The sequence below is a fragment of the Choloepus didactylus genome, chromosome 16, assembly GCF_015220235.1.
Source record: "Choloepus didactylus isolate mChoDid1 chromosome 16, mChoDid1.pri, whole genome shotgun sequence".
In the NCBI taxonomy this organism is placed as follows: Eukaryota; Metazoa; Chordata; class Mammalia; order Pilosa; family Megalonychidae; genus Choloepus; species Choloepus didactylus.
The window spans coordinates 38,486,933-38,775,290 of NC_051322.1; the positions used below are offsets into that span (position 1 = coordinate 38,486,933).

At 37.4% G+C, this 288,358-nt stretch overlaps 2 protein-coding genes and 1 non-coding gene across 5 annotated transcripts; 2 read left to right on the forward strand and 1 right to left on the reverse strand.

Annotated features, from left to right (window-relative positions):
* Nucleotides 1–33,728: 33,728 nt before the first annotated feature.
* PIK3C3 (phosphatidylinositol 3-kinase catalytic subunit type 3) lies at nucleotides 33,729–234,156 on the reverse strand. 3 transcript variants are annotated; one of them, XM_037805813.1, is made up of 25 exons: nucleotides 234,001–234,156; nucleotides 229,477–229,665; nucleotides 217,611–217,754; nucleotides 199,118–199,247; nucleotides 157,820–157,906; nucleotides 155,753–155,848; nucleotides 153,136–153,207; nucleotides 150,773–150,877; nucleotides 150,108–150,200; nucleotides 140,025–140,210; nucleotides 131,589–131,743; nucleotides 129,867–129,957; nucleotides 123,443–123,510; nucleotides 112,675–112,780; nucleotides 111,126–111,242; nucleotides 106,908–107,039; nucleotides 98,297–98,425; nucleotides 97,542–97,611; nucleotides 96,657–96,721; nucleotides 94,363–94,447; nucleotides 83,907–83,981; nucleotides 58,439–58,589; nucleotides 52,988–53,078; nucleotides 42,043–42,168; nucleotides 33,729–34,573 (listed from the first exon to the last, which is right to left on the reverse strand). In XM_037805813.1, exons 1-25 carry the CDS (start codon nucleotides 234,066–234,068, stop codon nucleotides 34,559–34,561), a joined length of 2,646 nt encoding a protein of 881 aa, XP_037661741.1. In that variant the 5' UTR covers nucleotides 234,069–234,156; the 3' UTR covers nucleotides 33,729–34,558. The 3 variants fall into 3 exon arrangements, with proteins under 3 accessions (XP_037661741.1, XP_037661740.1, XP_037661742.1); XM_037805812.1 differs by having other exon boundaries at nucleotides 58,439–58,607; XM_037805814.1 differs by lacking the exons at nucleotides 33,729–34,573; nucleotides 42,043–42,168; nucleotides 52,988–53,078; nucleotides 58,439–58,589 and adding an exon at nucleotides 81,439–82,622.
* Nucleotides 40,839–40,925, forward strand: LOC119511954. Its single transcript, XR_005212294.1, has one exon. It is a non-coding gene; the product is annotated as a small nucleolar RNA U13 (small nucleolar RNA).
* Nucleotides 176,739–177,125, forward strand: LOC119511847 (histone H3-like centromeric protein A). Its single transcript, XM_037806359.1, has 2 exons — nucleotides 176,739–176,912; nucleotides 176,991–177,125. The coding sequence occupies exons 1-2, from the start codon at nucleotides 176,739–176,741 to the stop codon at nucleotides 177,123–177,125; spliced, it is 309 nt and encodes a 102-aa protein (XP_037662287.1).
* Nucleotides 234,157–288,358: the final 54,202 nt, after the last annotated feature.

Here is a 288,358-nt window from a genome sequence, read left to right on the forward strand (position 1 = left end):
TTCTTAGCTTCCTGTGGAACCACCACACTGCCCTCCAGATTGGCTGCACCATTCTCCTTCCTCACCAACAGTGATTAGGTATATCCTTTTATCTGCATTTTCTCTAGCAATTATATCCCTGTTTGTTTTTTTTATCATTTTTTTATTGTAGAATATAGCATATATACATAAAAGTGATAACTTTCTTTTTTTTAATCTTCATTTTATTGAGATATATTCACATACCACGCAGTCATACAAAACAAATCGTACATTCGATTGTTTACAGTACTATTACACAGTTGTACATTCACCACCTAAATCAATCCCTGACACCTTCATTAGCACACACACAAAAATAACAAGAATAATAATTAAAGTGAAAAAGAGCAATTGAAGTAAAAAAGAACACTGGGTACCTTTGTCTATTTGTTTGTTTGTTTCCTTCCCCTATTTTTCTACTCATCCATCCATAAACTAGACAAAGTGGAGTGTGGTCCTTATGGCTTTCCCAATCCCATTGTCAACCCACATAAGCTACATTTTTATACAATTGTCCTCGAGATTCATGGGTTCTGGGTTGTAGTTTGATAGTTTCAGGTATCTACCACCAGCTACCCCAATTCTTTAGAACCTAAAAAGGGTTGTCTAAAAGTGTGCATAAGAGTGTCCACCAGAGTGAACTCTCGGCTCCTTTTGGAATCTCTCTGCCACTAAAGCTTATTTCATTTCCTTTCACATCCCCCTTTTGGTCAAGAAGATGTTCTCCGTCCCACGATGCCAGGTCTATATTCCTCCCCGGGAGTCATATTCCACGTTGCCAGGGAGATTCACTCCCCTGGGTGTCTGATCCCACGTAGGGGGGAGGGCAGTGATTTCACCTTTCAAGTTGGCTTAGCTAGAGAGAGAGGGCCACATCTGAGCAACAAAGAGGCATTCGGGAGGAGGCTCTTAGGCACAATTATAGGGAGGTCTAGCCTCTCCTTTGCAGCAACAGTCTTCCCAAGGGTAAAACCTATGGTAGAGGGCTCAACCCATCAAACCACCAGTCCCCTATGTCTGTGGTCATGTTAGCAACCATCGAGGTGGGGTAGGCCAATACCCCTGCATTCTCCATAGGCTCCTCAAGGGGGCACTACATATTTTTTTCCTTGTTTTTCTTTTTTTTTTTTAACTTTCCTTTCTTTTTTAAATCAACTGTATGAAAAAAAAATTAAAAAAAAACAAAAAACAAAAAACACATACAATAAAAGAACATTTCAAAGTGACCATAACAAGGGAATAAGAAAAAGACAACTAACCTAAGATAACTTCTTTACTTCCAACCTGTTCCTACTTTACCCCAAGAAAGTTACATAATATAGCAACATTTCTGTGAACTTGTTCCTACTATATCCATCAGAAATTAACAGACCATAGTCATTCCTGGGCATCCCCAGAACGTTAAATAGCTTATCTGTTCTTCTTGGATTATTGTTCCCCCTTCCTTAATTGCTCTCTATTGCTAGTTCCCCTACATTCTACATTATAAACCATTTGTTTTACATTTTTCAAAGTTCACATTAGTGGTAGCATATAATATTTCTCTTTTTGTGCCTGGCTTATTTCCCTCAGCATTATGTCTTCAAGGTTCATCCATGTTGTCATATGTTTCATGAGATCGTTCCTTCTTACTGCCATGTAGTATTCCATCGTGTGTATATACCACATTTTATTTATCCACTCATCTGTTGAAGGACATTTGGGTTGTTTCCATCTCTCGGCAATTGTGAATAATGCTGCTATGAACATTGGCGTGCAGATATCTGTTCGTGTCACTGCTTTCCGACCTTCTGGGTATATACCGAGAAGTGCAATCGCTGGATCGAATGGTAACTCTATATCTAGTTTTCTAAGGAACTGCCAGACTGACTTCCAGAGTGGCTGAACCATTATACAGTCCCACCAACAATGAATAAGAGTTCCAGTTTCTCCACATCCCCTCCAGCATTTGTAGTTTCCTGTTTGTTTAATGGCAGCCATTCTAATCGGTGTGAGATGGTATCTCATTGTAGTCTTAATTTGCATCTCTCTAATAGCTAGTGAAGCTGAACGTTTTTTCATGTGTTTCTTGGCCATTTGTATTACCTCTTCAGAGAACTGTCTTTTCATATCTTTTGCCGATTTTATAATTGGGCTGTCTGTACTATTGTCATTGAGTTGTAGGATTTCTTTATATATGCAAGATATCAGTCTTTTGTCAGATACATGGTTTCCAAAAATCTTTTCCCATTGAGTTGGCTGCCTCTTTACCTTTTTGAGAAATTCCTTTGAGGTGCAGAAACTTCTAAGCTTGAGGAGTTCCCATTTATCTATTTTTTCTTTTGTTGCTTGTGCTTTGGGTGTAAAGTCTAGGAAGTGGCCGCCTAACACAAGGTCTTGAAGATGTTTTCCTACATTATCTTCTAGGAGTTTTATGGTACTTTCTTTTATATTGAGATCTTTCGTCCATTTTGAGTTAATTTTTGTGTAGGGGGTGAGGTAGGGGTCCTCTTTCATTCTTTTGGATATGGATATCCAACTCTCCCAGCCCCATTTGTTGAAAAGACCATTATGACTCAGTTCAGTGACTTTGGGGGCCTTATCAAAGATAAGTTGGCCATAGATCTGAGGGTCTATCTCTGAATTCTCAATTCGATTCCATTGATCTATATGTCTATCTTTGTGCCAGTACCATGCTGTTTTGACAACTGTGGCTTTATAATAAGCTTCAAAGTCAGGGAGTGTAAGTCCTCCCACTGTGTTTTTCTTTTTTAGAGTGTCTTTAGCAATTCGAGGCATCTTCCCTTTCCAAATAAATTTGATAACTAGCTTTTCCAAGTCTGCAAAGTAGGTTGTTGGAATTTTGATTGGGATTGCATTGAATCTGTAGATGAGTTTGGGTAGAATTGACATCTTAATGACATTTAGCCTTCCTATCCATGAACATGGAATATTTTTCCATCTTTTAAGGTCCCCTTCTATTTCTTTTAGTAGAGTTATGTAGTTTTCTTTGTATAGGTCTTTTACATCTTTGGTTAAGTTGATTCCTAGGTACTTGATTTTTTTAGTTGCTATTGAAAATGGTATCTTTTTCTTGAGTGTCTCTTCAGTTTGTTCATTTCTAGCATATAGAAACATTACTGACTTATGTGCATTAACCTTGTATCCCGCTACTTTGCTAAATTTGTTTATTAGCTCTAGTAGCTGTATCGTCGATTTCTCAGGGTTTTCTAGATATAAGATCATATCATCTGCAAACAATGACAGTTTTACTTCTTCTTTTCCAATTTGGATGCCTTTTATTTCTTTGTCTTGCCGGATTGCCCTGGCTAACACTTCCAGCACAATGTTGAATAACAGTGGTGACAGCAGGCATCCTTGTCTTGTTCCTGATCTTAGAGGGAAGGCTTTCAGTCTCTCACCATTGAGTACTATGCTGGCTGTGGGTTTTTCATATATGCTCTTTATCATATTGAGGAAGTTTCCTTCAATTCCTACCTTTTGAAGTGTTTTTATCAAAAACGGATGTTGGATTTTGTCAGATGCTTTTTCAGCATCTATTGAGATGATCAATTGATTTTTCCCTTTTGACTTGTTAATGTGTTGTAATACATTGATTGATTTTCTTATGTTGAACCATCCTTGCATGCCTGGAATGCACCCCACTTGGTCATGGTGTATGATTTTTTTAATGTGTCTTTGGATTCGATTTGCAAGTATTTTGTTGAGGATTTTTGTATCTATATTCATTAGGGAGATTGGCTGGTAGTTTTCCTTTTTTGTAGCATCTTTGCCTGGTTTTGGTATTAGATTGATGTTAGCTTCATAAAATGAGTTAGGTAGTGTTCCATTTTCTTCAATGTTTTGAAAGAGTTTGAGTAAGATTGGTGTCAGTTCTTTCTGGAAAGTTTGGTAGAATTCCCCTGTGAAGCCATCTGGCCCTTGGCATTTATTTGTGGGAAGATTTTTGATGACTGATTGGATCTCTTTGCTTGTGATGGGTTGGTTGAGGTCTTCTATTTCTTCTCTGGTCAGTCTGGGTTGTTCATATGTTTCCAGGAAATTGTCGGACGTTTTATATTATCTATCATATCCCTGAGGTCCGTTTCGATTTTTTCAATTTTTTTCCCCATTCTTTCTTTTATGCTTTCATTTTCCATTCTGTCATCTTCCAGGCCACTGATTCGTTGTTCAACTTCCTCTAGTCTTATACTATGAGTGTCCAGAATCTTTTTAATTTAGTCAACAGTTTCTTTCATTTCCATAAGATCATCTATTTTTTTATTTAGTCTTGCAATGTCTTCTTTATGCTCTTCTAGGGTCTTCTTGATATCCTTTATATCCCGTACTATGGTCTCATTGTTCATCTTTAGTTCTTTGAGTAGCTACTCTAGGTGCTGTGTCTCTTCTGATCTTTTGATTTGGGTGCTTGGGCTTGGGTTAACCATATCATCTGGTTTTTTCATATGCTTTATAATTTTCTGTTGTTTTTGGCCTCGTGGCATTTGCTGAACTTGATAGGGTTCTTTTAGGATTTGTGGACCAATTGAAGTCCTTATCTCTAATTTATCAGACCTACAGCTTCATGGAGTACACCTTCTCTAACTAACCAGCAGGTGGTGTCCACGAGCCACCTGTTCTCCCCTGCTTAGCCTTTGTGGTGAGTGGGGGAGTGAGTCTTCTGGGGTCCAATTGGTGTACCAAGCTTGCGTGTGTAGTTGGTGTTGCCCGCCCTGTATATGGGGCGTGTTTCTGGGCAGTCAGGGAGGGGGGGTGGCTCTAACAATCAAATGTCCCTGGTGATCCTGGAGTTTTAAAGGTGCTGCAATAGTCTAATCCTTCAGTTCAGTTCTGCCAGTTTGTCTCTGCCACTGACCCACAAGTCCTTGGTATTGGTGTTTGGCTCCTGAGACTTGCAAGTGGGCCCCTCTTCCAGGCTGTGCACCCCCTGGTCCTCTGTTGAGGGATGACTATGCTATGTCACAGGTGAGTGCCGTCCCCCCAGGGCAGTTCTGGGCTGCTGGGCTGTGTAGGGAGGCTCCCAGTCTGCTGAAATGATGGCTGAATGGGGCTTTGTTAATTCCCACTGCTCCACCTTCCCAACTCTGGGATAATCAGCTGAGGTTGCAGGGAAGGCTAATGTCCATGCCCACTTTTGTGGTGTGTGCCTGTTATTTGAAGCCCTTCCGTCACACTGGGTTGTCTGGGGCAGCTCTGGGCTATGGGGCTGGTGATGGGCAGGAGTGTTTCCTGTCCACCAGGATGATGGCTGTAAGCAGACACCCCCCTTTTCTTGGGAAGTTGTGGTGTTTAGTGAATTTTCTCAGCCACTGGATTATTGCCTTTTGTCTCAGAGCTCTCTTAGTTCTGCTCTTGTCTTGACCTGCCCAAATTGCAAGTCTTTGAAGCTTTCTGTATTGGGCTTCTTAGAGTAATTGTTTTAGAAAAAGAAAAAAGGATTAAAAAAAAAGGGGGGGCCCTCCTCGGAGATCTAATGGGTTATTGAAATGCTAAGAGACAAAGCAATTAGGGCCATTAAGGAAAGGTCCACAGGGCAGAGAGATCAGCTTTTCTTAGGGATTTGCATATGAGCCTCAGGGCCTGAGCTCTGCCCCTCCCCTTTCTACGTTCACCAGAACTCCAAAAATCCTCCGCTTTTATTTTCGAGTTTATCGTGTTGTTTTTTTTCTATGCCTGTCTCCTCTCTGCTGGGCTGGCTGCTGTCAGATTCTCTGGTGTCTGGTCTCAGTCTATCTATGGTTGGAGTTTGGATCAGTAGAATGAGTTTCTGATAAGGGCTGCCACTGCAGTTCTCCCTTCTCCTTCCCGAAGCTGACAGCTCCTCCTCCCACGGGACTGAGCCTGGCAGGGAGGGGTGTGGGTCCTCTGGCAACAAAAACTTACAGATTTTGCTGATCTCACAGTTCCACGTTTTCATGAGTGTTGTATGAAGTATGCCCAAAGTCACATTGCTCTGTGGTGTCCCGTCCACGCAGTTCCTGGCTTTCTACCTACTTTCCTGGAGGAGTAACTAAAACATACAGCTCACAAGTCTGCCATCTTGCCCTGCCCCATGAAAAGTGATAACTTTCTAAGGGCAATTTAACAAGTAGCAAATTTCAAAGAATAAGTTACAATTCCAACTTTCAGTTATTTCCTTATTATGAGATATAACATTTATACAAAAAAAGTAATATCTTTCAAAGTATGCTTTAACAAGTAGTTATATAGGAAATTTCCAAAGTTATTATGAGTTATAGTACCATAGTTTCAGTTATTTCCTTATTTTGAAATATAACCTACATGCAAAAAACGTATAGCTTTCAAATTACAATTTAACAAGTAGCTATAGAACAAATTTCAAAGGATGTTATGGGTTACAGTTTCATTTCAATTCTTTCCTTCTAACTATTCTAATACCCCAGCAACTAAGAAAAATAAAATTATATAAAGATTCAGTTATTATAGAAAGATTCAGTACTCATAATCCTTTGTTAAAGTCCATCTTCTCTGTTGCTACCCCTTCCTCTAGTTACCTGATCTTCAGGGATGTCTATGCAGTGACCATCCTAACTTGTTCATGTTAAAGAGGGGTATAAGTTTATAAGCAAAGGGTCACATCTACTTGATGTTCTTGAAGAGGCTATTGCTTCTGGGTTTTGGGTCTTAGCTGGCATAGGAGTTCACTGACGAATTTAAGTTTCTGAAGTATAAACTTAATGAGTAAAACTTTTATAGAGTTTCAGATAGGGATCCAGATATTCTTTAAGGCTTTTGGGACTATTGTTGACTTGGGCTTATCATATTGTGCTTATCTGACAAGGTGAAGCTTGCACAGGAGTAACCTCCAGGACAGCCTCTTGACTCTATTTGAATTCTCTTAGTCACTGAAACCTTATTTTGTTGCCTTTCTTTTCCTCCTTTTAGTCAAAAAGGCATTCTCAATCCCTCAATTCCAGGGTCAGGCTCATATGCGGAATCTGTGTCCCACGTTGCCAGGAAGACTCATTCAACTGGGGGGTCCTGTCCCACGCTGGAGGGAGGGTAGAAAATTTATTTGCAGAGTTAGGCTTAGAGAGAAAAAGTCCATATTTGAACAACAAAAGAGGCTCTCTAGAGGTGACTCCTAGGCATAATTACAGGTGGGCTTATCCTCTTCTTTACAGCCATAAATTTCACCCGAGAAAACCTCAATATTAAGGGCTTGACTTACAAAGCAAGGGGTTCCTAAATTCACATAGCATATGTTATATCCATGATAATCCATCCATATCTTACGTTATCATCATTTAGTTGTACAATCCTCATCACTCCCCATTTTAAACAGTTCTCATGACCCCAAACATCTTGTAGCTCTTTCAGCCCTTAATTATTTGTCCCTAGTATTTGTGTAATACCAGTATGGTATTCCTATTAATTATAGTCCCTAGTATGCACTGTGTAGATTTTTCCCATGTACCCTTCTGTTGCCAACTTTCTGTGCTTGGGTCATACTTAGAAGTATATCATGCAAGCACGTATCTATATTTGTGGTGCTTATCTGTGGGAAGCATGCTTTTAAACAACCTCTTTCTTCCTATTCACCTTCAGTACAGCTCTGATACTTATAATCCCATTAACAAGCAATCGTCACCTCTATCCATTATTATACTTTTGAATTTACCATCATTAACATTTCTGAATACATTAGATTATCATTTCCCCTCACTAGCTGCTGTCTATCACTAGGTTCCCAATATTCTTATAAGACATTGATTTTACATTGGTTCAGGTAGTTCATAGAAGTGGTAACACACAATATCTCTCCTTTTGTGTGTGTGTTATTTCACTCAGAATTATATCTTCAAGGTTCAACCATGTTGCTATATGTTTCAATGTTGCTTATTACTGCTGCATAGTATTCCATTGTATGTATATACAACATTTTGTTTATCCACTCATCTGTTGAAGACACTTGGATTGTTTCCATCTCTTGGTAATTGTTATAGATGCTGCTAGGAACATCGGTGTACAAATGTCTGTTGGTGTCACTGCTTTCACATCTTCTGGGTTTATACCAAGGAGTGAAATTGTTGGATCATAGGGTAATTCTGTATCTAGATTTCTGAGAAACTGCCAAACTGTCTTCCCAAGTGGCTGAACCATTATACAGTCCCACCAGCAATGAATAAGAGTTCCAATTTCTCTACATCCTCTCCAGCATTTGTAGTTTCCTGTTTGTTTAATGGCAGCCATGCTAATCGGTGTTAGAGGATATCTCATTGTGGTCTTGATTTGCATTTCCCTAATAGCTAGCGAAGATGTACATTTTTTTATATGTTTTTTAGCCATTTGTATTTCCTCTTCAGAGAAATGTCTTTTCATATCTTTTGCCCATTTTATAATTGGGCTGTTTGTACTATTGTTATTGCGTTGTAGGATTTCTGTGTATATGCTAGATATTAGTCTCTTATCAGATACATGGTTTCCAAATATTTTCTCCCATTGAGTTGGCTGCCTCTTCACCTTTTTGACAAATTCCTTTGAGGTACAGAAGCTTTTGATTTTGAGGAGTTCCTGTTAGGTTTTTTGACCTGGAAGAGAAGAGATCAAAGCTCAATTTGAGAAAGTTTTATTGTAGCCATGTGCAGGCAGGTTGAAGCCTTAAGAGTGGCAACAGTCCTGAACAAAGGTGGGCATACAGTTTTATAGCTTTTTGGGAGGGGGTTGGGGGAATAATTGTTGGTGGGTAAGATAGAGAAGTAAGGAGTTGAGTCAGGGGATTGGTTTGCTCAGGGTAGGATAAGGAGTTGCCGTCAGGTGTGTTCAGGGTAAGATAAGGAGTTGATGTCGGCAGGTTATTATGTTCTGGAAATTTTTTTTTGTCCTTGCTCAGACTGTTACATTAGCTAAGAGTGGGCTTTATGTTAACAGGCATGTCTGTTGTGGGAGAGCTTCTAAGGGTGTGTCATGTATGTGTTGGGTGTGGGGAGTTTTGCCTAACATTACAGGCTTTTTCTTTTATTTTCTAGGGGTGCTGAGGGGTGCAGATCTGTAAACAGTGGGAGACAGTAATGTGAGGAACCTGCAGTAGGGTGAGGAATGCTTACATTTTGTGAATTATTAAGCACATACTTACAACATTGAATATTAGAGCACAAATACTGCTTTGGGTGGCAGTTAGAATATTTAATGCTATTCTGTTTTAAAACCACTTTTTTAAGTTGTTAGGTTCCATTGTTAAGCAGTGGTATCACTAGTTTTTACCATTTTCTAACTTTGACCACAGAAACAAAATTTTTTTTTTTGCAGACTTTTGCAACTCTCTGTATCTATTTCTCAACTTTGTCTACAGAAATAACCTTCCCCCTTCATAAACCTTCTGTAACTTGTTGTATCCATTCAGGCTCCATCTCACATTTTTAAACAACCAATTATTTAGGACAAAGCCTTTTCCTTTTTAATTAGAAAAGCATTCTTTATACCTTTTGTACAACATATTATTACCATTAAAATTAAACTTGTTAGAATAATGCTAAATATTTAAAACACTTTAGTTAATACATTGAGGGAGTAATACACAACTTTTAACAAGAATTAACAGCACTTGTAGGTATTAAACTGGATGGCTGAGTGGTTTAACAGTACATAAGCTGAGTTTTTATTAGTAGATAGAAGAGTTTTAGGTGAGGGGTTTTTAATGTATATATAATTTTTTTTTTCAATTGGCTTACCTGCTACTGAGAGAGTTACCCAGGGCTCTATGTGGGTGATTGTTGTGGGGCCTTTTGCAGTTCCAAGGCATCTTCAGTTCTCTGCTGCTAGTTTTTGGAGTCCTGGGAGGTTAAAGCTGGGGGTCTTAGTTGGGTGGGACTTCCAATGACCCTCCTGCTTGCAGAGCTGGCACAGCTCTGGGGGGTTGGGGATTTGGGCATTGTCTAGCCCAGTGTTCGAGCTGTCTGCATTTAAAGCAGGCTCTTGGCAATGTTTTCCCTATTTTTTAGGGGGGCCTGGGGTCTCTTTCAGTGCTGAGGCAAGAAACTGGTAAGCTTGGATATGGGGTTTGGCTTTGGCTTCCTCCTTAAAGTTGTCTTACTGGGCCTGCTCTATATCCCTATTGTTAAAAACTTTAAAGGCTAAATAAATTAGCTCACTTTGGTTAGTTTGGGGCCCTGCTACTTTCTTTTTGGAGCTTTTGGCGGATGTCGGGGGGCTGATTGAGACATAAAATGCATATGTAGGAGTAAATTCTTTGAGAAATTGGGCAGGGTCAGTAGAGTAAGAGCCTAGGCACTTTTCAATTTGGAAAAGGTCAGAAAGAGAGAAGGGAACTTGGACACGGATGGGACCCTCCGGTCCAGACACTTCTCACAAGGGGAGGATAGGCTGAGTTTAGGAAGGGCGGGTTTTTTGTGGGGAAGGAAAGGAGGGTTGAGACTTTGAAGTGGTCTGGAGATGGGGGAGGGTTGTTTCCTGGCTGTGCTTTAATAGCAGCTTCAACTTGGTCAGGAGAGGTTGCATGAGGAGGAGGAGGAGAACTGAGGAGAAAGTTTTTGGCAGGATCGAACAAAGAGTTAGGATGAGGGGGAGGAGAAGAAGAGCTGGGCTCTGAGATAACCAGTTTTGTGAGAGGCGAATGGAGAAGGAGAGAGAGAGGCACCTGCACAGGTTGAAGAAGGCCTGGACATATGGAACTTTACTCCACTTGCCGAGACACTGACAGTAATTATCAAGGTTAAAAAGAATTTGGGGATTAAGGGTTCTGCTTCCTGGCCAGGTTGATTGTAGCCTTGCAGAATTACAATAGAAAATAAGCCTCTTAGGTTTTAGATCTACCCTAAGGCTGAGTTCTTTGAGGTTTCGAAATAAGCACCCTAGAGGGGTGTTACTGGGAGGTCGGTATTGTTTGTTGCCCATGATTAGATAGGGTAAGGAGAAATCCCATCTCTCAAGCTTAGGAACAATCAAGAGGGCACCCCCCCCCCCCCGCCCCCAGAGTTCCCAAGCTCCAGTGTAGTGATAGAGTAGTGGATGGTTGCGTCCACCATCCTATGCACCACTATGGTCCCAGACCCAACAGAAGCAGCGCTCACCTAGTGCTAGGATTCCCGTGAATTGTTATCCCAGACAACACAGAAAGAGAGTGCCAGAGGAGATGAGGGGGTGGGGATTTTTCTCCTTACGCAGAGGTGACCCTCTGGTGTTGGGTGTTGAAGCCAGGCAAGTGGGTTCTGACCCTTCTGATGGAGATTTTGTCTCCTCTCCTGGTCCTGGGTTTCAGCACCAATATGTTAGTTTTTTGACCAGGAAGAGAAGAGATCAAAGTTCACTTGGAGAAAGTTTTATTGTAGCCATGCACAGGCAAGCTGAAACCTAAGAGTGGCAACAGTCCCAAACAAAGGTGGGAGTACAGTTTTATAGCTTTTTGGGAGGGGGGGTTGGGGAATAATTGCTGATGGGTAAGATAAAGAAGGAAGGATTTGAGTGAGGATTGGTTTGCTCAGGGTAGGATAAGGAGTTGATATAAGGGTAAAATAAGGAGTTGACATCAGGGGTATTCAGGGTAAGATAAGGAGTTGACATCAGGGAGGTTATTATGTTATGGAATTTTTTTTTTTTGTCCTTGCTCAGACTGTTATGTTAGCTAAGAGTGGGTTTTATGTCAACATTCATGTCCATTGTGGGAGAGCTTCTAAGGGTGTGTTGTATATGTGTTGGGGTTGGGAGTTTTGCCTAACAGTTCCCATTTATCTATTTTTTCTTTTGTTGCTTGTGCTTTGGGTACAAGGTCTAAGAAGCAACCTCCTAATACAAGGTCTTAAAGATGTTTCCTGACATTATCTTCTAGGGGTTTAATGGTATTGAATCTTATATTGAGGTCTTTGATCCATTTTGAGTTAATTTTTGTATAGGTTGTGAGGTAGGGGGTCCTCTTTCTTTTTATTATGGCTATCCAGTTCTCCTAGCCCCATTTGTTGAAGAGACTGTTCTGTCCAAGTTCACTGGATTTCAGGGCCTTATCAAAAAATCAATTGACCATGTATTTGGGGGCCTAGCTCTGAACTCTTAATTCGGTTCCATTGATCAATATGTCTATCTTTATGCCAATACCATGCTGTTTTTGACACTGTTGCTTTATAGTAAGCGTCAAAGTCTGGAAGTGTAAGTTCTCTTACTTCATTCTTCTTTTTTAGGATGTTTTTGGCAATTTGAGGCCCTTTCCCTTCCAAATAAATTTGATAAATAACTTTTCCAAGTTTGCAAAGTAGGTTGTTGGAATTTGGATTGGGATTTTATTGAGTCTGTAGATCACTTTGGGGAGAATTGACATCATAACAATATTAGTCTTTCTATCCATGAGCATGGAATATTTTTTCCACCTATATGGGTCCTTTTTAATTTATTTTAGTAAAGTTTTGTAATTTTTGTGGTAGAGGTCTTTTATGTCCCTGGTTAAGTTTATTCCTAGGTACTTGATTTTTTTAGTTGCTGTTGTGAATGGAAATTTTTTTTGATTGCCTCTTCAGTTAGGTCATTATTTGTGTATAGGAACATTACCGATTTATGTGCAATATTGTATCCCACTACTCTGCTGAATTTTTTTTATTAGCTCAAGTAGCTTTGTGGTCAAATTCTCAGAATTTTTCAAATATAAGATCATATCAGCTGCAAATAATGACAGTTTTACATCTTCCTTTCCAGTTTGAATAACTTTTGTATCTTTATCTTGGTGAATTGCTCTGGCTAGCACTTCTAGCACAGAGCTGAATAAAAGAGGTGACAGTGGGCATCCTTGTCTCATTCACAATCTTAGGGGGAGAGCTTTCAGCCTGTCACTGTTGAGTACTGTGCTGGTTGTGGGTTTTTCATATATGCCCTTTATCATATTGAGGAAGTTTCCTTCAATTCCTACCTTTTGAAGTGTTTTTATCAAAAAGGGATGTTGAATTTTGTTGAATGCTTTTTCAGCATCTATTGAGATGATTATTTGATTTTCCCTTTGATTTGTTAATGTGTTGAATTACATTAAATGATTTTCTTATGTTGAACCACCCCTTGCATGCCAGGAATTGAACCCCATTTGGTCATGGTGTATAATTCTTATAATGTGCCTTTGGATTCAAATTGCAAGTATTTTGTTTAGGGTTTTTTTTTCATCTGTATTCATTAGGGAAATTGGCCTATAGTTTTCCTTTTTTTCTAGTGTCTTTATCTGGTTTTGGTATCAGAGTGATATTTGCTTTATAAAATGAGTTAGGTAATGTTTCTTTTTCTTCAATTTTTTTGAAAGCATTTGAGCAGGATGGTGTCAATTCTTTTTGATAAGTTTGGTAAAATTCCCTGTGAAGCCATCTGGCCCTGGGCTTTTATTTGTAGGTAGATTTTTGTTGACTGGATCTCTTTGCTTGTGATTGGTTTGTTGAGGTCTTCTATTTCTTCTTGGGTCAGTCTAGGTTGCTCATGTGTTTCCAGGAAATTGTCCATTTCCTCTTATTGTCTAACTGATGGTATACTGTTGTTCATAGTATCCTCTTATGATTTTTTAAAAAATTTCTTTGGGTCTTCTCTTTTTTTGACTTTGTCAGTTTATCTGAGGGTCTGTCAATCTTGTTGATCTCAAAGAATCAACTTTTTTTTTTTAAATTCAGTTTTATTGAGATATATTCACATACCATACAGTCATCCACAGTATACAGTCACCTGTTCAGAGTACCATCATATAGTTGTGTATTCATCACCACAATCTATTTTTGAACATTTTCCTTACACCAGAAAGAATCAGTGTAGCTGAGGGTCTGTCAGTCTTGTTGATCTCAAAGAATCAACTTTTTTTTATTAAATTCAGTTTCTTTTTAATAAATTTTATTTTGAAATAAATTCAATCTTACAGGAAGAGTTGCAAAAACAGTACAAGCCCCATACATAGAATTCCATCATACCCTGACCCCCCTCCCCCGATACCCCAATCCACCACCTTTAACATCCTGTCACACCACCATTTCTTTCTTTCCCTCCCTCTCTCCCTCCCACCCTCCCTCCCTATCTATCATCCACCATCTATTGCTCTGTCCTCTGAACATATGAGAGCAAGCTGCACATATCTTTGAACAAACAATATAATTCATACATACCTTTCCCATGGACAAGAACATTCTTTTATGCAATCTTATTAAGCGCAGCTAAGAAGTTCAGGAAATTCAACATTGATACATAGCTTACATTCTGTATTTCCTTTTTGGTGTGTGTGTGTCCCATCTGTGTCCCTTTGAGCCTCCTCTTCTCCATCCTCAGATCCCATCCAGGATCATCCTTGGCATTGAATTGTCATCTATTTAGACTGTTTTTTTTTCAATCGTGGAAACATATATATGGCCTAAATCTTCCCATTCCAACCCCTCCCTAGCATTCCATTACTGGGATTAATCACATTTAGAATGTTGCAATGCTATCACCTTCCCACCATCCATTTCTAGAAGTTTCCCTTCACCTCAAACAGAAACCCTACACTCATTTCTTAACTCCCCATTGCCCCTTCCCCCACTTCTTGGAACCCCTACTCTACTTTTCATCTCTATGGTCACATTCTCTGATACTTTCTTTGTGTTTACCGTGGGGCTTAAATTTAACACCTTAAATCTATAACAATCTTGTTTTTCTTTGATACCAAATAAATTTCAATATGACACATAAACTATGTTCCTATACTCCATCATTTCCCCACCTTTCTGTAGTACTTGTCAAAAATTACATATTTTACATTGAGTCCAAAACCACTGATTTATTATTACAGTTTATGTATTTTAGATCCTGTAGGAAGTAAATAGTGGAGTTATAAATAAAAAATACGGTAGTATTGATATTTATATTTACCATGTGATCTTTACTGGCAATCTTTATTTCTTCATGTAGTTTCAGTCAATTGTTTAGTGTCCCTTCCTTTCAGCCTGCTCAGTTCCCTTTAGCATTTCTTATAGGACTGATTACTGGTGATGAAGTCCCTCAGCTTTTGATTATCTGGGAATGTTTTTGTCTCCCCCTCATTTTTATCCTCCAGGTGTTTGTGAATTCTCCAAGTCTCTGATGGTTATTGACTTCTATTTGTATTCCATTGTGGTCAGAGAATGTGCTTTGAACGAATTCCTTTTTTTTTTTTTTTTAATTTATTGAGGTTTGTTTTTATGTCCCAGCATATGGTCCATTCTGGAGAAAGATCCGTGATCACTAGAGACGAATGTGTGTCCCAGTGACCTGGGATGTAATATTCTATATATGTCTGTTAAAATTTTCTCTCTCTCTCTCTCCTTTCTTTGTTTCTCTGTCGGTAGGGCTCCCTTTAGTATCTGAAGTAGGGCAGGTCTTTTATTAGCAAAATCTCTCAGCATTTGTTTGTCTGTGAAAAATTTAAGCTCTCCCTCAAATTTGAAGGAGAGTTTTGCTGGATGAAGTATTCTTGGTTGGAAATTTTTCTCTCTCAGAATTTTAAATATGTCATGCCACTGCCTTCTCGCCTCCATGGTGGCCAATGAGTAGTCACTACTTAGTCTTATGTTGTTTCCTTTGTATGTGGTGAATTGCTTTTCTCTTGCTGCTTTCAGAACTTGCTCCTTCTCTTCAGTATTTGACAGTCTGATCAGAATATGTCTTGGAGTGGGTTTATTTGGATATATTCTACTTGGAGTTCGCAGGCCATTTATGCTTTGTGTATTTATATTGTGTAGAAGGGTTGGGAAGTTTTCCCCCAACAATTTCTTTGGATACTCTTTCTAGACCTTTACCCTTCTCTTCCCCTTCTGGGACACCAATGAGTCTTAAGTTTGGATGTTTTATTTTATCTGGCATATCCCTGAGATTCATTTTGATTTTTTCAATTTTTTCCCACATTCTTTTGTTCTTTCGTTTTCTGTTCTATGGTCCTCTAGGACACTGAGTCATTGTTCAACTTCCTCTAATCTTGTATTATGAGTATCCAGAGTCTTTTCAATTTGATCAACAGTTTCTTTTATTTCCATAAGATCTTCTATTTTTTTATTTACTCTTGCAATTTCTTCTTTATGCTCTTCTAGGGTCTTCTTTATGTCCTTTATATCCTGTGCCATGTTACTCTTCATGTCCTTTTTATATCCTGTGCCATACTGTCATTCTTTTTGATTGTAGTCCTTTGATTAATTGCGCCAAGTACTGTGTCTCTTCTGATATTTTGATTTGGGTGCTTGGGTTTGGGTTCTCCATATCGTCTGGTTTTATCATCTGCTTTAAGATTTTCTGTTGTTTTTGGCCTCTTGGCATTTGCATTACTTGATCTTTAATTTGTCAGAATTGCAGCTTGGTGGTGTACACTTTCTCTAACTAACCAGCAGATGGCATCCATGAGTCACCTATTCCCCTCAAGTCAGTTCTCCCCAACTTTGTCTTTGTGGTGTGTGGGGATCTGACTCTTGTGGGGTCCAATTGGTGCACTTAATTTGGGTGTGTTGTGGGTGCTGTCTGCCCTGAATGAGGGGCGTGTGTCTGAATAGTTAGGAAGGGCAGCTTTAATAATCAAACCTCCCAGGTGTTCCTGGAGATTTAAGGCTGTTCTCTGCCACTGACCCACAAGTCCTTGGTTTTGGTGTAGGTTCCCTGGGATTTCTGAGTGGTTCCCCCTTTCCTGCTGTGCTCTTCCAGGACCACTGCTGAGGGAAGGCTGTGCCAAGTCACAAGTGTGCGCCAGCCTCCAGGGAAGCCCTGGGACTCCAGGCCATGCAGTGGTGTTCCCAGCCCACTTCAAAGATGGTTGAATGGGATGCATTAACTTCCCCCTTTCCTCACAGCACCGCCCTCCCAGCTCTGAGACAGTCAGCCATGGGTGTATTAAAGGCCGCTGTCAATGGCTGACACTGTGGCGTGTGTGTGGTGCTATGGGAAAGACTCCCCGTCACACTCGCCTGCCGGGGAGATGGCTGCAAATAATGCGGTCCTTTCTCCCTTTGGCTCCCCTTTGCTCCCCTGGGCCTGAGACAGTCATCAGTGGGTGTGGGAAGGGGTATCCTCCATGCCAGACACCAAAGCGTTAGCCCAGCCCACTCCTGCTGTGCTTCACTGTGCAGCTCTCCCTATCATATCTGCAGCTGCTCCCGGGCTTTTTTTTTTTTTACTAGTCCGTCTCCAAACGCCAACCCACCATTTTCCCACACTGCAGCGTGGCTGAGGGACTTTCTGCTGACTCACTCACTCGTTTCAGAATGCAGACTCTTGGTTTCACCAAATGCATGGTCCCTGTAGATTTAGCAGACCTTGTCTGGCTGGTGCTACTCTGGAACTCCAAATTCAGTTTTACTGAGACATAGTCACATGCCATACAGTCATCCATGGTGTACAATCAACTGTTCACAGTACCATCTTATAGTTGTACATTCATCACCCCAATCTATTTTTGAACATTTTCCTTACACCAGAATCACAATAAGAATAAAAAATAAAAGTTAAAAAAGAACACCCAAATAATTCCCCCATCGCACCCTATTTTTCATTTAGTTTTTGTCCCCATTTTTTTTACTCATCCATCCATGCACTGGATAAAGTGTGTGATCCACAAGGTTTTCACAATCACACTGTCACCCATTGTAAGCTGCATTTTTATACAGTAATCTTCAAGAGTCGAGACTACTGGGTTGGAGTTTGGTAGTTTCAGGTATTTACTTCTAGCTATTCCAATACATTAAAACCTAAGGAGGGTTACCTGTACAGTGCATAAGAATGTCCACCAGAGTGACCTCTAGACTGCGTTTGAAATCTCTCAGTCAGTGAAACTTTATTTTGTTTCATTTCACATCCCACTTTTGGTCAAGAAGATGTTCTTAATCCCACGATGCCAGGTCCAGATTCATCCCCAGGAGTCATGTCCTGCATTGCCAGGGAGATTTACATCCCTGGGAGTCAGGTCCCATGTAGTGGGGAGGGTAATGAGTTAATCTGCCTAGTTGGCTTAGCTAGAGAGAGAGGGCCACATCTGAGCAACAAGCAGGTACTGAGGGGGAAACTCTTAGGCACAATTATAAGCATGTTTTGCCTCTCTCAAAGAACCAACTTTTGATTTTATTTATTCTATTTTTTTTGTTTGTTTTCTAGCTCATTTATTTCTGCTTTAATATTTGTTATTTCTTTTTGCTTACTTGCTTTAGGGTTAGTTTGCTGATAATTCTCTAGCCTCTTCACTTTTTCAGTTAGGTCTTTAGTTTTAGCTTTTTCTTGCTTTTCGATATATGCATTTAGAGCTATAAACTTCCCTCTCAGCACTGCCTTTGTTGCATCCCACAGGTTTTCATATGTTGTGTTTTCATTTTCATTTGTCTCTTGAAATTCTTCTTTGACCCTCTGGTTCTTTAGGAGTGTGTGGTTTAACTCCACATATTTGTGAAAGATCTGGTTCTTTGGTGGTTGTTTATTCCTAGTTGCATTCCATTGCGGTTACAGAATGTGCTGTGAATAATTTCAATCTTTTTAAATTTATTAAGACTTGTTTTGTGCCCCAGCATATGATCTATATCCTGGAAAATGTTCTGTGGGCACTAGAGAAGAACGTGTACCCTGGTACTTTGGGATACTATGATCTATGTGTGTCTATTAAGTCTAATTCATTTATCATTGTTTATGTTCTCAATTTCCTTATTGGTCCTCTGCCTAGTTGTTCTATCTATGGAAGAGAGTGGTGTGTTGAAGTTTCTCGCTATTATTGTAGACATGTCTATAGCTCCCTTCAGTTTAACCAATGTTTGTCTCATGTATTTTAGAGCTCCTTGATTGGGTGCATAAACATTTGTAATTGTTATTTCTTCTTAGTGAATTATCTCTTTAATTAATATATAGTGTCCTTCTTTATCTCTTATGACATCTTTGCATTTAAAGCCTATTTTGTCTGATATTTGTACAGCTACCCCTGCTTTCTTTTGATTGTGGTTTGTGTGGAATATTTTTTCCATCTTTACACTTTCAGTCTCTTTGTGTCACATGGTCTAAGATTAGTCTCTTGTAAATAGCATATCGCTGGGTCATATTTTTTAATCCATTCTACAACTCTATATCTTTTAATTGGAGAGATTAATCCATTCACATTCAAAGTTATTACTGTGAAGGGAGTTCTTGAACCAGCCATCATATCTTTTGGTTTTTAGTTATTAGATCTGTTTTTTTTCCCCTGTCTCTTTTTTTCCTTTAAGTTACCCTTACTAATAACTACAGTTCTGTGCTCTTTTCCAGACCTCTCTCTCCAGACCTCTCACTGTTCTTTTTTCCCACGTGGTAGAGCTCCCCTTAGTATTTCTTACAGGGCAGGTGTTCTGGTTTGCTAATGCTGCCATTATGCAAAACACCAGAAATTGATTGGCTTTTATAAAGGGTGTTTATTTGGTTACAAAGTTACATTCTTAAGGCCATAAAGTGTCCAAGGTAAAACATCAACAATGGGGCACCTTCACTGTAGGATGGCCATTGGTGTCCAGAAAACCTCCGTTAGCTTGGAAGGCAAATGGCTGGCATCCACTTGCTCCTGGGTTGCGTTTCAAAATGTCATTCTCCAAAATGTTGCTCTTGGGGTGTTTTGTCCTCTCTTAGCTAGAGCTCCTCTTCAAAATGTCATTCTCAGTTGCTCTGAGATCCTTCTGTTTGTCAGCTCATTTATATGGCTCCAGTGATTTAATTCAGACCCACCCTAAATGGGTGGGGTAACACCTCCATGGAAATTATCCAATCAAAGGTCTTGTTCATGGTTGATTGAATCACATCTCCATGGAAACACTCCAAGGATTCCAATCTAATCAACACCAATAAGTCTGCCCCCCCCCCACAAGATTGCACCAAAGAGTATGGCTTTTTCTGGGGGACATAATACATTCAAACTGGCACAGCAGGTCTCTTGTTAACAAATTCTCTCAACATTTTTTTGTGAAAATTTTAAACTCTCCTTCAATTATTTTTAAAACTTTATCAAAAAATTAAAAGACAACAGAAAAACACAACATTTCAAACAAAACAAATAAAGGATTAAGAAAAACAAATAACCTAAAATCACTACTTTGTTTCCAAAATGTTCCTACTATGCCCCAAGAAAATTAACAAAACATAATCAAACAAAAGCATAAGAAAAACCAAAAAACCTAAAATAACTACAGTGAAGCTAATTTTTAATGCATTTTTTTACTTTATAAAAAATTAAAAAAAATTCAAACAAAACAAACCAAAGGATTAAGAAAAGCAAATAACCTGAAATAACTATATTGCTCCAACATGTCCCTACCGTACCTCAAGAAAATTAACAAACAACAAAACAAAGGAATAAGAAAAACAAATAACCTAAAATAACTACATTGCTTCCATCATGATCCTACTATATCAAAGAAAGTTTGCAAACCATAATTGTTCCTGAGCATTCCCATAACATTGAGATTACCCTGAATAGCTTATCTGTTCTTATTGGTTTATCATTCCCCCTTGACTAGTTGCTGTCTATCTCTATGTCCCCTACATTTTACAATATAAAATATTTATTTTACATTTTTCACAGAGTTCACATTAGTGGGAACATACAATATCTCTTTTTTTTTTTTTTTTTGTCTGGCTTATTTCACTCAGCATTATGTCTTCAAGGTTCATCCATGTTGTCATATGTTTCATGACCTGATTCTTTCTTAATGCCTTGTATATTCCATCATGTGTTTATACCACATTTTGTTTATCCACTCATCTGTTGAAGGGCATTTGGATTGTTTCCATGTCTTGGCAATTGTGAATAATGTCTCTGTGAACATCAGTGTGCAAATACTCATTCACATCACTGCTTTCAGATCTTCTGGATATATAACGAGAAGTGAAATTGCTGGATCGAAGGGTAACTTGATATATAGTTTTCTAAGGAACCACCAGATTGTCTTTCAGAGTGACTGTACCGTTATATAGTCCCACCAGCAAAGAATAAGAGTTCCAATTTCTCCATATCTTCTCCAGCATTTGTAGTTTCCTGTTTGTTTAATGGCAGCCATTTTAATTGTTGTGAGAGGATATCTCATTGTGGTCTTAATTTTCATCTCCCTAATAGCTAGTGAGATGAACATTTTTTCATGTGTTTTTTAGCCATTTCTAATTTCCTCTTCAGAGAAATGTCTTTTCATATCTTTTGCCCATTTTATCATTGGGCCATATTTACTACTGTCATTGAGTTGTAGGATTTCTTTATATATGTAAGATATTAGTCTTTTGTCAGATACATGGTTTCCACGTATTTTTTTCACATTGAGTTGGCTGCATCTTCACTTTTTCATTTGACAAATTCCTTTGAGGTACAGAAACTTTTAAGTTTGAGGAGTTCATATTTATCTATTTTTTCTTTCATTGCTTGTGCTTTGGGTGTAAGGTCTAATAGAAGGTCCATTGCTTGTGCTTTAGTTGTAAGGTCTAATACAAGGTCTTGAATATGACTCCTTACATTATCTTCTAGGAGTTTTATGGTGCTGTCTCTTATATTGAGGTCTTTAATCGACTTTGAATTAGTTTTTGTATAGGCTGTGAGGTAGGGGTCCTCTTTCTTTCTTTTGGATATGGATATCCAGTTCTCCCAGCCCCATTTGTTGAAGGGACTGTTATGTCCCAGTTCAGTGGATTTTGGAGCCTTATAAAAAATCAGTTGACTGTAAATCTGGGAGTCTGTCTCTGAATTCTCAGTTTGATTCCATTGATCACTATTGCTATCTTTGTGCCAGTGCCATGCTCTTTTGACTACTGTGGCTTTATAGTAAGCTTCAAAGTCAGGAAGTGTAAGTCCTCCAGCTTCGTTTTTTTTTTTTTTTTTTTTTAGTATGTTTTTAGCAATTCGAGGCATCTTTCCGTTCCAAATAAATTTCATAACTAGATTTCCAAGTCCATAAAGTAGGCTGTTGGAATAATGATTGGACTTACACTGAATCTGTACATGAGTTTGGGTAGAGTTGACATCTTAATGGTATTTAGCCTTTCTATCCATGAACACGGAATATTTTTCCATCTTTTTAGGTCCGCTTCTATTTCTTTTAATGAAGTTACGTAATTTTCTATGTATCGGTCTTTTACATCTTTGGTTAAGTTTATTCCTTGGTACTTTATTTTCTTAGTTGCTATTGAGAATGGAATCTTTTTCTTGAGTGTCTCTTCAGTTAGGTCATTTATAGTGTATGGGAACATTACTGATTTATGTGCATTTTGTATACTGCTACTTTGCTAAGTTTGTTTTTTAGCTTCAGTAGCTGTGTCATTGATTTCTCAGGGTTTTCCAAATATAAGATCAAATCATCTGCAAATATTGACAGGTTTACTTCTTCCTTTCCAATTTGGATGTGTTTCATTTCTTTGTTTTGTCTGCTTGCTCTGGCTAGCACTTCTCACACAATGTTGAATAACAGTGGTGACAGCAGACATCTTTGTCTCATTCCTGATCTTAAAGAGAAGGCTTTCAGTCTCTCACCATTGAGTACTGTGCTGGCTGTGGGTTTTTCACATATGCCTTTTATCATATTGAGGAAGTTTCCTTCAATTCCTCCTACCTTTTGAAGTGTTTCTATCAAAAAAGGGATGGTGGATTTTGTGAAATACCTTTGCAGCATCGAGTAAGATGATCATTTGATTTTTCACTTTTTATTTGTTAATGTGCTATATTACATTGATTGGTTTTCTTATGTTGAACTATCCTTGCATGCCTGAAATGAATCCCACTTGGTCATGGTGTATGATTTTTATAACATGTCTTTGGATTTGATTTGCAAGTATTATGTTGAGAATTTCTGTGTCTTTATTCATGAGGGATATTGGCCTGTAGTTTTCCTTTCTTGAAGCATCTTTACCTGGTTTTGGTTTTAGAGTGATGTTAGATTCATAAAATGAGTTACGTAGTGTTCCATTTTCTTCGATTTTTTTGAAAGTTTAAGTAAGAGTGGTATCAGTTCTCTTTGGAAAGTTTGGTAGAATTCCCCTGTGAAGCCATCTGGCCCTGGGCATTTATTTGTGGGAAGCTTTTTGATGACTGATTGGACCTCTTTGCTTCGATTGTTTTGTTGAGGTCTTCTGTATCTTCTCTGGACAGTCTAGGTTGATCATGTGTTTCCAATAAATTGTCCATTTCCTCTACATTATCTTGTTTGTTGGCATACAATTGTTTATAGTATCCTCTTATGATTTTTTAAAAATTTCTTTGGGATCCACAGTAATGTCCCCTGTCTTGTTGGTTATTTTGTCTTCTTGGGTCTTCCCTCTTTTGGCTGTAGCTTGCATGGAATATTTTTTTCCATGCTTTAACTTTCAAATTCTTTGTGTCCCTGTGTCTAAGATGAGTCTCTTGTAAGCAACATATTGACGGTTCATATTTTTTAGTCCATTCTGCCAATCTATATTTTTTAATTGGGGAGTTTACTCCCTTCACATTCAATGTTATTACTGTGAAGGCAGTTCTTGAATCAGTCATCATATCCTTTTGCTTTTATTTGTCAGATATATTTTTCCCCTCTATTTCCTTTCATATATCCTTGCTAAAACTCTTTAGTTCTGTGCCCTTCTCCATACCTCTCCTTTCTTTTTTTCTCAGGTGGCAGGGCTCCCTTTAAGGCAGGTCTCTTGTTTACATATTTTCTCAGCATTTGTTTGTCTGTGAAGGTTTTATACTCTCTCTCAAATTTGAAGAAGAGCTTTGCTGGATAAAGAATTCTTGGTGGCAATTTTTCTCTTTCAGAATTTTAAATATGTCATACCACTGCTTTCTCAACTCCATGGTGGCCACTGAGTAGTCACTACTTACTCTTATTTTGTTTCCCTTGTATGTGGAGAATTGCTTCTCTCTTACTGCTTTCAGAACTAGCTCCTTCTCTTCAGCATTTGAAAATCTGATCAGAATATGTCTTGGAGTGGGTTTATTTGGATTTATTCTGTTTAGAGTTTGTTGGGTATCTATGATTTGCATATTTATGTCTTTTAGAAGGGTTAAGAAGTTCTTCCCAACAATGTCTTTGAATAGTCTTCCTAGTCCTTTACTCTTCTCTTCCCCTTCTGGAACACAAATGATTCTTATATTTGTGCACTTCATGTTGTCCATCATATCTGTGAGATCCATTTCAAACTTTATTTTTTTCACCATTCATTATTTTACGCTTTCACTTTCCAACCTACTTTCTTCAAGTTCACTTATTCATTCCTCATCTTCCTCTAATCTGGTATGTGTATCAAGAATCTTTTTAATTTGATCGACAGTATCTTTTATTTCCATAAGATCATTTTTTTTTTAATTTACTCTTGCAAATTCTTCTTTATGCTCTCTAGGGTCTTCTTGATGTCCTTTATATCCTGAGCCATAGTATTTGTGTTCATGATTAATTCTTTGATTAATTTCCCTAAGTTCTGTATCTCCTCTTTTTAATTTGGGTGCTTGGGTTATCCATATCTTCTGGTTTCTTCATATGATTTATACTTTTCTGAGTTTTTTGTGTTTGTTTGTTTTAGGTCTTTTGGCATTTGCTTATCTTGATAGGGTTTTCCTAGGCTATGCAGGCTTATGTAAGCAATTATCTATAATTTGACAGAGCTACAGCTTGGTGCAGTGCACTTTCCCTGATCTACAAGCAGATGGTGCTCCTGAGCCACCTCCCATCCTCAATCTAGTTCTCCCCAACTTTGTTTATGCAGTGAGTGAGGGTCCAAACCATGTGGATGTCCAATTGGTGCACCAATTTTCCATTTGCAGTGGGAGCCACTAGCCTTGTATGTGGGGGGGGGGGGTGCCCTGTACAACTTGGCATGGAAGACGGCTTTAAGACCCAGTACTCCCAGCCATTCCTGGGGCTGTGGCTGGAATACCCTGGGGCTGAAGCAGGCATTCAGCCCTTTAGCTCAGACTCCCCTCAGTCCCTCCTGCCATAGGCATACATGTCCCTGTGCTTGGTATAGGGCTCCTGGCATTTCCATGTGGCACCCCTGCCTCTAGGCTGTGCACTGTGGGCTTCTGCAGAGAAGAAGTTGCACCATCACAAGCCAGCCAAATACTGAGTTCACTTGAGGAAGCTCTTTGCCGCAGTGCTGTGAAGGGGTGTCTCCTAGCCCACTGCAAAGATGGTTGTATGGGGCGTGGAAACTACCCACTTCTGCAATCGTCCACCTGCTGCAGTGGCATGTCCCTGGCTTGGGGGCTTTCAGCTGTGGGTGTGCAAAGGCTGTCACCCACACTAGATACCTAGGTGAGTACCCAGGGTGTGGAAGTGCCTACCTGCTGTGATTGACAGTGGTTCCCTCTGCCAGCTACCTGGCCTCTCCCTGGGTCCCATACCAACCCGCCTCCAAACACAGACACTTGGTTTCTCTCCACTGCAGCATGAGTCTGGCTGCTGTTTTCCCAGCAGCCCTCTGGATCACTTATATGACTTGAAACACAGTCTCTTGGTTTCTCCAAGTGCTCAATCATTATGGATATATAAGTCGCTGCCCAGTCCGTGGAACCCTGGAAGCTATTCTGGAGCAGTTTCTGTCTTTTATCTAGTGTTTTTCTCTGAGGAGAATTTTGCTCTGTCTATCCTACTGCCATCTTGGATCTTCTCTCCTTCAATTTTGAAGGAGAGCTTTGCTGGGTAAAGAATTCATGTCTGGCAGTTTTTTTTTTTTTTTTTAGGAATCTGAAATATGTCACACTACTGCCTTCTTGCCTCCATGGTGCCTGCTGACTAGTCACTAGTTAGTCTTATGTTTTTGCCTTGTATGTGGTGAATTGCTTCTCTGTTGCTGCTTTCAGGAGTCTCTCCTCTTCACCATTTGACAATCTAAACAGTATATATGTCTCAGTGTAGGTTTATTTGGATTCATTCTACTTGGAGTTTGTTGGGCATCTTTAATTTATTTATGTCATTTAAAAGGGTTGGGAAGTTTTCCCCAGTTTTTTCGAATACTCTTCGTAGCCCTTCCCTCTTTTCTACCCCTTCTGGAACACCAATGATTCTTACATTTGTGCACTTCATATTGTCTATTATTTTCCTGATATCCATTTCAAATTTTTCAATTTTTTTCATCATTCATTCTTTTGTGCTTTCACTTTCCATCACCCTGTCTTTCAGGTCACAAATGCATTCCTCTGCCTCTTCAAGTCTGGTGTTGTGTGTCTCAATACCATTTTAAATTTGATCAACAGTATCTTTTATTTTCATAAGATCTGCTATTTTTTCCCTTTATCTTGCAAATTCTTCTATATGCTCTTCTAGGTTCTTCATGTCCTTTATATCCTGAACCATAATACTGGTGTTTGTGAGTACTTCTTTGATTAATTGCTCCAAATTTTGTGTCTCTTCTGCCTTTTTCATTTTTCTTTTGGCTTGTCCATATCTTCTATATCCTTCAAGTGCTTTTAATTTACTGCTGGCTTCAGTGCATTTGCTTAACTTGATAGCGTTATTTTGGGAAGTGCAGAATCAATTGAGAATTTAGATATAATTTGGTTTGCTGTAGTGCAGTTTCTCAATTCTACCAGCAGGTGGTGCTCTTGAGGTACAGCTTGCTGTGATGTAATTTCCCTAACCTACAAGCAGGTGGCGCTCTGAAGTAGGTCTTTCCTGAACTTCTCCTTTGCAGTGGGTGGAGGCCAAACTGGGTGGGGAACTATTCAATGTACCAGATCTCTGTGTGCTCTGGTGAATCCTGGTCCTGGGGCTGCAAAGTGGGCCCCAAGCAGCTGGGCAGGGAGCCTGATCAAGGACATCCTGCAGGTGGCACATGGGCCCTGCTTGCTAGTTCTATGCCTGCCTTGGGTCTGTGAGTCTCGGGTGCAGGCAGGGCGCCGATAGCTGGTTTGGTGGCTCTCCCTTCCCAGCTTCTCACTGTTGGACCCCCCCTCCACCTGACTTTGACAGGGGAAGAGCAATTACCACTCGCCCCACTGTCTGGCTGTGAAGGATCACTCCCAGAAAACTGTGAAGGTAGGTGCACAGGAGTGGAGAGCCTTTGCCCACTTCCTTTCCCAGCAGTGGTTTTGCTGTTGCTGGCCTGACGGGGGGTGGGTCTTGACAGGGAACACACTCACTGCATCCCTCAAGCCACCATCTCTCCTGCATTTTTGTTGGGTGTCCCCTCCACGTGCTGTGGGGGACCTTCTATGGGCAGTCACACCTGGAACCACAGTCCCTCATATCCTATGGCCCCTTTTAGTTACTCTGATAGAGGAGAAGCCTATTCTGCTTCACCTACTCCACCATCTTCCCGGAAGTCCCCCTCTGTTTATTTTTAAACAATTTTATTCACATACCATATATACCCTCCTAAGTGAACTATCAAAGGTTTCCAGTCTAATCACATGGTTATGCATTCACCACCACAATCTATATGAGAGCATTTCCATTTCTTTCAAAAAGGAAGAGGCAAACAAGAAAAAAGAAAAAAAAATGACAACTAAAAAGCAACAGAAGAAAAAATAAAATTAAAACAAAATACAATAAAAAGGTCAAACAACAAACCCAATGCCAAGAATCTCATACCTTTCCCTTATATCCCCTTAGCGTTGGTATATTGCCTTTGTTACATTTAATGGAAGCATATTACAATGTTACTCTTAAATATAAGCTCCAGTTTGCACTGATTGTATTTTTTCCCCTAATATCATCCCATTTTCAACACCTCACAAAGCTGACTCATGTAAAAACATTCTTGTATTTGTACATTTAATCACAATCATTGACCACTCTGGGTTTCAAGAAGTTACACTGTCCCAGTATTTATCTTCTACCTTTCCTCATGGTGTCCTACATGCCCCTAACCTTCCTCTTGCCACTGTACTCATAGTCATCTTTGTTCATTGTACTTACAGTATTGTGCTACCATCAGCCACTATTGTGCCATCTATTTCTGGATCTATGCAATCAATCCTGTTGAACATTATGTACTCCTTCAGCATCAAATGCCTGATCTTTACCCTCTTTCTTTCTCCTGGTGTCTTCATTCCTACTCTCTTCTCGAATCTCTCTCTTCTGTCTTTTCCTATCTGTCTGCAGCACTCCCTTTAGTATTTCTTGTATAGGAGGTCTCTGTCCACAAACTCTCTGTGACTGTTTCTTTGTAAATATTTTAAACTCTCAGTTTTTGAAGGATATAGGATTCTTGGTTGGCAGTTTTTCTGTTTTGGTATCTTGAATATATCATTCCACTGACTTCTCTCCTCCATGGTTTCTACTGAGAAATCCACACTTAGTCTAATTGAGCTTCCGTTGTATGTGATGGATTGCTTTTCTCTTGCTGCTTTCAGCATTCTCTGTCTTTGACATCTGAAAATTTGATTAGTAAGTCTCTTGGAGTAGGTCTATTTGTTTCAATTCTGTTTGGGGTATGCTGTACTTCTTGGACCTGTAATTTTCTTAAGAGTTGGGAAATTTTCATTGATTATCTCTTCTATTATTCTTTCTGCCTCTTTTCCCTTTTCTCCTTCTGGGACACCTATAACATAACATTTGTGTGCTTCATGTTGTCTTTCATTTCCTTGAACCCCTGCTCATGTTTTCCATTGCTTTCCCTATCTGTTCATGTGTAGGGTTTCAGGTATCCTGTCCTGTAGTTCGGAAATCCTTTCTTCTGCCTCTCCAGTGCATTGTTGTATGTCTCCTTTGTGTTTTTCATCTCTTCTATTGTGCCTTTCATTCCCATAAGTTCTGCCGTTTGTTTTTTCAAGCTTACAAATTCTTATGAACACCCAGTTTCTTCTTTATATCCTTCATCTCTTGTCACATTTTCTTTCAACTTGTTGATTTGAATTAGAAAATTTGCTTGAACATCTTTAGTTAGTTGATTTACCTTCTGAATCTCAGCTGAGGTGTTAGTTTGTTCCTATGACTGTACAATACTTTCATGTTTCCTGATTTGGCTCATTTTTGGCTGTCTAGGTATCTGATTTTCTTGATTAAGTTATTCTGGAGGTGGTTTTCTCTCTTTTGCCTTGGGTTTTCTTTGATCTCTTTATTTGTTTCTCTCACTGGCAAGTTGTTAGACTGGCTCTGCTCCTCAGTCTTCCCCCCAAATCAGGAACCCACCATGGCCTGCCACAGGGATGAGAGGTAGGCATTGGGCACCCCAGCAGATTCATTTTGTGTGGTAATATACATCTGTTGGCTTCCAGTGGTGCTCCATTTCCCTTTCAGTTTCTGGACTGTCCAGCAGATAGCGCTGTTTTATAGCTTAATAGCACTGTTTGATAGCTTAATTGTTCTCAGAGGCTGCTTTACCTCCAAGCACAGGGTGCATATAAGTGAACTGAAACTGCAGGATTTCTGTGCCCTCACTTTGCTGACCACAGTGTGGCTTGAGATGAGGCTACACTTGTGGCTAAGTACTCCCTCAGTTGACTCAGTACACCAGCCATCCTGAGTGCAAGGAAATGGCTGCCTGCTGTTGCTTCCCTCAAGGGTGGGGTTTTCAGACACAGGGCTGGAAATGCAGTTTCTGTTCACATTTCTTAGTGTCTCTCCCTTACTGACCTGGGCTTTGAAATGTCCTCGTCTGTCCCCTAGGTCTTCAAACATTGGGGGTCTCACTGCTGTGAGACATTTTAACATCTGTGTCCCTGGTGGGAGGGTTCCTGTCTGCTGATTCTGTGCCGTTCCCACACAGAGACTGAGTGAGGGGAGAAAGGAGAGGACCAGCTATTCTGGGATGGAAGATTGCTACCTGATACTTTTCTTTCTTCAATTTGCTTCTGCAGGGCCCTGTTACAGTCTATATCCTCCTCCAGTTTCAAACAATTCAGAATTGTCCTATTTTTTTTTCTGTTGAATCTCTGTAGAGTTTTCAGTAGCTGTTTATGTCACCGTGTTGATTACATCACTTCCTAATCTAGTGGTTCTTAAGCCTAGACATGCATTAGAATCCCCTGGGAAGACTTGCAGGACCCAACTGCAAAACTTGATTTAACTGGTTGGGTGGAGATTAGGTAAGTTAATGTTTAACAAGCACTCCAGGTGCTTGGTTCCCTGGTCCTTGGAGTGCAATCCAGTCCCTGTGAACTAGTGCAGCCATCTCCTCTTACCACATGCAGGACTGTGAGTTCTATCTTCTCCAAATGGGTAGGATGCTCCTCACTGACTCCTGAGGTATCTCATTTCATTTTTTTTTAACTTGTCCATACTTTGTTCAGATTTCCTTAGTTTTTATTTAATGTCCTTTTCCTGTTCCAGGATCTATCCAAGTGCTATGCATTCTTTATAGTGTGGTATTTATGCATCAAATCATTCATTTTTGCAAACCAGAATATTTTCTGTGTTTGATTATAGAAAGTTCACATTATTTTTGTAATTTATCTGCAAAAATCCATGTTTTTTCATGTGGCACTAAGGTTTATTCTCAAGGCATTCACTCTGTAGGAACTTGGAGTATTTGGAGTATGTGATCTACCTAAAAACATTACTAAAAACAGTAATTACTTATAAAATGCTCCTAATTCTTAATCTTGTTTTTTTTAAAAATTCAACATTAGATATATGTGCAAGGATATAAGTAACTACATCCTTATTGTAGGTTAACAGTTGTACGTGGTTAAGGCTTATTTTACCAGTATGTTTCTACTGAATCATCTATTCCCCATCCCAAAGCAAGTGTGAGTATGTGGCATAACACAACTCAGTCTCTTAGAAATTTGTTTAATTTACTTTATTGACTACTGCTTGTGTCTTTGGTAATCCTGTTAAAGGAAATGGAGAAACAAAACATGACAAAAAATAAGAAAAGGAATAAGCCCTGCCTTTTTTTTTTTAATTATTGAGATTGTTCACATACAATTATCCAAAGTGTACAATCAACTGCCCATGGTACCATCATACAGCTGTGCATCTATCACCACAACTAATGTTTTTTTTAGTTTTTAGAACATTTTTATTGTTCCAGAAAAGAAATAAAGACCAAAAAAAAAAAAAAAAAAGGCAACTCAAATCATCCCATACCCCTAACCACCCACCTCCATTACTGACTCATAGTATTGGTATAGTACATTTGTTATTGTTGATGAAAGAACATTAAAATACTACTGACTGTAGTATATAGTTTCCAATAAGTATATATTTTTCCTGTATGCTCCTCTATTATTAACTTCTAGTTATAGTGTCATAAATTTGCTCTAGTTCATGAAAGAGATTTCTAATACTTGTACAGTTAATCACAGACATTGTCCACCACAAGATTCACTGTTTTATACATTCCCATCTTTTAACCTCCAGCTTTCCTCTGGTGACATGCATGACTCTGAGCTTCCCCTTTCCACCACCTTCACACACCATTCAGCACTGTTAGTTATTCTCACAATGTGCTACCATTATCTCTGTCCATTATCAAAAGTTCACCCTAGTTGAACATTCTCCTCATAATAAGCAACCACTTCTCATTCTATATCCTGGTAACTTATATTTCAGTCTATGAGTTTACATATTATAATTAGTTCATATCAGTGAGACCCTGCATTATTTGTCCTTATGTGTCTGTCTTTCTTCATTCAATGTACTGCCTTCAAGATTTCTTCATCAACCCATTTTTTTAAGATGGTTTTGTTCACACACCATACTTTCCATCCGAAGTAAACAATCAATGTTCCCTGTATAATCATGTATTTACATATTCAACATCATCATCACTATCTATATAAGGACATCTCCATTTCTTCCACAAAGGAGAAGGAAGAGTCAAAGGTAGAGACAAAATAAAAATAAAAATGTAACAGCTAGGAAGCAACAAAAGGAAAGGTAGCATTAAACTAAAGTAGAATGAAGAGTCAGACAACACAACCAATGCCAAGGAGTCCCATACCCCTCCCTTATGTCTCCCTCTTATATGGATTTACCTTTGGTATATTGCCTTTGTTACATTAAAGAAGCATAATACAATGTTTCTGTTAATTATAATCTCTAGTTTTCATTTATTGTATTCCTCTTTCAACCATACTCACAGTCATCTTTCTTCAGTGTACTTACATTGCTGTGCTATCACCCAAATTGTGTTCCAAACCTCTCACTCCTATCTTTCCCAATCTGTCTGCAGTGCTTCCTTTAGTATTTCCTGTAGAGCAGGTATCCTGTTCACAAACTCTGTCATTGTCTGTTTGTCAGAGAATATTTTAAGCTCTCCCTCATATCTGAAGGACAATCTTGCCAGATATAGGAATCTTGGTTGGAAGTTTTTCTCTTTCAGTATCTTAAATATATCACCCCACTTCCTTCTTGCCTCCATGGTTTCTACTGAGAAATCTGAACATGGTCTTATCAAGCTTCCTTTGTATGTGATGGATTGCTTTTCTCTTGCTGCTTTCAGGATTCTCTATGTTTAACATTTGATAATTTGATTAGTAAGTGTCTTGGTGTATGCCTATTCAGATCTATTCTGTTTGGGGTATGCTGCGCTTCTTAGATCTGTAATTTTATGTCTTTCATAAGAGATGGGAAATTCTCATTGATTATTTCCTCTATTATTGCTTCTGACCCTTTTCCCTTCTTTTCTCCTGGGACACCCATGACATACACATTCATGCACTTCATGTTGTCATTCAATTCCCTGAGACATTGCTCATATTTTTCTTCTTTTCCCTATCTGTTCTTTTCTGTGTAGGCTTTCAGGGATCTTGTTCTTCAGTTCCTGAGTGTTTCCTTCTGCCTCTTGAGATCTGCTGTTATGTCTCCATTGTGTCTTTCATCTCTTGTGTTGTGCCTTTCATTTCCATAGATTTTGCCAGTTTTTTTTTTGAACTTTCGATTTCTACCTTCTGTATGCCCAGTGTTTTCATTATACACTTCATCTCTTTTGCCATATCTTCCCTAAGTTTTTCTGGATTGATTTAAGCATTAGTTGTTTCAATTCCTGTATCTCAGTTTAAGTTTGTTCCTTTCACTGGGCCATAACTTTGTTTTTCTTAGTGTAGGTTGTAGTTTTCTGTTGTCTAGGCATCTGGTTTCCTTGGTTACCCAAATCAGGTTTTCCCAGACCAGAACGGGCTCAGGTCTCAGCAGGAAGCTTTAGTCTCCTGTTTTCCTGAGGGTGTGTCTTAGAGGTTTGGCACACCCTGTGAGGCCTCAAGCCATTGTGCTTTTCTGCCCAGCAGGTGGCACCTGTCAGCCTGTCACTCCAGACTCGTGTAAGGAGGTGTGGCCCATCGCTGCTTTCCCCCAGGCTCTGGGTTCTGGTTCTGAATGGAAGGTGGGTGGTAGAGCTTGGCACCACCTTCTTCCTCTTACAGAAGGTACACCCCCTAGGGAGAGGTTATTTGCATTTGAATAGTCTGCCTGACTCTGCTATCTCCACCCTTGTCTGGGTCAGAGCGATGGGAACTGAAAATGGCTGAGGCTTTCTCCATTGAGCTGAAAAAAAGGTAGAAAGACCCCCTTCAGAGCCAGTCTGCGGCCACCCTCAGTTTCACCAATTGGCTAGAGACAGCACCTGGTCCTCTGGACTCCCCCTCCCTCCCAGAGAGGTCCTCTGGCTTTCTAAGATCAGTTGTCACCAAAACCCTCTGTCTGCTTGTTGGGAATTTGTAGCTTGTATTGAGCAGCCTTCATTTGTTAATTAAAACCAGAGTTGGAGCTGGGCTGAGGTATACTCTCTTGTTCAGAGAGTGCTGCTCTCTATCACTGTGAGGCTTTGCAGTTCGGGCTGTGGGGGGAGGGGCTCTCGGCTCAGATCCGTAGTTTTCACTTACAGATTTTATGCTGTGATCTTGGACACTTCTCCCAATCCAGGCTGGTGTATGATTTAAGCTGCTGAAAACTAAGTTTGCATCAAAAAAGAATTTATTGCAGAAAAAAATTTATACTTACATGAATACATAAAAATATCTTAGGCTTAATACTTAAAAAGCTACTGTCATGGTATTTTTTTTGGCCAGTTATCCAGATAATTACATTTTTATATACTACTGAACATAATTAAAACCTTGGATATATGTAAATGGTAGTTTTCAAGATACATTTTTGTATTTTGTCTTCTATTTACATATACTTACAACCAATAACTGTACTTTTCAAAAAAACAAGATTTACAAGTAAGAGGAAATGACTGTCTTTTCTGAAATAAAAGCAGTCCTTGAACTGTAAAAGAATGAGCCATAACATGTAAACCTTTAAATTTAAAACAATGTAAATTAGGAAAGAAGGAAAACAAAGGGAGAATCAAACAAAAAACCTTTTAAACTGAGACAGTAATTCCAAATCATACCAATGCTGTACTGATTTGAAGGGATGGGGGAAAAAATGACATTTTAAAGTTAAATAATTTACTATTTAAACATAGTATTCCTGTATATTTTTTCACAATATGAATATGATCCTAGAACAAGCATGACACTTCTTGGCTTATTAACAATGTGTACATTTGAAAATAAATATATACAATATTTCAAAACAAATCCCTCAAGACCATATTTAAGAAATTATATCCAAAGAAACTGAACTCAGGCACCATGTAGCATTTAGGGAAAATGGTATTTTGAAGATTAAGTTTTCCCTTCATCGCTTATTACTCTGAAGTCTTCCTTAATCACACAGGTTGCTTCTTAAAGTAGTTTTCTTAGTGAGCCAAGCATCTTGATGGGCCAAGCCCAATTTCATTTTCTCCAGTACTTAAAACAAAACCAAACAAAAACAAAAACACAATGCAAATGGAAAATATTAACTTCATTGTTAAAAAATCATACACGAGTCTATAAAGTTTAAAAAATGCTTTGAAAGAGATGAACACACAATTCTTGAATAGAAAAATAAAATCATCACTTGTCTAATTTGAGACCTTTTAACAAAGACTTCTATTTTTAAAAAATGACTGAATTACTTTGCTAAATACCATCAAGTTGACAGCAGTTAACCACATGTAAAGGATTCCTGGGGTTTGACTTAAAAATCAGTTTATATGTGAAAATATTGGGGGAAGGAGGTTGTTTGCTGACTTAAATTGAATATGACCTAATTATTGCATATTAAATAAATATGACAGGTAAAAACATCTAATACTAGGAAAGCAAAAAATGCCCAAAAGTTGGGCAAATGGGTGGGGAACCCATTTCCCAAGCAAAGACAAAAGGTGTATAGCATGGGGTTGGGAGGGTGTTGGGGTGTGAGGAATTGTCATCTGTGGGTAGATATCAGAGCTACAAAGAAGGCTCTTTCTGAGGGCTGGTGGGAGAGGAGGAAGGTTGGAAATACAGGTTAAAGTCAAATTGTGAAGGGTCCTTACTGAGACAATAAGCAATCTAAATATTATCCTGGAAGCAATTAAAAAATGAACGTGTGAGGATATATGTGTATATGTGCAAGATAAAAGCTGATACTAAATTGACCTCTAAAATATTTCCTAAATATACTTCGTTGTGTCTATGTATATGGGGGGGGGGGGGGGAGTAGTAATTCTATGTAGTGAAGCCAGTCCCAAAATACTCAGCTCCCTGTACATCTGAAGAATTCTTATAAAAGAGGTTATTATGAAATGGAGTGGCGGGAAAACACTCTGTATAACAACTAACCTTATTAAAAGCAGTTAAGGAAGCAAGCATGGCAAATCTTATCAAGGATTATATGCAAAAGTTTGCAAACCTTCCTTAGAGAAGATATTAATTTTGCATGAATAAAAAATAAACTGCAGGGTATTTTAGCTGAAAATTGTGGGGCATTCTGCTGACTGCTGCTATCACAATAATTAACTAATCATAAGGCCTCAAAACATTTATCATGAAACCAGTACCTGTATTATTTGTTTTCTTAAACACCATGGGTTTTAATGGGCATGACTGCACTGTACCATGAGAGCACACGTGGGTCAAATGCAATTCAAGACTGGCTTTGGCCAATGTACCAAAGGAATGTTATCTCATATTCATCATATATATCTGAGACTAATTATTCCCAGTGACTCCTTTTTACATCAAACTCTCTTGGCTGTTGGCATGGCGGATTCCCCCCCCCCCCACATCTATGGTTAGATGAAAGATCAGAGAGAGAAAAGGTAAAAGATATTTTTTAAAGTTAAACACGTAAATTAAACTCGATACACAAAAATCTATCCAAATATAATAAATTAAAGCTTAGATGTAAAGTAAGAAAAACATTATTTATTAACTAATATCTGTTTCTACAATCCTGAGTTTGGGTTCATATTTGGGCTCTGTTACCTATTAGACTTGAGTTATTCAACCTATCTAAGCCTCAGTCCTAACCTATAAAACAGGCCTAGTTATATACTTTCCTTACAGGTGTGAGGATTAAATGAGATGATGCCAAGAAAGCACTTTACATAATACCTGGCACATTTATATATTCAATAAGCTGCTGTTATTGCTATTATTGTTTCTGCTAACAATATTATTTCTCCCAGGCTAATTTAATCTGGGACACAAAATGGTACAAATTGGTTTTGTATGATACAGTAGTGTTGTTATTTTAGCTTCTGGTGGGGGAATCATCTGGCTCTTTAGAAAATGATTTAATAAATTAAAAACCAACTTTAGAGCAGAAGAATTTCTATTTGGCCACAGAACTCTATACCTTCTTTGGTTTAGTGAAATAGTTTACACTTGTTATTCTTCATTCCTAAAATGGGATCAAACTAAGGCCTGTATAATGTAAATTCAGAAAGCAGGCCCTATTCTCTTCTTTTAGGGCATCACGTTGTATCTATGAAGGAGGATGGAAACTGATGTCCCAATGCAGTCTTTAGTTATTATACAAAGAGCCTTGTGTGTTTAAAGTGGTACCAAAAAAAAAAAAAGGTACTGAATATAAAGGTAGACTATGTATTAACTAAATTGACTGAAAGACAATCATTACTTTGGCTTTGTACCTGGCTTATAGAGGTATTAAGTTTTCAACCCTATGAGAAAAATGAGTAAAGTACTTACGTAAACCAACATTAAAACTAGTGAGCATTCCATGTTACTCTAGTTCGACTTGGAAGAGGGAACATAAGAGGGGAAAGAGTTCAATATGCAAAGAGGAACCAGTTTCCTGGTCAATTTATACAAATATGAAAGTTTTAAGAAGTACAAACAGTAAGAGGCAAGAATGTGTTACCAAAAGGAAAAAAAAATTGTAAAGTTGGTATGAATAAAGTAATGTTAAACACACTCAAACAGATAGAAGGATCTGTAATTACACTTAAAGATCCTGAGTGCTAGGAATGCTTTAAACCTGCAAAACTTTGTTAGTTTTAATTTGCACCTACATGCTCATGTTTCTGTCACAGCTGAAGACTAAATGCCACTGAACTGTGGAGCAGGAAATAATATTGAAAAATTCATGAACTGGGGGTTTAAAATATGGACATTTCCATATTAAGGCCAATTGTGTGTTTGCTAGAAAAGGGTCTGTTGTGATGAGAAAATTAAGGTGTATTTTATCTTCTACTGATCTGTTCATTTATAATTAGGACCCAGAATACTTCTACACATCTAGGAATGAGGACCTCAGACAAAAATTATTAAAGGGAAAAAGTACATAAAATTCTTGTGCACATTAATTTTCCTTTTCCACAATGGGTATTAGCCACTGAATGCCCCTTTAAACAGAGCTGGCTTCCTTAGTGTATTAAATAAGATCAAATGTCAAAGTTCACAAATAAAACTACAATTCAGTATATTTAAGACAGAGTAGGGTCTATAATTTACTATTATTACATTTACTAATATTACAAAGGCTTAAAAGGCAAATCAAAATTACTTTGACCCTTTGAAATAGTGACTTTCAAATAATGGAAACAAAATGGAAAAGTTAACACCAGCACAACTACTGACTTCCAGATTGCCTAAAGGCATTTAGTATGCACACAGGCACACTACAAATATGTTTATACATACACTGAACACAGGCAATGTTTACAGTTTACTTAGGGTAATAAATGGAGAAATGGGCTTGAATAGTCTTAGTTCCCCAATTCTGGAGTGACTCACTGACTTAGAGGTGGCTTTCTATAAAGTACATGAGAGTATGGCAGTTACAGTGGAAAAATCCTACACAGGGATTAGGTGTTAAAGTCACCAAATAAAGGCAAAACAGGAATATAAACAGACAATTACACATGAAAAGTTTTCCCCACAACACAGATGTAAATTCAAAATAAGCTGTTTCTTTGAAGAGTAGATGGCTTGCACTTAAGGGCCATGTTGTATAAAAAAACCAAGACTCTTCAATACTGGAATCACATTCAGCATGGTAAGATGTCATAGTATGGGAGGCAATAGCCTCTTGAAGAACATCAACTAGATATATACCCTTTTCTCACAAAGATGACATACCTTTTTAACATGAGCAGGTTAGGGTGGTCACTGCCTAGACATCCCTAAAGATAGGGATAGTGATTAAACTAGAGGAAGGGGCAGCAACAGACAAGATGGAATTTAACAAAGGATTATGAATACTGAATCATTATATAATTTTCTTTTTCTTAGTTGCTGGGGTATTAGAATAGCTAGAAGCAAAGAATTGAAATGGTGGAATTGTAACCCATAGCATCCTTTGAAATTTGTTCTATAGCTACTTGTTAAATTGTAATTTGAAAGCTATCACTTTTTTGTATATATGTTGTATTTCACAATAAGGAAATAATTGAAACTATGGTACTGTAACTCATAACAACTCTTGAAATTTCCTATGTAACTACTTATTAAAGCATACTTTGAAAGATATTACTTTTGTATATATATTATATTTCACAATAAGGAAATAACTGAAACGGTGGAACTGTAAACTACAATATTCTTGAAATTTGTTCTGTAACTACTTCTTAAATTTAACTTGGAAAGTTATCATGTTTATGTATATGTATTATATTCTACAATAAAAAATATGATTAAAAAATGCAAAAAATGCAAAAAAAAATGAAAAAAAAAAAAAAAAAAAAAAAAACAGCCCCAAAAGATCTTATTTAGTGGTACTGTGCCCTTCAGTGCCTAAGCAAGTTCCAATGAAATTTAATATCCTTAAGTTACTCAATTACTCTTATTTTCATACTGTTTCAGGTGTATATTGGTACTGACACCAGAAACCTAAACAATAGCATTAGCATTTTCAAATTCACCTCTTAGGATAAAGAATATGGGATTCTGGTAAAGATGACTTGCGTGTGATAAGGTAAGAATTTATGTAGCTCAGACTATTTATCTATTAATTGGTGATAATGGTAAAACTAAAAAGGGTTATAGTAAAAATTACAGGATATTAAAAAATGGGAAAGCCCTATTTGAAGTACAAATCTTGAGTAAACATAAAGTTAATCTCTTGTCCCCAGAGTCTGTTTATAATTAGAAAATGGAGAGCTGAGAAATCTAAAAATGTTCATCTACATGGATAGTCATGCTGCATTTTAAACCTCCACTTTTACTAATCTAGAATGATGATGAGAGGAGGATTCTTAAGATGCTGGCTTCATCCAGATATCTATGCTCTCAACTATTAATTTCATGATGCCATTTCCTTGGTTTTCTATACTATTTTTTTTTTGTTAAGAATCTATGCTAGCCCCAAACACTTTGTAACAACCAAGCTCAAAGTAATTTTAAACAACTTTTTAACCAGATTAGGATTTCTATAGTTTATCTACTCTTTTACTGAGGAACTGAAGAATAGGAACCTAAGAAATAGACTTAATGTTTCTTTTCAAGAAATTAATAATTATGCATTTTAGATAATTATAAAATGATCTTTCCTCTTATGTCTGTTATTACATTATGTCTGTCCCTATTACCAATTTCTTCATCATTCATATTCATATTTTCTCTATGATTAGAAGAAAAGGTACATGCCATTTGGTTCAATAGTTACACAGTAACTAAATTTAACCATCCTGAGGGGAGAGATTTCATTTACTTAGCTTTTGTGGTAGACAATATTAGCTTGATATATTGAAAGCAGTTAACCATTGTGCATCTCTGACATTAAATATATTTGTCAAAAATTGGATTTTTAACATTAGTTTTTAACGCAATACCAATCACTTTATAGATGAGTAAACTGAGGCCCACAGTCTTTGGTAAACCAAAAGCCCTTTATTACTATCTCCCCCAAATAATAGTATGGCTTTTTTTTTTTTAATCAGACTCTTTCTCTCCTCCATCTTTAATATGCAGAATTTAGAAAAATAAGTCTCCCTATTCTCTGTGAATCTGAACTGGCCTCATCACTTGTTTTAATGAGGTAGAACTGACCATGTGCCAGTTCTAGACTTAGCCTTTAAAAGGACAGTTTTAGCTTCTGTGTTCTCTTGGAGAAGCCAGTAGCCATGATGTAGAACAGCAGCTCAGGCCAGAGTACTGAATGATGAGACAGACTGGACACAGAGGTCATACGGAAGAGCTAGGCATGTGAGTAAAACCTTTTTGAACCTTACAGATGAGCCAACCTCCAGCTGAATACAGCTGAACGGGTGATCCCAGCTGGTATCACAGAAAACAAAGGAACTATATGCTTGGGCTCTGGCTAAATTCCTGACCAATGAATTATAATAAGTCATTATTGTTTTTCAAGCTAGTAAGTTTGGGGTTTGTTACGTAGCTATGGATAACTGAAATGAGGGGTTAGGCAGCAACACTAATTTCAAGTGTGGAATTTTAGCTCCATTATATATTGTAATTGGAAAATTGAGGAGGAAAACTGGAAACTGCAAATATGGAATAGGGAAAACCAATGAAGGAGAGAAATTTGTATGGTTGCAGATAGCGATGGAACAAGATGACATATAAATGAGTAACTGTGAAGGGTAAATCAAATCCCTTGCTATGGAAATACAAAGACACAAAAGTTGTAAGTTTCTGCCCTCAAACATGTTATAACTGGTTGAGATTTTTTTTTTCTTTTTGGTTGTTTTTTGTTTTTTTTTTTTTTTTAAACACAAAAGGTGTACAGATCCTTTTGTGGTTCATGAGCTCATGTTTGTGTGAAATGTTCCTCCCTCAGACTTTGTTACCACGTCAATACATTGCCCGTCTGATGTGAAGGGGGTAAAAGATGATTAAACAGAAAGAAAGACAGAAGGAGGAGAAAAGAATACTGAGGTGGAGGAGAAAGATAGAGGAGAACAGAATATTCAGAGGAAAGACAGTATCAGGGAAACATCTTGGAAAGAAGCTTAGAACGTGATATTCTGGAAGGCCTTGAATTGTGAGAGATTGGGCTTCATTTGTTACACAGTGGGGAAACACAATGTACAGTTACATTAAAAAAAAAAAAGGAAAAGTAAGACATTTTGTGAAAATATGTCTGATAGGAATATTTAGAAGAAAAAGGAATGCTCAGAGAAGAAAAAGCCTAGGAACAGAACAGTTACAAGGAATTTTAGTTATCTGAGGTATCATAAAGTGAAGAAAAAATGGATTAAAATATAAGAACCAGAAAATGATAGAGATAATTAAAAAAACAGAAACCTACAAGGCTTGGTGACTTACTGGATAGTGGGTGAAGGAGATGTCACAGCAAGACAAGCTTTGAGCTCACAGAATGGAAAAGTTATCATTATTAACTGAATGTGTCAAGTCAGAAAGAAGTTACAAGGAAAATGAGTGTGCTGGTGTGGGAGAGAAAAGTGACCTAATTTTTCTGTTTCCTAACCATTTTCATGATCAACCTCATTATAAAATTCATCATTAAAACAGGTCTTAAATCTGAGGTTTATCTTCCTCAAACATTTGTATTTTTTTTTTTTTAAGACACCAGTAACAGTGAGTCTTCTAATAGATCTTTTAGTGCAGAGTATGGGTACATCTCCTGCCTTAGCACTTCACTATTTACCAAACCACAGCAAACAGCCAAGTCTCACTCCCAAGGCTTCTGCTAAACCCAAGATCACTTAATAAGGATTTATAATCATCACTATAAAGGTTAAATACATATGGTGATGTTCTACAATTTAGTCATTCCTGAGAAAGTGTAAGTGGAATGTTTGGAGTTAAAACATGGAACGTGTTCACTTAAGCTGGCTAGTGAAATGTCAGAAGGCCTTGATGAAAAATAGTAAAGATACCTGTTGGCTGGAGAAAAGTGTGGCTCTATGAGGGCTCTGTGGTAGTATATGGAGAAGCTCTGATAAACGCATTGCCCTCAGAGAACTTACCTGAGCAAACTTGTGAATCTGTTCTACCACTGCGGCAAACAGAGCGTGGACACTTTCATCAATCAGACTCTGCATGTAATGCACTGCCTCTTCATCAGACAGGTCTAGGCGGAATTTATCTTGAACCTGCAAGATAACAGTCTGTTAATTTAATGAAGAAAAACAGGTACATATTTCAAGGAGACAGAATCAAACTGATGTAGATATCATTACAATAAATCATGAGCTATTTCTATGCCAAAGAAATGATCCATAACTTACAAGATGAGTTCTGAAGGCTATTATTCTTTTCAGTGTGAATGTTTACTGTTTTTGTGATATGCTCCTAGTAACACTCCATGCTTATTGGTTGTGAACATGTTTTAAGGGGAAAAAAAACCTAAACAAAGTACGTAAATAGAAAATTTGATTGTTAGGCCCATCAAATTTAAAAATAGACAAAAACTCTTATCTCAAAGCTGTGTTTTGCTTTCTTGCATTTCCAGAACAAAAATTACTATACAAGATTTCAATTATGACATTTATTAACAATCTCCTTCACCTTATCCCTGTTATTCATTGTGAAGTGGGTGTGACAAGGTGAGATTATGTTAATATTCTCCCCCATCTTCACTTCCCACATAAGAATAGTAATGAAGTCAATCACTAGCAAAATAAACTATGAACTAAATCTTCTAAAATGTCTTCTTTTTCTATAGCAGTTCTCTGTATCGTTGAAAAGGACTACTTTACCAGTTCTATAATTTATAAAGTCAAGGGCATTTTTCTTTTCATATTTAAAATTAGTTGATTTCTGACAGTATTAACTCCTAGGAAAATTAGTTGTTACACATATATATTTGAGAATGGTCAAAATATAAAAACCAGTATTTACTGAATGAGTACTTTGTATAAAACACTGTGCAAGCCTCTATGCATGCACTATTTCACTTGATTCCCAGATGGCCCTGTATGGTAATAATATCTCATTTATAAGATGCAGAAACACAGGCACAGAGGAGTTATGAAGCCAACCCAGGAACCCTCAACTGATGATAACTGGCACATGCTTCCAAGACTGTTCTCATTAACTATTTAACAATTATACTCTACTTTCTCCTTTTATAAATGACCTACATATACTTCTGACAGGCAGGCTAGAAGAAAATGGGATTTTCAAGTGATAAAAATGATCATATTTAGTACTTCCTTTTAATTAAAGGGTTTAACTAATAAAAAGCTAGGAAAAAGAAAGCAGACAGTCAGGGCAGCCTGTAGCCCAGCTCAGTGGGGATCTCAGGTGACTGGCAGCTATTCAATGAACTAGCTCTCTCATTTCTGGACCCTAGATACTGACAAACAAGTTCCTTGAGTTTTAAGCCTTTGTTTTCCTTGACTTTTACTTAAAAAAGATCATGTCTGACAATTTTGGAATTATTTTTAAGTACATCAAAAAACTACATAGCAGAAGAATCAAAGTAATACATTAGCCCAGTTTATCAAAATGTATGTCCTTATATAATGCCCAAATTACAAACAGAATATATGTATTTGGCATGTAAAGAAAAAAATTTTTTTTTACTAAAACTTAAACATTCTCTTATTAATAAAGGCAATTTAATTGCATATAAGTAGTTGATTTGGTATTATATAAACTGTATTATGTTAGACTGCTATTTACTATCAAGTTATATTCATTTTTTTCAACCTATATTCTCTGTTCTTCAGATTTACCTTTAAACTCACTGCCTCCTAATGCCATATCAATCTCCTGTTAACAACTTCTTCAATTAATGTTTCATTTTAGCTATGGTACTTTTAGCTCTAGAATTTATTTTGTTTTTTAATTGTTTTTTTTTTTTTTTCATCTTTTTATTTTTGTTGAGATCCTCATCTATTTAATCATTAAGCATTTATTTTTCCTTACGCCCTGGAATAGTTTTGTAATAGCTGCACTTCTGTCTTTTTCTGGTAGTTGAGACCTCTGGGTCATTTCAGTGTTATGTTGTTTAAATTCAGTTTTATTGAGACATGTTCATATACCATACAGTCATCCAAAGTGTACAATTGTTCACAGTACCATCAAATAGTTGTGCATTCATCACGATTTTTGAATATTTCATTGCCACACAAAAAAACCAAGAATAAGAACAAAAAGTAAAAAAGAATACTCAAAACATCCCACCATCCCCATCACTCCCTATTATTCATTTACTTTTTGTCCCTATTTTTCTACTCATCTGTCCATACACTGGATAAAGTGAGTGTGAGCCACAAGGTTTTCACAATCACATGGTCATCAGCGTATGTTTTATTTAATCATTTTTTATTGTAGTATATAACATATATATGTATTGTGTGTGTATATATATGTGATAACTTTTCAAGTACAATTTAACAGGTAGTTAGAAAGCAAATTTCAAAGAATGCTATGGGTTACAGTTCCATAGTTTCAGTTATTTCCTTACTGTGAAATATAACATACATGCAAGAAGTTACTCTTTCAAAGTATGATTTAACAAATAGTTATATAGGAAATTTCCAAAGTTGTTATGAGTTACAGTATCATAGTTTCAATTATTTCCTTATTGTGAAATATAACATATAAAAAAAGGTGATAACTTTCAAATTACAATTTAATGAGTAGCTACAGAATAAATTTCATAGGATGCTATGGGTTACAGTTCCAACATTTCAATTCTTTCTAACTATTCTAATACCCTAGCAACTAAGGAAAAGAAAATTATATATTCAGTATTCATACTCTTTGTTAAATTCCATCTTGTCGGCTGCTACCCCTTCCTCTAGTTTAATCACTTTCCCGATCTTCAGGGATGTCTACATATACCTCTGACAGGCAGGCTAGAAAACTATGGGATTTTCAAGTGATAAAAATGATCACACTTAAGTACTTCCTTTTAATTAAATGGTTTAATTAAACCACCCTAACTTGTTCATGTTAAAACGGGGTGTCAATTTTGTGGGAAAAGGAGGCACATCTGGTTGATGTTTTCCAAGAGGCTACTGCCTCTGGGTTTTGGTACTTAGCTGGCATAGGAGTTCTCTGGAGGATTTAAGTTTCTGAAGAATAAACTTAGTGAGTGAACCTTTCAGAGAGTCTCAAATAGGGGATCTGGGTATTCTTTAGGGTTTTCAGAACTACTGTTGACTTGGGCTTATCATATCTAGGTAAAGCTTATATAGGAGTAACCTCCAGGACAACCTGTTGACTCCATTTCAATTCTCTTAGCCACTGAAACCTTATTTTGTTGTCTTTCTTTTCCCCCTTTTGGTCAAAAAAGCATTCTCAACCCCCTGATGCCAGGGTCAGGCTCATACCTGGAATCTGTGTCCCATGTTTCCAGGGAAACTCTTTCATCTGGGTGGTCCTGTCCCATGTTGGGGGAAGGGTGATGATTTATTTGCAGAGTTAGGCTTAGAGAGAGAAAGTGCACAACTGAGCAACAAAAGAGGTTCTCTGGAGGTGATTCCTACATAAATATAGGTAGGCTTAGCCTCTGGCTTACAACCATAAGTTTCACCCAAGCAAGCCTCAAGATGAAGGGCTTGGCTTATAAAGTAGGAAGTTTCTAAATTCACGATAATCCATCCAAATCTCACATTATCATCACTTAGTTGTACAGTGCTCATCACTCTCCATTATAAACAATTCCCATGACCCAAAATGCCTGTAGCCCTCTTCAGCCCTTAATTATTTGCCCCTAGTATTTATGTGGTGCTAGTATGGTATTCCTATTAGTCATTACTATGCAATAGGTGGATTTTTCCCATGTACTGTTGTGTTGTTAACTGTATGTACTAGTATCATACCTTAGAAGTATACCATGCAAACACCTATCTGTATTTGTGGTGCTGATCTGTGAGAGACCTGCCTTTAAATAACCCCTTTCAATCCTATTTGTCTTCAATACAGCTCTGATACTTATAATCCCATTAACAATCAATCATCACCCCCATCTATTCCCGTATCTTTGAATTCACCATCATTAACATATCTGAACATCTTAGATTATCTTCCCCCCTCACTAGCTTCTATCATTTGGTCCCCAATATTCTACATTATAAGACATTGATTTTACATTGTTCAGGGAGTTCATAGATATGGTAACATACAATATCTCTCCTTTTGTGTCAGACTTATTTGAGTCAGCATTATATCTTTAAGGTTTATCCATGTTGCAATGTTTTAGGACATCATTCCTTCTTACTGCTGCAAGTTTTCCATAGTATGTATTGTGGGAATTCTGTAGATAAAATATTGTAAACTAAAATGTCTTGCTTTGCTATGCTATGTTCTTGCATGTAGTCCATTCCACTCCCAAGTCCAGGCTTGTTTGTTGTCTACTTGCCTGTTGATCTTTGTGTTAAGGTCAAAACATCCTGCCTCCCCTCCTGCCTCTCTAAACAGCCTTGAGTGCCAGCACGTCTCCCTACCCCGAAAATCTCAATAAAAACTGAAATGAGAACTGCTTGGGAGGACACTCTCCCTTGAGTTGTTCTCACTCTTGCCTCTCTTGACTTTTCTCTCGAGTAATACATTGCATCACCGTGGTTACTGCTGGACAGAAACCACAACTGGTGCCCCATGTAAGGAATGGCATCAGAAACCACAATGTTTATACTGCATTTTGTTTATCTACTCGTCTGTTGTAGGACACTTGGACTGTTTCCATCTCTTTGCAATTGTGAACAATGCTGCTATGAACATCTGTGTACAAATGTCCGTTCATGTCACTGCTTTCAAATCTCCTGGGCATATACCAAGAAGTGGAATTGCCGGATCACAGGATAATTTGGTATCTAGTTTTCTGAGAAACCACCAAACTGTCTTCCACAGCGGCTGTGCCACCATACATTCTCACCAGCAATGAGTAAGAGTTCCAATTCCACCACATCTTCTCCAGCACTTGTTTCCTGTTTGTTTAATGGAAGCCATTCTTATTGGTGTCAGATGGTATCTCGTGATTTTGATTTGCATTTCCCTAACAGTTAGTGAAGATGAACATTTTTTCATGTGTCTGTTAGCCATTTCTATTTCCCCTTCAGAAAAATACCTTTTCATATCTTTTGCCCATTTTATAACTGGGCTGTTTGTACAATTGTTGTTGAGTTGTAGGATTTCTTTATATATGCAGGATATTAGTCTCTTATCAGATATGGTTTCCAAATATTTTCTCCCATTGAGTTGGCTTTCTCTTCACCTGTTTGACAAAGTTTTTTGAGGCACAGAATCTTTTGATCTTGAGGCATTTCCATTTATCTATTTTTTCTTTCATTGCTTGGGCTTTGGGTGTAAGGTCTAAGAAGTTATCTCGTATTATGAGGTCCTGAAAATGTTTCCATATATTATCTTCTAAGAGTTTTATTGTGCTGTCTCTTACATGGAGGTCTTCGATACACATTGAGTTAATTTTTGTACAGGCTGTGAGGAAGGGGTCCTCTTTCATTCTTTTGGATATGGATATCCAGCTCTCCCACTCCATTTGTTGAAGCGACTGTTCTGTCCCAGTTCTGTGGCTTTGGGGGCCTTATCAAAAATCAGTTGACCATATATCTGGGGTCTATTTCTAAGCTCTCAGTTTGATTTCATTGATCAATATGTCTATCTTGGTGCCAATAACATGCTGGTTCGACCACTCTAGCTTCTTGGTAGGCTTCAAAGACTGGATTGAAAGTCCTACTTCATTCTTCTTTTTAAGGATGTTCTTGGCAATTTGAGGCTCCTTTCCTGTCCAAATAAATTTGGTAACTTTTCCAAGTATGCAAAGTAGGTTGTTGGAATTTGGATTGGGATTGCATTGAATCTGTAGATCAGTTTTGGTAAAACTGACATCTTAACAATATTTAGTCTTGCTGTCCATGAGCACGGAATATTTTTCCAGCTATTTAGGTCCTTTTTTATTACTTTTAGTAAAATTTTGTAATTTTCTTTAAAGAAGTCTTTTATGTCCTTAAATTTATTCCTAGGTACTTAATTTTTTTAGTTGCTATTACGAATTTAATCTTTTCAGTTAGGTCATTACTAATGTATAGGAACATTACTGACTTATGTGTGTTAATCTTACATCCTGCCACTCTGCTGAATTTATTAAATCAAGTAGCTCTGTCATCAAATTCTCAGGATTTTCCAAATATAAGATCATATCATCCGCAAATAATGCCAGTTTTACTTTTTCCTTTCCGATTTGAATACCTTTTATTTCTTCGTCTTGGCTAACTTCTCTGGCTAGAAATTGTAGCACAATGTTGAATAACAGAAGTGATAGTGGGCATCCTTGTCTTGTTCCCAATCTAATGGGAAAGGCTTTTAGCCTCTCATCATTGAGTACTATGCTGGCTGTGGGTTTTTCATTTATGCCCTTTATCAGATTGAGAGATTCCTGCAATTCCTACTTTTTGAAGTGTTTTTATCAAAAAGGGATGTTGAATTTTGCCAAAAGCTTTTTCACTATCAAGATGATCACTTGATTTTTCCCTTTTTTTAATGTGTTGTATTACATTATTTTTTTCTTATACTGAACCAGCCTGTGTACCATGAATGAACTCCACTTGGTCATGGTGTATAATTCTTTTAATGTGCTTTTGGATTTCATCTGCAAGTATTTTTTTTAGGATTTTTTCATCTATATTCATTAGGGAGATTGGCCTATAGTTTTCATTTTTTGTAGTATCTTGATCTGATTTTGGTATCAGAGTGATACTGGCTTCATAAAATGAGTTAGGTAGTGTTCCTTAAATTTTTTGAAAGAGTTTGAGCAGAACAGTGTCAATTCTTTTCGGAAAGTTTGGTAAAATTCTCCTGTGAAGCCATCTGTCCCTGGGCTTTTATTTGTACTTATATTTCTTGATGACTGATTGGATCTCCTTGCTTGTGATTGGTTTGTTGAGATCTTCTATTTCTTCCTGGGTTAGTCCAGGTTGTTCAAGTGTTTCCAGGAAATAGTCCAATTCCTCTAAATTGTCTAGCTTATTGGCATACAGTTTTTCATAGCATCCTCTTTTTTTTTTTTTTCCAATTTCTTTGGAATCTGTCATAATTATCCCCTTCACATCTCTGATTATGTTTATCTGGGTCTTCTCTTATTTTTATTTTGTAAGTCTAGCTAAGGGTCTGTCAATCTTGTTCATCTTCTCAAAGAACCAGTTTTTGGTTTTATTTATTCTATTGCTTTTTCTGTTCTCCAGCTCATTTATTTCTGCTTTAATCTTGTTATTTCTTTTGCTTTAGGATTAGTTTGCTGGTCACTCTCTAGTCTCTTTTCAGTTGTTCACTTAGGCCTTTGGTTTTAGCACTGTCTTGCTTTTTGATATATGCACTTAGAGCTATATATTTCCCACTCAGCATTGCCTTTGCTGCATCCCACAGTTGTTGTTGTTGTTGTTGTTTTTTAATCTCTCAACCACTGATACTTTATTTTGTTTCATTTCTCTTCCCCCTTTTGGTCCAGAAGGCTGTCTCAATCCTATGATGCCCTATCAAGGCTCATTGTGATGATATTTTTTAATGCATTTTTTATTGTGAACTTTAACATATATAAATAACAGTGATAACTTCCAAGGTATTATTTAACAAGTAGAGAGCAAATTTCAAAGAATGTCATAGATCACAGCTCCACAACTTCAGCAATTTCCATTATTGTAAAACATAACATACATACAGAAAGGTGAAATTGTAAATTTCCTATATAATAAATTTACCTATATAAATGCTCAACAAGCAGTTATATAGGTAATTTCAAAAACTGGTATGGGTTACAGCTCTACAGTTTCAGTTCGTTCCTTACTGTGAATATGGGGTATACACAGAAAGGTGAAGACTTTCAAATCACAACTGAATGAGTAGCTACAGAGCAAATTTCAAAGAATGTTATGTTACAGTTCCACCATGTCATTTACTTCCTTCCAGCTAATCCAACACCCCAGCATATAATTGTATAGTTTCAGTGTTCATAGACCTTTGTCAAATTTTTTCCTGTTTGTTGCTACCCCTTCCTCTCATTTAATCTCTTTTTACATCTTCAGCAGTGTCTAGGTAGTGACCACTCTAACTTTTTCCTATTGAATGGGGGTGTCAACAGTATGGAAAAGTGGGCTGATTCTGAATGATTTTCTTTAAGAGGCTGTTGCCTCTGGGTTTTAAGACTTGTCTGGCCTAGGAGCACTCTGGTGGATTTAAGTTTCTGAGACATAAAACTTAGTGACTGAATCTTTTATAGAATCTCAGGTGGGGACCTAGGTATTTGGGGATTACTTTTGGTAAGGGCATGGCATAGTGTGGCCATTCATGCATCCCACAGGTTTTGATATTTTGTGTTCTCGTTTTCATTCATCTCTAGATATTTACCTGTTTCTCTTGCAATTTCTTCTTTGACCCACTGGTTGTTTAGGTGTTTGTTCTTTTGTTATTAGTATAAGCCAGACACTAGGACAGTGCTTAACACATAGTAAACATTTCAGTAAATATGTAGAGTAAAGTGAATGATGTAAAGAAATATGCATGAGAAGGATATATGCAAACTTCAAGGAAATGATTACCATTAGGACAGAGGTGTGCATGGCAGTAATTCAACATTAATCAGCATTTAATTCACTAATAAAAGAGGACTGAAAGCAAATAGGGCAAAATGTTAACATTTCTAAATATGTGTGGTGGTTATATGAGTGTGTGTTGTTATATATGAGCCTCAGTATTTTATATGATTTAAATATTTCATGTAAAAATTAAGGAAAAAAATATGTTTGCATATTGTTGGAAATTAGCCTATCCACTATGTTTTAATTATACTAGCACAATAATACTTGGCTTTTTTTGCCAATATGTATTATTTCTATTAGACTATATAACCTTGCTTTAAATGATTAGCTTTAAAGGATTAAAACTAATTTTGAGCAAGTTTCTTTTAGCACTAGACAGTGGCACACTAATCTACCAGGCACTCAATTAACATTTGCAATTGATGATTATATGCTTAAAATTTCAACCCCATCTCAAATTTGTGGACAACGGTGTTTTCTAAGACACCAGTAGGGTTAACAAAAATGTCAGGTGTTACATACGTTAAGTAACCAGTTTCCCAAAAAATAAAACAAAATTAATATATAAAAGATATGGTAAACAGGAAATATTGTTGTACTTTATGACCACTCAAATAATTTGAATAACCTGTATTTCTTTGAAGACTTTTACTCAAGTACATTGCTCTGTTTCTCTGCTGGCAACCATTTATAAAGCAAAAACAAAAATAGCCAAAGTAGTAAGACTCTGAAGTAATATTAACAATGTTTATTTCACCACAGTTTTAGCCTATTCCACAATAACATTCCAATATTATTAGGATTTTAATTTTGTTGTACTTGTTTACTTTGCATTTTTGAACAAAAAAAGACAGCACAGAAACCTTAAAAGTAGAACAAATAGCTACAGAGAATTAGCCTAAAAGGGACGTGACTAATAAACACATTTTTGTTTTTCACAAAATGAATTTTCATGTTTATAAAAGACAGTGCTTTTCTACAATAGAAACAGATCGAATGAATAAAAACAACATAGTTTAACTGGCAGAAGAAATTGACTACGAGTTTGAAAAATAAAGTTAGAACTTTCATAAATGACTTTGGAACATGAGTGAAGACAAGGAAGACTGAACTTGTCACAGAGATAAATAGGTTTAAAATGAGCAGCAAAACTGACCTGAATATAGCAGATGCAAAAATAAACAAAACAAAACAAAAAAACTTTTCAAATCTGGTACAGACAATTGGTTATAGCTAAGGAAATTTTTATCAACCAATTATATTTCTAGATGTATGAGCTTCAGTGAATGAAAAAAATAGTAAAATGACAAAAATAGTAAAATGACAAAAAATAAGACACTATAAGCTAGTGTGATAAACAGTGCTGGCTGGATAACAGAATAAATGAAATGCTAAAAAGAATATAATTTTCTTAAATGCTTAAGCAGTATAAATATTTAAAGTCCCTTACACCGTTTTTTCAAAATGTATAAAATAAGGAAAAAGATATCTACAAATGTTTAAGAGTTGGTCATGTCAGAACTTGGGGCTTTTTGGTGCTTATTATAATTTTCAACCACCAGAGCAACTTCACTTGAGACTGCTAATGTCCTTTAATTAATTTTATCCTTCTATGAAGTTAACAAGCTGAACTATCTTTTACTGAACTACAATACTGATCGTCACACTGATACTTAAGATCAAATTGTTATCTTTGGGTGAATAAAGTACTTTACATACAATCTCCACCAAATGAATAAGAGAAACAGGTATTAATTCAGACAGAAACTTTCAAAATCTGCTGCCCTTCCTCAAATCTCTACAAGAAATCAAGGGTAAAATAGCTCTGAATAACTATTCATCTACATGGCTTTCCTTCGTTCTTATGACACAGTAAGAAACCTCTGTAACTGAGGGTGTGTGTGTGAAAGACAAGAATGTGGAGGATATGCATGGTGTATAAAATCTACAGTCTGTTGTTTTTTTTGAGGCTTAGCATGCTTAGCTTGGAAATGCCAGGAGTCAGGTATCCCACATGTAATATTAAAGGATGAGATCAACTTTTCAGGAAAAAAATTAAGGGTTGTAAGCTATCTTTCCAGAAGTATCATATGCTTCTGGATATCAACAAGGGAGACAGAACTAACAGCAGAGGACTTGGGAAGTGGTTGTATTTTAGAAAATGAAAAAAAAAATTATAAAAGCTCTCAGTCAAGTTTGGTTATGAATAGTATCTTTGAGTTCTATGATGTGACCTATTGCCATATATGTAAATAACATCTAAAATTCTGCCCAAGAAAAGGTCTCTTTCTTAATTTATGTTACTTAGGAGTCTAGCAACTTGACTACAAGGGGAAATGAGTTACTGAAAACTGAACCTCATTTAGATATGAAATGTGAATTGTACTATTTGAGAATATATAAAAATTACCTTTTTCACGGTTTTATCTGGTTCAAGAGCAATATCTGGAATGTTTGCATCTACCATCAAGGAAAACAAGTTCAAAATCAGATTAGAATACCTACAGTAAAGAAGGAAAGAAAAAAAAATAATAACACTGAGTTAGAATTTTGCATTTCTTTCTCACATCAAGAACACTCCTTGGGTCTTTATGAATATTATTACTCCGATGGAAAATAGAATGTGAGACTATTAATCAGCTATCTCAATAAAAAGCAAGGCTTAAAAAAAAGTCTATGGAAGAAACCTTTGGAGCAACTACAGAATGACATTCTTTAGTAAAAGTATTTCTTCTAGAAGAGGTGTAAGAAGAATCAACTTTATAGCTAATTAGCACTTTAGTAAACAATGAAGATCAGTCTTTGTTAGATGATTACAAGAATCTGTTACTTAAGACTACCTAGTGTGACATGGATAAATAAATAAATAAAAAGGAAATAATGCTAAACTACTAATCACTTCTTATGACTGTTCCAGATTTTTGTTTCCAGAGATAGAGCCTTGTGGGGAAAGATTACTGGGCACCCTCCACCTCCTGCTCCAGAATACTCTCCCTCTTGGGCAGTTACACTCTGGGTGGCCCAAGTAGTGGTAAAAGTAGATCAGGTTTGATTTGGGGGATAGATGTGAATAAAGGAAGCCTTGATTTTAGGCTATGAAGGTGGTTTTTAGGTGTTCTTGGTAAAAAGGGCAACCTAAGTACTTTACATTTTATTTTCCGTGGAACGAAGGTCAGGATTTAGGTGATGAAGAATCTTTATCCCAGCCATCTATCTATACTATAAAAAAGCAAAACCTGGTAACTTAAAAACTATTTAAAAACTTTAAAACTTACTTAAAAAGCATAGGAAAAAAGGCCCCTGTTCCTCTTTTTGCTCCCCTCAAAAGGAGGGGTTAGAATGATATGGTCAAATTCCAGGACTGTATTTGGACCCAGTCTTGGGCGTAAAATTTTAACAGAGTTCACATGACTGGTGTACTTTTCTTTTCTTTCACCTATGATATGAGGGACAATGCTGTTTCCTATCAGGAGAAAGTAAGGTCTTTCCCTCTCTCTCTTAGACTTCCCTGCCTCCAAAACATTTGAACTAAGAGGGCTTCTGATCGAAAGGATTGCACATAGTGGATAGTGTAAGCAGCTATGTTGTGTCTTGGGGAGAAACACATTTCTGCCTAGGTTGTCTTCTTCCCTCTAGCTTACAAATTAAGAGATCTCTAGTTTTGCCTAGCTCAGTGGAGTTTTAATTGTGGTATGAAACAATGGAAAGCCTCAGAATGATAGAGAATGTTGGGTCTCTATTCTAGGAATAATTTTCTTGAGGACATGTTGTGGGGAGGATGATAGTTGTTAAGAACAGGATCCTCTATCATTGTAATAGCACCTACATATATCTGTATGTTGTAATTGCACATTGTAATTGTAATCGTACAATTGTACATTGTAATAGCACCTACATATATCTGTCAACTATACTCTTAACTTTTTTCATACATGGTACAAACTACTCATATATGTAGAGATTAAATCCACACCTGGAAAAAAAGAGGTGGTGTAAAAGATAGTAGTTTGAATTTTAGACATAGATTTGATTTAAACTTTATTTCTTGGGCATAGAGGGGAATACATACATAGAACAATGCCTGCATGCTGGAAATTCTCTACACTGGATTAGCAGTGACTTTTAAGAATCAACTTACATAGTCAAGGCATTCAGAAGGAAACTCATGCAACACAAATAAATTATTTGGATGAAAACTGCTAAAGTGAAATCATAATAATATTTAAACTGTAATGATAATGGATCTTGTGGCTAAAAATGACTATCCATATGAGCTTCCAATTACCCATTTTATCACCATTTTCAAAGTTTATATTGCCCATGGAAATCAGGAGGGACCATAATAAAAACTTCTACCTTGATGTAGCCATTTACAAGCCATTTATAATCATAAATAAAGTATGATAATAGCTAAACAGCTTTAAATAAGTTACTGACTTCCTTCTGGAAACTGATAAAACTGTATCACAGATATCATTCCATTTCTACTCATATAAGAATTTTACTTTTCCAATCAACAAATACTTATTGAGTACCACTATATATACTGTTCTAGGCACTAGAGATACAGTGGTGAATTTGACAAATAAGGTCCCTACATTCATGAAGCATACTTCCTTAGGAGTGGAAACTCAGGTAATAAACTGATAAACAAGGTAATTTCATGCCTGGTTGACTGACAAGGAGATTAAAAAGGAATGAAAAAAAAAGAGGGAAATGTACGAGTGATTTTGGGTAGGATGAGAGGGAGCCATCTTGACGTAGGATTTTATTTAAATGCACTGGGAAGCAACTGAATTTAAAGAGAGGAGTGACACTCTCTAATATGTAGTTTTAAAAGTACACACTTGTCATCTTGTGGCGGAAAGAATGGAGGCAGGGAAACCATTTCAAAAATCCAGGTAGAGAAGAAACAAACCAATCGGTGTTTTTAGGAGGTGGAATAGGCAATACTTGCTGATGGTTTCAATGGGGGTGGGGGGTGGGGACAGGAAGGGTAGAGGAATTGTCACCAAGGATTTAGTCTAAGTAATAGGGTACTAGTGCTATTCGCAAAATAGGAAACAGTAAAGGAAGGAGGAGCAGGGTATCTGTTTTGGATAAAGAGTTTTAAAATAATTCTGTTTTGGACATAGTGAGTTTTAGATTCCTATTAGACTCTTAGTACAGATGTCAAGTAAGTTAGATGTATCTCAGGAGAGATCAGGGCTGGTGTTATTAGTTTGAAAGCCTTCAGCATATGTGGATCCTATTTAAAGTCATAGGACTGGGTGAAAACACTTAAGAACAGAGCTTAGAAAAAATAAAGATCCAGAACTAAACCCTTTGTAATGACAATGGAATTTCTAGACAATTCAATATTTACAAGTTAGGAGAGGGGAGGAATCATCAAAGGAGACACAAGTAATCAGTAAGGCAAAAGGAAACAGGGAAGTCAGCTACACCAAATCTAAGAAAGATTTTCAGATGGTCAGATGCTGTTCAGATGCTGCTATGAAGCAAAAGAGGTCATTGGATTTGGCATAGGTAACTTTATTTTGATAAAATTAGTTACAATAGTATAGTAGGAATGCAAATATTACTGGAGAATATGAAGGGAGAAAAGGAGGCAAGTATGTGGATCAGTAAAAGGAGAACTTTTTAAAGTTGTTTAGCTGTGACAGAATAGAGAAACAGGGCAACAATACAATGTTTTGGAGAATCCCCAACCTCTACCCACTAGATGCCAGTAGCACTCATTCAGTTCTGTCAACCAAAAAAAATCTCCAACATTGCCAAGTGTGCCCTGGGGGGAGGTGAGAGTGCTAAATTGCTTCTGGTCAAGAGCCACTGATTTAAAGGGAGACATCACCACATTTTAGAGATTTTCTTCAATAATATACAACTGTTGCATTGTAGGCACGACAGAGTTCTGACCAAGTTTGGACAAATGATATTATAGGACTCGAAAATGCTTAGGAAAAGTTTTGTGTTAGGGGACAAAAAAGAGTGATGGTAGTTTTTCTCCTGTGGAAAAGGAGAAAAATGAGGTAGATTATATATGGTGGTAGGGTGACAGGGTTTAAAGTATCAATAAGGGTGTTATTCATGGGTTTCTTGTTGAAGACATCGATTAGTAATCGACAAAAACCATGAAAAGAAGTTATTTGGTCAAACCACAATAATAAAAAAGGAAAAAAAAAAACAAAAAAACAAACAAAAAAAACCTTTGTTCCAAACAAGTTTTTCATTACTTCTTACATCCTACAGGCAATTTTTTACTAACCATAATTTAATACACACTATTAAAAAACAAATTTTGATCAAACTATTAGGGTCCAGCTAAAATATTTAAAAATTTAAACAGAATTTCCATAAAGACTTAGCATAAATTTTTTTTTCTCTGTAGTAAAGAAAGCTAACTTTGCCTCTCCATTAATAACCTATTTTCTCAGTCTACTGAATTGCAACTAATCCATTATCAATGACAGTTTATAAAGCATATTGTTTTCCTTCTGTTTTCATTAAGACAGAACACCTTGAACATTTCTCTAGCTATCTTTTCATATTATCTTTTCTGCCTCCTCATTTGAGAGCTCCACTGTTCTATCTCATTTTCTATAGGCTTTGAGTATTTTAAATTTAAAACCCCAGAAATTAAAGTAGAATTCTCATTTCTCTGAAAGTGCTTCTGCATCACCAGGCAAATAAAACACTGTTCTTTTCATTATTCTTTTAGCATTTCTAGAAAGTAAAACTGAGCTATTCTGCTACCCAAAGAATAAATAATGTGGCCCTCTATAAAATGCATGTTTTAGACTTTGTGAAACATGGTAGAAATTGAGTTATTAATGGAAGTCTATTCAGTCATTGCAAAGATGAAACCTGGCAAATATAGGACAATGGTTTCCTTGGAACCAGCAGCATCACTGTCACTTGAGAACTTAGCCTTACCCCAGACCTACTGAGTCAGGAACTCGGGGAGTTTTCATATAAATATTGAGAGTTCTCATTCAGTGTCTAAGTTCCAAACACTACAGGAGGTATTGAGGTTACAAAGACAAATGAAACAAAGCCCATGTACACAAGCAACTCCCTGTCCACTAGCTATATTTTACCTGGAATAACATGCACATGTCACCTGGGCTGGAATTTTCAACCAGATTAACAACATTCATTTTGTATAGTTAGGTTGAAAATAGTCAAATGATCCTGTCATTTTTGAGTATTCATCAGAATTGTGTCATGAAATTTAACCAACACAACTTTCAATTTTTTTTTCCTGATGATATACTGCTGTTCAGTCCTATACAAAATTTCTGAATGCTCCCACTTCTTCCTCCTGAAGTGCAACCAAAATTGAGGCTGACGAAGTGCTAAAAAATAAAAACAATTAAGTCAATACCACTTCAAGTTAAAGGGCTCATTCTCTGAGGAAGAAGAGGGATATCAACCAGGGAGAAGGAAAAGAACTTAGTGTACTGAATATAATACCCCAAAACTGGTTTTAGGGAGACTGGGATAGCATGAAGTTTCTTAATCTTTGCTCTACGCCAGTACTGTCCAAATACACACAGCCCACTTTACTAAATGTTGTCAACACACTGAATTTGAAGCCTCTGTCTTTGCCCAATGTTGTGTAATGCCTCCTTCCCTTTGGGTGGTATTTAGCAATCAGAGAATTATTGGGAAAGCAAAGAGTTCTGTCTCTTTCCTTTGAAATCAGACTCTTTATCAAAACAATTTTAAAATGTATGTAAAGAAATATTGCTGCCTATGTCATTGAAAAGAGTGATGCCAAAGAATGCACATATTTGAACAATTCCTCTTTCTCTATGAACCAAATTTACCAAAACTCTCTATATCAAACAAATCAACTTACCTTCGAAGGTGGAGAAAAGCTGTGTAACACTGTTTACGGAATTCTTGGTACTGCTCGCTCTGTGTGCCCCCCATGCCTTCTACCATTTCTTTATTCAGCTTCATTGGAGGAGGAAGAGGCTTCGGATCCCGACCCAAAATATATCCAAAATCTATGTGGAAGAGTTTGCCTAGATGTTGACAAGAAACTCATTTGTTTCCAAATTATCTTAGAAAAAGAACTGGTGGTGGGAGTGGAGTGGAGCGGGTATGTCATACAATTGGTTTATAAGCAGTGACTCTTCATAAAGAATATTATTTCATGAAGAAACCTATTAAAAGGTTTGATCCTCTAACCTCAGATTTAGGAGTGGCCCTCAGAGAACATTTTAGTTCATTTTAACTCTCATTTAGATGAAGCTATGCTTAAAATCATCCCATACTACTATTAATTTAAAAATTTAAATCCTATCTTCAGACCTGCATGGAGCTAGTACAATCCCTAGTACAATCTTCCCACTCTGGTTTGTCATGTAATACATTATGATCTGTTTTATGTGGAAACCCATCCTCCATCTTATATTTGGGAAGCTTAGTCTTTCCCTCAAGGTCACCAGCCAAAACCTTTCCTTCCTGAGAAGTGCATTTATTCTACCATGTTGCAAAGTATTTTTATGCATTGATTCTGTCCACTAAGATGTTGGCCATACTGTCTTTCTACCTCTCTCTGAGCAGTAAGATCATTATCTATAAGCTGTTATATATACTCCATCAGGTCACTGTTGGAAATATAAAACAATGTTGGACACAGAACTGACTCTGGTTGTAAAGCAGTGAAGTCCCAGATTAACAGTGATGCACTGGCAAGCACTATGAAGCAGAAGTATGCCCTACAGTACAGTTGACACCTTCATGTCTCCCTTCACCAGGTATTTGACCATGACAAAGATGCTCAGCCTCGCTAAACCTCATTTTCTAAACAGAAAAATATGGTTAATATTGATAACCTCATAAGATGGAATTATAAGAGATAATATATCAAATACTTAACACAGTACCTGATAATCTTCTAGTAGTAGTAGAAGTAGTAGTAGTTAGTAGTAGAGTAGCAGTGGTATTCAAACTAATTTATAGATGGGTGTGTCAAGCAAGATAACCAAAACAGCTTACTTAAGTCAGGTGATTACATCTATAGCTTTGCATCATTCTAGAAGTATGTCACTAAAGTCATAGGAGAAAAATCACTTTAGTCTTACAGGGCTTATACAAAACTAAATCGAACCACTTATATAATGGCCAGGTCTCTTAGAACTGTTTGCAAATGTTTATCTTAAGTACCTCAAATACCAGCTTAAAAAAAAAAATTCTGAGCTTTGTTCAAAAATAATTAAATACCATTTTAAGGATTTTTTATGCATTAAATTGATATTTACATGAACATATCTGAGATGACAACTGCTGGAAATTAATAAAGTAAATACTACAAGGATAAGCAACATTACTTTGAACAACTCTTTCTGGCATCTTTTTCCAAGGAAAACTATACAACACATTAAGTTGTAAAGTTATATTCAAAATTATGTATATGAGGAGAAACTTCAAATACGCAAAGGCCAAGCAATAAAACAAGTCTGAATTTTAGGCAATAACAATATTAAATTCAAGTATTTTCACACAACTGTAAAGAAAACTAAACTCCAACTTATTTGCAATTGACAGCATTTGTACCAAATTTGGGACATGGGCTTCATATGTAGACAGCTTACATATGAATACTCATTATAATGATGATCTAAAGGTTTAAAATCTATTATCATCTAGCTGTAGAATAAGTAACTGTTCTACAAAAAAACAATTTTACATTTATCTAAATCATTTCCTTGTCTTTTTCTTTATTTCTTTTTAACTTGCATCAGGTTAAAAATGCTCCTTTTCAAATTGGACAACTGATAAAAATTTCATAAGAACTGACTTTAAAAAAAATTGGATGTAGCTAGTATAGTAAATGACAAATGGGGGTAGCTGAGATGAGAAAGAATTTTACTTAAATATAGATAGGAACCTACAGAGAAGTGAAAAAGTCTTTATTCCAAAAAATATAACAAGGGCAATCAAAGCTTAGCTGAATGGTTCTTCTAGCCCACACTTGTACTACCTAAATCAGTAAAAACTTACTAATGAGGCTCTGACCTCACCCATACCTATCAAAACTCCTTAGCAAACCATATATTGAATTTGTTTACTTTTCTCCCCCACCCAAGCTTTTTGTGTGGGGGTAGGGTGAGTGATATTTACAAATTATTTTTAATTAGAGAAGTTGTAGGTATACAGAAGAATAATGCAGAAAACAGAGCTCCCATAGACTTCCCACCCCCACAGTTTCTCCTATTATTACCACTTTGCACTGGTGTGGCACATTTGTTAAAACAGTACAACTGTACTATTAACTATGTCCATAGTTCACCTTAGGGTTCATTGTTAGTGTTATAAAGTTTGTGGATTTTTAAAAAAATTATTTAACATATTTACAACCTAAAATTTCCCCTTTTAACCTCTTTCAAATATACAATTCAGTAGTGTTATTTCCATTCACAATGTTGTGCTACCATCAACATCATCCATTACAAGAACTTTTCTATCACCCCAAACAGAACATCTGTACCACCAAGTTAGCATTAACTCTCTATTCCCTATGCCCACCCAGGGCCTTGGTAACCTGTATTCTAGGTTCTAATTCTATGAATTTGCTTATTCTAATCATTTTTATCAGTGAGCTCATACAATTATTTGTACTTTTTGTGTCTGGCTTATTTCACTCAATAAGATTCTTCAAGGTTCATCCACATTGCAACATGTATCAGAACTTTATTCCCTTTTATGGCTGAATAATATTATATTGTATGAATATACCACATTTAGCTTATCCATGCACTCACTGAAGGACACTTGGGTTGCTTATCTTTGGAGAACTGTAAATACCGGTGTACAAATACCTGTTCAAGTCCCAGCTTTCAATTCTTTTGAGAATACACCTAGAAGTGAGATTGTCAGGTCATATGGTAATTGTGTAATTCTCTCTCTGAGGAACATCGAAACTGTATTCCACAACACAACACAGTACCATTTTACATTCCTACCAACAAAGAACAAGTATTTCTATTTCTCTTCATCCTCTCCAACACTTACTTTGTTTTTTAATAGTAGCAGATCTAGTGGGTATGAACTGATATCTCAATGTGGTTTTGATTAGCACTTCCCTAATGGCTAATAACAGTGAGCATTTTTTTTTTAACATTTTTTCATTAGAGAAGTTGTAGGTTTACATACCACTTATGTAAAAAATACAGGATTCCCATATACCACCCCACCACAACCACCTTGCACTGGTGTGGAACATCTGTTACAATTGATGAAAAATTATTAAACTACTACTATTAACTATCCATAGCTTACATTAGGTGTAATTTTTCCATATAGTACCCTATTATTAATACTTTGTGTTAGAGTCGCACGTTATAATCCGTGAAAAAAACATTCTTATACCTGTACTATATAAACTATAATCAATTTTCTACAATAGGGTTCACTGTGTTATACAAGTCTATGCTTTATCTTTTAATTTTTATTCTAGTAATATATGCAACCTAAAATTTCCCCTTTTAACCACATTCACCTATATAATTCAGCATGGTTAATTATACTCACAATAATGTGCTACCACCACCACCATCCATTTCCAAACCTTTACAATCAACCTAAATAAAAATCCTGTGCAAATTAAGCATCAACTCCCCATTCTCTAACCCCAATCTATCCCCTGGTAACCTATATTCTAGATTCTAACTCTATGAGTTGGCTTATAATTAGTATGTATCAGTAAGATTATAAAATATTTGTCATTTTGTGTCTGGCTTATTTCACCCAGCAGAATGCCCGCAAGGTTTATCCATGTTGTGGCATGTATCAGTACTTCATTTCTTTTTACAACTAAATAATATTCCATTGTATGTATATATCACATTTCATTTATCTATTCATTGATTGATGGACACTCAGGTTGCTTCTGTCTTTTAGCAGTTCCCATCAGCAATGAGTAAGTGTTCCTATTTCTTGACATCCTCTCCAACACTTGTAATTTTCTGTTTAACAGTAGTCATTCTAAATAGGTGTAAAATGATATCAAATTGTGGTTCTGATTTGCATTTCCTAAAGTGCTAGTCATGTTCATCTTTTCATGTGCTTTTTAGACATTTGTATTTCCTTTTTGGAAAAATGTCTATTCAAGTCTTTTGCCCATTTTTAAATTGGGTTATCTGTCTTTTAATTGTTGTGGATTCCTTTATATATACTGTATATTAAAACCTTATTGGGGATGAGAAACTAAGATGGCGGCTAGGTGAGAAGGCAAAAAAAAAACACCTCCGTGAAAAACAGTAGATAAAAACCAGAAAGTGACCCAGAATACCAGTTACTGCAATGCGCCAGCTGGACGCCGTCTCCTAGTACCACAGGGGCCATATACTTGGTGAAACCGGGAGTCTGCATTCTGAAACGAGCGAGTAAGCTGGTTGGAAGACCCGCAGCCGCGCGGTGGTGAGGGAAAGCCACGGCTTGGCATTTGGAGACCGACTGGCTCTTTTAAAAAAAAAAAAAAGGAAAAACCCAGGAGTGGCTGCAGTTGCAGGAGTGGGAACCATGCAGTAAAACACAGCAAGAGGGGGCTGAAACGGTCTTATATCCCAACAATTTGTTGAACTTGTTTATTAGCTCTAGCAGACTTGCTATAGATTTTTTAGGACTTTCTATAAATAGGATCATGTCATCTGCAAATAGTGAAACTTGTTTTTCTTCTTTTCCAATTTGGATGCCTTTTATATCTTTTGCTTTGCCTAACTTCTCTGGCTAGTACTTCCAGTACAATGTTGAATAATAATAATAATAAATAGTGGTAACAGTAGGCACCCTGGTTTTGTTCCTGATCTCAAAGATGGAAAATTTTCAGTCTTTCACCACTGAGTACATTGTTAACTGTGGGTTTTTCATATACGCTTTTCATCATGTTGAGGATGTTTCCATCTATTCCTATTTTTCTAAGTGTTTTTTAATAAAGAGAGAATGATGCATTTGTCAAATGCTTTTGCTGTGTCATTGGAGATGATCATGGGTAACTTTTCCCCCTTCATTTTGTTAATGTAGTGTATTACATTAATTAATTTTCTTATGTTGAACCACCTTGCACACCTGGGATAAAATCCACTTGCTCATAATGTATAATTCTTTAAATACACTGTTGGATTCAATTTGCAAGCATTCTGTTGAGGATTTTTCTTGAGAGTTAAATTCATAGGAGAAATTAGTCTGTAATTTTCTTTTCTTGTAGTATCTTCATCTGGCGTTGGTATTAGCGTGACGTTGGCCTCAAAGAATGAGTTAGGTAGTGTTCCCTAATCTTCAATTTTTTGGAAATGTTTGAGCAGGATTGGTATTAATTCTTCTTGGAATGACTCGTAGAATTCACCTTTGAAGCCATACAATCCTAGGTTTTTCTTTGTTGGGAGGTTTTTGATGATTGACTCTCTACTTGTGATAGATTGATGAGGTTTTCTATTTGTTCTCAAGTCAGTGTAGGTTGTTCGTGTGTTTCTAGAATTTGTCCATTTCAACTCAGTTGTCTAATTAGTTGGCATATAGTGTTCGTAGTATCCTTTTACTATCCTTTTTAATTCTGTGGGTCAGTAGTAATGTTCTCCCCCTCCCATTTCTGATATTTATTTGCATGTTTTCATTTTTTTCTGTCAGTCTAGCTAAGGGTTTGTCAATTCTCATTGTTTTTTTGTGTGAATTAAAAAAAATTTTTCATTTATTTCTGTTCCAATCTTTCATTCTGTTTGCTCTGAGACTGGTTTGCTGCTCTTTTTCTAGTTCCTGTGGGTGTGCAGTTAAGTCTTTGATTTTAGCTCTTCCTTCCTTTTTAAAAATTTACGTTTAGGGCTATACATTTCCCTGTCAGCACTGCCTTTGCTGCATCACAAAAGTTTTGATAAGCATCATCTAAAGATTTTTACTGATTTCCCTTGAAATTTCTTCTTTGACCCATGGATTAAGAGTATGTTATTTAACGTCCATAGATTTGTGGATTTTCCAGTTCTCCATCAATTATTGATTTCTAGCTTCATTTCACTATGGTCAGAGATGATGCTTGCATTATTTAATTTCAACCTGTTTATATTGGTGGTGTTATTTGCTGTCCTTACTAGTATATTGTATTGTATGCCATGTTATTTTTCTTTTTATCATTTTTTTCTTATTGCTAAAAAAAAAACAATTTTTCTTGTAGTAATCAATATGTTCAAGTGCTGACTGTGGTGATAAATGTACAACTTTATGATGATACCATAAACAACTGATTGTACACTGTGGATAAATGTACGGTATGTGAATATAACTCTATAAAATTGTAGGAAAATGTATATATAGGAGTAAAAGTGTTGGAGAAAACATGGTGAGAGGGATGATGCCTCACCAATATGGACTAACTACAATGTGTAAACTCAGAACTGAATCTTAGAACATAGCCTAACATGGACATAATAATTGTAATAGTCCCTAGATTGTAAGCTCTTACAGCAGTTAACTCTATCCCTGAATTGTAATGCCTATCTCTAAACTTTGAGATGCGGATCCCCTAGCGTATAACCTGATTGGTCTCTGGAACAATGCATATCTCCAAGACACCTGAAACTCAGAGCTAGAGCTCGGCAGATATGAATGTCAGTATTATTGCATACAGCCACTGTCAAAAAAAAAAAAAAAAAAAAAAAAAAGCTGAAGCCTAGACTTCAATTAGTGATATGAATGAAGCAGGTCTGGTTAAGACCAGGGCAAGCCAAGCCAAAGGGTAAAGGTTGAAACTGATTGTGTTTTAAAACTTCAACTTCTGTGTGAGACCAAGGGAAGAGATACCTATTTGGTACAGGATCTAAATTTTCTAAACGGTACAACTCTACAGTTGATTTGTTCAAACACCACAATTGCATGGAACTTTGAATAGGAAGTGAGATACGGTAGGTTAGTATAGGCTGGAGTGAAATAGTGACACATCCTAGAGTAATTTGGGCAGATAATAAAAAATATATTTACAGCCTCCCCCTCCCCAGCCCCGAGGATCTGGGGAAAGGTGTGGATGTGTTGGACATCCTCACCTGGACTGGTGTTGATGTTGTCACAAACATTGGGACTGGCAGTTTGATGTGCTGAGCCCTCAATCATGGGACTTGCCCTGATGAAGCTCATTACCGCAAAGGAGAGTCTAAACTTGCATGTAGTTGTGCCTAAGAGTCTCCCCCTGTGTACCTCTTTGTTGCTCAGATGTGGCCCTCTCTCTCTCTAACTGAGCCACCTCAACAGGTGAACTCGCTGCCCTCCCCCCTACATGGGACCCGACTCCCAGGGTTGTAAATCTCCCTGGCAATGCAGAATATGACTCCCGGGGATGAATGTGGACCCGGCATTGTGGGACTGAGAGTATCTTCTTGACCAAAAGGGGGATGCAAAATGAGACGAAATAGTTTCAGTGGCTGAGAGATTTCAAATGGAGTCGAGAGGTCACTCTGGTGGACATTCTTATGCACTATATAGATAACACCTCTTAGGTTTTAATGTACTGGAATAGCTAGAAGTAAATACCTGAAACTACCAAACTCCAACCCAGCAGTCTGGACTCCTGAAGATAATTATATAATAATGTAGATTACAAGGGGTGACAGTGATATTGTGAAGACCTTGTGGATCACACCCCCTTTATGTAGTGTATGGATGAGTAGAAAAATGGCGATAAAAACTAAAGGACAAATGGGATGGCACAGGGGGATGATTTGGGTGTTCTTTTTTCACTTTTATTTTTTATTCTTGTTCTGGGTCTTTCTGATGTAAGGAAAATGTTCAGAGATAGATTGTGGTGATGAATGCATAACTATGTTATCATACTGTGGACAGTGGATTGTATACCATGGATGATGGATGATTGTATGGTGTGCGAATGTATTTCAATAAAACTGAATTTAACTAAAAAAAAAAAACAAAAACAAAAACCAGTGGAGAATTGTACACTTAAAAAAAAAAGTATGTTTAGGGCTATACATTTCCCTGTCAGCACTGCCTTTGCTGCATCACAAAAGTTTTGATAAGCTGTGTTTTGTTTTCAATCATCTAAAGATTTTTACTGATTTCCCTTGAAATTTCTTCTTTGATCCATGGATTAAGAGTATGTTATTTAGAGGAGGCGGGGCAAGATGGCAGACTGGTGAGCTGTATGTTTTAGTTACTCCTCCAGGAAAGTAGGTAAAAAGCCAGGAACTGCGTGGACTGGACACCACAGAGCAATCTGTCTTTGGGCATACTTCATACAACACTCATGAAAACGTGGAACTGCTGAGATCAGCGAAATCTGTAAGTTTTTGCGGCCAGGGGACCCGCGCCCCTCCCTGCCAGGCTCAGTCCCGGGGGAGGAGGGGCTGTCAGCTCCAGGAAGGAGAAGGGAGAATTGCAGTGGCTGCTCTTACTGGAAACTCATTCTACTGATTCAAACTCCAACCATAGATAGACTGAGGCCAGACACCAGAGACTCTGAGAGCAGCCAGCCCAGCAGAGAGGAGACAGGCATAGAAAAAAAACAACACGAAAAACTCCAAAATAAAAGCAGAGGATTTTTGGAGTTCTGGTGAACACAGAAAGGGGAAGGGCGGAGATCAGGCCTTGAGGCGCATATGCAAATCCCGAAGCAAGGCTGATCTCTCTGCCCTGAGCACTTTTCCTTAATGGCCCTGGTTGCTTTGTCTATTAGCATTTCAATAACCCATTAGATCTCTGAGGAGGGCCATTTTTTTTTTTTTTTTTTTTTAAATCCTTTTTGCTTTTTCTAAAACAATTACTCTAAGAAGCTCAATACAGAAAGCTTCAAAGAATTGAAATTTGGGCATGTCATGTCAAGAGCAGAACTAAGAGAGCTCTGAGACAAAAGGCAATAATCCAGTGGCTGAGAAAATTCACTAAACAACACAACTTCCCAAGAAAAGGGGGGTGTCCGCTCACAGCCACCATCCTGGTGGACAGGAAACACTCCTGCCCATCGCCAGCCCCATAGCCCAGAGCTGCCCCAGACAACCCAGTGTGACGGAAGTGCTTCAAATAACAGGCACACACCACAAAACTGGGCGTGGACATTAGCCTTCCCTGCAACCTCAGCTGAATGTCCCAGAGCTGGGAAGGGGGAGCAGTGTGAATTAACAGAGCCCCATTCAGCCATCATTTGAGCAGACTGGGAGCCTCCCAACACAGCCCAGCAGCCCAGAACTGCCCTGGGGGGACGGCACTCACCTGCGACATAGCACAGTCATCCCTCAACAGAGGACCCGGGGTGCACAGCCTGGAAGAGGGGCCCACTTGCAAGTCTCAGGAGCCATACGCCAATACCAAAGACTTGTGGGTCAGTGGCAGAGACAAACTGTGGCAGGACTGAACTGAAGGATTAGACTATTGCAGTAGCTTTAAAACTCTAGGATCATCAGGGAGATTTGATTGTTAGGGCCACCCCCCCTCCCCAACTGCCCAGAAACACGCCCCACATACAGGGCAGGCAACACCAACTACACACGCAAGCTTGGGACACCAATTGGGCCCCACAAGACTCACTCCCCCACTCACCAAAAAGGCTAAGCAGGGGAGATCTGGCTTGTGGAGAACAGGTGGCTCGTGGACGCCACCTGCTGGTTAGTTAGAGAAAGTGTACTCCACGAAGCTGTAGATCTGATAAATTAGAGATAAGGACTTCAACTGGTCTACAAACCCTAAAAGAACCCTATCAAGGTCAGCAAATGCCACGAGGCCAAAAACAACAGAAAATTATAAAGCATATGAAAAAACCAGACGATATGGATAACCCAAGCCCAAGCACCCAAATCAAAAGACCAGAAGAGACACACCTAGAGCAGCTACTCAAAGAACTAAAGATGAACAATGAGACCCTAGTACGGGATATGAAGGAAATCAAGAAGACCCTAGAAGAGCATAAAGAAGACATTGCAAGACTAAATAAAAAAATGGATGATCTTATGGAAATTAAAGAAACTGTTGACCAAATTAAAAAGATTCTGGACACTCATAGTACAAGACTAGAGGAAGTTGAACAACGAATCAGTGACCTGGAAGATGACAGAATGGAAAATGAAAACATAAAAGAAAGAATGGGGAAAAAAATTGAAAAACTCGAAATGGACCTCAGGGATATGATAGATAATATGAAACGTCCGAATATAAGACTCATTGGTGTCCCAGAAGGGGAAGAAAAGGGTAAAGGTCTAGGAAGAGTATTCAAAGAAATTGTTGGGGAAAACTTCCCAAATCTTCTAAACAACATAAATACACAAATCATAAATGCTCAGCGAACTCCAAATAGAATAAATCCAAAAAAACCCACTCCGAGACATATACTGATCACACTGTCAAACATAGAAGAGAAGGAGCAAGTTCTGAAAGCAGCAAGAGAAAAGCAATTCACCACATACAAAGGAAACAGCATAAGACTAAGTAGTGACTACTCAGCAGCCACCATGGAGGCGAGAAGGCAGTGGCACGATATATTTAAAATTCTGAGTGAGAGGAATTTCCAGCCAAGAATACTTTATCCAGCAAAGCTCTCCTTCAAATTTGAGGGAGAGCTTAAATTTTTCACAGACAAAGAAATGCTGAGAGAATTTGCTAACAAGAGACCTGCCCTACTGGAGATACTAAAGGGAGCCCTACAGACAGAGAAACAAAGACAGGACAGAGAGACTTGGAGAAAGGTTCAGTACTAAAGAGATTCGGTATGGGTACAATAAAGGATATTAATAGAGAGAGGGAAAAATATGGCAAACATAATCCAAAGGATAAGATGGCCGATTCAAGAAATGCCTTCACGGTTTTAACGTTGAATGTAAATGGATTAAACTCCCCAATTAAAAGATATAGATTCGCAGAATGGATCAAAAAAAATGAACCATCAATATGTTGCATACAAGAGACTCATCTTAGACACAGGGACACAAAGAAACTGAAAGTGAAAGGATGGAAAAAAATATTTCATGCAAGCTACAGCCAAAAGAAAGCAGGTGTAGCAATATTAATCTCAGATAAAATAGACTTCAAATGCAGGGATGTTTTGAGAGACAAAGAAGGCCACTACATACTAATAAAAGGGGCAATTCAGCAAGAAGAAATAACAATCGTAAATGTCTATGCACCCAATCAAGGTGCCACAAAATACATGAGAGAAACATTGGCAAAACTAAAGGAAGCAATTGATGTTTCCACAATAATTGTGGGAGACTTCAACACATCACTCTCTCCTATAGATAGATCAACCAGACAGAAGACCAATAAGGAAATTGAAAACCTAAACAATCTGATAAATGAATTAGATTTAACAGACATCTACAGGACATTACATCCCAAATCAACAGGATACACATACTTTTCTAGTGCTCACGGAACTTTCTCCAGAATAGATCATATGCTGGGACATAAAACAAGCCTCAATAAATTTAAAAAGATTGAAATTATTCAAAGCACATTCTCTGACCACAATGGAATACAATTAGAAGTCAATAACCATCAGAGACTTAGAAAATTCACAAATACCTGGAGGTTAAACAACACACTCCTAAACAATCAGTGGGTTAAAGAAGAAATAGCAAGAGAAATTGCTAAATATATAGAGACGAATGAAAATGAGAACACAACATACCAAAACCTATGGGATGCAGCAAAAGCAGTGCTAAGGGGAAAATTTATAGCACTAAACGCATATATTAAAAAGGAAGAAAGAGCCAAAATCAAAGAACTAATGGATCAACTGAAGAAGCTAGAAAATGAACAGCAAACCAATCCTAAACCAAGTACAAGAAAAGAAATAACAAGGATTAAAGCAGAAATAAATGACATAGAGAACAAAAAAACAATAGAAAGGATAAATATCACCAAAAGTTGGTTCTTTGAGAAGATCAACAAGATTGACAAGCCCCTAGCTAGACTGACAAAATCAAAAAGAGAGAAGACCCATATAAACAAAATAATGAATGAAAAAGGTGACATAACTGCAGATCCTGAAGAAATTAAAAAAATTATAAGAGGATATTATGAACAACTGTATGGCAACAAACTGGATAATGTAGAAGAAATGGACAATTTCCTGGAAACATATGAACAACCTAGACTGACCAGAGAAGAAATAGAAGACCTCAACCAACCCATCACAAGCAAAGAGATCCAATCAGTCATCAAAAATCTTCCCACAAATAAATGCCCAGGGCCAGATGGCTTCACAGGGGAATTCTACCAAACTTTCCAGAAAGAACTGACACCAATCTTACTCAAACTCTTTCAAAACATTGAAAAAAATGGAACACTACCTAATTCATTTTATGAAGCTAACATCAATCTAATACCAAAACCAGGCAAAGATGCTACAAAAAAGGAAAACTACCGGCCAATCTCCCTAATGAATATAGATGCAAAAATCCTCAACAAAATACTTGCAAATCGAATCCAAAGACACATTAAAAAAATCATACACCATGACCAAGTGGGGTTCATTCCAGGCATGCAAGGATGGTTCAACATAAGAAAAACAATCAATGTATTACAACACATTAAAAACTCGAAAGGGAAAAATCAATTGATCATCTCAATAGATGCTGAAAAAGCATTTGACAAAATCCAACATCCGTTTTTGATAAAAACACTTCAAAAGGTAGGAATTGAAGGAAACTTCCTCAACATGATAAAGAGCATATATGAAAAACCCACAGCCAGCATAGTACTCAATGGTGAGAGACTGAAAGCCTTCCCTCTAAGATCAGGAACAAGACAAGGATGCCCGCTGTCACCACTGTTATTCAACATTGTGCTGGAAGTGCTAGCCAGGGCAATCCGGCAAGACAAAGAAATAAAAGGCATCCAAATTGGAAAAGAAGAAGTAAAACTGTCATTGTTTGCAGATGATATGATCTTATATCTAGAAAACCCTGAGAAATCAACGATACACCTACTAGAGCTAATAAACAAATTTAGCAAAGTAGCGGGATACAAGATTAATGCACATAAGTCAGTAATGTTTCTATATGCTAGAAATGAACAAACTGAAGAGACACTCAAGAAAAAGATACCATTTTCAATAGCAACTAAAAAAATCAAGTACCTAGGAATAAACTTAACCAAAGATGTAAAAGACCTATACAAAGAAAACTACATAACTCTACTAAAAGAAATAGAAGGGGACCTTAAAAGATGGAAAAATATTCCATGTTCATGGATAGGAAGGCTAAATGTCATTAAGATGTCAATTCTACCCAAACTCATCTACAGATTCAATGCAATCCCAATCAAAATTCCAACAACCTACTTTGCAGACTTGGAAAAGCTAGTTATCAAATTTATTTGGAAAGGGAAGATGCCTCGAATTGCTAAAGACACTTTAAAAAAGAAAAACGAAGTGGGAGGACTTACACTCCCTGACTTTGAAGCTTATTATAAAGCCACAGTTGCCAAAACAGCATGGTACTGGCACAAAGATAGACATATAGATCAATGGAATCGAATTGAGAATTCAGAGATAGACCCTCAGATCTATGGCCGACTGATCTTTGATAAGGCCCCCAAAGTCACCGAACTGAGCCATAATGGTCTTTTCAACAAATGGGGCTGGGAGAGTTGGATATCCATATCCAAAAGAATGAAAGAGGACCCCTACCTCACCCCCTACACAAAATTAACTCAAAATGGACCAAAGATCTCAATATAAAAGAAAGTACCATTAAACTCCTAGAAGATAATGTAGGAAAACATCTTCAAGACCTTGTATTAGGAGGCCACTTCCTAGACTTTACACCCAAAGCACAAGCAACAAAAGAGAAAATAGATAAATGGGAACTCCTCAAGCTTAGAAGTTTCTGCACCTCAAAGGAATTTCTCAAAAAGGTAAAGAGGCAGCCAACTCAATGGGAAAAAATTTTTGGAAACCATGTATCTGACAAAAGACTGATATCTTGCATATATAAAGAAATCCTACAACTCAATGACAATAGTACAGACAGCCCAATTATAAAATGGGCAAAAGATCTGAAAAGACAGTTCTCTGAAGAGGAAATACAAATGGCCAAGAAACACATGAAAAAATGTTCAGCTTCACTAGCTATTAGAGAGATGCAAATTAAGACCACAATGAGATACCATCTAACACCGGTTAGAATGGCTGCCATTAAACAAACAGGAAACTACAAATGCTGGAGGGGATGTGGAGAAATTGGAACTCTTATTCATTGTTGGTGGGACTGTATAATGGTTCAGCCACTCTGGAAGTCAGTCTGGCAGTTCCTTAGAAAACTAGAGATAGAGCTACCATTCGATCCAGCGATTGCACTTCTCGGTATATACCCGGAAGATCGGAAAGCAGTGACACGAACAGATATCTGCACGCCAATGTTCATAGCAGCATTATTCACAATTGCCAAGAGATGGAAACAACCCAAATGTCCATCAACAGATGAGTGGATAAATAAAATGTGGTATATACACACGATGGAATACTACGCGGCAGTAAGAAGTAACGATCTGGTGAAACATATGACAACATGGATGAACCTTGAAGACATAATGCTGAGCGAAATAAGCCAGGCACAAAAAGACAAATATTATATGCTACCACTAATGTGAACTTTGAAAAATGTAAAACAAATGGTTTATAATGTAGAATGTAGGGGAACTAGCAGTAGAGAGCAATTAAGGAAGGGGGAACAATAATCCAAGAAGAACAGATAAGCTATTTAACGTTCTGGGGATGCCCAGAAATGACTATGGTCTGTTAATTTCTGATGGATGTAGTAGGAACAAGTTCACTGAAATGTTGCTATAGTATGTAACTTTCTTGGGGTAAAGTAGGAACATATTGGAAGTTAAGCAGTTATCTTAGGTTAGTTGTCTTTTTCTTACTCCCTTGCTATGGTCTCTTTGAAATGTTCTTTTATTGTATGTTTGTTTTCTTTTTAACTTTTTTTTTCATACAGTTGATTTGAAAAAAGAAGGGAAAGTTAAAAAAAAAAAAAAAAAATAAAAAAGACAAGGAAAAAAAAAAAAAAAAAAACAAAAAACGATGTAGTGCCCCCTTGAGGAGCCTGTGGAGAATGCAGGGGTATTCGCCTACCCCACCTCCATGGTTGCTAACATGACCACAGACATAGGGGACTGGTGATTTGATGGGTTGAGCCCTCTACCATAAGTTTTACCCTTGGGAAGACGGTTGCGGCAAAGGAGATGCTAGGCCTCCCTGTATTTGTGCCTAAGAGTCTCCTCCTGAATGCCTCTTTGTTGCTCAGATGTGGCCCTCTCTCTCTGGCTAAGCCAACTTGAAAGGTGAAATCACTGCCCTCCCCCCTACGTGGGATCAGACACCCAGGGAAGTGAATCTCCCTGGCAACGTGGAATATGACTCCCGGGGAGGAATGTAGACCCGGCATCGTGGGATGGAGAACATCTTCTTGACCAAAAGGGGGATGTGAAAGGAAATGAAATAAGCTTCAGTGGCAGAGAGATTCCAAAACGAGCCGAGAGATCACTCTGGTGGGCACTCTTACGCACACTTTAGACAACCTTTTTTAGGTTCTAAAGAATTGGGGTAGCTGGTGGTGGATACCTGAAACTATTAAACTACAACCCAGAACCCATGAATCTCGAAGACAGTTGTATAAAAATGTAGCTTATGAGGGGTGACAGTGGGATTGGGAATGCCATAAGGACCAAACTCCACTTTGTCTAGTTTATGGATCGATGTGTAGAAAAGTAGGGGAAGCAAACAAACAGACAAAGGTACCTAGTGTTCTTTTTTACTTCAATTGCTCTTTTTCACTCTAATTATTATTCTTGTTATTTTTGTGTGTGTGCTAATGAAGGTGTCAGGGATTGATTTAGGTGATGAATGTACAACTATGTAATGGTACTGTAAACAATCGAAAGTACAATTTGTTTTGTATGACTGCGTGGTATGTGAATATATCTCAATAAAATGATGATTAAAAAAAAAAAAAAAAAAAAGAGTATGTTATTTAACGTCCATAGATTTGTGGATTTTCCAGTTCTCCATCAATTATTGATTTCTAGCTTCATTTCACTATGGTTAGAGATGATGCTTGCATTATTTAATTTCAACCTGTTTATATTTATTGAGGCATGTTTTGTGACTCAGTATGTGGTCTATCCTGAAGAATGATCCATGTGTACTTGAGAATAATATATATTCTTCTGTTTGGAGTACAATGTTATGTATGCCTATTAGGTCTAGTTCATTTATCATATTATTCAAGTTCTCTGTTTCCTTATTCATTTTTTGTCCAGATGTTCTAGCTATTGATGACAGTGATATATTGAAGATTCCAACTATTATTGTGAAAGTGTCTATTTCTCCCTTCAGTTTTGTGAGTGTTTGCCTCATGTATTTTGGGACCCCATGGTTAACTGCAAAAATATTTATGATTATTATTTCTTCTTGGTGGACTGTCCCTTTTATTTATATATAGTGTCCTTCTTTGTCTATTATAACAGCTTTTGACTTAAAAGTCTATTTTGTCCAATATTAGTAGAGCTACTGCAGCTTTTCTAATCACTATTTTTTTGCATGGAATATTTTTTTCCCAATATTTTTGTCTTCATAGGTGAGTCTCTTTTAAACAATACATAGTTGAGTCATTCATTCTGCCACTCTGGGTCTTTTGATTGGGGGATTTAATTCATTTTGTTACTATAAAGGCAGTACTTACTTCGTCCTTTGGTTTTTATGTGTCATATCTTTTTTTTCGTCTCTTTTCTTGCAAACTTCCTTTTGTGTATAGTTGATATTCTGTGATATATCTGACTGATCTCTTCATCATTTGTTTTTGTATATATTCTAAATACTTTCATTGTGGTCACCCTGGGATTTATATTATACAACCTACATCTACCGCCTACTAATTTGAAGATATCAACCTACCTTCAATAGTATATACATTCTCTGCTCTCATATCCCTCTTTTTCCTCTCTTCACATTGTTTTTGTCCCACTTTATATTTTGCATGTCCATTATCAGGAAATACGTCTTTTTCTTGTTCAACTTATTCTGACTTACAGGAATTAAAAAGTAGAGTTGTGTATTAAAGGTAACCGTAGTACTGGGTTTTGCATTTACCCTTTTAGTTACTCTTACTGATAATCTTAATTTCCTCATACCTCCAAGCCATTCTCTTGTCTTTTCCTTTCCAACTGCAGAACTCCCTCAGTTTCAGTTTATCTATCAAAATTTTAAACTCTCCCTCATTTTTGAAGGACAGTTTTGCCAGATAGAGAATTTTGGGTTGACATTTTTTTTTCTTTCTACACCTTCAAAATATACCACTGCCTTCTCATCCCTATGAGAAATCAGCACTTAGTCTTATCAAGGATTCCTTGTATATGACAAATCGCTTTTCTCTTCCTGCTTTCAGAATTCTCCATATGTGTGGCATTGACGTTCTGATTGGTATGTGTCTTGGAGTAGGTCTGTTAGTATTTATTCTGTCTGGAGTGTGTTGCGTTTCATGGACATGTACATTTATGCCTTTCATAAGAGTTGTGAAATTTTCAGCCATTACTTCCTCAGACATTCTTTCTGCCCCCCTTTCCCTTTTCCTTCTGGGACACCCATAATGCATACATTTGCATGCTTTGTGTGGTCACTCAAATCCCTGAGATACTGCTCCATTTTTTCCTTTTCTTTTCTCTATTTGTTCTTCTACTGTATGATTTCAATTGTCCTATCTTCTAGTTTGCTGATTCCTTCTTCTGCCTGTTCAGAGCTGCTCTTGTACAGCATTACTGTACGTTTCATCCCCATAATTTGTTACTTCTTACACTTTCAAATTCTACTTTATGCTCACATGTTTTCTTAATATCCTTCTCTTTATGCATATTTTCCTTCATCTCCTTGAATGGATTTAGGAGATTTGTTTGATTAGTTGTTCAAATTCTGTTACTTTCTCTGAAGTTTTAATTTCCTTGACTGAGCCATAAAGCTTGTAATTTTTTGCTCATGTCTAACTCTGATTATCTTGTTGAATTAATGCTGAAGATTAGTTTCTCCCTTTTTTCCAGGGTTTTATTGTTGATTGCTTTGTGTTAAGACTCATCTTTGATGCTTGGTCCAATTTATTGTAAACCACTACAATATCCTGTGTTTTAACTGTTCAGGTTTTCTCAAATCTTCATCTTATTCTTGCCCTGGATATGCAGTGCAATTTTAAGACTGCACTTTTTGTGCAATTGTTTCACCTCGAGGAGAAAGCTTCCTTTCCTCTTTTCCTTCCTGGGGAATCTTGATCTGTTCTGTTGTTCTTTTGCTGACTTTTCTCCCCAGCTCCTATGATTTGTTGAATTCTCTCCCTCATTCAGTGCCCTGTTTTCCATACTCTTTTCAGTTCTGGAACCCTCCTGTCTTACAGCACTTCAGTTTAACCACCACCCCTCCTTTATATCTCCCACAGTTTCTCTTTTTCTTTCTCCTGGGGCCCTTTTGTATGTTGCACTCCTCAGTGGCTTTGTGGACTTTCATCCCTGTGCCTGGATATTTACTGGATTCTATCACTGCTTTCCCCAGTGCAAGGTGAGAACGATCTGGTCTACCGCCTTAACAGCTTCCCAAGCTGTGTGGGACTGAGTGATGGAGAGAGAGTGGACTGGTGGGTCCAGGACAGAAATTTCCAGGACAGAAATTTCCTACCTGATATTTTCCTTTTTCTTTGATTTAGCATTTGTGGAGTTCTTCTCCAGTCTCTACAGTCCTACAGAATTCTAAACAAGTGGGATTTGTTAATATCAGGTTTTATATTGTCCATAGATCAATCATGATTGAAAAACAACTTTTAAATCAAGAATTCTTAATCTAGAAATCATAAAAAGAATTCCAAAGTGTCTATATATGAGATTGATTTTTGGGAGATCTATAGACTTCACCAGATTCCCAAGGAAGTCTGTCATTTGAAATAAATGAGGGACCATTTTTAAAGTAAGGAATTTAATAACTGGAAGATGAGAAGCATCATCTTCTAATCTCTTAAGGTTCAAGTTGATATACACTGGTCTTAGCAATTTATTCTCATTGTAGAGTTTCCATTTGTTTTCTACTTTGTAAAAACCTTCAAGAGGAATAAAGATAAGAGAGGCTCACAAAATTACGATTACGGATATAACTTTCATGGTTTTATTTAAATGTTTTGTTACCAATATAATTTATAATGATATTCTGCTCTTTAGCAGATAACCAATCTGAATCTTTGACAAAACTACCAGCATTAACAAAGCATGTTATCCTAGTATCAAATGGAATCGGCCATCATACATGGTTTATGTAATGGGCTCCATGTTTTTAATAGGAAACCCAGTCTTCTTCATTTCATTACTGGAATTCCAATGTCAGCCATACCTCATTGTTTGCAAACAAAAAGTATATTTCTATCTTTTCTCAAGAGGAATTTCAAAGGATACGGTTAAAGCTTAATTATAAGGCATACAAAAATTTGGTATCTAAGAATGAATTCATTATTATGCTTTGGAAGTTCAAAGAGCCATGTACTTTGCAAAGATATTCATGTTTTAAGAAACTTTATCCTCATACATATCAAAGAGAATGGTTTTTTAAAGTTAATTTCTGCAAATGAAGCTAACAAGGGTTTAAAATATGCAATTCATGAAATTAAAAAAATGTTTAATTAAAATCTATCACCTTAAACAGTCCAGAGTGAAAATGTACATAAAACAAGCTGACATTAATTACCTCCTCTTGTCCTAGACTTGGAATACACAGGGAATAAGAAGTGCTAATTAAATGTTTCTATTATTTGCGTAAGTGGCATGAAGTTTAAAGTCATAAATTCAAGACAATTGTAGTTCTTGGATTACTGAAATTAATATTTAACAGTAGAGCTTTTAAAATTTCCACCAATTTCAAAATTACACTCATTCCCTTTTTCATACCTCTCCATACCTCCCTTCTATTTGACTCTTCTGCTGTTTGTTACAACCCATATTCTACTTTTCTGAAGATCCCACTCAATTCCTAACTCCAAAAAGTCTTCCCTACCACTCTACTCCAAAGTGAATTCCCCTCTTTTCAATTTTTTCTCTACACATAACATTTTTTCATTTTTCCACAAATGCCTTTATTTTTTTTCCTTACGTGTATTATCTCTCTCCTACTACCTTACCACAAGGCCTAGAAACAAAGAAGGTAGTAAACATCTTCACTAATGTAATGGAGCCTATATTTTTGGAGTTAAAAAAACAAACACACACCTCCCTATACATCTACTGCCAATGCTCTCTATACTTATTAAACCCTTAAAATATACTTGGGTTAGAGGTATTTTCACTGACAGCTAAAAGCACAGTGATAATGCACTATTTTTTTGAGTCACAGAGAACAATCAGGCATTCATAACTACAATTATCTGAACGTTTCATAAGTTACTATTACCATTTCAAATTCAGCTGCTAACATGAGCTTCTTACGAATAGGAACAAAATTAAGCTAATTAATAAAAAGGGGGCAAACAATATCTAATTAAGACAGTATATCCAATTATAGTCTAGGTTCCATGCAAGAAAACCAAATTTTAAAATATTATTTATTTTCAGTTTTCCCAATAGTCGTTAAGTCATTTAGGTTTTATTCCCTGCAATATTCTATTAATGCATAAAGCAGAACACCCTGTGCAGATTAAAAACAATGGCCATCAATGAGAAAGTCTAAAACATTATTTATCATCACTTTATGCCCTTAAAAATTTTTGAGGCTCCCAAGGACGCTTTGTTTATGCGGGCTATATCCATCAGTATTTACTTTATTTGGAATTAAAACGGAGATCCTTTATCAGTATTAATTCATTTAAAAATAATAAATCAACTATATTTTCTGAAACAAAATAATTTAGTGAGAAGAGTGGCATTGTTTTACATTTTTCAAATATCTTTAATGTCTGGCTTAATAGAGACAGCTGGGTTCTCATTTGTTTCTTCTTTCTATCTATTACAGTATATTGTTTTGACTGAAATATAAGAAGAGAATCCAGCCTTAAATTGATAGTTTTAAAAAGGAGAATTTTAAAAATCTTTTAAAATAATTATGGAGAGTCATCTTTAGTACAAAAGCAAATTCTCAGTCCCTACCGTATGTAAGGATTCAAATTCAGAAGCTGAGTTTCAGCAATGTGTTTTATCAAGCACTCCAGGTCAATCGATCAAATCGACAGATTCTCTTCTATAAACCCCCTATACTATTAAAATGAAGAGTCACTCAAAGGAGAATTTAGGGAAGGTGGTAACAAAGGAGTCCAGATTTGAGGGTTGGGAAAAGGAATTTTTGAAATTGTCTTATCTTGAAAATTATGATTCCAAATAACAGCTATGTAAAGCATTCTCACCTCATGGTGGCAAACAAACAAAAACACAAAGCTGACCCTTAAGAAATGTTTATGTGCTTAGTACTGTGAGAAACTCCACCACTGTAACTTCATTCAACCTTCACGCCACCACCAAGAAAGAGGTTCTATTATTCTTCACACATTCAGAAGCCAGAAGAAGAGACTGAGTCACAGACATATCAGGTAATTTGCCCAAGGTCACCCAATGGTGGAGGAGCAATTTTTAAGCCAAATAGCTCAACTTCAGAGCCTGATGTATTGACTGCTATGTGAGAAAGTTCCGAACTCAGAAATAAAACAAGGATGTGAATAAATTTCACAAAAAATTGAGGAATGATAAAGATTGGGATAGGAGAATTGTTGGCAAAAAGGTCCACTTAGGATAACAGTAAGAATGATTATTTTTCTTTACTAAGAGCTTTCTGACAAAAGGCTCAGAGGGTATTACTATGAAGTGCCAAGAAAAAGAGAAAAGCTTTCTTCTCACTATACAAATGGATAACTCAAAATTAGAAGGGCCACACTTAGGACCTACAACTAACCTTCCTTTTGGTACAGACACCCAGATTCTTGTTTTCATTGTGAATGCTTTAAGTATTTTGGTTATTTATATATTCTGTTATAAAGTCTGTATACCATAAGCAATAAACATACTTTTCAGTTTAATACTTTTCTCTCAAGTTTTTAAGAATAAAAATGAAAAACATACCTTTTTCCAAAGAGTAGGATAAACCCAAACCATGTTTCTTGTGAGTCCTACCACAATTGATTATCCTGAATAAACTTCTGAAAGGCTGCTCTAAGGACACCAACTCTGAAAGTAAAATCTACATTTTCCCCAACCCAGAACCACAGCTTAAATTTTGTAACTTCTTGCTTAAAGGATTCTATTTTAACACATTAACAAAGGAAACATCATTTGCCCCAGATTTGCTTCAACAACGCTACAACTGATCACATGATAATAGGCCAACAAAAGAATATAGTGGATACGCAGAGCCCTCTGCTGCACAGCTGAAGAAACCTAACTGTATCCAAAACCAAATAAAGCATGGGCAAAAAAATTCTGAGTAATCAGTAATTGAGACTAATATTTTGTGTTTTCCACATTACAAGAAGCATTTTCCTTCATATCTTCTCAGTTTGATCCTTTGCTTCTGCCTTGTCTAAATTTACAGCAGTTTCTTGGGGACAAATCTACAAAAGACCCCAGTGGAATGAAATCTAAGTGTCTCCTTCCTCTCCCCCCCATCTCTCAATCATGGAACTGGACACAGAGGACACCAGACATATAGACTCTAAACCTGCCCAAGGTGGGAAATGAGAAGAACAGAAGAAAAAAGGTACTTTATTTAGAAGAATGGGAAAAATGTTTCTTAACATATGGAAAATGCTTTATGATATTTGAGGCATCTTTACTCAAAAGTACTGAAACACATTTTCTGCAATGACTGCATTCAAAATTCAGTTTAAATATATATCTAAACTATGCAAAGTCTATTTAAAGCATATATGTAATTAATAAAACTTGAAACTGCTTTGAAATAGGGACTGCCAGTGAAAGATAACTAAAGAGACATTTTAAAATTAATCATCATTTTTTACAGTTGAGGAATACATTAAACATCTTGACATAACCAGTCTTTCTTTATATAAATCTTATTTCATTCTAACTAAACCTGAAAAGGTATATCCTACTGACGAAAACTTAAAATGCTAACAGGATGAAATGATTACAGAGCAGTTTAGGAAAAAAAATAACAAAAAAATTCTATTTTAAAAGAAAAAGAATGTGACTCTTTTCTAACCTGCAATACATTTTAGTTAAGTTTTTGGTTTTTAAAGGGAAAGCTGGAGCACCCTCTAGTGGAAAACTGGTAACAAGAAGCTTAAAATTTGTTTCTGAAATTTTGATTCCAATTTTCATAAAACAAGTAATTGAGACTTCAGCCAAAAAAAGTACATTAAGTAGACTACTCTTCCCAAATCTTACTCTTAAAATACATCAATACACCTAGACATGCACGTAAGAGAAAGCTATTCTTCAGCTTCAAGAGAAAAAAGTCTATTATTTATCAATTTCTAAAAGAGGAGACAAATAGGATTTGTGAGTATTCCTAACACTGATCAACAAATACATCAGAATATTCTACTAGTAGATATAAAATGATCACAATATAGAATAAATGGAATCACTTTGGTAACCTGATTCCTATAGTTAAAAGATTCAACCAAAAAGAAAGCTAATATTAGAAAACAGGAAAATGTCTTCCAAATTACAGTTCTCTCCAAACACAGTGCCATGTTTTATAAACATCCTTTGTTACATTAGTAAATTAGTCAACAACCTCCATGAAAATCTGGTTACATTCTTTGGGTCTTGGTTATTAAAGGGATTGCCTGGCCTTGACAGAGAAGTGGTTCACACACGCAAATTCTACTACAGATTTTTTCCACATATATAATTTAAATCTGGCTATTTGAAATTGCAGATTATGTGAATTAATAGGGATATTACATTAACAGTTAGACTATATTTAATGTATTATGTTAAATTCTGGGTATCACAGTTTGGAAGAAAACTAACAGAAAGTGTTCTTACTTGAGAAGCCAGTTTAAAGAGTCATTTTTAAATCTCTTTTCTGTGGAAGCTTGAAAAACCTTGGATTATTTAGTCCAGAGAAGAAAAGGCTACATGAAAGAGCAGAAATATTTATTCACTCATTCATTAATTTAAACTGATATGCCAAACACTTTAGCTAGGCACTGTTCAAGGCTCTGGGGCATGGTGGTAAACTGGATGGACAAGGTCTCTGCTCTAAGGGAACTTGCATTGTAAGAGCAAGGACTTCTGTCGGTTCCGTTCACTTTCGTATCCCCAGCACAGAGAAGGTACCCAATAAATAACTGTTGGATTACATTAAAAAAAGATAATGAGTAATTGCAGGACCGGCGGGGGGGGAGGAGTGGGATATATGCTATTTCAGACTGAATAACCCAAGTCAGCCCTGCAAAAATGTGAGGGAAAAACTTCCCAGGAAGAGGAAACAAGAGCACTTTCCTGAAGCAGGGGTGCTTTGGCTTTTTCAGGGAACAGAAAGAAGACCAAAGCAGGTAGCTGCAACAGCCACAGTAAGGAGTTTGGATTATATTCAAATTGTTTTGGCCAGAGATGTCGGTGTCTTCAATGGGGGTGACAGCAGTGGAGACGAAGGCAGTTAAATGACTTCATGATCTATTTTGGAGGTGAGTCTATTTTGGAGGTGAGGAGTAGACAAGACATGCTAACTAACATACCATATGTGAGTTGAGGGCAAGAAAGGTATTAAGAATGACTCAGGTTTGGGACTTGAACTGAGTGGATTATGTGGCTATTTACTGAGCTGGGGAAACGAGGTAAGGAACAGGTTTTAGGCAGGAGTGGTAATCAGGAGACAACTTGTACAACTGACCATATAATTAGGATTTCAAGTAAGCAGTTGAATATATGAGCATTAAGCTAATGAAATGAATTGAGGTAAGGAATTAGAAATTTGGAAATTGGTTGCATAGATGATGCTTAAAGCCATGGGAGCAAAGAGTTATCAAAAAGAAGTGGTATGAGAATGCTTTATCCCTTAGAGTTACATGGAATAATCAAAGAATAAAAGAAGTTAAAGTGAGTTAAGTATGGTTCAGTAAGAAAAAGAACATTCTAACTAGAGCTGTACAATAAGAGACAGAACTGCAAACCAAAGGAGGCATTTCAAATACAGAAGCAAAGGCAAGATGATCATCTGCAGGATTACCACTAACACGCTTCTTACAAGGGATGGGAGTTCACCCTAGATGATGGTTAAAGTTATCAGTTTAAAGTATCTTTAGGACTCTATGATTTATCTTCATGTATGCAACTTATTTTGTTAATAAGAAAATTCAAGGGTAAAAATCACTGGCATCTCAAATGTACATCTGCTAGTAGCCATTATTTGTTACCTGTTTTTGTCAGCAAAAGGTTATCCAGGTGCCTGTCTCCAACACCAAGTATATATGTAATCACGCAATAGCCAGCTGCAAAAACAGTTTAAAAAAGGAAAAAAGAAAAAAATTTATGAAGCATACATGCAGACCAGGCTATACATTCCACTGAATATTAAAGCTACTTTAATTTCAATTTGCTTTCTCAGTTAGGTTCTCAAATTAACTGTGTAACCTTCCTGAAAGCAGAAAATTTCCTTGATCAGAAACTGAAAAGAAACTGTATTTGCAACAGAAAAAATACCTTGTAGAATTCTGTCAAATTATAAAAATCACATGGATCAAAAGCTAAAATAGGTTTAAAGAATCTGAATCATAGAATATAGAAAGAGGTGTCTACAGAAATAAACATAATAAAGAGAACCATGTTATTTAGGAAAATGTAAGGTTTTGCTTTTTGAAAAATATTCTTGAAAGAAAATCTTAAAGTGACAGCAGATAGAAAACAAATACACTTAAGTAGTAAAGGCATTTTATGCATTTCATACTATAATTTAAAGTATTAATAAAGTTACATTATCAGGGCTGGGGGCAGAGTTATTTGCTCCAGCTTTATTCTTTTTCCGTCTCTTTTTGAGTCTGGAAAGCTGGCGTTTGTTGAAAACCCTAGTACAGAATTAAGTAAATAACATCATTTTGTAGCACTTTTTTATCCTGTGATGCTTGTTTTTCCCATTAGTAACATGACAACATTCACAAATACAACTTGAAACATACAGGTGACTATACCCATATTTACAGAAATATATACAAGTAACGAGATTGGACCCACTGTTTATTGAATTTAGACAGGGTCAAATTGGTCATTAACAGAAAAAGTCTCATTTGACTCAGGTTCTGAAGGCCAATCCAAAAATGACTTAAGCAATGACATCACTGGATTTATGATTAATAATAATCAGTTAAAATTTATTGAATGCTAGGATTTTACCTAAGCATATTACACTTATCATCTCTAACTCTCTTAATTATGCCAGTTAAGTATTATAAGCCAAGCTTTAAATGAAAAATCTCAGGTTCCAGCAGATTGTCCAAGGTCACTGGTCTAGGATTTAAACTTAGGTTTCTCTGATTCTGAAGTCCTTGCTCATGCCGTTTTTGCATTACACAACTCTTTTGATAGGGGCAACACTCAACATGATATTTGAGTTTAAGTATATTTGTTTAGAATAACTAATCATATTCTTTTATTATAGATAATATACACAACCTCAAAATATATCAGTATTTAGACAGTGAATGAAAGACTACATACTAATATTCCAAAGAACACTTTTAATCAATATTACCAGCCTACTTTCACTTGACTGTGAAGTGACCTGTGGGCATCCTCTTATGGATAATACCCAGTACAATATCTGGTTCAAAACTGGTTATCAAGAAATCACTGACTTAGTATGTGATTTCTTGATAATCTGTGTGACAGACTGCTAGTTGCATAAGCAGTATCCAATCTATGCTTCTTCCTTACTTAAAAACAAACAAACAAACAGATTTGTAGAGCAAGACTGTGCCTAATTAAAAGACATTTCTCTGCCTCATTTGCAGCTAGGGGAGTCCAATCAATGAAATTTGAACAAATTAGTTGTAGGGAGATCATTTTTAAAGAGGTGACCCTTTTAGCCTTTTCTTCTTTCTGGCCAAAATGCCAGATACCCACAGTTGTGGCAGGCATTTGGGACCAAGAGAAAAAGGCAATAGAATCAAAAAGACCCTGGCTAGTCCCAATATCCATTAAGGAGCTAAAACAACAACAGCAATCCCTTACTTCTGGTCTTTAAAGAAAATAAAAAGGAAGAAAGAAAAAAAATTCTTACATGTGTCTATGCCACTATAATATGATTACATTACTTGAAGCTGAATGTAATTCTTAACATATCCAGTGGTCTACTGAGGGGACATGAGGTTCATCTAGATCAACAGAGGGCAAACTACAAACTGAGGGCCAGATCTGGTCTGCCACTGTTTGTAAATAAAGCTTTACTGTAATACTATCATGCCAATTCAGTTAATATTCTCTAGGGTTGTTTAGCACTATAATGACAGAACTGAATAGTTCTAACAGAGACCATCTGGCCTAAAAGATGTTAGGGAAAAAGTTTGCTAACACCTGATCTACTACAGCAGTGCTACACAAAATGTGACCCACAGACTGCCAGTATCACCAGCACCTGGAAGCTGGATAAAATGTAAATTCTCATACCCTACATCAGTCCTACTGAATCAGAATCTCTAGGGGCAGTGGTCAGAAATCCATTTCTCTCCAAGTGGTGGCTATGCATACCAGAGATTGAGAAGCCCTGATCTAGTATTTTAATCTAATAAGTAGCACAATCGGATGACGGAGGCGGGGCAAGATGGCAGACTGGTGAGCTGTATGTTTTAGTTACTCCTCCAGGAAAGTAGGTAGAAAGCCAGGAACTGCGTGGACTGTACACCACAGAGCAATCTGACTTTGGGCATACTTCATACAACACTCATGAAAACGTGGAACTGCTGAGATCAGCGAAATCTGTAAGTTTTTGCGGCCAGGGGACCCGCGCCCCTCCCTGCCAGGCTCAGTCCCGGGGGAGGAGGGGCTGTCAGCTCCGGGAAGGAGAAGGGAGAACTGCAGTGGCTGCCCTTATCGGAATCTCATTCTACTGATTCAAACTCCAACCATAGATAGACTGAGACCAGACACCAGAGAATCTAAGAGCAGCCAGCCCAGCAGAGAGGAGACAGGCATAGAAAAAAAACAACACGAAAAACTCCAAAATAAAAGCGGAGGATTTTTGGAGTTCTGGTGAACACAGAAAGGGGAAGGGCCCTGAGGCGCATATGCAAATCCCGAAGAAAAGCTGATCTCTCTGCCCTGTGGACCTTTCCTTAATGGCCCTGGTTGCTTTGTCTCTTAGCATTTCAATAACCCATTACATCTCTGAGGAGGGCCCGTTTTTTTTTTTTTTTTTTTTTTTTAATCCTTTTTTCTTTTTCTAAAACAATTACTCTAAGAAGCCCAATACAGAAAGCTTCAAAGACTTGCTATTTGGGCAGGTCAAGTCAAGAGCAGAACTAGGAGAGCTCTGAGACAAAACGCAATTATCCAGTGGCTGAGAAAATTCACTAAACACCACAACTTCCCAAGAAAACGGGGGTGTCCGCTCACAGCCATCATCCTGGTGGACAGGAAACACTCCTGCCCATCGCCAGCCCCATAGCCCAGAACTGCCCCAGACAACCCAGTGTGACGGAAGTGCTTCAAATAACAGGCACACACCACAAAACTGGGCGTGGACATTAGCCTTCCCTGCAACCTCAGCTGATTGTCCCAGAGTTGGGAAGGTAGAGCAGTGTGAATTAACAAAGCCCCATTCAGCCATCATTTCAGCAGACTGGGAGACTCCCTACACAGCCCAGCAGCCCAGAACTGCCCTGGGGGGGACGGCACTCACCTGTGACATAGCACAGTCATCCCTCAACAGAGGACCCGGGGTGCACGGCCTGGAAGAGGGGCCCACTTGCAAGTCTCAGGAGCCATACGCCAATACCAAGGACTTGTGGGTCAGTGGCAGAGACAAACTGTGGCAGGACTGAACTGAAGGATTAGACTATTGCAGCAGCTTTAAAACTCTAGGATCACCAGGGAGATTTGATTGTTAGAGCCACCCCCCCCTCCCTGACTGCCCAGAAACACGCCCCATATACAGGGCAGGCAACACCAACTACACACGCAAGCTTGGTACACCAATTGGACCCCACAAGACTCACTCCCCCACTCACCAAAAAGGCTAAGCAGGGGAGAACTGGCTTGTGGAGAACAGGTGGCTCGTGGACGCCACCTGCTGGTTAGTTAGAGAAAGTGTACTCCACGAAGCTGTAGATCTGATAAATTAGAGATAAGGACTTCAATTGGTCTACAAATCCTAAAAGAACCCTATCAAGTTCAGCAAATGCCAAGAGGCCAAAAACAACAGAAAATTATAAAGCATATGAAAAAACCAGACGATATGGATAACCCAAGCCCAAGCACCCAAATCAAAATACCAGAAGAGACACAGCACCTAGAGAAGCTACTCAAAGAACTAAAGATGAACAATGAGACCATAGTACAGGAGAGAAAGGAAATCAAGAAGACCCTAGAAGAGCATAAAGAAGACATTGCAAGGCTAAATAAAAAAATGGATGATCTTATGGAAATTAAAGAAACTGTTGACCAAATTAAAAAGATTCTGGATACTCATAGTACAAGACTAGAGGAAGCTGAACAACGAATCAGTGACCTCGAAGATGACAGAATGAAAAATGAAAGCATAAAAGAAAGAATGGGGAAAAAAATTGAAAAAATCGAAATGGACTTCAGGGATATGATAGATAATATGAAACGTCCAAATATAAGACTCATTGGTGTCCCAGAAGGGGAAGAAAAGGGTAAAGGTCTAGGAAGAGTATTCAAAGAAATTGTTGGGGAAAACTTCCCAAATCTTCTAAACAACATAAATACACAAATCATAAATGCTCAGCGAACTCCAAATAGAATAAATCCAAATAAACCCACACCGAGACATATACTGATCACACTATCAAACACAGAAGAGAAGAAGCAAGTTCTGAAAGCAGCAAGAGAAAAGCAATTCACCACATACAAAGGAAACAGCATAAGACTAAGTAGTGACTACTCAGCAGCCACCATGGAGGCGAGAAGGCAGTGGCACGATATATTTAAAATTCTGAGTGAGAAAAATTTCCAGCCAAGAATACTTTATCCAGCAAAGCTCTCCTTCAAATTCGAGGGAGAGCTTAAATTTTTCACAGACAAACAAATGCTGAGAGAATTTGCTAACAAGAGACCTGCCCTACTGGAGATACTCAAGGGAGCCCTACAGACAGAGAAACAAAGACAGGACAGAGAGACTTGGAGAAAGGTTCAGTACTAAAGAGATTCGGTATGGGTACAATAAAGGATATTAATAGACAGAGGGGAAAAATATATATGACAAAAAAAAAAACCAAAGGATAAGATGGCTGATTCAAGAAATGCCTTCACGGTTATAACGTTGAATGTAAATGGATTAAACTCCCCAATTAAAAGATACAGATTCGCAGAATGGATCAAAAAAAATGAACCATCAATATGTTGCATACAAGAAACTCATCTTAGACACAGGGACACAAAGAAACTGAAAGTGAAAGGATGGAAAAAAATATTTCATGCAAGCTACAGCCAAAAGAAAGCAGGTGTAGCAATATTAATCTCAGATAAAATAGACTTTAAATGCAGGGATGTTTTGAGAGACAAAGAAGGCCACTACGTACTAATAAAAGGGGCAATTCAGCAAGAAGAAATAACAATCGTAAATGTCTATGCACTCAACCAAGGTGCCACAAAATACATGAGAGAAACACTGGAAAAACTAAAGGAAGCAATCGATGTTTCCACAATAATTGTGGGAGACTTCAACACATCACTCTCTCCTATAGATAGATCAACCAGACAGAAGACCAATAAGGAAATTGAAAACCTAAACAATCTGATAAATGAATTAGATTTAACAGACATATACAGGACATTACATCCCAAATCACCAGGATACACATACTTTTCTAGTGCTCACGGAACTTTCTCCAGAATAGATCATATGCTGGGACATAAAACAAGCCTCAATAAATTTAAAAAGATTGAAATTATTCAAAGCACATTCTCTGACCACAATGGAATACAATTAGAAGTCAATAACCATCAGAGACTTAGAAAATTCACAAATACCTGGAGGTTAAACAACACACTCCTAAACAATCAGTGGGTTAACGAAGAAATAGCAAGAGAAATTGCTAAATATATAGAGACGAATGAAAATGAGAACACAACATACCAAAACCTATGGGATGCAGCAAAAGCAGTGCTAAGGGGGAAATTTATAGCACTAAACGCATATATTGAAAAGGAAGAAAGAGCCAAAATCAAAGAACTAATGGATCAACTGAAGAAGCTAGAAAATGAACAGCAAACCAATCCTAAACCAAGTACAAGAAAAGAAATAACAAGGATTAAAGCAGAAATAAATGACATAGAGAACAAAAAAACAACAGAGAGGATAAATATCACCAAAAGTTGGTTCTTTGAGAAGATCAACAAGATTGATAAGCCCCTAGCTAGACTGACAAAATCAAAAAGAGAGAAGACCAAAATAAACAAAATAATGAATGAAAAAGGTGACATAACTGCAGATCCTGAAGAAATTAAAAAAATTATAAGAGGATACTATGAACAACTGTATGGCAACAAACTGGATAATGTAGAGGAAATGGACAATTTTCTGGAAACATATGAACAAGCTAGACTGACCAGAGAAGAAATAGAAGACCTCAACCAACCCATCACAAGCAAAGAGATCCAATCAGTCATCAAAAATCTTCCCACAAATAAATGCCCAGGGCCAGATGGCTTCACAGGGGAATTCTACCAAACTTTCCAGAAAGAACTGACACCAATCTTACTCAAACTCTTTCAAAACATTGAAGAAAATGGAACACTACCTAACTCATTTTATGAAGCTAACATCAATCTAATACCAAAACCAGGCAAAGATGCTACAAAAAAGGAAAACTACCGGCCAATCTCCCTAATGAATATAGATGCAAAAATCCTCAACAAAATACTTGCAAATCGAATCCAAAGACACATTAAAAAAATCATACACCATGACCAAGTGGGGTTTATTCCAGGCATGCAAGGATGGTTCAACATAAGAAAATCAATCAATGTATTACAACACATTAACAAGTCAAAAGGGAAAAATCAATTGATCATCTCAATAGATGCTGAAAAAGCATTTGACAAAATCCAACATCCCTTTTTGATAAAAACACTTCAAAAGGTAGGAATTGAAGGAAACTTCCTCAACATGATAAAGAGCATATATGAAAAACCCACAGCCAGCATAGTACTCAATGGTGAGAGACTGAAAGCCTTCCCTCTAAGATCAGGAACAAGACAAGGATGCCCGCTATCACCACTGTTATTCAACATTGTGCTGGAAGTGCTAGCCAGGGCAATCCGGCAAGACAAAGAAATAAAAGGCATCCAAATTGGAAAAGAAGAAGTAAAACTGTCATTGTTTGCAGATGATATGATCTGATATCTAGAAAACCCTGAGAAATCGACGATACAGCTACTAGAGCTAATAAACAAATTTAGCAAAGTAGCGGGATACAAGGTTAATGCACATAAGTCAGTAATGTTTCTATATGCTAGAAATGAACAAACTGAAGAGACACTCAAGAAAAAGATACCATTTTCAATAGCAACTAAAAAAATCAAGTACCTAGGAATAAACTTAACCAAAGATGTAAAAGACCTATACAAAGAAAACTACATAACTCTACTAAAAGAAATAGAAGGGGACCTTAAAAGATGGAAAAATATTCCATGTTCATGGATAGGAAGACTAAATGTCATTAAGATGTCAAATCTACCCAAACTCATCTACAGATTCAATGCAATCCCAATCAAAATTCCAACAACCTACTTTGCAGGCTTGGAAAAGCTAGTTATCAAATTTATTTGGAAAGGGAAGATGCCTCGAATTGCTAAAGACACTCTAAAAAAGAAAAACGAAGTGGGAGGACTTACACTCCCTGACTTTGAAGCTTATTATAAAGCCACAGTTGCCAAAACAGCATGGTACTGGCACAAAGATAGACATATAGATCAATGGAATCGAATTGAGAATTCGGAGATAGACCCTCAGATCTATGGCCGACTGATCTTTGATAAGGCCCCCAAAGTCACTGAACTGAGTCATAATGGTCTTTTCAACAAATGGGGCTGGGAGAGTTGGATATCCATATCCAAAAGAATGAAAGAGGACCCCTACCTCACCCCCTACACAAAAATTAACTCAAAATGGACCAAAGATCTCAATATAAAAGAAAGTACCATAAAACTCCTAGAAGATAATGTAGGAAAACATCTTCAAGACCTTGTATTAGGCGGCCACTTCCTAGACTTTACACCCAAAGCACAAGCAACAAAAGAAAAAATAGATAAATGGGAACTCCTCAAGCTTAGAAGTTTCTGCACCTCAAAGGAATTTCTCAAAAAGGTAAAGAGGCAGCCAACTCAATGGGAAAAGATTTTTGGAAACCATGTATCTGACAAAAGACTGATATCTTGCATATATAAAGAAATCCTACAACTAAATGACAATAGTACAGTCGGCCCAATTATAAAATGGGCAAAAGATATGAAAAGACAGTTCTCTGAAGAGGAAATACAAATGGCCAAGAAACACATGAAAAAATGGTCAGCTTCACTAGTTATTAGAGAGATGCAAATTAAGACCACAATGAGATACCATCTAACACCGGTTAGAATGGCTGCCATTAAACAAACAGAAAAGTACAAATGCTGGAGGGGATGTGGAGAAATTGGAACTCTTATTCACTGTTGGTGGGACTGTATAATGGTTCAGCCACTCTGGAAGTCAGTCTGGCAGTTCCTTAGAAAACTAGATATAGAGTTACCATTCGACCCAGCGATTGCACTTCTCGGTATATACCCGGAAGATCGGAAAGCAGTGACACGAACAGATATCTGCACGCCAATGTTCATAGCAGCATTATTCACAATTGCCAAAAGATGGAAACAACCCAAATGTCCTTCAACAGATGAGTGGATAAATAAAATGTGGTATATACAGACGATGGAATACTACGCGGCAGTAAGAAGGAACGATCTCGTGAAACATATGACAACATGGATGAACCTTGAAGACATAATGCTAAGCGAAATAAGCCAGGCACAAAAAGAGAAATATTATATGCTACCACTAATGTGAACTTTGAAAAATATAAAACAAATGGCTTATAATGTAGAATGTAGGAGAACTAGCAATAGAGAGCAATTAAGGAAGGGGGAACAATAATCCAAGAAGAACAGATAAGCTATTTAACATTCTGGGGATGCCCAGGAATGACTATGGTCTGTTAATTTCTGATGGATATAGTAGGAGCAAGTTCACAGAAATGTTGCTATATTAGGTAACTTTCTTGGGGTAAAGTAGGAACATGTTGGAAGTTAAGCAGTTATCTTAGGTTAGTTGTCTTTTTCTTACTCCCTTGTTATGGTCTCTTTGAAATGTTCTTTTATTGTATGTTCGTTTTCTTTTTAACTTTTTTTTCATACAGTTGATTTAAAAAAGAAGGGAAAGTTGGAAAAAAAAAAGATGCAGTGCCCCCTTGAGGAGCCTGTGGAGAATGCAGGGGTATTCGCCTACCCCACCTCCATGGTTGCTAACATGACCACAGACATAGGGGACTGGTGGTTTGATGGGTTGAGCCCTCTACCACAGGTTTTACCCTTGGGAAGACGGTTGCTGCAAAGGAGAGGCTAGGCCTCCCTATGGTTGTGCCTAAGAGCCTCCTCCCGAATGCCTCTTTGTTGCTCAGATGTGGCCTTGTCTCTCTAGCTAAGCCAACTTGAAAGGTGAAATCACTGCCCTCCCCACTACATGGGATCAGACACCCAGGGGAGTGAATCTCCCTGGCAACGTGGAATATGACTCCCAGGGAGGAATGTAGACCTGGCATCGTGGGACGGAGAACATCTTCTTGACCAAAAGGGGGATGTGAAAGGAAAGGAAATAAGCTTCAGTGGCAGAGAGAATCCAAAAGCAGCCGAGAGGTCACTCTGGTGGGCACTCTTACGCACACTTTAGACAACCCTTTTTAGGTTCTAAAGAATTGGGGTAGCTGGTGGTGGATACCTGAAACTATCAAACTACAACCCAGAACCCATGAATCTCGAAGACAGTTGTATAAAAATGTAGCTTATGAGGGGTGACAAGGGGATTGGGAAAGTCATAAGAACCACACTCCACTTTGTCTAGTTTATGGATGGATGAGTAGAAAAATAGGGGAAGGAAACAAACAGACAAAGGTACCCAGTGTTCTTTTTTACTTCAATTGCTCTTTTTCACTCTAATTATTATTCTTGTTATTCTTGTGTGTGTGCTAATGAAGGTGTCAGGGATTGATTTGGGTGATGAATGTACAACTATGTAATGGTACTGTGAACAATCGAAAGTACGATTTGTTTTGTATGACTGCGTGGTATATGAATATATCTCAATAAAATGAAGATAAAAAAAAAAAAAAGTAGCACAATCAACATAACTGAAGTTACTCAAAGACAGGGAAAATACAGTAGAAAATTAACAGCTCCCAGGAAGAGGGACACTGGAATTATAAAATATTTAAGTGATGTTAAAAGTGTTAATGACTTTTTTTTTTAAATCAACATCTTTTTTACTCTTCTTCTATAGAGCATTTAAATATTAACATTTTCTAAATGTATATGAATAGGCAACACCAAGACAGCCTGCTTTCCTTTATTCAAAAATAGCAATGGAAAGTAAGAGCTTGAAAAACTTACCACAGCTTTTAACATAAGTGTCCATAACTTCAGCACTTATTCCGTTAGGTCCATTCTCACTTGGTGCATATTTTCTAAAAAAGTTCTGAAAGGACATGATTTACATGTTTACTAAATCAACATAATGCTTAAACAAACTAGACATTTTGAAATGATAAATAATAACCAAATGTCTGCTTTAAAACTTAGTCAATAAATGATAAAATTGGACCTTAGCAATCAGTCTTTTTGGTAACAGCTTTGTTGTGATCTAATTCACTTATCATACATTCCCCTAAAAGTGAACCTAAGTTTTTAAACACAGCTACTGAAAATTTCCATTAACAAATTCAGTAAGTCCAAAGTTTTGAAATAATTTGAAAGTAAATGTTAAGAATTTTAAGAATTCAGGAGACATAAAAAACATAGTAAGAGATGTTGATTGAACAAAAGAATTACAGAGACACATAAATGCACTACAGGTATTCAAAGAGTCTGGAAACACTGGAGATTTAATGTATATCCCCCCCCCCCCCCCATCTGGACCCATTCCTTTACATTCAGATGTTGAAGAAAAACACACTGAGCATATAATTTGAAATGCAACTAACATACTGTTTAAAAATAAGTTTAATCCTTTGTTTTCAGCTTTTTCTATACCTGGTAAAGGAAACATATCTAGAATATACAAGGAATTCCCTATAAGTCAATAGAAAAACACAACCCAACAGAAAAATTGGCAAAAGATGTGAATAAGCACTTCACAGAAGAAATAAATGGCCAATAAATATATTTTTAAATTTTCAACCCTTATAGGGAAATCCAAAATAAAACCACAATAATACCAAATGTTATTAGTTTGACAACACCAAGATATGGCAAAGATATGTGCCAAGGTGAAACACATGAGGTATAACTCTTCTGGAAAACAATTTATAATTATCAAATAAAGTTGAAGATAATACTTTACACCTCAACTGAACTATTTACACAGGTTGTACGTGGAGCCAAGAAACTATCATTTTCTTCTTTTCACAAAATCTTAATTACACCGAGCAACATACTTAATAACTCTATTCAACAATTAGTTCAATTAAAACCTACATTAAGAGCTCAACATATAGAACTAGGTGCTATTATTTCCCTGATTTTACCAATGAAAAAACTGAAGTTTGAAGAGTGCTGGGAAGTCCCCAAGATTACCCAGAGGGATTCATGGGTCTGAACATAACATTATGCTAACAACTAAGGTTTATTATAACAAAAAGATATATACAATAGGGTCAGCAAGGGAAAAAAAAGACATTAAGTCTGCAGAAATCCACGTACAGGCCACCTTGTTCATTCCCTCGAGGGGACACACTGACTATATACTACTTTCTCCAACATCGAAAAAAGCAGTGACATGAGAGCAATGCTTCTGCCTAGGAAGATGATTAGCAACTTGGCACCCAAGGTTTTTATTAGGGACTGGTAGCACAGGCACCTTCTGTCTAGCAACTAAACAAAATTCCAGAGCCTAGAAGGAAAGTAGAGGTCTGCTATAAATCACATTGTTTGTACAAACAGTCTAGGACAACAATCCACACTTATCAGTTAGTGCACAGAAAGAACACTCTAAAAACCAAGTTCCCAGATACCATCCAAAGGCCATCTTGGCCAGCAGGCCTTTCATCAGATATCAATCTTGGGCCTGCAATATTCACTCTTCTCTGAAAAAATGGGTTAAGAGTTAACTCAAGGTTACACAGCTGGAAAGTTTCATAGCTAGAATACAGCCCCAGGCAGTCTAATGTCCTTAGCCTAAAGTTTTAACCATTATACATAACTGCACCCCAAACTAAATAAGAGAATAACCACCTGCCTTCCTAAGGAATCAGAGTAATGGTTTTCTGAAAATCTAAATCCCATACTGAATTACTGGGATATTCTAAGCTGGGAAAAATGAGAATATACTATAACAAATACCTTCTCTGTAAAGCCTTTCTCTGCATTATCTTTTAACCCAGGCCTATTGTTTTCCTGTGTGATTTACATACATATTTCTTACATGTGGAAAAAGAAAAATTGTATTTAAAAATAAACTTTTAAAGACGCGACCAAAACTAATCCATGTATTTACAGAATAAAAAAATTTCAAAAGCCACACATTGCTTAGTACCAGGACATACTGGCCTTTTCTTATTTTAAAAGGGATGAACATGATTGGAGGAGAGGATGGGGCAATAACAGGAGACTTTCATCTTTAACTCAACTTTTATAATTTTTCAACAGGAATACATTCATGAATTGGATAAATCTTTAAAATACTGTACCTGAATGCTTCCTTCTGTATCAAGAACTTCAGCAACAGGAACTGACTGGATAAACTGCATGAAGCCTACACAGAAGTATATGCACTGCATTAGCTACAGCTATCGGTTAAGCAAAAAATAATAAAGGTTCTACTAAGATTAAACTTCGTCTATAAATGTATATAAGATACAAATCCAAACAATCTAAAAAGGTCTGTAAACTATAAACCTAAGTTTATACTGCCATTTATTCCATAGTAACTACAATGAAACTTTTTTTTTTTTTAAGTGAAGTCAATCTCTATGTTTCTCTAGGCCAATTTTTGTTATTGTTTGTGAGGAACACAAAGTAATAGGCCTAAAACAGAAACTTATGTTTCTTCAAGGTATCCAAGGGTAGGAAGATGTAAGAGTAAGAAGCTCTAAGAGTTAACAGGCTATGGACTTTACAGTAAACAGTAGACAAGCAATTCCAGGAAATCTGCCCAATTTCCAGAGGTTATTCAATTTCAAAAACACTTTCAGGGTATAGATAGACAGACAGATCAATCAGTAAAGGCAACATTTTCTGAATAACTTCTAAAGAACGGAACACCCCAAATACTCTCTGAGTCATAGTAACTCTCAAATGATTATTCAGTACACAGACTACCAAGTAAGAAACTACTGAGTTGCAACCAATGTGAATGCAAAGTAATATGTCTTAAAGATGTTAAGTTTTCTTCCAAATATTCTGTTTAATGATTTCAAGACACACAAATATGAAAGACAAATGCTCAATTTATCTTCAGTGCTACAAATGAAGTTTAAGCTCTCACATCCTTAGTGTTTAATTTTCAATTAAGAGATTAAAAAGTACACTCATTGGGCATTTAAATAAACAATCATGATGTAAAATAAACTTACCATGTTTTGTACTAGTAGCTAATACCTTATAGGGTGTCAACTTCAAATCCAGGTTTTCTTTCCGTAACAGCTTCCAACCAAAAGACAAAATAAACCAAACATAGAGACTATTAAGAAACAGTTTTGTGCACAAGTATGATAGCATTTTAATATAATGGAGATTTAGAAGGTAAACCTAAATTAAGGCTTATCTAAATTTAAAGTTATGTTAACTTTGACATCACAATCACCAAAGTAAATTCTTTAAGCGTTTACATAATGATATGCCAAATTTTTCATCTTACTCTAAATCACTGTCAGAAGATTTCAGAACAGGGTTCCTCCAAAATTTATGCAGTCTGTTCCAGAAACAAAGTTGTTCAGAAATCAGGAAAAAAAAAAAAAAAAAAAAAAAAAGGAAAAGAGGAAAAGAGGAAAAACACATCCCTTTAAAAGCCAGGGACAGGAATGGGATTTTAACAAAAGAAAGATCAAGTTGACTAAAGGGAGGAAATTACTAAATCCGACATTGAAGAAACTTAATTGGGAAAAAAGTTTTAACAGAACACAAGCAGTTTCATTTTCTATTCATCACAAGAGCCATTCTGCAGTGTACAAAAACAACTAACTTTGTTCAAGGTCAAGTAGATATTGTTGACCCTTCTATCACTGTATTTGAATGTTTCAAATACTTCTATCTTCATACATAGCATGTGCACAAAACCATAATTTTTTAAAATGAAAAAATATTCCCAACATTATAAGGTTATGTTCACCTTGTCCATAAGTGAAATGATTTGAAGAATAAGTTGATCCTGGCGTAAATCATCTCCATGTTTAAAGATAACTGGATATTTGCCTCCATCTTCTGTTTTAAAGAACAACTGTGCAGGCATAAGGGCACTCTGGGGGAAAAAAGATTTTTAAAAAATTTAGATATAATCTATTGAATTGAGATTTAGGAAATGCAGATGTTTAAGGACAACAAACAGAAAAACATTATCTAAAGAAACAAGATGAGTTGGCAGGAAGATGCATTAAGGTATACAGGAGAGAAAGATGGGTTAGCTAATACTCAAAAGGCAACACGATGAAAAGTGCACAAGCTTTTAAAGTAAAACGGTCATGGATATGAATCCAGGCTTTGCCAGGAACTAGCTGGGTGATCTTGTGCATATTCTTTAATCTTTTCCTGACCTGTAAAATAAAGATAACACCTCTTCTGCAGAGTTGCTGAGTCAATCAGAAAACATAAAGTTCAAGACTGGCACCATGCCTGTTACACAAGACATTCTATATATGCTCACCATCATTATTTTTATTATTAAAGACACTACAGCATAAAAGTGCATCAGATAAATTAGGAGCCCTGTTTCTAATGACAGGTATACAACTACCTTTATAACCTGGATACTCAAATTCCTCAATTATAAAATGAAGAAGTTTTCAAACATAGGTATCTTTTCTTCTGTATTAATTATATGATGTTCTCCTGAGAACAGCCCCCTTGTTTAGATAAAACCTCTGATTTAGTTTAAGCATATATTTAAATCAATCAAAAAATAAAGAAATTAAAGAAAAGAGAGAATCATATGAAAGCAGTACCCTGAGGCCACTACTTTGCAGGTGAAAGGTCATAAAACTGTTCTGGGTGGGATACCCTACTGGTTTTGATCACTGAGAAGAAATTAAGGGAATTCGGAGAAATTTGTAATAATCCAAAGAAAAAAATGAGGAAGAAAAATACAGAAAACAAACGATAAAACTGATCAAGGCTAAGAAACACCATAAAAAGCAATACAACAAACTATTAATGATAAAACTGAAGTGGTTGTTTACTGTAAAATTCTTTCAAATTTGCTGTATGTTTGAAAATTTTCCTATAAATTATTAGGTATAAAGGCATCACAAATGATTCAAAGAATATTTACAAGCTCTAGTAGAATGAAACTCTGAACTTTTAGAATGCAAGCAGATGACAGCTTTAATACAACCAGCACGAATCCCAGTGCCTTAAGGGGTCAACTCCCCATGAAAATCTAGCTTTGGCTCTTAAGGTGAGGTCTATAAAATACTCTTTTAAAATACTGAGAAAAAAAGTGGGGTGGGCCTCCTTAATCTTTTCAGCTCTAAGCGGTTCATTAAAGGCAATGGGGATGCCCCTGCAATTGTACATGCAATCGTATGTGCAATTTTTCTACACTCCATCACTTTCACCGGATTCTTAAAGTGATCCATGACCCAAAATTGATTAAGAACTACTATGCTAGAGTTATGCAGTAGCTGCCCCAGAGCAATTATTCCCAAACTACTCAGAATTTTAAAGGATGCCCACCTAAAGACTGTGAGAAAAAATTCAGGAATGGTTATTATGATCAAAATGATGTCTCATAACATCAACAATAACCAATCTGAAAAGGAAATCAAGAAAACAATTCCATTTACAATAGCATATAAATGTAAAATATCTATGAATAAATTTCACCAAGAATTTAAAAGACTTGTATACTGAAAACAAAATATTACTGAAAGAAATCAAAGAAAATCTAAATAAATGGAAAGACATCCTGTGTTCATGGATTAGAAGAGGTAATATTATTAGGATGTCAAGACCATCTAAAGCTATTTACAGATTCAGCACAATCACCATCAAAATTCCAGAAAACTTTTTTGCAGAAATGGAAGTGTCAATCACAAAATTTATACAGAGGGACAGATACTTCCAGTCAGCCCAGATGGTGGCATAAGATGCACCAGTATTCCATTCCCCCTAGCAAAAATAGGCAGAGACATCTTCCTCAAAACTCTGGAAAACTGTTAAAGTGATACAGTAACTAGGTTAAGTACCAAATAATTAAAAAAAAAAAAAAACCACAACTTTGAAAGCAGCAGGAGAAGCTCATGCTGCCGTTGCTGGCCCCTATCCCATCCCCTCCCCAGCAAGGTGTGGATCCTGCCTGCACTCCCACTGTGAGTCTCTGGCCCCATTTCAGGGGGAACAGAGTAAATTATATACACATACTGGGGTGCCAATCTATGGGGTAGCAGTCTGAAAGAATGAACCAAGGACTCATTTCTGACTTGCCCTCCCAGAACTTACCCTGCAGACAGAGCAGCTTGAAGACAATTATATTATTATAAGAAAGAATTAAGTCAAAGTGGCCTGGGGCAAAGGAGTAATGGTTTAAGACATACAACAGAGCACCCAAGAGCAGTGGGAATGCATTTCATAAGGAATAGAGAAGACATTAAGATTCCAATAAACAAGGGAATCCATAAGACCACAAGCTAGTAAACGCAAGCCCAGGACAAGACTCGGGGCCAGAAAAGACAGAGAGGACCCCATACTTCACTAATTTGGAAAGACTGTGAAAGGTGTGAAAGATGTTTTTTTTTGTTTTTGTTTTTGTTTTTTTTTTGCACGGACTTATTTATTTTGTTATTTCTTGGCACTCAACAAAATTTCTGTTTCTGATGTTTCATATCACTAGTTGGATACAAACCTAAGGAACAGACAGCTCAAGGACTAAATCCCAGAGTAAACCCATTAAAATTCTAAAATGTACAATGTGCAAGAAAAGAGTACAAGACAAGGAAAGAAACAGGAAATGATGGCTCATCCAAAGGAATATAAAAATCCAGAAAACAACAAACAAAACAAACAAGACCAGTTTTGGACATACCAGAGAAAGATGGAGGGGGAAAAAAAAAGATCTTCAGTATGCTCAAAAAAGATAAAAGACAACACAGAGAAAGAACTAAATGATATCAGGAAAAATGAACAATATGAGAATCTCAATCAAGACACAAAAATTAAAAAAATTAAACAGAAATACTAGAGTTGAAGACATAAATAACTAAAATAAAACATTCCCTAGAAGGTTTCAACAGCAGATTAGAGTTGGAAGAAGAAAGAATAACTGAACTCGAAGACAATATAATTAAAATGATTCAGGCTGAGGAGAAGAAAGAAAAAATAATGAAAAAAGCAAACAGAGCCTGAGACCTGTGGGATACCATCAAATGTACCAACATACACATTATGGGAATCCCAGAAGGAATATTCAAAGAAAGAATAGAAAAAACTTTCCAAATTTAACAAAAGACATGAATATACAAATTCAAGAAGCCAAATGAACTCCAAACAACATAAACTCAAAGAGAACCACACCCAGAAACCTAGTAGTCAAGTGGCTGATTCTGAACACTACAAGAGAAAAATGTGTTATGTACAAGGGAGCCCCCAATAAGGTTATCTGCAGATTTCTTATGAGAAACCATGGTGTCAAGAAAGCAGTGGAATGAAATATTTAAAAGGCTGAAAGAAAACAATTGTCAACTAAGAATTTTATATCTAGTGAGACTGTCTTTCAAAAATGAGGGTGAGATTAAAATATTCCCAGAAAAACAGAAGTTGAGAGAGTTTGTCACCCTTAGACCTGCCCTACAAAACAATGTTAAAGGGAGTTCTTCAGACAGAAAGGAAAGGGCAAAAGAGAGTGGAATTAAGTGGCAAAAAGAAATATAGATATCCAGTAAAGTAACCACCTGGGTAATTAAAAATGCTACTATGACTGTACTGCATCTTTTGGTATGTAACTCCATTTTTTACTTCTTAAGCAGGTTCTAAGATAAATAAAAAGTAATAAATTATGGTTTTTGGACATATAATGTGCAAACATATTTCACAACAAGTACAACAAAAAGGTGGGAGGACAGAGAGGTATAGGAACAGTGTATGAATATGTTATTGAAGTTAAATTTAAAATCAAATCAAACGTGATGGAAGTACATTTAGGATGTTAAATTTAAGCCCATGGTAACCACAAAGAAAGTATCTGAAAAATATATACAGTAAGAAATAAGAAGGGATGCAAAATGGTACACCACAATCAAACAAATAAATATGAAAGTAGTCATTAACAGAAGAATTGAGTGACAATAAAGGTCAGACAGCAAAATGGCAGAAGAAAGCCCTGCATTATCAGTAGCTACATTCAGTGTAAATGGATTAAATGCTCCAATCAAAAGACAGAGATTGGGAAAATGGATAAAAAAGCACATGCTATTTACAAGAGACTCACCTTAAATTCCAAGACACAAGGAGGTTGAAAGTGAAAGGACAGACAAGAATATAACAAGCAAATAGTAATAAAAAAAGGGCTAGGGTAGCTAAACTAATATCAGATGAAACAGACTTTAAGACAAAAACTGTTACGAGGGAGAAAGAAGGTCTCTATATACTGATAAAGAGGTCAATTCATGGAGACATAGCCATTATAAATATATATGTACTTAACTGCAAAGCTCCAAAATAAAAGAAGCAAATAGTGAGAGATTTGAAGGGAGAAATAGACAGTTCTACCTTAATAGTAGGAGGCTTCAATTTGGATAGTCTTTCAATAATGGATAGAACATCTATACAGAAGATCAACAAGGAAATAGAAGACTTGAATGATACTATAAACCAACTAAACCTTTCAGATACAAAACACTTCACCCAACAGAAGCAGAATACAAATTCTATTCCAGTGCACATGGATCCAGCATGTTTCTTTGCTAGCCAAGAAGTAAAGCATTTTGTGCACCACAATGAAGGAAATCCTGTCAGCTAACTGTAGAGTTCAGACTTCACTAAAGGCTTGTTTTTCTTCAGTTTTTACTTGAAAATTCATATAGGATGGATCCTACTGCAGGAAACACCATATTTTAGGTCATAAAACAAGTGTCAATCAATTAAAAAAAATTAAATCATACATTTCCTCTGACCACAATGAAGCTAGAAATCAAGGCTTTCTCAAGGGAATTCTACCAAACATCCAAGACATCGTAACACCAGTTTTTGGAAGAGAACTGATTCTTCCAAAAAAGAACAAATTCTTGCAAAAAAGGGAAGAGGAAGGAACACTCTCTAACTCATTTTATGAGACTAACACCACCCTCATACTAAAGTCAGATAAAGATACCACAAGAAAACTAGAGACTCATATCTTTTATGAGTACAGATGGACTCCTGAAGACAATTATATAATAATGTAGATTACAATGGGTGACAGTGTGATTGTGAAGACCTTGCGGATCACACCCCCTTTATCTAGTGTATGGATGAGTGGAGGAATGGGGATAAAAACTAAAGGACCAATGGGGTGGGATGGGGGGATGATTTGGGTGTTCTTTTTTCACTTTTATTTTTGATTCTTGTTCTGGTTCTTTCTGATGTAAGGAAAATGTTCAGAGATAGATTGTGGTGATGAACACATAACTGTTATCATACTGTGGACAGCGGATTGTATATCATGGATGATTGTATGGTGTGTGAATGTATTTCAATAAAACTGAATTTAATAAAAAAAAAAAAAAAGAAAAAAAAGAAAAAGAAAAACCCTCAACAAAATATTACCAAACTGAATCCAATAGCACATTGAAAAAATTATACACCATGATCAACTGGGAGTTATTCCAGTATGATAGCATGGTTCAACAAAAAAAAAAATCAATTAATGTACTACACCACATTAATAGAACAAAGGGAAATATCACATGATCATCTCAATTGATGCAGAAAAGGCATGTAAGAAAAATCCAGAACACTTCTTGATAAGAACACTGAGAAAACTAGGAATAGAAGGCAACTTTCTCAATCTTATAAATGCCTTCTTTGCAGAAATGAAGCATTCATAGGGAGGGCAAAGGGCCCCGAGTAGCCATAACCACCCTGAAAAAGAGGAACAAAGTTAGAGCACTCACACTTCCCAATTTTAAAACTTAACTACAAAGCTATAATATTCAAAACAGTGTAGTACTGATGTTTCAGATAGACATAGAGATCACTGGAATAGAGAGGAGAGTTTAGAAATGATACTACACTTCTATGACCAGTTGATTTTTAACATGGGTACCCAAGACTATTCAGTGGGGGGGGGGGAATCTCTTCAAAAAGTGGTGCTGATAAAACTGGGTATCCACATGCAAAAGAATAAAAAAAGTGAAAACACAACCTACAGAGTGGGAGAAGATATTTGAAAATCATGTATCTGATAAGGGTTTAATATCCAGAATATATAAAGAACTCCTACAGCTCGACAGCAAAACAAACAAGTAATTTAAAAAATGAGCAAAGGACTTGAAAAGATATTCCACCAAAGAAGATATACAAATGGCCAATGAGCACATGAAGAGATGCTCAACATCTTTCCATTAGGGAAATGTAACTCAAATCCACAATGAGATACTATTCCACAACCACTAGACTGACTACTGTTGAAAAACCAAAACCAAACAAACAAAAAAAAAAACATGCATTGGTGAGAATGTAAAGTAATAGGAATACTCATTCACTGTTGGTGGGAATGTGAAATGGTGCAGCAGCTGTGGAAAAGTGGTGGTTGCTCACAAAGTTAGGTATCGAATTACCGTATGACCTGGCAATTTCACCTCTAACTATATACTCAAAAGAATTGAAAACACGGGTTCAAACACACATTTGCACACCAATATTCATAGCAGTCTTATTCAAAATAGTCAAAAAACAGCTACAACCTGAATGTCCAGAAGCAGAAGAATGAATAAACAAAACGTGATTTCTATACAATGGAATAATTTTCAGTCATACAAAGGAATGAAGTTCTGTGACAAGCTACAACATGGATAAACCTTGAAATCACTATGCTAAATGAAATATTCCATCCACAAAAGGTTAAACATGTGAGTCCAGTTAAATGAAATATCTAGAATAAGCAAATCCATAGAGACAGAAAGTAGATTAGAGGTTACTGGGGACTGGAGAGAGTGCAGATGGAGCATTATGGTTTAATGGGAAAAGAGTTTCTGTTTTAAGAGATGGAAAAGTTGTAGTACTAGAAGGTGGTGATGGTAGCACAACATTGTAAAAGTAGTTAATGCCACAGAAATGTACACTTAGAAATGGTTTATACGGCAAATTTGTTACAAATTTGTTACCACAATTTTTTAAAAGCCTATTATTGGAATCAAGTCTGTCAACCACTCAAGTGTTAAAAATAATTAAAAAGTCATATAAATTAGTTCCATGAAAAAAAAGTCCATAGTATTTTCATTGATCACCTACTTTGTTTTAGTATAAGACACAATTATAATATGTGTAATTAAGGAAAAAAAAAGGTTCAGAAGCCACTTAACAACAGTGGCAGATATACAAGCTTATACTCCACTCTTCCAACTCCTGTGTATTAGATATTCTTTTCCAATTGTTTGAAAAAATGATCAAACTACCTTTTTGACTAACTGTTCTTGATTAGTCTTTAAGGAAAGGGAATATTAGAAGCTGGTCTTGTTAGGGAGTTTTAATCCAAAGGAACCCCTGTTGTTACATATATATATACTGCCTTGTGTGTACCTGTTTATATTCCAATTCCCATTGTGTTGTAAACATGAACTAAGAAATAGTTGCACTGTATCTTCTACAGCAATATTTTTCAAACTGCAAGTTGTACTGCATTAAAGGGTTTTGAAACCTATTAAACAGGTTTCAGAATTAATATGATGGAAGATTTTTTAAAAGAATAGAAAATATTAGAGGCAATGTAAAATATTGCTTTATGTAACTTTTGCTTCAGTTGTACATGCTGGGCTAGAACAGTTCACTTTAAAAAACACCTCTTTCAAATTGGGAACTATTTCTTACTGTAACTAAACACCTTTTTATATGCTTTAGTTCTTCTATGAACTCTTTATTTGTTATAAACTGATGTTCAAGTGCAACTTATACCCTTCTAATTCTAGAATCACAAACCTAAAAAACCACGTCTCACAGAGACTTTCTATATGATATGATGCTGGTAATGATGCTTGGTTCTTGGACCCTTTAGCCTGACTAGAGAAAGGAGCAGCCACTCGCTGTTTCTGCTTATCCAGTTGGTAGCCAGCCAAAAGAAAGTATGGTATGTTATTAAGGACTAAAGAGAACTGCTACTTGAAAATGTAAGAAAAAATGTAAGGTTCATAGGAACAGATTGAGAAATTTTAAAAAGGCTACTTGGGATTCATATATGAATATATGAACTTATGAACTAAATGCATAGTTTTCCAACATAAATTCTCTTAAAATATTGCCATGGGGAAAGGCAGGCATGGCTCTGATTAGTAATTAGTTCAAAGAATGGAAGTTTAAGGACCAACCTGGAGAAATGAAAATATTTTATATATTTCCATCCCCATGTACTGGTAACAGAAGTTCTTAGAATGGAAACGTACTGATAATTTAAAGGCAGCTTTTTATCTAGCGTTTATTTAATTAAATAAAATTATAGATATTCCCTGAAATGTAATAATTTTCCAAGGTAGTGTCTCTGCTCTAGCATTAAAGAATTAGGTTCCTATCGTATACAAAAAAAGATCCATCACATTTACCTTAAACAGTGTAGCTGTTTCTGGGATAATTCCTCTAATTTTCACCTGGGGTTCTAAAGGCAGTGGGATAAGTTCAACATCTGACAAATTCATCTTTTCATTATCTCCCAGCAAGGCCTGTAGTCTCTCATTCTAGAAGAAAAAAAATCAGAAAAGATTAATTAGATTAAAATGGAGTAGTTTATAAAACATATAATGAAGATATAAAAACTGATTCTATTAACTGTAAAATATTTGCAAAGCACCATAAAAGTATATGTTAAGTAATGTAAAGGAGATAGCATGTATCTGAGAGATAATTATGTGTAAATAATCTCCCTAACAATAGCTTGTTTTCAAAGGGGTAGTTCCCTGACTATGAAAAAAACCACACCTTTGCAGGAAGGATATGGAATGCATTGCTGTTGCTGCAGCTGCAAAAGAATGAGGACTATAATTAAGCTGGGTTTAAAAGAATCAGTTTTTGTTTTCAAAGGATTTATGAAGCCACAGAGAGAAACTGTAATTGCATTTGAAGCTTTATTTTGCATGACCAAATATTAAGCAAGTATTTCATTATGCTGCTTTGGTGCATGTTTTGGGTTTAAGAAGGAAACTCAATTCACTTGGAAAAAAAGCTTAGACCCTACCTTTTACCTTCTACTGATTTATATTAGCTGATCAAACTTTTCCTAAGATATCAGCGTTCATTTTCTTCAGGTCATATACATATTGCACTGAACATGATTTCAGAACAATTGGAAAATCTAAGTCATAATGCTTTGTCATTTAGCATCATCTTTAGTATTCAGAACAAGTCCTTCTACTAAATGTCAACAGAACAATCTATTTCCTTGAAAGCTGTAGGAATCTTCCATTCTTGTTCTTAAGCTTGTTCTTTAAGGAGGAAAACTTGACTTGCCAATCACAGCAGGGTAAAGCACTCCAATTGTAATGCTACTGAAAAGACTTATGCATCAAAGGAGAGAACTTGTAATTAATGACAGTATGGAAGTTCAGAAAAATAATATCTATTAAGGACCACAAAGATGTAAAATTAAATTCTTTCACTTCAGCAATACTCCAAATCTCCTTCTGGATGATGAAAACCTCAAGGTAAAATTAACTGAAAACTGGCATGAATTTCTACATATCTACACAGAAACATCAATAATCTGCTCCTAACCAAATGTACTGTTAGATATACAAATATGAAGTAACTCCAATTAATTTGAGTTTACCTTATCTATCTTAACCCATTTCTAGATGAGGTGCTAATAAATAAAAATAACCAGAAAGCAACAATAAGAGAAGGATGAAGAATCCAATTACTTCTTTCCATTTTATTACTATGACCCCTGTATTCCAACCTACTGTCGTCTCTCATCTTGATTACTACAATAGCCTCCTCACTCCTCCTCCCTTCAGGTTTCTACTCAAAAGCAACCACAGTGGTGCAGTGGCAGGGGGAATGGGGAGTTAATGCATGAGTATAGGGTTTCTGTTTGGGAAGATGGGAAAGTTTTAGTAATGGAAGATGGTGAGGGTTCCACAATCTTGTGAATGGGTATGTTTGGGAATGGCTGACATGAGAGTTTATGTTCTGAATATGTTTCCAGAATTTTTAAAAAAAGACAGCAACTTAAAGAGACAATGACAGTTAAATGCAACACATGATCCTGGATAGGATCTAGCAAGGGAAGAGAAAAGGCTCAAAGGGATACTATTGGGACTATGAAAAACTTGGAATATAGACTATAAGCTTTATATCAATGTTAAGTAGGAGGTTATAAACCAATGGAAATGAATTAAAATTTACAAACAGACCCTCACATTTACGGCCAATTGTCTCAACAGATGGTGCTAGGAAAACTGGATATCCATATGAAAAAGACTGAATGTGGATGCCTACCTCATTCCATATACAAAAATCTACTCAAAATGGAAGAAAGATTGAAAAATAAGAAACAAAACCATGAAAGTACTAGAATAAAACATTGGGAAGCATCTTCAGGACCTTGTATTAGGCAATGGTTTCTTAGATTTTACACCAAAGCCCTTGCAACAAAAGAAAAAAATAAATGGGACATCACCAAAATCAAAAACATTTAGATTTAGAAACCATCTATCTGAGAGGGGTGTATATCTAGAAGATATTAAGAAATCCTTCAACAACCAAAAAGCAACAACCTAATTGTAAAATGAGCAAGACTTGAATAGATATTTCTCCAAAGAAGATACACAAATGGTCATGAAAAGATGCTCAACATCATTAGTCTTTAGGGAAATACAAATGAAAACCACAAGATACCATTTCACCACCCACTCTAATGGCTACTATTTACAAAACAGAAAATAACAAGTGTTGGGGATGGTATGGAAGAACAGGAACACTCATTCATTTTGCTAACAATGTAAAATTGTGCAGCAGCTGGGGAAAACTGTTTGGCAGTTATGCATAATGTTAAATACAAAATTACTATATGAGCCAGCAATCCCCCTTTTAGACATATAAATCAAAGAATTGAATAGAGATTTGCATGCCAATGCTCACAGCGGCATTATTCACAAAAAAATGGAAGAAACCCAAGTGTCCATCAACAGATGAATGAATAAAATGTGGTATATACATGCAATGGAATATTATTTAGCCATGAAAAGGGAGGCAGTTCTGATCCATGCAACAATGTGGATGAATCCTGAAGACATCTTGTTGAATGAAATAAGTCAGACACAAAAGAAAGATACTGTATGATCTCACTGATATGAAATAGTTAGAATAAACAAAGTCATAGAGTCAGAAACTAGAAAAAAGTTACCAGGGGCCAGGATAGAGATAGGAATGGGGAGGTACTTTATTAATTGGTACAGAGTTTTGGTTTGGGGTGATGGAAAATATATGGTAATTAATGTATAGTGGTGATGATAACACAACATTGTGAATGTAATTAACACCACTAAATTATATATCTGAAATGTGGCTAAAAGGGGAAATGTTAGGTAGTATATGTTTTTGGTGGTACATATGACTGAACAACACCAACAGTGAACTCTAATATAAACTATGTACTATCACTAACAGCACATTATAGTAATATGCTCTGATCAGTTTTAACAAGGGTAACACACTAATGCAAAATGTTAAAAATGGTTTCAGATACATGGGACTTGGTATTTTGTACATGATCTTTCTGTAAGTCTTTAACTTCTCAAATTACAGTAAAGTAAAAATACACTCCCCATGCTGGTGGGGATTTGGGGTCACATTACTTTTCACACAGGCACTCTCTGAGGAAAGGTGCTGCAGGGGGACTAGCAATAGGGATTTATTTCTTTATGGTTCGTGATTCTTCTTAACAACAAAGAAAATTCCAACTCAATAAATACATGTTCCTCCTTAGTCTTATGGAAATTATACCTTGTACAGATCTCTGCTGGTATCTCTATTTATACCTGATCTCCTGCCTTTGAACTCCTGACTCCATCCTTCATCTTTTCTGTCTCCACCTTTCTCTCACAAGCCTGGAGAATAGGAGTAACAGAAAATGTATTGTGTTGTTTTACGAGATCATAAAGAAAGATCTGCCTATTATCTAATGGGATTAGGTAAAGAGAAGACGGTAAGTGAATCCTTCCTATCATTTAGGCTACTGACCAAAAAAAAAGACAGAGGAGGATTGGTTACTTATCTCTTCTACCTATTGAAGAGAAGCCTCACAGTTGGGAGAAAGATCAGTGTATTGGCCAGGAGAATAGATACACAGCCAGCATGCTTACTAACAACCAGCTCTGAAACCCTGGGAAAGTCACTCTGGACCTTTGTTTCCTCAGAAGAATTCTAGAGATCCTTTCCATATCAAATAGATTATATTCTAAGATACCAAGATTCTACAACGCCAGCCAGTCAAGCATTGTAGATAAGAATATGGACCCTGGAGCCAGGATGCCTGGGTACAAATCCCAGCTCTAACACTTACTAGCTGTGTGACCTTGGATATAACCTCTACTATAAGGAAAAGAAGGCATAAAGAGATTGAGTAACAGTAACTAGCTTATAGGGTTGTTTGAGGATTAAACAAAGCAATGTATGTAAAGCTCAGATTCCATAGATAATTATGGCTTTTTATATGATCAGAATTTCACAATAAATACCAACCCAAAGACAGAGTAGCCAAATTTCAGTATTTAATGATGCCAAGACATCATTAGTCATATATAGAAGAAAGCCCATGGGTTTACCTTTTTCTTACGATTTCCACTTTCACGTTGCACTGCCTTCATTAGATGTACTAGCCGATCTACAAATGTTTGCTGTGCAGCCAGCAAAGAACGCATAACTCTGACAGACTTATCACCCTGATGGGAATCAAAGGAAAGGAAAATTAGTTCTCTGTAATATAATGATCAAGATTTTACATAGATCCTCATTTTTTCTTCTAATGGCTATAAACTTCAATACAAGGTGAAACTGAAAAAGATTATCTTAATTCCAAGATAACAAGAAATTTGCTATCTTAAACACTGTCAACCCTTCCAAAACTAAAAATTATCTAAGCCTTCAATTATTTTGGTCTACCCAAAATAGCACTTTTATCCACATACAAGCATGTGAAAAGATAGAATGCATTCAGCCATCATGCATTCATTCATTGATTCAGTAAATATCTGAAAGCCTACAGTGGCTTCAGAAATGTGCTGGGCACATGGCAGAAAGATACTATCCTAAAGGAATTAAAAATTAAAAAAATTAAAAAGAAAATAAAAAAAAGAAAGTACTCAAAGAGCAACATAATATGTGTTTAGTAAAATGTCAGTCATAAAAATTAAATGCTCTTAAGTCTTACATAGTGATTCCTAATTCATAAATTATTATAAAAACATTTTTTCATTTAATCTTCCCAACAACCCTGCTAAGGGTGGCTGGGCTAATATTATCACCACTATTTCAAAGATGAGGAAATTGAAGTGCAGAGAAAAAATGTCTTCATGGGTTGACAAAGGCTGTAAATGGCAGAACTGAGAGAACCATGGGCTTACTTGCCAATCAGCTTTATGTAGAGAAGCTCTGAGGACTACATAAAAGCTTAGTCTCAAGGTGTTCAATAAGATGTTAAATTTTTAGAACATGAAATAACAGATAAAAGATGCTATACAGTAAAATATTTCCGTAGCAAAGTCACAGATAAGTGTTGTGAAAAGTTTCTTTTCCCTGCATCTGCACCCTCTACTGGCTGAACTGTGAAGTTGCTTTAAGAACAACTTGGGGGGGATGGCCTTATACGTCTCTAAAAGCTGTTTAAGAAGCAAAAATATTACTTATATGAAAGTATCTGCACTATGACCATTGCCAATTTCTTGGAATGTACTTAGTCTTGATAAGAAAAATAGAAAACAGAGAAAAGGGAACCAAAAAGGAAAACCTTGCTTTCTTTTGTTCGATGTATACATTTATATCATTAAATCAGGGGTAAGCAAACTTTCTGTAAAGGGCCAAAGAGTAAACTTCAGCTTTGTTGGTCATACAGTCTCCACTCCATCTATTCAAACGCTATTGTAGTGCAAAAGCAACCACAGACTGCATGGCTATGTTCCAATATAATTTTATTTATCAATACTGAAATATGAATTTCACACAATGTTCATGATTCACAAAGTAGTATTGTTCTTTTTTATTTTTTGCAACCATATTAAAATAAAAAGGCCATTCTTAGCTTGTGGGATGTCAAATACAGCCAACAGGCCAGATTTGGCCCATGCAATACAGTTTGCAACCCTGGAAATTGGTTACCTTCAACAATGCTTGGCTGAATCTTCTCATTACATTCAAGTACATCTCATGGGTCTTTGGATCTCTCTGCTGAGTATCTTGATCTTCACATTCCACTATCACATACCTTAAAAATATGTTTATGTTGTTCACATGATATGAAATGAAACTCAGCATTTTGTAAATATTTATACCCTTCATTAAAACCCATTCACGTTTGCAAAAATAACTGATGGGCATAATCAAAATACATTTTATCACCACTCTTTCAAAAGTGAAAAGCTAAAAAGTGACATATACAGCCATCAATTAAGGTAAATTAATAATAGTAATGCCTTAAATTTGTACAATATTTAAAATCTCCTATAAATTTTGCCATCAAAACAAGCCTTTTCTCCTAATACTGTTTGAGGAAGACAGAGCATTAACATCCTTAGAGATCTTAAAATCACATATCTACCAAGTAACTCAAGAACAAGAACTAATGTTTCCATCATCTTTGTAATATTTTGGTAATACATAAGACTCTGATTTTGAAAACCTCTCTGAAGCTACTTCTCATTAAATATACTTCTGCAAAATTAATATTATTTTATATTGATTTTTTCCTTTTCCACCCAATTTTCCCATTTCTTTCAAAAATCCATATTTAATCCTCAACCTGTCTCTCATAAAACTGTGATTTTAGAGTGTTAAATAAATTTTCAACATTTGCTTAAACCTAAACTGCTCGAATAATTACAAAATCATACACACATCAATGTACATTAGATCGTAGGTGTTTCTAAATTTTCTGATGGGAACGAACCATATTAAATGTATCACAAGTTAGTAAACACAGGCATATGTGTGTACATATATGAATGAAATTGAAAAAAATTCACAAAGCAATACCCTTACACTATGAAAAGTGTGGTAATATTTGCTACTCTATTTTTCTTTAAATAACAGATGCTAGCCATAAACCTTTAAATTGATTTCAGTGGATCATGATGTGCAGTTTGAAAAATACCAATCTAGAGCAACTTGCTTGATTTAATGTGTCTTGCCCAGGGTGGCACAATTAACCAATGGTAGAGGTGAAATTAGATTCCAGGACTTTAGACTCCCAGTCCAGAGTTCTTGTTGTTACCCTAAGCTTATTCTGACACTATCTTTGTAAACCATGTGAAATTTTAAAACCCCCTTAACTGAAAGCATTTATCAAATCTCAAGGCATGGTCACTTATTATTGTGCTTTATACTACTTCCTTTATACTATTCCTGGGAAAGAATTTCAGCCCTCTAGGAGGTAAACTTTATGAGAACACCTGTCTTGTTCACCAGTATAGCCTCAGCACTTCCATGCCTGGCTCACTAGTACGTGTCCAATATATTACTGTTGAATGAATGACTCGAATCTCATGACTTTAACCATTATCTCAATGTTCATATTCCCAAATATGAATATATATCCCTTGCTTAACAAGTAAAGTCTAAGGGCCTGTCTTCACATTTATCTATCCTAATGTTCAAGCACAGGAGACCCCCTTTTCATGATACTGTTTTTATCTTTAAATGAAGACATTTAAAAGTGAACTTATCACACTATAAGTAGGATATTTTTCTATTTCCACTGAAGGAGCTATCAATATTCCAGGCATGTGGCAGGGTTTGCAAACTCAAGGTCTCTCAAAAGTCAGGGAGGTTACCCCACGCACTACGTGGGACATGACTCCCAGGGATGAACCTGGCCCTGGCACTGTGGTATTGACAATGCCTTCTTGACCAAAAGGGGGAAAAGAAATGGAACAAAATAAAGTTGCAGTGGCTAAGAGATTTCAAATAGAGTCAAGAAATCATTCTGGAGGTTATTCTTATGCATTAAATAGATATTCCTTTTTGGTTTCTAGTATACTAGAATAGCTAGAAGTAAATATCTGAAACTGTTGAACTGTAATACAGTAGCCTTGATTCTTGATGACGATTGTATAACTTATATAGCTTTATTGTGTGACTCGTGTGATTGTGAAAACCTTGTGACTGACACTCCTGGATCCACTATATGGGCAGATGAGTAATGTGCCAGTTTGAATGTACTGTGTCCCCCAAATGCCATTATCTTTGTAGTCTTGTGTGGGGCAGAAGTTTTGGTGCTGGTTGGATTTGCTTGGACTGTGCCCCACCCAGCTGTGGGAGATAATTTTGATGAGATGTTCCCATGGAGGTGTGGCCCCACCCATTTGGGGTGGGCCTTGATCAGTGGAGCTATATAAATGAGCTGACTCAAAGAGGAAGAGAGTGCAGCTGGGAGTGATGTTTTGAAGAGGAGCAAGCTTGCTAGAGAGGAACGTCCTGGGAGAAAGCCGTTTTGAGGCCGGAGCTTTGGAGCAGACGCCGGCTGCCTTCCCAGCTAACAGAGGTTTTCCAGATGCCATTGGCCATCCTCCGGTGAAGGTACCCGATTGCTGAGGTGTTACCTTGGACGCTTTGTGGCCTTAAGACTGTAACTGTGTAGTGAAATAAACCCCCGTTTTATAAAAGCCTATCCATCTCTGGCGTTTTGCATTCTGCAGCATTAGCAAACTAAAACAGATTTTGGTACCAGGAGTGGGGTGCTTTTGCTGCTGAGTTTGCAGATACCAAACATGTTGGAACGGCTTTTTAAATGGATAAGGAGGAGTTTCTGGAAGAGTTGTGAGGAGCTTGATAGAAAAGGCCAAAACTGCTTTAAAGAGACTGTTTGTGGAAATATGGACTTTAAAGATACTTCTGATGAGGACTTGAGCAGAAATGATGAATGTGTTGTTGCAAACTGGAAGAAAGGTGATCCTTGTTTTAAAGTGGCACAGAATTTGGCAAAATTGAGTCCTGGTGTCAGATGGAAGGAAGAATCTGGAAGCAACAACCTGGAATACTTAGCTGAGGAGATCTCCAGACTACGTGTGGAGGACGTATCCTGGCTTCTCCTTGCAGCTTATAGTAAAATGTGAGCAGAGAGAGATAAACTTAGAACTGAACTCTTGGGTTCAAAGAAACCAGAAGTTGATGGCTTGGAAAAGTACAGGCTTCCAGGGGGTGGAATCCCAGAAGCTACAGCCCAACGTGAGGATGGAACCAAACATGGAACCCAGCCGCCATTTCAGTACAAGCCAAGATTGGAAAAGGAATTAAGCAGAAAGGATTTGTGGAAAGTCCTATTGTCTGATGGCTTTGACCCCTGCATGCTTCATGCAAAGCCAACAGAATTTTTGCGAGATCTTTATAGACAGAGCCATTGCCGGTCTGGACTGGAGGAGACAGACAAGGAAAAAATTAAAGGAAAAATCTCTTCAAAGACAGAGCCATGGAGGTTGAGGTCTGGAGTCAGGAGGTCTCGGGCTGGGAGAGCGGAGCAGCCCACATGCATGGAAAGGGTGAGTTTGCCCTGGAGGTCGAGGGCGGGCTTTCCTCCTCGATGCTCTGGAAGAGTTTTGCCACCTCAGGTCCCAAAGAGGGTGAAGCACATTTCCAGGGAATTGGGGAGAGCCTGGCTGCCACCACACTGTTCTGAAGGGGTTGAGCGTGTGCCCCGGAGATGGAAGGGAATCTGGGAGCTGCCCTGAGGTTTGAGGAGGGTGGAGCCGAGAAGGTGGTCTCCCCAATGTGTGGAAATGTTGGAGCACTCACCCAAGCATTTGGAGAAGAAACAGCTGCCAAAAAGGCCCTTGGGAAGGGTTAGGCTCCCGCTGTCTCAAGCCCCAAGGATGCAACATTGTTCTGTAAATGACTCTCGGACTTTGAAATCTAATGGACTTTGTCCTGTGGGTTTTAGGAACCCTGTTTTCCTTACTGTTTCTCCTTATGGCAATGGAAATGTTCATCCTATGAATGTCTCTCCTTTGTATATTGGAAGCACATAACTTGTTCTAGGTTCACAGATCCACAGCTAGAGGGGAATTATGCCTTAGGACTAACCAAGCCTAAATTGATTTTGATGGGATTTTGTACTTAACTTTTGTTACTGAAATGATTAAGTTTTTGTGATATTGTGATGAAATGAATTTGTTTTGTATTTGGAAAGATAATGTCATTTTGGGTTCCAGGGGGTGGAATGTGCCAGTTTGAATGTATTGTGTCCCCCAAATGCCATTATCTTTGTAGTCTTGTGTGGGGCAGAAGTTTTGGTGCTGGTTGGATTTGCTTGGAATGTGCCCCACCCAGCTGTGGGAGATAATTTTGATGAGATGTTCCCATGGAGGTGTGGCCCCACCCATTCGGGGTGGGCCTTGATCGGTGGAGCTATATAAATGAGCTGACTCAAAGAGGAAGAGAGTGCAGCTGGGAGTGATGTTTTGAAGAGGAGCAAACTTGCTAGAGAGGAACGTCCTGGGAGAAAGCCGTTTTGAGGCTGGAGCTTTGGAGCAGACGCCGGCTGCCTTCCCAGCTAACAGAGGTTTTCCAGATGCCATTGGCCATCCTCCAGTGAAGGTACCCGATTGCTGAGGTGTTACCTTGGACGCTTTGTGGCCTTAAGACTGTAACTGTGTAGTGAAATAAACCCCCGTTTTATAAAAGCCTATCCATCTCTGGCGTTTTGCATTCTGCAGCATTAGCAAACTAAAACAGACAAAAAAATACATAAGTAATAGGAGGGGATAAGGGGTATGGGAAGATTTAGTGGGTTTTTTTTATTATTTTTAAATTATTTTTAATTTTTTTTTTTTAATTTTGGGGGGAGTAATGAAAAAGTTCTAAAATTGTGGTGATAAATGCACAAATATACGATACTGTGAGCCACTGACTGCATACTTTGGATGGATTATATGGTGTGTGAATATATCTCACAAAAAAAAAAAAAAAAAAAAAAAACACAGGGAGGTGAAACAAATGTTTGAATCACTTGAATGTGAGTAAAGAGGAAAAGATTGGGCAGTAGCCAAAGCAGAGAATGCAAGCCCTAACTAAAAGCATTTTTAAAAAATACTGTGCTCCTAAAACAGAATTTTTATGGGCTGTCATTAATTTGTGGCCTGTGCATCTAGAGCCAACCTTAGCTCACATTCCCCTGCACTCAAAACCTATTTCACTCAAGAGACCCTGTTGATTTTTTCCTATAAAATGTCTCTTAACATGGTTCTGTACTCTCCAGTCCTATACAGAATAAAGACGCAGACACCCCTTATCTGGCCTTTCTAGTTCTAAAAAGAAACCCTTAATGCACAATTCAATTTGTCTTTAAATTACCCTTGTCTCTCCCCACCTACATTAACAAAAATGCCAATGGTTCCCTCTTTTATACTATTTTATAACCGCTTCTCAGGCCCCAAGAGGCTAGTCCAAACTTCTGGCCCTAAGCAACCCTCATAAGCACTCACTTTGTGCTTCTGCCAATGTTGCAGTATTGACCAGAAATACTTTCCACGTCTCTTTATCTTACCACATTCTACCCATACTTCAAAACATAGGTGACACTCTATTTCTTCTAGGAAACTTTCTTAGACCCTAACAACTTCTTCCTTCTCTGACATTCTCTGGCATATACTCTCAAAGAAATTAGATCTGACGTTCCCTTGCTTGTCACTGTTACACATCTTTAAGTCTCAGCTCCCTTTACAGGCTATTCCCCTCACAAAACCATACAGAGAGAAGTGTTCTAAGATTAAAGAGCCTCCCCATCTCTGTTCCTCAGTGCAATGCTTTACCACGATAATAACATGTTCTAGTAGTCCCTAGAGTTGACTAACCCATAATTTTCTGTTGGTATGAGGCATTGAACCATGACACAATATCCAAGATATCATGCTACCAACAAGAGTTCTAAACCAAAAATGCACTGCTGAATCGAGGAATCAAGAATGAATGCTTTCTATTTTCAAAATCTTGTGGTAGGTGTTAGTTTCTCAGATGTTACACCCAAAGCACAAACAATGAAAGAAAAAATAGACAAATGATACTTCCTCAAAATTAAATGCTTCTGTGCTTCAAAGGACTTTGTCAAGAAGATGAAAAGGCAGTCTACTCAATGGGAGAAAATATTTGGAAACCACATATCTGATAAAGGTTTAATATCCAGAATATATAAAGAAATCCTACAACTCAACAATAAAAAGACCAAAACTCAATTTAAAAATGGGCAAAAGATGTGAATAAACACTTTTCAAAAGAGGAAATACAAAAGGCTAAAAAGTACATGAAAAGATGCTCAACATCACTAGCTACTACAGGAATCAAAACCGCAATGAAATATCATTTCACACCTACTAGAATGGCCATTACTAAACAAACAGAAAACTACAAGTGTTGCACAAATAGAAACACTTATTCACTGCTGGTGTGAATGTAGAATTGTGCAGCTGCTGTGGAAGACAGTTTGGCAGTTCCTCAGGAAGGTAAGTATAGAACTCCCACCACTTAGGTATATACTCAAAAATATTGAAAGCAGGGATGTGAACAGGCATTTTTTTACACGCTGATGTACACAAGGGCATTATTCACAATTGTCAAACGATGGAAACAACCCAAGTGTTCATAAGCTGCTGAATGAATAAACAAAATGTGGTGTATATATACAATGGAAGATTATTTCAGCTGTAAGAAGGAATGAAATCCTGATGCATGCTACAAGAACATTATGCTGAGTGCAATAAGTCAGACACAAAAGGACAAATATCATATGGTCTCACTAATACGAACTAAATATAATAAGCAATCTCATGGAGTTAAAATCTAGACTAGAGGTTACCAGGAGATGGAATGAGGGTAGAGAATCAGGAGCTGATGCTTAATTTATGCAGAATTTTTAATATGGTTGATTGTAAATGTTTAGAAATGGATAGGAGTATTCGTCACACATTGTGAGTGTAATTAACAGCACTAAATTATGGGTGTTACTGTGGTTGAAAAGGAAAGTTTAGCATCATGTATGTTACAGAAAGCTAGAGGATAAAACATGGGACTGTATAACAGTGAACCCTTTTGTGGATGACTGTAGTCAATAGTACAAAGAGAAGAATGTTCCTCTATGAACTAGAACAAATATACATCACCATTACAAGGTGTTAATAATAGGGTGGTATACGGGGAAAAATACAGCTAATGCAAACTATGGACTACAGTTAATAGTAATATTATAATACTCTTTCATCATTGGTAACAAAGGTGCCATACCAATGTGAAATAATCCCATACTTCTTACATGCCTCAAAATCGAGGCATGTTAAGAGGTATGCGATTTTTCTTTTTGGAGCAATGAAAATGTTCTCAAGTTGACTGTGGTGATGAAAGCACAATTCTGTGACTATACCAAGAACCACTGATTGTACACTTTGGATGGATTGTATGATGTGTGAATAAAGCTGTTAAAAAAAAAAGAATAAATGCCTTCCAGAGCTGCACTGACCAACAGAGTAGCCACTAGACATGTATGGTTATTTAAATTCAAATTTTAATTAAATAAAATTAAAAATTCATTTCTTTTGTCACACTAGCTACATTTCAAGTTCTCAGGAGCCACATGTGCAGCATGGAAGAACATTTTTATCATCACAGAAAGTTCTACAGGGCAGCACTGTTCTATAGAATGAGTTAAGAGGGGATAAGAAATAAGCTGATACTTCCTATTTACAAGATTATAGGATGTCTGGTCATTTCAGGGCTTTACCTAAGAATCTCAGAGAGTGGTTCTAAACTGCAAAACTGTCAATATGGTCTTATTGAAACTCAGTCTACATCCTTCTCTCCATTAAAGTCTTTGTCTCCATCACCTTAGTATATTATCTTTTCCCATGTGTTTTAGAAAACATGCAGATGAAAACTGATTTTTAAATGAATAATACAGATGACCACAATACACATGCTTCATTGCTGTGTTATGGTCTATAATAGCCAAAGCAATTTCCTGTGATTAAGGATATATATATATATATATATATATATATATATATATATATATAGTTGATGCTAATAATAAGGGTCAGCTATCAAACATCTCTCAAACATTCAAGCCAAAGTTTTGCTATGAAAACAAGTCCATCTAAAAACAGTAACAGTGTCATCTGCAAATATGAAGGACAAGGTTAGATCAGACTAGAAGACATAAATGTGAATTGTTTCTCAGTTCTCTGTTCACACCTATAAGCTAGATTCTACAAAGCACTCTAAGAACTTGAAGGTAGTCATCTTAAAGTAAAAATGCAGACTAAATTGTCCAGGATATCCATCATAAGATGACATCACTGGGCTAACATGATCCCTGGCAATTTTGTTTTGTGGGGTAAATAACCTTTATTACCTTCAAAGATTTTAAAAGTTATTAAAAAAAGAGAAAATATACACATATGTCAAAGCATCCAAAGTTTGCTTCAAATTTCAACATGCTGGAATGGCTATAAAAATAAAAAATGGAATGATTTATAGATCCTGATGCCCAACACTTTACAGACTGGAGACTATAACTCCCCTCTGTGGCTTAAAAGGTTGACACTATTCATTTTAAAAGGACTGTCTGCACTACTATAGCCCCTAGGGATAGCTACAGTAGGAATCCTTTTTAAATCACTGGAAATGGAACAACAAATGAAAAATGAAATTCAAAATGTTCAAAAAGAATTAACACTATAAATTAAAATTTATACTTGAATACATTTGATGCAATAGAATAAGCTGTGAGAGCCATTTAAATTCTTACATTTGATTAATATTTTATACTATTCTCTTCATGTTCAAAGGAAGAAAATGATCATTTTAAACCAATTATTTGAAATTATTTCCCATATCATCACCCTACAATCCTAAAAGCAGTAGTGCCTCCCAAAGTTACGAGTCCATATAGTTTTTCCCCCATGAGTATTTCTGTATATGCAATATTCAGACTGTAAATATGGGAAAAACAATTACTCCTTAGAGACTGAATAGACTTAACACACGCTATTGCTTCCATGAATCAGAGATATTGTAGGAAAACACAAATCAAATTTAGGTTTGACAGAATTTTTATAAGATTGGGAGCTTGGCTGCACTTGGTTTATTATCTATGGAGAAAACAAAGTACTCCTGAACAGTAACTGCTGCCTTGTTGGAAAGAGCTCCATAGCTTTTCTACTGTTTAGCTGCTTTCAGAATGATCTGAAACACTTCCTACTTGAAATAAGAGGAGAAAGATTCTATCAAAACTAATTTCAATTTTTAAAATGAAATCTGGTCTGTGGCAACATACCCCATACATTTACTTAAATTTTCATGAGGAAATATTTTTCCATTCAGCCAGTGAAGATACATTTAAGAATTCAGAATAACAGAGAATAGTAGGATGTAATCGGTGACATTAAAAGGAAATAGTAGCTATTTGGTATTATGAGAATTTCTAAGTAAATGTTCCAAAGGCAAAATGGTGAAGAATGATTAGTCAAAATATTCTGTGTGTATATTCTCAACAATATACTAAAATTTAATGTGAAGGAACTGTAGTTTTATGAATACTATATTACATTGTTAAAGTAAAAGCACAGAACTATTTTTCTTCCCACTACTGAGGTCAACAACAACAAAAAAAATGCAGGTTGCAAAGAAGGGAAATGACAAATTTGGTTAAGACTGTTGATAGTAATTTTTCTTTGTTGTAAAGAGAACCATAAAGCTTAAACTAAATAGATTTTTATGTAAATAATGGACACTTGTGTCTGTTGAAAGAGTGTTCCAATTTCTTGGCTACAGGAACAGTATCTAGAATACCAGTATCTTTGAATGAAGGTATGACTTGACCCAAGGACAGGTTCTCCAAACCCAATTGAAAACAAGATAATATTTTGTATAAATTCTTTGCGAAAAGTAAAAATGCCTCGTTAGTGTTCAAAGTAATGAGCTTTCAGAATAGACATCTATTCACTTATACCATTTAAGTTAAGGCAATAAATTGATTAGTAAGATTAGATCAGAGATCATTTTTACATTTTAATAAAAGCATGTCAAGAAGTTTAAAAAGTGATATTTAGTTTTAAGTATTCTCTAAAATGGAAAGAAGTTTTCAGGTAGGGCTTACCAAGCTGCCTGTTTGTCTACCCTGTAAAATAGGATAAGTCTCTCTTATCTAGGTTTTATCCTAGTGCTTTCTTTTACTGAACCAAAATATTTCTCATTGTGGCATAAGTTACTTGACCTTTACACTTAAGAATACTGTGAACGAAAAAGGGAGCCATGCTTCATATTAACTGTCTTAGGAAGTCGGCTTCTCCATGCCTTACTTTCTCTCCTTTTTTTCTTCTACTCACTCAGAAAACCTGTTTCATATATAATCCAGAGTAATTTATACTTGCCCTATGTAATTTCACAGATACAAATGAGAAAAGGTCACCAGTTGCAAATGACAAAATGCTAGATAAAAGATCTAATCCTAGTTCAGACTGCACAAAGTTCAGTTACACAGTGTCTCAGACTCAGTTTACTCATCTATAAAATGGGAAGGTAACTTCAAATTCCTACTTTCTGTTTTTGCTTGACTGCAATTCTTTTGGAAATAACATGAAAATACACACTTCCTGAAGGACTTTTAAGACTACTTAAGTAACATAAAAGGAAAACATTCATCAAACTGAAAAAAGCCATTACATTATCCAGTGAGCTCCTGGAAAGTTAACAAAAAGAAGAAAAACAATGGTGGTAACAAGCATATCCATGAGCACAACTGTCAAAGAATACAGTTAGATTTAAATAATGTATCAAGGCTTTTGATGACTATTCATATCTTCTTTTAAACTGTCTTTATATTTATAGCATGGGGAAAAATTGTCCTAAAGAGTCATAAGAAAATAAAGAAAAATTTATTTTTACTTACCAGTATAAATAATTAGCCAGTGTTGAGTTTTTGCAGGCTCTTGATATCAAGAAGGTACAGAGGTCTTGCTGAAGAGTTAAAATATACATGCTGTTACCATCTACTACATGGGGGAAAATAAGTCTACATTTGTCTATGAGTTTTCATCACCATCTGATGTCACAGATCAGAATTTCATCAGTCCATCCATTCATCCACTCACTATTTATGCTTAACTAGGCAATATGTGAGAGGTTAAGGATGCCATGGCTCGCAGTGTTCCTTGTCTTCCTGGATCTCAATATTTAGTAGAGGAGAGAGGCATTAAAGAAACAGTCAAAGAAATAATTTATATTGGGATTTTAGAAAAGGCATCAATGACAGTATGTACTAAGGTCCTGAAACTTGGTTTGTTCAAGGAATTTCAAAAAGGCAAATACTAATGAAATATAGTCTATAGCGAAGTAAAGGAGGCTGAACTAGCAGGCAAAGGCCAAACTGCATGATATTTATGTCCACTATTGAGTATGGATTTTATTTTAAAAGCAACAGATATCCACAAAAAGACCTAAGCTGTAGCATGAGAGGACCTGACTTAACATTTTATGAAAATGACTCTGGTTGCTGTGAGACATACAGAATTGAGATCAGTAAGGCTGTTATCAGGAGTCTAGAAGAGTGAATGGTGAGAGTACAGAAAGAGAGAATATTTGGGAAATATAATTAACAGGACTTCCTGATAAAAAGGAAGTAGGAAGTAAAGGAAAGAAAGGAATCAACAGTAACTCCCAGATTTAGCATATAGGTTGAATATTATGTCACAGATGGAAATTCCAGACAAGGAGCAGGCTAGGATGCAGGGAGCGAGTTGTATTGTGAAATGTTAAGGTTGAAATGCTTTCCAGATATATAAGAGAGATCAAGTAGGTATTTGAATATATGAATCTAAAACTAAGAAGAGAGATCTAAGCTAGAAATATAAATGTGGACAAGAGGATAAATTGAGAATAGAAGCAGACCTTGTGGAACATTAAGGTGTCAAGCAGAGGAGAAAGCACTGCCAAAAAAAAGACTGTAAAAGAGCAGCCAAAGAAATTAAGAGGTAAACAAGGGACATATGGTTCACCTACACCACGGGAAGAGTTAGTTTTTCAAGAAGAGAGTCATTTACTTTGTTGAATATTGCTAAAAGGAACTGAAAATTAGGTGCAATGACAAATATTAAATCAATTAATACCTTAGCAATATAAGTTTTAAAACAGTGATAGGACACAAAAGCTAGAATGATGTCCATTAGAGAGTGGAAAGGAAGGAAGGAGAGAGTCAGTACATAAAAACCTTTTGAAAAGCTTAACCATCCATGCATGTGTGTGTGCATGCATACACATAAACACCAGTACAATGCTGTTTTGAAAGAGACGTGGGGTCAAAGGAGTTTTGGGTTTTTGTTTTTGTTTTTTTTTTTAATTTTAAGATGAGAAATGCTAACACATATGTTCATATTTCTATCAAAAAAGCAAAAGAGTGTATCTTGGAAAGGGGGTTATATATTTTCTGTGTAGGAAAAAAAACGAAAGAATGGGGAGGGATTTATGTCTGTAAATCTGGTATTGGGAAACTGAGGCCATTCTTACTCAGTGGCTCTGAAGCAAAATTGTCACCTGAAGACTGGGAGGCAGGGCATGAAGACCACAGCGGAAAAGGTTGCTAAGAGTCACTGTAGAGCATGGAGATTAACCTACCTAGAGAAATATAAGATGGAAGACAGTGTTGAGTGCCCATCCGAGGTTAGTGATCATGAATTTACAGTGATATGAACATGATGGATTATATGACTTCTTCAGCAATATTCAGTTTCTTGAATGTAGAAATTAGATAATTCATTAGGTTTATCAAGGGTTGAGATTTTCCAGGGGAACTGAAGGTACTAATAAGAGAATGGTTGAAATGATAAGCCATGGAATAAAAGGTATATTCAAAGGAAAGCTAATACTGGATGGAATTCATGAAAGGGTAGGAATTAACAGCTTAGAATTTTCAATGAGATATGATGGTTGCAGTCAGAGTACTCAAGAAAGCAAGCTATAATAAAAGCCTGTTGTCACAAAGTGGATATCTCAATTTCAGAGGTGCTAAGATCTCATCTCCAACTTTAGAGCTGAATCTTAGGTCTACATTTTAAGCGTGAAACAAAAACCCAATAAGGAAAACTCCTCAATCAAGAGCCATAATTTAAAGCTGGATCTGTAAGTTTAACAGGCAGAATCTTGAGCCTAAAATTAATGTTTTGATTATATGGCAATGGAATTACATTTTAAAGGGGACAATCCTGTTTTTATACGGTAATTCATATATTTAAATAGAAAACATATGTATTTCATTTGGCATTATGCTCTTTTCATTAAAAAATAGTTACAGGGCATTAACAGGGAAGAATCAAATTTTAAAAAAAGATTTGTGAAAGAGAGGATACAGGTACTGCAAATCTTTAAACTCAATTTAGATGAGGAATACTTTAAAATTTTATAACAATCAGAAGAATACACTGTGCTTTAGATACAAAGAAAACAACATAATGAAAGTTGATTTAGAAAAAAAAAAAGTTTAAAATAAAAAAACAAGGAAAAAATATGCAGAACCCCCTTGAGGAGCTGGTGGAGAATGCAGGGGTATTGGCCTACCCCACCTCGATGGTTGCTAACATGACCACAGACATAGGGGACTGGTGGTTTGATGGGCTGAGCCCTCTACCATAGGTTTTACCCTTGGGAAGATGGTTGCTGTAAAGGAGAGGCTAGGCCTCCCTATATTTGTGCCTAAGAGCCTCCTCCCGAATGTCTCTTTGTTGCTCAGATGTGGCCCTCTCTCTCTAGCTAAGCCAACCTGAAAGGTGAAATCACTGCCCTCCCCGTTACGTGGGATCAGACACCCAGGGGAGTGAATCTCCCTGGCAACGTGGAATATGACTCCCGGGGAGGAATGTAGACCTGGAATCGTGGGACGGAGAACATCTTCTTGACCAAAAGGGGGATGTGAAAGGAAATGAAATAAGCTTCAGTGGCAGAGAGATTCCAAAAGGAGCCAAGAGGTCACTCTGGTGGGCACTCTTATGCACACTTTAGACAACCCTTTTTAGGTTCTAAAGAATTGGGGTAGCTGGTGGTGGATACCTGAAACTATCAAACTACAACCCAGAACCCATGAATCTCGAAGACAATTGTATAAAAATGTAGCTTATGTGGGTTGACAATGGGATTGGGAAAGCCATAAGGACCACACTCCACTTTGTCTAGTTTATGGATGGATGAGTAGAAAAATAGGGGAAGGAAACAAACAAACAGACAAAGGTACCCAGTGTTCTTTTTTACTTTAATTGTTCTTTTTCATTTTAATTATTATTCTTGTTATTTTTGTGTGTGTGCTAATGAAGGTGTCAGGGATTGATTTAGGTGATGAATGTACAACTATGTAATGGTACTGTGAACAATCGAATGTACGATTTGTTTTGTATGACTGCGTGGTATGTAAAAAAAAAAAAAAGAAGAAATGGTGAGTACTGATACAGATAGACATCTCTAAACATTTACTAACTGCATAAAACAATAATAGTATCTAATTTGGGGTTTAAAAAGAATATAGAACTAAATCATTGATAAAAATTACATGCAGGTGAAGAAACAGTGACATACTATTTTGGAGGAGGGTAATACTAATTATGCTAGACTTAAAGTTAAGGACATATATCAAAATGTCTAGAATAACCAGCAAAATAATCAAGACAGGCCATAAAACCTCCAAACAAGGATAAGGGTTTTGTCCAGCCAAAGACAGGCAAAAAGGAGAGAGAGAAAAGAAAAACATTTAAAAAGAATAAGATGGTGAAATAATCCAAACATAGCTTTAATCACAAGAAAAATATATGTGGTAAAAAAAACTCAGTTACAAGACGGACTAGATTTAAAAACCAGAATCTAACCATATGATGTTTTCAAGAGACAAGCCTACAACAAAGCCATAGAAATACTGAAAGGGAAAGACTGAAAACATATACCAGTGAATACTAATCAAAACTGTTCTATTAATATCAGACAAAACAGATATTAAGGCAGGAAAAAGAAAGATTATTAGATATATAAAGAGCATTACTACACAGTGATAAAAGATTCCATTTACTTCTATGCTCCTAATAAAAAACAGCTTTGAAATATTTATAGCAAACACCAACATAAATACAAGGGGAAACTGAGAATTCCACCAGGATATGGAACAATTTTAGCCTACTTCTTTAAGATCAAGCAGAAAAAAATATCAGAAAAGAATACAGAAGATTTCAGCAACACAATTAATAAGCTTGCTCTAATGACATATGTGCAATGGTATACCCAATAACTGGACAATACACCTCCTTTTTAAGAATGTATGGAATTCATTTTTTAAAAAAAAAGTCAAAACAAAACAGAAAACAATGGAAACAAGTTTCTAAGTTCTCTTGTAACATTTGGCCTAACCTGCATAGAGGACTCCTAAGACTCCAAGAGAAAACAAAGAAAGGAACTGGGAAGGTAACAAGCCACTGCTGGTGATCAGTGAAGAGAAAAGAATGTTGGTATCTCAAGTAGGGATAAGAAGGGGAAAGTTCACTTGATTGGCCAGAAACATAATTGTTTAGGGATATTTTAAAAGTGAAGACTGCTTGTACAATATTATTACTCTATTGGGGGTGAGAGGGGTAGGAAGGAGACATCATTCAAAATGGGTTGCACTATTTGCTGGTATAACTTGAATTACCTGAAACCTTTAAGGAAATAACTATACAGCTCTAGCTCTAATCCAACTGAGTGGAGGTAAAATGGCTTAATCACTGAGTAACAACAAACAGGCTCACAATCACAAGAGAAATATCAGAAATATATAAAAACTACTTTCACTTTTAGCTTCAAAGTTTTCTCAGTGGATAGGTAGTATGTAAAATTACATTCAAGTCCAATCACGCACACCATTTCTAATAAGTCTCGTTATTTCAATAGTTTCCAAGTAAAGTCATGCATTTAATGACCTATAAAGCCTTACATGACTGATTTCCCCTTCTCTCTGACGCAACCTCTGCATACTTGCTCTTGCTCACTCTCTCCAGCCAGGCACAATGGCCTTTAATGTTCCACAAACACACAGGAAAGCTCTTGTGTTAAGGCCTCTGGACTTGCTGTTCCCTTCACTGGAATGCTCTTTCCCCAGAGAGCCACATGGTAGTTTCCTCAGCTGCTCTGTCTTTACACAGATGCTACTTTTTCAGGGAGGCCTTCCCTGACCAATTTTTTTAAAACTGTAAACCATTAATCCCACCCCAACACTCCCTATCATCCTTCTCTGATTTATTTTTCTCAATGGAAAACAGATGTCACTAACTCTTCTCCTATATACAAATATTACTGACTCTCACCTACCCCAACACTACAATGAGATTTTGACTCTTTTGTTTACTGCTTATCATCCCCAGCACCTAGAACAGTTCCTGGTACATAATAAGAGCTCAAAAAATGTGTGACTGAATAACTGATTGAATCAATAGACCTTAGCTTTGAAAGGACAAAATAATTAGAATAGAGCTGAGTGGTTCCTTAAAGAGTTCACCTAAAGGTTCTATAATCCTGTGATTTAAAAACAAAATTTTAATTAAATATTTTCTATTATATCAAGAAGTAGGCATTCATGCTTTAGCTACCAGCAGCTGAAACAAAATTCTCAGTCAGTCATTAAGATTAACTCCTAAACTTTGACTAAAAGCAATATATAGACATTAAAAGTTAACAGAACTTTCTAAAATAAAATCATGCATTATTTGTTTTCAATCAGGGATGTGACAGGACAGAAATATGACAATCAAGGCTTCTCAAATTAGAAGGCTTGAGAAAAACTGAACAATATACACAAGATAAATTTTGCAATGCACTTCCAAATGTACCTTAATGTTTTTCATAGTGGCACTAGTCTTTTTGGCCTGCTTTACCTCAAGAATAGATCTACATATCTGAAAGGATAAAACTTGATTTTTCTGTATGAGTTAAAAACAGCTGCTTAGTGTATTATCACTAGTATCAAAGTCAAATATGTCTACAGTGTAATCACAAATACTGACAATTATAGTAATATTCATAAACACTAACAATAAATATTCTGAGTTTCCTTAATAAAATATTTAAGACTCATTTATTTTCACATTGCATATGAATCCATTTATATGCCCAAAGCACCAATAAATGCCTTGAATTGAGGATTATCTGGCACTTTATGCTGAGGTGAAAGGCATACACATGCATCATAAAAAAGTTATTCAATACAGTTGTTACATTTAATATATTAATCAAAATCAATGTTTGACAAACAACATAAAGTGTTTATCTGGTTAGATCTCTCCTTGAAGAAGCTACAAAATCTTTGTACTTACCTCCAGGTTTTCACCATCTGAAACTTCTTTTGTTTTCGATGCAGGAGGAGGGGAAGACACTGAAGGAAGAGGGCTGGATATAATTTGGGAGCTGCAAAAGTAATAAAAAAATTTGTCTATAAGAGAGAAGACTTACTGTAAAGCTGCCAAACCATAAGGTTCAAGGGATGAGCTCTAAAGAAAGCATTTCCTAAAAGCTCAGCATTTAAGACACATCTTGACATCCCATTCCCAGAATTCATGAATTCGCCTGAGCGAAGGTAAAATGGCTTAATCATTGTGCCTGGTTAAAGCATCACTACCTAAGTATGAGCTGTGTAACACAAGAATCATATTATGCTCTGGAAAAAAAGGGCTCCATGGTCAAAGAATATCCTCTTGGAGATTATGTTATAGGTTTGCATTTTAAAGGTTTTGCTAAGTACTGCGGATTTAAAAAGAATAAGAAGAAAAAAGCCCATTTATAACTTTCAAACCAGCAGTTCCCAAACATGTCTGGCCAAGGACCACCCTCCCCTTTTTTTAAACTCCTAAAAAAAAAAAAAAAAATGCAGAATTTGTGACCAATAGACAATAATTCGGGAAATACTGGGTCATAGTTTTCATCCTGTAATAAAATCCAAAGTAGACTTTTATTAATAAAATGTTCTAGGTGGCATAAATGAGAAAGTAAATAAGCATGACTAGATTTAAAGACCTCCAACATTCAGTGGGAGAAAACCTGGTCTCTTTGCTCTTCTCCAAATGAAACACAAAAGATCAACAATAGCATGAACACAATCATAAAGAAAAATTCAGAATTATCTTGACCTCCTGTAATAATCAAAATGACTGGACTGATTCAGGAGATCAGAATTCTAGAACTGGTTCTGTCATTAACAAAACTTACAATCACCCCAAAACCATTTTCTATTACTGAGTCAGACTGCTCACCCAACCATTCCTCTTCCCAAATTTTACGGTTTATGAAAATCAAAACGGCAAAGTGGAAACAGAATGGGCTTTTGAGTCAGCTCTACCATTTGCAAGATGTAACACTTTGGGCAAATTAGGTAATGTTTCTAGGTCCCTCCCCTCTAAATTGGAATGTTATAAACTGACAAAATGTGGACCATCTGGCACTGTCTGATACAGAGTTGGAACTGCTTCCCAATTGTTATTGTTAGTAGCAAGTTTTTAATTCAAATAATTTTTTTTTTTTTTTTAGTATAACTGTGAAAGAGGTAAAAAGCAGCCAATAAAAACACAACTTTTCATTAAAATATTTCACTCCATTAACATGTCCTATCTTTCATTTTATTTTAATATGCAATAAAATTAGTAGCTAATCTTAAATGAGCAGTTACTACATGTCAAATACTTATTCTGAGTGCTTTATGTGTATTTACTCATTTAATCTTCAAATAACTCTTAAAGATCAGTGACAACCACTATCCCCATTTTAAGATGAGAAACTGGCTCCACAAAGACAATGTGTAGCTTACACAGGTTTACACAGCTAGTAAGTCACAGTCAGAATTTTAATTCAGGCATTCTGACACTATAGTCTGTAAACACAACTATCTAACAGTTAATTTATGATCTCTAAGTACACATGCCATATTCTCTTGTAATACTTCAAAACTGGTAGTACTGATGTTTGGTACATCTGGGGAAAATGGAGAAAAGATAATCTGAACAAGGGAAAAACTAACAGAACCGAAATATGGTGGAAATTCATACCTATCACTTTCTGCAGAATTTATTCCAGAATTTGACACACACTCTGACACTGAACCCTGACTATCCTTCTTGGTGGGTTCTAATCCATCCTTTATGTCATCAAAATTTTCATATTTGAGGGCCTGGACCAGCTGCAATAAGTACATCAATAAATCCTGGAAAACAAACAAAAAATGAGCAAATATTAGAAAAACAAATGCTGTGTGATTATAGACATAATTTATTCCTAAATGTCAACCTAAGATTTTGCGTTTATCTACCACTTGCCAGTTGTGTGTCCTTTCGTAGGTTACCAGGATACTTAAACTCACAGTGCCTCACAGCACCTCATGTGTAAAATGTGTTTAATAATAAAGGTATAATAAGTAAGAATAATGGGTGTATATAGTAATAATGGTTGTAATAACACCCACTAAGACAGGAGTCATGAAGATTAAATCAGTTAATATTAGGCCCCAGAATAGTGTCTGGCACAGAATAAATGGTCAGTAAATGGACTTGTTTGCAATAGTATCTAAAAAGCAAAGCCAAAAAAAAGTATCCATATTGTTCATGTAAAACAGAAATAAAGGGCCTATTTTATACCAATAGAGCAAATAAATGTGTTTTATATTTAAGATTACATATAATTTTCAACTTTTCAAAGAATTTCCATCTCATAACCTTTTTGGTTAGGGTTTTTTAAAATCCTGTTTTCTTATTTTTTCCCTAAGCTCAGGTTTGAGAGAATTTGAGTTGCTTCTTAAATGGGAGATCCTATAAAACAGATATTTTCATTTTAACACACTTGAATAAGGGAAACGCTTAACTTTTCCTGTCAGCTACCAAAAGGGTTTGAAGAAAAATTCCTCAGCCTAAATCCTCCACACTTCTATTGATAATCAATGGGGAAATTAAGACTAAAAAGATGTCAACAAAGTAGTTTCTGCTTTTCTGACTTTTCCATTAACATAAAAAGACCCATTAAGTTTAATGTTTAGGATGGAAATGAAGTTCTTGGTTCTTACAAGTTCTATTAAGAAAATTCTAACCGTTTTACTTTTCTCTAACAAGCAGATGGTGTCCATGAGTCACCTATTCCCCTCAAGTCAGTTCTCCCCCACTTTGTCTTTGTGGTGTGTGGGGGTCTGATTCTTGTGGGGTCCAACTGGTGGACCAAGTTTGGGTGTGTCTGGGTGGTTAGGCAGGCAGGGCAGCTTTAATAATCAAACCTCCCAGGTGTTCCCAGAGATTTAAGGCTGTTCTCTGCCACGGACCCACAAGTCCTTGGTATTGGCATAGGTTCCCTGGGATTTCTGAGCAGATCCCCCTTCCCAGCTGTGCTCTTCCAGGACCTCTGCTGAGGGAGGGCCACGCCACGTCACTAGTGTGCGCCAGCCCACCAGGGAAGCCCTGGGTCGCTGGGTCGTGCAGGGGCGCTCCAGCCCACTTCAATAATGGTAGAATGGGAAGCATTAACTTCCCTCTTTTTGCACAGCTCCGCCCTCTCCAACTCTGGGACAATCAGCCGTGGGTGTATTAAAGGCCACCGTCCACGGCCGATATTGTGGCTTGTGTGTAGTGCTGTGGGAAAGATTCCCCATCACACTGGGTTTCTTGGCGTGGCTCTGGGCTGTGGGTCTGGCCCCGGGCAGGAGCGTCCCCCACCCACTGGGGAGATGGCTGCAAGGAATGCAGTTTTTTTCTCCTTCCGGCTCCCCTCTGCTCCTCTTGTCTCAGCAGCCGGTGTGGGACAGAGTATCCTCCAAGCCAGACACCGAGGCATTAGCCCAGCCTGCTCCCTCTGGGCTTCACTGTGCGGCTCTCCCCGTTGTATCTGCAGCTGCTCCCAGGCTTTTTTTTTTTTTTAAAGAACTAGTCCGTCTCCAAACGCCAGCCCATCATTTCCCCACACTGCAGCGAGGCCGCGGGACTTTCAGCCGACTCACTCACTCGTTTCAGAATGCAGGCTCCTGGTTTCACCAAATGCACATTCCCTGTGGATTTAGCAGACCTTGTCCAGCTGGTGCATCGCTGGCAGCCGTGTTCTGGGTCACTTCCTGGTTTTTATCTAGTATTTTTCATGGAGGTGTTTTTTGCCCTGTCTCACCTAGCCACCATCTTAGGTTCTCTGGAGAAACCATTTTACTTTTAAAAATAATTACAAATTGAAGAAATGTACAAAACTCAAAATTTTAAAAATGTATCTATCATCTTTCAATTCCAATGCCATTCACTTAGCCCCTTAATAACTCACATTGAGATAATTGTGAGACCACCAATTCGAGTTCAGTCTCTTTAACCCCCAAAAACAGGTTAAATCCCCTGTAAAAATATTACGACCCACCCTATCCTTTTCTATTTGTAACAAATATAGCACTCGTAATTACTTGCTTTTTTGCAGTCTTTTCTACTATATCATAAACTCCATGAGGACAGAGGCTTTCTCAATAACCTATTTTCCTTCACTTAATACCAGAATTTTTTTCATAATTCATTCCTTATACTGACATAGTCACATTTTTTATTATTAGACAAATATTGACAATGAGTAATACCCATGAGTTCACCACTAAATAACTTTTCATTAAAAAATTAATTAAAAACATTAACTGATATATTAGCTTATTCATTCTGATAAAAATATATCAATGTGGCCAGGGAAATCAAGTCCATATCAAATCACCTCTACGATGTTTCATTTCTAAAAATCATTTTTAAATTAGAGCAAAAATGAAACAGATCTTCAAAACATCTCATCTTCTATCACTGTTTTTTGAGATTTGTGGTATTCAATAACTATACATATGATTCCATGTTTTTTTCCTAAGGAAAAAAGTACTATATAACAGAAAACTGATTCACTGCTAGCTTCATTACCTCGGTATGCTTTGGAAATGCTGCTGAATGCATCACCTGTTGTGTTTTCCCAATTACTGTAAGACATATCACATGAAATAAAAAAAGGCTTTAAATTCCCCAGGAAGGGGAAATTCAGAAAACAACTTTCCTCATTTTAAGTCACTCATCACCATCTGATTTACTGGTCATTTAGTATTATATATTCAAACTACACTTTTCTTCATTTGTATGAAAATGAATTAACTTCAATAGTAAGTGAAGTCTGTGTTTTCACATTATATAGGCACATCTCGAAAAATATAAAATTCTTCCAAGAATGAAGGACATAAGCATGTGAGTAAAATGAAGGAAAGAAAAATAGCAAGTTTCCATCTCAGGCAATTCAATAAAAATTTCCCAAGAGCTATGAAATCTTATCTAGATAGTAATCACCCTTTTTCCCAAGAAAAAGTTAATTCTATTGCTTCAGAGTGCAAATGCCAAGTCCCAAGTCAAGATCACTCACTGACTTTCTATTTCTTCTTGAATTAAAAGAAACTTTTCACGTAGGCATTTAAAGACATGGGTTCTCTTCTTGCCTCCTGTTCTCCTGTAATGCATATTCCTGTCAGAAAGAAATGCTTTCTATTCTTCCTATACTTTTCAATCTCCTTGACTTCACTCACACTGCTTTCTCCAAACTCATGTCCACCTGTAAAAATACTCTTCCTCCTTAAATATGGCTTTTAAAATTCCTAAATAGAATATAAGCAACTTGAGTCCAGAAAGGTGTTAAAAGATTTAAGATTTATGTTTTACAGTATAGATGGTATATAGCATTAGGATACCTGTCAGCATACTTTAATAGATTAACAAATTAAAGGTAAGAGACCATATGATTTGAATAGGTGCCAAACGACTTTTTGAAAATATACAGAAGTCATTTTGATTTAAACACACAGGTGCATTGAAGGGGACTTCCTAAACATATATGAGCATTTGACTGAAATCAGTAGGAAACACACATCAAAGAGTGGAATATTAAAAAAATTCCCAGTATAATAACCAACAAAGAAAAGATGGCTGCAATCACTGCTATTACATACCATTTTGCAGGTTCTAATGCAGTTAAAGAAAAAGTAAGTATAAATCTCTTAAAAACAAGATATAATATTATTTTCCAGATGGCATGATGCTATACCTAAAAAACACAAGACCTCACCTACCATCTATTAGAACTAATAAAAAAATCGCTAAAGCAATTAGATAAAACATAAATATTAAAACAAAAACATAGCTAACCTTCAACTACCAAATGGAAATAAGAGAACAAATGGAGCACAGTAGTTCATGATAGTAACAATAATATAAAATGTCTGGTCAGGGAATAAATTAAATTTTAAAAATGTCTAAGATTTTTATAAAATTGAGATTTGAATGAATAAAAAAATCATATGTCCCTGGAAGGGAAAACTTAATATCAAAAAGGTGTCAATTTTTTTCTTAATATAATACATGAAATTCCAACTTAGCATTCTGTGGAGTTATAAGAAAATGACAAAACTATTCTAAAAATCAGGGAAAGAATAAATGTGCAAACAAGGCAGAGAAAATTGCGTAAAAGAAGAGGGAAGGAATTTGTTCAATCATATATTTAAACTTATTACAAACCTATTGTATGATAAAGCATGAAAATAGAGGACTTTTAGAGAATTAACAGCAAAATATAAAAAGCATATTCCTTTTGGCCCAACAATTCCAATGAAGGTTATTTATTCAAGAATATGAATATATATAAACATACCCACCAACATACATACATAAGTCTGTCTAGTAAAATATAGCAAAATACTGCAAATAACTTAGTTACTTACCAAAAGGAGATTGTTTAAAAAAAATTATAAGATAACCTTGCAGTAAAATATTATTTTGCTGTTTTTAACAAATGAGGTAATCTACAAGTGTCCATAAAGTCTAGAAACACAAATCATATTTTTTACAGATATTACAGATATTCATTTGCATATTTCCAGACTTTATGGACACCGCATTCATGTGCTCATAATGGGAAATGTCCTTTTTTTAAAGAGTATATACAGGATGTTCAATTTATGTTAATTTTTTAAAAGTGAGTGATATTGTGGTGACGAAAACACAGCTCTGTGATTATATTGAGAGCCACCGATTTTCATTTTAGATGGATTGTATGGTGAGTGAACAAAACTGTTTTGAAAATTAATTTAAAAATGAATGACCATAGGGGGAAAAGTGAGTTATAGAAATTTATATGCATATATATGCCTGTAATTTGCACAGAGAACATATGGAAGGATAGTTAAGAAAATATTAACAATTGCTACCTTCTGTGAAGAAATGGTGGGAGTGCAGTTCTCAAAGGAATATTACTTTCTATATTATATTATATCTTTCACAATTAAAAAGGAAAGCAAATCAGAAAATAATATGATGACTGTTACATCAAAGGAATATACCAAATGCTATGGGAGTAAGAAAGAAACAAACAACAATGCTTATTATATCCTGGGGTGGTTCAGAGAAGTTTCCTAGGTGTGGTGACATCTGAGCCACAGCTTGAAAGATAAACAGGAGGAAAATGCCTCCAGGCCCATGGAGTAACAACAGCAAAGACACGGCTACTGAAGAGAATGTGGCACATTCAAGAAACTGGACCCTCCAAACACAAAACAAGATATCTTTCATTCAAGTTTTCCAGTATGTGGATTATTTAAACAAAGTGACCACTGATGTATCTTTTAATGCTATAATTAAATGATTTGCTTATCCATGCTGATACCAAAAAAAGATTTGAAGTTTATAAAACCACAAATACTGTACTTCACAGAGAAAGCAACAGTAAGGAAGCATTTTGAACCAGTTAGGAATGAAAGACAACATGAAATTTTACAGAATAAAAATGAACAATCTCCTTATATGTGTATAGTTCTATTTCAAAACTTTACCCACATAATTTTTTTCTTCATAAGCATTAAGTGTTGTAGCAGTTATTATCATCAACATTTTTTGGTTAAGAAATTGAGGCCAGAATACATCATATTCCCCCAAACATATAGGTACACAGAGGCAGAGAACAGACAAAAATCAGATCTTACTTTATTAACACACTTATTAGAAACTATATGTGAAGAACCAGTAGTATCAAAATTAAAAGACTTTTTCTTCAGCTCAGTATATACAACTCTTTACTGAATTAAGGTCATTGTACTAGTTATGCTGTATCTCCAAACCTCAATAACCACTTGTGCTGGTTTGAATTTGTTATGTACCCCATAAATGACTATGTTCTTTTAATCCAGTCTTGTGGGTGCAGACTTACTGTGGATAGGACCTTTTGATTAGATTATTTCCAAGGAGATGTGACCCTGCCCATTCAAGGTGGGTCTTAATTAGTTTACTGGCATCCTCTATGAGAGGATAAAAGGCAACATTTTTTTTAATATTCATTTTATTGAGATATATTCACATACCAGTCATACAAAACAAATCGTACATTCGATTGATCACAGTACCATTACATAGTTGTACATTCATCACTAAAATCAATCCCCAACATCCTCATTACCACACATACAAAAATAACCAGAATAATAATTAAAGTGGAAAAGAGAAACTAAAGTAAATAAGAACACTGGGCGAAAAGGCAACATTTTGAAGAGAGCTGAGACACCGAAAGAAAAAACTCCCAGAGACATTCTGGAGACAGTCATTGAAACCAGAACCAGGGGAGAAGCTAAGAGATAAAATCCAGAGTTTGCCCCTAAGAAAGAAAACCCAGAGTATGCCCGGAGAAGCTAAGAGAGGACCCCCAGACGCTTACGAGAGAAACGCCCTGGGAGAAACAAGCAAGGACACACAGGAGCTGAGAGTGAGAGGCTGAGTCAGAAACCCAGAGACATTTTGGAGAAAACAATGGAACCAGAAGCTAACCCTGGGAGAGGCCCAACAGACTGTGGCCATGTGCCTTCCCATGTGACAGAGGAACCCCAGATGCCATCAGCCTTTCTTCAGAAAAGCTTTAGCAAACCAGAACACCACCAATCCAAAATTGGACCATATTCTGAAGTCCAGAATGCAAATTATTAGTATCCTCTATCTCATAACAAAATGTATGAAATAGTCCAGGAGTAAAAAACGCATGAACACTAATAAATCCACAGAGAATCAAATACTTAGCCCCTAGCTTGTGAAGAAATTGAGGCCAGATAACCAAAAATAATGATTTCCCATTTTTCTATGTTAAATTCTGGGCTCACATCCAAAGATGACTACTGCCCAGAAGCGTTTATCTAGACTCTTTAATGACTCAAATGAAACATGGATAGAGAATTTAACAACTTATATGAAATTTTTAATTAACTTTAAAATAAACAGAATTCTAATTAATATTGTGATATAGTCAAGACAAAGGGAAAAGAACAGGTAATATGCTATATCGCAATGTTAAGAATCACTTCTTGAAAGGAGAGTGAAAAAAATCCTATTCAGATAAAATTGTATGATATTTGAGATTTGCTTCACAATAATCTAGTGGGGGTAGGGATATTATAGATGAAACAAGACAGGCTATGATTGGCAACTCCTGAAGATAGATGAAATGTGTGAGCGTTCATCATATTATTTATCATAATTAAATACATATACATAAATATCAACTTTAATACTTCATTCAGCTTCTGGAAACTCACATACCATTACAATTCAAAAATGATCTATTTTTTAAAAAGGTCTTTGACAATAGTTGCTCTGTGGGATCAGCATTTATATGTGTGTGTATGTATACACATACATCCCAGGCTTGAGAAGAATAAGGTATTCATATAAATTACAGCTATCCCATATCCCATAAATTGTCTCCTATAAGCCCTACTGGATTATGCATTTTTGAGAACACATTCACCCTTAAAAAAAAAGAATTGTAAAAATCACTGGCTTAGTCTACCTCATTAGGAATTACTAAAATAAAAAATCCAGCAATGCTTTGTTTCAACACAGAAGTGCTCCTGATTCCCTGGTGGCCCTACGTGTAAATAAAAAGCCAGGATGAAGTGTGCAGTCTTTGCTTTCCAGAGGATTCCAAACCACGTTTGGATAATCTACATACACACATAATTGTCAACAGCTGAAAGTTTAGAAGGACCATACATCTCTATGTTTTAAAGGCCCCAAGGGCTTTTCAAGGCTACAATTAAATATGGCTTATATATTGACTGATAGAGAGGATCTGAATTACTCCCTAGCTGATGCTGCATTAAACACTTCTTTTATCATTAGAATTCCTTTTTCTCCCCAAACAGAGCAATACAAGCTCTGCTGCCAGGCAAATGTCTTGGGAAACACTGTCCTACCATGTAAGAGATCAGTAAGTAAATTTTCATTTCACAGAGGAGTCCTTGGAAGAATATTTTAATTTTACTTCTGAAAACATACCTACTATATCCTCCTCCCTTCTAAAAATCCCTCTCTCTCTCTCTCTCTCTCTCTCTCTCTCTCTCTCTCACATACACACACACACACACACACACACACACACACATACAGTCTGATGATCGGGTTCCAGAGAAGTAATGAATAATGTACCTCATCATCTGCCTGTCGCAATCGGGCAACAGCATAACGCCTCACTGTTTGATTGGTGTAATGGGAGGATAACAGCTCCAAGGAATCTTCTACATCCATTGGCTTCCATTTTCCCAAAAGCTCCAATGCTTGTTTGGCCTCCTGAGGTAGATCCCAATTAACACATTTCAAGAATTTTGTCAAAGCCTGAAATCAGAAAGGATTTTAAAAATTAGAAGTAGCCTACTGACTGTGGTATGAGAGGTCAAGGGTGACTAGGCAGAGTTCCACTTGGACCTGACTGCAGTAACAGATACGTAAAAGACAGTTTCCTTGTATGAACTCTAAATGAAGTTACATATTTGACCACAGAGAAACTGCAAGACAGGAAACAAAGCATATTTCTGTAACTCTACATTTTCTGGACTACAGCAGATGCAGAGCACTATTCAATTTTAAAATTTGGTTTTCCTTTTTTCTTTTTTAATATTGCAGGACTCACGACATGAAAATATCGAGGCATGGCTCTTGAACTCTGAGATACACCAAAGATAAATGTCACTATCAACAGTGAGATACACAATACTACAACCAGTGAAAGAATCAAAAGCCAAGCAAGGGTAGAAATCCCCAGTCACAAGCCACTCACCATTACCTCCCATATGATCACTGGCTTTCCTAGATACTTGCAAATGAGGGCTTAGACTAAAAATCGAATATGCATGTCTATATTACACAGAGAAGTAACTGTTTAAAAAGACAGGCAATCAAACAAAACCTCACAGAAACAAACATAAAAATGGACAAATAGAAAGAGGAGCAAATATTCTACAGTTCAACTGGCTGAGTCTGCAGCATCTTTCTGAAGCCACACTTCCTTACATAGGCAGCATACTGAAATTTTCACAAGACTGTCACTTAAGTAACTGCTTTGGCAATTACTTAACTGTAATAAATGCTCTTATTAAGTTGCATATGTAATAAATGCTCTTATAAGAAAGGTCCACACCTGTTTTGCAGAAAGAGCAACCCCTGTAGCCAAGTCTCCTTACTGGCAACATATTCCTGGCTGAACCCAGGACTCTTCCTTCTTCTTTTGTTCCTTCTATGAATTCATTTGTGTGAATAGCTTGACAAAAATAACCTTAAAATTTTACACTCCTGTTCTTCCCAATGGAGATCCTTTCATTAGTAAGTGACACAAAACTGTACTTCATGCCCTCCCCCTAGTTTATTCTTGATTTCACAAAATTATGAAAAGAGGCACTATGGTGATTATCTAGTCCAATACTCAAATTGCATATAACCTCAGTGAGGTTAAATGCTAGATGTGCTAGACCCAGAATCCTCAGGTCATCTGACTCTCAACCCCCAGGCTTCTTCCATCAGATGGTGCCTCCTTCTCATTAACGCACTGCCATCCCCTGATTAGCTAAGTCCAGGCCTCCTGAAGCAGTTACTCCCAACACATATCTCATCTGTCCATCCACAATTCCTGCCAATTATTTCCTAGCAATGTTTCCTATATTTACCCTCAGCCTGATTCTCATGTAACACATCTGGAGTTTGACACAGTCTTCTAGCTCAGTGCTAAAATACCAGTTTCTCTTCTAAACTTTTCACCAGAGTCTTGAAATTTCAGTTGGAAGTGATCTTACCACCTTCAACACCCACTGTCAGCAGAAATTTAGCCTATATATCCGACAAAAAGAGACCCTATATTTACTACTTAAGTAATTCCAGTGACTAATTTGCAAAGTGGCCATTATATTTACAGACAACTAAACCATTTTTTCTTTGTTTTTTTTAACTATAACAAACCAAAAGACAAAAATATTTGCATGCCACTTCTTCCCATCGGTCAGTTTCACTCTCTGGAGAGAGTACATTTAACCTCCCACCACATGGAAAGACCTTTCAGTATATGAAGATGACCTCCATAAAACGTTAAAGTGTGGTTTCCAATTAGATGATAGGGTCAATCTAGCTTTTTCAAAAATAAAAAAAAAAAACAAAAAAATAAACAAACATAACAACAAAACCATGGCTTGTTCTTCAGAACTTTCCATTGATACCTCTCACTACACTCCAAACCTCTATTTCATTAAGCTAAGTCCCACTACTCCTCTACCCCTCAGGGTAGTTAACCAATTTCATACATGACTTTCTCTCTCCTGTCAACAAGCCTTCTATGCTCTTCACCCACACACTGGTGTCATCTTCTTAAGTCTAGCTTCTCAAAATCACAACTTTTTCAGAAATTTTTCGGCAACTTTCACCTCTTCCTTCAGTAGCTGTGGGCTCAACTTGTACTACCATCATTTAAATGATGCTTTTCTGTCAAATGCCTTTGTGGACATTCTTGTCATTCCAACAAGAGAGTCTGCATTCCCCAAGGATAGCTAACCAGTCCCCCACACTATTTAGTACAGTGCTTATAAGAATAGATTGCCCTACTAACTCATTCTATGCATTTTTTTTACTTCTAAAATGTATTTCTAGATTGAATTTGGAAGCAAAGCTATACTTCTTAAATAAGTACAGTGAAAGCTTTTCCATTTAACAGCACATCAGCAGCCCTAATAGAAATGTGTTGGTATGTACTTATTACAAGCAAATCTTGCAGCATGCCAATATACTCAGTACAGTAACTGAAAAAAACTAATTATCAGATTCTCTGATTTATAGATTTATTAGTGAGATTTATAAACTGTGGTGCTGCCACGGAACTCAAGGCATTGTACAAAGAATTTCACAAATGAATAATGCTAAATGTTACAAATGTAAACAAGGAGGTAGTACAATGTAAAAGAAAGGAAACAAGATAGGACCAAGAAAGACAAAGTTTAAGAATTTAAAGACAGAAAAATTATGAGGATAATTAACCATAGATCCTTTAAAGGTACTTTATTCATCCATGTGAAGTCATAGGATCCAAATGCAATTTTATCTTGCAGGATAGGGAGAGTACAGGCTTTAGAGCCAGGATGTTTGGGATCAAATCCTAATTCCTAGCTCCATGAATTATTAGCTGAGTCACTTTAAGCATATTGTTTAACTTTTAATAGGCTTATTTCACAGGGTTGTAGTCAAGATTAAGTAAGGCAATTCATCTAAAATTGTTTAGAATGGTACCTTGTGTATATTGAAAAGTGCTAATTATTTTTATCGTATCTCTGATGTTGTTATTCTATTTCTGATGTTGAGCCTAGGGTCAATTTTTAACCTCACTGTGCTTATTACCATGTTTTATAGTGAAGCAGCAAATATTCTGTTAACCTCCCCCATCCTATATTAACCCCACTGCTATCTCTTATTCCTAAAATCATGATCACCATCGCTTCAGTGCTGAAAATATTTATCATGTATATTTCCAGTTTCAACTCCTATCCAACTCCATTATTGGAAATTTCTACTTTATTTAAAACATTCAAAAATGAAAATATCTTCCCACCTTGCTCCTTCCAACTGCCATATTTGCTTTTTCAGGAATTCAGGCCTAACTCCTGGGAGCTGTCTCCTAGTCAACTCACTTATACATTCTCCTTTCCTTCTCTTACCCAGTCATACTGTTCCAGTTCAGACTTTACTTGATCTCCAGATGGGTTCATGAGCCTCCTAATTACATCACTTTACTGTTTCTCAGCTCTGCTATAATCTACCCTGGTTTGTCTTCCTTAAAACATCACTTGCGAACACACTGACTTTAGAGGTTTCCTGTTGCTAGTGAAATCCAACTTCCAAGCATAAAATTCAAGTCCCACCACAATCTGACCTCATTCTTTCTATTTTATAACCATGTTCCCTGAACCTAACAGTCTGCCTTTACTCACTCCTTTCTTCCCCATGAAAAATAATCTCCAAATAAAAAAAAAAAAAAAAAAATCAAAGACTGCTCAAACTTTAAGGCCAGTCTTCCTTCTGTGAAACCACCCTCATAGCACACTGATCTTGTCTTCTTCCACATTTCAATACATTCATTACCTATATGTTTACTAAGACAGTGACCCTTAATCAATCACTATCCTATATTCCCCCATTTTAATCTTGTGTAAATACCCTTTCCCTAAAATGATTTTAATTTATATGAGGACTGGTATCTCATACCTCAGAGCCCCAGAGCCTTGTATGTTCAAAGGCCAAATATTTTCTCTACAAATGCTTGATAACAAATGCTTGCTGAACTAAATTTACTTCTGCTATGGTTCACCACCAACTTCTTGTCAGGAAACAAATATGACTGTTATCTTGATGTCACTGTCACAGTAGCTACTTCAGAAGCAGCATCCTAAGAACATTCAGTGAATCACTATTACCTTCACTAGAGGTGATTCTTCCTATTGCTTTTTATATCCCCCAAGTATAATCGAAGGCATGGAATTAATATAATGGTTATTTTTAATTAATACATTTTATAAGAAGAAAGGTCACTTTCCATGTTAAATGGTAAGCATTGAGTAAATACAATATTCACATATTTTGGGCTCCACAAAAATGAGTCTCAACCTGTCCTAGTTTGCTAATGCTGCCAGAATGCAAAACACCAGAAAAGGATTGGCTTTTATAAAAAGGGGGTTATTTGGTTACACAGTTACAGTCTTAAGGCCATAAAGTGTCCAAGGTAACACATTCAGCAATCGGGTACCTTCACTGGAGGATGGCCAATGGTGTCCAGCAAACCTCTGTTAGCTGGGAAGGCACGTGGCTGGCATCTGCTCCAGAGTTCTGGTTTCAAAATGGCTTTCTCCCAGGACGTTCCTCTCTAGGCTGCAGTTCCTCAAAAATGTCACTCTCAGTCGCTCTTCCTCCCTTAGCTACTCTGGAGCAAAAGTCTGCTTTCAAAGGCCATCTCCAAAATGTCTCTGTAAGCTGAAGCTCCTCTCTCAGGTCCAGTGCATTCTTCAAAGTGTCCCTTTGGCTGTAGTAGCTTGTTCCTTCTGTCTGATCTTATATAGTGCTCCAGTAATTTAATTCAGACACACCCTGAATGGGCGGGCCAACATTTCCATGGAAATTATCCAGTCAGAGTCAACACCCACAGTTGGGTGGGACGCATCTCCATGGAAACACTCAAAGAATTACAATTTAATTAACACTGATAGGTCTGCCCACACAAAATTACAAAGATAATGGCGTTTGTGGGGACATAATACATTCAAACTGGCATACTACCTACCTGGTAGGGTTCACAAATTGAAAAATACTTCATAAAAGTAACTGACTGGGGTGAACAAAGTGATTATTGTGAATTTTTTAGGTGTGACATTAAGCCCAGAATATAGGGTTTTCATCCAAAACCCTTAAGATAGATAATTTGGGGGAAAAAAAATAGGTGAAAAAGCCAAATTGAATTAAAAAAATAAAAAGTTCTACTTTATAAAAACCAATTTCCACCAGTTTCTTTTCTGAGCACTACCTTTTCTCTAGGAAATCTTTTCAGCCTTAGGGCCCAAATGCCAAATAACCTAAATCACAGTTTCTGAGCACCTGACACTGAAAGAGTTTCTTTGTATAAATAAATTTAGGAGGTAAGGAAACAGGAATATTTGTTTTCCACAAAACTCATTTTAAATTATTGCAAGTGTACAAATGTGGCTGTGTGAATAATACCTTCTCCAGTCACTTCAAGGCCAGTATATATTTGGCTCACCCAAGAGTGCTTCCTGAACATTAAAAAACATCATTCTCTCTACTCTAGTGATCATATGAATTCTGTAATATGTTCTAAGAATTGAAGTTTCATCACCCACCTTTCCAAAACTTGAAATCAACTGGTTTAAATGAAACTTGTCATGCACTTCATATCACTTGAGCATTTTACTTCTTTTGCACATATCTGAAAGTGACTTTCAGTGGGAAGTGAACAGTTGTTTAAACAATTTTTCTTGCACGCCTTTCTATCTAAGAGAGTTCTGCTGTGTAAATCTATTCTATGCTACTTGAACCTATACATTCTAACAGATTTAATTTAATATCTTGCTATATATTTTAGATGACACTGTGCTGCATTCAAATTGCAATTTCTGTGACCAAAGTTATTCTTTATTTAGCTAGTATCATGATACTAACTCAATCTTTTTTATAAAACACATTGATTTCCACTGATGAATATTTCCTCTCATTCAGTTAAAGTTAAAATTCCTCTCTCATCTTTATTTTGGATTTAAAGGGAATAAATATGATTTATCTACAAAGAATTTTCCAAGGCATCAAGAAAAGATAAAGAAAACTTAAGAGTTAAAATGAGCTGTAACTGGATTTTTATTTTAAAATTTAGAAACTAAAAGAAATAAGATTGGTTCAGTAAAAGAAAAATCTCATTATGTGATTCTAAAGCATCCTTATTCATTCATTCATTCATCCATCCATCCATCCATCCTAATCCATCCATCCATCCATCCTAATCCATCCATCCATCCATCCTTACATAATTGTAAGAGCTTCCTGAAGGATGATTCATTTTCCTGATGACCCTGCTCTGGCCCCAATGCATTTCAGGATTCCTGCTTTGGCAGGTACATGATTCTGCAAATATTTTCTCTACAATCCTTTTTTCTATGTCTTCACTGACCCTTGTCTTCTAACTCATAAATGTGAACCTATCAAAAGGCAGTATTTATGCTTTATGATTCTGCACAGGTTTAAATTTCTTTAAAATTCATGTTTCCTCATCTGTAAAAGAGTGACAATAATACAAACCTTGTGGGGTTGTTGTGGCATACAGTAGTTGTTCAATAAATGCTGGTTATTTTGAGTCTACTTTAAGAGTTAGTCCTCGGCCCTCTGATCAAAGAATTTACAGACTATTTTAAGAACTGAAGAGATTTATCAAGTCCACTATCATTTAATCAACTTATATTCAATATGAGGGAACTGAAACTTAACAGTTTAAATTAAGCTAAGCTGAAGTTAAGCCTTACGAGGTCTTCAAGTCAAGTCTAGAGCTGACTACTTCAACACAATTCTCTCTCCAGAAACTTTACCCATTCCCTAGTTTCACTGTGGGAAGCAAATGAATAATCTTGACCTAGCCTCTATCCTGCCTGCCAAACTGTGTGTCACTCCATCAACTCAATTTCCATATTTCAAATTAAATTTCCCATATTCTCCCTCTAGATAGATCTCCTCCTGAATTCTGTACTTCTTTTCATAATACAAACAGTTTCCTCGCTGCCCAGATTCAAAGGGGTTAGAGGAATGGAAACACAAAGAAACCAACATGTAGTCTGCCTCTACTATGCACCAGGCACTCTGCGAGGTCATTCACCACTCTCACCTATAAAAGGGGGGTTGTCTCCATTAGACAAATGAAGAAACCAAGTTCCAAATATGGAATAACTTGTCTGACCCCTACCTATTAAGTATAAGTGGTAGTGCCAGTAATTGAATCCAAGTCTCTCTGACATCAAAACCCATGCTATGTCCACTAGACCATGCTTCCTACAATGCTGCCCCCAAAATGTGAATCCTCTCCTTCACTTCTCCCCCATTTCATTATATCTATCACTTGATTTGAAATTATCTATCTTACTATTAGTAGCCATATTATCTCCTATTAGGACTATATTAATTGACATCTAAACGATAACTTACTTGCTTCTGAATCTGTCCACTCATCCTTGAGACATTATTGCCAAATTAATAGTTTTTGAATATTCCTGCCAAGTTGCCATTCTTTTGCTTAAAACCTTGAAAAGTATCCGATACCTAAAGTATAAAGTCTACCTACTTTAGTAAAGCATTCATGGCATTTTACAATCTGCACCAGCTTTACTATCAATACTTTCCTACACAAACTATCCACTAGACCAATGGTATGCCAAGTAGGTTGTATGTCAAGCAAAACAATCCGCTGGCTGCTGCAATAAAATGTGATCTTCTAGTAACACTTACTTATTCATCTTTAAAAAAGTAATTATTAACTAAACTTTATAATTACATTCATCACTCTGCCTTGAACTGCATGTCAGCAGGTCATGAATCTATATATAAAGTAATATCTCATGAGGGGGTTTCACAAAACAGAGTGGTTGACAATGTGTTTGTTTTCAGCATACTATAATACATTGTAGCTAACAAGTGTCCAACTAAATTAAGGATACTGTGCCAGTTTGAATGTATTATGTCCTCCAAAACACCATTATCTTGGATGCAATCCTGTGTGGGCAGACATATTAGTGTTGATTAGATTGTAATTCTTTGAGTGTTAGCATGGAGATGCGACCCACCCCACTGTAGGTGGTGACTCTGAATAGATAATTTCCATGGAGATGTGGCCCTGCCCATTCAGCGTGGGCCTTGATTAGTTTACTAGAGCACTATATGAGCTCAGACATGAGTGAGCTTGCAACAGCCAAGAGGGACACCTTGAGGAACACACAGGAGCTGAGAGAGGAGCTGCAGCTTACAGAGACATTTTAGAGATGGCCTTTGAAAGCAGACTTTTGCTCCAGAGAAGATAAGAGAGGACCAACGCCCCAAGAACAACTAAGAGTGACATTTTTGAGGAGCTGCAACCTAGAGAGGAACATCCTGGGAAAAAGCCATTTTGAAACCATAACTCCGGAGCAGACGCCAACCACATGCCTTTCCAGCTAACAGAGGTTTTCTGGATGCCACAGGCCATTCTTCTGTGAAGGCACCCTATGGCTGATGCGCTACCTTGGACGCTTTATGGCCTTAAGACTGTAATTGTGTAACCAAATAAACCACCTTTATAAAAGCCAATCCATTTCTGGTGTTTTGCATTCCGGCAGCATTTGCAAACCGGAAGAGGTAATAACCGCTTTTATTTAAATAACTCTCACTAAATGGACAGGGGCTAAAAAGATCCCTAGAGAGAAATCACAGAGGGAAGATAATGCTAATAATGCAAGTGCAAGCAAACAACAAGACAATGGAAGAGGTGATATTTCTTTTACTAATGTGAATTGATCTTATACCACATACTCAACTGGCCCCTTTAAGATAAAAAGAACATTTTAAAAATGAATGGGAGCATTTTTCAAAAGGATGTTTGGAAATGCTTGCTGAAAACGATCTAAGTGTATCAATCATAAATTACAAATCTATATATTGGAAAAAAAGAAAGTTGGAAAGAACTGTCTGTTTAAAAATCTTCCAATTGAAGTGTTTCAATGGGATTTTAAAAATACTTGTTAAAATATATAAATGCATCCTCTTCCAAGTAATTTGAAAAACTCTAATTCGCATCAAGAAGTATGGAAATTTGCTAACAAGTTTTCAACAGAAATCTTTGCATAAATGATGGCTAAATAAATGATTATGATGACATACTAAGAACAGCCAGGGGTGCATTTCATTCACTTGTATATGTATAGCTTTGTAAGTTACTGATTCCAGCTGTAACCACTATAAAAACCAAGCATCAAAGTAAACTGAGCTTCATGTCTAAAGAATAACTACATCACTAAGTAGCAAACTAAATTTTCAAAGTAAGCATATTCAATCACTTTGCTCTTATAAATTTACAAGCTCCCCAACCATGAATAAGAGAAGCTACTTCCACACAGCCTAACCACAGAGAATGTTATCAAACTGTAGGACTTTTGCCAATTTGATAAATGACAAGGAGTCAGTAAAATTTTAGTTAGCACTTCTTAATAATTGAGGTTGAACATCTTATCACATCTCTGAGTAACTAGTATTTCCTTTTCAGTGAACTCTCTGTTCATAGTCCTTGCCCATTTTCTACTGGATTTGTTGGTCTTTTTCTTACTGATTTTAAGACTAATAAACACACACACAGAAATGCTGACTTCCATTTTCATGGCAAAATATGAGAAACTGTCTTCACAGTTATATGGCTTTAATGCTAAAAGCAACCCTGTTTTTTTTTCTTTTTAATTTTTTTTTTAAAAAAGCAATAGAGATGTGTGTAAAGTAAAAACTCAAGTCTCCTACTTCACTCTTCCTCAAAAGGTAAACACAGCTAACTGTTGTGTATATACTTTCATAATTTTTTAATGGAGTATGGAGTATTATATATATTACTCTGCAACTTTTTTTAACTTTAGAGTAACTCTATATTTCCATGTCAATTTTACCTTATTACCAACAAGAGAAAATATTCAAGAAACTTACTTTCTCCTGATTCGTAAGGTAGTATCTAAACTTCCAAACAAGATCTTGTTCTTCATATGTAAGTTGCTTGGTTGGTGGATAACTCACAATAATCTACAAAAAAGAAGGAAAAGAACTACTTATATAATAGAATTATTACATAAGCAGGAGGATTTACAGGCAGCCAAACAAGACTTAAAATCTGTTGTACTTAGCAACCCAAAAAGGACATTGTTAAGTGGTAAGGAAGAAAAAAAAGATGAGAAAGGCACAATCCATATATAAGTATATAACTACAGAGCTAACTTAAATCTTCCAAGAGCAAAACAAACCAAAGTTATGAACACCCACAAAACACAAGAGGAAAAAAAAACAGATTAACTCTTCTCTCATCAAATCAAAGCACACAACAGTGCTTATGTACATACCAGGTAACATGCCTTAAAGCTGGTTTCTATATACTCTTTATCAAGAAAGTATCTGTAGCTGTCTCAAGGGCAAAAATATTTACTAAAACCCCCAAACAATAATAAAACCACAGAAATGTAAAATTATTGGAATTACTTAGGGTTCGTTAACCTGGAAGAACTATTCATCTGAATCACTTTTACGTGAAGTAGTATCACATCTGTAGCAGCCAAAATACCCACTATTTTTAATATTAACATTTTTCTAAATTCTCTTACATTTAGCTGATCTCTTGTGGCTGCATTGGGTTTGAGATCGTGGTCAGAAGGTCCACTTCTTAAACTCCGGGCAAGCTTGTGGTGCTTGCTCTCAACTAAATTCTCCTATAAATTATTTTCAAATATTAATTGGCAATATTAACTTCACTAAAAGAAAATTTCAATAGCCAGTTATAAATAGAAAAGGTAACAGAATTTTACACTTAAGGTCATTTTATAAAACTTAACATTTTATTGTTACAACTGTACTCCCCTATGTATCTTTTAAATACATATCTCCATTTTGATACAGAAATGGTCTCCCAGTGCTCCCCTATTGGATCTTCAACTCAATCAATTATTTCATTCAGCATTTAAGCATGGCTTATGCTTCACTACTGCCATAATATGCTCATGCCTGGATTCCAACTTCTTAAAACATCTACCTCTCATTTTCCACCTATTCAAGGTTTTCCACAACTTATTGCAATGCAAATATCACTTTCACCCTAAAGTCTTCCCTGACAACCCAGATTAGAGCATTCCTTCCTTTACTGAGCTACTAGAGACCATGTGACGTAACTATAGTGTCATTTTAGCAGCCATATATGAGTGCAGAGGCAATGATCATAATGCGTTAATATACACATCTAGTTGCTATTAACCCATGGTCAAAATAATAACATTTGAACATACTGTCATATACTGAAGAGACTTTTTGTAACTTTTATTTGGAGGTAGGGAGTGCATGTGTAAACTGTTCATGTTTTTATCCTGATTTCTGCTATTTTTAAAGAATTCTTTATATATTACATATATATACATATATGCCCTTTGTCTATGATGTATGCAGCAAATATTTTCTGAGTCTGGCAATTGTTTTTGAATCTTAGTCTATATAAAAGAGAAAAATTATAAAAAGTATAGTCAAATTTATCAATCTTCTCTTTTACTGCCTCCACATTTTGATTCATAGTTAGAAAAACTGAGAGTAAATCACTATTATGGTTTAATATTTTAATACTTAGACCCCCTATTCCATTTGGAGTTTATTCTTGTGTATGATGTGAAGTATGGATGCAATATTATCTTTTTCCAAATGGCTAACCACTTGTCCCAGTACTATGCCCCACTTACGAAACACCACCTTTATCATATATTAAACTTGCATATACATGGGTCTATTTTTGGGTCTTCTATTGTTCTACTGGTCTATTTGTATACAAATCTGCCAGTACCATAGTGTGGTAATTACACAGGCTTTATAGTCTGTTTTATTTTCTGATACAATGGTATAGCAGCTCAGTGACACCCAAAATTCCCTTGTTGAATATATTCCTCCAGTTAGTAAATAACCATGGCTACAAGCTGAATTAATTTTTGAGCACATGGTTGTTTTTTTTTTTTTTAAATCTTTTGTTTTATGCTTGCTTGCTTTCAAAGTAAAAATGCTTATCAGAACTCTGGTTCTATAATACTAAAGCTAAAATCATTGATGCCCATTTTGTTTAGAGAAGAATACAAAAAAATAATACTAAATATACAGATATCCTGTTTACCTAACATTTTGGCAGGAGACACACAAAAGTGACACCTATGATTTCAATATTTCAAAACTTTGTTAACTTCTGGCCATTTTGAATGTACCCATTCCAAAATATAATACATCCCTCGTGTGTTCTGAGTATCCAGAATGCAAAATATAATTTGATTTCATAATGAAAATTCAGTGCCAATTTTAGATATATTAACTGCATTTTACTATGCTATGCACAGGACTATGACAGTATTTAGGGTATTTGTTCCTAAATTTTCAAACAACCTTTTTTTGTAACCTTTTAAATTCTACTTTTTTTCCTATCTCTTCCTTAGATATTAGGTCATCAGCAATTATTACCTGCTTTACTGACCAGTATTTACATTAGACATCATATTATCATTTTCTAGTGTGCTGCTCTTTATTTACTTTGGTCTGATTAGAAAGGTAACTAATTTAATTAGAATAAATGGGATCAGAGTGATGTACACATGTTATAAGGGTGAGTGAGTGGCATGGAACCTTCTAATTCTAAAGTGATCTAATTAAACCTCTGCTGCAAAACAGGAATTCTTCTTACTCATTCACATCTCTAAGAGAGAGCTATGAGCTCAAAAATTCAGTAACAGGTAGATATCTCACTATCACCCAAGTCACCATGTTCCCAACTGAGTATCTTCTAGTAGCTAGATAGCTATCTTCTTTATTTTGCAACAAAACAGGCTCTCCAAAATTTTCATACATTGATCCTAGTGTTTGTCTCTGCAGTGTAATCAAGTGGACTTAAGCCAAAATAGCACAGAATGAAAAATACTTTCATAAGAAATTTGCAAAATCAATAACCCACCATAGACATCTGAGGGTCAGGAACTCTGACAAACTCAAAGCTTGTTAATATTGGAGACGACTCATCACCATCCTGAATTACAGAGCAATAAGTTGAAAAAAAAGAAAATTTAACCAAAGGATAAGAAACAATACAGGATGTTTATACACTACAATATATTGTAATTAAATTTAATGAACATCGTTACACCCTTTAATAAATTCTCATTGTCATTCAACTATATTTTAAAACGCATATCCATATTTTACTCCTTTTATTGCTGATGAAAAATTCCGAGAAAAACTAAGTGTAACAAGAGAATTGTATTACAGTTTTTAGATCCATGAGGTCCATAGAAATTAGACTGTTTTTGGTTAACAGTTTTTTATTTGAAACATCATTTGTATGCCAGTAGATAAATATGTCCTTTCAAACCTTAGAACAACAAACCACAGAGTGTAATTAAAATATGACATAATGGATGTGTTGCATCATTTGCAAAAACTACTAAAGAGATGTTGCTAACTTTTCAAGGGATCACAACTGAGTTCCTATTCAAAGAACTAGAATTTTAAGGATGGGGTTAATATTACTCAAATTTATACACAGCTAGAGGTTCAGAAGCATTGATCTTCAGAAGTCTATTCAGCACAAAGCAAACTTGAATTACAAGAATAAATCAATCCTTAAGAAATAAAGCTGTTTCATTTTGTTGGTGATATCATTTTTGAAGAATGTTGGCTTTTGTTTTATCCAATTCTGGCAAAAAAAAAGGTAATAGAACATAATAAATGTCACTATCTTACATACCAGGAAAGGCTAAACTAAATAAGGTCAAAATTCATTTCCTCACAATTGTATACACAGCATTAAGCTTTTCTGTCAATTTCCAAATGCTAATATATTTTCAATTTTAGGTATTTGCAGAAAAATCAGGAGAGAATGAAAAAGGAGGACCATTGTGACTTCAGTTCAGTAACTGAGTCTTACAGAAGACCAGAAATTCCCACAGCCATTGTTTAACAGGCTGGTTCTTAGTCACAACACCAGAAAACACATTTATCAGCCCAACTGTGACAAGTAATCTTCACTAAGGCTATCTGTCATAAAATACAGGTGACAAGAAAGTCTATTTCCATTAGACTCAATACACTGGCCCCACAATCTTTTCACCAAGTGAAAATATGACAGGGTAGGTAGACAAGCACTAATTTATGAGCAATTTTCAGGAAACAGTAGAAAGGGGTCAAGAACCTTTCAAAAAATACTTAAAATTCTTCTAATTTCTATTCTGTTATTACTTCATCTATTATCAAAGCTGTTTTTCAGAAGATCCTTCACATCTACAATGTTTGAAAGAACCATCTCCATTAGAAATATTTCTGCAATAAAAACCCCATATGGGCAGGAACTATTGCTTTTAATGAAACTATATTCAATATAAAATGTAAAATATAATTATATTAAAATGTACTGGTGACAAAACAATTTCACTGACCTACATTTCCCTTTCTTTTTAACATAGTTTTCCTAATAAATTAATAAACAATGTTAACTAGTCTATCTTCTTTTTTTATCCAGATGATCTTTTATAAAATAAAAAGCTGAAGCAAATTAGCTTTTCCTAACTTTTCACTAAAGGGAAAGGTTTACAAGCTAAAGGAAAAAATGTGAATGTTAAACTTAAAAAAATACAACAAAAATGGTCATATATTAACTGCAAACCCTAAATCTAAATTATGAAAATGTCTTTGAAAGTTATTAAAAGTTATAAATAGTATATATTTTTAAATACATTTTTGACAGCTTTGACAAGCAACATTAAAGAGAAAATTTTAAAGTGGTGCTTCTCATGAAGAAATACAATACACATACTATTAGCTACCCTAGGATCTATGTTATGCTATATATCAAAAATCTTTACCTGTTTGCACTGACTTAAATACTTTATTATTTCCACAATAACAGATGGTACCTGGTTTATGTGGTTTTCAAACTATACATACAATTATTTCTGCAGTACTTAAATGAATCTCCTTCAATAAGCATTTAAAGCACAGATATTTTTCAAGTAGCTACATTCCAAACACAAAACTTTCTTTTGCATAATGAGCAGATAAAATCCATAACCGTGTTCTTCATATTACTCAGCCTAATAATAACATGACTTTCTTAATTTTGTATATATTACATAAATAAATGCACATTCAGGAAGTCTTTTATAAGCATGCTTATGTTAGGGTCACATATTCAATTTCAACATATCACATATATACTCAAACATACCCTTTAAATAGCTTACCACTTAAAAAATGATTCCCTCTTTTTATTTTTCAAATAAACAATAACTGTTACTAAAGCTGTTCCAATATGCAGAACAATTAATCAAAAAGTTTTTAATTACTTGGATGCTTCTTGAATTCTGTAACCCAGAACTGCATTACATGAAGAATCAGCTTCTGCAATCCTGTTGTAGCTATATTATTTGATTTGTGTATACATAAACAGCTGCTGCTGACAGCTGTCTGCTCCTATCCTACAACCAAATAATTCATCTCAGCAGGAACACCAGTAATTTTTTTTTAATGTTTTCCCTCCCCTCTACTTTAGAGACCAAAAACAGTTCCAAGGCAAATACCTTTTCATAATAAACAATACCATATTCCTTATCATCACACTTGACACACTGAAACTCAACCATCAAGTACATAAAATTAGAACTTCGTTTTTCACTCTAAAAAAAAAAAAGAGAGAAAGATTTTTATGAGAAAATCATCTTCAACTTTCCCTTAAAGGATTAGTGGCTATCTTTTTCCCCAATACAGTATTACATGTATTATCAAGTACAAATTAAAAAAAAATTTTTTAATTTCATTATTATATACATATAACACTAATGTTTTATCTAGCAATCTTTACTGCTCACTTATAATTCCCTTCTTAAAATTATTAACATTGTTTGGGTTTCATTTTTATATGAAATCTTCAAGGTATTTTGTATATTTTTGAATGAAAACAGTTTTATTTCAAAAATAAAGATGTTTTGTATTTCTAACAATTTTAAGCAAAAATGAGTTCACTATTAAACTCTATTACCAAATCCAACTATAAACATTTAATAAAATTACATCAAAAACTAAAAGTAAAACACAGTATGTAACTAAGGACAGAGGGAAAAGGCTTAACAGATATAACCTTTACAAGTTTTTCACAATTTGTAGATGGTTTTACTTTAACAGATGGCCATTTGTAAATTTAATCAGTACCCTTGGATAACAATATACTGGTGAATAGTTACTTCTTCCCCCAACATGAAAAATGTTGATTCTCTGTGTAAATTTGTCCCCTTTAAAAAAGCAAATACTGTGGTGATGATAAAGTGACCATGAAATAAAATCTAAAAGGGTTATTAACCTTAACCCCAAACAGCTATATAAATGGCATCACATTTATAGGCATAAAATTATAAAGGTCTATAGAGGTCACTTAAAATGTTCAACTTTATGAAGACTATTATAATCTACTGTGGTAATGGTAACAGTCTCCTATCTTTTAAAGAGTTGGAGGTGGGAGGAGGTGGCAGCAGTAGGTGGGGAGAGGATAGGGGGCTGGGCAAGGTAAGCTACAACATTATATTTTCTACTACCCAAGAGCACCTAAGTTGAAGAACAGAAAAATATAAGTAACATTTTGATTAAACATCTTTAGAATGTGACTATTACAAAAATTGAAAAAAAAATAAACTTTTCTTCTAGTTTGAGTGTATGAGAATGTATTACGAATAAATTTAGAAAAGATACTCAGTATTAATATTGAATATAAATTTTGCTAAATACTAGTACATTCTTAAAAAAAAAAAATGCTAGTATCTAACTTTTACAAGGTTCATTGTAAAATTTAAAATTTTTCTCTTTCCATCCACTGAGAACTGTTCAGATAATATACAATTAAGTTGGTTGTACCCTGTGGTAGTCATTATAAGATAGAATATTTTAAAATTGATATTCCTCTTTCCTTATTTGATTAATACAGTTGTTATTTCTGTCTTCTATACAGAATGTTAGGCCAAAAATCTGTTTCTTCTTTTTTTTTTTTCCCAGAGAAAATACACAAGAAAGCAAAATTTTTAAAATACCTTTTGGAAAGGGTCTCACTGAAGCCATGTTGTAATTAAACATCTTCTGGCCCAATACACAGGGTCAAGAAACAAACAAATTATTTGAATCATGTAAGTTTATTAAGCGTACAGATTCCTATATGTAGTACTTAAGAAAAAAAGTATCTTAACTGGGAGAGGACATGCTAAAGATGAATTAAGGTAACAAGTGAAAAGGTAACACTGAGCCGATGGAAGATTTATCCAACAATGACTTGAACTTGAAAATGAACTGCCATCTTAAGAAAGAGGCAGAGAGAGAGAGAAAAGATATAGGTGAGACATCAAGCCAACACAAGCTTTGCTTATATGGTATTCAGTATACTTATAATAGCTCCATTACCTACTTTACAGTTCAACTTTGCATTTAAATATAAAAAAGGCAGACATCCCAAGTTTTCTCCTTATTAGGCTCGAACTCAACACTACAAGTCAACCCTGATAACCCCACATTTGTGAGATACCTAGCAATAAACAATTCTTCTCAAAAAAAGAGTTGAGTTAGACATTTGGAGAAAATATTTTGAAATAAAGAGGGATAAAACCCACCTCATTTATCATTTCTATTTCTCTAAATGTCAATCTGTCCAGCCAATCTACTTTCACCATGTGTCCTTGTCGATGGGCCTTGGTGAGCTGCAGAAGAAATATAATGGTGAAATTTTAACATAGATCTGAAACAAAAATGAAGAATGGTAATGCCAATTTCATATATGATACCACTCCTAAACACAACAGAAACCATACATAACCAAAGTAGGGAAGGAAAAAAAAAAACAATAAAAAACAATTTTTAAAATAGGCCCACACTCTGCTACCTAAACATGCTAATAATATGGTGACCCTTCAAATCCACAGAGAATACAAGATAAATTTCAAGGTCCTCAAATTGGAACTTCGTTTGCCTTAGAAGGTGTAATTTTAAATATCAGCATTATTCATGTATAAAAGCCCCCCCTTTCTTTCACAAGTTCATAGCATGAAACAAAACTGGACGCCAGAGCCTTACTTACTAGTAGCTTTGCTACATCAATTGTCTTTCCAATACTGCCATCAGTTATTATCTCTCTCCCAGAATGAAAAATCTACACCATCAATATTTTTTTATCTTTCTCAACTAAGGGACACTCGTCACAGCTCTGTGGTAATACTATTTCAGAAATGAAAATACTGACTTCATCTAAAAGGTCTGAGGATCATTGTAATGTAAAAATAATATCAACTTAGCTTTCTTCCAAATAATACATCCCATTTAAGCTGAGGTAATCTCTAAATGAAAATGGATAAAAAGACATCAGTAAGTGCTTAGTATAATTCCTCACATAAAGCAGGGATTAAATATTTTGTTGGCTTTGGTGGAACATTAGACAAATTCATGATCAAGATGGAAACAGACCAAAAAACAATCAACAGGAACCAAAAGAGGATCAGGCAAGGCTGAAAGAGTACCAGAACAGGAGCCAGAAGCCCTGTGTTCCAACTGTAGCACTCCATTTTCCAACTCTATCTTTTGAGCCCACATTTGAAAAACTCAGTGTACTCACTTCTTATTCCTAATCTCCAAAATCAAATAATTAGACAATGGATGCACAGCATGGCAGGTAGTATTATTTCATGTAGTCTTTAAGAGTTTATATCCTCATTCACTTTGTAACATGTTCCAAACTGGTTTTCAAAAGGAATGAGATATTAAAGGTCAAATGACAGCCTCTGCTTATATGAACAAAGTAAGAGTAAAAATCAGTAAGAGGAGTTTATATACTTCCTAGACCACATATAGCAAGAAAGGAGACAGAAAAAAAAAAAAACATTTATTTATATGTCACACTTTTTATAACCACACTATGAATTAGATAGCTCTGACCTCAGTTTGCAGATGACTATAAACTACTACAAAAAAGTGGTAGAGCTAGGATTTAAACCACATGTCTACATGGTTCTAAAGTCCATGCTTCTTCTATAGTCCTTGCTATCCTCTCCACTATTACTAAAAGACTTAAGTTCAAGTAATTTCTGTAATTTATTCAACACTGGTTTCATGTGATACAGTAGTAGACTCTACTAATTTTCTATGAGGAAAGAACTGGCAATAGCAAATTAATTTTAGATACGGAAGAATGTAGTTGGGCTTTTTTTTTTCCCCTCTCCTACTAAATCAGCTGAACAAATTAGGAATTTTGTTAAAGCCTTTTTCACTAGCTCTAGAATTTAATTTTGCTGTGATTATATATTACTTCCTCTATTGCATATGCCTTAGCTTTCCTATTTGAGTACCAAACATGGCCTTTCTGGATCCTATGTGTAAACACCTACAACAAATGTATGACCAGAATGGCAGTATCATAAATTGTCAAAGCCACTTTGTAGGACAAGTTTAAATTATTCTAGCAACATTCAAATTTGTGCACCATTATTTGCAATACCAAAAAATTCAACATAAAAGAACATAAATGGCCATCAATAATGGGAACTGTTAAGTAAACTATAGTACAATCAAAAATAATGAGGAAAATCTATATGCCCTCCTGGGGACTGAATCACGTACCTCACAAAAGACATGTTCAAGTCTTAAACTGCATTCCTGTGGGTAGGAACACATTTGTAAATAGGACCTTGGAATATGCAATTATTCGGAAGGTGTAGACTCGTTTGTGAATAGGATCCTCAAAGACCTTATTTAGATAAGACCAAAGTGAGTCAGATAAGCCTTAATCCGTATGACTGGATATCCTTATAAGAAGAGGAAATCTACACAAATTACTGAACATGAAAAACAGAAGCCAGAAGGAGAAGCCACATGACAGAGGCAGATGTGCCAGCCATGGAAACCCAAGAAATTGTGGCAAGTCAGCATCAGAAAGCTACAGAATCCAGGAGAAAGCATGGCCTGTTGAGGCCTTGCTTTTGGACTTCCAGCCTCCAAAACTATGAGACAGTAAATTCCTGTTGTTTAAGCCAACCTGTTGTGTCGTATGTCACAGCAGTCCTGGCAAACCAAGACATCCCTCACAGGGAAAAATATTTAAAATACTGCTGAGTTCAAAAGCAATCACAAAAAGAGAGGTACCATTTATGCTATGATGACTATTTTTTTAATGCTGCTTTAGGAAGCATAATGAGAAATTAATAGAAATGTTGACTCCTGACTTTCTGTGCAGGGTAATGACCACCTAATTGGATGCTGATTTTCTGGAGGTTTTAATCTCATAGCCAATATCCCTAAATGATAGCCCTGCATTGGACCAGCTTGCTGCCTAAAATGGAAAGGAGAGCAGTACATCTTTCCTGCTGTGTCTAAGCTTGAGGCCAGCTCTTTTCTGCAGGCGGTCTGGCTGGTCTTCAGGGTATGAACTTTCAGAGATAACCAGCTTTGATGACTTTTTGTTTACATGCTTGTCTCCTGCACCAGACTTTGAGCCTGAGGACAGATATTCTACATATTTTTCTGCTTGCATGAGTTTTATAACTTCTATAGAACTAGAAAGCTAGCATTTAAATTGGCTCCTACCCACATGTTACTACCTAACAAACCACCCCAAAGCTCTATGGTTTAAAACAATCATTTTCTCATTTATCATGATTGTTGGAGAAGTCATCTTTTTGAGGGTCAATTAGATTTTTTTTTTTTTGTTCTATTGGTATAACTTAGGAGTCTCTCAAGAAGCTGTACTCATCTGGTGGTTGGAGCTGAAATGTCCAAGAGGGCTTCACTCATATGTCTAATGCCTTGGTGGGAAAGGGTGGGTTTGGCTAGGATACCACTGTGGTGGGACCTTTCTCTTTCCCCATGTAGTATTGGTGCCTCTCCCTCTCCAGGTGATCTTTGAACATGGTCAGTCCAACAGGGTAGCCAGATTTCTTACACATTGGCTCAGCACTTCCAAAAGTGCAGAAAGAAAAGCTGTCACACCATCTTAAGGCTTCTAGAACAGGCACAGTGTCACTTCTGCTGCATTATATTGGTTAAAATGAGTTACAGGACCTGCAAGACAATGTGGAAGGGTGTGAATATCAGGAGGCATGTTTCATTGGGGACCATCTCTGGGGACTAACTAGCACAGCACTTATTTAGCAAATAATATAATAATTAATTGTTCAAATGCATAGTGGGAAGAGAGGAGAGTATGGAGATGGCAAAGCCAGCCCTTGGCTGGACTTTAGGGAGCAGGAGCAGCCACTGCCTTCCTCTCCAAGGTAATCTCCTATAATTCTCTCACCCACTTCAATCACCTTAGCCTCTTTCAGTTCATCAAACCATAAGGACTTTTTATCTTAAAAAAGTTTCTCTAAAAATTTTGTAAAATAATAAAGCATTATGCAAGTTGTAAGCAGCTATTATAATTAGCCTAAAGCCTATGTCATTACATCACTTGTAGGTGCTGATAACAATGTATGTACAGAGATTTGAGTAGTTTTCACCAATCCAAAGCAGCTTCTAATTGGCCCCAGTCTGGGAACTTCTATAGCAACTAAAGACCAAAGATGAACTTTGAAACGCTGCTAAGAGTACTAAGTTGTCATTAAATTACTGGCATAACAATGTGTATTTGCTTTGGGATAGGAAATGTCAGTGACCTAGACTTTTCCAAAGACAAACTCTGCATTCTGTTAAACAGCAAGGTAAAAGTAGTATAATCTGTTTTAAAATTGCTTCTGAAGTAATAATTCTCACTAGGGTACCCGAGCTAGAAAGGAAATGGGTCAAGTAATCAATAAAAATGTCAGTCTCCCTTTTTAAGGAACACAGGTTTCCATAGAATTCACAAGACATACAGCACTCTGAAGAGAAGTTCTCTGTCAAAAAAAATAATGGCACAATTACTGTGCCTCCTGTTCCTAAACTTCTCTAAAAATTAAACAGCAAGTGGTTTTAAAAGCTATTTAAATAAAAGGATCCCCAAGAACCAAATAACAACACGCCCAGAAAACTTCTTGGGGTATTAATCATGTATTAACAGATTTAATGGCAGAAAATAAATAAGTGCTTGTGGAAGAGCTCTCAGATTAGTATGTGTTCAATACAAATACCGAGGACAGAGCTAAAAGTAGGCCACTTTGCTATAATGTATAGAGACTAAGATTGCCCTTTTATGTGCAGTTGTTTCACCTCCAGAAGACAGTTTCCTTTCCTCTGTTCCTTCTCTGAGAATCCTGATCTTTGTTTGCTTTTGTGCAGAATTTTCTCCCCAGCTTCTAACACTTTCCTGAGCCTAGAATAGAACTGAGCTAAAAATAATAAATATTTATTGAACAGATACCATTACTGGTCAGCTAATATATTTGCATAACACATTGTGTCTCCCTTATGGATTTCTATTATTAAAAAGTATAATTCTCCCACAAAACATAAGACAATGAGTCCCTTACCTGTATCAAAGCAAACACAAGCTATGCAATAATTTATAACTTAAGACAAAATGTGGCTATAAGTAAGAATTCTTTTGAACTAAAGAAATTAAAAAATAACTTGTATATACATATGTGTATGTGTGTGTGAGAGAGACAGAGCTGGCACATATGCATATGTATTTAATTCTTAGCAAGAATTTCCTTTATCTTCCTGATTAATGAAGTTTAGGCCACAATTCTTCAATTTGCTTTCAAACTCTACATATAAATCTTATTATTCAGGAAAAATAGCATTTACTTCATAAAAGTTTCATTTAGTTACACCTCTCAGAGATTAATCTAGTTTTAAAAGCATATTATTTTCTAGTTTTCTGACAGAAACTACAGCTGTAAAGACAAACAATAGGTTTACAGAGCATAAATCAATGCTCTTTTAGGGCTTGGTTTTACATTGGCAAAAACTAATTTAGTCTACTTGTCACCAGTGGTTAAAAGACAAATCTAAAAGGTTTGACTGTCTTAAATAACAATAAGCAAATCAAAGTGACTAATAAAAAAAGTCTACCATACAGCATTAGGAATAAATTTATAAGAGTTCCAAAGATTTCTACCATAACCCAAAAGAACAGAATCAAATCAAAAAGCTAAGTTTATAAAAGCTACACATATTTGTATAAAAGCTTATAACTAACAGGTATCTTTAAAGACCTCACTGGTACCACAGAACAAGTTTCATTGCCTTGGATATTCTGACTACTGTAATCATAATTCTGTTACTACTGTCATTTACAAAACATCTGAGGAAGAAAATAAAACAAAATGAGACTCTTCTGCCCAATCTAAATTTATAGCCAGGATCCTAGTTTTTCATTTGTGAAAGTGACAAATTTCTCAAATTCTGTAGATCACCATTTCCGACCTCTAAATTTATATTAAAAAAAAAAAAAAAAAAAAAAAAAACAAAAAAAAAGGGAAGCTTTTTGTTTCTTATGTTTAAAGTATGTTATTACAGATAAAATACATAAATGGGGTGTTTATATTTTTTGAAAACATGGAATTATTTTTACTGTACCTATTACCATGAATAGTCAGGTCTCCAATACTTGTTTTATACTGTGGATAAAACGTAATCGTAACATACTTACCTATATACAAAACACTGAATGTATTTTGTATGTGCATTTACTTAGATGTGAGTTAAATGATTATGGGTGGCAGATTCACAATCCTAAATTGCTATACCTAGTCTAATAATGCGCATCATATACTAATAACACCATAACTAATGGCAGTTCATCAGTGAATTGGTTGGAAGGTGAAAAACTGAAGATTATCAAGTTCCCCAAGCTATAACATAAATCATTAGGTGATTCAACTATGGAAAAAGGAAACTTTCTTTATCTAAAGAGATCTAGCTAAATATACATATTTCTTACTTGGGAAGAATGCTCGATTGCAGCATAAAATCTGTAAATATAGATATTTCTTACAAGTATACCACCTACCCAAGAATAGCCGTAAAATACAGAATTGAAATTACTTTTAGGTACTTTCTGCAAAAACACAAAATTACGTAATTACAATAAGGGGAAAAGATCATACGAAATAATTTATTCTATTAAGCTAATTTTAGCCAGAAAGTCAGTTTATTTAAGAAAATCATGTCACATGCACAATTGCGTCAATTTATAAAGAACCCAAGAAAAATATACTTAACTTACTATAACATATGAACAAAAGTTTCTGAAGTTAACAGTTTCCTTTTCACAATAGCTAAAATGAAAATAATTGCATTATTATGATTCCTGTAAGTAGCAGAAAGGAGTCCAACTTAGCACATTTTATTAATGAAAAAATCCACAAATACAGAAATAACTAGTTATTCAATGAATCATGTATTGAGATCTTTAACACAGGGGTCTTGATCATCAGTCTATTTTACCTAATTATAATGTATCTCATTACTATTTAAATCTTACATTAGTTTTGGTAGTTCTATAAATTTTAAAAGCATAAAATAAAAAGTAATGCCTTCATTTTTCAAAACACCCCCTGATAATTCCATGTTCATCCTTTCTCTAAAAGCTAACTACGAAATGCCATGATGTGACACCATCAACACAGTGACGTAAGACATCCCCTGGAAAAGTCTACCCTCAGAACAACTATTAAAAGGACAATTCCTGATGGGCAGGAAGAAGATGGCAGCATAGAGAGGAGTGGAAGCTAGTTTGTCCCCCTGGAACAATTAATAAACAACCAGGAACAATTAGTAAATAATCTGGAATAACTGCGGAGGGACAAACATTACTGTCCACTCATCAAACACCAACCTGAATTGGGAAGAATGCCTGACTGCAGCATAAAATCTGTAAGCAGGGGAGGAATGCCTGAGATCGCGGCATAAAATCTGTAAGTAAAAACAGCAGATCCAAGCCTCCCCTCACAGCCTGAAACGGCAAAGCCTCCTGGTGCTAGAGAGCAGCAGCACTATCTGAGCAAGCGAATATAGCTCAGCTGAGCTCCAACTGGGGTTTTAATTAACAAAGTGGACTGCTCAATACAAGACACAAAGCCCCAACAAGCAGACAGAGCTTTTGGTTGACAAACAACCTTGGAGAGCTGGAGGGTAGCTGCAGACTGGCCCTGAAGGGAGCTTTCTGTCCCTTTTTTGGCTCAGTGGAGAAAGCCTCAGCCATTTTCAGTTCCCAGCACTCTGACCAGACAAGGGGGGAGACAGCACAGGCAGGGAGTCTATTAAAATGTAAATGACCTCTCCCTAGGGGGTATATTTTCCCTAAGAGGAAGAAGGTGGTGCCAAGTTCTACTACCTGCCTTCCATTCAGAACCAGACCCCAGAGCCTGGGGAAAAACAGCCACAGCCCACACCTCTTTACACAAGTCTGGAGCTACAGGCTGACAGGTGCCACCTGCTAGGCAGAAAAGCACAGTGACTTGAGGCCTCACAGGGTGTACCAATCTTCTAAGATAAACCCTCAGGGAGACATGATATTATTGCTTCCTGCTGAGACCTGAGGCTGTTCTGGTCTGGAAAACCTGATTGGGTTAAGGAAGGAAATGAGGTGCCTAGACAACAGAAAACTACATCCTACACTAAGAAAATGAAGTTAGGGCCCAGTCAAAGGAACAAACTTACACTTCATCTGAGATACAGGAATTGAAACAGCTAATACTAAATCAATACAAAAAGTTTAGGGAAGACATGGCAAAGGAGATGACGCATATAAATGAAAACACAGCATACATAAGGAAGAAACTGAAAGTTCAAAAAAACAACTGGCAGAATCTATGGCAATGAAAGGCAAAACACAAGACATGAAAGATATAATGGAAACGTACAACAGCAGATCTCAAGACGCAGAAGAAAACACTCAGGAACTGGAGAACAAGGCACCTGAAAACCTACACACAAAAGAACAGAGACAGAAAAGAATGGAAAAATATGAGCAACATCTCCGGGAAGATAACGACAAAATGAAATGCAGGAATGTACATGTCATGGGTGTCCCAGAAGGAAAAGAGAAGGGAAAAGGCGCAGAAGCAATAATAGAGGAAATATTCAATGAAAATTTCCCATCTCTTATGAAAGACATAAAATCACGGATCCAAGAAGTGCAGCATACCCCAAACAGAATAGATCTGAATAGGCCTATACCAAGACACTTAATACTCAGATTATCAAACATCAAAGATAAAGAGAGAATCCTGAAAGCAGCAAGAGAAAAGCCATCCATCACAAACAAAGGAAGCTTGATAAGACCATGTGCGGATTTCTCAACAGAAACCATGGAGGCAAGAAGGAAGTGAGGTGACATATTTAAGATACTGAAAGAGAAAAACTACCAACCAAGAATCCTATATCTGGCAAATCTGTCCTTCAGATGTGAGGGAGAACTTAAAATATTCTCTGACAAACAGACAATGACAGAGTTTGTGAACAAGATACCTGCTCTACAGGAAACACTAAAGGAAGCACTGCAGACAGAAAGGAAAAGACAGGATTGAGAGGTTTGGAAAACAATTTTGGGAGACAGCAGCACAGCAATGTAAGTACACTGAACAAAGATGACTGTGAGAATGGTTGAAAGAGGAAGGTTAGGAGCATGTGGGACACCAGAAAGGAAGAGGAAGACTGGGACTGTATAGCTCAGTGAAACCTAGGGTGCTCAACGATTGTAATAAAAGGTGCAAATATGTTTTTACATAAGGTAGAACAAATGAATGTCAGCATTGCAAGGTGTTAAAAACAGGGTGGGAATGGGGGAAAATCCAATCAATGCAAACTAGAGACTATAATTAACAGAAACATTATATTATATGCTTCCTTTAATATAACAAAGGCAATATACCAAAGCTAAATGCTTAAGGGGGGGAGGGGGACAACATAAGGGAAGGTATGGGACTGGCATTGGTGATGTTATCTGACTCTTTATTCTACTTTAATGCTCTTTTTCCTTTTGTTGCTTTCTAGCTGTCATGCTTTCGTTTGCTCTCTCTTTCTTTTTACTTTTTCTCCTGCCTCTCTAACTTCTTTGACTCTTCCTCCTTCTTTGTAGAAGAAATGGAGAGGTCCTTATATAGATAGTGGCAATGGTGCTGAATACATAAATACGTAACTATATAGGGAACCAACAATTGTTTACTTAGGATGGAATATATGGTGTGTGAACAAAACCGTCTTAAAACAAAATGGGGGGAGTCGGGCAAGATGGCGGCATAGAGAGGAGTGGAAGCTAAGTAGTCCCCCTGGAACAACTACAAAAAAACAGAAACAACTAGTAAATAATCCAGAATAACTGCGGGGGGACAAACGAGACCATCCATTCATCATACACCAACCTGAATTGGGAGGAATGCCCGAGAACACAGCATAAAATCTGTAAGTCAAACCTGCGGAACCAGGTCGGGAGACCCCCTCCCCCATAGCCCGAGCTGCAAAGCCTTGTGGTGCCAGAGAGAAGCTCTCTCCCAGCAAGAGAATATAGCTCAGCTGAGCTCCAACTGGGGTTTTAAGTAGCGAGTGTGAACGGTTCACTACAGGTACGCATCCCCAAAAAACAGACAGAGGCTTTGGGTGACGACTGACCTTGGAGAGCCTTGGACTGGGTCTGAAGGGGGCTATCTGATTCTTTTTCAGCTCAGTGGAGAAAGCCCCAGTCATTTTCAGTTTCCAGGGCTGTGACTCGGGGAAGGGTGGAGACAGCACAAGCAGAGAGCGAGACCATTGAAATGCTAATGACCTCCACCTGAGGGGTCTGTCTTCTCTAGGAGGAAAGGGGTGGGACCCCTTCCATTCAGAACCAGACCCCAGAGCCTGGGGTAACATGGCCACACCGCCTCACACCAGTCAAGAATTATAGGCTAACAGGCGTCACCTGCTGGGCAGAAAAGCACAGTGACCCGAGGCATCAAAGGGTGGAGCAATTTTCTAAGACACACCCTCAGGGAAACCAGATACTGAATATTTCTTCCCTCTGGGACCTGAGCCTGTTCTGGTCTGGGAAACCTGATTTGGATAACCAAGGAAACCATGCCTAGACAACAGAAAATTACAACCTACACTAAGAAAAACAAAGTTATGGCCCAGTCAAAGGAACAAACGTACACTTCAACTGAGATACAGGAATTTAAACAACTAATGCTAAATCAATTCAAAAAGTTTAGAGAAGATATTGCAAAAGAGATAGAGGCTGTAAAGGAAGAACTGGACATGTATACGGCAGAAATCAAAAGTTCAAAAAACCTACTAGTAGAATCTATGGAAATGAAAGGCACAACAACACAAGAGATGAAAGACACAATGGAAACATACAACAGCAGATCTCAAGAGGCAGAAGAAAACACTCAGGAACTGGAGAACAAAACACCTGAAAGCCTACACGCAAAGGAGCAGATGGAGGAAAGAATGAAAAAATATGAGCAATGGCTCCGGGAACTCAAGGATGAAACAAAGTACAATAATGTACGTATCATTGGTGTCCCAGAAGGAGAAGAGAAGGGAAAGGGGGCAGAAGCAATAATAGAGGAAATAATTAATGAAAATTTCCCATCTCTTATGAAAGACATAAAATTACAGATCCAAGAAGCGCAGCGTACTCCAAACAGAAGAGATATTAAGAGGCCTACGCCAAGACACTTAATAATCAGATTATCAAATGTCAAAGACAAAGAGAGAATCCTGAAAGCAGCAAGAGAAAAGCGATCCATTACATACAAAGGAAGCTTAATAAGACTATGTGCGGATCTCTCAGCAGAAACCATGGAGGCAAGAAGGAAGTGGTGTGATATACTTAAGATACTGAAAGAAAAAAACCACCAACCAAGAATCCTGTATCCAGCAAAGCTGTCCTTCAAATATGAGGGAGAGCTCAAAATATTTTCTGACAAACAGACAATGAGAGACTTTGTGAACAAGACACCTGCCCTACAGGAAATACTAAAGGGAACACTACAGGGTGATAGAAGACAGGAGTGTGTGGTTTGGAACACAATTTTGGGAGATGGTAGCACAACAATGTAAGTACACGGAACAAAGGTAACCAAGAATGCGGTTGAGAGAGGAAGATGGGGAGCATGTGAGACACCACAAGAATGGAGGAAAGATAACGACTGGGACTGTGTAACTTGGTGAAATCTAGAATATTCCACAATTGTGATAAAATGTACAAATATGTTCTTTTACGAGGGAGAACAAGCAAATGTCAACCTTGCAAGGTGTTAAAAATTGGGAGGCATTGGGGGAGGGATGCAATCAGCATAAACTAGAGACTGTAACTAATAGAATCATTGTATTATGCTTCCTTTAATGTAACAAAGGTGATATACCAAGGTGAATGCAGATGGGGGGGGGATAGGGGAGGCATGTTAGACACTTGACATTGGTGGTATTGTCTGATTCTTTATTCTACTTTGATTTAAGGTTATTTTTCCTTTTGCTGCTTCCTAGCTGTCATTTTTTTTTGTTTCCTCTTTCTTTTGCCTCTCTACCTTCTTTGACTCTCCCTCCTGCCTTGTGGAAGAAATGTAGATGCTCTTGCTTAGTATGAGCAGAATGTTCAATTAGGATGAACTTAAATGTTTGGAAATGAACAGGGGTGTTGGTAGCAAGATGTGAGAATAACTAAGCGCCAAATGGTGTGTGAATGAGGTGGAAAGGGGAAGCTCAGAGTCATATATGTCACCAGAAGGAAAGCTGGAGGTCAAAAGATGGAAATGTATAAAACTGAATCCTATGGTGGGCAATGTCCATGATCAACTGTACAAATACTAGAAATCACTTCATGAACCAGAACAAATGTATGACAATACAATTAGAAGTTAATAATAGAGGGGCATATAGGGAAGAACTATATACCTATTACAAACTATATACTACAGTTAGTAGTATTTCAACATTTTTTCATAAACAGTAACAAACGTACTATATCAATACTAGGAGTCAACAATTGAGGGGGTTGGTTAGGGATAGGGGAGGTTTAGAGTTTCCTTTTCTTTTTTTCTTTTTTCATCTTTCACTTTATTTCTTGTCTGGAGTAATGAAAAGTTTCTAAAAATTGAACAAAAATTAAGTGTGATGGATGCACAGCTGCATGAGGGTACCCAGAGGCAAGTGATTGTACACTTTGGATCTTTGGATAATTGTATGGTATCTGAACAATCTCAATAAAAATGGAAAAAAAAAAAATGGGTTGATGAAGAAAGCTTGAGGGCACTATATTGAGTGAAGTAACACAGACACATAAGCACTAATATTGCAGGATCTCACTGATATGAACTAATTATAATATGTAAACTCATAGACACGAAATATAAGTTACAAGGATATAGAACAAGGCTAAAGACTGGGGAGCAGTTGTTTATTATGAGCAGAATATTCAACTAGGATGAAAAAGTTTGGAAATGTACAGAGGTGATGGTAGCAGATTGTGAGAATAACTAACAATGCTGAATGGTATGGTGTGTGAAGGTGGTGGAAAGGGTAAGCTCAGAATCACATATGCCACCAGAAGGAAAGCTGGAATTTACAAGATGGGAATGTATAAAACAGTGAATCTCGTGGTGGACAATGTCTGTAATTAACTGTACACATATAAGAAGTTCCTCTCATGATCTAGAACCAATGTATGATACTATAACTAGAAGTTTAATAATTGGAAATACCGGAAAAAATACATATCTCTATTGAAAACTATATACTACAGTTAGTAGTATTTTAACATTCTTTCACCAACAGTAACAAATGTACTATACCAAAACTATGAATCAATAATGGAGAGGGAGTGGTTAGGGGTATGGGAGGACTGCAGTTTCCTTTTTTTTTTTTTTTTTATCTTTATTTCTTTTGAGTAACGAAAACGTTCTAAAAATTGAAAAAAACATTAATATGGTGCTGGATGCACAGCTGTATGATGGTACCATAGGCAACTAATTGTACACTTTGGATCTTTGGATAGTTGTATGGTATGTGAACAATCTCAATAAAAACTAAAGAAATTTTTAAAAAAAGGACAAATCCCACTTGCTTGGAAATCTAGAGGACCACAGAGACTGGAGAAGGACTCCACAGATGCTGAATCGAAGAAAAAGAAAACACCAAAATCAGGTAGGAGATTTACATCCCAGACCTGCCAATGTAGACCCCTCCCCCTCACTTGGTCACACGCAGCAAGAAGCAGCATGGCCTGGGTACTCCTGCAATGCCTTCAGAACTTAGAGCCATTCACAGCAGTGACTTAGAACATCACACATATCCAGGCACAAGGAATTAAGTCTGCAGAGACCCAGGAAGGAACACAACCGGCGGGTGAGCCAGTACAAACAGAAGAATCCCTGGCAAATAAAAGACACCCTGGCAAAACTGTTGGCAAGAGGTGCACACATTCAACCCAGTCTCTGGTTGCTGGATCATCTAAACAAACAAACAAACAAAAAAAAAACAGACCTTTTTGAACACTGGGATACCCTGATGGGTAAGTAACTACAGGCAGAAAAGTCTCATGGAAAAAAAAAGGGGGGTGGGGGGACCTAACTGCTGTAAGGCAAGATGGGTCTCAGAACCTAAAAGTATAACGAAAAGGAGGCACTGAATAAGGAAAAGAAGTTAAATCATAGGAGCTAGGGAGAAAATTCTGCACGAAAACAGAACAGATCAAGAGTCTCAGAGTAGGAATAGAGGAAAGGAGCTTTCTTCTGGAGATGAAACAGTTGCACACAAAAGGGCAATCTTAAAAGTTGTACTGCATGTCCAGGGTAAAAATCAGGTGCAGAAGACCTGAGAAAATCTGAACACTTAAACAAGGGCTACTCTAAAGCTCCACAATAAGTTGGACCAGGCATCAAAGAAGAGCCTTAACACATAGCTAATCTACAATAAAACCCTAGGCAAGAGGGAGAAACTGAGTTGCAGAGTTATCAAAATAATCAGATGCCCAGACATCAGCAAAAAAATTACAAGCCATAATAAAAGCAGGAAGATATGGCTCAGAAAAGAGAAAAATTAAAACTTAAGAGGAGACAGAGGAGAAACTAAGATGGCGGCTAGGAGAGACAGGGCAAAAAAACACCTCCATGAAAAATACTAGATAGAGGCGAGAAAGCGACCCAGAATACCAGTTCCAGCAATGCACCAGCTGGACAAGGTCTGCTAAATCCACAGGGAAAGTACACTTGGTGAAACTGGGAGTCTGCGTTCCGAAATGAGTAAGTCGGCTGAATGTCCAACAGCCATGCTGCAATGTGGGGAAACCGTGGGTTGGCATTTGGAGGCGGACTAGTTCTTTTTTAAAAAAAAAAACAAAAGCAGCTGCAGATACGGCAGTGAGAACCACACTGTGAAGCGCAGCAGAAAAGGGCTGTGTGAACGTTTCAATATCTGGCATGGAAGATAGCCTTTCACACACCCACTGCTAGTTGTCTTGAGCAAGGAGGGCAGAGGAGAGCCAAAAGGGGGAAAAACCCACGCCCCTTGCAGCCATCTTCCCAGCTGGCTGGGAACGCTCCTGCCCGGCTCCGGAGCCACAGCCCAAAGCTGAGCCAAGGGACCCAGTGTGACGTGAAGTGTTTCCAGCAACACCGTGCACATGCCACAATACCGGGAATGGACAATAGCCTTTTGTGCACCCACAGCTAATTGTGCCAGAGCTGGGAAGGCAGAGCTGTGTGAAAAGGGGGAAATTAACACACCCCATTCAGCCACCTTTACAGTAGGCTTGGAACACCCCTGCATGGCCCAGCAGCCCAGGGCTTCCCTTGAGGGACGGCACACACTTGTGATATAGCACAGCCTTCCCTCAGCAAAGGCCCTAGAAGGGCACAACTGGGAAGAGGAACCCATCCAGAAAACCCAGGGACCCTATGCCAATACCAAAGACTTGTAGGTCAGGGGCAGAGAATATCTGCGGCCAGACTGAAATGAAGGTTTAGACTCTTGCAACAGCCTTAAATCTCCTGGAATGCCTGAGAGGTCTGATTATTAAAGCTGCCCTGCCTCCCTAACTGCTCAGACACACACCCCACATTCAGGGTGGACAGCACCAACAACACACCCAAACTTGATGCACCAATTGGACCCCACAAGAACCAGATATCCACAAACCACAAAGACAAAGTTGGGGAGAACTGACTTGAGGGAAATAGATGACTAGCAGATGCCATCTGCTGGTTAGTCAGAGAAAGTGTACGCCATGAAGCTGTAGATCTGACAAACAAGAAATTGGTGTCTGAATAATCCTTCATATCCTAAAAGAACCCTATCAAGTAAAGAAATGCCAAGAGCCCAAAAACAACAGAATATTTTAAAGCATATGAAAAAAACAGACAATGTGGATAACCCAAACCCAAATACCCAAATCAAAAGATCAGATGAGACACAGTACTTGAAGCAATTAATCAAAGAACTAAAGACAAACAACGAGAGCATGGCACAGGATATAAAGGACATGAAGATGACCACGGCACAGGATATAAAGGACATGAAGAAGACCCCAGAAGAGCACAAGGAAGAAATTGCAAGACTTAATTAAAAAAATAGATGATCTTATGGAAATAAAAGAAACTGTTGACCAAATTAAAAAGATTCTGAATACTCATAGTACAAGAGTAGAGGAAGCTGAACAATGACTCAGCGACCTCGAGAAACACAGAACAGAAAATGAAAGAACAAAAGAAAGAATCGGGAAAACAAAATCAAAAAAATCAAAATGGATCTCAGGAATATGACAGATAAAATAAAACATCCATATATAAGACTCATTGGTGTCCCAGAAGGGGAAGAGGAAGGTAAAGGTCTGGAAAGAGCATTCAAAGAAATTGTTGGGGAAAACTTCCCAAACCTTCTACACAATATAAATACACAAAGCATAAATACCCAGTGTGCCAGTTTGAATGTATTGTGTCCCCCAAACACCATTATCTTTGATGTAGTCTTGTGGGGCAGACATTTTGGTGCTGATTAGATTTGCTTGGAATGTGCCCCACCCAGCTGTGGGTGATGACTCTGATGAGATATTCCCATGGAGGTATGGCCCCACCCATTCAGGGTGGGCCTTGATCAGTGGAGCCATATAAATGAGCTGACTCAAAGAGAAGGAACTCAGTGCAGCTGTGAGTGATGTTTTGAAGAGGAGCTACAGCCAAGAGAGACACTTTGTAGAAAGCACAGGAGCTGCAGATGAGAGGCAGTTTGAAGATGGCCGTTGAAAGCAGACTCTTGCTCTAGAGAAGCTAAGAGAAGACAAATACCTCAAGTGCAACTAAGAGTGACATTTTTGAGGAACTGAAGCCTAGAGAGGAACGTTCTGGGAGAAAGCCATTTTGAAACCAGAACTTTGGAGCAGACGCCAGCCACATGCCTTCCAGCTAACAGAGGTTTTCCAGACGCCATTGGCCATCTTCCAGTGAAGGTACCCGATTACTGATGTGTTACCTTGGACACTTTATGGCCTTAAGACTGTAACTGTGTAGCCAAATAAACCCCCTTTTTATAAAAGCCAATCCATCTCTGGTGTTTTGCATTCCGCAGCATTAGCAAACTAGAACACCCAGTGAACTCCAAATAGAATAAATCCAAATAAACCCAATCCAAGACATATTCTGATCAGACTCTCAAATACTGAAGAGAAGGAGCAAGTTCTGAAAGCAGCAAGAGAAAAGTAATTCACCACATACAAAGGAAACAATATAAGACTAAGTAGTGACTACTCAGTGGCCACCATGGAGGCAAGAAGGCAGTGGCATGACATATTTAAAATTCTGAGAGAGAAAAATTTCCAACCAAGAATATTTTATCCAGCAAAACTCTCCTTCAAATTTGTGGGAGAGCTTAAATTTTTCAAAGACAAACAAATGCTGAAAGATTTTGCTAATAAAAGACCTTCCCTACTTCAGATACTAAAGAGAGCCCTACCAACAGAGAGACAAAGAAAGGAGAGAGAGAGAGAGAGAAATTTAACAGACATTTATAGAACATTACATCCCAAATCACCAGGACACACATTCTTCTCTAGTGATCACAAACTTTCTCCAGGATAGACCATAGACTGGAACATAAAACAAGCCTCAATAAACTTTAAAAAACTTAAATTATTCAAAGCACATTCTCTGACCACAATGGAATACAAATAAAAGTCAATAATTATCAGAGACTCAGAAAATTCATAAACACCTGGAGGTTAAATATGAGGGGGAGATGAAAGCATTCCCGGATAATCAAAAGCTGAGGGACTTCATCACCAGTAGATCAGTCCTATAAGAAATGCTAAAGGGAATTGTGCAGGCTGAAAGGAAGAGACACTAAACAATTGACTGAAACCACACGAAGAAATAAAGATTTCCAGTAAAGATTACATGGTAAATACCAATACTACTGTATTTTTGATTTGTAACTCCACTATTTACTTCCTACAAGATCTAAAATACATAAAGTGTAATCATAAATTAGTGATTTTTGGATTCAATGTAAAATATGTAATTTTTGACAAGAACTACATAAAGTTGGGGGAAAGGAGGAGTAAAGGAACATAGTTTATGTGTCCTATTGAAGTTAAGTCAGTATCAAAGAAAACAAGATTGTTGTAGACTTAAGATGTTAAATTTTAGCCCCACAGTAAACACAAAGAAAGTATCAGAGAATATGATCATAGAGATGAAGAGTATGGGTTACGAGAAGTGGGGGAAGGGGCAATGGGGAGTTAATAAGAAATGAGTATAGGGTTTCTGTTTGGGGGGAAGGGAAATTTCTAGTAATGGATGGTGGGAAGGTGATGGCATTGCAACATTGTGAATGTGATTAATCCCACTAAATGGAATGCTTGGGAGGGGTTAGAATGGGAAGATTTATACTGTATATATGTTTCCACAATAGAAAAAAAAGACATCTAAATAGATGATGCCAATTAAATGCCACAGATGATCCTGGATGAGATCTTGAGGAGAAAAGGCTCAAAGGGACACAAATGGGACATAAGAAAAAAATGAAATATAGAATGTAAGCTTTATAACAATGTTAAATTTCTTGAACTTAACTACGCTTAATATGATTACATAAATGAACACTCTTATTCATAGGAAATGTATACGTGAAAAATATTATTTGTTCAACGTGTGTGCAACTTGCTCTCATATGTGCAGAAGACAGAGCAATAGATGATAGATGACACACAGGGAGGGAGGGAAGGAAAGAAAGAAATGGTAAAGTGACAAAATACTAAAGTTGGTAGATTGGGGTATCGGTGGAGGGGGTTGGGGTATGCTGGAGTTCTGTGTATGAGGTTTGTATTATTTTTGCAACTGTTACTGTAAGTTTGAATTTATTTCAAAATAAAAATAAAAAAAGAGGAGACAGACTTTGGAACCACTACAAAGATTATCAAATCTCCTAAATCAATGAAAGGAGATGAAAGAAAATATGGATAGAAATAAACTAATGGTGGATACAGAGCTAAAGTATATTAAGAAGACAATGTGTGAGCAAAAAGAAGAATAAGAAAGTTAAAAAAAATATTATAGGAATGAAAGGTACAATAATGGAGAGCAAAAAGGGGGTGGGAGGCAGGCAGACACATGACATGGGGGCAGGCACCAGGACCCTTCCACTCCTGCCATGGGCCTGTGCCAGCAGAGCCGCAAGCCCCCACAAGGCGCACGCACTGTGGGGCACCCCCTCAGGCTCTTCCTTCCATCAACATCGTCTCAGAGACATCAGACTCTGAAGGAGACCCGAAAGCGTCAGAGGAGCACAGATCTACTGATAAGGAAGCTGCCCTTCAGCCTCCTGGTAAGAGAAATACATAAAAAATTCTCTCACGGTGTGGACTTTAATTGACAAGCCCAGCCCCTGTTGGCCCTACAAGAGGCAGCAGAAACTTTTCTAATTCATCTCTTTGAGGATGCCTACCTCCTGTCTTTACATGCTGGCCACGTCACTCTTTTCCCAAAGGATGTGCAGCTGGCCAGGAGGATCCGAGGCATTGAAGAGGGATTCGGCTGAGCTCCTGCAGCCAGGGTCTCTGTAAGCCTTTCCTGCTCACCAGAGAGCAAGTGTGTTTTTTGAGGAAAAACACCTAGCTTCTCATGGCTAGAGTTGGAGTTTCTCTGAAGAAATTTTCCTTCTCCATCCTTAGTCCCTTGTTTCTTGCCTTCCCCTTGTTCTTTAGAAAAGGCTGGACCTATTTTTAACGTTATGCTTGGGACACAATGGCTAAGGCCTTTTTGTACAATGTAAACTATTTTTGTATTAAGTGGTGACCAGACGACCTGAGTCTCTGACAGAGTTAAGCGTCTCCATATTATAAGGACCAGATGACCTCATTTTAAGTAAGAGAAATTTTTCTTACTTTGTGAAAATGCCTTGTTAGTAAATAAATGTTGGTTAAATTCAAGGATGATACTAGAGACCCTCCCTACATCGTAACCAAGTCCATGGGGTCTGAGTGCTGCCTGGAGTTAGCTGTATCTGGACAGCATATGCATGTTGCCATGTAGCTTTGCTGTGTTTTTTTTTTGAAAAAAAGATTGGAAATTGCATGGCTTTCCTCTGCAACAGAGGTAATATATGAAACAACACAATTCCAAAGATCTCGGAATTATTTTCAGGTAAGACTCAAAGATTGACTTTACTTTTCAAATTATTTGTATGACTTTTAATGATTTTGAAGACATCAAATATGCTGGTTAATGGAGAAAAGGATGATTACATGTTGTTTTAGACCTTTCTGTACTGCTTACAATTTTTACCATGTTCATATTTAATTTTATTTAAAACAGAGAGCAAAAATTAAGGGACAACCACTTTACTCAGCTGCATGGAAGGGTCCAGCATGTCTGGCATTCAAATCTCCATCAGATTAATCTCATCTTTATGGTGACATCAAGTTATTGACTAGACTGTGCCTGTCAACAAATTTACAGCTTTTCAAAAACTTCATTGGGGTTGAAATAGAAAATATTTAAGGTCTGATATTCTAATTCCTTCCAATATATGTCTATCAATGTTACGGAGAAAGTCTAACCTGTAGAATTTAACATTTTATTCTTTTTGTAAATCAAGATGTATAATTCATAAATTATATTTTATATATAAATATATACATTTTATAAATTATATTATCTTTGTGGAGAGATAACAGAAATAATTTTCAATTAAAAAAACAAAACTTAGGTTATTGGAGCATACAGAGATTATACTTTTTTTTTAATGTGGTAACATTAAGTTCTGTATTTGCAAATTTAAATGAGAATTAAGGGATGTATGTCGGTTTGTATATACATTGTGTCCCCCAGAAAAGGCCATGTTCTTTGATGCAATCTCGTGGGGGCAGATGTATTAGCGTTGATTAGGTTGGAACCTACTGATTGAGTATTTCCATGGAGGTGTGACTCAGTCAACTGTGGGCAAGACCTCTGATTGGATAATTTCCATGGAGATGTAACCCCACCCATTCTGGGTGGGTCTGATTTAAATTACTGGAGCCATATAAAAAACTGACAAAGAGAAAAAACTCAGAGCAACTGAGAGTGAGATTGTGAAGAAGAGCTACAGCCTAGATAGGAACATCCTGGGAAAAAGCTATTCTGAAACCAGAACTCTGGAGCAGATGCCAGCCATGTATGTGCCTTCCCAGCTAACAGAGGTTTTCTAGACACCATTGGCCATCCTCCAGTGAAGTTACCCGATTGTTGATGCCTTACCCCGAACACTTGATGGCCTTAAAACTGTAACTGTATAACCAAATAAACTCCCTTTTATGAACGCCAATCCATTTCTGGTGTTTCGCATTCTGGCAGCATTAGCAAACCAGAACAGGATGTTTGTGCCTCCAATGGAGTGAATATGAGCAGATAAAAACTGTGCCTTACTGCAACTGGAAGTAATTTAAAAGACTTCCAGAAAAATGAGAAACGCCACTAAAAGATTTTAGATTTTGTGCATGGTAAAAACGATTAGTGATAGGGGACTATTACTTATCATGTGTCTGTCAAATGCATTCAGAGACAAATTTCTATTGTTGAATAAACAAATTTTAACTGTTTAGGGAAACCTGTTATTGTTCCACATCAACTCAGATTTTTGCAGATGTTGAAATATAAAGCACATCCATCTGTGGAATATATCTAAAAAAAACAAAACTCTAGAGGTATTCAAGAGCAAATCTGAACAGGTGGAAGAAAGAATCAGCAAACTAGAAGACAGGCCAAAAAAATCACACAGTCATAAAACAGAGAGGAGTAGGAAAAATTGAGCAGTGTCTAAGGGACCTCAGTGACAGCATGAAGCATACTAACATTTGCATCATGGGAGTCCCAGAAGGAGGAGAGAAGGCAAAAGGGGCAGGGAGAATATTTGAGGAAACGATGATCAAAATTTTCTCAACTCTTATCAAAGACTTATATATATATATATACACATGTCCAAAAAGTGCAACATACTCCAAACAGAGTAATTCCTAATAGACCTACCCCAAGACATATTTTAATCAAAATGTCAAATGCCAAAGACAGAGAATTCTGAAAGCAAGAGAAGCACACTTCATCATATACAAGAAATCCTCAATAATACTACGTCCTGATTTCTCATCAGAAACTGTGAAAGTGATAGGCAAGTGGTATGATATATCTGATGTACTGAAAGAGAAAAACTGCCAGCCAAAAAGTCTTCATCTGGTAAAACTGTCCTTCCAAACTGAGGGAGAGTTTAAAACATTCACAAATAAACAGAAATGGACAAAGTCTGTCACCAAAAGACCTGCCCTATAAGAATTGCTAAAGATTGAAAGGAAAAGACAGAAGATAGTAGCTTGAAGCAGTGTAAAGTAGTAAAGATCTTCAATAAAGGTAACTAAATGGGTAAATGCAATACCCAATAGTACTGTATCCTTAATATATAGCTCTACTCTTTAATTTCCATAAGAGTAAGAATACAATCGAACATATTTCCTGATAATAAACACACAAAATTTAAACAGCTGAAGCCAGACATAACAACATAAAGAGGGGAACAGGAGGGATATGGGCACAGAGAACATGTAAAAGTTCACTTGTATCTTTTCAAGTTAGTTGGTTACACAATTAGGTTATTCACTCAAATCCCAGTGAAACCACAAAGAAAGTATTTCAAAAACACATAGAAACAGAAATGAAAAAGGGATCAGTCAGATACGTCACAAAAGATCAACCATACAAAAAAGGAGGATGCAGTAATGGAAAAGACAAACAAAAAAAAGATACAAGACATGTTGAAAAAAAGGGACACAATGGCAGAAGTAACTACTGCTTTTACAGTAATCATACTGGATGTTAATGGATTAAACTCCTCATTCAAGACAGAGATTGATAGAAAGGATAAAAAAAGCATGATCCAACTATATACTCTTTATAAAAGACTTTCTTTAGACCCAAAGACACAAATAAGTTGAAAGTGAAAGGATGGAAAGATAATCCATGCAAAATAGAGCTCGGAGGCTATACTAATATCAAAAAAATAAACTTTAAGTCAAATGCTCTTAGGAGAAACAAAGGACACTATATATTAATATAAGGATCAATTCACCAAGAAGTAACAAACTTAAATATTTATGCATCTAATCACAGTGCCCCAAAATATGGAAGGCAAACGCTTGCAAAACTGAAGTGAGAAACAGACACTTCTACAATAAAACCTGAAGACTTCAATACACTACTTTCACCAATAAAACATCTAGAAAGAACAACAATAAATAAGCAGAAAACTTGAATATGATACATGAACTAGACCTAACAGACATACACAGAACATTGCATCCCAAAACAGCAGGATATACACACTTCACAAGTGCACATGGATCATTCCCCAGGATAGACCACAAGTTGGGTCAGAAAACAAGTCTCAATAAATTTAAAAAGACTGAAATTAAATAATACAAGCATCTTCTCAAACCACAATGAAATGAAACTAGAAATCAAAATCCAGAGAACTGGAAAATCCACAAATATATGTAAGTTAAACAATATACTCTAAAACAATCAATGGGTCAAAAAAGGAATCACAAGGGAAATCAGTAAGTATCTTGAGATGAATGAAAATGAGAACATAACATATCAAAACTTAAAGGATATTTATGCCCCTAAATGCTTACATTAAAAAAGAAAGAGCGAAAATCAAAGACTTAACTCCACACCTGGAAGAACTGGAAAAAGAACAGCAAATTAAACCCAAAGCAAGCAGAAGGAAAGAAAGATGAGAGCAGAAATAAATGAAGTAGAGAACTAAAAAAACAATAGAAAGCATTAATAAAGAAAGAAAAGAAGAGAATGATGCAAATGTAAAAAAAAAAAAAAAAATCAGAAATGGGGGGCATTACTACTGACCCCACAGAAATAAAAAGGGAGCTAAGAGGATACTACAAACAACTGCATGTTAATAAATTAAGACAATGTAGGTGAAATGAACAAATTCCTAGCAACATACAAACAACCTACACTGACTCCAGAAGAAATAAAATATCTTAACAGACCAATTATAAGTAAAGAGATTGACTCAGTCATCAAAAATTTCCCAACGAAGAAAAGCCCAGGACCAGATGGCTTCACATGTAAATTCTACTAAACATTCCAAGAGGAATTAATACTAATCCTTGTCGAACTCTTCAATAAAAAAATTGAAGAGAAGGTAGCACTATCTAGCTCATACTAGGAGGCCAACATCACCCTAATACCACAGCCAGATAAAGATACCACGAGAAAAGAAAATTACAAACCAATTTCTCCTATGAATATACATGCAAAAATTCTCAACAAAATTCTAGAAAATTGAATCTAACAGCACATTAAACTAATTATACACCATGATCAAGTGGCATTTGTCCCAGGTATGTAGGGGTGGTTCAACAAAAGAAAACCAATTAATGTAAAACACATTAACAGACTGCAAGGGAAAAACCACATGTTCATCTGGATATAGAAAAGACATTTGACAAAATCCAGCATCTTTTGATAAAAACACTTAGAAAAATAGAAATACAAGGAAACTTCCTAAGCATGTACAGTTTGTATTAGGGTTGATTATTAAGTTTTAGTAGTGGATGGTGGTGATGGTAACACAATACTGTGAATGTAAATAACAGCACAGAATTATATATGTGAATATGGTTTGAAGAAGAAAATTTAGAGTATATATATGTTACTAGAGTAAAATTTAAAAAAAAAATACATGTCTGTACAACACAGTGAATCCTATTGTAAATGATGGGCTATAGTTAATATAGTTATAAAAATGTTCTTTCATGAATTATACTAAATGTACCACACTAATATTAGGTGTTAGGAACAGGTGGTATATGGGAGCTCTATATTTTATGCATGATTTATCTGCAAACCCACTTCTCTAATTTAAAAAAATGTTATCTGGGCAGAGGTTTAAAAATCCATATAAATCATCAGGTTAATAATCTTTCTAGGATTTTTAACAAGAAAGGATATTCAGCATTAAAGAAAAAACTCACTTCTTAAATCATATTTCAATAATGTCTAAGACTATCATAAACTGAAACTCCTTCCCCAACAAACAGCTAAAAATGCAAAGTAATAGCAAAACAGGTATAACAATTTAGGAAGGTATGCCTTTCAAAAGATGAATGTGAAATCTAAAAGTAGAATCCAATGAAAGCTGAAGTCAGCAGTCACAAGTAATAGGAATATATCATCAAGATTCAGTTAATAGAATACTGGAAATAAGTATTTAAAAATAAAACAAGAATAAAAAAACATAAAACATAAATCAAGAAATCAAAACCTTAAGAAAAGAACAAGACACTACCCATACTAGAGCTATATTATAAACCTCATTACTTGGTAGAGTAATTTCTCTCACTTTATTGTCCTTTTTCATACCCAGGTGGTTTTATAAGCTGGTTCCATAAAATCTGTTCAAGTCAATGTGACCATGATATCAAAACTAGAGAAGGGAAGTAAAAGAAGGGAGAATTTAGGCAATTCTCAATTTGAGAGGAAAATTAGGAAAATGAATTCAATATTAAAAACAAAACAAAACAAAACCCTCATGACCTAAGCAGGATTTATTCCAAGAATGTAAGAACAGTTTAAAACAGAAAATATTAACACAATCCATTACACATTATTAAAGGTTTCAGGAGTCCCCAAGATAACCTACAGGTTCAAATAGTTGCTATAAGAACTCATCAGAATCAGAGGCAGTTGTAATTACTGCTAAGATTTAGTATAACAACACAGTAAGGATACACAACCAGACAGATCAGAAAGGGAAGAAAACATAAGTGGAGTCTAGAGAAATCCATACACTGGCTTGCTATGCCCTCCCCTCCCAGCCCAGGAAGAGACACACCCAAATTTGCTGCTTTCTCTAGCAGCAAACATTCAGCAACACTTGGAATTATGTTTCTGTCCAGGAAAGCCCATCTGAGACTCAAAGTTCAGAGTTTTTACTGGGGAATGGTCACACAATCATTCTCTGCCTACCAACTACCAAAATTCGAAGTTCCCAGAAGGAAAACAGGTGTTTACCATAAATTATAATATTTGCACAGTCTAGGCAGTGAAACACCTACATCAGTTACGACATGTTTTAAGAGACAGGTTCTCGGAGGCGGGGCAAGATGGCGGACTGGTGAGCTGTATGTTTTAGTTACTCCTCCAGGAAAGTAGGTAGAAAGCCAGGAACTGCGTGGACGGGACACCACAGAGCAATTGGACTTTGCGCATACTTCATACAACACTCATGAAAATGTGGAACTGCTGAGATCAGCAAAATCTGTAAGTTTTTGTGGCCAGGGGACCCGCACCCCTCCCTGCCAGGCTCAGTCCCGTGGGAGGAGGGGCTGTCAGCTCCGGGAAGGAGAAGGGAGAACTGCAGTGGCAGCCCTTATCGGAAACTCATTCTACTGATCCAAACTCCAACCATAGATAGACTGAGACCAGACACCAGAGAACCTGAGAGCAGCCAGCCCAGCAGAGAGGAGACAGACATAGAAAAAAACAGCATGAAAAACTCCAAAATAAAAGCTGACGATTTTTGGAGTTCTGGTGAACATAGAAAGGTGAAGGGCAGAGCTCAGGCCCTCAGGCTCATATGCAAATCCCGAAGAAAAGCTGATCTCTCTGCCCTGTGGACCTTTCCTTAATGGCCCTAATTGCTTTGTCTCTTAGCATTTCAATAACCCATTAGATCTGTGAGGAGGGCCCTTTTTTTTTTAATCCTTTTTTCTTTTTCTAAAACAATTACTCTAAGAAGCCCAATACAGAAAGCTTCAAAGACTTGCAATTTGGGCAGGTCAAGACAAGAGCAGAACTAAGAGAGCTCTGAGACAAAAGGCAATAATCCAGTGGCTGAGACATTTTACTAAACACAACTTCCCAAGAAAAGGGGACTGTCCGCTCACAGCCATCATCCTGGTGGACAGGAAACACTCCTGCCCATCGCCAGCCCCATAGCCCAGAGCTGCCCCAGACAACCCAGTGTGACGGAAGTGCTTCAAATAACAGGCACACTCCACAAAACTGGGCGTGGACATTAGCCTTCCCTGCAACCTCAGCTGATTGTCCCAGAGTTGGGAAGGTGGAGCAGTGGGAATTAAAAACAAAGCCCCATTCAGCGATCATTTCAGCAGACTGGTAGCCTCCCTACACAGCCCAGCAGCCCAGAACCGCCCTGGGGGGACAGCACTCACCTGTGACATAGCACAGTCATCCCTCAACAGAGGACCAGGGGGTGCACGGCCTGGAAGAGGGACCCACTTGCAAGTCTCAGGAGCCATACACCAATACCAAGGACTTGTGGGTCAGTGGCAGAGACAAACTGTGGCAGGACTGAACTGAAGGATTAGACTATTGCAGCAGCTTTTAAACTCCAGGATCACCAGGGACATTTGATTGTTAGAGTCACCTCCACTCCCTGACTGCCCAGAAACACGCCCCATATACAGGGCGGGCAACACCAACTACACACGCAAGCTTGGTACACCAATTGGACCCCACAAGACTCACTCCCCCCACTCACCACAAAGGCAAAGCAGGGGAGAACTGGCTTGTGGAGAACAGGTGGCTCGTGGACGCCACCTGCTGGTTAGTTAGAGAAAGTGTACTCCACGAAGCTGTAGATCTGATAAATTAGAGATAAGGACTTCAATTGGTCTACAAATCCTAAAAGAACCCTATCAAGTTCAGCAAATGCCAAGAGGCCAAAAACAACAGAAAATTATAAAGTATATGAAAAAACCAGACGATACGGATAACCCAAGCCCAAGCACCCAAATCAAAAGACCAGAAGAGACACAGCACCTAGAGCAGCTACTCAAAGAACTAAAGATGAACAATGAGACCATAGTACGGGATACAAAGGATATCAAGAGGACCCTAGAAGAGCATAAAGAAGACATTGCAAGACTAAATAAAAAAATGGATGATCTTATGGAAATTAAAGAAACTGTTGACCAAATTAAAAAGATTCTGGACACTCATAGTACAAGACTAGAGGAAGTTGAACAACGAATCAGTGACCTGGAAGATGACAGAATGGAAAATGAAAGCAGAAAAGAAAGAATGGGGGAAAAAATTGAAAAAATTGAAACGGACCTCAGGGATATGATAGATAATATAAAACGTCCTAATATAAGACTCATTGGTGTTCCAGAAGGGGAAGAAAAGGGTAAAGGTCTAGGAAGAGTATTCAAAGAAATTGTTGGGGAAAACTTCCCAAATCTTCTAAACAACATAAATACACAAATTATAAATGCCCAGCAAACTCCAAATAGAATAAATCCAAATAAACCCACTCCGAGACATATTCTGATCACACTGTCAAACATGGAAGAGAAGGAGCAAGTTCTGAAAGCACCAAGAGAAAAGCAATTCACCACATACAAAGGAAACAGCATAAGACTAAGTAGTGACTACTCAGCAGCCACCATGGAGGCGAGAAGGCAGTGGCATGATATATTTAAAATTCTGAGTGAGAAAAATTTCCAACCAAGAATACTTTATCCAGCAAAGCTCTCCTTCAAATCTGAGGAAGAGTTTAAATTTTTCACAGACAAACAAATGCTGAGAGAATTTGCTAACAAGAGACCTGCCCTACTGGAGATACTCAAGGGAGCCCTACAGACAGAGAAACAAAGACAGGACAGAGAGACTTGGAGAAAGGTTCAGTACTAAAGAGATTCGGTATGGGTACAATAAAGGATATTAATAGACAGAGGGGAAAAATATATATGACAAAAAAAAAAACCAAAGGATAAGATGGCTGATTCAAGAAATGCCTTCACGGTTATAACGTTGAATGTAAATGGATTAAACTCCCCAATTAAAAGATACAGATTCGCAGAATGGATCAAAAAAAATGAACCATCAATTTGTTGCATACAAGAGACTCATCTTAGACACAGGGACACAAAGAAACTGAAAGTGAAAGGATGGACAAAAATATTTCATGCAAGCTACAGCCAAAAGAAAGCAGGTGTAGCAATATTAATCTCAGATAAAATAGACTTCAAATGCAGGGATGTTTTGAGAGACAAAGAAGGCCACTACTTACTAATAAAAGGGGCAATTCAAAAAGAAGAAATAACAATTGTAAATGTCTATGCACCCAATCAAGGTGCCAGAAAATACATGAGAGAAACACCGGCAAAACTAAAGGAAGCAACTGATGTTTCCACAATAATTGTGGGAGACTTCAACACATCACTCTCCTAAAGATAGATCAACCAGACAGAAGACCAATAAGGAAATTGAAAACCTAAACAATCTGATAAATGAATTAGATTTAACAGACATATACAGGACATTACATCCCAAATCACCAGGATAAACATACTTTTCTAGTGCTCATGGAACTTTCTCCAGAATAGATCAATATGCTGGGACATAAAACAAGCCTCAGTAAATTTAAAAAGATTGAAATTATTCAAAGCACATTCTCTGACCACAATGGAATACAATTAGAAGTCAATAACAATCAAAGACTTAGAAAATTCACAAATACCTGGAGGTTAAACAACACACTCCTAAACAATCAGTGGATTAAAGAAGAAATAGCAAGAGAAATTGCTAAATATAGAGAGACGAATGAAAATGAGAACACAACATACCAAAACCTATGGGATGCAGCAAAAGCAGTGCTGAGGGGGAAATTTGTGGCAGTAAACGCATATATTAAAAAGGAAGAAAGAGCCAAAATCAAAGAACTAATGGATCAACTGAAGAAGCTAGAAAATGAACAGCAAACCAATCCCAAACCAAGTAGAAGAAAAGAAATAACAAGGATTAAAGTAGAAATAAATGACATAGAGAACAAAAAAACAATAGAGAGGATAAATATCACCAAAAGTTGGTTCTTTGAGAAGATCAACAAGATTGACAAGCCCCTAGCTAGACTGACAAAATCAAAAAGAGAGAAGACCCATATAAACAAAATAATGAATGAAAAAGGTGACATAACTGCAGATCCTGAAGAAATTAAAAAAATTATAAGAGGATACTATGAACAACTGTATGGCAACAAACTGGATAATGTAGAGGAAATGGACAATTTACTGGAAACTTATGAACAACCTAGACTGACCAGAGAAGAAACAGAAGACCTCAAGCAACCCATCACAAGCAAAGAGATCCAATCAGTCATCAAAAATCTTCCCACAAATAAACGCCCAGGGCCAGATGGCTTCACAGGGGAATTCTACCAAACTTTCCAGAAAGAACTGACACCAATCTTACTCAAACTCTTTCAAAACATTGAAGAAAATGGAACACTACCTAACTCATTTCATGAAGCTAACATCAATCTAATACCAAAACCAGGCAAAGATGCTACAAAAAAGGAAAACTACCAGCCAATCTCCCTAATGAATATAGATGCAAAAATCCTCAACAAAATACTTGCAAATCGAATCCAAAGACACATTAAAAAAATCACACACCATGACCAAGTGGGGTTCATTGCAGGCATGCAAGGATGGTTCAACATAAGAAAATCAATGTATTACAACACATTAACAATTCGAAAGGGAAAAATCAAATGATCATCTCAATAGATGCTGAAAAAGCATCTGACAAAATCCAACATCCGTTTTTGATAAAAACACTTGAAAAGGTAGGAATTCAAGGAAACTTCCTCAATATGATAAAGAGCATATATGAAAAACCCACAGCCAGCATAGTACTCAATGGTGAGAGACTGAAAGCCTTCCCTCTAAGATCAGGAACAAGACAAGGATGCCCGCTGTCACCACTGTTATTCAACATTGTGCTGGAAGTGCTAGCCAGGGTAATCTGGCAAGACAAAGAAATAAAAGGCATCCAAACTGGAAAAGAAGAAGTAAAACTGTCATTGTTTGCAGATGATATGATCTTATATCTAGAAAACCCTGAGAAATCAACGATACAGCTACTAGAGCTAATAAACAAATTTTGCAAAGTAGCGGGATACAAGATTAATGCACATAAGTCAGTCATGTTTCTATATGCTAGAAATGAACAAACTGAAGAGACACTCAAGAAAAAGACAGCATTTTCAATAGCAACTAAAAAAATCAAGTACCTAGGAATCAACTTAACCAAAGATGTAAAAGACCTATACAAAGAAAACTACATAACTCTACTAAAAGAAATAGAAGGGGACCTTAAAAGATGGAAAAATATTCCATGTTCATGGATAGGAAGGCTAAATGTCATTAAGATGTCAATTCTACCCAAACTCATCTACAGATTCAATGCAATCCCAATCAAAATTCCAACAACCTACTTTGCAGACTTGGAAAAGCTAGTTATTAAATTTATTTGGAAAGGGAAGATGCCTCGAATTGCTAAAGACACTCTAAAAAAGAAAAACGAAGTGGGAGGACTTACACTCCCTGACTTTGAAGCTTATTATAAAGCCACAGTTGCCAAAACAGCATGGTACTGGCACAAAGATAGACATATAGATCAATGGAATCGAATTGAGAATTCAGAGATAGACCCTCAGATCTATGGCCAACTTATCTTTGATAAGGCCCCCAAAGTCACTGAACTGAGTCATAATGGTCTTTTCAACAAATGGGGCTGGGAGAGTTGGATATCCATATCCAAAAGAATGAAAGAGGACCCCTACCTCACCCCCTACACAAAAATTAACTCAAAATGGACCAAATATCTCAATATAAAAGAAAGTACCATAAAACTCCTAGAAGATAATGTAGGAAAACATCTTCAAGACCTTGTGTTAGGCGGCCACTTCCTAGACTTTACACCCAAAGCACAAGCAACAAAAGAGAAAATAGATAAATGGGAACTCCTCAAGCTTAGAAGTTTCTGCACCTCAAAGGAATTTCTCAAAAAGGTAAAGAGGCAGCCAACTCAATGGGAAAAGATTTTTGGAAACCATGTATCTGACAAAAGACTGATATCTTGCATATATAAAGAAATCCTACAACTCAATGACAATAGTACAGATGGCCCAATTATAAAATGGGCAAAAGATATGAAAAGACAGTTCTCTGAAGAGGAAATACAAATGGCCAAGAAACACATGAAAAAATGTTCAGCTTCACTAGCTATTAGAGAGATGCAAATTAAGACCACAATGAGATACCATCTCACACCAATTAGAATGGCTGCCATTAAACAAACAGGAAACTACAAATGCTGGAGGGCATATGGAGAAATTGGAACTCTTATTCATTGTTGGTGGGACTGTATAATGGTTCAGCCACTCTGGAAGTCAGTCTGGCAGTTCCTTAGAAAACTAGAAATAAAGTTACCATTCGATCCAGCGATTGCACTTCTCGGTATATACCCGGAAGATCGGAAAGCAGTGACACGAACAGATATCTGAACGCCAATGTTCATAGCAGCATTATTCACAATTGCCAAGAGATGGAAACAACCCAAATGTCCTTCAACAGATGAGTAGATAAATAAAATGTGGTATATACACACGATGGAATACTACGCGGCAGTAAGAAGGAACGACCTCGTGAAACATATGACAACATGGATGAACCTTGAAGACATAATGCTGAGCGAAATAAGCCAGGCACAGAAAGAGAAATATTATATGCTACCACTAATGTGAACTTTGAAAAACGTAAAACAAATGGTTTATAATGTAGAATGTAGGGGAACTAGCAATAGAGAGCAATTAAGGAAGGGGGAACAGTAATCCAAGAAGAACAGATATGCTATTTAACATTCTGGGGATGCCCAGGAATGACTATGGTCCGTTAATTTCTGATGGATATAGTAGGAACAAGTTCACAGAAATGTTGCTATATTACGTAACTTTCTTGGGGTAAAGTAGAAGCAGGTTGGAAGTAAAGCAGTTATCTTAGGTTAGTTGTCTTTTTCTAACTCCCTTGTTATGGTCTCTTTGAAATCTTCTTTTATTGTAGGTTTTTATTTTTTGTTTTTTTTGTTTTTTTTTTTAATTTTTTTTTTCCATACAGTTGATTTAAAAAGGAAAAAAGGGTAAAAAAAAAAAAAAGAAGAAAAACAAGGAAAAAAATATGTAGTGCCCCCTTGAGGAGCCTGTGGAGAATGCAGGGGTATTGGCCTACCCCACCTCAATGGTTGCTAACATGACCACAGACATAGGGAACTGGTGGTTTGATGGGTTGAGCCCTCTACCGTAGGTTTTACCCTTGGGAAGACTGTTGCTGCAAAGGAGAGGCTAGGCCTCCCTATAATTGTGCCTAAGAGCCTCCTCCCGAATGCCTCTTTGTTGCTCAGATGTGGCCCTCTCTCTCTAGCTAAGCCAACTTGAAAGGTGAAATCACTGCCCTGCCCCTCTACGTGGGATCAGACACCCAGGGGAGTGAATCTCCCTGGCAACGTGGAATATGACTCCCGGGGAGGAATGTAGACCTGGCATCGTGGGACGGAGAACATCTTCTTGACCAAAAGGGGGATGTGAAAGGAAATGAAATAAGCTTCAGTGGCAGAGAGATTCCAAAAGGAGCCGAGAGGTCACTCTGGTGGGCACTCTTACGCACACTTTAGACAACCCTTTTTAGGTTCTAAAGAATTGGGATAGCTGGTGGTGAATACCTGAAACTATCAAACTACAACCCAGAACCCATGAATCTCGAAGACAGTTGTATAAAAATGTAGCTTATGAGGGGTGACAATGGGATTGGGAAAGCCATAAGGACCACACTCCCCTTTGTCTAGTTTATGGATGGATGAGTAGAAAAATAGGGGAAGGAAACAAACAGACAAAGGTACCCAGTGTTCTTTTTTACTTCAATTGCTCTTTTTCACTCTAATTATTATTCTTGTTATTTTTGTGTGTGTGCTAATGAAGGTGTCAGGGATTGATTTAGGTGATGAATGTACAACTATGTAATGGTACTGTGAACAATCGAATGTACGATTTGTTTTGTATGACTGCGTGGTATGTGAATATATCTCAATAAAATGAAGATTAAAAAACAAAACAAAACAAAAAAAACAACATACCATTTTCCACTTTAATGCTAAAATTATTTGATATTATATTTTATATTGACATAATTATACTGCCATATGATATTAATACGAAGTATTGAATAAGTATAGAGAGAAATAAGTATTCTCACACAATATTGGTGGGAGTATGAACTGGAACCATCCTTTGGAAGTATAATTTGGCAGTATGTATCAAAATGAAAAATGCATATATCCTTTGACCCAATAATGCCACTGCTGGATATCTACCCTATACACATATTTGCATATTCACACAAAGCAAGTTTATTTTACTGTAGCGTTGTTTATAATAATAAAGATTCAACTGTCTATCAGTAAGGACAAGGTAAAATAAACTAAAAAAAAAAAAAAAAGAATATATATACAAGGATATTCACTGCAACCCTTGTAACAGTAAAAACGATGAAGTTGTCGAGAGAAAGAAATGTGATTTACTCATATACTGAAATACTACATAGCAGTTTAAAGGAAAGCACTTGAGCTACACAGATTAACAGGGATAAATCCCCAAACCAGCACTGAGTTAACAAAAAACAAACAAACAAACAAAAAGCAAAGTGCAAAATGAAAGAATGGAGGAAGTCTTTCCAAATACCTGCAATGTTTTATATCTTCTTTTAAAAAGATGTCAACCAATAAGACAAAACGTTAACATATATTCAATCTTGACAGTGAGCACATGGATGTCTATTATATTATTTTGCGTATTTCTCTGGCTGAATTGTTTTACACTAAAAAAATAAAAATTTTAGATACATACATAATTTTAAAATCCATGTACTTAATTTGCCAGGACTGGGGAAAATGAATAAATCTATAATAAATGAGTGCTTTCTTACTACCTCTTCTCACCAATCTTTGTCTTCAAGTAACTAATTAACCAAGTTATTTTTATCCCTCCAAGGCTAAAGAACAACTTCTGTGAAAAAGAAGATAAAACTCATCCAACTCAATTTGGTTGTCTACCATAGACCTATTTCTTTGATGTGCTTCTAGTGTCTTAAAAATAAAAGGGAAAATATAATAAGTATTCTGCTATCCTTAGGGATTTTTAGTTACAAATTTTAGACAATTCTAGCCAGGGCCTTCTTGTCATAAGCCTTTCTTAACTCCAGCCCTTAAGAACACCCATTTGTCTTAGGCTGTCTTCCCGTTTAAAATCTCAAATCAACAGAAAGCCTTGCCTTTCTCCAAACTTTATGAAAACTTGTTTTCCTGGAGTCCAAGACATACCTCTAACTCAGTCCATTATTCTACTCCTTAAGTATAATCGCAATCCCAAAATACTATATAATGGGACATTTTTAGTTTTTCCCAAAGTTTCTGTTATTCCCTTTTCACCAATCAGTTCCTTCATATTGATTGGAATTAATCCTAGAGTAACAGAGTCCTTTTTTCCTCAACCTTCTAAAAAACGAAACTGTGATCAAGTCAATAATTTGACAAAAGCTTAGGTCTGAATGAATGAGATTTCACTACCATGATACTAACTTTCTCTGTATGAGTTTTGTGATCACATGAAGAAAAATCAGCCACTTTCTCTCTATGGCTCTAAAATGTTCTCACAATTTTATCAGCATCAGTTCTTTTTGTCTTTCATCCTTACCAAAGGGTTCTCACAAGTGTCTGTGCCCTGAGGTGCCTATCATATTATTTCTTTGAACAACATATGCCCTTTTCAAGTTATACTTCCTTTCCTCCTCAGCCTTGGTCCTCTGAGGCCATATTGACCGTGGTCTTGTGAAATAAATCTTAAGATTTAATTTATGCTTTGGTAATGACTACTTAAGCAAGAGTTTTGTTCACAACTCTAGTTCATTCATAGCACAAGTATATTAATGGGTGCTCATTCACTGTGCTCATTCACTAAGGCAGGTCACTGTTTACTGAGTTACTGGGCATCCCTTTCTATGCCACGCCTGAGAATATGCAGTGTCACTTTTCACACTCCATCGCCTTCTTTTCCTATTATCAATTTTAATGTTCTTAATGAAAACAATGTATCTCTATGCAGACAAATTCCTGCCAATCCTTTAACAATAATCACATATATCACTGATCCTTACCTCTGGAAAGAGAATTACATAAAAAATTTAAAGAGCTGGTTTTAGGTCCTGGTGCTGCAACTTTTACTAGACATTTAACCTTAAATAACTCACGTAACCTCTCTAAGTTTCCACCTTCTCATAAGATTTAACAACAACAACAAAAAAAAGTTACAAATCCTGATTCTACATTTGTTAGGATCAAATGAAAATAATTAAGATAAAGTAATAATAATAGCAACAACAACTAACACTTATTAGTGCTTAGAATTTGCTGCCAGTATGCTAAATTCTTTATTTATTTTATCTCATTTATATTTGTCTCTTTATGTTAATCTCAATTTTAAAAGATAATTTGTCAATGTTCAAAAAGATGCATGTAGCCAGCTTACACAAATAACCTGGCAACTAGAAAGATAATATAGAGCCCTCTAAAATTTCCCCAAGTTGGGAGAAATACCTGACAAAACTTTCTAGCTCCTTCAGGCCATCTCCTTCATGGCTCACTAAGAAATCACCGATCTCATTTAATTTTCCACCTTGAAAAATGGCATCCTGGATAGCAGACTCAAGTAATTTGGTTTTCAGAAAGAGGTACTTAGCCATTATAAATTAGTAAACTGGCACTCTTCATCAGTCCTGTCCAGCAGAACTTTCAGCAATAAAGGAAAGGTTCTATATCTGTGCTATCCAATAGGTAGGCCTACCTATTGGATAGCCACATAGGACTCCTGAGCGCTTGAAATGTGATTAGTGCAACAGAACTAAATTTCAAGTTTTAAATAATTTAATTATCCTAAATTCAAATTGTCATATGTGATTTGTAGCTATTTGATGCAGCTCTAGATTATAATTAACCCTCTGAATTGGCTGGCATGTACCCACTCTGGAGGTACTGTTTATACCTGGATGAACCAAGAAAATCTAACTCCTATTCCAATAAATCTGAGGTTCAGACCCTACAACGACAGTGACCCCATTCAGGCACCCTATGAAGTTCAGCCAGACACACTACCACATCTTATCACTTCTTCAACACAACAATGCTCACCTATACACTCTGTTCAACGTTCTCAAACCTGTCTTGCCACACAGACCACAAAGCATTTTTCATCCAGTTGTTACTCTCTTTCCCTTCTCTTAATCAAATTGACAGAAACTAAAGCACATTCCAAAGGCATCAAGCAGAGCTGCTAAAATGAAAAGAAGACAGTAGAGAAGCATGCTTTTGTACTAACCTTTCATGTCTAAAGATATGAATTCAAATATAAATCAAGCACATAAGCTTGGTGGTCACATCCAAAACCCCAGGTGGGTATACATTCTAGTCATAAAACTCGTACAATATGATAAGCTGAAAAACGGTGCAGACAGAAACAATGGGCAAATATGAAAGGCTGGGTCACGAGAAATAAAAGTTTAATAAATTCCCCTGAAGTCTGGCCTTTTATTCATTTTACAAATCAACTCAAATGGAAAGATGTTTGTATTAGCAAAAATTAAGTAGGGAAATCTGGAGATGGGAAAGAGAAGAGAATGAAGGCGATCAGGAAAAACAGTATATTTTAATAAATTCATTTCTTCCTGTTCTCTACTAAAAGTTTACAAAATCTTACATTATACAAAATGAGATCTAAAGTGAAGACTATTGAGTTTTGTTTCCTTTTCTTGTAGTCATTTTCCTCAAAGGAAGACAAGGAACACTCTCAAAAATATGCACAATGATTAGAGGTTAATTCCACTAAATTCTTCTGAAAGATACACCTTTTTAAAAAACGTCAAACTTAGAAAGCAGGCTTTTAAACTTCAGTTATTCATATTATAGTTAGAATTCAATTTTCATAGCTAAGCACTACATCAGTGTTAAGAGTATTAAGTCTGCTCACATTTGAGGTTCTTTGCTTAACAATTATCTAACACCGTCTTTTCACAGGCCATTTAAATAGTTAATCTTGATTTCATGGTCCTCTTGTACCATTACTCCCACTCAGCCAAGACCAAAGTGGTTCTATAACTGAATCAACTTTCTTATATAGCAGTCTGAAAATTCTCACTATGCTATTTATTTCAGCTCATGGGTACAATACATGGTAACCATTCTTTGCTATTATTATGATTTATGTACTCCTTTTTATTCTAAAGTCAACTGCCTTCTCAACAACCAGAAACATTCATGCTAAACTGACTGGCTGGAAAATCAGGTAGAATGAGAAATATAAGCATTACATCTAAAACTTTTCTTTTTGTACGAAAATGGAAACTAAGCATAACACATCTTTTCCCAGTTTAACCTTATAACACTGAGATGTAGAAAAGTTTCCTTCAAACACTTTTAATAATGTAATGGAAAAAGACAATTTCAAATTGTTTTGAGGAAGAGCAACAATCTAATGCAACATTGTTTTCTGTTTTTTTTTTTTTTACCGTGAAACCAGAAAAATGAGAGTAAGAGCATTGTAGTGGCATAATTTTAGGTCAAAACTTAACAAGTGTCAAAGTACATTCTCTCTGGTATAAAGACAAGGCAAAGGGACCATGGTTTGGGTAAGGAAACAGTTGTTTTTTAGAAGGCCAGTCTCAAAAAATTTAAATAAAGGAGCAGCCATTAATCAAACAACAACAAAATATCTAAGAGTACAGTCACATCATTACATAAGGCAGTCTCTGAATAAATGCTTTACTCTAGGCATACATATCTCACAAGAAAAGGAAATGGCACGACACAACACAAGTAGAACTGCAAACTGATAATCACATTCTTATTTTCTACTAAGGTGATAACTATAAAAGCCGTTGATAAATCATCCTAATTATGAGCTTTTTAACTACTTTTAGAATCACAGAATATAAAGAACTACACAGGACCTTAGAAATCACCCATTATACACTTTTGATTTTACAGGCTCAGAAATTATTTTCCCCAAGTCAGTAGGATAGCAAAACTCTGACACATAGTACAGTGCTCTTCCTACTTCTAAGTACCCAGGTTTCCAACTTCATCAAACATAAAGCATCATTTCTGAAATACATTAGCAGCAGGGATAAAACAAACAGGTTCTAAAACTTCAAGCATCGTGACCAACTACTGTATAGAAGCAACTAGAACATAATGGCCCAAAATATCAAAAAATAAGAAGAGCTTTCTTCAGAAAGGGAACGTTTCTTTCAACAATACTATAGGCATTTTCCCCCTTAACAAAAGTAATTACTGATTTTGATGGTTTCTGTTCAGACTCTTGGGAACATGACAACACTAATGCAAGCTGTCACAGCACAGCAAGCTCTGAAGTCTCCACTTCAATGAGGTAAAAAGTACAATTCTATTAGGGGCAAAGAATACCCAAAAGAGCTCAGCTCTATTTAGCATCAGAAAGGCTATAGATGCTCATTCTCATTAATTTTTATTCCCATTTTAAAGATTTAGAGACCAATGCATAAAAACTTATTTGAAAACTATTAACCACTCTGAGATGCAGACAGAATGTAAATTTTAATAATTATCTACTTTTCTTCTTTCACCATCTCCTAAAAAAGCTTCTGAGTTTTAACTCTTGAAAATGTGGGACCCAACTTGCCATACTCCCAACATAAAGAATTTAGACTATTGATGATTGGTGACAAAAACATTAAGGCGGCATCTTCCTAACACCTCATTCAGCTAACCACTATTGCATGTACTTATTAATCATTTCTAAAGTTGCTAATTAACACTGATAATTAAGAAAATAAATATGAAACCATACAACTCTTGAGAGTTGGTTTTTTCCATAAAAAAAGTTGATCATTCTCAAATCACACTTCATTTTTTTCTGTTATAAAATCCAAAACACAAAAATGAAAAATATATACTATAACATGTTCCGCATTAAAAGCTGTAACTACAGTCGAAACTAATTCCAATGATTAAATGGCATACATTGCTGTTTGAAAAGTCATAGTTGTTACAAAAATTATTTCTGAACCTTTCATCAAAAATAATTAGGAAGAAAAATTAGGAACTGTGAACAAAAGCCTAAATATTAAGTTTAGCAGAGAAAAAAATGAATTATACAACTATATAGCTTTATATTTCTTGATCCTGTCCATTTCCTCTCAAATTGCCAAGATTTGGAATTTCACCCATAATATGAATCATAATGCTGCTCTCAAAAAGCAATGTAAGAGCTTTCGCTTCAACACACGCTACACTCCTCTTGTACTTGAGACTTAACCTTTTTCACATTAGTGACCCACAGGCTATAAATGAGCTGATCCTAATAAAATTTCCATTTGCTATTCAACGCTTATAAAACTCACAGAGAGTAGCTTAAATAAAATTTCATCACTAAGATAAGCACTTAAAAAGACAGTAGACATATGAAAACCTTGAGAACTTCCCTGTATCCCATGTGAGAACATAAACAAAATCTCAGAATCAGTAGCTAAACTGGAAACTAAATTTTATTTAATTATGGGGAGGGGAATGACAAGAGTATATTGGTTAAAACACTTCACTTTAGGTAGCTATGATATCATTTTTCCATAACAGAGCAATACAAAAAAAATATTTTAAATGGACCTAACAACAAAAATTTATATGGAAGCACAAAGCCTAGCCAATGCAAGTACTTATTATATATAATTAAGATTTCTTCCAGATGCAGGTTGAAACAACAGGCAGGAAATCACCTGGCATCAAAACTTTCTCCAGACATTAAACAGTGACCCATGCTAGTAAGATTGCAAAGGAAAACATGTGAGAATTAAAAGAAATTCTCTTAGAAGAATTGTAAGAAAAAGTCTTCAAACAGTATCTACTGTAGTGCTTTGTGAATGTAAGTACAGAATTGAGCTTAGTTTTTGCACTTCTAAATAAAAACACTTTATTAAGATGATCTTGAATGAAAAAGGTAATAAATAAACTCAGTCTGCTTACAAAAAAAGGGAGGAGGGGCAGTTTAGACCAGCCAATAAACTATTTCCAAACAACATAAACATCTCTAGCATGTAACACTTGCAATCTTTAAGGCTCTGTCACAAAAAAAGATGGGTTATCTTAAAAATATCACCAAGAGCTCCACATTTTCAAATCTGACTGAATTCCAGATACAAAAGGTGACATGCTGTGTGATATTATTTATTTGAAGTGTCCTGAATAGACAAATCCATAGAGAAGACAGTAGATTAGTAATTGCCAGAGGATGGAGGGAGGGGATAATGAGGAATAACTGCTGGCGGTATAGGGCTTCTTTTGAGTGATAAAAATGTTCCAAAATTACACAGTGGTGATTGTTGCACAATTCACAATTCTGTGAATTTACTAAAAAAAAAAACAACAAAATTGTACACTTTCAAAGGTGTATGTGAATTATGGTATGCAAATTATCTCAATAAAACTTTTTAAAATTAATTTTAATTTTAAAAAATCTGATTGTACGCATAATGCCATTCTATACTATAAATATCATTCAGAGCTTTCTACCTGTTTGAAAAGTTTCTTTTTTACCTTGGCAAGGCGGCTCATCTGGTCTTCTGAGAGAGTACTACTTGTTCTGCCAGGAGTTTTGGTGGGTTCTGATCCATCTGCTTCTACATTTGGCCAAACTTTTAAGTCATGCATCCCTTGGCGAAACATACTGAAAAAAAAAAAGATTGTTGAGGGTAGAAGTAAATTAATGTACTTCATTACAGGAAATTTAAATTCTTAAAAACAGACAGAATTCTATATAAGGAAATGCATGCTTCTATTACTAAGCTTTAAGCCCCCAAAGGGTTTTAAAACAATTAACTAAGCAACCCAAATTCAAGTAACACTGACAGTTTTTCACATGCCTTTCTTTTTCCCCTCCAAGTGGTTAGGACCATTACAGAGAAGTCTGAAGGTAGAGTGGAAGGAGAGAAGGACTAATAATGGACAACACATTTAATCAGTTCAGTGGAGACCTCAGAAATAATAGAGACCAAATTCCTACCCAATGGAGGAATGTCACAGTGACAGGGGCTGAAATCAATATTTAAATAATCACATACTACTTTTTTTTAGTAACAATTTAGCATAGTAGACTCTAGAGTCAGACGGCTGGGCTTGAATGCCACAGTGTCATCTATTATCTATGTGACTGTAAGCAAGTTATTTAAACTCCATGCCTCAGTTTCCTCATCTATAAAATGGGGTTATAAGAATACTTGTACTTCAAAGGGTTGCTGAAAGAATTAAACAAATTAGCAAAAAGTACTTAGAATAGTGTCTGGCAAAGTAAGTATTCAATAAATGTTAGCTATTATTATCTTTTTCACTAAGATACAGGTTAATTTTTATAATCTTCTTGAACATAAGAGGAATGTTCTAAAAGGAAATAAGACAGTAAGTTTGTATAAAATTTTTTTCCCCATGTCTACAAATCAGAAATTTAACAAATAATCCGAATTCAGCCTAGGCTTGGTGATCCTGCTTTAAGGTAATAGATTCTATGCCCTTCAATTATCATATTTCATTCAAAAACTACCAAGAAGTTCTAGAGTAGACTGAACAAACTTTATGGTGCTGCATGGTGTTGGAAGCACCATGCAGAGAAGCAGCTTTAGACAACAATACGTTTTAATTATACTATGTCAGAAGTTTCTGTGTTTGTTTTTGTTTTTAAAATGGGAAGTTAGAGATGTTCTCCTGTGTCTTTTTTTTTTTTTTGAAGTTTTTAAGGCCTTTCAAACAGCATCCCAAAACTGAAAGAGCATTGAAGAAGAAAAAAAAAAAAACACTGAAAGCATGCGTAGGTGAGTAGGGAAGTCTAAAGCATTTTTCACTTTTTTAACATTTAAAAAAAATTTTTAATAATAAGACACATGTTGGACATACTGATGTATACTTTCCATCTCTAAAAACTTCTCTACTTAATTCTAAAAGGTTTACACAAATGTTTCTCTAACCATCATTGTAATGTTCTGACCAATGGCAAATTTCTTCATAGATTTTCCTCAGTAATAAAGAAGATTTTCACTGAACTTGTAATGTATACAAGTAATGATGGTGCAAACATTTAGATTGGGAATGACAAAGGATAGCTACAAGCTCATGAGCAAAGAACCCTATAGTCACTCAATAGCAACAACTGCCTTGACTTCAGAATTCACATTTGGAAAAAACATCTGTAGGAGAAATCTGTGGATTCCCTATGGTTCTTTGCCAATTCCACCTAATGATCAATCCATAACTTAGCTAGTCAGAAAGCTCACATGCTAGGTTTTCAAATTAAGGACAATAAATTATTCTAGCCTTATCCTAACAAACCAGTCTTTCAGTTATTAAGACTATTCTCCAAGAAGTTCTGTTTCACAATGACAAGTACACAAAACAGATGATAGCAAATAGCAAGAGTCTGAAGTCAAAAGATTCCCCTGCTAGAAATAAAATACTATAATTCTGGACACTGAGGACCACTTTCTAAAAGCTCCTAAGTGCCTACCAAAATTTTTAGGGAAGGGGGGGTCAATTTGCACTATTTCATTGCTTAAGAAACATTTGAAGAAACCATGGTCTAAGGCAGTGTTTCCCTAAGTCAAGAAAACTATGGTATCACATGACATGATTTTCAATGGCAGGTGGAAGAACATTTGCACAGGCTTCCTGCAGAGGCCACCCAGAAGACATGGTGTTGGCAGCGCCATGCAGAGATGCAGCTGTGACCCAGCAGTACATGTTTGCACTCTACTATAAGTACCTGGAATATCATGAATATCATATTTTTTCCACAGTCCAAAGGTACATTAGAAGTACAGTAGCATAATGGGGAATGCTTAGGCTTTTCTCCTCTGCAATCAGCTCGGCCCTCATAGCAAGGGCTGAGAGAGAAAAAGGAGCTATTTTAATTTTGTAAGGTTTCTTAGAATTCCTTCTTCTGGGGACCAGCCAAGGGGGTAAAGTAATCGGTCATCTAGTTTTTTTGCACTCCTTCCCACTGTTCAAAGTGCCCATAAAACTCTACTAAAAATCTAAATTTTATCATTTGGCTAACTGACCTACAATCATATGGGAATTGACTGGGTTATAAAGAAAAGGTTAAAGTAAAGCCTTATCTTCACCTTGAACTAAGTGACAATGAGCTGAATATCCCCTTATTTCTGACTAGGCATAAACAGAACTATTTTTATTAAAGAAGGACTTTTTTGCAGATAGAGTATGCATATTTTGAAAATCAAAGAAATGTATTATCATTTGTATTCCATTAAGGGTTATAGTGCTTTAGTCTTAATCACAAGTAATTTTATGTTTTTTAAATAACAGTTGTTTTCTTTGTATTTATTTACACTATCACCTCCCAATGTTAAATGATATATTTACAGCAGGGATATAAAGTTTTTCCTTCAAAGTAAACAGAAATTTAAAAAAAGTGAACCATGTTAAATAAAAATCATGTAAATAGAGTATAGAGAAATATAGCAGGAATCCTGAAGGTGGTAAGGAAACGGCTCAAGTTTGAGAAACCCTGCTTTAAGAGAGATATTGATTTCACAGAATCAGTGCTATCTGTCAACACATTTCATCTGTATCTTCACATCTGTGACATCTGGTGTGTTCAGGACATGGAGGAACAGCATGAACTATTTTCAAGTTACAGGTAAGAGAAAGCAGATGATTTTCCAGGCTTCAAAGTCTTAATTTACTTAACACCAGAAAAACTTAACTCTAACTTATTGCCACTACCTTCCTTATGAAAATCACTGAGGTTTAATTACTGTTTTAAGTAGAACAAGTAATAATGATTTGTCTTTCAGGCACATATGCAGCGATGGTCTCGATGGGAGGTAAAGGAATTCTTCTTTCACTAAGATATATGTAGAAACACAAATAAATTGGGCACCAGAGGTAGAAGAAGGATACATGAAAAGAAATGCACACATAAGTAAAAAAGATAAACCACTAAGAAAAAGTAAATGCAGTGTTTCTCAACATGTGGTCCATAGGCCACTTTCCCAGAATCACTCAAGATGGTTAAGAATGCTGATTCTTGGGCCCAATCACAGATTTAATGAATCAGGGAGGACCTAGGAATATGCTGGCCCAGTAAGCTCCCCAGATAATTGTCCTACTGAGGCAGGACAGAATAGGGCATCAAGGCTGTGGTCCCTGGTCTTCTATTCAGCTTCAAAGGAGTTAACGCTAACCTGCAAAGCTTCAACCGCAGACTTCGCAGACTTCGTGGAGCCCAAATTTCCCCTAAAGCTCTGAAGACTCCCCAAACCATAAACACTTGTCAAATCATGGGCCCAAAAGTGGAATATGACTCCCGGGGAGGAAGGTAGACCTGGCATCGTGGGACGGAGAACATCTTCTTGACCAAAAGGGGGATGTGAAAGGAAATGAAATAAGCTTCAGTGGCAGAGAGATTCCAAAAGGAGCCGAGAGGTCACTCTGGTGGGCACTCTTATGCACACTTTAGACAACCCTTTTTAGGTTCTAAAGAATTGGGGTAGCTGGTGGTGGATACCTGAAACTATCAAACTACAACCCAGAACCCATGAATCTCGAAGACAGTTGTATAAAAATGTAGCTTATGAGGGGTGACAACGGGATTGGGAAAACCATAAGGACCACACTCCCCTTTGTCTAGTTTATGGATGGATGAGTAGAAAAATAGGGGAAGGAAACAAACAGACAAAGGTACCCAGTGTTCTTTTTTACTTCAATTGCTCTTTTTCACTCTAATTATTATTCTTGTTATTTTTGTGTGTGTGCTAATGAAGGTGTCAGGGATTGATTTAGGTGAGGAATGTACAACTATGTAATGGTACTGTAAACAATCGAAAGTACGATTTGTTTTGTATGACTGCGTGGTATGTGAATATATCTCAATAAAATGAAGAAAAAAAAAAAAAAAATCATGGGCCCAAAGCAAATTCTCAGTTAATGACAAAAAGCATGGGGTCGTAAAGGTTGTTAAACATGTGACCAAAGACAAATTTTAGATATGCAAGGACAGGTCACAAGTTCTGATCACTGTGATAACTGTCTGCTCCGAGAATAAAGACAACAGGTGTTCAAAGGTTGAGGTAAGAAGATCACAGTAAAACTTTCCTATATAACAAAGCAACCCACTCCCACTCAGCACATGCTTGTCCCTGGAATACACCCACACTCTCTCTTTAACGTGTCTTCTTTCTCTTTTTCTTTAGTAAACTTTACTACTTATTCCTACTGGCCCCTCTTATCTCTGAATTCTTTCCACGGGGAGAGTCCCAACCCCGAACAGGCTTCTGCCTGGCACTGTTGCCAGCAGAATGCCAGTTACAACGCAAAGACTCGTTACCACTGATTTAAGTACTTTTGAAAAATTTTCCAAAAGCCACATAATCTAGTAAAGCAGTGCCGTATGTTTCAACTAAAGAGAGTCTGAGAAGGAGTTTATTGGTTATGGACAGGTCATTTCACCACATTTCAGTGGAAAATGTAATTTTCCCACACCTATAGCCTAGTCAGAAAATCTGAAGCTAGATCCTAGGGTCATCTAAAATGCTCAAGTGCTAAAAAGGTGTTTTTATCAGGGAATTTAAGGCTGCTATTTCAAAAGGCAAACCACTTGTTAAGAGTCCAGGAGGAAAAGCCAGGAGGTATGTGGTCTTTCAAGGACATACAGCCATTAAGACTCATAAGAGTAATGAACTATCATGCATTTTTTTCTCTGTGGCAAGCAAAAACCTTCCTACTAGAGAAAAATAAGGAAAAAGTGTTCTGGAAAAGGAACAACAATGCTTTAGTAATACTGTCTGTTCTACTGTAAATCCTATTTTACCAAAAATTATGTTTAAAAACTGGAGGTTCCAACATTCCAGACTATGTCTAAATTATTGTTCCTGCATGGATTTCAATAATAAACATTTCTTATAAAGTTAGATTAAACTAAAAATTCTACACATTAATAAGCAATCAAGCTATTCTAAATTAGACTATTGTGCCAGTTTGAATGTATTATGTCCCCCAAAATGCCATTACTTTTGATGTACTCTTGTGTGGGCAGATGTATAAGTGTTGATTAGATTGTAATTCTTTGAGTGTTTCCATGGAGATGTGCCCCACCCAACTGTGGTGACAACTCTGATTGGATAATTTCCATGCAGGTGTTACCCCACCCATTCAGGGTGACTCTGAATTAAAACACTGGAGCCATATAAATGAGCTGACAAACAGAAGGAACTCAGTGCAGCTGAGAGTGACATTCTGAAGAGGAGTTACAGCCAAGAGGGACACTGAAGAATGCACAGGAGCTGAGAGAGGAACTGCAGTTTACAGAGATATTTTGGAGACGGCCTTTGAAAGCAGACTTTTGCTCCAGTGAAGCTAAGAGAGGACAAATGCCCCAAGAGCAACTGAGAGTGACATTTTGGAGAGAAGCTGAAGCCTAGAGAGGAATGTCCTGGGAGAAAGCCATTTTGAAACCAGAACTTGGAACAGACGCCGGCCACGTGCCTTCCCAGCTAACAGAGGTTTTCCGGACACCATTGCCCACCCTCCAGTGAAGGTACCCAATTGTTGATGGACACTTTATGGCCTTAAGACTGTAACTGTGTAACCAAATAAACCCCCTTTTATAAAAGCCAATCCATTTCTTGTGTTTTGCATCCTGGCAGCATTAGCAAACTAGAACAACTATATAGAGATTTTATTCATGCATTGAAGCCTTTCTAACATGCCCTATTCCTGGGTAAAAGATTTCAATATTTTAAAGGTGTCAGTTCTCTCTTAAGTTAACATATAATTCAGTACGATTTTCCAACAAAATAATTTTTTTTAACTTGAGAAAATAACATTAAAATTCATCTGGCAAAACAAACATGGAAAATTCCAGAGAAATTCCAAAAGGAAAACTAATGAGGAGGACTATCCCTATTTAATATTAAAATATTTTACAATATAAGACTATTCAAAACTGACAGAACCATCCAGTATTAATGACAGCTAAGCCCATTAAGTTCATTCAATGTATTTAATAATTTAATTGTCAGAACTATTCTACGAGGCAAATATTACTGCTATCCTCTTTTTACAGATTAGGAAACTGAGGCATAAGGTGATTGAATGACTTGTCCAAGATAACAAAGATAGTAAGCAAAAAACAAAAACAAAAACAAACAAAAAAGACAGTAAGCAAAGAAGCCAGGATTCAAACTCAGACAATCTAGTTCCACAGCATATCCTTCACTACTTTGTACTACACTGTCTCAGATTTAATACAAGAATTCAGTACTTAAGAATGACACAAAGAAGTATCTGAGGAAAAAAATTTACCTGATGAACCTGGAATAAGCTTGTCTACCAGAAAGCAAAAAGGCTAACAATGGGAACTGAGGAAGATGGCACATAAGGGGAGGGCAAAAAAGTCTCCGTGAAAAACACTAAATACAAGACAGAAAGTGCTCCAGAATACCAGTTCCAGCGATGCACCGGCTGGACAAGTCTGATAAATCCACAGGGACCGTACACTTGGTGAAACCGAGAGTCTGCATTCTGAAACAAGTGAGTGAGCCGCTGGAGAACTGGCAGCCATGCTGTGGTCAAGAGAAACCAAGGGTTGGCGTTTGGAGACGGAGTAGTTTAAAAACCCAAAAGCGGCTGCAGAGCCAGCAGCAAGAGCCACACAGTTGAGTGTGGCAGGAAGGGCTTCCCACAACCCGTGCACACGCCTCAGTATCTGCCATGGACGATAGCCTTTTGCATACCCGCAGCTAACCGTCCAGGAACTAGGAAGGCAGAGGTCTGTGAAAGGGGAAAATTACCATGCCCCATACAGCCATCTTTTCAGCAGGCTGGGAATGCCCCTGCAGGGTGCCGCAGCCCAGAGCTATGCTGCACAGCCCAGTGCAGAGGGATGTGCTTCCCACAACCTGTGCACAGGCCTCGGTATCTGGCATGGACTATAGCTTTTCGCACACCCGCAGCTAATTGGCGCAGAACTAGGAAGGCACATGTCTGTGAAAGGGGAAAATTACCAAGCCCCGTACAGCCATCTTTTCAGCAGGCTGGGAATGCCCCTGCACACGGCACCAAGCCGAGAGCTATGCTGCACAGCCCAGCACGGTGGGAAGTGCTTCCCACGACCCATGCAAACGCCTCAGGATCTGGCGTGAACGACAGCCTTTCACACGCCCACAGCTAATCATCCCAGAGCTAGGAAGGCGGAGGTCTGTGAAAGGGGGGAAATTACCACACCCCATACAGCCATCATTTCAGCAGGCTGGGAACAGCCCTGCACAGCGCCGCAGCCCAGAGCTTCCCTTGGGGACTGTGCTCACCTGGGACGTAGCACAGTCTTCCCTCAGCTTAGGGAAACACAGCTTAGAAGACAGACCTGCAAGGAAGTCCCAGGGATCATACAATACCAGGGACTTGTGAGTCCACGGCAGAGATAGACAGTTGAGAGACTGAACTGAAGGTTTGGACTCCTACAACAGCTTTAAGTCTCCAGGAACACCTGGGAGATTTGATTATTAAAGCCGCCCTCCCTTCCTAACCGCTCAGACACACACCCTAGATTCAGAGCAGGGAGCACACAACTACAGAGGGAAATTTAGTGCACCAATTGGACCCCCACAGGATTCAGACACCCACTCATCACAAAGACAAAGTTGGGGAGAACTGGCTTGAAGGGAACAGGTGGCTCGCAGACGCCACCTGCTGGTTAGTCAGAGAAAGTGCACTCCACCAAGCTATAGCTCTGACAAATTAGAGATAATTGTTCAAATAAGCCTCCATATCCTAAAAGAACCCTATGAAGATAAGCAAATGCCAAGAGGCCAAAAACAACAGAAAAATTTAAAGCATATGAAGAAACCAGAAAATATGGATAACCCAAATCCAAACACCCAAATCAAAAGATCAGAGAAGACACAGTACTTGGAGCAATTAATCAAAGAACTAAAGACAAACAACGAAATCATGGCACAGGATATAAAGGACATGAAGAAGAAAAAGAAGAGCATAAAAAAGAATTTGCAAGAGTAAATAAAAAAATAGATGAAGTCATGGAAATAAAAGAAAATGCTGATCAAATTAAAAAGATTCTGGATACTCACAGTACTAGATTAGAGGAAGCTGAGCAGAAAATCAGCAAGCTCAAAGAGGACAGAATGGAAAGTGAGACAACAAAAGAAAGAATGGGGGAAAAAATCAAAATGGATCTCAGGGATATGATGGACAACATAAAGCACACGAATATAAGAATAATTGGTGTTCCAGAAGGGGAAGAGTAGGGCAAAGGTCTAGGAAGAACAGTCAAAGAAATTGTAGGGGAAAACTTCCAAACCTTCAAAACAACATAAATACACAAATCATAGATGCCCAATGAACTCCAAATAGCATAAATCCAAATAAAGTCATTTTGAGATATATTCTGATCAGACTGTCAAAGGCTGAAGAGAAAGAGCAAGTTCCGAAAGCAGCAAGAGATAAGCAATTCACCACTTACAAGGATAACAGCATAAGACTAAGCTCTGACTACTCAGCGGCCACCAAGGAGGCAAGAAGGCAGTAGCATGACATATTTAAAATTTTGAAAAAGAAAACTTGCCAACCAAGAATTCTTTATCTAGCAAAGCTCTCCTTCAAGTTTGAAGAAGAGCTTAAATTTTTTTTTTTAATTCAGTTTTATTGAAATATATTCACACACCATACAATCATCCATGGTATACAATCAACTGTTCACAGTATGATCATACAGTTATACACTGAGAGCTTAAATTTTTAACAGAAAAACAAATGCTGAGAATTTGCTAACAAGAGACCTGCCCGACATGAGATACTAATGGGAGCCCTACAGAAAGAGAAACAAATAAAGGAAAGAGAGGTGTGGAAAAAGGTTCTGAAATAAAGCAATTCAGTAAGGGTACATTAAAGGACATTAAGAGAGAGAGGGGAAAAATATATCTGACAAATATAAACCAAAGGATAGGATGGCTGATTCAAGCAATGCCTTCACAGTAATAACACTGAATGTAAACGGATTAAACTCCCCAATTAAAAGATATAGATTGATAAATGGATTAAAAAATACAAACCATCAATATGTTGCATACAAGAGACTCATCTTAGACACAGGGACACAAAGAAATTAAAATGAAAGGATGGAAAAACATTTCATGCAAGCGACAGCCACAAGACAGCAGGAGTAGCGATATTAATCTCAGATAAAACAGACTTTAAATGCAAGGATGTTATGAGAGACAAAGAAGGCCACTGCATACTAATAAAAGGGACAATTCAACAAGAAGCAATAACAATCGTTAATGTTTATGTACCCAATCAAGGTGCCCGAAAGCACATGAGAGAAACATTGGGAAAACTAAAGAAATCAACAGATGTTTCCACAGTAACTGTGGGAGACTTCAATACATCACTCTCTCCTATAGATGGATCAACCAGACAGAAGACCAAAAAGGAGAGTGAAAAACTAAAGAACCTGATAAATGAATTTGAATTAACAGACATATATAGAACATTACATCCCTAATCACCAGGATACACATTCTTCTCTGGTGCTTACGAAACTTTCCCCAGAACAGATATATTGGGACATAAAACAAGCCTCAATAAACTTAAAAAAAAATTGTAATTATTCAAAGCACATTGTCTGATCACAACGGAATACAATTAGAAGTCAATAACCATCAGAGACTTAGAAAATTCAAAAATATCTAGCGGTTAAGCAACACACTCCTAAACAATCAGTGGGTTAAGGAAGAAATAGCAAGAGAAATTGCTAAATATACAGCAACAAATGAAAATGAGAACACAACATATCAAAACCTATGGGATGCAGCAAAAGCGGTACTGAGGGGGAATTTATAGCTCTAAATGCATACACTAAAAAGGAAGAAAGAGCTAAAATCAAGAACTAATGGAGCAACTGAAGAAGCTAGAAAATGAACAGCAAACTAATCTTAAACTACGTGGAAGAAAAGACATAACAAGGATTAAAGCAGAACTAATGAGACAGAAAATAAAAAAACAATACAGAGGAGGAGAACCTAAGATGGCGGCTAGGTGAGACAGGGCAAAAAAACACCTCTGAAAAATGCTAGATAAAAACCAAAAAGTGACCCAGAACACCAGTTCCAGAGTAGCACCAGCCAGACAAGGTCTGCTAAATCTACAGGGACCGTGCATTTGGTGAAACCAGGAGCCTGCATTCTGAAACGAGCGAGTGAGTCGGCTGAAAGTCCCTCAGTCACGCTGCAGTGTGGGGAAACGGTGGGTTGGCGTTTGGAGACGGACTAGTTCTTTTAAAAAAAAAAAAAAAAAGTCTGGGAGCAGCTGCAGATACGATGGGGAGAGCCCCACACTGAAGCACGGCGGGAGCAGGCTGGGCTAACGCCTCAGTGTCTGGCATGGAGGATACCCCTTCCCACACCTGCTGCTGACTGTCTCAGGCCCAGGGGAGCAAAGCGGAGCCAAAGGGAGAAAGGACCACACGACTTGCAGCCATCTCTCCAGTAAGCGGGGGACGTTCCTTCCCAGGGCCGGACCGACAGCCCAGAGTCATGCTGGGAAGCCCAGTGTGATGGGGAGTCTTTCCCACAGCACCGCGCACATGGCACAGTGTTGGCTGTGGACAGTGGCCTTTAATACACCCACGGCTGATTGTCCTGGAGCTGGGAGGGTGGTGCTGTGCAGAAAGGGGGAAGTTAATGCGCCCCATTCAACCATCTTTGAAGCGGGCTGGGAACACCCCTGCACAGCCCGGCGACCCAGGGCTTCCCTAGAGGCTGGCACGCATTAGTGACATGGCACAGCCCTCCCTCAGCAGAGGTCCTGGAAGAGCACAACAGGGAAGGGGGAACCACTCGGAAATCCTATGCCAATTCCAAGGACTGGTGGGTCAGTGGCAGAGAACAGCCTTAAATCTCTGGGAACACCTAGGAGGTTTGATTATTAAAGCTGCCCGTCCTCCCTAACTGCTCAGCCACACGCCCCTCATTCAGAGCAGACAGCACCGACAACACACCCAAATTAAGTGCACCCATTGGACCCCACAAGCATCAGATCCCCACACACTACAAAGACAAAGTTGGGGAGAACTGACTTGAGGGGAATAGGTGACTCATGGATGCCATCTGCTGGTTAGATAGAGAAAGTGTACGCCACCAAGCTGCAGTTCTGACATATTAGAGATCAAGCAAAGCAAATGCCAAGAGGCCAAAAACAACAGAAAACCTTAAAGCAGATGATAAAACCAGACGATATGGAGAACCCAAACCCAAACACCCAAATCAAAAGATCAGAAGAGACACAGTACTTGGCGCAATTAATCAAAAGAACTACAGGCAGGCAACGAGAGCATGGCACAGGATATAAAGGACATGAAAAAGAGCATGGCACAGGATATAAAAGACATAAAGAAGAGCCTAGAAGAGCATAAAGAAGAAATTGCAAGAGTAAATAAAAAAATAGAAGATCTTATGGAAATTAAAGAAACTGTAGGCCAAATTAAAAAGACTCTGAATACTCATAATACAAGATTAGAGGAAGCTGAACAACAACTTAGCCTCCTCGAGGACCACAGAACAGAAAATGAAAGAAAAAAAGAAAGAATGGGGAAAAAAAATCGAAATGGATCTCAGGGTTAAGATAGATGAAATAAAACATCCAAATTTAAGACTCATTGGTGTCCCAGAAGGGGAAGAGAAGGGTAAAGGTCTAGAAAGAGTATTCAAAGAAATTGTTGGGGAAAACTTCCCAAACCTTCTACACAATATAAATACACAAAGCATGAATGCCCAGTGAACTCCAAATAGAATAAATCCAAATAAACCCACTCCAAGACATATTCTGATCAGACTGTCAAATACTGAAGAGAAGGAGCAAGTTCTGAGAGCAGCAAGAGAAAAGCAATTCATCACATACAAAGGAAACAACGTAAGGCTAAGTAGTGACTACTCAGCGGCCACCATGGAGGCCAGAAGGCAGTGGCATGACATATTTAAAATTCTGAGAGAAAAATTTCCAACAAAGAATACTTCATCCAGCAAAACTCTCCTTCAAATTTGAGGGAGAGCTTAAATTTTTCACAGACAAACAAATGCTGAGAGATTCTGCTAATCCATCACGTACAAAGTATCCATCATATACAAAGGAAGCTTGATAAGACTATGTGCGGATATATTTAAGATACTGAAACAGAAAAACCACCACCCAAGAATCATATGTCCGGCAAAACTGTCCTACAAATATGAGGCTTGAGAGCTTAAAATATTCTCTGACAAACAGACGACGACAGAGTTTGTGAATAAGATACCTGCTCTACAGGACACACTAAAGGGAGCACTACAGACAGAAAAGACAGGAGTGAGAGGTTTGGAACACAATTTTGGGAGACAACAGCACAGCAATGTAAGTACACTGAACAAAGATGACTGTAAGTATGGTTGAAAGAGGAAAGTTAGGAGCATGTGGAACACCAGAAGGAAACAGGAAAGATAAAGACTGGGACTGTATAACTCAGTGAAACTTCGGGTGCTCAATAATTGTGATAAAAAGTACAAATATGTTTTTACTTGAGGGAGAACATATTAACGTCAACATTGCAAGGTCTTAGAAATGGGGTGGGATTGGGGGAAAATACCATCAATGCAAACTAGACTACAGTTAACAGAAACAGTGTTTCTTTAATATAACATAGGCAATATACCAAAGCTAATATGGGGGGGGACACAGGGGAAGGGTATGGGATTTGGCATTCGTGACATTTTCTGACTCTTTATTCTACTTTAGTTTAATGCTATCTTTCCTTTTGTTGCTTCACAGCTGTCATGTTTTGTTTTGTTTTGTTTCTCTCTTCTTTTCTTTTTCTCTTGTCTCTCTATGTTCTTTGACTCTTCCTCCTCCTTTTGGAAGAAATGGAGATGTCCTTATATAGATAGTGGTGATGGTGGTGAATACATAAATATGTGAATATACAGGGAATCATCGATTGTTTACTTAGGACAGAATGTATGGTGTGTGAACAAAACTGTCTTAAAAAAATGGGTTGAAGAAGAAACCTGGGGGCACTATATTGAGTGAAATAAGACAGACACATAAGGACAAACATTGCAGTCTCACTGATATGAACTAATTATAATACGAAAACTCATAGACATGAAATGTAAGTTATCAGGATGTAGAATGACGCTAAAGAACAGGGAGCAGTTGCTTATTATGAGGAGAATGTTCAACTAAGGTGAACTTAAATGCTTGGAAATGTACATAGGTGATGGTGGCACGTTGTGAGAATAACTAACAGTGCTGAATGGTGTGTGAAGGTCGTAGAAAGAGGAAGCTCAGAGTCACATAAGTCCCCAGAAGGAATGTTGGAGGTTAAAAGATGGGAATGTATAAAACAGTGAAATTTGTGGTGGACAATGTCTGTGATTAACTGTACAAATATTAGAAATCTTTCTCATGAACTAGGACAAATGTATGATACTATAACCAGAAGTTAATAATAGTGGGGCACATAGGAAAAAAATTATAGTTAATAATAGCGGGACACCTATGTTAGTAGTATTTTAACATTCTTTCATCAACAGTAACAAATGTACTATACCTATACTATGATTCAGTAATGGGGGGGTGTTAGGGGTATGGGACGATAGGAGTTTCCTTCTTTTGTCTTTATTTCTTTTCTGGAGTAATGAAAATGTTCTAAAAATTGAAAAAAATATTGTGGTGATGGATGCACAGCTGTATGATGGTACCATGGGCAATTGATTGCATACCTTTGATCTTTGGATAATTGTATGGTTTGTGAGCAATCTCAATTAAAGAAAAAAAAAGCACTTCAAAAGGTAGGAATTGAAGGAAACTTCCACAATATGACAAACAGCATATGTGAAAAACCCACAGCCAGCATAGTACTCAATGGCAAGAGACTGAAAGCCTTCCCTCTTAGATCAGGAACAAGACAAGGATGCCTGCTGTCACCACTGTTGTTCAACATTGTGCTAGAAGTGCTAGCAAGGGCAATCTGGCAAGATAAAGAAATAAAAGGCATCCAAATTGGAAAGGAAGAAGTAAAACTGTCATTATTTGCAGATGATATGGATCTTGTATCTGGAAAACCCTGAGAAATCGATGACACAGCCACTAGAGCTAATAAACAAATTTAGCATAGTAGCAGGATACAAGATTAATGCACATAAGTCAGTAATGTTCCTGTACACTAGAAATGACCTACCTGAAGAGACACTGAAGAAAAAGATACCATTTTCAATAGCAACTAAACAAATCATGTACCTAGGAATAAATTTAACCAAAGATATAAAAGCCATATACAAAGAAAACTACATAACTTTACTAAAAGAAATAGAAAGGCACCTAAAACGATGGAAAAATATTCCACGTTCATGGAAAGGAAGGTTAAATATCAGTAAGATGTCAATCCTACCCAAACTCTTCTATAGATTCATTGCAAGTCCAATCATTATTCCAACAACCTACTTTATGGACATGGAAAGCTAGTTATGAAATTTACTTGGAAGTGAAAGATCCTCAAATTGCTAAAAACATACTAAAAAAAGAAAAACGAAGCTGGAGGACTTAAACTTCCTGACTTTGAAGCTTACTATAAAGCCACAGCAGTCAAAACAGCTTGGTATTGGCACAAAGACAGACATATTGATCAATGCAATCTAATTGAGAATTCAGAGATAAAACCCCCAGATCTATGGTCAACTGATCTTTGATAAGGCCCCCAAAGCCACTGAGCTGGGACATAACAGTCTTTTCAACAAATGGGGCTGGAAGAGTTGGATATCCATATCCAGAACAATGAAAGAAGACCCCTACCTCACACCCTACACAAATATTAATTCAAAATGGGTTAAAGACCTCAACATAAGAGACAGTACTATAAAACTCCTAGAAGATAATGTAGGGAAACTTCTTCAAGACCTTGTATTAGGCGGTCACTTCCCAGACCTTACACCCAAAACACAAGCAACAAAAGAAAAAATAGATAAATGGGAGCTCCTCAAACTGAGAAGTTTCTGTACCTCAAAGGAATTTGTCAAAAAGGTGAAGAGGCAGCCAACTCAATGGGAAAAAATATTTGGAAACCATGTATCTGACATATAAAGAAATCCTACAACTCAATGACAATAGTACAGACAGCCCAATTATAAAATGGGCAAAAGATATGAAAAGGCAGTTTTCTGAGGAGGAAATACAAATGGCCAAAAACACACATGAAAAAATGTTCAGCTTCACTAGCTATTAGGAGATGCAAATTAAAACCACAATGAGATACCATCTCACAGAATAGCTGCCATTAAACAAACAGGTAACTACAAATGCTGGAGAGGATGTGGAGAAATTGGAACTCCTATTCATTGTTGGTGGGGACTATGTAATGGTTCAGCCACTCTCAAAGACAGTCTGGCAGTTCCTTAGAAAACTAGATACAGAGTTACCCTTCGATCCAGCAATCACACTTCTCAGTATATACACAGAAGATCTGAAAGCAGTGACATGAACAGATATCTGCAAGCCAATGTTCATAGCAGCAATATTCACAATTGCCAAGAGATGGAAACAACCCAAATGTCCTTCAACAGATGAGTGGATAAATAAAATGTGGTATATACACACGATGAACTACTACGCAGCAGTAAGAAGGAACGATGTCGTGAAACATATGACAACATGGATGAACCTTGAAGATAAAATGCTGAGCAAAATAAGCCAGGCACAGAAAGAGAAATATTATATGTTACCACTAACGTGAACACTGACAAATGTAAAATAAATGGTTTATAATGTAGAAGGTAGAGGACCTAGCGATAGATAGCAATTAGTGAAGGGGGAACGATAATCTAATCAGAACAGATATGTTATTGTGGGTAAATTTAATGTTCTGGGAATGCTCAGGAAGTGACTATGGTTTGTTAATTTCTGGTGGGTATGGTAGGAACAAGTTCACAGAAATGTAGTTATCTGAGGTTATCTGTTTTTCTTATTTCTTTGCTGGGTTCTAGTCTGTATATTTTCTTGGGGTAGAGTAGGAACATGTTAGAAGTAATGTAGTTATTTTAGATTATTTGTTTTTTCTCATTCCTTTCTTTTGGTTTTATTTGAAATTTTTTTTATTGTCTTTTTTTTTTTTCATTTTTTGATAAATTAAAAAAAAAAAAACAATGAAAAAAAATATGCAGAGCCCCCTGAAGAGCTGGGGGAAAATGCAAAGGTGTTGGGCTTCCTCACCTGGATGGTTGCCGATATTCTCACAAACATTGAGGATTGGCGGTTTGATGTGCCGAACCCTCGTTCATGGGACTTGCCCTTAATAAGCCTGTTACTGCAAAGGAGAGGCTAGACCTGCTTATAATTCTGCCTAAGAGTCTCCCCCCAAATGCCTTGTTGCTCGGATGTGGCCCTCTCTCTCTAGCTAACTTGGCAGGTGAAACCACTGTCCTCCTCTCTACGTGGGATCTGACACGCAGGGGAGTAAATCTCCCTGGCAATGCAGGATATGACCCCTGGGGAGGAATCTAGACCCGGCATCATGGGATGGAGAACATCTTCTTGACCAAAAGGGGGATGTGAAATGAAATGAAATGAAGTTTCAGTGGCTGAGAGATTCCAACTGGAGTTGAGCGGTCACTCTGGTGGGCACTCTTAAACACTATATAGATAACTCTTTTTAGGTTTTAATGAATTGGAATAGCTAGTAGTAAATACCTGAAACTATCAAACTACAACCCAGTAGCTTTGAATCTTGAAGACGATTGTATAACAATGTAGCTTACAAGGGGTGACAATGTGATTGTGAAAGCCTTCTGGATCATACTCCCTTTTATCCACTGTATGGATGGATGAGTAGAAAAACGGGGGCAAAAAACTAAAGGAAAAATAGGGTAGGAGGGGAGGGTCTATTTGGGTGTTCCTTTTTTACTCTTGTTTTTTTCTTATTTTCACTTTTTCTGGTACAAGGGAAATGATCAAAAAATGGATCGGGGTGCTGAATGAACAACTATGTGATGGTAATGTGAACAACTGATTGTATACTTTGGATGACTACGGTGTGTGAATAAATCCTAATTAAAAAAAAAAAGCTAACAATGACTACTGAGGTACTGTCAAAAAGGGTATAAAGCCTACATGAAAGGGCTCCTAATGACTAAAAATGGGACTTCACAAAGGGTAAAGGCAGCAATGGATTCTAACACATCAAAAATGTTCAAATCTAAAAGTTCATTGTAAAAACAAAAACATCAATTTTTACCTCTGAATTACACATTATTCTTAAAATTGGTAAAGGGAAAAAAAATCAAACATTTATCTGCTATTTCCTACATGAACTGTATATCAGGGTAACTACTTCATGAAGTACCAAATTCTTTATAGGAAAAACCCAATAAATGCAGGAAGAAAAAGAAAATATCATTTCTCTCACGATAAAGAGTGAAACTTCTGTCTCAGGAGATTAGGGATAGAGAGATTGTAACTTTCAGTACTGCAAGATTTTTTTTTAACCATAAACTGCCTTTATTTGTAATTTTTTTAATGAATTAACTTTTCTATTAAAATCATCACCATAATTAGCAAACTAATGTTTTTAATCCTGTTTATCCATCAGTACTTTCTGTCACTACTATGACAGAGTGGAAAAACACTATAACAAAGAAGTTATAGTGTATGCCAATAACAAAGCAGTTATAGTGTATGCCAAATAGTCTCTTTTTCCCCTAAAAGCAAGGTTCTAGTTCTCAATGACTGATACTTTGCTTAAAAATCACATTACCAAACACTAACAGAAGAGTAATATAAATTGTGCTTCTTAATCACTCCATCTGCATATCCCATAGGAAATAATGTCAAATTCAGACTCAGGAATTACTGAATCACACATGCCAAACTGGTTTCAACTCCTAATACATAGAGAACAAGAGTGGGCATAAACTGTGAAAGCCCTCCAGAAAAGAAAAGTGTCAGAAAACTACACCACTCCTATAAATAAGCCAAATAAAATGCTCACCCATATTTTCCAAAGAGTGACACTGTTGTTCCTCCCACAGGCACTGCTTTTCCTGGTCCATACACATCCCATATGGTCAGGGCCACCTGGGCATTCCTGGGCAGGTCAGGGTACTTCACGGGCAACTTGAGCCATTCATTCCAGCTATGAAAATGAAGTCAGTTTAATCACATACAAACAACCTTCTTTTAAATTAACAAACCATACAAAGTTTGGCCACAGAAAAATGCCCCCAAAAGATTACGTTAAAGAAACAATGTCCCAATTGCTTGAATTTTTATATAATCAACTTTAATTTTAAACGGGGAACACATAAGAAAAAAATTTTTAAATAGAACACATGAAAAATAACATTAGTAAAACCTTTAATCAAGAAACTCAAACAATTTCACTAAGACACAAGGGAACATGTTAATGCCTAATAAACATCTGGAGAACATTTAAATATTAGAACTTTTTGAACCCAAATGAATTTTTTTTTTTTTAAATCATCATTTTATTGAGATATATTCACATACCACGCAGTCATACAAAACAAATTGTACTTTCGATTGTTTACAGTACCATTACATAGTTGTACATTCATCACCTAAATCAATCCCTGACACCTTCATTAGCACACACACAAAAATAACAAGAATAATAATTAGAGTGAAAAAGAGCAATTGAAGTAAAAAAGAACACTGGGTACCTTTGTCTGTTTGTTTCCTTCCCCTACTTTTCTACACATCCATCCATAAACTAGACAAAGTGGTGTTTGGTCCTTATGGCTTTCCCAATCCCATTGTCACCCCTCATAAGCTACATTTTTATACAACTGTCTTCGAGATTCATGGGTTCTGGGTTGTAGTTTGATAGTTTCAGGTATCCACCACCAGCTACCCCAATTCTTTAGAACCTAAAAAGGGTTGTCTAAAGTGTGCATAAGAGTGCCCACCAGAGTGACCTCTCGGCTCCTTTTGGAATCTCTCTGCCACTGAAGCTTATTTCATTTCCTTTCACATCCCCCTTTTGGTCAAGAAGATGTTCTCCGTCCCACGGTGCCAGGTCTACATTCCTCCCTGGGAGTCATATTCCACGTTGCCAGGGAGATTCACTTCCCTGGGTGTCTGATCCCACGTAGGGGGGAGGGCAGTGATTTCACCTTTCAAGTTGGCTTAGCCAGAGAGAGAGGGCCACATCTGAGCAACAAAGAGGCATTCAGGAGGAGACTCTTAGGCACAAATACAGGGAGGCCTAGCCTCTCCTTTGCAGCAACCGTCTTCCCAAGGGTAAAACTTATGGTAGAGGGCTCAACCCATCAAACCACCAGTCCCCTATGTCTGTGGTCATGTTAGCAACCATGGAGGTGGGGTAGGCGAATACCCCTGCATTCTCCACAGGCTCCTCAAGGGGGCACTACATCTTTTTTTTTTTTTTTTCCCCTTGTTTGTCTTTTTTCTTTTTTTTTTTTTTTTTTTTTTTTTTTTTTTTTTTTTTTTAACTTTCCCTTCTTTTTTCAAATCACCTGTATGAAAAAAAAAGTTAAAAAGAAAACAAACATACAATAAAAGAGCATTTCAAAGAGACCATAGCAAGGGAGTAAGAAAAAGACAACTAACCTAAGATAACTGCTTAACTTCCAACATGTTCCTACTTTACCCCAAGAAAGTTACATAATATAGCAACATTTCAGTGAACTTGTTCCTACTACAACCATCAGAAATTAACAGACCATAGTCATTTCTGGGCATCCCCAGAACGTTAAATAGCTTATCTATTCTTCCTGGATTATTGTTCCCCCTTCCTTAATTGCTCTCTACTGCTAGTTCCCCTACATTCTACATTATAAACCATTTGTTTTACATTTTTCAAAGTTCACATTAGTGGTAGCATATAATATTTCTCTTTTTGTGTCTGGCTTATTTCGCTCAGCATTATGTCTTCAAGGTTCATCCATGTTGTCATATGTTTCACCAGATCGTTCCTTCTTACTGCCGCGTAGTATTCCATCGTGTGTATATACCACATTTTATTTATCCACTCATCTGTTGAAGGACATTTGGGTTGTTTCCATCTCTTGGCAATTGTGAATAATGCTGCTATGAACATTGGCGTGCAGATATCTGTTCGTGTCACTGCTTTCCGATCTTCCGGGTATATACCGAGGAGTGCAATCGCTGGATCGAATGGTAGCTCTATATCTAGTTTTCTAAGGAACTACCAGACTGACTTCCAGAGTGGCTGAACCATTATACAGTCCCACCAACAATGAATAAGAGTTCCAATTTCTCCACATCCCCTCCAGCATTTGTAGTTTCCTGTTTGTTTAATGGCAGCCATTCTAACCGGTGTTAGATGGTATCTCATTGTGGTCTTAATTTGCATCTCTCTAATAGCTAGTGAAGCTGAACATTTTTTCATGTGTTTCTTGGTCATTTGTATTTCCTCTTCAGAGAACTGTCTTTTCATATCTTTTGCCCATTTTATAATTGGGCTGTCTGTACTATTGTCATTGAGTTGTAGGATTTCTTTGTATATGCAAGATATCAGTCCTTTGTCAGATACATGGTTTCCAAAAATTTTTTCCCATTGAGTTGGCTGCCTCTTTACCTTTTTGAGAAATTCCTTTGAGGTGCAGAAACTTCTAAGCTTGAGGAGTTCCCATTTATCTATTTTCTCTTTTGTTGCTTGTGCTTTGGGTGTAAAGTCTAGGAAGTGGCCTCCTAATACAAGGTCTTGAAGATGTTTTCCTACATTATCTTCTAGGAGTTTTATGGTACTTTCTTTTATATTGAGATCTTTGGTCCATTTTGAGTTAATTTTTGTGTAGGGGGTGAGGTAGGGGTCCTCTTTCATTCCTTTGGATATGGATATCCAACTCTCCCAGCCCCATTTGTTGAAAAGACCATTATGGCTCAGTTCGGTGACTTTGGGGGCCTTATCAAAGATCAGTCGGCCATAGATCTGAGGATCTATCTCTGAATTCTCAATTCGATTCCATTGATCTATATGTCTATCTTTGTGCCAGTACCATGCTGTCTTGGCAACTGTGGCTTTATAATAAGCTTCAAAGTCAGGGAGTGTAAGTCCTCCCACTTCGTTTTTCTTTTTTAGAGTGTCTTTAGCAATTCGAGGCATCTTCCCTTTCCAAATAAATTTGATAACTAGCTTTTCCAAGTCTGCAAAGTAGGTTGTTGGAATTTTGATTGGGATTGCATTGAATCTGTAGATGAGTTTGGGTAGAATTGACATCTTAATGACATTTAGCCTTCCTATCCATGAACATGGAATATTTTTCCATCTTTTAAGGTCCCCTTCTATTTCTTTTAGTAGAGTTATGTAGTTTTCTTTGTATAGGTCTTTTACATCTTTGGTTAAGTTGATTCCTAGGTACTTGATTTTTTTAGTTGCTATTGAAAATGGTATCTTTTTCTTGAGTGTCTCTTCAGTTTGTTGATTTCTAGCATATAGAAACATTACTGACTTATGTGCATTAATCTTGTATCCCGCTACTTTGCTAAATTTGTTTATTAGCTCTAGTAGGTGTATCGTTGATTTCTCAGGGTTTTCTAGATATAAGATCATATCATCTGCAAACAATGACAGTTTTACTTCTTCTTTTCCAATTTGGATGCCTTTTATTTCTTTGTCTTGCCGGATTGCCCTGGCTAGCACTTCCAGCACAATGTTGAATAACAGTGGTGACAGCGGGCATCCTTGTCTTGTTCCTGATCTTAGAGGGAAGGCTTTCAGTCTCTCGCCATTGAGTACTATGCTGGCTGTGGGTTTTTCATATATGCTCTTTATCATGTTGAGGAAGTTTCCTTCAATTCCTACCTTTTGAAGTGTTTTTATCAAAAAGGGATGTTGGATTTTGTCAAATGCTTTTTCAGCATCTATTGAGATGATCAATTGATTTTTCCCTTTCGAGTTTTTAATGTGTTGTAATACATTGATTGTTTTTCTGATGTTGAACCATCCTTGCATGCCTGGAATGAACCCCACTTGGTCATGGTGTATGATTTTTTTAATGTGTCTTTGGATTCGATTTGCAAGTATTTTGTTGAGGATTTTTGCATCTATATTCATTAGGGAGATTGGCCGGTAGTTTTCCTTTTTTGTAGCATCTTTGCCTGGTTTTGGTATTAGATTGATGTTAGCTTCATAAAATGAGTTAGGTAGTGTTCCATTTTTTTCAATGTTTTGAAAGAGTTTGAGTAAGATTGGTGTCAGTTCTTTCTGGAAAGTTTGGTAGAATTCCCCTGTGAAGCCATCTGGCCCTGGGCATTTATTTGTGGGAAGATTTTTGATGACTGATTGGATCTCTTTGCTTGTGATGGGTTGGTTGAGGTCTTCTATTTCTTCTCTGGTCAGTCTAGGTTGTTCATATGTTTCCAGGAAATTGTCCATTTCTTCTACATTATCCAGTTTGTTGCCATACAGTTGTTCATAATATCCTCTTATAATTTTTTTAATTTCTTCAGGATCTGCAGTTATGTCACCTTTTTCATTCATTATTTTGTTTATATGGGTCTTCTCTCTTTTTGATTTTGTCAGTCTAGCTAGGGGCTTGTCAATCTTGTTGATCTTCTCAAAGAACCAACTTTTGGTGATATTTATCCTTTCTATTGTTTTTTTGTTCTCTATGTCATTTATTTCTGCTTTACTCCTTGTTATTTCTTTTCTTCTACTTGGTTTAGGATTGGTTTGCTGTTCATTTTCTAGCTTCTTCAGTTGATCCATTAGTTCTTTGATTTTGGCTCTTTCTTCCTTTTTAATATATGCGTTTAGTGCTATAAATTTCCCCCTTAGCACTGCTTTTGCTGCATCCCATAGGTTTTGGTATGTTGTGTTCTCATTTTCATTCGTCTCTATATATTTAGCAATTTCTCTTGCTATTTCTTCTTTAACCCACTGATTGTTTAGGAGTGTGTTGTTTAACCTCCAGGTATTTGTGAATTTTCTAAGTCTCTGATGGTTATTGACTTCTAATTGTATTCCATTGTGGTCAGAGAATGTGCTTTGAATAATTTCAATCTTTTTAAATTTATTGAGGCTTGTTTTATGTCCCAGCATATGATCTATTCTGGAGAAAGTTCCGTGAGCACTAGAAAAGTATGTGTATCCTGGTGATTTGGGATGTAATGTCCTGTAGATGTCTGTTAAATCTAATTCATTTATCAGATTGTTTAGGTTTTCAATTTCCTTATTGGTCTTCTGTCTGGTTGATCTATCTATAGGAGAGAGTGATGTGTTGAAGTCTCCCACAATTATTGTGGAAACATCAATTGCTTCCTTTAGTTTTGCCAATGTTTCTCTCATGTATTTTGTGGCACCTTGATTGGGTGCATAGACATTTACGATTGTTATTTCTTCTTGCTGAATTGCCCCTTTTATTAGTATGTAGTGGCCTTCTTTGTCTCTCAAAACATCCCTGCATTTGAAGTCTATTTTATCTGAGATTAATATTGCTACCCCTGCTTTCTTTTGGCTGTAGCTTGCATGAAATATTTTTTTCCATCCTTTCACTTTCAATTTCTTTGTGTCCCTGTGTCTAAGATGAGTCTCTTGTATGCAACATATTGATGGTTCATTTTTTTTGATCCATTCTGCGAATCTATATCTTTTAATTGGGGAGTTTAATCCATTTACATTCAACGTTAAAACCGTGAAGGCATTTCTTGAATCGGCCATCTTATCCTTTGGGTTATGTTTGCCATATTTTTCCCTCTCTCTATTAATATCCTTTATTGTACCCATACCGAATCTCTTTAGTACTGAACCTTTCTCCAAGTCTCTCTGTCCTGTCTTTGTTTCTCTGTCTGTAGGGCTCCCTTTAGTATCTCCAGTAGGGCAGGTCTCTTGTTAGCAAATTCTCTCAGCATTTCTTTGTCTGTGAAAAATTTAAGCTCTCCTTCAAATTTGAGGGAGAGCTTTGCTGGATAAAGTATTCTTGGCTGGAAATTCCTCTCTCTCAGAATTTTAAATATATCGTGCCATTGCCTTCTCGCCTCCATGGTGGCTGCTGAGTAGTCACTACTTAGTCTTATGCTGTTTCCTTTGTATGTGGTGAATTGCTTTTCTCTTGCTGCTTTCAGAACTTGCTCCTTCTCTTCTATGTTTGACAGTGTGATCAGTATATGTCTCGGAGTGGGTTTTTTTGGATTTATTCTATTTGGAGTTCGCTGAGCATTTATGATTTGTGTATTTATGTTGTTTAGAAGATTTGGGAAGTTTTCCCCAACAATTTCTTTGAATACTCTTCCTAGACCTTTACCCTTTTCTTCCCCTTCTGGGACACCAATGAGTCTTATATTCGGACGCTTCATATTATCTATCATATCCCTGAGGTCCATTTCGAGTTTTTCAATTTTTTTCCCCATTCTTTCTTTTATGCTTTCATTTTCCATTCTGTCATCTTCCAGGTCACTGATTCGTTGTTCAACTTCCTCTAGTCTTGTACTATGAGTGTCCAGAATCTTTTTAATTTGGTCAACAGTTTCTTTAATTTCCATAAGATCATCCATTTTTTTATTTAGTCTTGCAATGTCTTCTTTATGCTCTTCTAGGGTCTTCTTGATTTCCTTCATATCCCGTACTAGGGTCTCATTGTTCATCTTTAGTTCTTTGAGTAGCTGCTCTAGGTGTGTCTCTTCTGGTCTTTTGATTTGGGTGCTTGGGCTTGGGTTATCCATATCGTCTGGTTTTTTCATATGCTTTATAATTTTCTGTTGTTTTTGGCCTCGTGGCATTTGCTGTCCTTGATAGGGTTCTTTTAGGGTTTGTAGACCAGTTGAAGTCCTCATCTCTAGTTTATCAGATCTACAGCTTCGTGGAGTACACTTTCTCTAACTAACCAGCAGGTGGCGTCCACGAGCCACCTGTTCTCCACAAGCCAGATCTCCCCTGCTTAGCCTTTTTGGTGAGTGGGGGGAGTGAGTCTTGTGGGGCCCAATTGGTGTCCCAAGCTTGCGTGTGTAGTTGGTGTTGCCTGCCCTGTATGTGGGGCGTGTTTCTGGGCAGTCGGGGAGGGGGGGTGGCCCTAACAATCAAATCTCCCTGATGATCCTAGAGTTTTAAAGCTACTGCAATAGTCTAATCCTTCAGGTCAGTCCTGCCACAGTTTGTCTCTGCCACTGACCCACAAGTCTTTGGTATTGGCGTATGGCTCCTGAGACTTGCAAGTGGGCCCCTCTTCCAGGCTGTGCACCCCGGGTCCTCTGTTGAGGGATGACTGTGCTATGTCACAGGTGAGTGCCGTCCCCCCAGGGCAGTTCTGGGCTGCTGGGCTGTGTTGGGAGGCTCCCAGTCTGCTCAAATGATGGCTGAATGGGGCTCTGTTAATTCACACTGCTCCCCCTTCCCAGCTCTGGGACATTCAGCTGAGGTTGCAGGGAAGGCTAATGTCCACGCCCAGTTTTGTGGTGTGTGCCTGTTATTTGAAGCACTTCCGTCACACTGGGTTGTCTGGGGCAGCTCTGGGCTATGGGGCTGGCGATGGGCAGGAGTGCTTCCTGTCCACCAGGATGGTGGCTGTGAGCGGACACCCCCCTTTTCTTGGGAAGTTGTGTTGTTTAGTAAATTTTCTCAGCCACTGGATTATTGCCTTTTGTCTCAGAGCTCTCTTATTTCTGCTCTTGACTTGACGTGCCCAAATTTCAATTCTTTGAAGCTTTCTGTATTGAGCTTCTTAGAGTAATTGTTTTAGAAAAAGCAAAAAGGATTTAAAAAAAAAAAAAAAAAAAAAACGGCCCTCCTCAGAGATCTAATGGGTTATTGAAATGCTAATAGACAAAGCAACCAGGGTCATTAAGGAAAGGTGCCCTGGGCAGAGAGATCAGCCTTGCTTCGGGATTTGCATATGCGCCTCAAGGCCTGATCTCCGCCCTTCCCCTTTCTGTGTTCACCAGAACTCCAAAAATCCTCTGCTTTTACTTTGGAGCTTCTCGTGTTGTTTTCCTTCTATGCCCGTCTCCTCTCTGCTGGGCTGGCTGCTCTCAGAGTCTCTGGTGTCTGGTCTCAGTCTATCTATGGTTGGAGTTTGAATCAGTAGAATGAGTTTCCGATGAGAGCAGCCACTGCAATTCTCCCTTCTCCTTCCTGGAGCTGACAGCCCCTCCTCCCCCGGGACTGAGCCTGGCAGGGAGGGGCGCGGGTCCCCTGGCCGCAAAAACTTACAGATTTCGCTGATCTCAGCAGTTCCACGTTTTCATGAGTGTTGTATGAAGTATGCCCAAAGACAGATTGCTCTGTGGTGTCCAGTCCACGCAGTTCCTGGCTTTTTACCTACTTTCCTGGAGGAGTAACTAAAACATACAGCTCACCAGTCTGCCATCTTGCCCCGCCCCTCCCAAATGAATTTTTTATTTCAATATTCTTGAAATCATAATTTTACACAATGAAGAAAGAAAATCAGAATTATTCTTATTACCCTTAAAACACTACTGATGTCCTATAATGTACAGCAGTGCATCAATAAAACAGGGAGAAAACAAACCTTACAAACAGAGGTCAAAGTAAATAACCTACAACCTTCAGAACACAAAATTACCAGCACGCTCTAGACAGATATGTAACTTTTTTAATGTCAGGTTTTTCTGTGCCTCAAGTCATTCCATCAGTATTGACAATACCTAGTTATTTGTGCGTTATGTTTTTAGAACATGTTTGCATATATTATCTCACTAAAAATGTTTGTTCTTAATATAGTAATGACAGCACATCTCTTGTTTTTGCCCTCTATTCATCTTGGAAAATTTTCTTCTGCATTTAAAATTCACACTGGATTCACTTGATAATTACAATTCCCTTAAACAGCAGATGGCTTTTATAATCCCAAAGGAATACTATACAAGCAATATACAACGTAATACATGGCAGACACATTGAAAAATTAGGGAAAAAAGCTGTTGTTTAGATAAAATTATTCTCAAAGGGGCCTATCCCAAACCATCTAAGTCAAATACATCTGCATCAGTAAAAAAAAATTGAAGAGAATTTTCAAAAACTGAAATGACAAATCATTTTAGTATATATCTACTATATGAATTTAAGGACCTCCAGGAAAATTAAAGATGCGTGCTATCAATTTCAAGGAAAATTCAAGAACTCATTAAAACCTTTTCTTCTACGAAGTTCTTCAAAATGATTCTACAGATTAAAAAGTTTGGAAACTTCCCTAAATATTACAGAATGCATGGAAAGATCTAGTCAGGCATAACAAAGCTCTGTATTCTGAACACCATTTTGTTCTCTCCCTCCCCAACTCCATTAAACTAAATTCACCTGGCAACTTTCAAAACCTTGCAAGACCTTAAAGCCTGAATCTTGACATTACTGTGGGCCCCACCCCCCAACACCCTGCTCTGCCACAAACCCTTGTACTAACATCTTGGTCTGATTAATGCAATCAAAGTCTGACTTCCTAATTTTTAAATTACATTAAACTACTTTTACACCTGTCTCTCAAAAACCACTTTAAATCCTTTATGGGACAAGGTAGAATATCAATTTTTAAAATAAATTTAAGCTATTTGCCTACAGAATAATACTCATATAGAAACTTGGAAATCTGCAGTAATCTTATGCTAAAACTGATAACTTTACCTTAAAAGTAATTAAAGAAAGTACAGGTTTCCTTCACCATGGAATCTCTTATTATAGGAGAGCATAGCTTAACACAGGATAGACTGGGATAAATTTTGGATGAATCAGTCTTTATTAGAACTAGCACTACTATCAGAAACTTAGAAACCAAACAGATGTCAATAATTTGGCATCTCACACTCATACTACACAAAAACACTTAACTGTTAATATTCAAAAATACTTGTGGAAAATGCAAAAATATGGATAGCAAATAATTTTTATAGTATAATTTCTTTTCCAAGTTTACAGTATATTTCTTTAAAGCAAATGTTTATAAAGAATGATGGATTTACCTCATATGCTTAAAGTTTGCCCTCACTCATTATAGGAAGCTTTTCTTCTGCTTTGATGAACTGGTAATAAATTCAAAATTTAAAAACTAAAGTGCGGAGTATAAAAAATCGACTACAAATGACTTCTCCTAATCTTAAAGAGTATCTTTTCATTAAAAGGGGAAAAAAAAAAAGCCTATTCATGTTACTGAGCCATTAACTTTGCTCAATGCTCAACATGAAGTATTTTCTTCAACCTACTTTCTACACAGCTGTTTAGGGCTTTTAAATTAAAAAAAAAAAAAAGCCATTATCTTCCTCTAATTGTTTTACTTTGTTTATTTATTTTATTAAGAAGTATTACAATTTAAAAAATACAAACTAAAAATATTCAAACATGTAATATTCTACATGCTTGCAAATATAATACATTTATAAGGCAAAGACGAGTTGGCAAACAGGAGGAGGAGGAGGACATGAACCTCCCTCTAAATGGGAATTTGCTTTCTCTCTAATTTCCTTTTTACAGAGGCATGGAAAATACTAGACAATTTTCCTTACCAAGAAAAGTGGGATTCACCATACATGTTGACTTTCTAGATCTAATTTTGTGGTTTGAAAACTTTTTTGGAAGTACAGGCCACTTCCAAATATCTAATTTGGGCTCCATCTCTGGGGAAAAGTTTAAGACATACAAAATTTTGCACACAGTATCAGGGTTTTGTAGATTTCCTGATTCCAGTTTAAGGACCTATGATACAATTAAGCAATTTCTGTTCACTGTTTTAGATTTGATGACGGTGCCATAGATATGTTTAAAAAAGAGATGTGAAAATATAAATACGTCTAGAATTTGCTTCCAAATAATGGTGGGTATAGATAAAAGAGGGTAAGTAACTATTGAAGCTAGTTGATGGAAACAGGAAGTTTATTATATTACTCTTTCTACTTTTATAGGTTTGAAATTTTCCAGAATAAAAAGTATTAACTACATAAGTGTTTGTGTATATGAATGTGTGTCTGTATATCCACATCCCCAAAAAGACACTAAATTATACCATTAAAAAGTTGGTTTCAATGTGGCAGAATGCCAAAACCAGACATCTACTTGCTCTGAAAAAAACCTTTTCCAGCCATGCTGAAACACTGCTAGCCCACATGGGATTCTACCTTCAACGGCAGAGCATGGCTGTCTTTTTAACCACACACTGTCTTGCATGAACACTGTGGGCATTAGCTCCTATTCTGAGGGGCACACCACCTGTGTGTTCTGCACTGAGTCTACCAGGGTGCCGAATAATAACACACGTGGATCAAACTTCAGAACTGTACCATATGTTCTAAGAAGTAATGTATCAAGAAGTTAAATTAAGAACCAGGAATACTTTGCTAAAACACATGAACTTCATGTTTATTTACCCCACATCCTGACAATGTTTTGCTAACATCCCATGCTCAATAAACCATGAAACATAAAAAAAAAATTAGTTTAATATTTAAAATGTATTAGATTATTAGACTATTACTACTAATAATAAATTTAATTTCTATAGACAACAAGAGATTTCATTCTAAAGATAGGAGCTCCAAACGTCTGGTTGGACAATATTTCAGAGGTCTAAAAGTGTTCGTGTTCATGGGCAAAGAATAGTAGAAAATAAAAAATGATACAGTTGTGTTTTTGGTTTTGTTCATTTTGTAAATCAGTCAAGTACTTACCAAAATATATCAATATACTGAATACAAACATAATTGTACTTTCATTTCAACTGCAGTTATGACACTAATATGTAAAATACTTTCTTCTGTCTGAAAAGGTTACTGTTCTAACTTAAACTATCCTATCAATGCTTAATTTCTTGATTAAGAAATTCCTCTGTAACTTTTACTAAATTATACTTGCAAAATCTATAGAGAAATGAAAGAAAAGACTGAAAGCCACCATACACAAAAAAACAACTTACTTCCATCTTGTACTAAATGCCTTGTAGGATGTTCTCACTGGCAAAGCCAGAGGCTTCCCTTCTGCAAAAGCTTGGCAAGTAACATAAAGGTCAGAACAGGTGTCTTGATATAGTCCTGAAAACTTCAGCATTGGGTCTTCTAGGACAGCTTTATAACTCTTTTGTTCTCTCTTCCCTTCCAAACTTCCTCTGAAAGCACAAAAGATAATGTTACAGCTATACATTTTAAAAAATATATATATATACACACACAGGCAAAATAAATCCTCAGTCAAGTATTGTGCCAAGGTAACCTGTTTCTTAAACAACATTTTCTGTATGTGCAAGTAAAGCAACTTTTAAATCTAATTGCGGTCTCTTAAATCTACATCTAAAATCATTCCATTCTTCAACTTATTTCTGCAGTTTGGGCTTTTCAATTTTAAAGCCTGCCACCAACTCCTAACCTACCTTCTAGAAGTTACCAGCTATCCAGGACTTAATTTCATTTCATTTATTTCAAGTTGACCAGTTATTCACTTTTTCTTTCAACACTTACTCTTCTAGGCACAGGGCCCAGAAATGAAAGACAAGATAAACAAGATAGTGTAACAAAAAATGTTAAGTAGTTGCTTCTGGGGGAAAAAAAAATTATTTTTAACCAAAGATTCTATTTTATTGTGTGCATATATCACCTGATCATTTTTTTAATTTAAAAATCAAGTGTTATAAGCTATAAAAGATATGCACAAGATACTTTAAAAGAGGAAGAAGCATTTCTTGAACATCAAGATTATGCCAGATACCGTGGAAGGCATTTTATATACTCTTTTCTACTTAATTTTCATCTTATTTTCATTTTATAAACAAGGAAGCAGAGACTTAGATCAATCTCATCCAACATCGCAAAATAACACCCAGAATAACAGAGCTGAGAATAAAAACCAGGGCAGAGGAAGTGAACTCAATGTTCTTTCCACTATATCAAAGAACATACCTACTTCTAGCATAGGAACAGTGACTGAATATCCCAAACAGATGTTCAAAATGAGCCTGTACAATATATAGGAGATGGCAGCAAAAAAGGTAGTGAGTCATCCTAAAGGAAAAGAATAACATGTACAATGAAACACAGGCAGGACAATGAATCTGGAGAACTGCAAGTCGTTTGGTACGGCTAGCCTATAAAGTGCACGTGGGGAAGCAGCTAGAGATGGGACTGAAAAGGTAAGTAGGGGCTGGACAATGAAGCAAATAACCACCAAATTCAGAACAGTGCTGACACAAAGTGAACATTCACAAGTCTGTTAACTGAAAAAATTAACTCAAAATGGATCAAAGACCTCAATATAAGAACCAAGATTATAAAAGTCCTAGAAAAAAACGTAGGAAAGCATCTTCAAGACCTTGTGCTAGGCAAATGGTTTCTTAGACTTTACATCAAAAGCACAAGCAACAAAAGAAAAAATAAATGGGGAATCATCAAAATTAAAAACTTTTTTGTATCAAAGGCATTCATCATAAAATTAAAGAGAATGGGAGAAAATATCTGGAAACCACATATCTGATAAGGGTTTAATATCTAGAATTTATAAAGAAATCCTACAACTCAACAAAAACACAAATAACCCAATCAAAAAATGACTTGAATAGATAGTTCCCCCAAGAAGACACTCAAGTAGCTAAATGCACATGAAAAGGAATACACCCTTACATAAACCATGGACTATAGTTAATAGTACAATTATAATATTCTTTCATCAACTGAAACAAATTGTTGGTACCGTAAGTAGTGTGGTACTAATGCAAAATGTTAATAATGAGGGAGGTGGTATATGGGAACACTGTGTTTTTTTACATGATTTTTCTATAAACCTACAACTTCTCTAATTAAAAAAAAATAAAAAAAAAACAATGTAGCACTTGTTCATTAATTTAAAATATTTATAGAGCGCGTACTACAGGACAGGTCAGCAGCTGACCTAAGCATGCAAACACGAATAAAACAAAAGCCTGCATTCAAGGAACTCAATCTTCCTGGGGAAGCTGACAACAACCCAGGATAATTCAAGCTGTTATTCAGCTGGTACGCACAGCTGAGCTCAAACAGGCCATGCACACAGGCATTGGTTCCAATCCTTCAGGGACCCAATTTTTGTTGGTTGATGTCTGAGCCTTGTTAGTTGTTAAATATTATAAAAATTACCTCTGTTTTTTTATAAATTGATAAATACTATAATTGACATATGAAATATCAATGTTACCAAAAATTCATGTTAAAAGGGTTCAGAGGAGATGGTAAGAACTGAAGTTTAGAGATGGTCTTGCCTTGGGGTCTCCTCGATTTCTGCAAGGAAAGTTAGCATATTTGGATAAAGAAGCTGGTTCTAGATGAGGTGAATAGTTATCAAAAGATCCATGTATGGCCCCTCAACTATGTTGAGGACACGGTTTAGATCTGTGCTGTCCAACATGGCAGTCAGCACCCACATATGGCTACTGAGCACTGAAATATGTTAATATGAATTAAGATGGATGAAAGGGTAAAATATACAACAGATTTCAAATCCTTATTTTAAAAAAAGAATGTAAAACGTATCATTAATAATTTTTTATATTGAGTACATGTTTAAATAATATTCTGGATATCAAATAAGATGTTATTAGAATTCTTTAAAAAGTCTGTTAGTTGAATTACCTGAAATGGGAAAGCAACAAGAAGATTTGTATTTATACTTTGGCAGTATTATAGGAGCAGACCAGAGAGGTGGCCAGGAAAGCAAGGAGACCAGTTAGGAGACTTTCAGTCAAAATTAAAAATGAAAAAGTTATACTAAGGCTGGGGCACTGGGGTAAAAGAAAGAGCATAGACCAAAGACACTCAGCAAGTAGATTCAAGACACCTTGGTGACTGACTAAACAGAGAAGTAAGAGCATAATTCAGTTTTCTGTCTTAACCAACTTGAAGGGTGATGCAAACAATCAGCAAAATCAGGTGAGGATACAGGAAGATCAGTTAGAGGGGTAAGCTAATGATGTGCTCAATTTTAGACAAGTTGTGCTTTGAGACATTCAAAGGGACCATGTCCATGGGTAGTTTGATAGTCAAGTATGGTGCTAAGAAGAAAGACATCAAAGTGCACGTTGTTATTAAAACCACAGAAATAGAGGAAAGGCCTGGGTAGAATAAATAGAATTAAAAGAACTTAACTATTCTCTGATTAAATGATTCTAAACTGATACTTCTTGCTATGCCCTACCCTCCCCCCAAAGTCCAAACACAGTCTTGAAAGCTTAAAGACAAGTAGTACTGATTTTTGCCAAAACTCTGATTTAAAACTTTATTTTTGGTTTTATGTATCTCTGCATATGTTAATAATGCACCAGTTTTTGTTTTTCTTTTGGGGGGGGTTCTTTCTTTTTAATGATCAAAAGTTTCAAAACATGCATTCTCATGCAAATACTGAGAGGAGAGAGACTGAAGAAAAGCTCTTTACCAGGTGATGGCAATAAGGTCCCATATAAATATCTAGTAATGAACGCTACAGAAAATACCTGAAATGGGTGTGTAAAGTATTATGCAAAGTTATAGTTTGGTTGCTGATATATTATTTTTACCACCATCTCAAACTGGGTAGTAAAGGATTTGTCAGAGCCTAAAGTAAGTGACTTCTGAAAATAAGAGGAGACATCCAAAAGCACACCTGACAAATGAGAAAATCTAATTATCACCAACTGAGAAAATGTATTTATCAGGCAGCCCTCTGCCTATCAAATATTCATTGAATATTAACTGAGCATACTCAGTAAAGATTTGAATAGGAGTTGATGTGGTTAATAATTTCTTAAATGAAAATGCTTCTATAGCACTGCCTTAAAACGCACACAATTTGCAACTCTGTCCTACACACTCCTCAATCTCAGTTCCATTATTCTCATCTCAACGTGTCATGCCCTTGGCCATTTGATTTTAATCACAGTGCTCCAAGGTTTTCCTGCAGCCTTCATGGTCCCTGTGCAACCAGCACCCCCATCTTCGACTCAGCGCCAACTTTTCTGGGTTCACAATATCAAACTGCCCGAGTCAGGCGAAGCCTCTATCACCTCCCACGCTACTAATACTGCACCCACGTGCTTATCTCATCCTCAACTACAGATCTGCCTGACCCTCCATAACTTCTGCAGTCTTCATTCCACCAACCAGACCCTCCTATTAACCGCAGAACCACGTCTTTATCTAGCCTTGGTTTCTTCTAAACTGGGACAATAACCCATCAAAAGGTTGCTGTGAACAGCAAAATGCGTTGAAGACTAAAACACAGTGGGACTTTCAGGTTTATTCCTACTGTTTCCCTTCTGGAAGGGACCACATCCTGAGTCCTTTTCCCAAACCGCCCCTCTCCACCGCCTCCTCTGCCATTGCTCTCCCGGCAGCCCCCAGGCTCGACCTTCAGACCAGTCACTTTTACACCCCGACCCCCAAAAACCTGCCTCCCGAACCTGAACCTCAGCAACCCCACTCTCTGCCCTCGGGATTTTTCTCACATCTTGAGCTGCACGTTGATGTCCAGGTCACAACTGTAGATGTAGTGAAACTTCTCCGCTTCCCCCATGGCACCCGCAGCAAAAGCAGAACCTACGGAGCAATCTGGGCACCGAAACAATGCCGGAGCTGAACCAGCTGAGCCGCCCAACACCGGCGCTTCCGGTTCCACCCCTTATCCGGCGCGCCGCTTATCACCTTCCCAGGCGCGTTTAGTCGCGGAGAACGTCCCGCCCATGTGTTTCTCCTGCGCATGTGCCGAGGACGCCCACCATCTTGCTTAAGGGTAAATAGGATTCCGGAAGCAGAGCATATCTGGTTACATTCCAGGCTTCACGTGCTCTTCCTTATTCAATAGGACCTTTTTTTTTTTTTTTAAGAAGGAAGGTGTCATTTGAACTTGACCTGTACCTAAAATCAATCCTAAAGGAAATTCGATTATAAAAAATTGTAACAGCTTTCATTGCCTGCACGCTAAGCAGATAACAATCATAAGAATTAGAATTTTGTCAACTTTAAATTCCAAAGGCCCTTACAAAAGTTGTAGATCTGATCACTGATTTTCCATTCGAGCAAAAAATTCCTCTTTCACCTCTAAAAAATGGGGAACAGACTGGACAAAGAGCAAAGAAACCTGGGTTCAAATTTTGGTACTACCAGTATTAACTGTGATACTTCAGGCAAAGGGCTTGAGCACTTGTTTGTACTCTGCCTATTCAGGTCCAATGTAGCTTTCAAGACCCAAACCAAGTTAGACCCTGAAATGACTCTAGAACTCAAACCTCTGAACCCTTTGAATCCCTACAATGTTTAATTTGTAATGTTTAATATAATCTAAAATTGTTATCTTCATTCTAACTAAATTCAAACTTTCTAAAGGCAAGAAGAACGTTCCATATACTTCTGTGTGTTTCTCTTAGGGCCTAGCATCTTGCTGTTTATTAATTTCTGTTGATTGATCATTATTGATAATATTGAATGTAAGTCTCCATTTTCTATGTGTTTAGTCCTGGATGCCACATTTTAAGGTGGTCATTGCTAGACTAGGTCCAAATTACAGTAATGTTAAAAAGAGTGGAAAGGCAAAAAAAAAAAAAAAAAAAGCCATGTGCAATGATTTGCCCAAAGTAAATTCTCAAAAATGTTTTGTGGAAACAAGAAAAGCACATAGGTAGACTAAGAAAAAATGATAGTTACCCTCTTGTAATTTAAAATTGAAACCAAAAAGAAAGCAATTTGTTTCTAAGTACAACTACCGCTACTGGTTGGAAATAATAGAAAATGTAATTTCAACAATTAAGAATTGAGCTTTCTTATCATCAAAGCTGTCCAACATTAAATTGTCACAAGTGCTCTATCGATGGAATAATTCCATCAATGGGTGTGAGGTTTGGCATGAAACATTTTTCTCAAACTTGAATAAAGTATTGGCAATTTGTAAAGGGCTAAATTCTCTGATCCCAGGGCTGACTTAAATTATTTTTATTACAAATGTTATGTAATGAATAAACCTAGATAAAACTATATGTATTTCTTATAAACTCTAAAACCAAAATGAATTTACAAATTACATAGAAAACTTCAAATTAATAACCTTAATATAATAGATAATGTCTTTTGCTGAAATTCTGTTGCTTACAACATGAATGTGGCTGGTCTAATCTTTCTGTTCAAATTACTATGAAATATTTATTGGTATACCCACTATGGCCACCATGATGCCATTTGGCCTTTACTTGACCCTCAAAGCATCCTTTTACCTTAAGTCCATCTCTGTTCTTTTCTCATTAGTTCATTACAGTTAAAGTAATACTACTTGGCTCCAACACAGTCACAAAATACAGATAAAGGTATGAAAATCGAGTGTTAGTATTTGGTCATAAGATATGATTCATATATCCAGGATAGATTCATATTAACTTTTTAAATATTAACATAAAGAGAAAAATAACATTAAAATTTATTATAGGGGAATCTCAAAACACCTGGGTGTGATTGTATTAAAGATAATTATGCATCTAGAAAACCCAATGTACCAGTAAGGAAGAATATTTGGGTCACTCTGAACTGGCAGTGCCTTTCCTGGACCAACCCTGGGTCATGGAGATGTTTATTGGTGGATTTCAGTATCAGAGTCCAATTGGCAAGGCCATTCCCATAGGAGAAATGAAAGCCTTAGGCATCTTATTCTGAAAAGAACAGAATGCTTTTTCACCCTTCTCAATTTGTAAATATACCCACGCAGCCTGACTGTAGGGAAATAACTTTTGGCATAGATGTTTTCTTTGCATGGTAGTCTTCTCCATTGGCTATTTCATCCCATATTTAATTCACCTTTGGAGCTCCAGTTTTATTTTGTGCTCCTTTTGCCATCATATTTCAATTTCATGTTTAATTATTCTAACAACCTATTTCAATGATAGTTTAGAAACTTGTTGATTGTGGTCCATTCCTTCAAACTGCCCAGGACCCAAGTCATGATAATCAGGTTTGTTTTGCCAGTTTCCATCAATCAATTTATTCTCTTTAGCTTGCAATGAAAATTATACATATACCTTGAAAAAGCAACCATCTATTATTGAGCATCCATCAAGAAAAAAATGATAATGGTATTCTGAGATTTACATTGTCTATCTCCTAATCTCTTTTTCTCCAATTAAAAAATTACCTTTATAATTTTTAATAATTCTAGGTGTTTTAGAACCCAATCACATAATATAATAGCCAACAGTTCAGGAAACTTGAAAGATTCCTGCCTCAGCCTCCAAGACTCTTGGCCACTTGTCATGTGACAATGTGGAGAAAAGATGGTCTCGTGGAGCACCCACTAGTGATCCTAGGACGGGAACCCACAAGGCCTAGGTGGTTCCATTCAAATACGTAATTTATATTAGTTACAAAAAGGAAAAGATCAAAAGAATATTCTGAGAAATAATAAAAGTATATCTTGCAATGTGTGCTCCTTGTCATATTTCTATGAAATAATAGAGGAACCCCTCCCCCACCCGCAGTGTCACAAGTGAGGAAAAGAAAACTTGTAGTTAAATGACGTCACTGTCAAGCATCCCAGCTATAAAAAGCATGATTAGTTCATCCCCAAGGAACATGATTGTGGGTGGAACTCCTTGTGTACCCCCACAATATGGAAGGGGTCTCTACTTAGACCTTGGAAAGGAGGGCTAAAAACATAGTGTGAAGAATATATTATTTACATTATCTGTGTCAAGATTTTACAATATTTGTTGAAAAACCCTTTTGCTCCATTCTACATTTTGGAGTTCTAAATCTTCTATTTACTGCCTTAAATTATGTAATTTGGGTTCTGGTAAGTAAAAGAACATTTCCACTGATTGTTGAAATTCCCTAAATGGACTATGGTAACTAATTCCTTTTCTTTTCTTTTCTTTTCTGAAATGTTGCTCCACAAACTCTCTTCTGATTATAATTTGCTTTTCCTTGTTTTCTTTCTGACTCAAGTGTGGCATGCACTTTCTCATTGACCCGGGTCCCTAGCACTCCCTATTGCCTACAACAGGACTCTTCATTCATTTACATTATCTCCTCAATACTGTTTTAGCTTTCAACTCTTTTACCTCTCTCTGACAAGTAACACTTGTCAGATAAAATCCTAACTCTGATAAGTGCAGCCTGACAACAAGATGCACACCTGTTCCCAAGAAGTAGCGTGCTAGTTGAGAAAATTTGTATCAGGACTGACTGATACACTTCCAAATTCCTAATCAGCAACCTTATCACTGCCAAACAGTCTTAATACATTCTCTGTTCAGTTTCTTTCACCATTCTGCAACAACTTTCCTCCCATCTCCTTAACCCTCAGATAGCCTTACTCCCTCTCCTCATTCTCTGCACAGGGTCTCACCTCCTACTTACTGGAAAAAGTAAAAGCCCTGAGATAAGAATTCACGCAACTCCCCCCTGCCATCCATCCTCCCCTCAAAAGCTACGTAAGCATCTATATTGGCACCAGTCTTCTCTTTTTTTCCTCCTTTATTAGAATAAAATTGGCACTGAGTCTTCTATTTCAGGTCATTGTCTATGCTTTGGACTCTAACACCCTCTGAATTAGCATCTTCTTAGGAAATTTGGTCATTCTGCTGCCCCTTTCCCTTCTGGTAGGCCCTTGTCAATAGGACTTAATCATGCCCAAGCCTTTCTCATTAAAACAAATGAAAGTCTTCTCATCCCCACTGCCGTCAGTGTGCTGCTACAAACCAGACACGAAGACTCAACCTTCATCCCTACATATTCTGTAGATTTTACTTCCTAGATATTTCTTGAATCCATCAATGCCTTTCTATCTTCAATATCATCACCTTGGTTCAAGCACCATCATTTCTTACCTGAGCTATTCCAATGGCTTCCTGTAGTGGGGCCAATGCTATGCATATCCAAATTTGCTTCATTTTCCTTCAGACACACGGGAAGACTACATTTTTCAACCTCTTTTGTTGATAGACTGGGATCATGTAACTGAATCTGGACAATGGAATTTGGACAGAAGTAATGCAGTCATAAAACCTCAGTGCAATTTGCCCCCTTCTTTCTTTCTCTTCTTTATATCCTAGCTGGATGTGGAAGATTCAGTAGAGGTCTCTGAGACCCTAGAAAATGGTAAAAGCACTATAAAGATCCTGGGTCTCTGACTCACTGCTTGCAAACCATCTACAAAAATCTGATTGGATTGTGAGATGAATAAGAAATAAATCTTTTATATTGTTAAACCAGTGAGATTTAGGAGTATTGTTGTTAGAAGAGCATTTAACCTACCTTGGTTAATACACCTCCTAACGTGTCTCCTTACATCCACTCTTTCCTGTAATCTGATCACGTCACTTCTTTGCTTAAAAATCTTCTAATATATTTCCATTGATTTTAGGATAAAGACCAAAGTCCTCATCATGGTTTGGCAAAGAATTTTGGTTGTCTCCCAAGGTCCTATTCCCCCTTATTCCTTGCCGACAGAACTCTGCTTTTGTTTACAAAGCATTGTGCTCACCCTCGCTTCTTGCTTTGGAGGCTGTCCCATGGTGGCATGAGTCTGGAGCTTCTGTAACCCTCTGCAGACCGTGCGATGTGAGTTTGATAACGAAAGCCAAAATGCTGAATTTGGCAGAGTGGAAGAGTAGAAAAACCTGCATCTCTGATAACATCATGGTGCCACTGAAAAACACTGGAGCCACCTGTTTCCAAATTTATTAAGTAAACAATAATTAGGTTTATAAATTAAGCCACTTCCATTTAATTTTTTTCTGTTATACACAGATGAAAGCATACTAATCAAAACAGAGTTAAAACACTTTGTGTGATCTGTCTTACAAAGCTCTCTCCAAGCACTCTGGACATCTTTCAGAATAATGAAAAACTCTAAGCTCCGTAAATGCAGGGCTTTGTACAAAACAGTGCTGGACTCCAGGAGACTCCCCATTCTCCTCCCCACCTGCCAAAGGAACCTCTGTTAGAACTCTGCATTGCAAGTCTAAAATCAGACCCTCAGGGAAGCTTCCTCTGACCCTCCCCTTTCTCCCCCAATGCTAGTCAAGTCACCTCACTCTAAAATTTATTCTTCCTTGGTTTTTTCTTTCACTTCAACGAGTCTCTATCATACTAAGTTAATTAATGGCTGTGTCTCCCACTAGACAATAACCTCTGTGAAGGAAGTGTCTGTGGTGGTGGATTTTATCACCGTGTCTCATTGTCTCCTCTAGTTCATATCTTAGAGCAGATGTTAAATAAGGAAGGAAAGAAGGAAATGAGCTTTTGAAAACTATGTGTCAGTTAATGCATTAGGCAATTTCATGTATATAATTTTATTTATTTCAACAAATTAATGAGGTAGGTGCTGTTACCTTATTTTACAGAAAAGAAACTGAGGCTCAGTAGGTTAGGTGATATGTATATGATTAATAACTAATACGTGGCAGAGTCAGGTGTGTCTGGCTTCAAAAGGCATGATATTTTTACCAAACCACTAAAAAGTATTCTAGACCAATCACTGTACTTATTATTACATATTACAACAGAAAATAAACCGTCAATGCCAGTATCTTTAGTGTCCTCAGTGTTATTTAGCACTTCCATTCATCACTCTGTCTACAATTATATTCTCTTATGAACATTTTTACTCATTGCAGATTAGTGCCATGGAGGGGAGTTTGGGGCTCATTCAGCATCTTTGTATGCTATTCATTTGTTTAACAAACATTTATTGAGTGCTTAAAATATGCCATGAACTATGTCAAATAAAAACCAATTCTGGACATGTTATAGAGAGACTATTAGGAAGGATAATTGCAAGGGTATGGGGAAGGAGTGAGGTAAAGACTATTTCAATAAGGAGAATGCTCAAGCATCTGAAAAGTTAGGCAAAAGCATTTTCTTTTACAGACAAGAGTGAGCAAGTCTAGAAAGAATGGGATGTGAGGAAGTGTAATAAATGGGAGTGGCATGATCAGACATTAGATCAGAGAATGCTTTATCCTAAGGCCAGCCTATACTCAAGAGAGGTTGTATCCTGGCTCAGGCTGAGGATGGGCCAAAGCTGATAGACCTAGGGGAGGAAAGATTCTTAACCAAAGGTTGATAAAAGCATTTTGTTCTGATTGATCAGTGGGCGCCAGCAATTCATTTAATCATAAGGCCATGTGACAATGGAGGCAGAGATTAGAGTGCTGCATCTGCAAGCCAAGGAAGAGCAAGGATTGCTAGCAAACACTAGCTAGAATATTTCTGAGGGTGCATGACTCTACTAATACCTTGATTTCAGACTTCTAGGCTCCAGAACTGTGAGGCAATATATTAAAAAACTGTCTTAGTTTCCTAAGGCTCTCATAACAAAGTACCACAAATTAGGTGGCTTAAACAACAGAAATGTATTTTCTCACAGTTCTGGAAGCTAGGAGTCCAAAATCAAGGTGTCAGCAGGGCAATGCCCCTCAGAAACCTGTCAGGGAGATCTTTCTTTGCCTCCTCTAGCTTCTCATATTTGCTGGCAACCCTTGACATTCCTGGACTTGCAGATGCAGCACTCCAATCTCTGTCTCCATCTTCATATGGCTTCTTCATGGTTTTCCAGGAGCACAGGGCCCAGGTCAAATCCAACACTGACAACTCCACCAAGTAATGTACTAGATATTGGGTCCTCCAATCTCATCAAGGAGAAAATGTTCTCTCCCCTCTGTGTGTAGTGCCACCCCTGATATCCCTTAGAGTGTGTTATCTATACCCTCATGCAATTGTTTCTCTACAAACATAAACAACAAAGAGCTTTAATTAATTTATTCTACAGATATTGTGGTATGATAGTGACTGTGGATATTTTTTAGAACTCACTGTTGTCAGGAAACCTGTTGCAATGAGTGCATCCTCGGTCCACATTATGTTTGACCTGTAATTCTGCTCTGCATTCATTCTTTACATGTGCTTCTACAGGCCCCACAGGACAAAGATGCTATTATTTGTTGGCATTTTTTATTGCCTTGTCCTGTGTGCGTTTGTGCTTTTGCATGGATATTTAATCACAGAAAGGTTGTTAACCCAACATGTAGGCTTCCATCTCTAACACCAAAGAAAGAGCAGCAATCAAACAGAATCTCTGAGTCTACTGACAATAATTAGTGACACAAGCAATTCCTCACGATCCCTGGCACTCTAAGTTACTTTGCCACCTACACAGATTCCGTAAATGAGTAAGGACATTGTGATAGAGACCTTAAAAAAAAGAACGAAGGACCCTTACTGTGTTGTTGAAATTTCTTTTTCAATGAGAAATAGAACAAAAGGCTTACGTAGACACTAAAACATAGTCCTGGAATGAAAAAGAGAGGTTTGAAAAAAAAAAACAACAACGAATTGTTTACTTGAAATTCTGTTCAGATTTGGGCTGTGGATTAGTTTAACAGTCCTGAAAGTTCATACTCCTGGGAAGAGACAGATGCTTGTCCAGTTGGAGGCAGGGATTTGATAAGGGAACAAATGGAGAAAGACTCAAATGAGGAGAATATAAAAGAGAAAGCACTGGGGCTCCCATCGACTCAGGGAAACCAAGTCAAACCAAGGTGCAGGTGTGAAACTTTCTTTCTTTGTCTTAAAAACAAAACAAAAGGAGTGTTCTATAGCAGGTCTCTTCACAGCAGTTATGAGGAAACAGAAGCTTTCCAGGACCTCAAGAAATATTTAGAATTGGAGCTAAGTTTTAGTTGTTTTGTGAAATTACTGTTGTTTTTTATTTGTCTTTCAATGTTTATTTGAGAATATAATTTCTGAGTAATATTCTTTCTCTCCTTCTGTATTCAGATCATGCTGTTATCTTCACTCAGCAGTGGTGTTCTCAGAAGAGAACAGAGAGCTCCTCTGGAGCAGAGAGCATATGAATCATGCCAAGATCTTGCTAAAATGCAGATTCTGATTAAATAGGTGGGTTTCATTTCTAACAAGTGAGTTCCAAACTGCTGTGAGTAGCATTAATCTGCACCATCTCTTCTGTTTCATTTAGAGACACAGAAATTGATTCCTGTAGAAATTAAAGTAACTTGCCAAGAATCATGCTGGTAACTATCAGTCAAAAGTTAGAGCTTTACTACAGTTTTCCAGAAGACTTCATAGAGGAGGTGGAGTTCCGCTATATCAACAGATAGTGAATTAAACTTATGTTTAGGACATCCTAGGAAGCTATGACCTGCTTTAGCTGTTTTCTGCTTCTCTTCTTTTCCATTCCTTTCCTGAATCACCTTGAATTTCTTGAAGAGCTGCCTCCATGCTAACAAGGGTCTCTTAATGCTTCCTGAAAAGAACCAGTATTTCCAACAGGATTTTTAACAAGCCCATCTCACCTACAATTGGCTATATAGTACAATTGAGTTTATCTCTCTCCTATTGGAAATGCTTCAGTGGCTCCTCATATCTGATGGATTAAATGTCAGTCCTTACTTCAGCCTCCTTTTGGTGTGCTTTCTACTGCTTCTCAAGGTCAACTCTCTGCTTATATTCCAGCCAACTGCAATCTTCTGCACAACCTGTTTCGCTACATAGCTGCTTACGGTGTATCTTCTCCATAAGTCTCCTCTTTCCTCATTGTCCCACTTACCTCAAGATCCAGCTCCTTTCCATTTAACCATCCTTAATTTTTAGCCACAAATTAATTTATCTTTGTATTTTCCACAGCACAATAGCATGCAAATTAATTATTGAATCTGTCATTGATTCATTCTTTTTACAAATATTTATTGAATATTTGCCATGGGCCAGGCATAGCACCTGGAGAGACAATAGACCTGGGTAGATACTGACTCTGCTTTCTCTGAGTTACAGTCTCATATGAAAGGCAGAAAATTAAACAAGTAATTACTTATAGCAAGTGTGGAAAGTGATACAACATTGCACACGAGTACATCAAAGTGGTATCTTACATTTGTGGGGAAGTATGAGACAAGAAAGGTTTTGCAGAGGAAGCAAGGACAAAGCAGAGATCTGAAGGATGAGTACAAGTCAGTGAGTGGGAAGAAACACAAATGGTGAGGAAGGAAGAAAAGTGTTCTGGGCAGAGGAAACAACCCCAGTTTACTCAAGAGAGGATAGCTTGAGAGATGCACAGAATACAATGGAAAGGGTAGAAGGGCAAGGAAAAATTGTTGAGGAGTAGGTGGGACCAGAGGCTAGTAAAGCTTGCTAAAATGTTTGGGCTTCTTTCTAAAGGCAATGCAGAAAAAAGTTTGTGCTTCAATGTAGAAATATGCATTGTCTATTGGACACTGTTTCAGTTATCTGATTCTAGTCTTTAATTGTCTTTGACTTATTTTACCTCTCGGTAGATTGTAGGCAATTAATAGCAATGCAAAATAATTCCTACAGGAGTCCAATTGTCTTTATTCCATCACCTTTGGAAAATCAGTTTTGCGTTAATTTCTATATTCATTTAAATATTCTTGATCTAAAAATATCTACAATTTTACTTGGATTCTTTTTTGAACTGGTTATAGCAGTTGCCTCATTGATCAATGAGTAGAATAAATTGTTGAAGTGTGTTCATTTTTATATCTGTATGAGAATCATTATTTTACTTTATTCTAAAAGTTTTCTCTTTTTAAAATAGTAATATGTATTTAATCTAAGATGATGTCATTTTTTTCCTTGCAATTTTATTGAGATATAGTCACATACCATAAAATCATCCAAAGTGTACAATCAGTTTATAGTTGTGCATTCATCACCACAGTCAATTTTTGAACATTTCATTACACCAATAAAAATAAAAATAAGAATAAAAATAAAAGTTAAATAGAACACTCAAAACAACTCAACTCCCCCCTGCCATTATTCATTTTGTTTTGTCCCCATTTTTCTACTCTTTTGTCCATGTACTGGATAAAGGGAGTGTGAGCTACAAGGTTTTCACAATCACAAGGTCACACCATATAAGCTACATGTGATCATCTTCAAGAATCAAGGCTACTGGTTGCAGTTCAACAGTTTCAGCTGTTTCCTTCTAGCTATTGTAATACACTAAAAACTAAAAAGGAGTATCTATATAATGCATTAGAATAATCTCCAGAATGGCCTCTTTACTTCTATTTGAAATCTCTCAGCCACTGAAACTTGATTTTGTTTCATTTCTTTTCTCTCTTTTGGCCAACAAGACATTCTCAGTCCCATGATGCTGGGGCCAGGCTCATCCCTAGGAGTCATGCCCCACATTGTCAGAGAGACTTATACCCCTGGGAGTCATGTTCCCACGTGGGTGGGAGGCAGGGAGCAGCAAGTCCACTTGCCAAGTTGGTTTAGAGAGAAAGTCCACATCTGTGCAACAAAAAAGGTTCTCTGGGGGCAACTCTTAGGCACAATTTTAAGTAGACTTAGCCTCTCCTTTGCAGTAACAAGCTTCATAAGGGCCAGCCCCAAGATCGAGGACTCAGCCTACTAAACTGGTAGTCCCTAGTAATTGTGAGAATATAAGGAATTCCCCAGGCAGGTAAATTTAATATTTCCACATTTTCCCCCATTCCTTCAAAGGGGCTTTTCAAATACTTTTTTATCCTCTGCTCAAATTACTCTGGGATGTATTGGGGCTTCACGTTAACCTGTACAAACAAACCAGATCTCACACCCTATTCAAGCTTCCAGGTAATTATGGAGTTTGACTAAACTGACCATATAAGTTAAATTATATAGTGTGCTACAGAAAATAAAGATATTCCATCAAATAAACATCTCTACCTTTGGTCTCACACAGAAGCTGAAGTTTTAAAACACAGTCAATATCATCCTTTACCCTTTAGTCTGATTTACCTTAGTCCTAACCAAGGCCATTTTGTTCATATCTCTAATTGCAGTCTGATTTCTTTTTCAGTTTCTTTAACATTTGCTGTATGGGGTAATGTTGACATTCATAGCTACTGAACTCTAACTCTGAGTCTCAAGTGTCACACAGATACCTGAAGTTTCAGGGACTGACCAGGTTATACACACGTGCTCAGCATCTTAGAATTTAGAAATAACCGTTACAACTTAGGAATAGAGGTAACTGCTGTAAGAGCTTACAATCTAGGAACCTTTACCAAAGCCTTCCCCTGATAACCTATGCACTCAGATTCAATTCTCAGAATTTGCACATTGTAGTGCATGTTAGTGAGGCATTATAATGTCTATCTTTTCATTTCTGGCTTATTTCATGCAACATACTGTCCTCAAGGACTTTGGTGGTACCATTCTCCAATAGGTTTGGGGGACTACTATTGATTCATTCCTTCTTACAGCTGAATAATAGTCCATCATATGTATACACCATATTTTGTTCATCTATTCATCAGTTGTTGGGCACGTGGGTTGTTTCCATCTTTTGGCAATTGTGAATAATGCTGCTATGAACATTGGTGTGCAAATGTCTTTTTGTTTTTTTGTTTTTTTTTTTGTTTTTCTGAGTGGAAAAAAGTTTCATACTTTATTATTCCATTAATATAACTTTCCTGAAATGACAAAATTATAAAGATGGAGAACAAACTAGAGGTTGCCAGGGGTCAGAGATGGTGAAGGAAGGGCTGGGGGTGGCTCTAGAAGGGGCAGCATGGGTGACATGGGTGTGGGGATGGGACAGTTGTGTGTGTTTGCTGTAGTAGTGATTATTTGAATCTCCACATGGGGTAAAATGACAAAACCATCTATATACATTTTCTATCAATGTCAGTTTCCAGGTTTTGATATTGTACTGAAATGCTGTAAGGTGCAACCATTGAGGGAAACTGGGTGAAAGGTACATGAGTCTCTCTGTAAGATCTTGGCAACTTCCTGAGAAATCTTTATTTTAAAATAAATAAATTTATTTCAAAATAAATGCTTTCAGTTCTTCTGAATATATTAGTAGTGGGCTTGCTGGATCATATGGCAGTTTCTGAGGAACTGTCAAACTATCTTCCACAGTGGTGGCACCATTTTGCATTCCCACCAGCAGTGAATAAGTGTTCCAACACTGGCAGTTTTCTATTTGTTTAATAGTGGCCATTCTAGGAGGTGTGAAATGATATCTCATTGCGGTTTTGATTTGCATTTCCCTAATAGCTCATGATGTTGAGTATCTTTTCATATGCTTTTTAGCCATTTGTATTTCCTCTTTGGAAAAATGTCTCTTCAAGTCTTTTGCCCATGTTTAAATTTGATTGTTTTTTATTGTTGAGTTGTAGTATTTCTTTATATATTCTGGATATTAAACCTTTATCAGATATATGGTTTCCAAATATTTTCTGCATCGAGTAGGCTGCCTTTTCACCTTTTTGACAAAGTTCTTTAAGCCAAAAAAAGTCTTCAGTTTTCAGGAGGTCCCATTTATCTGTTTTTTGTTCAGTTGCTTGTGCTTTGGGATTAACATATAAGAAACCACGGCCTACCACAAGTTCTTGAAGATGCTTCCTTACATTTTCTTCCAGGAGTTTTATGGTCCTGGCTCTTTTATTTAGGTCTTTGACCCATTTTGAGTTAATTTTTGCATAAGGTGTGAGATGGGGGTCCTTTTTCATTCTTTTTGATATGGATATCCTGTTCTCCCAGCATGATCTCTTAAAGAGACTGTTCTGTCCCAGTTGAGTGGACCTGGCAACCTTGTAAAAAATCAATTGACCATAAATGTGTGGGTCTATTTCTGAACTCTCAATTTTGTACCATGGATCAATATGTCTATCTTTATGCCAATACATGCTGTTTTGACCACTGTAGCTTTGTAATATGCTTTATTTTTTTTTTCTCTTCCACAGGAAAAGGATTATTTTATTAAGTATTTTAAAACAACTACTTAACATTTACTCATAGATAAAAATATTTACAATTTCACACCTTCAGGAAGGCTCCAAAATATAAACACTGTACCTCTCCCTAGAGAAAAAAATTATTCTTCTCTTCAAAAACAGGAATACATTCATTTTTCTCACTTTGTAGATCAAATAATTATACAAATAAACATCTGAAACATCTTCCTTTTTAATATATTTATATAATATATATTTATAACAGTTTTACAAATAAAGGCAACAACTTTATGCCAAAATAAAAACAGGAAAGGATAAAGGTCAAACACAGTCAGCAATCAAGCACAGTGCATCTTGAAAAGCTGGTGCAGGGCTAGCTGGACAATTCAGGAAAACAAGTACTCTAGACCAAAAATAAAACTTCTTCTGAAGGAGATAGAATCATTTTTAGCAGTAAGGACACTCCATATGTCATTGGGCAAGAGGAATTAGCCTAGAGAAAGGAGCTTGTGGTGCCAAGGGTTGGTTAGGCCTTTGAGAAGCTCAGCTTGGTTAAAAGGAGTTTTAGGATAGAAATTAAAACCAAGTCTAGCTCTGTTTATTGAAGACAGCAATTTATCACTCAGCTCTGTGCACTTTGGGGTGCTCAGAACTTATATGTCTGCATGTCTCAGACCCTGGTTTGGTTCCCTGGACAGCAAGAACTAATTGTGAGCCCTAGAAACAGGTGCCAGTGTCCCAAAGAACTCCTCCCTCATTCCCTGGCAGCTGAGCTTATACAAGGGGGCCCTTTCCAGTTCCTTAATAAGCTCATCACTATGAAAACTTGCATAGGGAACTACATTCTCTATATTCATGTGAGACGGGCGGGGAGCAAACCTGACAGAAATCTCCCCAAACCACTACCGTGCAATGCCAGTTGTCTGCTACCTCACCACTTTAGCAGAATCGCACCCAAGCCCAGTCTGGCTGCCCTCTCCCTGTCTGGTGAGTCACCCTGACAATAAAGGGAGATGGGTGGGGTCATAACAGCTGGCCGGGAGCTGTACCCTGGAAAGCCCTCTTTTGAAAATACCTTTTTCTCAAAGCCACAGACCTGGCTCCCAAACTGAAGAGTGACTCACAGAACAAGACTCTGAAGCTTTTGAAAATCCAGCTGGTTTGTATCAAAGGGGGCTATTCTCTGGGTGGGGGAAAGCCCAGAAGTGTGCTACCATCCCCTTTAAATCTGCTGATGTCAGGCAATCTTTCATGTCTTACTTAAGCCAAGAAGTGCTTTCTGTCCCATACCAACACTCCGGCACACAATGCACACGCACACATACTCACACACACACACCCTGAATCTTCTATCCACATCTCGGATTATCTCGGCATACACATTGAACAATCTTGCTGCACTTGCAAAAACAATCTTTTTTTTTTTTTTAAGTAGCAAGGGAAGGGAAGCAAAGCAGCAAGATCCACTAGAGAGTTTAGTCTTTGGTTTCCAAGTTTAAAGGGGGGATCTGCTTTAGAGCTTGGAGCAGAGCAGAAGAATTGATGGACGAATGGGCTGGCAAAGGAGAAGGGAGTCTCTGGGGCATGAGCAGGGGAGCTGAGATCTTGTCTGGGTTCATGAAGCTGGTGAGGGCTGCAGCAGAGGTGTTGAGGCCTGGGTACAGCACTGGAACAGAGGTGGGATATCAGCACTTCTCCAGCATGGGCAGGTAGGCAGTTGCTGACGGTGGGATCAAATAGAAGGGCAGGCAAAAGGGAGGCTGGTGCGGACTGCCCAGTCAGCTGCAAACTCCCCTCCTGCCTTTTGAAGTAGATCCTCTCTCCCTTGCCTGCTTAATGAGTGCTGCCTGTCACTCACAGGCTGCCTTTTGCAGCATGAAGAGCCCCTCTGCACATACATTGAGCTTGTCTCTCTACTTTGCACTTCAAGAACCTAAGATGCTTCAGGGGGAATAAGGATTCAGGATTTTCTCCCCCTCCGTTTTGATGAGCATTTGCTTTCCTCACAGGATGTGCTGAAGCACCTTGGAAAGTCACATGCAGCTTTCAGGGAACAGGGTGCTCAGAAGCACAGGCGTGTTGTTTCTGCTGAGACAGGACTGGAACACAACCAGATCCGCAGCTGCATTGGGCCGTGAGACGTACATGGCATGCCAAGTACATGAGAGTGGCTGAGAGTACAGAAAAGACTCTTAGTTTGCCAGGGCTGCTGTAACAAAGTACCACAGACTAATTGGCTTAAACATCAGAAATTTATTTTCCCAGTCAGAAGTCCAAAATCAAGGTGTCAGCAGGCCCATGCTTCCTCTGAAGTCTGTAGGGTTCTGGCCTTGGCTTGCTGTCATCTATGGCATAACTCAGTCTCCTCCTCCATCACCTTGCCATCTTTCTGTCTCTGTTTTTCAAACTACCTGTACCCACATTTTCTCTTTATAAGGATACCAGTCATATTGCATTAGGACCCACCCTAATCTACTTTGGCCTCATCTTAACTAGTAACACCTTCAAAGATCCTGTTTACAAATAAATTTGCATTCATGGGACCATGCGGGATACTGATTACGTGCTTCAACCTGGCGGGCCTGGGCCGGGGGACCAGATCCACCCCTGGGGAGGGTAGTGGGTACGGGTGACAGCGCCCTCCACAGCCCCCCGGGCCTGAGAAGGTGAGGCCGGAGGCAGGCCCCAATTCCTCACCCAAAACCAACCGTTGGAGGAAGCTTGCCGGGTAAGACCGCCTCCCTCGTCTAACCACTCAACCCCTCCGTTACAATGCAACGTCCCCTACTGCCAGTGCGCATGCACCAATCATTGTGCAACACCCAACAACCAAAGACAACCTCCGCGCCCTCTCAGAACCAATCCAAGCCTTTAACCTCTACAGCTACCCCGCCCTCTAAACCGCCCGTTATAAGCTTGTACTCTCCCCTAATAAACTCTCTTGGTTTCTTCACCCTAAAAAGAAACGTGTCCCGCCTGTTCCTTTCTCGCCGCCCTCCATACTTTGCACGCCTCCGCCGGGGACCTGGCCAAGTCCCCCGCCTCGCTCTCGCCTCCGGGAAAGAGCCCCCGCCGCCGGTACCCTCCTAGCAATCCTGAGAGCCTAGGATTTAGCAACCGGCCGCCACCCCCCCCAGACGAATTAACTGCGACCGCAACTGGCGCCCAACGTGGGGCCCGAACCCACGACCCTGGGATTAAAAGCGACCCTGGAATTCAAAGTCCTCTCCACGCAGCGGTCCAGTGAAGCCACCCGCTCGCCCGGACGCCTCTCCAGCTCCCCTTCTCCTCGCCTGCAAAGTAAGGGCCGCCTCTCCCTCGCCGCCCCGCGGAGCCGCCTCTCCCTCGCCGCTCCACGTCTGGAGCCGCCTCTCCCACGCCGCTCCGCGCCCGGGCCGCTCTTCCTTTCCCGCATTAACCTAGCTTTTGCCCCCGACTACCTTTCGTCTTCTCTTCCTATGTCCCCCCATTCCTCCTAACACTCTTCCTCCAGTAGCTTTCCCCTCCCCTCAACCCTCACCCCAGCATAGCTTCCCTTCTAATAATCATGTTAACTCTTGCCTCTTCCACCCAGGCCAACCCCCACCAGCCTTGGAAATGGATCTTAACACAATGGGAAGATTCCAAAATTGTGCAAACCAATACCACCGCAGGGCGACCCTCTTTTCTCGTCAACGCCTCTAATCTATTTCCCAACCCTCCCGTTGGCAGTAATGAACACCAATATTATATGTGCCCAGCCTCCAACCCTGGAAAATCGTACTGCAATGCCCCCAATCAATATTATTGTGCCTATTGGGGCTGCGAGACACTAGCTACTGGTTGGAAGCCGTCTAGCGTTGATCACTATCTTACCCTACACTGGGCCCCCTGGAACTGCAAACCCCGTGATGAGCCCGTTTATTTCAGCACGGACGACAGTTCCCACCTTCCACCCACAGGTACCTGCACTCACCTTAATCTTACCGTGCAACTCCCCACTGATCCTTCCTGGTTTACCGGTCGAACTTGGGGCTTCAGAATCTATAAGGACGGAACCGACCCAGGATCACTTATTCTCATAAAAAAAGAGGCTGCAAACCAACCAGGCCAAAATACTGCATTAAGAACACCCTCTGGCATAGGTCCCAACCAAGTCATTAACCCCCTTTTTCCACAGCTCTCCAGCCGCACCTCAGCTGCAAACAACGCATCGCCAACACCACCACCCCAACCTTTTCTGCCCCCCTCTCGTTACTCCTCTCCCCTCCTCGACCTTATCCAAGCGGCCTTCACCTCAGTGAATTCCTCCAACCCCAATCTTACCTCCTCTTGTTGGCTTTGCCTCTCCACTTCCTCCCCCCTGTATGAGCCAGTTGCCTCCAACCTCTCCTTTTCAGAAAACACAGAGGACAGCCCCTCGGAATGCAATTGGAATACCTCTGCCGTCCCCCTAACCTTTCATTCAGTCTCCTTTACAGGAAAGTGCATCCGCCCTCGCTCAAGCAACTCTCCCAACCTCACAGCTTGTGCCAACTACTCATCTCCCAGCAGCTCTGCAAAATTTCTCATTCCTCATAACTCCTCCCAATGGCTCTGCTCCTCTACAGGGCTTACCCCTGCCTTAACGTGCAAACCCTCAATACAACTAATGAAACTTGCCTCCTAATTGTCCTTATCCCTAGGGTCCTATACCACAGCGAGGAAGACTTCTTCCTCTGCCTGGAAAGAACTGCAGTTCCTGCCACTCTGCAAAAGCGAGAACCCATCACCGTCCTCACGATTGCCTCCCTCCTAGGTCTTGCAGGCGCTGGCACCGGAATCGCTGCATTAGCCAGTCAAGGCTCCGCCCTAACTCACCTCCGGGCGGCTGTTGACGAGGACATTCGTCACCTATAAGACGCCATTTCCCATCTTAAAAATTCTGTCAATTCCCTCTCTGAGGTAGTGCTCCAAAACCGCCGAGGTCTCGACCTTCTCCTCCTCAAAGAAGGAGGCCTTTGCGCCGCCCTAGGAGAGGAGTGCTGTGTATATGCCAATTCCACAGGTCTCGCCGAGGACAGCCTAAAGAAGGTCCGAGAGGGACTGGAACAACGCAAAAGAGACCGTGAAGCCACCAGCTATTGGTCCCACATCTTTACCCCCCTCCTCCCTTACCTCCTCCCCCTCCTCGGCCCCCTACTAATGATTATTCTAGCTCTCACCTTAGGACCCTGCATTATCCGCAGAATTGTCCAGCTTGTAAGGAAACAAACGGATGCTATTTTTTCCTCGTTCGTGCAAGTCCAGTACCAGCGACTCGCCACCTCTGACGCTCCCTACTCCGAGATGACAACCAATCCTCCGCGACCTCACCGCCACCGGTCAACCCGCCGACCGCGAGGCCCTTCTCGATCACCTGAACATCACACCAACCTCGAGCTCCAGCTTCTCTGAACCTCCAACTTTAAACCCCCCACCCTCGTCCATCCTGCAAGCAGCAAGGCCCCTGTCGAGCGCCCGGGCGCCACACCAATGCCGAGCTCCAGCCTCGCTGAGCCACCGTCAACCCCTTTTCCCCTCCCCGGCCTCCCCCTTCCCTCATCCCTTAGCGGACCTCTCCGGTAAGCTTCTTCCTTTAATTAGAAAAGAAGGGGGAATTGCGGGATACTGATTACGTGCTTCAACCTGGCGGGCCTGGGCCGGGGGACCGGATCCACCCCTGGGGAGGGTAGTGGGTACGGGTGACAGCGCCCTCCACAGCCCCCCGGGCCTGAGAAGGTGAGGCCGGAGGCAGGCCCCAATTCCTCACCCAAAACCAACCGTTGGAGGAAGCTTGCCGGGTAAGACTGCCTCCCTCGTCTAACCACTCAACCCCTCCGTTACAATGCAACGTCCCCTACTGCCAGTGCGCATGCACCAATCATTGTGCAACACCCAACAACCAAAGACAACCTCCGCGCCCTCTCAGAACCAATCCAAGCCTTTAACCTCTACAGCTACCCCGCCCTCTAAACCGCCCGTTATAAGCTTGTACTCTCCCCTAATAAACTCTCTTGGTTTCTTCACCCTAAAAAGAAACGTGTCCCGCCTGTTCCTTTCTCGCCGCCCTCCATACTTTGCACGCCTCCGCCGGGGACCTGGCCAAGTCCCCCGCCTCGCCCTCACCTCCGGGAAAGAGCCCCCGCCGCCGGTACCCTCCTAGCAATCCTGAGAGCCTAGGATTTAGCAACCGGCCGCCACCCCCCCCCCCAGACGAATTAACTGTGACCGCAGGACCAGGGGTTAGAACTTGAACAGCTGTTTTGGGGGGACATGATTCAATCCATAACAGAGAGGGAGAGAATAAGTGGTGAAAAACCCTCAAATGGTTTCCTTGTACCTTAGACTCAAATGTTATCCCATTATCCCATTCTCTGCCTTACCCAGCTCTTCTCACCAGGCCCATCAAGGTCTTCGACTTGCAGACTCTGCCCTCCCACCCCCGCATAGCTGGGATGGTCTGGGCTGAAACGGGAAACATGGTGTTCCAGCCCTTAGCCCTGATCCTTTCCTTATTCTTCACCCCTGCACCCAAACAAACACACACTTTTCCAATCCAGTGGGGCAATTGATCTAGAAGTATGGCCTGTTACATTAATGCCTCAGTAGACCATTGAGCCATTCCTGGTGTTAGAGTCTGGATGGAGGGAAGCAGTGGACTGGAACTGCAGTCCTTAATAAAGAAGAGACAGAATTCTGGCCCTTAGATGGGTATGTACAGAGCAGAGATGGTGAATCCTGATGGCAGGTGCTTGGAAGGAGCTGGGAGTGTGAAGCAGGGCTGTGTTGACGTTCCTGGGCCCTGGACATAATTGCCTTTGAGGGATCCTCCCTTCATAAAAAAATACTACAAAGTGTAATTTAAGACAAATATAATGGGATTATATTCATTTTTTTTCCTTCTAATTTTAAAAGGAATTAAAACATTTTCTGGGCCCACTAAAGGTATTGTGGGCCCTAGGCACTGTGCCTACTGGGCCCAATGGATAAGTTGGCTCTGGTCTGAGGAGGAGTGAAACAGCAAAGGTTGGAAGGTGCAGTAGGAAACGTGCAGTACATCTAATACATCTCATGGCCCTGAAGTAGGTGATGTGAGAGGAAAACAGAAACAACAACCTCCATTGGAAAGTGAGAGTGGTATCCTCAGAAGAAAGATACATTACCCCTGAGGAAAAGAAGTGAAAGAACTATTCAGAAAGGAGGCTGAGGATACTGTCCTGACATCAGAAAACAGTTCCAGGAGACCCAGTAGAAGGATTGGTAGGGGAGAAGGGAAAGAATTGACTCACATTATGGGTGGTGTGATCAAACAGAAAGAGAATTCAGGTGATGATGGATGACCTGGACTTCTGGTGGTGAGGGGCAAACATGGATGTGAGGCTTGGTGTGATTGGGTTTAAACAGATGAGTGTTTAGAAGCGGGTGGATGGTAAGGAAGACATCTACCCTGGGAATTTAGCTCATTGGAATACTAAATTAGCCTCAGGGGGAATGTTCCCTCCTGCTGCGATGATTTATGAAATGACGGGGTACAGACTGTATCCAAAGCACTTTTCTCACAACCATTCAGAACAGAGAAGTGGAGAGGAAGAGTCTTGCCTAGGGACACCTACCAGTAATGCTTCTCTATAAAAAGTATTAAGATATTTCAGCTCTAATTTTGTGTAACTTGAGTACTATTTTATGACTCATTAATGTGTTAAGATAATGACTTTATTTTTCAGGCCATAATATAAATATCTGTGTTTCCCATAATGGAAGTGCCATAAAGGGCAGGAATAAGTTCCAAGGCAACTTTGTGGAATCTTGGAGTATTTAAGTGCTAAAGAGTATTTTGATGATAGTGAAAAGATAGGCTTTTCAGATACCTATACTATCTGAAGTCACAGTTGGTCATCACAATTGGGAGAGATCAAGAGAGACTCCCATACTCATTCCACAAATGTGAGAGGCTTTATTGTTTGTTAGGAACCTGGCCCCAGGGGCTAGAATTGCCTCCTCAAGCAAACCTCAGTTTATTATCCATGCAAAATCATTTAACATTATTCCTGGGAGTCCATAGATGTCTGCTCTTGCTGGGTACCCTGAAGGGCCCTAGGGGTTCAAAGATACCCTCAAGGAGTTCATGATCAACTGATGAGACAGTGAAACTAAAAATTACAAAAAAAAAAAAAAAGCTGTAGGTGCTATGGCAGAGGTATGCATGGTGGACTTGGGAACTACAGTAGAAGTAATAAATGCCAGTGCAAGCCAGAACACTCTTGGAGAGGTGGGGGTATTTGTGTTAATTTTTGTTTTTTTTAAATTTTCCTTTTATTCTGAGGATAATTTCCATTTAATCAGAATGGCTTAATATCCGCTGTCCAGTTCCACACCAGCTGGGAAGGCGTGGTGGAGTAAAACAGTTTCCTGCCCTCTGTCTCTTTCGCTGGAGGAACAAAGTAGCATGGAGGAGGTACCAGCCCAGAAACTTGAAACTCCTGCTCTGTGCCTCCTTCTATCCTCCCCTCCCAATCTTTCCCTTATGTCAGTTCTCCTGTGAGAACACGGCAAGTTAGTTGCTTGTGAGATGCTGAGGTGAAGGGTAACACAAGGAAATGTTTTCTGTGTGGTTCCTTTTTTTTTCTCTTCTCGTTTCTTTTTGTTTTCTAAGTGTATTTTTTGCTAAATGAGCAGCAAGAACCCCAAACTTACTGTTTCTCAAAATCAACAGTAAAGAGCCCTGTGCCGTTGATAATGTTTGGAGTTTTTTTCTCTCTGGGATTATAAGCCTTTTCACAATGCTGATGCACGGTTTTTAGCTATGTTAGTTCTGTAATGTTAGTTCTGAATGTTTTCATAGTATTCCCCTGGTAGTTAGAGCAGGGAAAGATTTATTTTAAAGGGAAAAAAGAGATCATTATTTCAGCCCCAGAGTCACAAGTTAAGAAAGGAAACTTGGAAAGTGTAAATGCAATACTCCCAGCTCAAACTCTGAAACTACCTCGGGTTTTACCCAGCTCTGTTTATTTATCATTCCAATTACAGAAGAGATCTGTTGCTACAAAGGGCCATATTGTGTCTATTTTCTAAGGGAAGAAAAGGCAGTTTAAGGCAATTTAACCTTTAATCTCTTTTATGGGAATATTTTTTCTACCATTGAGCGTTTTAGGAAATGTAGAATTTTACTTACAACCAGTTTCATTTTATTTTCAAATCAACTAGACTCAAACAATTAGTTTTCATCTTTTGTGATACTCCTTGTACCTCATTCTACTGAGGTGTAATTATTATGCTTTACAATGATAAGTTCACTTTTCTTAAAAATCATGTGATTCTTAGAAGCCAAAGACCTTTAAAATTTCCACTCATTTATATGCTATACATATCGCTGTTCTCAAAAAGACTATGTGTTTAACAATTTTTTTCCTACACACCTTTCAAGAATTCATATTGTAGATTTTTTCTCATGATACCTCAAAGACCTAAAACTGCAAAAAACATGTGTTTAGGTATATTTTAAAGATGCTATTGACTATTTCAGAGTAAAATACAATCTTCACATTTCAGTGCAAAAATCAGGTATCTCAGGTGAAAGCTATCCATTATAGTTCAGAGTAGTTAGAGGCCATTGATAAAAGAACAAGAGCTCTATTAAAGCATCTAATAACAAGGATGTAAATACGTACTTAGAAAAAAGGAGTAATTACTTTCCATATAATTGTACATTTTATATGCTTTTACAACATATTGCAAAGTAAAAAATTAGGAACTTAACTGTTTCTCCACCTCAATTGAAGTGAACCAAAATACTGAAATTAACTTTTGGGATGAGATTGCCTCTAAAAAAGTGATTGAAGGCAAGGAATCTATCCTAAGGAAATAATCGCTATTATAAAAGGATAAATATTTATTAAAAAATTATTCTTTGCAACACTATTCATAGTAGCAAAAAAGGAGACAACTTAAATGTTCAACAAAAATGGATTGACCAAATAAATTCATATGTATCCCTAAGATGCGAGTTGTGAGTTATGCTTCCATTAATATAAATTTTCCCAAGAATTTTAGTCTCATAAGAAAATGATCAGGATACAGAGTTAGATGGAGAAAAAGCAGGATATAAAATTATACATATGTTGGGACCCAGGGCCTGGGCTCCCCATCCATAATGGGGAATAATGCCCCACAGCATGTAGCAGACTGCATGACCGGGACAGAAGTTGAAGGTCATCAGACCTCCTCAGGGAAGAAAGTATGTTCAGATGGTATAATAACAAAGCATTAAAACTCCTCTCCCCTGATCACTGTTGATAACAAACCTCCAGACCCCTGTGTCACAAGACTCTATTGAAACTCTGTTCTCACACCCTATGGAATGTCTTTGTCCAAAACCCTTATAAGCTGCCCTTTGCACTCCCCACTTCCATTTTCTGGCTGGTTGCTACAGGGAAGAATCCTCTCCCATTCATAAGTCCTAATAAACTCATGTCTGAATCTGTGCCTAGCATGTTCTTTGGTCTTAGTGCTACCCCGACCCGAGCGCTCCAAGAGGTGGGTTGGAACAACACACTATGTGAACCCAATTATGTACTGATGATTAGTGACAATGCTGAATTTTACCTGAGCCCTGTGATCCTCGAAAGACAGTAAAGGTTAAGAAATCCCCCTCATGCTTTGTGTTCGAGACAACAGCTTGTCATAAAAGATCACCCTCTCTCCTAAGATTCCCAGACACCCCCTTTGTTTATCTATGACAAGGCCAGACATAGGCCCTACAAATTCCCATTATTCATTTCATCAAATGTTAACTGATCAATAGGAACAAAATGCTTGTTAACTAAACCTTGGTTAACAGTCTTTCCTTCCCTCAGTTGAGCTTTGGTCCACCCTTAGCCTGAGCCAGTGCATAGCCCTCCTTCTCTGAAAACGTTCAGTCATACCACCCTTTCATCTCACTCCCCAAACCTGGTCCTTTCTAGCTTGCTTACTCCTCTCTATAAAAGAAAATTCCTTTTAGCCTATCCTTCAGACACTTGCAGACCTCAGGATCTCACAATTGCAATAATCTCCTGCTCCCTATTGCAAGAATCCCTTTCCCCTCATGCATAATCCTTTTGAATAAAGCCTCTCCTTATTAATTCTGGTTTTGTTCTTTATCTGACAGTGTCTACATAGGAAGAAAAAAAGACTGGAAAGAATACACCAAAATATTAACAATAGTAAGATGAAAGATATTTTCAATTTCCTCCTTAAACTTTTCTACATTTTGACATTTTCTATAATAAGCTTGTATTACTTTTATAACAAAAAGGAAAATAAGATTTTTAAAAGTTAAAGAAAAAGACATTTCAAAATAAGATTTGGGGCCAAACCCAGTGTCAAATTATGCATTTGTTCCTCAGCCTCTTGAAAGAAAAAAAAAAAAATATATATATATATATACACACACACACATGCATAGATATCTCATTTAAATATAGTGTTTTATGTTCATCTGTTTAGTTGTTTTAATAAATGTCCTTTTTTGTTAGCATGAGAATAAATGTTTGTTATTTCACTTAAAAATGGATTATAACATCACAAATTTTCTCTTAAATCATGTGGCGATGACTGAAATTTATATCACAAGATACTAATTCATTCATTTATCGATTCATTCATTCCACCAAAGTACTTTTGCCTGGGAAGACTGCTTGTTCTGGGCTGGCTTCTGCCTCTGAACCTGGGAAAGTGTCTCAGTTGCCTGACTTAAAGAATCATACTCCATACTTCCAGTTGTTGCCAAAATAGAGATCCTCCCATTTACAACTAAAAGAACTTGGACCTAATAGAACAAGCAAGCAAAGGAAGACTCTGAAAGGTGAAAAGAAGAGGGTGGACTGCCTAGGGACCTCTGATTTGAGGAATGACATGGCGGTGAGTTCCCTGGGTTTTCTTATTGCCTCCCATACATCCAGGACAGGGTACAATAGTCAAAAGATGGCAAAGGGCAACTGCACACATCCCACCACGGTTTCAGCCATGCCAAGTGGGAAGCTGTTCTTCCACCCAACTTCCCTACTCACCTCCTAACTCCATGGAAACTGGCAGCAGTGCTTCAATTCCCCCACCCAGTAGTTTTGGTGGGACACAACAGAGAGCTGTTCTTCCATCCTGGGCCCAGTGGCAGCAGGTGTAAGTTCCACTCCCCCTGTCTGTCTGCCCCTCTCCCAGGGTAGCGGCAGCAGGGTCCACCGTGAGCAGAGCCTCCACCCCTACCTGACAGCAGCAAGATTTAATGAGACTTTCTAGAGCTAGTCACCAATAAGTTTTACTTCTCCCATCCCCAACCCATGTCAGTGGAGTCCAGTGGGGAGCAAAACCTCCACATCCACCTCATGACAGTGACGCAGATCAAAGCAGGACTAGTCCAAGCCTCTTCACTTGCCCCACTCCCCTCATTGTCACAGGGCCTAGTGGACAGTGGAGTTCTCCATCCCCACCTGGCATCTAACCAGGTGGAATGAGTTGGGAGGGGGCAGAATGAGTTAAGAGGAGGCAGGGGCTAGTTGGCCCTTCGCTTTCTCCCTCTCCTGCCATGGTGGTGGTGGTGAGGTGCATCTTGGAGCTGAGCTTATACCCTCACTCAGAGGTAACTATTCAGAGGTAGTGCAAGTCATCCTTGCCCAAGTTTTGCTGGAAAATGTCAGCTTGGCCAGGTTGTGAGACAAACTTCCACCCCACTCATCTGCAAGGAGGGAGTATGAGTCATTGCTCCACTTCTGCAGAGGTTATGTGCAGGGCACAGCCCAAAGCTGAACATACACATACACTTAGCCCTGGCACTACACCTTAACAGGTAGGCAGCATACTAAAAATAGATTAAATAGGATCCAGAGTCTAACAATATAATTTCCAAAATGTTCAGGATACATTAAAAAATCACTCATACCAAGAACAAGGAAAATCAGAACTTGAATGAGAAAAGAAAATCAACAGATGCCAACACAAAAATGAATGATACGCTGGAATTTTCTGACAAGGATTTTAAAGTAGCCATCATAAAAAAGAATTTCTAGCAACAACAAGCATTTACAAATTCTCTTCAAACAAATGAAATAGTAGAAAATCTCTACAAAGAAATAGAATTTATAAAAAATAACCTAATAGAGATTAATAGAACTGAAAAATGCAATAACTGAAATGAAAACCTTACTAGATGGGCTCAGTAATAGAGTGGAGATGACAGAGGGGAGAACCAGTGAACTTGAAGGCAGATCAACAGAATTTACCCTATTTGAACAATATAGAGAAAATAGGCCCTATTCTCAGGGAACTGAGCTAACAGTCACATCATTGGAGTCTTTGAAGTAGAATGTGCTGGTTTGGATGTATTATGCCCCTCTCCCCCCCCAAATGTCATTATCTTTGAGGCAGTCTTGTGGAGGCACACATAATTAATGTTGATTAGATTGGAATCCTTTGATTGAGTGTTTCCATGGAGATGTGACTCAATCAACTGTGAGTGAAATGTTTGATTGGATAATTTCCATGGATGTGTTACCCCACCCATTCAGGGCAGGTCTGGATTAAATCACTGGAGCCATATAAATGAGCTGACAAACAGAAGGAGCTCCTAGCAGCTAAGAGTGACATTTTGGAGAGCAACTGAGAGTGACATTTTGGAGAGAGCTGTAGCCAAGAGAGACATTTTAAAGAATGCACAGGAGCACAGAGCTGCAGCTGAGAGACATATTTTGAAGATGGCTGTTTGAAGCTAACACTGATATTTTGGAGAAAGCCATTTTGAAACCAGAACTCCAGAGCAGACGCCAGCCACGTGGCTTTCCAGCTCACAGAGGTATTCTGGATGCCATTGGCCATCCTCCAGTGAAGGTACCCGATTGTTGATGTGTTACCTTGGACACTTTATGGCCTTAAGACTGTAACTGTGTGACCAAATAAACCCCCTTCTATAAAAGCTAATCCATTTCTGGTATTTTGCATAATGGCAGCATTAGCAAACTGGAACAGAGAGGATAGAGAGAACATGGGATTGAAAAATTATTTAAAGAAATAATGGCTGAAAACTTTACAAATTTGGTGAAAGACATAAACCTACATATTCAAGAGCTGAGTGAGAATGAAGCCAAAGAATCAAACCCCTCTGATTATAGTTACCACCTAAAAATGGTTAAAAGGATTCAGGCTAGAGAGAAAGGAAGCATCATATTGGTGAAGGATCTCCATTGTTCCTTTCATAAAACATTCCCTACTGCAAGTGGAAGTTCACTAGGAACTTTATTGTGGCCTTAAGCTACTTGTTTCCATGCTTGCTTTTCCAATTTTGCTTCCCTCTGTCAAAGAAAAGACTGTACTAGACAAGGATAAAGCAAGAATGACTTTATTCAAAGCTATATGCAATAGAGAAAAGAGAGAGACCAGAGGCTATCTCAATAGGAGAGAGAGACATAGCTCAACTCCACTGAAGCAGAAGGCGGGAGAGTTTTTAAGAACCAGGATGAGCTAATGGAAGACTACTCTTCCGATGGAGAGAGCTCAAGCAATGGGGTGTGTCCATTACATGATGCTATCTCCTGAGTTTTCTGTTCAGGCCTAGTGGAACATGTTCTACCTGGATCCTGTAAGGGCCAAGGTGAGGGAGGACAAGGGCTTACAGAGAAGGAGAAGTCTGCCTAAGTTAGTCAAGATAAAGAAAAGGTAAGGCAGTTTGGGACAGTAATATAATGGGTAGGGTATTTCTTAACATGTGCATTTTCCAGGGTCACAGAGTTCGGGTAAAATTCAACGTTGTCTCCTTCTTCCCTCCATTTCTTTTGGATATTGTTTTACGAGGAAACATTTTGGGTTTTCTTTGTCCAATAAATATTTATTGAACATCCAGAGTTCTAGGTAAAAGGCTCAGGGTATACAAAAGGAGAAAAAACAAATTATTTTCACCCTAGGAATTCAGAGTTCAATGTGAGACCATTGATATCTCCATGTAATAGATGTCAGTAGTTGCGCCAAATGGAACCATGGCTTACAAGAATGCAAGTTTGGTTCTTATGGGAGAAAATATATTTATTTGAAAATGTGGGTGTCGTGCTCAACAAAAGATTACATAGGCCATATGTGGAATTCTTTCCATTTGCTGGTAGGTAGTGATAGCTGATGCGCCATGAAAATTTTTCAGATTGGTCAGTAATGGAAGGTTGGCTTCATGAAGAGAGCAACATCCTATAAGTTGGCTTTGTGCAGGATGGCTGACACTGAGTAACCTCTGAATAACTGCACCCAAGTTCAGATGCTTTGGTACCCATGCTTAGATTATGCCCCACCCTCCACAATGGGGGACAGGAACCCTTTCTTGGAGCCCAGCTTTATGGGTGTGTGTGTGTGTGTATGACCTGAGCTACTTAACCAAGCTTGCTGTTGTACAGATTGACATGAGAATTGGGGAGTCATGGACCTGCTGACTTTTGGGTTCCAGCCTGAACTAAAGGATGCTTTCTTGTATTGCTCAAATCCCCGTTTATTAAATATTAAAAAAAATCAATGCATGTAGAAGGAAACAAAGATTGAGACTGGCTAAATTCTTTGCTCAAGACTCAAAACCAAGACAGAGAGAATTAAGATTTCTATGAGGTTTATGTGTATTTATATTTAAAATTTGAGAAACTGACTTGACTGCCTCCATTGAAAAATATCCTTTTTACATATTCCACAGGCCTTTAATAAGAAATAGATTGACCATTCATTATTCAGCATTATGCTGCAATATCAAACAAGAAACAGTGATTAGGTGGTGACATGATTTAACTGAATTTTCTTTCATATTTACTTTTGTTTTAAAAAGATAATTTTACTAGGACCCATGTTCACCTGCATCTGCCTTTCTTCTTGATGTATTTTGCTCAATATTACCACAGTAATTTTCCTAAAATAGCTTTTATCCTATTATTCACCTTTTCCTAGTTGTTAACTCATCCGTGGTCTGTAGTGGACAACTTCTGGGGGCCAGACCAGTCCATGAGGCAGACTCGCCTTTTGGGAGACCCTCGATTCACAGGGTAAGCCTCCAGCAGCCCTGACGTGTGTACCACGTGATCCTAACTCCTGGGCTACAGCTGATTGCATCAGTTGGGGGCAGCTTAGCACCACCCAGAGATCATCTCTCCTGGGATTTGGACTTAGAACTGAGACATGACCAGTCTAAATCTGTGTGTCTTTTTAGTGTGTCTGGAATGGTATTATACAAACAGAAGCCAAGAAAACCGGTCTCCAGAGAGAGAGAGAGAGAGAGAGAGAGAGAGAGAGAGAGAGAGAGAGAGAGAGAGAGAGAGAGAAATGAAAAACACATGTCAATAGAAGTAGAGGTAAAATGCACAGAGAACTGTTTCCAAGATCTGGGACTCAATGTTTCCAGAACCCTGGAGATGTTCTGAATTGGGGTTCCTTTAGACCTCTTCATATTGTTTTAATAATTTCTCCTATATGGTTTAAGCTAGCTCAAACAAGTAACTGTTACTTGCAGGTAAAGTGTCTTCTATAATGCACTAGATTTCAAAAGCCGTGTAAGATCGGTTTTGTATGGGGCCAGTACTTTTATGTTTCTTATATTCTTCATTCTCCTCACTTTTCTTCATCTCTCCTTTTGCTCAAATTGCATATCCCAGCCTAGAATGCTTTTCTTTCTTTCCAAATGATAACCATTCTTGATATAATTCAAGCAGAGCACCCTTTTCATGCAGGTTTGTTCATTCTCTAGACTCATAACTTGCTATTTTAGTCAGGTTTGGTAGGTTATGCTGTGATAACAAATTACCTTGAAATATCAGTCATGTAACAAGTGTTGATTTCGTGCTCATGCTACATTTGTAAGAAAGGATCTCTCTTCCACACAGTCACTCAGGGACCAATACCTTTTAGTTGTATCATCTGAAACACAGTGTGATTAATTGCTGAATTGATATTGGTTCTTTCCAAATAATTTGTGGAATATAATATCCCAGTTACTTAGAAACAAGATTTCAGACATACTCAACCCTATGGCATCTCTGTGAACCAAGGAATAAGAACCTCAGGAGCCCTGAGATTCCAAAATATCTGTCATAATGTCCTAGAACTCAACAATCTGATTATTTACTGCTTATGGCAGATACAAAGAATATTAAAGTTTTGTTTATAATTAATTTTGAAGTACTTAGTTGACAAAATGGAAACGGGGTAGCCAGTTTGGGAGAAATTTTCTCTGTAGATAATTTTTTCCCTTCTTTTAGAAAAAAATAGAATCCAAGACCATGTCAATATTCAGGGTAGATGCTTAATGAATAAAAAAATATTTTGTTTGATCAACGAAATGTGACCAGAGGAATGTTCTAATATTTAAATTGTATCTTTAAGTAAGATTAAGAAACTAATGCCATAATTATTAATCTCCCATTCTTCTGCTTGTGTCTTAGAAAGAAAGAAGTCAATAAAAGAACCCACCTCGGTTTCCTTTGTGCCTTCCAACCCCTCAAAAAACAAACCATTCTACACACACACACACACACACACACACCTTTGTATCTTACCATCCTGAGGTAAAGGACAGTATGTTGATAGATCAGAGATAGGAGAAGGGGGCCTGGTCACAGAATGGGGCTGGTGGGAATGGCATTATATCCGTTTCATAAGGATGAAGTCCTGGTACCTACCCCAACTTCCCTGGCTCTCCCAGGAACACTGAGTTCGTTAGCTCCCTTGAGTCCATTATAAGCCAGCCATCCTAAAGGAAAAATGGCTGGGCTTGAGAGCCTTCCTTCTATCAGCCAAGCTAAGATGAGATAGAATTATGGAGGTGCCAGGTAATTGTTGTCTATAATTTTTATCCCTATTAAAGTTTCTTTTTTGTTTTGTTTCTATGAGATTGATATTAAAGAGTGTATTTAGCCAAAACATGTGGGAAGGTTAGGGAAAAATGAAATAAACCCTCTGTAAATCTATGCATAGCTGTAATGGAAGTCATTCTGTAATGACAACAGAAGTGACTGTTGACAGCCTGGGAGGGAGAGGACACCCAAAAACAGATGAAAAGCCAGACAGTGTTAAGAGTGTATTACTGAGAATGCATGTTATAATGCTGACCCCATTTCATCAAGAAAGGTGGATATGTTCACTATGCTCTGCTTCAGAAGTCAGGGAAATAAGGCCTTTATGAGGTATTTCTATCAAGTATGATTAATGGGAAAACACAATATGAAGCTTGACTTCAGAAAAAATTTCAGTTTGCAATCTTTCCCTGTATAGAAAAATTCCTTCCTAAATGACAGATAGAATTTTTTATTTTTTTATTTTTTATTTTTTTAGCATCACTGAATTTTGATTTCCAAAAAAATTTCCTCAAATTAGATGAGAACATGAATACATTTTATACTTGAAAATCAAATCCAAGATAAGGACATAGAAGAAAAATTAACATTTGATAACAGAAGTCTTAGGTTCATTTTTGAATGAAATGGTAAAAAAATCTCATAAAATTATATGATTCAATGTTACGCTTTCAGATAAAAAAATTTCTAAGGCATCAATATGGGTTGTCACACATTCTCTTCCTGAGCCCTTCTATGACAAAATCCCCAGAAAGCTACTGCTTTCTGCTGCTGCTGCAGCTACCTTTGTCAACACCTCCATTGCTTTGCTTATTGAGTGTCTACCCTGTGCCTGAAATGTAACATTTATTACATTCATTCTCACAAGAAACTTGTGGAGACATATTATAATTTCCATTTTAAAAACAAGGAAACATAATATAATAATTATGATAATAAAAATTATTCTTTTCAAAAACCATCCCCAAATATTCCCCCTTAATTTTTTTTTAATGAGAACTTTATTGAGATAAGAATTACATACCATAAAATCTACCCTTTTGAAGTTTACAATTCAGTGGTTTTGGTGTATTCACAGAATTGTGCATATAGTACCACTATCTGATTTTAGAATATTTTATCACCCCCAAAGGAAACCATCTACTCATTAGTAGTCATTATTCATCGCCTCCTTCCCCTAGCTTCTGGTAATTACTAACTACCTTGTCTGTGTGGATTTGCCTGATCTAGACATTTCATATAAACAGAATTATATCATATGTCATGTTTTGAATCTGGCTTCTTTCACTTAGCATAATGTTTTCAAGGTCCATCCATGTTGAACCATCCATCAGTACTTTATTCCTTTTTATGGCCGAACAATATTCCATTAGGTGGATATACTACATTTTGTTTATACATTCATCAGTTGATATACATTTGTTCTTTGGCTATTATGAATAATGCTGCTAACAGTTGTGTATAAGTTTTTGCCTGGACATATGCCTTCAGTTCTTTTGGGAATAGACCGAGAAGTGGAATTGCTGGGTCATAACATAACTTTTTGAGGAAGTGCCAAACTGTTCTCCAAAGTGGCTGCACCATTTTATATTCCTACCAACAATGTATGAGGGTTCCAATTTCTCCGTTTGCTTGCCAGTATTTGTTATTGTCTGTCTTGTCTGTTATAGACATCCTAGTATGTGTGAAGTGGTATCTCACTTTGGTTTTAATACACATTTCCCTAATGACTAATGATATTGAGTATCTTTTCATGTGTTTATTGGTCATTTGTATATTGTTTTTTGAAGAAATGTTGTTCAAATCCTTGCCCATTTAAAACCTTGGGTTATTTGTATTTTTATTATTGAGTTTTACAAGTTCTTTATGTGTTCTTGATATAAGTCCTTTATCAGATATATGATTTGCAAATATTTTCTTCCATTCTATATGTTACCTTTCACTTTCTTGCTGATATTCCTTGAAACACTAAAGTTTTAATTTTGATGAAATCCAATGATATATTTTATTTTTGATTCTTGTACTTTTGGAGTCACATCTAAGAAACATTGCCTAACTCAAGGTCATGAAGATTTACTCTTCTGTTTTTTTCTGAGAGTTTTATAGTTTTAGCTCTGACATTTAGGTCGGTGAGTCATTATGAGTTAATTTTTGGGTATAGTGTGTGAGGTACAGGTCCAGCTTCATTCTTTTGCATGTGGATGTCCAATTGTCTTAGCACCACTTGTTGTAAAGACTTTTTTTTCTCATTGAATGATGTTGGCAACCTTGTTGAAAATCAGTTGACCATGAATGTAAGTGTTCATTTCTGGACTCTCAATTCTATTCCATTGATCTCTATGTCTGCTTTATGCAAATATCACACTGTCTTGATTACTGTAGCTTTGTAGTAATTCTTCTTTACATTTAAGCTGATTTCCTCTTTCTATGCCAGAGAAAAACTTGACTGGCCTGCCCCATCATTATAAGTCTTTCTTGTCACAGAGTTAGAGAATCTCTCAGCTGGAAGGGAATGCAGCGATTAGCTGGTCCAGTCACTTCATTTTACAGATGGTCACTCTAAGCCCCAGAGATTTGTCTACACGATGTGATAATTTGGGCCTCGCTGCATATATAGTACCAAGTTTAATAAATCACATTCATTTGTCATATTTTCTTCAGATTTTTTCTAAAGAAATCAAATATCATAGACTCTATACTCCTGCCTGATTCTATTCTTTCCATTCTCACCACAGGAAAAACTAGCATGCTGAATCTAGTGTATCATTTCATGATTTTTGTACTTTTCCAGAACCAATACAAATTAGTATAATTTTTTTTTATCATTCAGCAATGTGCTTTTCTCATTTTAACATTATTTTTAATATTTATTCATGACAATGCATGTTGCTTTGATTCATTCATTTTAAATGTTCTCTCATATTTCATTTAACAAATACATTTATATATCCATTTTCCTGTTGAGAGGGATTTATATTTTTTCTTATTCTTTCCTATTCTAAGCAATTCCTGTACATGTGCCTTGTGTTCAGATGTGAGAGTGTCTCCAGTGGAGAAATGGCACTGTTTAGCAACAGAGGAACTGCTACTTTTTAAAAAAGCAGATATTTCAAGTTCCTCTCCAAAGTGGTTATCATAGCTCCTGTTTTTTGCATCCTCACTTGTATTGCTTGTATTTAAGGTTGCCACACTTTAACTTTTTGCCAACCTGATGGATGCATAATGATACCTGGTTATTTAACTTGCATTTTCCTGATCACTAGTAAAATATAAATATTTTTTTCCCATCTATTGGGCGTTTGCTCTTTCCCTTCCATAGCATGCTTAAAAAATACATTTCAGAATGCTGTTTGTTTGTTTGTTTTCTACAGCACGAAAATTCTGCTTTGTATTTAGCCTGTAGTCAAATATGATTCCCAAATGACTGGTCTAATACTCTCGCTACTGCTTTCTGCTGCTACTGCCACTACCTTTGTCAACACCTCCACTGCTGCTGTTTATTAAGTATCTACCCTGTGCCCAAAACGTAATGATTATTACATTCATTCTCATAAGAAACTTGTGGAGACATATTATAATTTCCATTTTAAAAACAAGGAAACAGAGGCTCAGAGAAGTTAAGTGACGTATGGAAAGTTACGTGCTTAAAAAGAAGTTTTATTCAAATCCAAATTCATTTCTTTAAAGGCCCTTTTACTCCCCAAAGGATTTTTCTTTAATAAAGTTCTATGTATGTGTGTATGTATTTTCTCTAAATATATCACCTTGTCTCCACTGATTTTTGTACTATTTTAGAGACTGTTTTCCCAATTTGTCAAGGATTTTTGAATTTTCTTTTTGACTTCTAAGGTTTGAATGCTTATTTTGTGATTCACTGAAATTTCTTAACTATGGTTCTGATTTCTTTAAAATTAAGCACTATTTTCAATAAATATTTTCGGTAGAATGGATGCCAAAGATGAGTCAGTTGGGTTTCTAATTGAAATTATCAGGTGAAGAGAGTCATTGTTAACTAACTCCAATTCCAAATATCCCAGGCAGCAGTAATGGGGACAAGTCTGTTTCTTTGAGAGCTAGTGATATTTGCAATAGCCTCTAAAGTCTTCCTGAAAGCACGCAACTTTTCTCTTTTGTCTATGTGATCTATGTTTTATCATAGGAGGAAACTAAACCAGGCCAGCATGAAATGTTTTTCTGGAAAACTTGTTGATACTTTCATGATGTTTTGTGCCCCAATTAATTGCTACTTGATTGATGACTTGTTCTGATATCTCTGATTCTGATGGCAATCTGGCCTAATCTGCCTTTATTCATTCATTCTATTCAACAAACATATATTCGGTTCCAATTATGTGGCAGGTACTATACTTGGCTCTGAGGAAAATAACCAATAGCTCATAATTGAGTAACTATTATGTGCCAGGCACTGGGATAGGTGCTTTATGTGCATCATCTCATTTAATCTTCCCAGACCCCTGTAGGGTAGGTTCTGTTATTGACCCAGTTTTTCAAATGAGGAAATCAAAGCTTAAGAAATTAGGCAGTATGGCAAGGCCACAAAACTTGTAAGTGGTGGGCACTTGATCAATTATGCATATTTCTTTGATGATTTGCACATGAGGTGATTTCTAGTCAAGTGCAATTCTGCAATTCTTGTGCTTGATTTCTATGGCAGTCTTAGGAGAAAGGAACAGGGAAGAGTAACTGCTGGCAGGGAGGGAGAAGGGAAATGGTTTGGTCCAACCTGAGGCATCTGAGTGTGGGTTCCTGGGAGGATAACAAACATGAGGTTGTTGACTCAGAGGTCAGGGGGAAGTGAAAGGTAAACATCAGCAGTTACATTAAAATTTTGCATTGGACAATACCCACTGTTACCTTTAGTTGTTGGAAGTGGGTGGAATAGAGAAAAAAGGCTTGTCTCCTGAAATGAGAAGAAATAACCTATCTATATATCTATCTATCTCTCTATCTCTCTATCATCTATCATCAATCTATAATCTACCTATCATCAATCTATCATCCGTCTATTATTTATCTTACTATTAAATCACCAGAGACTTTATTTAAAAGAACTGCTCGTTGCAAAGAGCAGCATAGTAGTTCATAAACAATTATTCCCAGCCTCACTTGTTGGAAGCCGTCTTCTGCTCTGTGTTGTGTTGGAATGGATTCTGAATGTGGTACAAATGGATTTTATCATTATTAGCATCACTATTTTTATTAAGGGTGAAATATGACACAAAAGATTCATGCTTGTCAACAAGGCTGCTTAGCACTTCATGGTTTTTCTTTTCAAATGTACTTTTGCAAATATTAACCAGACAAATGAGTCTACTGTGATGTGAATAGAAGCCACACAGTTTTAACTCCATGGACGCTGTGACTATGTGTTCTGCAACGTCAATTAATTTTGCTTCCTGAAGCATATTCTTTCATGTATGGTTTCATCCATGCTGTGTGTTCTGCCTGGGATGATTAGAGACCTGCTAAAGTGGATAAAAATAACAAATTAAAAACAGAAAAAAACAACAAACCATAATAGCTTTTCAGGAGTGAGGCCAGAACTCAGAGCATGTTTTTTTTTTCCTTCCATTTTCTATGTTTTAATTTATAGTGTAAATTAATCGCCTTTCTCCCACCCCTTGATAAGAATGGTCCTTTGCACTCTATTAACCCCAGTTTCTAGAGAGAGGCAATTTCCTAACAGGTGAATTAACACTAGATAACATTACCTCGAATGCCAAGTCATTTAATGTGTAATTGAAAAAATATTTTTTAGGAGGGAGTAAGGCAGCTTCATAACTTTTTTTTTTTTAACATTATAAATGGTCTTTACAAACTAGCAACAGGCTCCCAACCCTCCCAAGAGTGATTTGCCTATTAACAAAGCACAAGAACAACTCCCACTACCAGTACACGAAGAAATAGCCCCCAGTTTCCAATTACTTTCGCCACTGACAGTTCACTGGACTGTTCAGACGCATCCTGCACCATTGTGTCGATGTGGTGAAGCCAGACAACCCTGTGCGCCTCTCGTTTTGATTATGCAGTAATTAGACTGTTCCACTAATGGAAGAAGGGAGAAAGTTTCTAGAGAAAATGACATCCAGTGAGGCTTGCTTTGAAAAAATCACTAGCACAAAAGAATAAAGAGTAACCTTTTTGTCATGAACACTGTGAAAGGTTTTATGCATTAACTAAGCTGCATTAAAAATGAAAAGTTGGAATCTCAAATTAGCTTAGGTTAAATTGTATGTTTGCTTGCAAATAATAAAGCAAATAGGTGATTCAGACAAGCTCATTAGTCAATAATAAGGCTTTTCAGAGATGTACACAAGAGACTTCCTGGATGCCAATGAGCATCTCTAAGAACTCCGGATTCTGTGTCTCTCTGCTCCCTGAATTCATTAAAGATCCCTTGCCAGCGTTTGGAGAGTGGGAGCGTGCCCTTTTGTCCTTGAACTGGCTCAGCTTTTCCTGTAGGTTATTCATGTATTAGTCACCCTATAAAAGTTCCCTGGATTTATTTTTCTGGTGGAGATTTTAATTCCTACTCTTCTTAAAATTAAAAACTCAATGCAATCTCTGCTTTTGCAGACTTGCCCGGGCACTCACAGTCATCCTTTCCCCTTTTCTCTTTTCTTCCCAATCATTCTTTTTCCCTCGCTCAACTTTGTATTCTTAGTATTTTGTGTGAATGTGACATTTTCCTTTTTACCTATAGAATACTTCCATTTTCTCTCCCCAGTGGGAATTGAAAATGGCAGTTCTTTATTCAGTGCACTGAAAATGACTGGCAATCTATTGCAGGTATGACTATAACCAAATGTCTCTCTTTTTGATCTTATAAATTCTTAGAAGCTTGGACGCTCTTTGCAGTTTCTTCATTTTTTTTTGTTAACAGATATAGTAAAAAGAGTATACAGAAGAAAAATGTTGAAATTAATCAGCTAAATGTGTTGCTTTGATGAAAGAAAATTTTTATTTATCTGGGTTTTCACATTACACTTGATTTATACCTGATTAAATATCTGTATAACAGTTCCCTGGTTTGCTTTCTCTTTTATATGACAGTTAACAAAGGGTAATAAGGATAAAATGTTTTTTTTTTTTTAAATATATTTCTAGGGTGACCACTTTTTTCAAACAAAAATTCAGGACCCTGAAATTGACAAAGGATTTTTGTGCTGGTTCTGCCATTGAGAAGCACAATCTTAGATTTAGACTGTGACAAAGACTCAAATGCTGGGATTTTTCCATGTTTATGGATGACAGGATGTTTAAAATGAGGATCTATGAGGGTTTTCACCTTAGGACTATGATATGGACAAAATAATGGGGACTCATGTTCAATTTTTAACCTGGAGTTATATCTTCATTTTCTTCCCTGCTCAAGAGAGCATGTTTCAAAGCAAATGAGTGAAAGTGACATTTTCATGGTAGAGCCTCAAAAATGCTCTGTTTTGTAAAAGAAAACCACATTTTTTTTTTTTTTTTTTGTATTTTCCCCATTAGTATCTAATTGTTTCCATCCCACACTAAGACTGAGCTTAATGTATCACACAGCTGATGTGAACAAATGAGTATGTCATGACACCTTAGCTGAGAACTGGGGATTTAAGATATGGTCGGTCCCCTGTGTTGAGGGACATAATCTAGTTTGAAATTACGTGTGATTCTCAACCTATTATTGGCAAGGAAAAAGAAAAAAAAAAAAAAAAAAGAGGAAGAAATGACTATTTTAAAGGTCCCATTTCCAAAACTAAAATTTTTCATTTTGCTGGTCTTGAATTCCTCTGACCTCGGCATCATTACCGCATGAACATTGTTAGCGTGATCACCACCAGCCTCGGACCCGGCCCGTCTGGGAGTCACAGGAAAAGGATGCTATGTGCTCCTGAGGGCCTTACCTTATTGTCAAGCATTAAACAAAAAACAAAACAAAACAACAACAAAACAATAGCAACTTCTCAACAAATACTTGGAAAATATATTTTTAAATTGATTAAATTACTTTTAAAATAAGATGAACTAGAAAGGTGGGCTTTTCTAGTGTAATATGTGTTCTACGCTACACACTCCATTCATTATTAAAACACATGACATGTAGCTAGATGGGAAAAGCAGACACTCAACAACAACAAAATGGAGCTGCAACTCTATGCAATATTGGTGTAAATGAAATTTTGGTAAATCGAAGAATGTTTTAATTGAAACGTGCTTTCACATGAACCTAGGACACACAATCTTTAAATGAAACTTGCAGCAAGTTATCTATTACATGGAATACATTTCTTCTTCTTTCTTGTTGGTAACAGAAATGATTGCTTCCCAACCTCTCTTATACGTGTTTTGGACTTTTTAAATCTGTATTTTCTAGTATTGGGCTCTCTTAAAGTTTGCTACCCATTCAATGTTCAATCCTTTACCTTCATTATGTAACCAGGCTGTATGTAAGAAAAACATGTACTTGAGGAGGATTCCTATTGCAATTGTCAAAACTGTTGTTATAACTCTAACAAGGAACAGTTGTTGCTCTTTCTGATCAAGGAGTTCAAATAGAAATGAAGTTTCAATTGAATGACAAAAGAGTTAGTACAGACCCTAAAAAGATGTCTTCCATTGCTTGATAAATGTTAGCCTTTCTTTTTGAACTTTTGAATTTTGCTAGACATTTTGAAGAACCATCTATGAATCCACATAACCCTGTAAGATTTATTATCATCCCCATTTTTACAGATGAGAAAACTGAGACTTACCAGTTATCGAACTGATGGAAACAAGATTCTGTATGATTCTAAACCTTAAGTTCCCTGTTTCCTAACAAAATTGGAGGTGGGCAAAGATTGATTTTAATGATCTTCCCCTCTCCTTTCAACACCACGTGCATGAGTGTACTTCTTGGCATTCCAGCGTTCATACCCCAGGAACCACTTTCTTTACAGGTGCTTAGCCTCCAAGGCCCTGGCTATAACAGGTTATCCATGAATACTTATCTCCGCTAGCAGGTTAGCTGGCACATGGGATCCCTGCTCCATTTCATTCCTCTTGAGCACATTCTGCTTCTCATCCATCCATCCATCCATCCAACAACAATTAGGCTACTAAAGGTAGAAGCTGGAACAAAAGAGTTTGAGGTTTCAAACTTGGGCCCCATAGTGGGTCTTTGGGCAACTCTTGGTTCTTCAGTTTCTTCATCTGTAAATGCATCTGGCAAACTGCATCTGGCAAACAGCGAGAGCTCAAAAATGAACACCAAATTTCTTTCCAGAGTCATTCTTGAGCAGCTGGACTTATTGATTCCCTGTAGATTATAGCCTAGTGACTACTGCTCATCCTGAATTCAAGGAAGAGTGGTCATGGTATGGGACTGAAAACATTGAGAGGGCTACAAAAGGACTGTCATATCTTGGAAAGGGGTTGGGCTATGCTTGCTACTACAGGATGAGAGACTGAAGGAGATTGGAGCCTTCAACTAGACCCTTACTGTGGTTAGGAAATATACTTTAGATACAACTGTAAGTCCAGGGCCATAAAAAATGTGCAGCTGACTGGCAGGACCCAGTATATGCGTATATATTTATGAATTTATTTGGGACTTTGCATGTGATGTGTTGACTTTTTTTAATTCTACTCAGTGGACAGCACACTGGCCTCAGCTCGTGCAAGAACTCTTTCATCACTGTGCCCTTTTCCCACAGATAGTTGTTTTATCCTGGTTATTATGTATCTGTTTGTTTGTATGTGTTCTTATAAAAGGGATGGGCTTTTTTTTTTTTACTGAGAGTATTTTTAATAGCTGTAAATGATGTTAGTATAGCATTCTGTTTCAATTATCTTTAAAAAACGATGTGTTGCTGTGAGCATGGTCCAGGCATTCAGACACTAAGAAGCAGCCAGCAAGCAAACAGCTTCAACTTCACTATGTCAGAGAAGTCTTGGGGCTGGAGAATGGAAGCAAGCATGGATCAGAAACAGAGACCAAAACCCAAAAGTACCATTATAAAATGTTATTAAGCACTAAAATATGAGGTGCATTTAATGTTTGATCAAATTTCAGAGAGGGAAATCAGTAAGGAGGAGAGAAATAACAGAAAGTTGGAAATCGAAAGACCCCATATTTGAAAACTCAAAAAAGAGAAAGAGAGAGAGAGAGAGGGAAAGGAATTTAAGGTAATAGAAGTGGGGATGGTGGCAATACAGCAAAATAAGTGAAGGCATAACCTTGGAGTTTACTTAATACAAAGTAACAAGAAATAATTAAAATGATGCCTTATCAATCTATAGCAGGACTGGAAAATGGTTTGGCTATGTTATGTTCGCCATGGATTTCCTCTGTATCTTGATTCTTTGTTCATATTTAATTTTTTTTTTTTTACTGGTTGTCCCCTTTGTCTGCTATTATATATAGCTTCACTTGTGTGGCTGGGGAAGATGGTGGCAACAGCGCCAGCTTACAAATGGTGATCTAAGATGGGGAGGGGGAGTGTCTTTCTTTTCCACAGTTCATTTATATCTAAACTCATGGATGGGCTGTTCTTTGTTCAGCTTGGATGCCTATCCCTTGGACCAGTTGTTGAGGACATGAGAATCAAGTACTACAATTGATCAGGCCTCTACCAGGTGCCCAGGTCTAAGATTAGAAGCAATCTTCTCCTGTGACAATCCCACAAGAGACATTCAGATGGAGGATTGAGAGTGTGGTGGGGGGCGGTGGGGTGGAGGTGGGGTGGCCGGGACAGTTTCTACAAGGAAAGAAGGGGCTAAGCTGACAGGAGCAGCAGATGTCCATGAGGGTTTCCCATGTGATCCTCACAACAATTCCAAGAGGCAGGTAGGTAGCACAGGAATTCCCATTCCCATCAATAGATGAGAACACAGTGGCTGGCCCCAAAGACAAATAAATTGTAAATGGTATAGTAAGAACTTGAAGATTTTGGAGCAGGGCGGTGAAATGATCAAAGTAATATTTAAGAAAAGTTAAAATAGCGATAAGCACTAAGTTACCTTTCATTTTTATACAAGATTTCCTTTCTTTTATTATTTTTTCCTGTATTCTTGTAATCTGTGGATCATGTGAAAGTCCTCTGAGGCTAGAATTTGGAAAATCAATGCCAAAAGCTTTGAATTATTAAAAAAAAAAAAGATAGCATACATCTAGGTCCTAAGCGCACACACTCATACGTGGTCCCTTTACATTTATTGAAAGTTTATTTTGTTCCAGGCACCTCTCCACATGCCTTACAGTGATTCTGTAATGTAGGCTTTATTGTTATTCATATTTTGCAAAGTTATAGAGAGGTCAAATAATTTGCTCAAGTCCATGCAGACTGTAAGTGGTAGAGCCAAAACCTCTACACAGTTGGACCTGACTGCAAAACAGGTGTTCTTATACACCAAGCCATAGAGCTGAATTATGCATGTATACGCAGGGAAAAATAAAATATGTGCATATATTTTACTAGATAGGTATATTTTAAATCATTTATTTGTGATTGTTAATGCCAGACAATCTGTAATAAATTTAGACCACATGTTTATTCTATTAGAACTCAGACAAATCCTTAATTTGGTATTCCAGTGTTCAATGGAATAAGTGGACATACACAGGACTGAGACCAGATAAATTTAATTGCTGGTAAATGACCAGCTTCAGTCATTCCTATATACATAAAGCCACAATTAGTCATGAGGGATCATTTCAGATGTTAAATAGTCTGATATTCAGAAGTACATTACCCTATACCCCATTCTGTAACTTTATCTGTTATCTAAACACCACTGCCAGGAATAAAATCTTACTAAATGTATTTTTCATGTTTCATTCTGACTATAATTGGTGTTGAGTTACAATATAAAAGACCAGCACTTAGCAGCTGGAAAATAACATTTTGATGGTAGCTGAGACTTGGAAGAAAAAACCCACCATGGAGCCTGTCAATATTCAGCTGACAGAGGCTACTCCTGTTTGTTTCAGGGGAAGGTTTTCAATCTGTCTGCAACTAGCTGCCAAAACTTTTGGATGAGTAAGGAAGATTGCAGTCAATCATCCAGATGTTCCACCTGCAGGAGGCCATGCACCCAGCTATTTGGAAACAGCCAGGTGCCTGGAATGTGAAGACAGCACATCTGGAAGGTGTGTATGGAAGTGTCTGTTTGTGTGTGTATGTGTGTGCATGAACTTTTGGAGGAGACATGCTGATGTCATGTTGAAGCCATTTTTAATTCCTCCCGAAGTATACAACTCTGAGACAAAGTCTGTATGATATAGTTTAGAGGAATGTTCCCATGTAGTCCATATTACATACTGGTCTCATTGACAAAATGTAGATATTTCTATCTCACCATGTCCACAAATGATGATTATCTATCTAATGCCAGCCCCATTTGGATATTTTATATTGAACACTTCATTTTTGTAATGGTTAATTAAACAATATACCTACATCCAGTTTTTCATGTCTATCCCCATCTCAACTTCTAGAACTTTATCAGGGTCATCTAGTTTTGAGAGAATTCAAATGACCAATAAAGATGTGAGAACATATCTACCCTCCCTAGTAACTCAGGAAATGTTATTTAAAACAACAATAAGGTACTTTCTAGGGATGTGAAATGGGTAGGATAGGGTCAGAATACTTGTAAAAGGTTTAACTCAAGATGTAAATGTTATATATCTGAGATTTTTAAAAACACAGGCAAAATATGTCCTTTTAAATGTGAAAATAACACAGTATCCTTGAAGAGCGAAATACTGACAAGAGGTATTGCAGCCCCAATCTTAGATGCACTGGGGGATCTGAGTCCCAGTCACAGATGGATAGGGGCAATGGGCAGGCTGTGAAGACAGGAACATAGCATCAGAGAACAAGACAGGTCCATAGTTACCAAACTGGGGCATGAAGTGGGAGGGTAGAGGGGTGTAGATTAGGTTTGGGGAACAGGGTGAAATGTACTCACTCCTCACTACAGAGACTGGTGATACAACTTGAGTGAAGAGAGCGCTAGAATAGGAGTCAGGGGGCCTAGAGACAGGACTGCCTTGTGCATCTGACCTGCTGTGTGCTCTTGGACAAGTCTCTATTCAAAACATCCAAGGTCCGGTTGTCAGCTGTCTCAGCCCCTCTCCCCCAGCATGTCTTTGTAATGGAGTTAAAGTTTTGCGATCTTACAGATGGCATCAGAATTCCACTTAGAAAGATAATGCCATTATTTAGGAAAGTACCTTGGCAAGATTCAGCAAGAAAGGAAAGACTCTTACAGGGTCTGTAGGAGCTGGAGACAGGAATGAAAGAGCAACATTATTCTGGGTTAAAAGGAAATAAATTGGGAAGGGAGAGAGAAGAGACTTAAGAGAGGGAAGAAGGGGAGATGAGCCAGTGAGAAGACCCAGGCCTGAGGCACCATGGGTGATGTGGCCAGTGGGGAAAGGCGGGGTGTGGGGGAGGGTAGGTAAAGAAATTTTAAAAGCAAGGCCGTGTAAAAGGCTAGCATTCATTTTGAAGTTGTTTGCATTTCTGTAATGTAAACTAGCCTTGGCCCTTTCACTGTGCCCATCCTCCCACTTTGCCATTATCAGTGATATGTTAATGGGTATTTTAGTTGGAACCGAGAAAGGGGCTTAGTTAGCTTCATACCTGGGTTGAAGTGGGGCAGAATGCAGTACTCAACCAGGGAAAGTGAGAAGCAAGAGCTCTGACCAAAAAGTGGTCATGAGGCTATATCCTAACCCACTCCCATCTCCCAATGAATTTGGAGACAATCTGGGGAGGGCTTTGGCTTTCCACAGGAATTGAGTGGGGCTTGAGACAATCAGATAAATTCTAGATAAAGATTCAAAAGGGCCAGGGAGCCTTGAGCTGACATCTAGGTTAGCTGTATATAGTTTCCTTGTGAGTTTGGAGCCCTCATTTTCTTCCTGCTAAAATAATAAATGATTTTTCTCCTTTAAGAAATAGATTTAATGTAACAGCTCAACACTGTGATAGATTGTCTGAAACTAGTGTGGACCATCTGGCTGTCATGGATAGTCTTAAATAAAGCAAACCCGAAGTAAGAAATCTAATGAGACAGAAGGTTCCATCTTACCTTAGCTTAAGAGAATGAAAGTTTTGAAAAACATGCTTTGGTTTTCAACATTGAACCATGTCTGGTTTTCATTGTGCATAGAACATTGACAGGTCATAGGGGATTATGACACTGTAACTAATTCTAAACAGTCAAAGCAAAAGTAGGATTATAAAAGGATTCAAAGATTTTAGAATGCCAGGGAGACACTCCAGATAACCAATCAATCACTCTGTTCCTATAAATTTATACCAAGAGACTCAGTCATTATTTGGCACTAATGGAAATTCAGTGTTTTTACAATTAGTATCTCCTGATGATTCTTTTTTCTTGTAGGTTAAACCTAAATGTACCTATTTATTTGTTCATTCATTCTCAAGCTTGTATTTAGTACTCACTGTGTGTCAGTTATTATGCCACAGCACTGAGAATACACAGGTAAAAAAGATGTAGTCCTTATTCTCAGGAGTACATAGTTTAATGGGAAGATAGCAGGCAATTTGAATGAAATTGCAATTATAGGTCAGGAGGCTTGGCCAAGGTTTTGGTGGGAGCATGATAGAAATAGGTACTGTCCTTGCCTAGAGAAGATGGAGAGGCCTCCAAAGAGGAGGTTACTTGTGACAAAAGCACCAGAATCAGGGACTTTGGGCACCTTCCAGGAAATCAAATAGGTTTCTTTAACTGATTTTGCGTGTGGACTTCGCTAATTATTTGGGCAAGCACTGGCTTCCTCTTTAGTGTGAGGGTATTTTGTAGATGGAATTTGCTTCTACAATCAGTTGATTTCATCTACAATCAACAAAGGAGCTTGCCCTCAGCAAAGTGGGTAATCTCCTTTTCCAATAAGGTGGAGGTCTTAAAAGGCAGAAATGAGGGTTTCAGTGGTTAGAAGAATTTCTGCCTCAATTTCAGCATTGGCTCTTCCTGGAATTGCTGGCCAGCCAGTTTCTCTTGGGGAATCCAGACCGAGAATTACAAGATCACCTTTACCTGAGTTTCCAGCTTGGGGACTGCCCACTTTGTTTGGACTCACCAGCCCCCATGGTCATGTGAATGAATTCCTTATAAGTCTCTCTTTTCTTCCACACACAGACAGACACACACACACACCCTGTTGGTTGTTTCTCTGGAGAACTTTGACTAATACAGCATGTATTATATTTCTCACCATTATTCTAAGCACATGAAAACTCATGAAACTGCATTGACATATATCTTAGTAATCAAGCCTTCCTTCAACATGTTATAAATTGTATTAACTAATGTAAGTGAAGCTGATGTAATAAATAGACCCCTAATTTTGTGGCTTAAGGAACAATACGTTTATTTCTTGCTCATTTAATTCCAGGGAAAGTATTCCAGATTAGAAGGCAGCTCTTCTCTGTACTTAGAGTCAGGGAACCAGGCTCCTTCTGCCTTATGGCTCTGTTATACCTAAGGATTTATCATCAACTCTATAGTCAAGGCTGAGGCATCGTGTCTAGGTTTAAGCTTCAAAGAAGGAAGAGAGGGTGAAATAGGTATGCTGCCACCTTAAAGGCCCACCTCAAAGGCACACAACCTTTTCACTCACATCCAATAGGCTAGAAATCAGTCTCGCAGACACATCTCATTGCAATGGAGTCTGGGAAATATAACCTGTTCATGTGTCCAAGAAGGAGAAAATAAGTTTTTCTGGGTAGCAAGCACTCTGCCACAGATATAAAATCTAAATTGATAAAAATTTAAGCAGTCTAGATCATTCTAAACGAGTTTAAATCTATAAGATAAAATTTCTCAGCATAATTTATAAATTCCTGCATGTAGACTAAAAAAAATCAATCGCACAAGCATGGGAAAGGAAAGCTGAATTAAGAGATATTTATGTGGGAAAAAGACCTGGAGATTTTGCTTGAAGATTAATTCAGCATGAGTCAGCAGTTTGATGTGGTTCCTGAAAAACAACAAACACTATAACAAACAGAAAATAATGCAATTGAAGGCAACATTAATAGAGGTGTACAAGAAGGAAATGAATTCTTTTCCAGAGAGGTTTAATTCACAATCTATAATAGAATATTGTGCTATTTTAAGAGGCACAGGAGTGAACAGATAAGGTCTGAGGTGATGGGGTGATGGATCTAGAAACCATGTTATCTAAGGAAGAGTAATGAAGAAACCAGGTTTTGTTCTAGGGAAGAGATTTCATGACGATGAAACATCACGTGTGTATGTGTGAGCATGTGTGTGTTTGTGTGTGTACATATGTGTGTACTGCAAGTGCAGTGGGGAAGGATATGGGTTAAAGTGGTCTTTAAAATTCAAATAAATTTAAAGTTTAAATGCTTGAAGTTCAGCCATACGGAAGAGAGAGTAGATTCATTCTCTTCTGCATCATGGAACCAAGGAAGGAACATTTTGACTTAATATGATGAAGATCTGAATAATAATTGAAGCTATCCAAGAATGGTGGAATGGGCTGCATAGAGAATTATTGAGATTCATATCACTGGAAATGCTTGAACAGATGCTGAATGACATCGTGTCAAGGCTGCTGTAGAGACAATTTCCTCTTAGAAGGAGTTAGATACCTAAGATATTTTATAGTTCCAGGATTCACTAAGTTTGGCATTATTGCTATGGCTCTTCTGGATGATTCAGGCCCAAAATAAAATTCCCACTGAGACATGTGAAGGAAGACCACCACTGTCAACTTGGCCAAGAGTGGACAACATTACAGATGCTTCCTTTACTCCTGGAAAAGCACTTTTGCAATCATTTGACTAGTAGCTTTTTTCAAGGGACATCATTTTACTTGAAAGAACATGGACAAACTGTAGTTATTCACATTTTAATATTTGTCAGACTTTTTTAAAAAATATGAACAATGTAAGTCTATCACTTTAAGGAAAACATTTGAGTTTTTAAGCAAAAATTAGCAGTCTGGATCACTTATATCTGCCACTTATATCTTGACAGCTTCCCAATATTTAATGAGTTTTCTGATGAGGTCAGTGGTGATATTATCAAAGGTGATTTTTTTTTTGATGTTATATAATGAAATGGGTCAACAGTTGGAAGATCTCTATAACTCAGTGAACCAGTATTTTCCCAGTGAACCATGCATAATATTATAAAATCATACACTGATAAAAGATCCACTCACAGTTCATAATAGACCAATGGGTTTTAATGTAACAGAATACAAAATATCATTGTTATGATTTCAGGTTCCACATTGGAGCTAACTTTTAACAAAATTCTGCTGTTGAGTTCCGGTATAGTATCAAATAAGAATATCCACAATTACCTGAAATTACTACTAAAATAATACTTCTCCTTTCAATTATGTATCCGTTTGAGGCCAAATTTTTTCATATACTGTAACCAAAACCACACATTGCAATAGATTGAATGCAGAAGCAGTTATAAGAATCTATCTGTCTTTATCTTAAGGCAAACATTAAAAAGATTTGCAAAAATGAAAAATGGCTGCTTGTCTCCCTAAATTATTTTTGTTGGAAAATATAGTCATTTTTGTATACTAGTGTATTTATTTATGTAAACATGTAATGTGTTTATTATTGTTATTTTAAATGAATTAATAAATATTTTCAAAAATTGTCTTTTTAATTTCTAAGGTAGTAAATATTTAAAAAATCTCATTTGTACTACCTCAGCTAATACTTTCAATAGTAGTGGATGTAGGCATTATTATTATCATATTTTAATTATTATAAAGGGAAGAAAATAGAGATCAGAGAGATTATGGGACATGGTCAAGATCATATAGTGAAAGATAAAATTATAACTCCAACTTATATTCTTTGGCTTGAAATAGACTCTATGCTTTCTTATAAGGAAAGATGAAGTGAACCTGAAGAAGGAAGAGAGGACAGTGGCTGAAGAGGCACCTGGAAAGGCTGCACAGAGAAGGAAACCTAGCGGAATCATTACACTGAACTTGCAACATTCATGAGGTATAATTAGAAAACAGCTTGATTTATTCCTCCCCTACCCATTCAAACATATGCTGCAGGACTAATATTTTCCCCTCCTTTGAGCGAAAACTGAGGCATAGTCCATGAATTCTTGTATAATAGACTATAAAAGATGTCCCAGCCCAATAATCAATATGTCCAATGTAACAACAAGAAAAAATAAAGCTTCCCTTGATATTGCATGCACCCCACCACCACTCCTGCCCCAACCCCAAGATTAGGTCTTGCAAAGTGCAAGGCAGAATATTTTCTTCCACTCAGCACTAGTGCTCTTTGGTCACCTCCTTCCTCAATGTGAGTTGCAATGGTGGGGATGAGACTAGGGATGTAGAGGAAATAGAGTAGACTCAGTGGCCGAAGGCTTGACTGGCGGCATTGCTGTGATCTGTGCTTCATAGGAATAGAAGGTTGACTCTTTCTCTCATGCGGGTGCTTCTATAGTTCTTTAGAACTTCCCCATCTGAGCATCTCTGAGCAGCAGGTCCTTAAAAATGGGTAGTTGTGTTTCTTTTTTAGCTGGTCTCTTGCCTTCCAGGCATTGCACATTGTACATCCTGCTTCCTTGAGTCCTTCTCAGAACTTAGGTTCTCATGGCCTTCTTGACCGTGATCCAGGCAAATTTACACAACCTCTCTAAAACTCTTGGTTGGCATCTGTTCCACCCAAGTCTTGCATTTTTGACCCATCCTTGGTGGGAGAACACTAACTTCACAAACTTGCAGATGCTTTATCCAACTTCCTTTCCTTTTTATTTATACGAGTTGAGTCAGACACCAGCTCACAGCATCCTCCAGATTTTAGGACACACATATCAAGCTCTCTATGAGGGCCCACTGAGTTACCTCTTCCTGAGATTGAGTTTAAGGGCAGGCACTCCTTACCCCTTCTTTTGGTGTGTCTCTGTGTGTGTATGTGTGTGTGTGTAAGGGGAGAGTTAGATAAATTCAAAGTGTGGCACCTGCCCTAATCTCCAACTCTTGATAAGGGCGAGGGGCTCAGAGCTACAAACCCAGTTTCAGGGATTCCGTTGAATGTTCTGCATAGAGGCTACCAGCTCACTGTGAACTGTATCTCCTATTGGGGCCTTGGGGTAGATTTATTGCTAACAGACATTTTCCTTCACCTCTCCCGTGTTTGCATCCTGCACAGTACGACTTTATAGTTCCTCCTATCATAAGCTGGAGTCCATAATCTGGGCTGATCTTGTGATTTACTTTGGTCAACTGAATTCAGTGGAAGTGACAGAGTGCAAATTCCAAGTCCAGGTCTCAGGAAGTCTTGCATGGTTCTGCTCTCTCTACATACCTTGTACAACCCTGTGAACAAACTGAGGCTAATCATGTGGAGAAGAACCCATTTGTCCCAGCTGAGGTCATATTAGACCAGCCTACAGCCAACTGACCTACAGAATAGCAGAGCTGCCACGTGATCCATAGCCGATCGCAGATGCAATAAGCCTAGCCAACACGAGAATTGCCCAGGTAAGCCCTAGACTTCTGAGCAATAATAAATGCTTATAGTTTAAAGCCACTAAGTTTTTAGGTGACTTTTAATGCAGCAATATCTAATTGATACAGGTCTCAATGAAAATCAAGACCATTCTAGTTCCATTTTGACACCCTGTTACAATAATATATAACTTGAAGGATGAATAGGGTTGAATAGGTAGCAAGGGGAGAAGTATACCATGGACTGGGGAGAAGGGGCAATGGTAAGAAATAAAAGAAAGGCTAAATAAATATTTATACAGGAGTCAATGAACACACTCATGTGGATTCAAAGCTTTATACCAGGGAGCAGAAGGAGAGGAGGCTAGAAAAGTGAGCTTGGCTCAGAGAGCAGAGACTTCAGTTTTGGGGTAGGAGCCTCTGTCATCATCCCATAAGCAATAGAGAATCACAGAAAATGTTACAGGTGGTTTGCTCCATCCCGGCCTCTCAATTTTCTATTTCATTCCAGCCACCACTCAACCCTACAGTGTTTGCTAAAGTACAATACCAGAGTCAATAGAACCAACTCGATTTTCTTCTGCAGAGTAGTGACTAGCAATAAAAGAGGCATTCTCAATGTGTTTCCTTGTAGAATAAACCCCAGCCTACTTTTTATGGCTCGAAGCACACTTTGACAGAAGATAAGCTGAAATACTTCTACACCAACCAAAGAGAAACCGACGGAAGAAATAATGTCTTCTAAAAAAGAGGAGGCAAATACAGAAAGATCATCCCGTTTAGATAAAAAAGATAACAGGTTTGGTTATTCATGAGGGGCTTGAAGTCTTTCTTTCTTAAAGGGACATGTTAATTTGCTGCTAACCACTAGATGGCACTTGTGTACAGCACATGAAATTGATGCCAGCGAAAACAAGGGTGCCTGTGGGGTGGTCAGAATAGAATCTGAGATTTTGCTTTTATGCAGGCCAATTCTCCCCCCGCACCGAGTCAAGAGGGGTGTTGGAGAGAAGGCCTGAATCTCTTTTGTGCCTGTTTGACTTATAAAGAAAAATGAACATGGCAGAAGTGTTCCTGATTAGATCGGGAGAAAAAGGATGGTGCGTTCTTGCTGGATGAATCAGGAGAGATGATGTTCTGTCATTCTTTAGATATAGACCTGAAATACTAACTTTAAATTTATGGTTGCTGATATGAGCCATAGTTCTCTGTTTACCAAGTCAGTGCATTTGGGTGAAGTGTGAACAGTGTGTTTCCAATTGGTTACTTAATCACACTGACGATTTTGGAAGATATAGTAACTCTTTCCCCTTTGGGTGAAAAAATGGATTTCACAAGCCTTCTTATCAGATCGCCATAGTTTGATTCATCTTTATGAGAGCTGGCTGCCTGCTTGTTTATTGCTGCCTCCAACTCATCTGGATATTTTCTGATGATACGAAGGTTGATAGCAACTGTGAACATTATCCACAACAATAGTATTGAGATCAGTGTAGGGCACATCCTCAAAAACACAAAACAAAACAAAACTAAAAAACAAACAATAGTCAAAGAACCAACAAACCAAAAAAACTCCAACAAACCTGCAAGATCTCCCAATGGAGGGCGAGAGGGGTTGATAATCATGTCTAATCTGTGCTCCTCATTTCTCTGGCCCCAGAGCTATAAACATTTGGAACCACCCAGCAAAACTATGACTCCTTTTCGGAAGGTGAGATGATGGCATGCTGCCAGGTGCAGTTCTGTCAACCTGGATTAGCTCTTCACCTCTGTGCTGATGCTGATCTCTCACAGGCCTCGTCTAATCTGGCCGTAGCCTCAGCCTTCTCCTGTTCAGCCTAAGCTGCTGTAAGCACAAGTACTGAAATATCAGCAGATCTGACATAAAAGGGATATCTGCCCCGAAGATTAGATGGATCAGGCTGTCCCATCAGGGCAAAAAGCAAACAGCAGACTGGAAATCAGAAACAGAAATGTATGGGCTGTGACAGAGCAAGACGGGAGGCAAGAACCCTCTCTGATGCTTCTGGCCCTATGTCTTTGACCGTCAGGATGGTATCTCTTGGTCTAGTGCTTGATTACTTGGAGCTTTTATGCTCTTTTCCCAATGTTCTTGTCAAATTCTACCTCAAGATGAGGACTGATGAACTAATTCCCACTGAAGATTGCCATTTTAATGAAAGACAAAGCATGAATGTGATAAAACAATGGAATCAAATTCTAATGGTAGGAATGCAAGTTTCGGGGAGCAGTGTCGGAGATGACTTCCTCTGATTTCTGAAGCCAACACTTAGGCAATCAATTTCTTTTGTTTTGTACAAAACTAGCCCTGATCAAATAAATTAATGTATGACCAGGAATGCAGTTATCTTCCAAACATGCTCAATTTGTATAGGAAGTAAATAGGGACTGGATTATTTGTAAAGTTCTTGAGGCTGGAATTTGGGGAGGGTCATACGTAACAACATGAAAAAGTAAATACATCTAAAGTTATGCACGAGAAGTTTAGAGGATCATGTCGGGATATAAATAGCAAAAGGCCTTGGAGTTCGTCTGGATTGAAGGCATATGGAAGGTACCAGAACTCCATGAAGGAAAAAGGTAGTGTTCATAGAGGTGTAACGCAGGGAGCCATAGGTCCAGGAGGCAATCAGTTTCCAGAGCAGGCAAAGTCGGAATATCCCAAAGCCCCACTGATGGGAGGCACCATCGAGAAGATAAGCTGGCCCAAGAGCAGAGACTCGTTTGCTACCTGCTCTGCTAGTCTTCCTTGGTAGCACAGGGATCCTGAGCCTGGAGGTATTCATAATTGCCCAGAGAAGATCTCAGGATTTGGGTGAACCCTGCTGCTATTTGTCAGGGGCAAACAAAGAGCTGGTTCCTCAGCAAAGTGAAGTGATTTTTGTTATCCATGAGAAACGGTCGAATGTATGACCAATGGCTTTCTGTACTGGATGATTTTTTTCTGCTCAGCATTTCTTTCCTCTTTCTTCTGTCCAGAATATATCCCTTCCTTTGGGGGAATTGACCTTATTCTATTCCCTGTGGTTCTTTTGGGACTGTCAAACACAGTATCTCGATTTTCTGGTTACAAACTAAGCATGTTTTCAGGTCTCACCACTCATAATATCTGGCAAATAACTGGCTTATGATCCCAAACCAGCCAGTCAGAGTTCTTCTGTGGGATCTTATATATGGAAAAATGCTCTCTCTTTCTCCGGGATAGCAAAACTGGCATGATGAAGGCCTTGCACTCTCCTCTCCTAACTACATGAAGCAAGGCTCTCTGAAATCAGAGAGAATGAGGCCAACACACAGAGAGAAGCAGAGATGTGGGTTGAGCAGGAGGAGAGATGGTAAAACAGCTCTGTCTCTGATCATCACAGTTAAATGGCCCATCACATTCCCTTTTAGTTTAAAAATTTTGAACTGGGTTTCTGTTACTGGCAACCATGAATGTTTTGACTAACATATTCCTAAATTGATCTAACTAAGTCTCCTAATATGGCATATGTGTTGCTACTAGGAATTCCATGAATTAGTTTTTATCTCTAGCTCAACTTGTCATCTGATTCCAGTAAAGATAATAGTAGCTTTGGAAGATACTATAATTCAAATTTTGATCATCCTGACTCATAATCATTTTATGGCCTGAAACACAGTATTAGCCATCCCAGTAAGCAGTATTTAGCATAGAATCAAGTAACATTTGCAAAAATTTATCACATTTTTAGGGGAACTTGATTGTGAATGGGTTTTTCATCAGCCTCTGGGTGGT

Bases quoted from the DNA above. Each gene is read 5' to 3' on its own strand.
- PIK3C3 (XM_037805812.1), bottom strand. From the start codon at position 234,068: ATGGGGGAAGCGGAGAAGTTTCACTACATCTACAGTTGTGACCTGGAC. The intron at 98,426-106,907 runs GTAAATGTGATG...TTTTTCCCCCAG, and splicing joins AAACAGCTACACTGTTTAAG to AGTGCCCTTATGCCTGCACA. The intron at 42,169-52,987 runs GTAATTTTTATA...GTTATCTTGCAG, and splicing joins CAGATAAAACCGTGAAAAAG to GTTCAAGATAAATTCCGCCT.
- LOC119511847 (XM_037806359.1), top strand. From the start codon at position 176,739: ATGGGCCTGTGCCAGCAGAGCCGCAAGCCCCCACAAGGCGCACGCACT. The intron at 176,913-176,990 runs GTAAGAGAAATA...GCCCTACAAGAG, and splicing joins AGCTGCCCTTCAGCCTCCTG to GCAGCAGAAACTTTTCTAAT.